Genomic DNA, 280581 nt, shown 5'->3' with positions numbered 1-280581 from the left:
TGGTTCTTATTAATGCCATTTATTAGTTTTGATAATCCATTTGTTGTTTGTAACCTGTGTCTGTTTGAATAGGAAAACATACCACAGCTCAAGCCTTGACTTAGGCCTGGTGCAAATAAGGTCTTCCCTCAAAAGTACTTTTCACCATCTTTAAAATACTACCATTGCATTTATGGTTATAAGCTAATGATATTGCAGTGCTAACAGCCTCAAGTGACACCTGAAACCATTAGCGAGGGAGGATCAAAGCCAAAACTAGATGTGAGGCATTAGACAAAGCCCTTACACCTAAAAATGTAAGACAAGATGATACTTGCCTGGTATTTTGTGTTAAGGCCTGCTCTCATCATTAGCTGCTGAACCTCTGCTTAAGGGGATGACATGCATCTTTTAAAAACAAATCATTAATCAATGAATGTAATTAATAATTAGGCTACCTATGCATGATTTGAGAAAAAGCCTGACTCCCGGTAGCATGTGATTGCTTTTGATTCAGGCATGTAAATATCTTATTTACCAGTACATGCCATCCTATATCTATCTTGCCCTCTTGAATGGTTTCCATTATGCCCTGCTTTTGAGAAAGCTACAGTAATACTTTAGGAAACCATTAAATCGGTATCATTGATTAAAAAAAATACAAAATGATGTTTGTCACCGCAAGATAATTATTCTTCACTCTTTGATCATAGGTATTGTATAGCATTTTCATAACACTTGTATAATTATTTGTACACTGATTGTACCCATTTCCCATTCACGGTTTCATGTGATTAGTTTCTTTGTGGACCGCTGCAGGTTTCTGCTTGTACAGAAACCTGTCTAACCTGTGGCCACGCATGACTGGTCCCCATCCCCATACAGGCCTCTTAAGTTATCATCCACAGTAGAGGTTGTTTAAACAAACCCTCTCTAAATGTTATGTGTAAATAAAGTCTCTTTTACGATTCGTCCAGCATGATCCCTCTCAGCCAAATAATTGTCACTTTGTCCTACTGAAACAATATTTTCTCTGTCTTCTCTCCCTAAGGTTTATCTATTGCTGAATCTTGTGGCTTTACCATGGCTAACATTTAGTGAGTCTGATGGTAAGTGACTGTAGAACAGTGCAAACATCAAACTCACATTTTCCCTACTAACTGCAATTTGCCTATAAGCTCTGTACTCCGTCATATCATAAATGCATTCAGTTTGTTACATTATTCACAACCAGGTATTTACTTAGTCCTTCATTGTTTTGGTTGTGTATTGTATTGTCTATGTGTTGTATGTGTCACAGCAATGCATCTCTCCTGGCACCTGGCTGGGTTTCCACATGTTTGAATGCACTTAGTTTTTCGGTATTATTGATTAATCGGTATCATTGATTAAAAAAAAAAAAGTATTATGTTTGTCACCGCAATATAATTATTCTTCAGTATCTTTGATCATAGGGATTGTATAGAATTTCCATAACACTTGTATAATTATATGTACACTGATTGTACCCATTTCCCATTCACGGTTTCATGTGATTAGTTTCTTTGTGGACCGTTGCAGGTTTCTGCTTGTACAGAAACCTGTCTAACCTGTGGCCACGCATGACTGGTCCCCATCCCCATACAGGCCTCTTAAGTTATCATCCACAGTAGAGGTTGTTTAAACAAACCCTCTCTAAATGTTATGTGTAAATAAAGTATATTTTACGATTCGTCCAGCATGATCCCTCTCAGCCAAATAATTGTCACTTTGTCCTACTGAAACAATCTTTTCTCTGTCTTCTCTCTCTAAGGTTTATCTATCGCTGAATCTTGTGGCTTTCCCATGGCTAACATTTAATAAGTCTGATGGTAAGTGACTGTAGAACAGTGCAAACATCAAACTCACATTTTCCCTACTAACTGCAATTGGCCTATAAGCTCTGTACTCCGTCATATCATAAATGCATTCAGTATGTGACATTATTCACAACCAGGTATTTACTTAGTCCTTCATTGTTTTGGTTGTGTATTGTATTGTCTATGTGTTGTATGTGTCACAGCAATGCATCTCTCCTGGCACCTGGCTGGGTTTCCGCATGTTTGAATGCACTTAGTTTTTCGGTATTATTGATTAATCGATATCATTGATTTAAAAAAAAAAAGTATTATGTTTGTCACCGCAATATAATTATTCTTCAGTATCTTTGATCATAGGGATTGTATAGAATTTCCATAACACTTGTATAATTATATGTACACTGATTGTACCCATTTCCCATTCACGGTTTCATGTGATTAGTTTCTTTGTGGACCGCTGCAGGTTTCTGCTTGTACAGAAACCTGTCTAACCTGTGGCCACGCATGACTGGTCCCCATCCCCATACAGGCCTCTTAAGTTATCATCCACAGTAGAGGTTGTTTAAACAAACCCTCTCTAAATGTTATGTGTAAATAAAGTCTATTTTACGATTCGTCCAGCATGATCCCTCTCAGCCAAATAATTGTCACTTTGTCCTACTGAAACAATCTTTTCTCTGTATTCTCTCTCTAAGGTTTATCTATCGCTGAATCTTGTGGCTTTACCATGGCTAACATTTAGTGAGTCTGATGGTAAGTGACTGTAGAGCAGTGCAAACATCAAACTCACATTTTCCCTACTAACTGCAATTGGCCTATAAGCTCTGTACTCCGTCATATCATAAATGCATTCAGTATGTGACATTATTCACAACCAGGTATTTACTTAGTCCTTCATTGTTTTGGTTGTGTATTGTATTGTCTATGTGTTGTATGTGTCACAGCAATGCATCCTGGCACCTGGCTGGGTTTCCGCATGTTTGAATGCACTTAGTGTTTCAGGCCAAGTGAGAAAACAATTGGGACTGAGAGAAAGGTGAATGAGAGTGAAGGTTATTGTGTTTTATGCCCTTATAGTGACACACCTCAAAAACCAGATCCAGCAGGCTCACCATTAACCTGTTAGGTATGTTGACTTTCACTCAGTCTCACCGCATTCATAATGTATAGATTCCATAATACTTGCTTTAATTGTTCCCATCCCTATAGCTTATTTAAAGGATTAAGAGAGCTTTAAAATGGATGTAGGCTATACCTTACCTATAAGTACAGCCACTGCATGTCATGGATGTATGTGAGGAGATGAAAGGATCAAACAAAAGGCATCTTTTTCAATTTCAATTCAATTACTGGCAATAAAGAGTGCAATATGGGATGTTTTAGAGGTTTTCATGTGTTGCTGTCAGTGGTGTAAAGTAACTAAGTAAAAATACTTTGAAGTACTACTTAAGTAGTTTTTTGGGGTATATGTACTGTACTATTTATATTTTTGACAACTCCACTACATTCCTAAAGAAAATATGTACTTTTTACTCCCATACACTTTCCCTGACACACAAAAGTACTTGTTAAATGTTTAATTCTCAGGCAGGACAGCAATGGTCCAATTCATTCACCTATCAATATAACGTGTTGTCATCCCTACTGCCTCTGATCTGGCGCACTCACTAAACACAAATACTGCCTTTGTAAATGATGTCTTACTGTTGGACTGAGCCCCTGGCTGTCCGTAGATTTAAAAAACAAGTTCATCGTACCGTCTGGTTTGCTTAATACAGGCGTCTGCAACCTTTATGACTGGAAGAGGCATTTTTTTGCTGAATTGATTGTTAAGGTGTTTTTGACTTGCTGTAAGATTGGAAAAAGTCAACAACGGTGCACACTGCAATGTGTGGTATATAGCACTTGAAAATCATAATGCAAAAAGTAAGATACAACTAAATGTAACAGTAGTTGTTCCCAGAAATCACTTCTGCAGTCACAATCAGTCACTCTGTTTCCTAGTAACACAAATCTGCCTTTATAACCTTTAAATCTTGGGGGTTAAACATTGACATGCCACACCTGTGTGTCAATTCCAAGCCCTCAGAGAATGGAAAAATCTATCTGTTGAAATGACTAACCAATCTTGAGTCTTGGTTCTTACTTTTACGTATCTCAAAATTAAAACAGTATATATGAACAGTGCAAGGCACCTGGCCCTGTCAGAAACTACCTCGAACATTCGCTGACTGGCTGATTTAAAGAACTAGCCTATATGCTCTGAACACACTATCTGCAGTCATTTGCCTTAAAGGGTTTGAAAAGGAATGTTTAAAAGGAAGGGGTCTGAGCGCATTCAGGGTTTTACCACTGATCCCTTGGGTGCCTGGAGTGACAGCTAGGCCAACCCAGATGCCTAAGCTTCATCAGCTCTGTCATAGTTATCCTTAGTTGAAGGGTAAGGAGCTGCAGGCAGTAAGTCTGGTGCCATAGCTATCTTGCAGTGAAGGGTAAAGTAGGCCTCTGAACCCACAACTTCATTTTCACTCGTTGACAGACATTTTGTGCAACAAAAAGCTGGCCTCCATTGGGTTACATAAACTGATGCCTGAAAGCATTGTAAAATCCCTCTCTGCAGCTTTCTAGAATAAAGTAGAATAATAGTATAGATTACTTTCCATTATTATTGCTTAATTACTTTAAATTAGTATCCATAAGTAAATGTTCCTTGCAATTGGTGTAGAGGTGTGGAAAACATGCCAAACACAAAGACATAACAAAACACATTACAAGGTACAGTACAAAGTTTAGTCCAATGAACTAAACTATGTACATTTAATGGCTAGCTTCTCCACAGCTGAATGACCCAGTCCCAAAGATAGAAAACAAAACTTTCTGACCCTTTTTGCACATATTGCCTACACAGTAACCTTTGCCCTTCACGACTGTCACGATCGTTATAGGAACCGGACCAAGGCGCAGCGTGGTAAGCGTACATCTTTTAATGAGTACTTTATACAATAACAAAACAACAAAACGATACGTGAAGTCTTAGGTTAATACACCAACACAAACCTTACGGAACAAGATCCCACAATAAACATGTGCCAACAGGCTGCCTAAGTATGGTCCCCAATCAGAGACAACAAGCTACAGCTGCCTCTGATTGGGAACCACCCTGGCCAACATAGAAATACACGAACTAGAACCAAAACATAGAAAATAACACATAGAACATCCACACCCTGGCTCAACATATAAGAGTCCCCAGAGCCAGGGCATGACAGTACCCCCCCCACAAAGGCGCGGACTGCGACCGCGCCAACCAAACACAAGAGGGTAGGGGCCGGGTGGGCATTCCGCCTCGGAGGCGGATCCGGCGTGACCACCACTCTCTATCTACCCCCCCGTAGCGCCCCTGGTCTGGTCTGGCCCCGCTGGCCGGAGCTGGACTGGACATCGGTGGAGCGGATTGCTCTGGCTCCGGTTTGGAGCATCTGACCGGTGCCGGACCAGGCACCGGTGGAACAGGCACGGACCGTGCCGGACTGACGACGCGCACCACTGGCTTGGTGCGGGGAGAAGGAACGGGCCGGACCGGGCTGACGACGCGCACCACTGGCTTGGTGCGGGAAGCAGGAACGGGCCGGACCGGGCTGACGACGCGCACCACTGGCTTGGTGCGGGGAGCAGGAACGGGCCGGGCCGGGCTGGCGACGCGCACCACAGGCTTGGTGCTAGGGACAGGAACAGGCCGGACCGTACTGGGAACACACACCACTGGCCTTGTGCGGGGATCAGGAACGGGCCGGACCGGACTGGTAACACACCCCAGTACCTCTCGCCTTGCCTCTACACTCTCCTTCCCCCTCATGACCAATGGCCCCCGTAACCTGGTGGCCTCCTCTCCTAGTCCGCTAACTCGCCCTGTAGCTGCCTCCAGCAGCCCCGTCGTCCATGCCGTGTGCCCCCCCCAAAAAAATTACTTGGGGTTGCCTCTCGCCTGTCCGACGACGTTACCGGTTGGCGCCGCTTCTCCTCTCCTGCCTGGGCATCCTCCCTCATCGCCCTCCGGTAGCGGACGGCCTCCTCCTCTGTGATTCTCCCCCAACCGAGGAGGACATCTACCAGAGTAACCTCCTGTTCCATACCCGGCGTTTGCTCCTGCACACGCTGCTTGGTCCTATTACGGTGGGGCGGCAGGTAGCTTAGTGGTTAAGAGCGTTGTGCCAGTAACTGAAAGGTCGCTTGTTCTAATCCCCAAGCCTACTAGGTGAAAAATCTGTCAATGTGCCCTTGAGCAAGGCACTTAACCCTAATTGCTCTGGATAAGAGCGTCTGCTAAATGACTAAAATGTAAATGTAATCTTCTGTCACGATCGTTATAGGAACCGGACCAAGGCGCAGCGTGGTAAGCGTACATCTTTTAATGAGTACTTTATACAACAACAAAACAACAAAACGATACGTGAAGTCCTAGGTTAATACACCAACACAAACCTTACGGAACAAGATCCCACAATAAATGTGCCAACAGGCTGCCTAAGTATGGTCCCCAATCAGAGACAACAAGCTACAGCTGCCTCTGATTGGGAACCACCCTGGCCATCATAGAAATACACGAACTAGAACCAAAACATAGAAAATAACACATAGAACATCCACACCCTGGCTCAACATATAAGAGTCCCCAGAGCCAGGGCGTGACAACGACATTGTCTGCCACACCCATCCCTACTCCCACCTAGACTAAGAATGGATACTAATGACCTGCTATTAAATCAGTGACAGAGAAACGCTGTGCATTGCCATCTGCTGTCAGGCAAAACCAGTCCAGATAGTAGGCTAATGAAAAAAAGTATAAAATACTAAAGGTCTAATCACAAAAATACTTATACCTTTATTGAATACCTACAACTGTGCATTTTAGATGAATTCACTAATTATGGAATTCCATTTGAAACAATGTAGATAAACATCACAGAAATGATTTCATGCAAATGTACCCAAGAAGCTGTTGTTGGAATCCTCATCGCTCTGTCTAGTAATAAAATAAAGTGTAGCGTCATAGAGGATAGAGGGAAGTGGCATGCACAAATGGGTTGGTGTTCCATCCAAAACTGGTGAGAATGAATGACTTCAAAGCTAACTATCTGTGTTTATCCCCACTATAAATTGACAACAACCCTTGAACACATCCTAATTAAAGAGTAGAGTGTTTAACAAACCCATATTTTATTATATTTCATCATGTTAACAACAGTGCAGATAATCCAAGCATTTTGAAACTCTCCACCTCAGTGACAATGCTGGCTTATATGAAGAAAGAGGTGTTTCTATCATAAATCATTGCATGGTGGCTCTAGTTAGATAAGCAGCCTGTGGCCTCTCTCTCTCTCCCCAGCCCCCTCTCTCTCTCTCCCCAGCCCCCTCTCTCTTTCTCCCAGCCCCCTCTCTCTCTATCCCCAGCCCCCTCTCTCTCTCTCTCTCCCCAGCCCCCCTCTCTCTCCTCAGGCCCCTCTCTCTCTCTCCCCAGGCCCCTCTCTCTCTCTCCCCAGCCCCCCTCTCTCTCTCTCTCTCTCTCCACAGCCCCCTCTCTTTCACCTCCCCACCTCTGTCTTTATCTCCCCCTCTCTCTCTTTATACCCCCCCTCTGTTTCTCTCTCACTCTATTCAATTTCAATTTAAGGGCTTTATTGGCATGGGGAATGTATGTTTACATTGCCAAAGCAAGTGAAACAGATAATAAACAAAAGTGAAATAAACAATAAAAAATGAACAGTAAACATTACACTCACAAAAGTTCCAAAAGAATAAAGACATTTCAAATGTCATATTTGTCTATGTACAGTGTTATAAGTTAAAGTACAAAAAGGACAACAAATAAACATAAATATAGGTTGTATTTACAATGGTGTTTGTTCTTCACTGGTTGCCCTTTTCTTGTGGCAACAGGTCACAAATCTTGTTGCTGTGATTGCACGCTGTGGCATTTCACCCAATAGATATGGGAGTTTATCCAAATTGGATTTGTTTTCGAATTCTTTGTGGGTCTGTGTAATCTGTATGTGTCTCTAATATGGTCATACATTTGGCAGGAAGTTAGGAAGTGCAGCTCAGTTTCCACCTCATTTTGTGGGCAGGTCTGCCTAAGGCGGCCTTTCTCTATAGCAAGGCTATGCTCACTGAGTCTGTACATAGTCAAAGATTTCCTTAATTTTGGGTCACTCACAGTGGTCAGGCATTCTGCCACTGTGTACTCTCTGTTTATGGCCAAATAGCATTCTAGTTTGCTCTGTTTTTTTGTAAATTCTTTCCAATGTGTCAAGTAATTATCTTTTTGTTTTCTCATGATTTGGTTGGGTCTAATTGTGTTGCTGTCCTGGGGTTCTGTTGGGTCTGTTTGTGTTTGTGAACAGAGCCCCAGGACCAGCTTGCTTAGGGGACTATTCTCCAGGTTAATCTCTCTGTAGGTGATGGCTTTGTTATGGAAGGTTTGGGAATCACTTCCTTTTAGGTGGTTGTAGAATTTAACGGCTCTTTTCTGGATTTTGATAATTAGTGGGTATCGGCCTAATTCTGCTCTCCATGCATTATTTGGTGTTTTACGTTGTACAAGGAGGATACTTTTGCAGAATTCTGCATGCAGAGTCTCCATTTGGTGTTTGTCCCATTTTGTGAATTATTGGTTGGTGAGCGGACCCCAGACCTCACAACCATAAAGGGCAATGGGTTCTATAACTGATTCAAGTATTTTTTGCCAGATCCTAATTGGTATGTCGAATTTTGATATTCCTTTTGATGGCATACAAGGCCCTTCTTGCCTTGTCTCTCAGATCGTTCACAGCTTTGTGGAAGTTACATGTGGAGCTGATGTTTAGGCCGAGGTATGTATTGTTTTTTGTGTACTCTAGGGCAACGGTGTCTAGATGGAATTTGTATTTGTGGTCCAGGGAACTGGACCTTTTTTGGAACACCATTCTTTTTGTCTTACTGAGATTTACTGTCAGGGCCCAGGTCTGACAGAATCTGTGCAGGAGATCTAGATGCTGCTGTAGGCCCTCCTTGATTGGGGACAGAAGCACCAGATCATCAGCAAACAGTAGACATTTGACTTCAGATTCTTGTAGGGTGAGGTCGGGTGCTGCAGACTGTTCCAGTGCCCTCGCCAATTCGTTGATATATATGTTGAAGAGGGTGGGGCTTAAGCTGCATCCCTGTCTCACCCCACGGCCCTATGGAAATAAATGTGTGTGTTTTTTTTACCAATTTTAACCGCACACTTGTTGTTTGTGTACATGGATTTTATAATGTCGTATGTTTTTCCCCCAACACCACTTTCCATAAATGTGTATAGCAGACCCTCATCCCAAACTGAGTCAAAAGCTTTTTTGAAATCAACAAAGCATGAGAAGGCTTTGCCTTTGTTTTGGTTTGTTTGTTTGTCAATTAGGGTGTGCACGGTAATTTGGTAAAAAGCCAATTTGACATTTGCTCAGTACATTGATTTCACTGAGGAAATGAACGAGTCTGCTGTTAATGATAATGCAGAGGATTTTCCCAAGGTTGCTGTTGACGCATATCCCACGGTAGTTATTGGGGTCAAATTTGTCTCCACTTTTGTGGATTGGGGTGATCAGTCCTTGGTTCCAAATATTGGGGAAGATGCCAGAGCTAAGGATGATGTTAAAGAGTTTTTTGTATAGCCAATTGGAATTTGTGGTCTGTATATTTGATAATTTCATTGAGGATACCCTCAACAGCACAGGCCTTTTTGGATTGGAGGGTTTGTATTTTGTCCTGTAGTTCATTCAATGTAATTGGAGAATCCACAGGTTCTGGTAGTCTTTAATAGTTGATTCTAAGATTTGTATTTGATCATGTATATGTTTTTGCTGTTTGTTCTTTGTTATAGGGCCAAAAAGATTGGAGAAGTGGTTTACCCATACATCTCCGTTTTGGATAGACAACTCTTCGTGTTGTTGTTTGTTTAGTATTTTACAATTTTCCCAGAAGTGGTTAGAGTCTATGGATTCTTCCATTACATTGAGCCGATTGAGCTGACTATATCTCTCATTCATTCTGGGTGTGACAACTATGTACCTTTCGTTTTGTTCTCTGGTCTCACATCTATCAATCACTACCTCTTTTCATTTGTACCTTCTGCCTGGTGAAAGAGTCTCTCAACACATACTTTTGTTGCATATAAAACAGGTTCTTTTTGCTGTGTAACAGACACGGCAGTGTGTGCTCGGCTGAGGGTACAGTATGATTCGCTGCTGTACTGTACCCTCCCCTAGCCAGTACAGTTTAGCACATTGTGCAACAGAGTGCCATTACAAAATGTTAATGCAAGTCATCATGTTGTTTGCCACTGCAGGGGAGTTGTTGTTAGTTTTTGTGTATTATGAATCATTCATATGTTCTGTATTTGTTTTGCATAAAGGATATCCTGGATGTAACCTACACATGCATCCCGTGTGGCTCAGTTGGTAGAGCATGGCACTTGCAATGCCAGGTTTGTGGGTTCGATTCCCACGGGGGACCAGTACGAACGAAAATGTATGCACTCACTACTGTATGTCACTCTGGATAATAGTGTCTGCTAAATGGTAAGGTAAGTGTACCTTTGGACCATCCCTCCTGGTTTCTATGATTGAAATATATGCTATGTACCTGTACCAAAGAGGACAGACCATGCTATTTCTTGACACATTAACCAATCTGGAATGCATGGGTGTTTCCCCACATTTAATGGAGACCTTTATGGTTACACAGAGAAAGAACAAGAGAACTAGCTTTGGCCCCGACTCATGCCACCCATGAAAACTGTGACACACCCTATATTTTCAAGTAAAATTTGATCCCTTTTTGCAAAGCCACCACCTGTCTATTCGCCTATGAAGCCTTGCATTTGTTTTCCACATGCCTTTCTCTGATCCAACCCCATCAATTCATACCATCCCAGCAGGCACAATGGTATCGGCTTTGCCAGTTTTAGGGCCTTGCTATTTGACTGCACTCTTGAATGCAGTATTATAATGTTTGTATTTGTATTTATTAGGGATCCCCATTAGCTGCTGCCAAGGCAGCAGCTACTCTTCCTGGGGTCCAAACACATTAAAGCACTTACATTACATATAAAACAAAAGATAAAACAGTACATCATATAACATTATTACACCACTTCATATCTACAATACAAAATGTACAATACAAAATGTATAATATCACCATACAACAATACTACAATGTATGTGTATGCGTGTGTCTGTACCTTTGTGTGTGTCTCTTCACAGTCCCCGCTGTTCCATAAGTGTCACGCCCTGACTCAGGGGACGCTTAAATGTTGAGTCAGGGTGTGTATATTCTTTGTTGTGTGTTTTCTATGTTTCGATCTATTATGTGTAGTTCTATGTTGGCCGGTGTGGTTCCCAATCAGAGGCAGCTGTCGCTCGTTGTCTCTGATTGGGGTTCATACTTAGGCAGCCTATTGGCACTAGTGGGTTGTGGGATCTTGTTCCGGGTAAGGTTTGTTGTGTGTTAAACCTTAGGACTTCACGTTTCGTTTGTTTATTGTTTTGTCGTGTGTTTATTCAGTTTAAATAAACATGTACGCATATCACGCTGCGCCTTGGTCTGACCCGTCATTAAACGAACGTGACAGAAGATCCCACCATACGAGGACCAAGCAGCGTGTTCAGGAGCAGACAGCCTGGACCTGGGAGGAGATCCTGGACGGTAAGGGATCCTGGACTTGGGAGGAGATTCAGGCTGGGATGGATCGCCGTCCTTGGGAGAAGACAGTGGAGGCCCGGTATAGAGAGGAGAAACGGCGCCAACAGTGCCGACGACGGAGACCCGAGAGGCAACCCCAATAAAATATTTTGGGGGGGCACACAGTGTGGACGACGAGGCAGCAGGAGGCCGTTAAAGGGCGGGTCTGCAGGTTAGGAGGCTACCATGTTACGGGGGCTATTGGTTCAGAGGGAGCAGGAGTTATTCGGTCAGAGGGAGGTGCTACAGGAGGCTAAAAGGGAGAAGGAAAGTGTAGAGGCACAGCGAGAGGAGCTGGTTAGGCAGCAGAAGGAGCGGGGGTTAATAAAGGAACCCAGTCCTGCTCCTCGCACCAAGCAAGTGGTGCGTGTCGCCAGTCCGGTCCGGCCCGTTCCTGCTCCCCGCACTAAGCCAGTGGTGCGTGTTCCCAGTACGGCCCGACCCGTTCCTGCTCCTCGCACCAAGCCAGTGGTGCGCGTCGCCGGCCCGGCCTGTTCCTGCTCCTCGCACCAAGCCAGTGGTGCGCGTCGCCAGTCCGGCCCGGCCTGTTCCTCGCACCAAGCCAGTGGTGCGCGTCGCCAGCCCGGCCCGGCCTGTTCCTGCTCCTCGCACCAAGCCAGTGGTGCGCGTCGCCAGTCCGGCCTGTTCCTGCTCCTCGCACCAAGCCAGTGGTGCGCGTCGCCAGCCCGGCCCGGCCTGTTCCTGCTCCTCGCACCAAGCCAGTGGTGCGCGTCGCCAGTCCGGCCTGTTCCTGCTCCTCGCACCAAGCCAGTGGTGCGCGTCGCCAGCCCGGCCCGACCCGTTCCTGCTCCTCGCACCAAGCCAGTGGTGCGCGTCGCCAGCCCGGCCCGACCCGTTCCTGTTCCTCGCACCAAGACAGTGGTGCGCGTCGCCAGCCCGGCCCGGCCCGGCCTGTTCTGTGTTTATCCCCACTATAAATTGACAACAACCCTTGAACACATCCTAATTAAAGAGTAGAGTGTTTAACAAACCCATATTTTATTATATTTCATCATGTTAACAACAGTGCAGATAATCCAAGCATTTTGAAACTCTCCACCTCAGTGACAATGCTGGCTTATATGAAGAAAGAGGTGTTTCTATCATAAATCATTGCATGGTGGCTCTAGTTAGATAAGCAGCCTGTGGCCTCTCTCTCTCTCCCCAGCCCCCTCTCTCTCTCTCCCCAGCCCCCTCTCTCTTTCTCCCAGCCCCCTCTCTCTCTATCCCCAGCCCCTCTCTCTCTCTCTCTCCCCAGCCCCCCTCTCTCTCTCCTCAGGCCCCTCTCTCTCTCCCCAGGCCCCTCTCTCTCTCTCCCCAGCCCCCTCTCTCTCTCTCTCTCCCACAGCCCCCCTCTCTTTCACCTCCCCACCTCTGTCTTTATCTCCCCCCTCTCTCTCTTTATACCCCCCCCTCTGTTTCTCTCTCACTCTATTCAATTTCAATTTAAGGGCTTTATTGGCATGGGGAATGTATGTTTACATTGCCAAAGCAAGTGAAACAGATAATAAACAAAAGTGAAATAAACAATAAAAAATGAACAGTAAACATTACACTCACAAAAGTTCCAAAAGAATAAAGACATTTCAAATGTCATATTTGTCTATGTACAGTGTTATAAGTTAAAGTACAAAAAGGACAACAAATAAACATAAATATAGGTTGTATTTACAATGGTGTTTGTTCTTCACTGGTTGCCCTTTTCTTGTGGCAACAGGTCACAAATCTTGTTGCTGTGATTGCACGCTGTGGCATTTCACCCAATAGATATGGGAGTTTATCCAAATTGGATTTGTTTTCGAATTCTTTGTGGGTCTGTGTAATCTGTATGTGTCTCTAATATGGTCATACATTTGGCAGGAAGTTAGGAAGTGCAGCTCAGTTTCCACCTCATTTTGTGGGCAGGTCTGCCTAAGGCGGCCTTTCTCTATAGCAAGGCTATGCTCACTGAGTCTGTACATAGTCAAAGATTTCCTTAATTTTGGGTCACTCACAGTGGTCAGGCATTCTGCCACTGTGTACTCTCTGTTTATGGCCAAATAGCATTCTAGTTTGCTCTGTTTTTTTGTAAATTCTTTCCAATGTGTCAAGTAATTATCTTTTTGTTTTCTCATGATTTGGTTGGGTCTAATTGTGTTGCTGTCCTGGGGTTCTGTTGGGTCTGTTTGTGTTTGTGAACAGAGCCCCAGGACCAGCTTGCTTAGGGGACTATTCTCCAGGTTAATCTCTCTGTAGGTGATGGCTTTGTTATGGAAGGTTTGGGAATCACTTCCTTTTAGGTGGTTGTAGAATTTAACGGCTCTTTTCTGGATTTTGATAATTAGTGGGTATCGGCCTAATTCTGCTCTCCATGCATTATTTGGTGTTTTACGTTGTACAAGGAGGATACTTTTGCAGAATTCTGCATGCAGAGTCTCCATTTGGTGTTTGTCCCATTTTGTGAATTATTGGTTGGTGAGCGGACCCCAGACCTCACAACCATAAAGGGCAATGGGTTCTATAACTGATTCAAGTATTTTTTGCCAGATCCTAATTGGTATGTCGAATTTTGATATTCCTTTTGATGGCATACAAGGCCCTTCTTGCCTTGTCTCTCAGATCGTTCACAGCTTTGTGGAAGTTACATGTGGAGCTGATGTTTAGGCCGAGGTATGTATTGTTTTTTGTGTACTCTAGGGCAACGGTGTCTAGATGGAATTTGTATTTGTGGTCCAGGGAACTGGACCTTTTTTGGAACACCATTCTTTTTGTCTTACTGAGATTTACTGTCAGGGCCCAGGTCTGACAGAATCTGTGCAGGAGATCTAGATGCTGCTGTAGGCCCTCCTTGATTGGGGACAGAAGCACCAGATCATCAGCAAACAGTAGACATTTGACTTCAGATTCTTGTAGGGTGAGGTCGGGTGCTGCAGACTGTTCCAGTGCCCTCGCCAATTCGTTGATATATATGTTGAAGAGGGTGGGGCTTAAGCTGCATCCCTGTCTCACCCCACGGCCCTATGGAAATAAATGTGTGTGTTTTTTTTACCAATTTTAACCGCACACTTGTTGTTTGTGTACATGGATTTTATAATGTCGTATGTTTTTCCCCCAACACCACTTTCCATAAATGTGTATAGCAGACCCTCATCCCAAACTGAGTCAAAAGCTTTTTTGAAATCAACAAAGCATGAGAAGGCTTTGCCTTTGTTTTGGTTTGTTTGTTTGTCAATTAGGTGTGCACGGTAATTTGGTAAAAAGCCAATTTGACATTTGCTCAGTACATTGATTTCACTGAGGAAATGAACGAGTCTGCTGTTAATGATAATGCAGAGGATTTTCCCAAGGTTGCTGTTGACGCATATCCCACGGTAGTTATTGGGGTCAAATTTGTCTCCACTTTTGTGGATTGGGGTGATCAGTCCTTGGTTCCAAATATTGGGGAAGATGCCAGAGCTAAGGATGATGTTAAAGAGTTTTTTGTATAGCCAATTGGAATTTGTGGTCTGTATATTTGATAATTTCATTGAGGATACCCTCAACAGCACAGGCCTTTTTGGATTGGAGGGTTTGTATTTTGTCCTGTAGTTCATTCAATGTAATTGGAGAATCCACAGGTTCTGGTAGTCTTTAATAGTTGATTCTAAGATTTGTATTTGATCATGTATATGTTTTTGCTGTTTGTTCTTTGTTATAGGGCCAAAAAGATTGGAGAAGTGGTTTACCCATACATCTCCGTTTTGGATAGACAACTCTTCGTGTTGTTGTTTGTTTAGTATTTTACAATTTTCCCAGAAGTGGTTAGAGTCTATGGATTCTTCCATTACATTGAGCCGATTGAGCTGACTATATCTCTCATTCATTCTGGGTGTGACAACTATGTACCTTTCGTTTTGTTCTCTGGTCTCACATCTATCAATCACTACCTCTTTTCATTTGTACCTTCTGCCTGGTGAAAGAGTCTCTCAACACATACTTTTGTTGCATATAAAACAGGTTCTTTTTGCTGTGTAACAGACACGGCAGTGTGTGCTCGGCTGAGGGTACAGTATGATTCGCTGCTGTACTGTACCCTCCCCTAGCCAGTACAGTTTAGCACATTGTGCAACAGAGTGCCATTACAAAATGTTAATGCAAGTCATCATGTTGTTTGCCACTGCAGGGGAGTTGTTGTTAGTTTTTGTGTATTATGAATCATTCATATGTTCTGTATTTGTTTTGCATAAAGGATATCCTGGATGTAACCTACACATGCATCCCGTGTGGCTCAGTTGGTAGAGCATGGCACTTGCAATGCCAGGTTTGTGGGTTCGATTCCCCACGGGGGACCAGTACGAACGAAAATGTATGCACTCACTACTGTATGTCACTCTGGATAATAGTGTCTGCTAAATGGTAAGGTAAGTGTACCTTTGGACCATCCCTCCTGGTTTCTATGATTGAAATATATGCTATGTACCTGTACCAAAGAGGACAGACCATGCTATTTCTTGACACATTAACCAATCTGGAATGCATGGGTGTTTCCCCACATTTAATGGAGACCTTTATGGTTACACAGAGAAAGAACAAGAGAACTAGCTTTGGCCCCGACTCATGCCACCCATGAAAACTGTGACACACCCTATATTTTCAAGTAAAATTTGATCCCTTTTTGCAAAGCCACCACCTGTCTATTCGCCTATGAAGCCTTGCATTTGTTTTCCACATGCCTTTCTCTGATCCAACCCCATCAATTCATACCATCCCAGCAGGCACAATGGTATCGGCTTTGCCAGTTTTAGGGCCTTGCTATTTGACTGCACTCTTGAATGCAGTATTATAATGTTTGTATTTGTATTTATTAGGGATCCCCATTAGCTGCTGCCAAGGCAGCAGCTACTCTTCCTGGGGTCCAAACACATTAAAGCACTTACATTACATATAAAACAAAAGATAAAACAGTACATCATATAACATTATTACACCACTTCATATCTACAATACAAAATGTACAATACAAAATGTATAATATCACCATACAACAATACTACAATGTATGTGTATGCGTGTGTCTGTACCTTTGTGTGTGTCTCTTCACAGTCCCCGCTGTTCCATAAGTGTCACGCCCTGACTCAGGGGACGCTTAAATGTTGAGTCAGGGTGTGTATATTCTTTGTTGTGTGTTTTCTATGTTTCGATCTATTATGTGTAGTTCTATGTTGGTCGGTGTGGTTCCCAATCAGAGGCAGCTGTCGCTCGTTGTCTCTGATTGGGGTTCATACTTAGGCAGCCTATTGGCACTAGTGGGTTGTGGGATCTTGTTCCGGGTAAGGTTTGTTGTGTGTTAAACCTTAGGACTTCACGTTTCGTTTGTTTATTGTTTTGTCGTGTGTTTATTCAGTTTAAATAAACATGTACGCATATCACGCTGCGCCTTGGTCTGACCCGTCATTAAACGAACGTGACAGAAGATCCCACCATACGAGGACCAAGCAGCGTGTTCAGGAGCAGACAGCCTGGACCTGGGAGGAGATCCTGGACGGTAAGGGATCCTGGACTTGGGAGGAGATTCAGGCTGGGATGGATCGCCGTCCTTGGGAGGAGACAGTGGAGGCCCGGTATAGAGAGGAGAAACGGCGCCAACAGTGCCGACGACGGAGACCCGAGAGGCAACCCCAATAAAATATTTTGGGGGGGCACACAGTGTGGACGACGAGGCAGCAGGAGGCCGTTAAAGGGCGGGTCTGCAGGTTAGGAGGCTACCATGTTACGGGGGCTATTGGTTCAGAGGGAGCAGGAGTTATTCGGTCAGAGGGAGGTGCTACAGGAGGCTAAAAGGGAGAAGGAAAGTGTAGAGGCACAGCGAGAGGAGCTGGTTAGGCAGCAGAAGGAGCGGGGGTTAATAAAGGAACCCAGTCCTGCTCCTCGCACCAAGCAAGTGGTGCGTGTCGCCAGTCCGGTCCGGCCCGTTCCTGCTCCCCGCACTAAGCCAGTGGTGCGTGTTCCCAGTACGGCCCGACCCGTTCCTGCTCCTCGCACCAAGCCAGTGGTGCGCGTCGCCGGCCCGGCCTGTTCCTGCTCCTCGCACCAAGCCAGTGGTGCGCGTCGCCAGTCCGGCCCGGCCTGTTCCTCGCACCAAGCCAGTGGTGCGCGTCGCCAGCCCGGCCCGGCCTGTTCCTGCTCCTCGCACCAAGGCAGTGGTGCGCGTCGCCAGTCCGGCCTGTTCCTGCTCCTCGCACCAAGCCAGTGGTGCGCGTCGCCAGCCCGGCCCGGCCTGTTCCTGCTCCTCGCACCAAGCCAGTGGTGCGCGTCGCCAGTCCGGCCTGTTCCTGCTCCTCGCACCAAGCCAGTGGTGCGCGTCGCCAGCCCGGCCCGACCCGTTCCTGCTCCTCGCACCAAGCCAGTGGTGCGCGTCGCCAGCCCGGCCCGACCCGTTCCTGTTCCTCGCACCAAGACAGTGGTGCGCGTCGCCAGCCCGGCCCGGCCCGGCCTGTTCCTGCTCCTGCTCCTGCTCCTCGCACCAAGCCAGTGGTGCGCGTCGCCAGCCCGGCCCGGCCTGTTCTTGCTCCTGCTCCTCGCACCAAGCCAGTGGTGCACGTCAGACAGCCCGGACTGGCCTGTTCCTGCTCCTCGCACCAAGCCAGTGGTGTGCGTCGCCAGCCCGGCCCGGCCTGTTCCTGGTCCTCGCACCAAGGCAGTGGTGCGCGTTGCCAGCCCGGCCTGTTCCTCGCACCAAGTCAGTGGTGCGCGTCGCCAGTCCAGCCCGGCCTGTTCCTGCTCCTCGCACCAAGCCAGTGGTGCGCGTCGCCGACCCGGCCTGTTCCTGCTCCTCGCACCAAGCCAGTGGTGCGCGTCTCCAGTCCGGCACGGCCCATGCCCGTTCCACCGGTCAGCTGGTCCACTCCGGAGCCAGAGCAGTCCGCTCCACCGGTGCCTGATCCAGCTCCGGTCAGCTGCACCACTCCGGAGCCAGAGCAGTCCGCTCCACTGGGATCCAGTCTAGCTCCGGTCAGCGGCTCAACACCGGAGCCAGAGCAGTCCGCTCCACCGGTGCCTGATTCAGCTCCGGTAAGCGGCTTCACTCCAGAGCCAGAGCAGTCCGCTCCACCGGTGCCCAGTCCAGCTCCGGTCAGCGGCTCCAGTCCAGACCATGACGTCAGCCCCTCTCCAGGTTCGGGGTCTCCCACACCAGGGTCCAGACAGGGCCTGGCGTATCGTGGGAGGAAGGAGAGGGGAAGCAGCGCGCCGAGGTCCAGACCAGACCAGGGGAGCAACAGGGAGGCGGAGAGTGAGAGGTCGTCACGCCCCGAGCCGGATCCGCCTCCGAGGCGGAATGCCCACCCGGCCCCTACCCTGTTATGTTTATGTTGTGCGGTCGGAGTCCGCACCTTTGAGGGGGGGGTACTGTCACGCCCTGACTCAGGGGACGCTTAAATGTTGAGTCAGGGTGTGTTCTTTGTTGTGCGTTTTCTATGTTTGTATTCTAGTATGTGTAGTTCTATGTTGGCCGGTGTGGTTCCCAATCAGAGGCAGCTGTCGCTCGTTGTCTCTGATTGGGGATCATACTTAGGCAGCTTATTGGCACTAGTGGGTTGTGGGATCTTGTTCCGGGTAAGGTTTGTTGTGTGTTAAACCTTAGGACTTCACGTGTCGTGTGTTTATTCCGTTTAAATAAACATGTACGCATATCACGCTGCGCCTTGGTCTGACCCGTCATTAAACTAACGTGACAATAAGGTGTACTTTTACCAGTTTTTTAAAAATCTGATTCTACTGCTTGCATCAATTACCTGATGTGGAATAGAGTTTCATGTAGTCATAACTCTATGTAGTACTGTGCGCCTCCCATAGTCTGTTCTGGACTTGGGGATTGTGACGAGACCTCTGGTGGCATGTCTTGGGGGGTATGCATGGGTGTCCGAGCTGTGTGCTAGCAGTTTAAAACAGACAGCTCGGTACATTCAGCTTGTCAACACTTCTTACAAAAACAAGTAGTGATGACGTCAATCTCTCCTCCACATGAGAGATTGACATGCATATCATTTATGTTAGCGCTCCGTGTACTTTTAAGGGCCAGCCGTGCTGCCCTGTTCTGAGCCAACTACAATTTTCCCTCTTTGTGGCACCTGACCACACTACTGAACAGTAGTCTAGGTGCGACAAAACTAGGGCCTGTAGGACCTGCCTTGTTGATAGTGTTGTTAAGAAGGCAGAGCAGCGCTTTATTATGCTCCCCATCTTAGCTACTGTTGTATCAATATGTTTTGTTTGTAAAGACAGGATGCATGAGGTATTGACATTGTCTCTACATTTCCCTTATATACTCTCACAAGCCTATTACTCTGTTGGAACTAATTATGCCAACTTCTAGGACACTTCACTTTTCAGTCACAGAGACTACACTGAGGGTACAAAACATTAGGAACACCTGCTCTTTCCATGACATAGACTGACCAGGTGAACGCTATGATCCCTTATTGATGTCACTTGTTAAATCCACTTCAATCAGTGTAGATGAAGGGGAGGAGACATGGATTCAAACATTAAAACTTGAGACAATTGAGACATGGATTGTGTATGTGTGCCATTCAGAGGGTGAATGGGCAAGACAAAACATTTAAGTGTCTTTGAACGGGGTATGGTAGTAGGTGCCAGGCACACTGCAACATGGGCCAGCATCCCTGTGGAATGCTTTCAACACCTTGTAGAGTCCATGCCCCGATGAATTGAGGTTGTTTTGAAGACAAAAGGTTCTGCAACTCAATATTAGGAAGGTGTTCCTAATGTTTGTACACTGTTTTGTATATTCTGTATCTAAATAGTTCAGCCGGAGCATATTAATACTCTGTAATCATAATGATCGTTTATGGTAAATCTAAAGGGTTAAATGTAGAAATGTCAAACCTAAGCCCTGGAGTAAACTGGTTAAGGCTGTTCTATCTTGTCTCATTCATCTGCAAGATGTTCATCAGGCCTGGGCTTTCTCTGTGAGCGCCTTGCAGTTTGGGAAAGGGAGATTTTGACCATATAAGGAAACTTCATGCATGATCTCCTTATCACTTCCATCTAAGTAACTAAAGCGTTGAATGAACTTGACACTTTTACCGTGGAACGAACAATATGTTTTTGACACTAATGGTGCAGTGGAAACTGGTCTAAAATGAGTGAACAAATATTAAAGCGATTGAGATGTTGTAAAAGATTAATACAGGCAGTGTGATGCCAACAATCCCATTTGATTAAGCCCAATGTTTTCTCCATCTTGGATTCAGCAATATTCCATGTAACAAATGGCCTAGCAAGTGAAGCACTCAAGCCCAACCTTACACTGAAAAGAAGCTGCAGCACTTGATCCCATAGCAAGAAGTTAAGTTGTTTGATGAACCACTGAATTATTAGATTATTTGTCTGTTAACTGCTTCTACATCATTTTACAGCTGTATGTAATGAAACTAATTACAGCCCTGCACAGTTATTGGCCTATACCACAAATCAGAATAAACATGTACACACATGTTTCGCAAGCTTCCAATTTGGCAATACAAAAGAGATTCTTAAGAATAAATTACGTTGGGAGTGACTAGTGGGAGGTATGGGTAGGGAGACGGCGTGGGAGGGAGGGTTGGGTATAACTGAGATAAGAGAAGTGGTCGTTAACTTGTGATTCACAACCCATACACAAAACAAAACAAAAAAATATGTATGCACGCATGACTGTAAGTCGCTTTGGATAAAAGCGTCTGCTAAATGGCATATTATTATTATTATTATTATTCACAGTAGTCTGAATGTTGACTCTATGGCTGCATCCCAGCCCTTATCACATACTGTTGCACATTCATGAAGACCTGTAAACCACTTCCTGTCCTAGCCTTCCCTACTTATGGCCAACCTGTATATCATATCAATTCATGAGAATAGGTGAAGCAGTGTAAAATGTGGTTAACCCCGCTTTTCTCAAGAGCCAAGGGATACTCTTTTATGTCAATTTAATTCAATATGATCCTCCCAGAACAAGCCTTAACCTTTTAAAGTAGGCACTTATCTGTATTTAGATTTCTGGCAGTAATCCAAACGAAACTTTATGCTAGTTCCTCTTGCCCCATGCTTAACTGGGTGGCATTTAGCATTTGCATGCTTAGAGCCTTGCGAGCTTTGGCAACGTGCCTCTACTTGAAGTTTTAAAAAAAGATTGAAGTATGGATGGGATAAGAATTGGTGAAACACAGTCAATGGAGCATTGTAACTGACAAGGTCGGTTTAATTAAGAAATGTATGCAATACCTGACCTTTCCACGCCCTACAGCAGCTTTTCTCTGCTTTGTATTTGTGAATGCATGGTGAATTCATCCACCCACAGTGTTATGCAAGCAATCAAAGCGAGAGCCAGATGCTTTTCACCCCACAGATAAGAAAAACAGATGGGTGAGCTTTGAGGCGGAAGCTACAAGCTATCGCTTCCCACAGAAGGCACAGCTAGGGCTCAGCTAACCCGGATTTACATCTATGGCAACTTGGATTGCTGATCAGATTTACTACAGCTATGATAAAGAAGACACTTCCTTCTTTTGATAAAGAAGATCCCCTCTGGTCTTTTATGATTTTGAACAATTACAGTATCATGATTGAGTAGGATATTTGGCATCAGGTATCCAAATACCCATTGTCTGTTCCTCAACACAAACATTGCCTTCTATGCTGTGCTAAAGGGAGAGGATCAAACATGAGCTTCTCTCACTTGCCCTCTCAGTGACCCTTTTGCTTAACACTCATGGATGTGCAACTATTTGGGATAATAGTTGTAGTGAACCTCTCTCTCTCTGGGATTTGCTCACATCGTATTTGCCTTTTTAAGAATTAAGCCTGAGGAGTTTGGTTGAACATGCCAAACCTTAACCAGGGATCGCAAATGTTGAAAGTGAATTTAGTAGGGCCCCAATACAGAGCCTTGGGGAATACCAATAATCAAATAATGTCCATCCATGATGCCTAATTATTTTCAATAAAATCACTTCTGTGCTGGCACAGCTTAAAGACACTGAAGCAGAAGCCGCACCAGTCTGTACAACTAATTCACAAGTTGTAATAAAGAACATTCCTTGGTCCAAAGAATAGCTCTACTTGGTCATCCTTACCATTAGCATGTGAGTTTGCGATAGCTCATGTATATCTCCTTGAAAGTCAACCAAGTGTGCTATCAAGCAAACTGCAGTAGTGAATCATCATCACTAGTTCATTGGTAATCCTTTGGCAATGGAGTGGCTATGAAACCACAGGTGTGATGTGTCAATATTGCTTCAGGCAAGGTTTCGCAACTGTTTCAATTTCTCAGTTGAAAGGTCATGTTGAATGGTGAACTCCAATCAATTGCTAAATCGAACAAAAGCATTATTTAACAGTAATAACAATGCACATTAAATCGCCTTACCCACACAGAACTCCGCTACTACATTGTATGTTGTTTGAGTGTTTTTTATTTTTTATTTATTTCACCTTTATTTAACCAGGTAAGCCAGTTGAGAACAAGTTCTCATTTACAACTGCGACCTGGCCAAGATAAAGCAAAGCAGTGCGATAAAAACAACACAGAGTTACATATGGGGTAAAAAAAAACATAAAGTCAAAAATACAACAGAAAATATATATACAGTGGTGCAAATGTAGCAAGTTATGGAGGTAAGGCAATAAATAGGCTATAGTGCAAAATAATTACAATAGTATTAACACTGGAATGCTAGATGTGCAAGAGATTATGTGCAAATAGAGATACTGGGGTGCAAAAGAGCAAAATAAATAACAATATAGGGATGAAGTAGTTGGGTGGGCTAATTTCAGATGGGCTGTGTACAGGTGCAGTGATCGGTAAGGTGCTCTGACAACTGATGCTTAAAGTTAGTGAGGGAGATAAGAGTCTCCAGCTTCAGAGATTTTTGCAATTCGTTCCAGTCATTGGCAGCAGAGAACTGGAAGGAATGGCGGCCAGAGGTGTTGGCTTTGGGAATGACCAGTGAGATATACCTGCTGGAGCGCAGACTACGGGTGGGTGCTGCTATGGTGACCAATGAGCTAAGATAAGGCGGGGATTTGCCTAGCAGTGATTTATAGATGGCCTGGAGCCAGTGGGTTTGACGACGAACATGTAGTGAGGACCAGCCAACAAGAGCGTACAGGTCACAGTGGTGGGTAGTGTATGGGGCTTTGGAGACAAAACGGATGGCACTGTGATAGACTACATCCAGTTTGCTGAGTAGAGTGTTGGAGGCTATTTTGTAAATGACATCGCCGAAGTCAAGGATCGGTAGGATAGTCAGTTTTACGAGGGCATGTTTGGCAGCATGAGTGAAGGAGGCTTTGTTGCGAAATAGGAAGCCGATTCTAGATTTAACTTTGGATTGGAGATTCTTAATGTGAGTCTGGAAGGAGAGTTTACAGTCTAACCAGACACCTAGGTATTTGTAGTTGTCCACATACTCTAGGTCAGACCCGTCGAGAGTGGTGATTCTAGTCGGGTGGGCGGGTGCCAGCAGCGTTCGATTGAAAAGCATGCATTTAGTTTTACTAGTGTTTAAGAGCAGTTGGAGGCTACTGAAGGAGTGTTGTATGGCATTGAAGCTCGTTTGGGGTTTGTTAACACAGTGTCCAATGAAGGGCCAGATGTATACAAAATGGTGTCGTCTGCGTATAGGTGGATCTGAGAGTCACAAGCAGCAAGAGCGACATCATTGATATACACGGAGAAAAGTGTCGGCCCAAGAATTGAACCCTGTGGCACCCCCATAGAGACTGCCATAGGTCCAGACAACAGGCCCTCCGATTTGACACACTGAACTCTATCTGAGAAGTAGTTGGTGAACCAGGCGAGGCAGTCATTTGAGAAACCAAGGCTATTTAGTCTGCCAATAAGAATGCGGTGGTTGACAGAGTCGAAAGCCTTGGCCAGGTCGATGAAGACGGCTGCACAGTACTGTCTATTATCAATCGCGGTTATAATATCGTTGGGGCTGAAAGAAAGGCATGTGATCAATGGCATGTAATTAACACACACATGCTGCTTTTGTGCCTATGTTCTTTTGAGCTGTGTGTAAGGGGTGTGTTCATATTTGTTTATCCTGCCCCTTACATACCAAAAGTCAACTCCATACCAAGTCATGGCCATTTTGATTAGCCACCTCCAGTTGCTTAAAATCACTCCCATTCACCTACTACCATTCTGGACTTGCCTCGTCAGCCCGGCCCTTGATGAATAAACGATTAACTCAAGTCACTGGCTGCTCAAATCTTTCTATGCAAAATCCTACTTCCTTACATCACTATGGTTTTAATTGCCTAAAATCGTATGTATCTAACTTTAAAGTATTGATCTACACATGCACAATTCAGTTATTATCGTGTAGGTGGAAGTATCAGCATACGATAGAATTGTGAGTGTAGAGAGCACGATGTTAAAAGCTCCAGTGTGGTAGAAAGAAATGACAGAAGTGTGTTTCATGGACGCAGGGTGGCAGTGTGGAGTGTGTGGATAGCTCTGCAGTGTACAGGTGACAGTGTTACTTAAGGGAATTCATTTGTTATGGAAGAGGAGGTGGCAGAAGTGTATCTACAGCAGTGTTACAGGTCCTTTTCTGCGTTAAAATTTAGCTATTGCGAATGAGAAAACGGCCAGTTGTTTCACATTTATTATATTTTTGGACAAAAACTGGAAAACTGAAAAATGGCTTGATTATTGTTATCTTGCTTGAAATGTAGATTTTCACATGTGGGTGGGATTAAATGTGGAATGCCTGTCATTGGCCAAATGCACAGCCAACACTTCCTCCCAAGCAACAAAAAAGTATATTATAATACATTGAACAAAAATATAAACGCAACATGTAAAGTGTTGGTCCCATGTTTCATTAGCTGAAATAAAATTCCATACGCACAAAAAGCGTATTACTCTCAAATGTTTTGCACAAATTTGTTCACATCCCTGTTAGTGAGCATTTCTCCTTTGCCAAGATAATCCATCCACCTGACAGGTGTGGCATATCAAGAAGCTTATTAAACAGCATGATCATTACACAGGTGCACTTTGTGCTGGGGACAATAAAAGGCCACTTTAAAATGTGCATTTTGGTCACACAACACAACGCCACAAATGTTTCAAGTTTTGAGGGATCGTGCAATTGGCATGCTGACTGCAGAAATGTCCACCAGAGCTGTTGCCAGATAATTGAATATTCATTTCTCTACCATAATTTGGCAGTACGTCCAACCGGCCTCACAACCGCAGACCACGTGTAACCACGCCAGCCCAGGACCTCCACATCCAGCTTCTTCACCTGCGGGATCGTCTGAGACCAGCCACCCGGACAACTGATGAAACTGTGGGTTTGCACAAACTGTCAGAAACCGTCTCAGGGAAGCTCATCTACGTGCTCGTCATCCTCACCAGGGTCTTGACCTGACTACAGTTCGGTGTCGTAACCAACTTCAGTGGGCAAATGCTTACCTTCGAAGGCCACAGGTATGCTGAAGAAGTGTGCTCTTCACGGATGAATCCCGGTTTCAACAGTACTGGGCAGATGGCAGATGGCGTCATGTGGGCGAGTGATTTGTGAACAGAGTGCCCCATGGTGGCGGTGGGGTTATGGCAGCATTTCCCAAACTCGGTCCTCGGGACCCCAAGGGGTGCAAGTTTTGGTTTTGCCGTAACACTACACAGCTGATTAAAATTATAAAAGCTTGATGATTAGTTGTTTATTTGAATCAGCTGTGTAGTGCTAGGGCAAAAAACGAAATGTGCACCCCTTGGGGTCCCGATGACCGAGTTTGGAAAACCCTGCATTATGGTATGGGCGGGCATAAGCTACGGGCAATGAACACAATTGCATTTTATTGATGGCAATTTGAATGCACAGAGATACCGTGAAGAGATCCTGAGGCACATTGACGTGCCATTCATCCGCTGCCATCACCTCATGTTTCAGCAGGATAATGCATGGCCGCATGTCGCAAGGATCTGTACACAATTCCTGGATGCTGAAAATCTCCCAGTTTTTCCATGGCCTGCATACTCACCAGACTTGTCAACCATTTAGCATGTTTGGAATGCTCTGGATCGACGTGTACGACAGCGTGTTCCAGTTCCAGCCAATATCAATGAACTTCGCACAACCATTGAAGAGGAGTGGCGAGAGGGACAACAATCAACAGCCTGATCAACTCTATGCGAAGGAGATGAGTTGCGCTGCATGAGGCAAATGGTGGTCACACCAGATACTGACTGGTTTCCGGATCTACGCCCCTACCTTTTTTTTGAAGGTATCTGTGATCAACAGATTCATATCTGTATTCCCAGTCATGTGAAATCCATAGATTAGGGCCTAATGAATGTATTTAAATTGACTGATTTCCTTATATGAACTGTAACTCAGTAAAATCTTTGAAATAGTTTCATGTCATGTGTATATTTTTGTTCAGTGTATATTTTCAGAGTAGCTTCCCCATCACTGTTTATTCATGGCCTGAGCTCTGTAGTGTAGACAGTACCTTACTATCTCAATAAACATGTTTTTGCTGTCACCTGTTTAGATGGTGTCATTGGAATTAAATAGCATGACTCAACTAAGGGTGTGTTTATAAATTCACTCTGGAGTGCCAGAGTGCGCTCAGAGTTTGCTCTGGGCATTAGTAAATTCAGAGCTTTGTCAGATTGTCCGTGAGTAAATTCAGAGCGTTTCGCTCTCGTAGCATTCAGAGCGCACACTGGACGCTCTGGCCGAGTAGTAGGGTAGGGTTTTGCCGACGTTTATGGACACCGGTCATTTTAAACGGGCATCAGTTATTCTGCTCTCTGGCACACTCAGACGAGCGTCGGAGTAGATAGCCAGAGTGAAATTAGGAACGCACCCAACGCCAGTTTGTTTCATGTTTGAATAAAGTACACACTTCAAATACACATTTGAAATGTAGCACAATAAAACGAAATAAGATGAGAATTATATTTCAGAACAAGTGTTTTCATAAGTGTGAAGTAATAACAGGTTTTCTTCATCATTAAAAACAATATCAAGTTATAAGTAATCAGAAGCTTTATTTGATTTCAAACTACTAAAATACATCTAAAAGTTATACTAACTTGCGTAAATGTGTCAAATGAGATGACTCGCTGACTCACTCCACAACTAAACACCTAAATGCATATACTGCCATCTTCTGTACAAATTAAGTGTAAGCGCGTTACAAGGAAACTGAATGCAATAAGATAAAATTGTTTGGCATAGAACAAATTCCATCACCTCTGCATCCTTATACCTATTTCAGAGTATATTTCAGAACTTTTTAGATTACTGTTCAAACAGAAACCTCAGTGCATTACTTATTCACAGCAATGATGAAAGGCACATTAACAGGAATTATTGCGGACATGTTTTCTAGCATGAAGGTGCATTGTGATACTGGTCATTTAAAGGCATGAATGCTCCTTTGATGGAATGCAATGTAATAGATACAGTTGAAGTCGGAAGTTTACATACACTTAGGTTGGAGTCATTAAAACTTGTTTTTCAACCACTCCACAAATTTCTTGTTAACAAACTATAGTTTTGGCAAGTCTGTTACGACGTCTACTTTGTGCATGACACAAGTAATTTTTCCAACAATTGTTTACAGACAGATTATTTCACTTATAATTTACTGTATCACAATTCCAGTGGGTCAGAAGTTTACATACACTAAGTTGACTGTGCCTTTAAACAGCTTGGAAAATTCCAGAAAATGATGTCATGGCTTTAGAAGCTTCTGATAGGCTAATTGACATCATTTGAGTCAATTGGAGGTGTACCTGTGGATGTATTTCAAGGCCTACCTTCAAACTCAGTGCCTCTTTGCTTGACATCATGGGAAAATCTAAAGAAATCAGCCAAGACCTCAGAAAGAAAATTGTAGACCTCCACAAGTCTGGTTCAACCTTGGGAGCAATTTCCAAATGCCTGAAGGTACCACGTTCATCTGTACAAACAATAGTACGCAAGTATAAACACCATGGGACCACACAGCCGTCATACCGCTCAGGAAGGAGACGCGTTCTGTCTCCTAGAGATTAACGTACTTTGGTGCGAAAAGTGCAAATCAATCCCAGAACAACAGCAAAGGACCTTGTGAAGATGCTGGAGGAAACCGGTACAAAAGTATCTATATCCACAGTAAAACGAGTCCTATATCGACATAACCTGAAAGGCCGCTCAGCAAGGAAGAAGCCAATGCTCCAAAACCGCCATAAAAAAGCCAGACTACGGTTTGCAACTGCACATGGGGACAAAGATCGTACTTTTTGGAGAAATGTCCTCTGGTCTGATGAAACAAAACTGTTTGGCCATAATGACCATCGTTATGTTTGAAGGAAAAAGAGGGTTGCTTGCAAGCCAAAGAACACCATCCCAACCGTGAAGCACGGGGGTGGCAGCATCATGCTGTGGGGGTGCTTTGCTGCAGGAGGGACTGGTGCACTTCACAAAATAGATGGCATCATGAGGAAGGAAAATGATGTGGATATATTGAAGACAGATCTCAAGACATCAGTCAGGAAGTTAAAGCTTGGTCGCAAATGGGTCTTCCAAATGGACAATGACCTCAAGCATACTTCCAAAGTTGTGGCAAAATGGCTTAAGAACAACAAAGTCAAGGTATTGGAGTGGCCATCACAAAGCCCTGACTTCAATCCTATAGAAAATGTGTGGGAAGAACTGAAAAAGCATGTGCAAGCAAGGAGGCCTACAAACCTGACTCAGTTACACCAGCTCTGTCAGGAGGAATGGGCTAACATTTACATTTTAGTCATTTAGCAGATGCTCTTATCCAGAGTGACTTACAGTTAGTGAATACATTTTTTCATACTGGCCCCCCGTGGGAAACAAACCCACAACCCTGGCGTTGTAAGCGCCATGCTCTACCAACTGAGCTACACAGGCTACACCCAACTTATTGTGGGAAGCTTGTGGAAGGCTACCCAAAACCTTTGACCCAAGTTAAACAATTTAAAGGCAATGCTAACAAATACTAATTGAGTATATGTAAACTTCTGACCCACTGTGAATGTGATGAAAGAAATAAAAGCTGAAATAAATCATTCTCTCTACTATTATTCTGACATTTCACATTCTTAAAATAAAGTGGTGATCCTAACTGACCTAAGACGGGGAATTTTTACTAGGATTAAATGTCAGGAATTGTGAAAAACAGAGTTTAAATGTATTTGGCTAAGGTGTATGTAAACTTCCGACTTCAACTGTAAGTAATGCATGCTCTAGAATGCCCTTCAAGCCAATCAGAAACAAGTATTAAACAATGCCATGGTATAACACTAAATATCATTACATTTGAAATCAACCAGAGCTTGAAACCCTAGGCCTATTGTTTTGTCTATTTTTAGTTGACTTCTGGGTTGAAATGAAACAATAGCTGTTGATGACTTTGCAAATGCGATGTTGGCCTAAATAGCATCATTGATGATGAGTGATAAAGTATGGTCACATTTCATTTGCTCTGTTAAACCTACCCTTTGGAATGACTTCTATAACAACAGTGAATATATTTCATTTTTAAGTGGAGATCTCTCAACAATCATTCTCACAATAGCTCATTGGTAACAAACATCATAGCTAAGCAGGGCTGGGCTTGGTTTAACCCTGGATGGGAGTCTGAAGGATAGCTGTAGATAGATACATTCTCCAGTAGGAGGTGCTGCCCAGCCTATTGCTGTTGTTTTTTCTGATAGTGGATATAACGTTAAAGATCTGACGTAGTTTTAAAAGTACAAATTCAACATATTTTATACAAGGTTTTCCTGTTGAAATTTGGTTACCATAATGACATAATCCTGTGTTTGAAATTTTAACCTCAAAACAACAGTTGGTGACTTTTTACAAATCAAAAGTATTTTCCACATAGATTCCAAGTCACAATACATTGACAAATTAAGTTGAAACAATGTTGATTCAACCAGTTTGTGCCCAGTGGGTACAATCCTTTGCTATGATTATTTATTTATTTTGTCTCCCATGATCTATTCTATTCAGCTCTCCTCTCCTGTTTCCTGCTCCAAGAGATCAACCAAGTGCTATTCACCAAGCATGGGCTCAGCTGTTTCACTCAACTGTGAGGAGAACCGTTCCACTGGCCGTCACTATTAGACATTGAGACCACATACAGTATGCATTTGCCTGTTGTCTTTTCTTTGTGGGTTTTGTCTATACAGTCTAGTGCATTTTAGAGTTGAAGAGGACCAACTGCAGATACAAATGCTTGTTAGAGCATCTCAAAGACTAAATTCAGTACAGAATCAGTTTGACGAGGTGACAAACAGATTATGTTTTACTACTGTAACATGAAGCAGTGAGAATTCTATTGTCCCCGTCAGGAGCCCAGGCTTTTGCCGTAGATGGTAGAGTTCTTGTCTCTGGACCACACAATCCTAAAATTGCATTCCGCTAAGACACTTCTCACTCCCTCTACATCGGTTGGCTACATTGGTGTCCAGGATGGGATCCTTTCGATTCACACCTATGGGGCCTGGGCATACCCATGCTCCTAGAGAGAGGGGGGAATACTGAAGCATGCGTTGATGAGTTCTACTGTTTCAATCAGAAGCTCAGGCTTTTGGCACTTCTCTCTCTATTGGTAGGGTACACTATATTTAGATATTTTAAATACTGCCTGAGACACCTTTGCTATTTTGCACATTATGGACAATATGGCTAACACTCAGTCATAGTTAGTAGTAGAATAATGGATTGGCAAAAATGTGGCACCTTCAACATTTAGGTTAGTAGGAAAGTTAGGCTAATCATTTAAACCCACTAAATATATTCACATTCCCTAAACATTTAGCACAGTGGCTTGTGAAAGTATTCACCCCCCTTGGCATTTTTTGGGGGGTATGTATCATTTGATTTACAGAACATGCCTACTACCACTTTGAAAATATTTTTTCTGGTGAAACAAACAAGAAATAAGACAAAAAAACGGAACTTGAACGTGCATAACTATTCACTAGCAGTATGCTTAGGGTCATTGTCCTGCTGGAAGGTGAACCTCCGTCCCAGTCTCAAATCTCTGGAAGACTGAAACAGGTATCCCTCAAGAATGTCCCTGTATTTAGCGGCATCCATCATTCCTTCAATTCTGACCAGTTTTCCAGTCCCTGCCGATGAAAAACATCGCCACAGCATGATGCTGCCACCACCATGCTTCACTGTGGGGATGGTGTTCTCGGGGTGATGACAGGTGTTGGGTTTGTGCCAGACATAGTGTTTTCCTTGATGGGCAAAAAGCTTAATTTTAGTCTCATCTGACCAGAGTACCTTCTTCCATATGTTTGGGGAGTCTCCCACATGGCTTTTGGTGAACACCAAACATGTTTGCTTATTTTTTTCTTTAAGCAATGGCTTTTTTCTGGCCACTCTTCCGTAAAGCCCAGGTCTGTGGAGTGTACGGCTTAAAGTGGTCCTATGGACAGATACTCCAATCTCCGCTGTGGAGCTTTGCAGCTCCTTCAGGGTTATCTTTGGTCTCTTTGTTGCCTCTCTGATTAATGCCCTCCTTGCCTGGTCCGTGAGTTTTGGTGGGCGGCCCTCTCTCGGCAGGTTTGTTGTGGTGCCATGTTCTTTCCATTTTTTAATAATTGATTTAATTGTGCTCTGTGGGATGTTCAAAGTTTTGGATATTTTTTTATAACCCAACCCTGATCTGTACTTCTCCACAACTTTGTCCCTGACCTGTTTGGAGAGCTCCTTGGTCTTCATGGTGCCGCTTGCTCGGTGGTGCCCCTTGCTTAGTGGTGTTGCAGACTCTGGGGCCTTTCAGAACAGGTGTATATATACTGAGATCATGTGACAGATCATGTGACACTTAAATAAAGTCCACCTGTGTGCAATCTAACTAATTATGTGACTTCTGAAGGTAATGAATTGGTTGCACCAGATCTTATTTAGGGGCTTCATAGCAAAGGGGGTGAATACATATGCACGCACCACTTTTCCGTAATATATTTTTTAGATTTCACTTCACCAATTTGGACTATTTTGTGTATGTCCATTACATGAAATCCAAATAAAAATCCACCCGCCGTTTGGTGCGACGCAGACCTGGTGGAGAGCGTGGTGAAACGGAGAAGACATTGTCTGTCCTGTTGAGTTTTGATGCAGAGTCTTTGCTCGACAAGGTCAAGTTAGGATGTATTAGTTATCCTGTGAGAGCTTTTGTTCTGAAAATACTATGGTGTTTTAGGTGCCAAGTTTATGGTCATGTTGCAGTTGTGTGTAGGAGGGAGATTCCTAGATGTGAGAAGTGTGCAGGAGGGCATGAGACGAAGGAATGTGTAGTATCTTTGAAAGGCTGGTCATGGCTCACATTAACACCATTATATCAGAAACCCTAGACCCACTCCAATTTGTATACCGCCCCAACAGATCCACAGATGGTGCAATCTCTGTTGCACTCCACACTGCCCTTTCCCACCTGGACAAAAGGAACACCTACGTGTGTCACGTTCGTTGAGAGACGGGTCAGACCAAGGTGCAGCGTGATATGCATACATATTTATTTATACGAATAAACACTTGACAAAACAACAAAACAACGAAAACGTGAAGTCCTATGGGCTATACACACAACAAGCCTAACAGGAAACACAAACAAGATCCCACAACCAAGGTAGGCAACCAGGCTACCTAAGTATGATCCCCAATCAGAGACAACAAGCGACAGCTGCCTCTGATTGGGAATTGAAAAAAAATTCACACCCTGACCAAACCAACTAAAGACCACCAGGCTCTCAAGGCCAGGGCATGACAGTACCCCCCCAAAGGTGCGTACTCCGGCCGCACCAACCTGACTCATTAGGGGAGGGTCCGGGTGGGCATTCAGCCTCGGAGGCGGCTCCGGCTCCGGGCATGACGACCTCTCCCTCTCTGCCTCCCCGTTGCACCCCTGGTCTGGTCTGGACCTCGGCGCGATGCTTCCCCTCTCCTTCCTCCCACGATGCACCAAGCCCTGTCTGGACCCTGGTGTGGGAGGCCCCGAACCTGGAGAGGGGCTGACGTCTGGGCCTGGAGTGGAGCTGCTGACTGAAGCTGAACTGGACCCCGGTGGAGCGGACTCCTCTGGCTCCGGAGTGGAACCGCTGACCGGAGCTGGACTGGGCACTGGTGGAGCGGACTGCCCTGGCTCCGGAGTGGAACCGCTGACCGGAGCTGGACTGGGCACTGGTGGAGCGGACTGCTCTGGCTCCGGACTGGAACAGCTGACCGGAGCTGAACTGGACCTCGGTGGAGCGGACTGCTCTGGCTCTGGAGTGGAGCAGCTGACCGGAACTGGACTGGGAACACGCACCACTGGTCTGGTGCGAGGAGCAGGCACGGGTCATGCCGGACTGGAGACACGCACCACTGGTTTGGTGCGAGGAGCAGGTACGGGCCATGCCGGACTGGATACACGCACCACTGGTTTGGTGCGGGGAGCAAGTATGGAGCATACCGGGCTGGCGACACGCACCACTGGTTTGGTGCGGGGAGCAGGGACGGGCCGTACCGGACTGGATATGCGCACTACTGGTCTGGTGCGGGGAGCAGGCACGGGGCGTACCGGGCTGGCGACACGCACCACTGGTTTGGTGCGGGGAGCAGGTATGGGCCGTACTGGACTGGATACACGCACCACTGGTCTGATGCGGGGAGCAGGTACGGGGAGTACCGGGCTGGCGACAGGCACCACTGGTTTGGTGCGAGGAGCTGGCACAGGCCGTACCGAGCTGTGGAGGCGCACTGGAGGTCTGGAGCATAGAGCTGGCACAACCCCTCCTGGCTGGATGCCCACTTCTGCACGGTACGTGCGTGGCGTTAGCACAGGACGCACTGGGCTGTGAACGTGCACTGGAGACACAGTACGTAGAACCGGCGCAGGATATGCTGGACCGAGGAGGCGTACTGGAGACCAGAAGCGTTGAGCCAGCACAACCCGTCCTGGCTGGATGCCCATTTTCGCACGGCACGTGCGTGGCGCTAGCGCAGGACGCACTGGACTGTGCAGGCGCACTGGCGAGCCTGCACGGTCACACGCTTCTTAGCGTGAATACGGGGAGTTGGCTCTGCTCTGAACCCTGGCTCCGCCAACCACCCCGTGTGCCCCCCAATTTTTTTTTATTGGGGCTGCTTCTCGGGCTTTCTTTGTGACCGAGTCCTTTTAAGTCGCCGTTTCTCCTCTCCTACCCGGGCTTCTTCCTTTGCCAAGGGTCCTTTATCGGCTACACTCTCCTTCATTGCCTCCTGATAACGGATAACCTCCTCCTCAGTAATTCTCCCCCAACTGAGGATGACATCTACTAAGGTTACCTCCTGTTGAGTCCCAGGCGTTTGCTCCTTCTGGGCACGCTGCTTGGTCCTTGCTTGGTGGGATCTTCTGTCACGTTCGTTGAGAGATGGGAAAGACCAAGGTGCAGCGTGATATGCGTACATATTTATTTATACGAATAAACACTTGACAAAATAACAAAACAACGAAAACGTGAAGTCCTATGGGCTATACACACAACAAGCCTAACAGGAAACACAAACAAGATCCCACAACTACGGTAGGCAACCAGGCTACCTAAGTATGATCCCCAATCAGAGACAACGAGCGACAGCTGCCTCTGATTGGGAATCACACCCAGCCAAACATAGAACTACAAAACTAGATACACACATAGAAATTCACACCCTGACCAAACCAACTAAAGACAACCGGGCTCTCAAGGCCAGGGCGTGACAACGTGAGAATGCTATTCATTGACTACAGCTCAGTGTTCAACACCATAGTGCCCTCAAAGCTCATCACTAAGCTAAGGACCATGGGACTAAACACCTCCCTCTGCAACTGGATCCTGGACTTCCTGACGGGCTGCCCCCAGGTGGTAAGGGTAGGTAACAACACATTTGCCACGCTGATCCTCAACACGGGGGCCCCTCAGGGGTGTGTGCTCAGTCCCCTCCTGTACTCCCTGTTCACCCATGACTGCATGGCCAAGCACGACTCCATCACCATCATTAAGTTTGCCGACGACACAACAGTGGTAGGCCTGATCACCGACAACGATGAGACAGCCTATAGGGAGGAGGTCAGAGACCTGGCCGTGTGGTGCCAGGACAACAACCTCTCCCTCAAGGTGACCAAGCAAAGGAGATAATTGTGGACTACAGGAAAAGGAGGACCGAGCACGCCCCCATTCTCATCGACGGGGCTGTTGTGGAGCAGGTTGAGAGCTTCAATTTCCTTGGTGTCCACATCACCAACACACTATCATGGTCCAAACACACCAAGACATGAAGAGGGCACGACAAAGCCTATTCCCCCTCAGGAGACTGAAAAGATTTGGCATGGGTCCTCAGATCCTCAAAAAGTTATACAGCTGCACCATCGAGGGCATCCTGACTGGTTGCATCACCGCCTGGTTTGGCAACTGCTCGGCCTCCGACCGCAAGGCACTACAGAGGGTAATGCGTACGGCCCAGTACATCACTGGGGCCAAGCTTCCTGCCATCCAGGACCTCTATACCAGGCGGTGTCAGAGGAAGGCCCTAAAAATTGCCAAAAGTTCACCCTAGTCATGGACTGTTCTCTCTGCTACCGCACAGCAAGCGGTACCGGAGCGCCAAGTCTAGGTCCAAAAGGCTTTTTAACAGCTTCTACCCCCAAGCCATAAGACTCCTGAACAGCTAATCAAATGGCTACCCGGACTATTTGCATTGTCCCCCACCCTCCCCACCCCCTCTTTTTACGCTGCTGCTACTCTCTGTTTATTATCTATGCATAGTCACTTTACCTCTACCCACATGTACATATTACCTCAATAACTAGACTAACCTGTGCCCCCGCACATTGACTCTGTACTGGTACCCCCTGTATATAGCCTCGCTACTGTTATTTTACTACTGCTCTTTAATTTTTTAATTTTTTTATATATTTTTTACTTATCTATTTTTTACTTATCTATTTTTTACTTACCACTTATTTTTCTTAAAACTGCATTGTTGGTTAAGGGCTTGTAAGTAAGCATTTCACTGTAAGGTCTACACTTGTTTTATTCGGCACGTGACAAATACAATTTGATTTGATTTATCGGTGGAGAAAGTTGTGTGTGTAAGCTGTGGGGGTGCCCATGGGGCTGTAGATCGGAGGTGTCTGGTGAGAGAAAGGCAGGTTGAGGTTGTCAGGGTCCGAGTACTACAGAAAGTGTTGTCTGCTGAAGTAGTGAAGAGAGTGGTAGAGGAATATGGGTACAGGGTGAAGGATCCTGACAGGATTCCTGTGAGTAGGCAGAGACCAATAGAGTGATGGGAAGAATATGTGCTTCAGTAAGGTGAGTTTATTAGCTTTCATAGCCATGGTTGTGAACTGTACTGCAGAAATGGAATGTAAGTCACAGAAAATATAGGTTGTGGTGGCAGCTGCAGAGAAGTACTTGAGATTTCGTTTTACTGCAGAAGATTTGCAGGGGGTGTTGAGTGTTCTGTTCGCCCAGACCAATGTCCTGGAGTAGGATTAGATAGGGTTAAATAGTGGAATGGGTTGGTGTTTTTCTTTAATGAGGGCTAATATTTGGCAGGGTAATTTTCCCTTTTCCCAATTTTGTATTAGCGAAATTTAATGTAGGTAGGCTGTGAACGGCCTAACACTCCAGTACAGTAGGTGGCGGTGTATGCACCTAAAAGTTGGATGCAATCCGCCAACCCAATCTCAAAGAAGAAGATGACACATCTTTCTACACAGTATCTACATGCTTTTATTTGGGTATGTATGCAAAGCATATGATTGAATGTTTCTTTAAGCCTGCAGTTAGTTACTTGAAATTAGACATATAGGGGGGTTTCATGGACAGAGTTTAATTTAAGTCAGGACTAGGCTAATTGGGCTCCTGAGTGGCGCAGTGGTCTAAGGCACTGCAAGTCTAATGACACTGCTGGTCCTGCTCACACTGCCCTACCCTATGCTTTGACTTCTTTCTCCCCTCTCTCTCCAGATAAAATCTTGCGACTTGTGACTGCAGGCCGCCCAACAACCTGCCCGCTTGACCCCATCCCCTCCTCTCTTCTCCAGACCATCTCCGGTGACCTTCTCCCCTACCTCACCTCGCTGATCAACTCATCCTTGACCGCTGGCTATGTCCCTTCCGTCTTCAAGAGAGCGAGAGTTGCACCCCTTCTCAAAAAAACCAACACTCGATCCCACTGATGTCAACAACTACAGACCAGTATCCCTTCTTTCTTTTCTTTCCAAAACTATTGAGCGTGCCGTCTTTAGCCAACTCTCTTGCTATCTCTCTCAGAATGACCTTCTTGATCCAAACCAGTCAGTTTTCAGGACTGGTCATTCAACTGAGACTGCTCTTCTCTGTGTCACGGAGGCTCTCCGCACTGCTAAAGCTAACTCTCTCTCCTCTGCTCTTGTCCTTCTAGACCTGTCTGCTGCCTTTGATACTGTGAACCATCAGATCCTCCTCTCCACCCTCTCCGAGCTGGGCATCTCCGGCGCGGCTCACTCCTGGATCGCGTCCTACCTGACCGGTCGCTCCTACCAAGTGGCGTGGCGAGAAGCTGTCTCCGCACCACGTGCTCTCACCACTGGTGTCCCCCAGGGCTCAGTTCTAGGCCCTCTCCTATTCTCCCTATACACCAAGTCACTTGGCTCTGTCATATCCTCACATGGCCTCTCCTATCATTGCTACGCTGACGATACACAACTAATCTTCTCCTTTCCCCCTTCTGATAACCAGGTGGTGAATCGCATCTCTGCATGTCTGGCAGACATATCAGTATGGATGACGGATCACCACCTCAAGCTGAACCTTGGCAAGACGGAGCTGCTCTTCCTCCCGGGGAAGGACTGCCCGTTCCATGATCTCGCCATCACGGTTGACAACTCCATTGTGTCCTCCTCCCAGAGTGCGAAGAGCCTTGGCGTGACCCTGGACAACACCCTGTCGTTCTCCGCTAACATCAAGGCGGTGACCCGATCCTGCAGGTTCATGCTCTACAACATTCGGAGAGTACGACCCTGCCTTACACAGGAAGCGGCACAGGTCCTAATCCAGGCACTTGTCATCTCCCGTCTGGATTACTGCAACTCGCTGTTGGCTGGGCTCCCTGCCTGTGCCATTAAACCCCTACAACTCATCCAGAATGCCGCAGCCCGTCTGGTGTTCAACCTTCCCAAGTTCTCTCACGTCACCCCGCTCCTCCGCACACTCCACTGGCTTCCAGTTGAAGCTCGCATCTGTTACAAGACCATGGTGCTTGCCTATGGAGCTGTGAGGGGATCGGCACCTCTGTACCTTCAGGCTCTGATCAGTCCCTACATCCAAACGAGGGCATTGCGTTCATCCACCTCTGGCCTGCTGGCTCCCTTCCTCTGCGGAAGCATAGTTCCCGCTCAGCCCAGTCAAAACTGTTCGCTGCTCTGGCACCCCAATGGTGGAACAAGCTCCCCTCACGACGCCAGGACAGCGGAGTCACTCACCACCTTCCGGAGACATTTGAAACCCCACCTCTTTAAGGAATACCTGGGATAGGATAAAGTAATCCTTCTACCCCCAAAAAAAAAAAAAAAAAAGATATTGTAAAGTGGTTATCCCACTGGCTATAGGGTGAATGCACCTATTTGTAAGTCGCTCTGGATAAGAGCGTCTGCTAAATGACGTAAATGTAATGTAAATCTCAGTGCTTGAGGCGTCACTACAGACCCCCTGGTTTGATTCCAGGCTGTATCACAACCGGCCGTGATTGGGAGTCCCATAGGGTGGCGCACAATTGGCCCAGTGTCGTCTGGGTTTGGCAGGTGTAGGCTGTCATTGTAAATAATAATTTTTTCTTAACTGACTTGCCTAGTTAAATAAAGGTAGAAAAATAAAATAAATCTACTTAAATTAATCCAATGTAAAAAATGGCTTTCTGAGATGTTAACTTCAGATTAATTAGTTCTAGACTAGAGAGTCCCAGACTAAGGTAAGAAAGGACTAACCAGTTAATCTTTGTGAAGCCTGATTAGATTAACAAATGTGCACTTGGTGCTGACCCGAGAAAGCTTCAAAAACCAGGGATGGGACACTAATACATAAGCATTGTTTGGAATTGGAGGAAGTCACCTAAATCAAACAATGGACGGAGGTAAAAGAAAACGTTCAAAGAATTTCAGTGACTTAAAAAAAAAAAACTCTTGAAGCAAATTTTGTCAAACCACCCAATTATCGAGAACAAACAGCATGATTGATCAACAGAAAACAAAAAGAATGCCCCGATAACCATTTTTTATGAATTCACGCTATAACAACTTCAGGTAAGATACTGTATTTATTGTTGGCCCACTTTTACAAAATCAGTGTCACTTTGAAATGTTAGTTTTCTTGTTTAACACAACACAGTGGGGCCTAAATGTACTGTATTTGTGTGACAGAAATGTAACACAAACAATATCATACATAATTACCAGTGGTGACCCGTCATTTGGGCTCGCCTGTTTTGCATGTTATTTTAGCATTGATACGTGTCACATTTCCGTTTGCAAACAATGTAAAAAAATATATACAGTGGGGGAAAAAGTGTTTAGTCAGCCACCAATTGTGCAAGTTCTCCCACTTAAAAAGATGAGAGAGGCCTGTAATTTTCATCATAGGTACACGTCAACTATGACAGACAAATTGAGAAGAAAAAAATCCAGAAAATCACATTGTAGGATTTTTAATGAATTTATTTGCAAATTATGGTGGAAAATAAGTATTTGGTCACCTACAAACAAGCAAGATTTCTGGCTCTCACAGACCTGTAACTTCTTCTTTAAGAAGCTCCTCTGTCCTCCACTCGTTACCTGTATTAATGGCACCTGTTTGAACTTGTTATCAGTATAAAAGACACCTGTCCACAACCTCAAACAGTCACACTCCAAACTCCACTATGGCCAAGACCAAAGAGCTGTCAAAGGACACCAGAAACAAAATTGTAGACCTGCACCAGGCTGGGAAGACTGAATCTGCAATAGGTAAGCATTTGCTTGGTTTGAAGAAATCAACTGTGGGAGCAATTATTAGGAAATGGAAGACATACAAGACCACTGATAATCTCCCTCGATCTGGGGCTCCACGCAAGATCTCACACCGTGGGGTCAAAATGATCACAAGAACGGTGAGCAAAAATCCCAGAACCACACGGGGGGACCTAGTGAATGACTTGCAGAGAGCTGGGACCAAAGTAACAAAGCCTACCATCAGTAACACACTATGCCGCCAGGGACTCAAATCCTGCAGTGCCAGACGTGTCCCCAGACGTGCTTAAGCCAGTACATGTTCAGGCCCGTCTGAAGTTTGCTAGAGTGCATTTGGATGATCCAGAAGAGGATTGGGAGAATGTCATATGGTCAGATGAAACCCCCCCAAAAAAACTCAACTCTTCGTGTTTGGAGGACAAAGAATGCTGAGTTGCATCCAAAGAACACCATACCTACTGTGAAGCATGGGGGTGGAAACATCATGCTTTGGGGCTGTTTTTCTGCAAAGGGACCAGGACGACTGATCCGTGTAAAGGAATGAATGAATGGGGCCATGTATCGTGAGATTTTGAGTGAAAACCTCCTTCCATCAGCAAGGGCATTGAAGATGAAACGTGGCTGGGTCTTTCAGCATGACAATGATCCCAAACACACCGCCCGGGCAACGAAGGAGTGGCTTCGTAAGAAGCATTTCAAGGTCCTGGAGTGGCCTAGCCAGTCTCCAGATCTCAACCCCATAGAAAATCTTTGGAGGGGAGTTGAAAGTCCATGTTGCCCAGCGACAGCCCCAAAACATCACTGCTCTAGAGGAGATCTGCATGGAGGAATGGGCCAAAATACCAGCAACAGTGTGTGAAAACCTTGTGAAGACTTACAGAAAACGTTTGACCTGTGTCATTGCCAACAAATGGTATATAACAAAGTATTGAGAAACTTTTGTTATTGACCAAATACTTATTTTCCACCATAATTTGCAAATAAATTCATTAAAAATCCTACAATGTGATTTTCTGGATTTTTTTTCTCATTTTGTCTGTCATAGTTGACGTGTACCTATGATGAAAATTACAGGCCTCTCTCGTCTTTTTAAGTGGGAGAACTTGCACAATTGGTGGCTGACTAAATACCTTTTCCCCCCACTGTATAAATCATTGAGTTAATAAAACCACATACAAACATGGTCTCTTTTTTGTTTTCTTGAGTAAGGCAGCTCCAAAATGCAGGTTTCAGCCTAGCTCAGTGCTTTCTGTGGTGGTGGGGCAAGCCAGCAGAAAATACGGAGCGTTGCGCCGTGTTCAGTGTTCTGTCACTCATGGGGACACTAGTCACCGCCAAGTAGAAGGGTAGACCTCGAAAATTCAAACCCCTTGGGTGCTGCCATAGAGCTACATTAGAAGTGCCCTTCCAAGAAGGCTCAAGGTCATTGGCCCAGATAAAATGACGTCAAACAACGTTATATCTACAGTAGCTTTGATTGGACTGATCATGTCAACATCATACTTTCAAAATCTTAGCTAGCAGTCATCATCATGAATCAAGTCGACAATCTACTGCCAAATCCTTTTTAATCCTTGTCATGTGAAGAGAAATAATGAAGAGAAATTATAGATACAACGTATTGGCGCTCATCGGCTATTGGACATAAACATTACACAACAAGTTGGAAGGAATCGGTGACAGTGGCTAACTGCAAGCATTGCAAAGCAATCACTAGTCTGCTATTCAGTGGAGTGGCTATGTGGTCCCAAATCTGGGATTAAGGGGCTCTTTTCCAAGTTTAAAATGATAAACATTCAATGAAGCATTATTGGTGCCGCGCTCAAAACAACTGTTAACTCGGACTTCCAATGAGTTCAAGACAACTGGGAAGTCGGGAATAAACGAGCTCCAATTGGGAAAATACGTTTTGAATGGTCATCCAACTCGGAATTGTAAATCTGGCCTCTTTCTCTTTCTTTGATGACAAAATTTGCCCATGAAGGACCGCCGCGCCACCTTTCTGTTCAAGTGAGCACAGCACAACAAGGTGAGTCCAAAAATGTATTGTATGCTGCTGCATAAATGATGTAATATGCCAGGGAGATATGTATACTGTAGCTAAGAAAGTAATACTAAGTGTATGTTGTGTAGTAAGATGTTAGTAGCCCTTGTGCCTCACCCTAATAATTTGGTCTATTTACCCCTCTTAATTTCACCTACTGTTCTGACTTGGTGGTGCACATGTAGCCTGTAACCGTTTTAAAGAAATATAATCATTGAATATTGTAAGAGCTTTCATTGTCTGCTTATATGCCCCCATTATTTATCCTATGGTTCTGACTTGATGTACAGGGAGAACACTGTAAGAACGGCCCATGTTCTGAATTCTGTCGCTGTACATTTCAAAAGTGCTAAACAAATAGTTATATTGACTCCGTCCATCATAGCTCGCTCATTAATGTCTTAATCGAAATTACGGATTGCCTCTTATCCGCTTATCGTCCCCTTATGCCATAGTTTGTACATCTCAATTGTCATTAGAAACCACATTTGTTTAAGCAAGTCAGCCATATCAGCTATGTTTTTTTAAAAGGCAGTAAATGAGAATGCATCCCATAATCTTATTTTTGCCCCACCAAGATTTACATGCTAAAATCGCCACTGATAATTACTAATATCATTTCTATACTGAACAAAAATATAAACATAACATGTAAAGTGTTGGTCCCATGTTTCATGAGCTGGAATAAAAGATCCCCCCAAAAAAATCTAACACACAAAAACCTTATTTCTAACAGGGATTGTTTACATCCCTGTTAGTGAGCATTACTCCTTTGCCAAGATAATCCATCCACCTGGCATATATGGCATATCAAGAAGCTGATAAAACAGTATGATCATTACACAGGTGCACCTTGTGCTGGGGACAATAAAAGGCCACTCAACACAATGCCACATATGCCTCAAGTTTTAAAGGAACTCGCAAATTGGCATGCTGACTGCAGGAATGTTACCAGAGCTGTTGCAGAGAATGTAATGTTAACTTCTCTACCTCAAGCCACCTCCAATGTTGTTTTAGAGAATTGGCAGTACGTCCAACCAGCCTCACAACCGCAGACCACGTGTAACCACGGCAACCCAGGACCTCAACATCTGGCTTCTTCACATGCGGGATCGTCTGAGACCAGCCAACTGGGCAGCTGATGAAACTGAGGAGTATTTCTGTCTGTAGTAAAGCCATTTTGTGGGGAAAAGCTCATTCTAATTTGCTGGGCCTGACTCCCCAGTGGGTGGGCCTATGCCCTCCCAGGCCCACCCAGTCATGTGAAATCCATAGATTAGGGCCTATGGAATTTATTTCAATTGACAGAAATCCTTATATGAACTGTAACTCAGTCAAATCGTTAATTGTTGCATTTATATTTTTGTTGAGTATATATTGTCTTGTCTTTCTAAGGTCCTGTGGAAAAACAGAAAAATCAATTTAAAGAAGACAAAAGCTGTTGCTTGTAGGGAGGGTTTTCAAGGCTGGTAAGACCAGAGACAGATGAGTTGGGAGACTTGTTGACCGGGATCATTGATAGCCTGTAACCCCTGGAAGGTATCCCTGATGATGACCATTTGGGCTGCATTTACACAGGGAGCCCAATTCTGAAATATTTTGACCAATCAAATTAGCTCTAAAAAAAGATCTGATGTGAAAAGAGCCGATGTGATTGGTTCGAAAGATATCAGAATTGTGCTGCTTGTCTAAACACAGCCGTTGTCAGTTCAGATGGGGGACCATTCCAATCCTCATTTGGTAGGACACATTCATTCAACAAGTGCCATCGCTGAGTGCAGGGAATATGCAATGTTGTCAGTCATCTCTTGCACTCCCATTATAAAAGTTATGTAATTAACTCAACTCTTGAAGAAATAATGTTCTCTAATGCAGATGATCACCATAGCTTGGAGGGGATAAGACAGGATGAAGGTCAGCCCGCAACATATGCAGCAGCCAGGAGGGAAGAATGTGTCACTAACATGGGCCGGAGGACAAAGATAAAGAGGCTGAGCATGCATGAGAAACTGGCCATGGAATTTAATGAGCGCAAACTAGTGTATTTAAAAGAAGAGCATGATATGAAGATGTGAATCCTTCATGTTGTGTTGGCTATGAAGGAGGAGAGAAACATGAAGCAGCAGCAGTACCAATGTTCCTCTCAAACCAGCACCAGTTCGGGGTCCCGATATTACCCTTTGTGAATCCATGGCTATTGTTTGCTTCTATCACTTGAGCTATCTATGTTGTGAGAAGTGCTACATCGCAAAATCATCTCTGCAGGCTTGTCCATTTCTGTCATTGTCTGCCTCAAACATGGGAACATCTGGGTCATCCTCGTCTTCAATGTGAGGATCTGGGCAGCCATGCTGTTTGAGGTAATTGTGAAGCACTGCAGTTGCAATGATAACAATGCAGCATCTTCTTGGTTGAAAGCGCAATGTGTTTCTGAGACATTGGAAGCGACTCTTCCATACACCAAACATGCGCTCCCCTACACCTCTGGTGCGGATACGAGCTTGCATGAAGATAGGGGGTGAACAAGAAGTCGGTCTGTGCATACCCACGGTCACCAAGTATAATTACACTATTGTTGTCTTCCTTCAAGCTGAGCATACAAAGAGGAGTTTTGGAAAATCTGCAAATTGGGAGTGCACACACTTTGTACATTTATTGAGAACCATTCTTTTTACAATTCCTGTACTCCTCAGCATCTGCTGCAGAGGGAATTTGATGTGAATATGACATTCATCTATACAGCCAATGACTCCAGGCAAGTTCCCATATTCATAGAACTCTACCTTGTAGTTGGCTTGGGCAGCAGCATCAGGGAACTTGCGTAATTGTCTTTCAGTTCACATGTAGCACTGCAGACTTTGTGGACTATTCTGCATACAGTCGTTTCACTTATACCACACAAATCTCCTGTTTCATGAGGAAGGTTGCAGATGCCAAAAACCTCAAAGTGATCAGTACTTGTAGGGAAGGAGGGATGGGCTTTCCCCTAAGACAGTCAGATGAAAGCCTTGGCTCAAGCAAACAAATGTCAGCTGCATTTTCTTTGTACATATGGAAACGGTCACGGAAATTAGATTTAGTCAAAATCATTCAGTGGGTTGCTCGTCTATAAGTCAAATCAAATTGTATTTGTCACATACGCCGAATACAACAGGTGTAGACCTTACCGCGAAATGCTTACTTACAAGCCCTTAACCAACAATGCAGTTCAAGAAATAGATTTGAGAAAATATTTACTAAATAAACTAAAGTAAAAAATTAAATAAAAAGTAACACACTAAAATAACAATAACGAGGCTATATACAGGGGGTACCGGTACCGAGTCAATGTGCGGGATTACAGGTTAGTCGAGGGAATTTGTAAATGTAGGTAGGGGTAAAGTGACTATGCATAGATAATAAACAGTGAGTAGCAGCAGTGTAAAAACAAAAGGGGGGGGGGGTTGTCAATGTAAATATTCCAGGTGGCCATTTGAGTAATTGTTCAGCAGTCTTATGGCTTGGGGGTAGAAGCTGTTAAGAAGCCTTTTGGACCTAGACTTGGCGCTCTGGTACCACTTGCCGTGCGGTAGCAGAGAGAACAGTCTATGACTAGGGTGGCTGGAGTTTTTGGGCCATCCTCTGACACCGCCTAGTATATAGTCCTGGATGGCAGGAAGCTTGGCCCCAGTGATGTACTGGACCGTATGCACTACCCTCTGTAGCGCTTTATGGTCGGATTCCGAGTAGTTGCCATACCAGGCGGTGATGCAACCGGTCAGGATGCTCTCGATGGTGCAGCTGTAGAACTCTTTGAGGATCTGGGGACCCATGCCAAATCTTTTCAGTCTCCTGAGGGGAAAAGGCGTTGTCGTGCCCACTTCACGACTGTCTTGGTGTGTTTGGACCATGATAGTTTGTTGGTGATGTGGACACCAAGGAACTTGAAACTCTCGACCCGCTCCACTACAGCCCTGTCGATGTGAATGGGGGCGTGTTCGGCCCTCCCTTTCCTTTAGTCCACAATCAGCTCCTTTTACTTGCTCACATTGAGGGAGAGGTTGTTGTCATGACACCACACTGCCAGGTCTCTGACCTCCTCCCTATAGGCTGTCTCATCATTGTCGGTGATCAGGCCTACCACTGTTGTGTCGTCAGCAAACTTAATGATGGTGTTGGAGTCGTGCTTGGCCACGCAGTTGTGGGTGAACAGGGAGTACAGGAGGGGACTAAGCGCACACCCCTGAAAGGCCCCCGTGTTGAGGATCAGCGTGGCAGATGTCTTGTTGCCTACCCTTACCACCTGGGGGCGGCCCATCAGCAAGTCCAGGATGGCCTGGGGGCGGCCCTTCTGTCTGGCCTTGGTGGTGCTCTTTGATCATCATTGAAATAGTCCAGTTAATCAATTTTCCTCCATTGCCAAGGTCAACCTGTGGGACAACATCCATTAATCTGAAGTTAAACCTGACTCTGGCCAGGTTTAATTTAAGCCTTCACTTAGATCTAGATTAACTCTAATTGTACTTCTGGAAATCAGATTTTTTAAATCTAGACTAGGGTAAGTCTGAGACTATTTTAAACCATGTCTGAGAAATGCCATTTCAGTTAGTCTAATTTATCATGCCAAAACATGATTCAAAAATGTATTCCCTGACAGAGAGATAGCTAATGAAACACTAGCCTTCTGAGCAAGCAAATTGACATTTACAGTAGCTGGCTAGACTAGTCAAACTGTAACATTGGCTAGCGTTCAATGAATTGGCTAAATATGGGCAACGGAGATCACACGATGCTGCTGAGCGGAGGACGGCTCAAAATAATGGCCAGAATGGAGCGAATGGAATGGCATCAAACACATGGAAACCATACCATTCCACCAATTCCGCTCCAGCATTTACCACGTGCCCGTCCTCCCCAATTAAAGTGCCACCAACCTCCTGTGATGGAGCTACCTCTTCATATGATCAAGACAATTCAGATTGCATGCTGCATATTTCAAGTACACTCCAAAAAACATATATTTTCCTTATTTCAGTCTTTGGGAGCTCGTCACAAACGGTCAATGCTATCTGGTATCCTTGGGACGTCCCTACCCCATTGAAGTTGACATGTTAAATGGTTAAGGTTAGGTAAGGGTTATGGTTAAGGTTAGGGTTTAGGGTAGGGACATCCCAAGGAACCCAGAGCACTGACCCATCACACAGACAGACAGCAGCTTATGTTTTCAAGTGAGGCTGTGTTTACATCTTAGCTGCCTTCATCACAAGGGGTATGTACGGGAGCTCTGATTGGTTGCAAGTTTAGCAATTCGGCAAATTTGCCTGAGCAGACAGTGTTGAAATTTACTTTTTATGTGAAAATGTGCATGAATTAAAGGTGCCAACACATTTTATAGTCATCATACGAATGTTTTACTGTCATATACAAAAAAAACAGCACCTCCCTCGACTGGGATCGATCAACTTCATGTATTCAAACTTTTCTGGCGCATGGCATTACCCCCTTTTTCGTGATATCCAATTGGTAGTTACGATCTTGTCTCATCGCTGCAACTCCCCTACGGACTCGGCGAAGGTCGAGAGCCACACTGCTTCTTGACACGCAGCTCGCTTAACCCGGAAGCCACCTGCACCAATGTGTCGGAGGAAACACTGTCGACCTGACACCAAAGTCAGCTTGCAGGAGCCCGGCCCACCACAAGGAGTCGCTAGAGCACGATGAGACAAGGACATCCCGGCCGGCCAAACCCTCCCCTAACTCGGACAACGCTGGGTCAATTGTGCACCGCCTCATGGGTGTCCCGGTCACAGCCGGCTGTAACAAAGCCTGGGATCGAACCCGGGGCTGCAGTGGCACCTTAGCACTCATTGTTGAATTTGCGATTTCCAACTTGTTGTGTAATGATGAGCCATTGGACATGCCAGTAGATTGCCGACTTGATGCATGATGATGACTGCTTGTCTAGCTTGCTAGCTAAGATTTTGAAAGTATGATGTTGACATGACCAGTCCAATGAAAGCTACTGTAGATATAACGTGATTTGACGTCATTTTATCTGTGGCCAATGACCTTGAGCCTTCTGGATGGGCACTTCTAATGTAAGTCTATGGCAGCACCTAATGGGCTTGAATTTTTCGACCTCTACCTGTAGATGTTGCAGGGACGTAGTGTTCCCATGAGTGACAGAACACTGAGCCAATCACAGCGCAACTAGAGAACATTACCAACCCCTATGCTCCGTATTTTCTGCTGGCTGCCCCACCACCACAGAAAGCGCTGAGCTAGGCTGAAACACCTGCATTTAGGAACTGCCTTACTCAAGAAAGCAAAAAAGAGTGTATGTGGCTTGTATGTGGCTTTATTAACTCAATTATTATTATTATTTTATTTTTTACATTGTTTGCAAACTGATATGTGACACATATTAATGCCAAAATAATAACATGCAAAACAGGCAAAACAAAATAAAATGACACATACTTACCATTGTTTCATCTACAAATAACATTGCTTTATTAGCTATGGTCTCCTTCAAGGTTTTATGGCAGACTACCCACCTGCTGTACTGGGTATTGAAGGGAGCTAAGGTCTTCACATTGAATTTAGATATTTGTGCTATATTTTTTTATGTAGCCTAGGCTGCTGGTGTGGATATTTTTCCCTTAGAAATACCAAAATAATGATGTCATTCTTCCAGAAAAATAGGGTGTTGCGTGGCGCACGTCCATACGTGCATCTTCAAAAACGTCGCTGATGGTGGTTTCGGGGAGGCGCTGGAAAGGGTTGTTTACCACTTTGCAAGCTGAACGATGTCCATTTTGTGAAACCCGGTCAGCCGAATAAAGCTTCGTCCCCGTGAAAAGGAATATTCAAAGGAAAACATAAATTAAGCAGACCAGTCACTATCCGAAAGGAAAGGAAATCTTATCATATGTCCGCTATCCAGAACCTCCAAACTTTCGGTAAGACATTTCAACGAACGACGTGTGAACGTTAGTGGGGGAATGGCGGTTGGTAACGTTAGCTAGCATTTGCAAACATTTTGACGACGTTACAACTAAATATTACATTTGGTTTTAATAATACATTGTTAATAATTGTCTAAATAAGACATCTGGTTAGTTATATCGAACATTTCCTCCCGATTGTAAATAAGTCAATAGCATGGCAGGTTTTTTTTTTTGTTAACGTTTACCAACAAGACTGGCAACACCTATCAGACTTCAACTAGGCCGAATTTAATTTCCTTGGGTAACGTTAGGTCCCAGCATCTGAGCATCGTTTTGCTTGTGCCTGATATGCTTACTAGACCGGGCGTCTGCCATAGCGCGCATGTTGATTTTGGCCATCCACACCAGATGCGATCAGGACACGCAGGTTGAAATATCAAAAGGAACTCTTAACCAACTATATGTCTTTGGGGACAGGTAGAAAAGCATTGAACATTCATGTCACTTTAGTTAGCTTGCTGCTGCTAGCTAATTTGTCCAGGGATATAGACATTGGGTTGTTATTTTACCTGAAATGCACAAGGTCCTCTACTCGACAATTTAATCCACATATAAAAGGGTAAACCGAGTTAGTTTCTAGTAATCTCTCCTCCTTCAGGCTTCTTCTTCTTTGGACTTTATATGGCGGTTGGCAAACAACTAAGGTGCATTACCACCACTGACTGGAGTGTGGACCTCAGTTCATGTTTCAATCACCCACGTGGGTATATGCTCCTAAAAACCAATGAGGAGATGGGAGAGGTGGGACTTGCAGCATGTCAAGAAATAGAACCAAGTTCTATTTTAGCAACTGGCTATGCAGATAATTGTTGGAGCAGTGTGGGTGCAATGATTGAACAACATGTACAGTGGGGAAAAAAAGTATTTAGTCAGCCACCAATTGTGCAAGTTCTCCCACTTAAAAAGATGAGAGGGGCCTGTAATTTTCATCATAGGTACACGTCAACTATGACAGACAAAATGAGGAAAAAAAATCCAGAAAATCACATTGTAGGATTTTTTATGAATTTATTTGCAAATTATGGTGGAAAATAAGTATTTGGTCAATAACAAAAGTTTCTCAATACTTTGTTATATACCCTTTGTTGGCAATGAAACAGGTCAAACGTTTTCTGTAAGTCTTCACAAGGTTTTCACACACTGTTGCTGGTATTTTGGCCCATTCCTCCATGCAGATCTCCTCTAGAGCAGTGATGTTTTGGGGCTGTCGCTGGGCAACACGGACTTTCAACTCCCTCCAAAGATTTTCTATGGGGTTGAGATCTGGAGACTGGCTAGGCCATTCCAGGACCTTGAAATGCTTCTTACGAAGCCACTCCTTCGTTGCCCGGGCGGTGTGTTTGGGATCATTGTCATGCTGAAAGACCCAGCCACGTTTCATCTTCAATGCCCTTGCTGATGGAAGGAGGTTTTCACTCAAAATCACATGATACATGGCCCCATTCATTCTTTCCTTTACACGGATCAGTCGTCCTGGTCCCTTTACAGAAAAACAGCCCCAAAGCATGATGTTTCCACCCCCATGCTTCACAGTAGGTATGGTGTTCTTTGGATGCAACTCAGCATTCTTTGTCCTCCAAACACGACAAGTTCTATTTTGGTTTCATCTGACCATATGACATATGACATTCTCCCAATCCTCTTCTGGATCATCCAAATGCACTCTAGCAAACTTCAGACGGGCCTGGACATGTACTGGCTTAAGCAGGGGGACACGTCTGCACTGCAGGATTTGAGTCCCTGGCGGCGTAGTGTGTTACTGATGGTAGGCTTTGTTACTTTGGTCCCAGCTCTCTGCAGGTCATTCACTAGGTCCCCCGTGTGGTTCTGGGATTTTTGCTCACCGTTCTTGGGATCATTTTGACCCCACGGGGTGAGATCTTGCGTGGAGCCCCAGATCGAGGGGAGATTATAAGTGGTCTTGTATGTCTTCCATTTCCTAATAATTGCTCCCACAGTTGATTTCTTCAAACCAAGCTGCTTACCTATTGCAGATTCAGTCTTCCCAGCCTGGTGCAGGTCTACAATTTTGTTTCTGGTGTCCTTTGACAGCTCTTTGGTCTTGGCCATAGTGGAGTTTGGAGTGTGACTGTTTGAGGTTGTGGACAGGTGTCTTTTATACTGATAACAAGTTCAAACAGGTGCCATTAATACAGGTAACGAGTGGAGGACAGAGAAAACTCTTAAAGAAGAAGTTACAGGTCTGTGAGAGCCAGAAATCTTGCTTGTTTGTAGGTGACCAAATACTTATTTTCCACCATAATTTGCAAATAAATTCATTAAAAATCCTACAATGTGATTTTCTGGATTTTTTTTCCTCATTTTGTCTGTCATAGTTGACGTGTACCTATGATGAAAATGACAGGCCTCTCTCATCTTTTTAAGTGGGAGAACTTGCACAATTGGTGGCTGACTAAATACATTTTTTCCCCACTGTATGTGTACATTTATTTCTCAGCGCTTGCTGAAAAATAAATGTATACATGTTATTCAATGATTGCACCCACACTGCTCGCACGTGGCCAGGCGCTAAAATAGAACTTGGTTCTATTTGTAACATACGACGCGCTGCAAGTCCTGCTTCTCCCATCTCCTCATTGGTTTTTAGGAGCATATACCCACGTAGGTGATTGAAACATGAACTGAGGTCCACACTCCAGTCGGTGGTGGTAATGCACCTTAAAGTTGATTGCCAACTGCCATATCAATTCCAAAGAAGAAGCCTGAAGGAGGAGAGATTAATAGAAACTAACTCGGTTCACCCTTTTATCTGCAGATTAATTGTCGGAGTAGAGGACCTTGTGCATTTTAGGTAAAATAACACCCCAATGTTTATATCCCAGGACAAATTAGCTAGCAACAGAAAGTTAATATAGTTGGTTCAGAGTTTGTTTTGATATTTCAACCTGTGTGTCCTGATCGTGTGGGAGGGGAAAATCAACATGCGTGCGGTCTGGTCAGCTTGTAAGACTCGTGGATAGGACGTTAAGTCACCAGTTCATCGGCCTGCATCTTTTGTTATCTAGGTCAAACAAAACAGTGCCATCTTAGCTATCGCTTTATGTTGCTTCCTTGTAATTTTGTTTTTAACTTTATTTGTGTCTTAACATTTACATTTTAGTCATTTAGCAGACGCTCTTATCCAGCGCGACTTAGTTAGTGAGTGCATACATTTTCATACTAAAGTAAAGTGATTTTGTTTTTAAATAGTATTGTTCTTCCCACAGACCCCTTTGCTGATGCAACTAAGGGTAATGACAGGCTCCCATCTGGGACTGACGACTACATCCACATAAGAATCCAGCAGCGTAACGGCAGGAAGACTCTGACCACGGTCCAGGGCATAGCCATCGACTATGATAAGAAGAAGCTAGTCAAGGCCTTTAAGAAGGTATGTTATGGCAGGGAGTTGAGACACTGACACTAGCTGGTATACTAAGAAAGGTCCATGTTTTGTTCTACAGGCCTTTTGACTAGTTCTGCTTTGGCCTACCCACTTGGGAGCCAGGCCCCGCCAATCAGAATGAGTCTTTCCTAACAAAAGGGCTTTATTACAGACTGAACCTCCTGAGTGGCGCAGTGGTCTAAGGCACTGCATCGCAGTGCTAGCTGTGCCACCAGAGATCCTGGTTCGAATCCAGGCTCTGTCGTAGCCGGCCGCGACCGGGAGACCCATGGGGCGGCGCACAATTGGCCCAGCTTTGTCCAGGGTAGGGGAGGGAATGGCCGGCAGGGATGTAGCTCAGTTGGTAGAGCATGGCGTTTGTGGGTTCGATTCCCACGGGGGGCCAGTATGAAAAAATAGAAATGTATGCACTCACTAATTGTAAGTCGCTCTGGATAAGAGCGTCTGCTAAAATGACGTAAATGTAAATGTCAACAGAAATTTGCCTGCAATGGGACAGTGATTGAGCACCCAGAGTATGGTGAAGTGATTCAGCTGCAAGGTGACCAGCGCAAGAATATCTGCACTTTTCTGATTGAGGTATGTTTGAGTCTTGTCCCTACTATAGCACATTGCACCCAGCATATACTCCACACTTGTGTGTACTAAGTGGGCATCTGTCATGGCCCCTACAGAAGGCTCCCATACAAAAGCCCCTGTTTGTAAACAGTCCAGCTGCGATGGTAGTAAATGTTCTGTGACTGGAGTGCAGAGTTCCTTTGTGTAATGTCTCTTCTCCCCTCATCCCACTTCCAGATTGGCCTTGCGAAAGAGGAGCAGCTCAAGGTCCACGGATTCTAGGAGCTCTCAGCAGCCCCCTCTCCCCTGGACCTGATACTTTTGGCCATGTAGTGTATGTGGACACCCCTTCAAATTAGTAGATTCGGCTATTTCGGCCACACCCGTTGCTGACAGGTGTATAAAATCGAGCACACACCATTCAATCTCCATAGACAAACATTCAGTAGAATGGTCCGTACTGAAGAGCTCAGTGACTTTCAACGTGGCACCGTCATAGGATGCCACCTTTCCAACAAGTCAGTTCGTCAAATTTCTGCCCTGCTAGAGCTGCCCCGGTCAACTGTAAGTGCTGTTATTGTGAAGTGGAAACGTCTAGGAGCAACAACGGCTCAGCCGCGAAGTGGTAGGCCACACAAGCTCACAGAACAAGACCGCGAAGTGTTGAAGCGCGTAGCGTGTAAAGATCGTCTGTCCTCGGTTGCAACTCTCACTACCGAGTTCCAAACTGCCTCTGGAAGCAACGTCAGCACAATAACTGTTCGTCGGGAGCTTCATGAAATGGGTTTCCATGGCCGAGCAGCCGCACACACACCTCAGATCACCATGCGCAATGCCAAGCGTCGGCTGGAGTGGTGTAAAGCTCGCCGCCATTGGACTCTGGAGCAGTGGAAACGTGTTCTCTGGAGTGATGAATCACGCTTCACCATCTGGCAGTCCGACGGACGAATCTGGGTTTGGCGGATGCCAGGAGAACGCTACCTGCCCGAATGCATAGTGCCAACTGTAAAGTTTGGTGGAGAAGGAATAATGGTCTGGGGCTGTTTTTCATGGTTCGGGCTAGGCCCCTTAGTTCCAGTGAAGGGAAATCTTAATGCTACAGCATACAATGACATTCTAGACGATTCTGTGCTTCCAACTTTGTGGCAACAGTTTGGGGAAGGCCCTTTCCTGTTTCAGCATGACAATGCCCCCGTGCACAAAGCGAGGTCCATACAGGATTGGTTTGTCGAGATCGCCGTGGAAGAACTTGACTGGCCTGCACAGAGCCCAGACCTCAACCCCATCGAACACCTTTGGGATGAATTGGAACGCCGACTGCGAGCCAGGCCCAATCGACCAACATCAGTGTCCGACCTCACGAATGCTCTTGTGGCTGAATGGAAGCAAGTCCCCGCAGCAATGTTCCAACATCTAGTGGAAAGCCTTCCCAGAAGAGTGGAGGCTGTCATAGCCGCAAAGGGGGGACCCACTCCATATTAATGCCCATGATTTTGGAATGAGATGTTCGACAAGCAGGTGTCCACATACTTTAGGTCATGTACACTGAACAAAAATATAGATGAACAATTTCAAAGATTTTACTACGTTACAGCTCATATAAGGAAATCAGCCAATTGAAATGAAATCATTATGCCCTAATCTATTGATTTCACATGACTGGGCAGGGTTGGGTCTGGGAGGGCATAGACCTACCCACTTGGGAGCCAGGCCCAGCCAATCAGAATGAGTTTTTCCTAACAAAAGGGCTTTATTACAGACTGAACCTCCTCAGCACCCTCTCACTAACAGGGATGTAAACAAATTTGTGGGCAAAATATGAGAGAAATAAGCTTTTTGTGCGTTTGGAAAAATTCTGGGATCTTTTATTTCAGCTCATGAAACATGGAACAGCACTTTACATTTTGCATTTATATTTTTGTTCAGTATAGTTTATAAGGACTGTGCCAAGACCTTTGTCTTTTTTTGTTTTCCCCCATTAGATTTTGTCTGTATCCTACAACTCCGTTACACCTCCTTCCCACTGGGCACACATTGGTTGAATCAACGTTTCCACGTCATTTCAATGAAATTACCTTGAACCAATGTGGAATAGACGTTCAATTGACGTCTGTGCCCAGTGGGTTCCTTCCTTCACTTATTTGCTTTCCCTCCTTCCCACTACTGTTTGCTGAAAGGATGGGCTAGAATTCCACTTCGGTGCCTATTTCTATCAAGTCAATTCTAAATCAGAGGTCACTGGTCACAAAGGAACAAGAGAATGAGGCTGGTCACAAGATGATGCTTATGAGGAAAATGGGAAGGTGTTCAGTGATGGGTCCCCATGTAGACCTACCTGGTTCTGAAGGCTATCGATCATCCCCAAGCGTCCACCCATGTCTTTACGGTCACCAAGGGAGCTTCTCTCCAGATCTTCCTTGATCTGTAGCTCAAGCTGTGCGTTGGCTGCCTCTAGTGAGTGCACGTGAGCCGTGCACGTGAGCCATACAGACACCAACAAATCAACAAGAGCCTCACATTCATACAACACACATCCTAGGTAGGCTTCTCACTGTTTTAGCCACTAAGAGAGAAATCACACCAGAGCAACTGAGTGTACTTGAAAGCAGCGGGTGGCCATTCCATCGCATCTGACCAGAATATCAGCCGATTCTACACCTAATTGTAGCCTAAATAACTACCATCCACTTTCTCCTAACTGAAAAAATAAAATCCTACATTTGTGAAGTGAAAAGGTAACTCATTTACCTTCTCAATGTAGGACGCAAAGCGACCATTAAGATCTTGCATGTTCTCCCTGTCGTTGACGCACAGGGAGCCTGAGAAGTTTGTCGCGCTCACCGGGACACTTGATGCATACCCCATTGAGATGCGGGTCCCATATCCTCCCACACCATCGCAAACACTGTTCCAGCGTCCCCCTCTGCGTTCGGGGGAGAGCTGCTTAGCGCCGCTGGCACGCAACAACTGCATTGATGCTGCCATGACTGCTGTCAACGCCTCTCCAACCTGGGGTCTGATGGGATGCTTTGAAGGGCTTTTTTGAACTGTGCAAATGTAGGCGTGATGAAACCCTGCCCACTACACAGATCTACCAAAAACATTTGTGGGCATGTCTAGGGTGGAATGATATTTTCTGTCTTTCAAGTGTAAATTGGATCGAAGGCACGATCACTGTCAAAAAGGTCAGAGACAAAATACCTTGTAAAACTCTTCTTCTTTCAGGGTGTGGACCAATATATCTTAATTTTTAAGTTGCCTACAGTGAAAAATACTTTAACCGGTTAAGTGAAATCTAAATAACGCAACATCAAAAGTCACATTTTAAGTGGTAAATTGAATAAAACATGAGGCTCTTTATTATAAACTGGGTGGTTCTAGCCCTGAATTCTGATTGGCTGACATACCGTATACCATGGGTATGACAAAACATTTATTTTCACTGCTCTAATTATGTTGGTAACCAGTTTATAATAGCAATAAGGCACCTTGGGGGTTTGTTGTATATGGCCAATATACCACGGCTAAGGGCTGTGTGTAGGCACGTTGTCCATAAGAACAGCCCTTAGCCGTGGTATATTGGCCATATACCACACCCCAGGCCTTATTGCTTAATTAGGACATTGTCCTAAAGTCACCAGAATAATATTCCTTTCCAAAATGTTGACACATTGCTTAAAGTAAATTTTTTGTTGAAAGGTAATCATTTCCACCCAAAATGACAGGTACTTTTGACATGTTATGTCTGACAAAAACTGTTCTTGCTAAATTCAAGCTATCGACAGCATATCATCTTGGAATTGGAATAATGAAGTTCAAAAGATCACTTTCAGCTTTTCTTCCATAATGAGAGTAATTTACACTGCCACAGAAAGATTAATGAGTTGTTTATTCAGCAGGAAAATGTTATCAGACCAGATTTCCATTATTTGTGGTCCTCTGTAGCTCAGCTGGTAGAGCACGGCGCTTGTAACGCCAGGGTAGTGGGTTCGATCCCCAGGACCACCCATACACAAAAATGTATGCACGCATGACTGTAAGTCGCTTTGGATAAAAGCGCCTGCTAAATGGCATATTATTATTTATAAGTGAAGATATAAAAAGTGACAATGACGATAAAAGCCACTGGCTCTGTGGATGTCATTCTGTCTCTACACCAGTTTTTCCCAAGTGGTGCTTCAGGACTTGGGACCTATTGGTGGGTTACATTTGTACATTTCAGTCATTTAGCAGACGCTCTTATCCAGAGCGACTTACAGTTTTTATTTATATATTATTATTATTTCATACTGGCCCCCGTGGGAAACGAACCCACAACCCTGGCGTTTCAAGCGCCATGCTCTACCAACTGGGCCAGTTCCTTCTTTATTTTTTTTTTGGTGGGGGTCAAAAGACACAAACAACTTTAGGAGGCACTACACGGATGAACAGTGGGCTAACTGCAAGATCATTGAGTGCCAATGGGTGTGTTGTTTACAGCAAGAAAGCCACTCATTACACTTTATTTCTTGGTTGGTGGCACTACACCAAAACTATGTTGGTGAAAATGATGTACAACAACAGTAATCTCTTAATGATCATTTTGTGTCACTGTCATAAAATGACCTTTAAGGGAGAGGTTAGCAACAAGGCCTGATTTCCTGTTGTTTTGAAAGGGCAAAATAACATTAAAGGCCCTGTGCCGTCAAAGACATGATTTTCCTGTGTTTTATATATATATTTATACACTATGAGGTTGGAATAATACTGTGAAATTGTAAAATGTTTGATAATGCCCTTTTAGCATAAGAGCTGTTTGAAAAGGCTGCCTGAAATTTTGGTGGGATGGAGATTTGGCCTGCCTGGTGACCAACAAGAAAGAGTTCCAAACCAATATCAGCTGGTTTTCAGTTTTCCCCTCCACACTCAGATCACCCAGACAGTCCTAGAAAAATGGTTACCCAGAAATGATTTGATATTGAGATCCAAATGGCAGCATTGGACCTTTAAGAGGAGTTGTGCCTGCATGGGGCTGGTCTAGAGGCCAGGTAGTGTCACCTGCAGCACATAAACATTACCCTGTGAGCGTGGGAACAAAACTTGGTCCCACTGTCTCTCTTTCTCATCCGATTCTTACTCTGTTCAAAAACATAGAGGACTCATGTTGAGACGGCAAACAAGTCCTATTACTGTTTAGGGCTATGAAATTGTGTAGTATTATTACAGTTAGCAGCATCTGTATGCTTTTAGATTCACCTATTATGTTCAATTTTATAAAGAAAGTAGTCAAGTCAGGTGATGGATTTCATAACAGAGATGAGTTAGCCTTTTCTGTGCATGTTAGTTACAGTGTGTTTACCAATTAATTGTTCTATTGGCATAATGAGATCAGAGTAAAGTACTGTAAATACCTAACACTCCCAAAGTGATCTGGCAATCTTTAACGTTTGAACATGTGATGAAGATTCTGCTTCAATTATATGTAAATTTACTCAGTTGAGAGACAAGTTGATGCAGAGGATCAGAGCTAAATGTTTATAACCAGCTCTGACAGAAAGGTTCATCTACGGCTTTTCACATCAAATGTCACATATCCCACTAATTTCCAAAACACAGCCAAAAGGTTAGGTTGAGTTGTGACATGTTGTGTAGTGTTTTTTACTGTTCTGACAAGGTGCTACGTTGAGGACAGTTCAAAAGGTGTGGCTTGTACAGTTCACTCTGGGGTCAGGCAGCCATACCATCAGTGAATTTACACTAGGCTTTGGCCTGGCTGCAATATCAATCCTATGCACAGGACTATGCCAGCTATACATGAGGTCATCCCAGCTGATGACAACACTGTCGTAAACTGTACCTGACGGTGTCGCGAAGTTGGTATTTGTCAGATGAGCCAAGTTTACCCATGATGCACCTCTAGAGAATGGAGAGGTAAAGGTCATGTTCCCTGCTCAGACGTTGCATGCATCAACCAATGGTTGCGTGCACGTCATCGACTGTGTCTGGCAACAGATTGCTGTAACGTGGATAGCTGATACGTAAAATACTTATCCAGGCGTTGTAAGATCGGGTATGCGTCAGCAATGTCTGAGCAGAGGCCAAAATCTTTGGGTGTGCTATACAGCAGGGAGCGGTGAATGTCGTAACTAATTTAACGACACACGAAGAAAAAGATTGTTCTCTGGCGAGGGAGAGCTGGTTTTTAAATATTGTGTATATTAATTTATTGTGAACACATTTCCGTTTGTTGCCAATGTCAATTCTTAATTTTTTTATATACTTTTATTTTCGCTAGCTGGACAGGTAAACACTGCCAAGTACTAAACAGTAAACCAATCAAAAATGGTGTACTATCCAGCAGGGGTGTAGTGCTGCCGGAGCACGGACGAGCGGCGCTCCCTCACTTTTTTTCAATTTGAGAATACACGGAGCTGGTAAAATTATTTCGGACAAATTCTAAATAAATGATATTTAATTTAATGACAAACCAAATAAATATGTATATCAGTCTAGAAGTATAACATGGTGGTTTCTTCCCTGTCTTCTCTGGCGCTGGCGAGAATGATGAAGAACTATAGGCTACGTGTGTGCACTACGGAAGCCCGTCTGAGGCTTGACCACTTTGGCCAATCAGAATGTTGAAAAAAAATTCGCTTTGTGTCTGCCTTGATAAAATAGAACTCTACGGACCCCTCTTGTGCATTGGAACCCAGGACGATATGTGGTCCACTGTAGCTCAGCTGGTAGAGCACGGCGCTTGTAACGCCAAGTAGTGGGTTCGATCCCCGGGACCACCCATACACACAACAAAAAAGAAATGTATGCACGCATGACTGTAAGTCGCTTTGGATAAAAGCATCTGCTAAATGGCATATTATTATGTGACCACTTGGTTACTACGACACCCTTCTGCCAAGGACACCCAAACCAGAGAGGCCACCGCAAAGCCCAAGGAGCCAGAGCCTCTCTGGAAGTTGCTGTATCTATGCTTGGGATATTTAGCCTACATTGGCTATTGTTTGAGATGCAGGGCCCATTCTATCTTGGTATGTCAGGGTGGGCAATTGGAATTGTGAATTGGGCCAAGTTAGCTTAAAGTTTATTGAGCTGCATGAATACACAACACCAAATGCTTGATTTTATGGCTGTTTCAAAATGAATGTCCTGCATTTCTACGTAGTAATGATTTATGTTCGCTATTGGTCAATTGATTTGATAGATGTTTAATCAATCCAAATAAATTCTATGAATAGTTCACCTCTCTGTTTTCTTTTATTCTGTAATAGGGTATATGTCACCATGTGTTCAAGCTAATCAAATCAAAGTTTATTTATGATACAGCGTGTAAGCTACGCAATACAATGCCTACAAATGCCTACTTGTAATAAAGCTCTCCTCGCAAACATTGCAATGATATTAAGCTATATGTATTTGTATTTACACTAGTCTATAGCCCTCAAACTCAACTCTGGACCTCAAAGCCAGTTCCACTGCGTTTTTTTCTTCTTCCCCTCTATTTTACATTTACATCATTTAGCAGACGCGACTTACAAATTGGTGCATTCAACTTATGATAGCCAGTGGGACAACCACTTTTTTTTAGGGGGGTAGAAGGATTACTTTATACTATTCCAGGTATTCCTTAAAGAGGTAGGGTTTCAAGTGTCTCCGGAAGGTGGTCAGTGACTCCGCTGTCCTGGCGTCGTGGGGGAGCTTGTTCCACCATTGGGGTGCCAGAGCAGCAAATAGCTTTGACTAGGCTGAGCGGGAACTGTGCTTCCGTAGAGGTAGGGGAGCTAGCAGGCCAGAGGTGGATGAACGTAGTGCCCTCGTTTGGGTGTAGGGTCTGATCAGAGCCTGAAGGTAAGGAGGTGCCGTTCCCCTCACAGCTCCGTAGGCAAGCACCATGGTCTTGTAGTAGATGCAAGCCTCAACTGGAAGCCAGTGTAGTGTGCGGAGGAGCGGGGTGACATGAGAGAACTTGGGAAGGTCGAACACCAGACGGGCTGCGGCGTTCTGGATAAGTTGTAGGGGTTTAATGGCACAGGCAGGGAGCCCAGCCAACAGCGAGTTGCAGTAATCCAGACGGGAGATGACAAGTGCCTGGATTAGGACCTGTGCCGCTTTCTGTGTAAGGTAGGGTCGTACTCTGTGAATGTTGTAGAGCATGAACCTGCAGGATCGGGTCACCGCTTTGATGTTAGCGGAGAACAACAGGGTGTTGTCCAGGTCACGCCAAGGTTCTTTGCACTCTGGGAGGAGGAAACAATGGAGTTGTCAACCGTGATGGCGAGATCATGAAACGGGCAGTCCTTTCCCGGGAGGAAGAGCAGCTCCGTCTTGCCGAGATTCAGCTTGAGGTGGTGATCCGACATCCACACTGATATGTCTGCCAGACATGCAGAGATGCGATTCGCCACCTGGTTATCAGAAGGGGGAAAGGAGAAAATGAATTGTGTGTCGTCTGCGTAGCAATGATAGGAGAGACCATGTGAGGATATGACAGAGCCAAGTGACTTGGTGTATAGAAAGAATAGGAGAGGGCCTAGAACTGAGCCCTGGGGGACACCAGTGGTGAGAGCACGTGGTGCGGAGACAGATTCCCACCACGCCACCTGGTAGGAGCGACCTGTCAGGTAGGACGCAATCCAAGAGTGAGCAGCGCCAGAGATGCCCAACTCGGAGAGGGTGGAGAGGAGGATCTGATGGTTCACAGTATCAAAGGCAGCGGATAGGTCTAGAAGGATAAGAACAGAGGAGAGAGAGTTAGCTTTAGCAGTGCGGAGAGCCTCCGTGACACAGAGAAGAGCAGTCTCAGTTGAATGACCAGTCTTGAAACCTGACTGGTTTGGATCAAGAAGGTCATTCTGAGAGAGATAGCAGGAGAGTTGGCTAGAGACGGCACGCTCAAGAGTTTTGGAGAGAAAAGAAAGAAGGGATACTGGTCTGTAGTTGTTGACATCAGAGGGATCGAGTGTAGGTTTTTTGAGAAGGGGTGCAACTCTCGCTCTCTTGAAGACGGAAGGGACATAGCCAGCGGTCAAGGATGAGTTGATGAGCGAGGTGAGGTAAGGGAGAAGGTCTCCGGAAATGGTCTGGAGAAGAGAGGAGGGGATAGGGTCAAGCGGGCAGGCTGTTGGGCGGCCGGCCATCACAAGTCGCAAGATTTCATCTGGAGAGAGAGGGGAGAAAGAAGTCAAAGCATAGGGTAGGGCAGTGTGAGCAGGACGAGCGGTGTCATTTGACTTAATAAATGAGGATCGGATGTCGTCAACCTTCTTTTCAAAATGGTTGACGAAGTCATCCACAGAGAGGGAGGAGGGAGGGGAGGTGGAGGAGGATTCAGCAGGGAGGAGAAGGTGGCAAAGAGCTTCCTAGGGTTAGAGGCAGAGGCATGACATTTAGAGTGGTAGAAAGTGGCTTTAGCAGCAGAAACAGAGGAAGATAATGTAGAGAGTGAAAAGATGACAGGTCCGCAGGGAGTCTAGTTTTCCTCCATTTCCACTCGGCTGCCTGGAGCCCTCTTCTGTGAGCTCGCCATGAGTCGTCAAGCCACGGAGCAGGAGGGGAGGTTCATTGCAGGGCTTGACATTAACCTGTTTATCTATTTGTACTTCTGACAAGGAGGTGACTGAAAATGTTGTGTTGTTTGATGCAAGAAACCACTTTACAAAATAAAATGCTACTTAGCTTATTCAAGACCGTCTCAAAATACAACATTGCCCCTTTAAGACATGAAAAAAGCTCTTTACCTGACTTGCTTTCAATGATGGCTAGAAATGCACATATTTTGTGCTCTTGTAGGAAGCAACCACTCCCCCATTGTTGAATAGAAATTAGCTATAACTGGGCTAATAACTCACTAACTAGCAAAGAATATGAACAAATGTGCACAGGTGGCTACATGCAGCTCTAGCTTTGATCTCAAAATAAACGCATCTAGTCACAATGTCTCGCAAGATCACATAATGATTCATTTGCGTTTTACATAACAGAACCAAATATAATACCTAAAACGTTACTGTTACACCAAAAATACCTCCTCATTTCTAATGAGATTTTAGGATGGTTAGCTGAAGCTGAATATTTGTTATTTCATTATAATGCGCCAAAACTCAACAGAGCGCACCACTAGGCAGGCTATATGCTTTGATTTAAACAAAATACCAGGCTAATAGTTTGTTAACACCATCTGCTCTAATTCGCTCACAAAACAGTAATTCAAGAAGATCTAAATGCATATTTCCATGAAACTGATTGCGATCAATCAAATGATTGGCATGGAGATGCAGTTTGGACGTTTCACCGGTAAAACGTGAAGAATTATCATTCACAATTGACAGTGATGATGACCTATTTTGAAATGAGGTAGCCTATGCCTAAATTGCTGTTTGAGGGTATTAAAAAAATTAACATTTATTGAGATAATATGTGTGGGCGTAGGCAGACGTTGCAATTGGAAGAGGCATTTTCTATAATGATAGGCTATTCAGTTGACTACATCTGTCGGTACAAACTTTGATTGAGGAAATTATATTGTCATAAAAAAAAAAAAAAGTTCCCTCACCTAAAGAAATGTACACTACACCACTGCTATGCAGGTCTGCCAATCATGTTCTCTGTACCTAAGGTACTAAACACAGCTGGTGACAGCTCGAGAGAGATCTCCGTCTGACTCACTGCTATCAGGTAAAGTATTTTTTAAATTTGTAATCTATTTAGTTATAGAGCTTGATACCATCAAGCTTTAAAATAACTACCAACTTTACTTAGAACACAGCAACCTCAGCAATGTAGCTAGCTAGCTACAACAAGTAGACCTGTTGCTAGCTAGCAGGAGCATATAGCTTCATCACTACTAGCATGTCATTACGGGACAGGGAGCTTTAGCTATTATTATTCCAAGTAATAATTTAAGACTACAAAAATCTACTAAACTATATGGAAGTATTTTAAGAATGTCATACCAAGGATCATTTTGCTATTTGAGTTTGAATTTTAAGACCCCTTGAAGTATACAAATATATATATAAAAAAGTAATTTGATGAAAAGTAATTTTTGGCTTTACTGCTATTAGCCCATACAAACGCATTGAATAAGAGATTCACTACATGGAACAACAGATATCCCCCCGAGAGATATAAGAAAAATCAGGAAACTATTTATATTGTATTTTTTACATGTATGTAACCCCTTATTTTTGTCACTAAACAGTCTCCATTGAATACCTGTACTTCCATACATTTTTTCAACTGGTACCAAGGGACCTTCAGATTAGTCTTTTGAGGCCTTTGGGTATCCTAGAGCAAGACAACTGACATGTACGTGTTCGTGAGACTCTCACCTTTCCACAGAGGGGTCACGTTAGTGTGTAGCCCAAACTGTTCGGACGTTACAGACAGAAGTTGGCAGATTGGATGTACCAACTTCAGACTAGTCCCAAGGTGCTTGTGGGGGTCATAGAGCAAACCGTTCAGATGCTACAGACGATTTTGTGAGAAGACCGATTTTCAGGATGTCTCATGGTCTGACAAACACCGCTCTAGCTCTGTCACCTTTCACCGCAGATGCGGAAGTGCGACATAGGCGGATGCGGTGGATTGAGACCAGTGGAGGTTTCTCAGAGAAGGACCATCCTCCTCAGTGAATTTCATAAACATTTAAATTGTAAAACATTTATAAAGTTATCATTTTTAGATAAAACTATACTAAATATAATCACATGTCAACAAATAACTGATTAAAACACACTATTTTGCAAAGAAGGTCTATAGTAGCCTCAACAACACTCTGTAGGGTAGCACCATGGTGTAGCCGGAGGACAGTTAGCTTCCATTCTCCTCTGGGTACATTGACTTCAATACAAAACCTAGGAGGCGCATGGTTTTCACCCCCTTCCATAGACTTACACATTAATCAGAGCTCTTGCAGCATGAACTGACATGTTGTCCACCCAATCAAAGGATCAGAGGATTAATCTAGTACTGAAAGCATAAACTACAGCTAGCTAGCACTGCAGTGTATAAAATGTGGTGAGTAGTTGACTCAAAGAGAGAGAAAGACAATAGTTTAACAGTTCTGAACTAATTCATTTCTTCCAAAATGAAGGAGAAACAAGGGAGATATATATAGAGAGAGATTTCTTCATTTCTTTTTCACTTTCAGTTTCACTTACTTAGCTAGCAAATGCAGCTTGCTAGTTTAGCCTACGGAAACACCCTGCTCAAATAGAGGGATGCTATGTTAGCTAGGTGGCTATGACTTTTCAACACAACACTGGAACTCTTCCAAGTCAAGGTAAGCATTTGGTAGTACTAATTTATTGCCACTGGGGCCCGCCGGTGTAACTGCTTACTGACTGTACACTAATGTTACTGCATGATTGTAGCGGGTTTACTAACGCGTTAGTTCTATTAGCTATGCTAACTATAATGTTACTTTAGCTAATATGGTGACAACGATGTAGGCTGTGTGTAGCGGTTTGGCTTGTCAAGTTATTTTTGCCTGGTCACATACAGCTGATGTGTTGTGCATTGAAGTCCACAAGCGAAGGGAAGAGAAGGAATACAACGTGGCTGTTATGAGAGTGAACTCTGTTTACGCGTGATCAGGGGTGTATTCATTCCGCCGATTCTGTTGAAAAACGTTTCTTAAACGGAAGCAAACGGAACAAAACGGGGATAAACATTCCTGAATTTGTCCAATAGAAAATCTTGTTTGCAACTGTTGGACTAATAATTACACCCTATATCAGCTAGATGCAGGCAAGAGTGTGCAAGGCGGTATTGAATGTTACTGTCTGCACCTACGTTGTAAACTTTCATTCATAGGCTAGGTTGTAGCAACCTCATGATGGGTATAGGAAAAATTAGAGTATCATGTAGTAGCCTAAACCTATCGCTGTTACATTGAACTGGTTGAATTGAATATGAATGAGAGTCATCCAATATGCTGTAATAGAAATAAGGCCATGGTCATGAAAAAAAGATCGTCCTCCCTTAAACGGCACTGACCGTCACTGATTGAGACGCAAAAAAACAGATATCTCTAGCTTAAACTGACAGATTTGTATGGGATTTTTTATTATTATGCTAATTAGATTTCAGCGGACATAAAGTAGATTTAAAAAATGAATTTTCTGCTGCTTCCCTCACTCGGATCGGACCGAGTCTGGATCCAATAAGGTCTATACTGAATGGTTCTAATTGTCCACGGGTCCGTTCTGAGTGGCGCAGTGGTCTAAGGCACTGCATCGCAGTGCTAGCTGTGCCACTAGAGGTCCTGGTTTGAATCCAGGCTCTGTTGTAGCCGGCCGCGACCGGGAGACCCATGGGGCGGTGCACAATTGGCCCAGCGTCGTCCAGGGTAGGGGAGGGAATGGCCGGCAGGGATGTAGCTCAGTAGAGCATGGCGTTTGCAACGCCATGGTTGTGGGTTTGATTCCCACGGGGGGCCAGTATAAAAAATTATGTATGCACTCACTAACTGTAAGTCACTCTGGATAAGAGCGTCCGCTAAATGACTTAAATGTAAAATGTAAATGTAAAAAATTGTGAGGGCGGGACATTTTCTGATGACAGTAATCCTGATGCCAGCAATGCTTCTGCCGTTAAGTCTTGGAGGCCCAAAAACTTCTCGGCTGCAGATATAATGATGTCCAGCTTTTAGGACTTCTTGGACACTTGTGTAGTGCAATTAATAACTATGGCTAAAAATGCTACAAAATCCATCTTCTTCACAATAAGTGTATCCAGATCACTTGATTGATGTAAAATATTTGCAACTGGTTGCGATGCATCCACCGCCATATCTTCTTCAGAACTGTGGCCTCTTACCCCTTCAACTCTCTTCACTGCCTCCACATAGGAGATTTGCTGTACAGCCCTGATCCTTGACACCTCAACCTCTTTTTCCCTAACAGGGCACATAGGGAATTCGGGAATATGAGCCGCACCACAGTTGCAACTATTTACATTCAAAGACTCTTCAATAACATATTCCTTCCGTCTGCAAACACTTGACACATGGCCAAACTTTTTACACTTCTTGCATGAACGCTCTTACCCAGGGACGGCTTGTTCAATAGGGCGATATGGGCGACGCACTGCCAAACGGGAAAAGGAAGGGATTTTTTTTCTAATCAATTATAAAAAAATAAAAAATAAAAAAAAATATATATTTTTTTTTTATAAATTTATAAAAAATTATATCACGGCAACAGCAGTTATCAGTGTTCACGTCTGATCTGCCAGCCACTAAATGTCAAATCAGGCTAAAGTCGTGCTTCAAATGGCCCCGCCCGTTTTTTGGGCGATTTCAGTCAGGTTGAAAATCGCCCAGAAGTCTCTCATAGCCTGTCATGTAAAATCTATTTTTTTCACATTTCAAAGCTTTCAATACATTCTCTATGGGTGTCTGTGTGCATGCACTTACGCGCTTTCGTCATACGTGACGTAACGTTGAACGTAACTAAGACAATGGCGGCTATCAGCGTCTATGTTGCGACCTGCAGTGTGGCGTTATTTTATGTTTTTAATTTGTAGACTTAGTTTACAAACATTCTGCAAACATTCTGCTTTGGACTGATCTTCGGTTTTGGACTGATCTTGTTGATCGTGTACATACCCGCTACGAACGGACTAAATAATGAAAACGCTGCTGGCAGAGAGGTGGAGCCGGCCACCTTCACCCTGGTCAGAGCGGACCGCGATCCTGGTAAGAGAGCGACTGTACCCCGACATTGAACTGCTTTCTGTGTCATTGAACCTTACTATTGTTGATAAAACAAGTTTACTGGAGAACGGAGAAAAAGTAGAGACTTTTGGACAAGGTGGATAATTGTATAATATAAGGCAGTTTATTCAGAGGTAAAGATATCTGCAATCGCGTTCACGGACCCGTTCGTCAAACTCTTAGGGAGCTATAAATCAAGCCCCATTACTTACCATATCAGATAAGAGAAATTGCTGCAGCTACATATATTTTACATCCTGGCCCTACATAGTTCACTATTTGCATCACTTACCAAAATATTACATGTGGTCATATATGCTTGGAAAGTGGAGATGCCATAGAACGTCAAAAAAGTAAACATTGCTGGAGACACATTGCGTTTGCTAAGCGAAGAGATTTGTTGTGGCAAATGAACTTGGGCTGGGAATTGCCAGGAACCTCACGATAAGATATATGCATCAGCATTGCGAGTCTCATGATTCTATACGTATTGCGATTCGATACTGTGATTTTATTGCGCACCATATGTCTGTTGCAGAGGGATCAGAAAGCCATGAGAACGAGTTTTGATCAGTCATGGAAATAAAAGTGCTGAAAACAAATTGGCTCCCAATGTGAAAAGATTGAGAACAAGCTATGAAGGAACAATAATGGTGTTTTGGTGCAGGTACAGCCAACTAGCGCTAAAATATTGCGATATTGTCAATACAGTATATCGTAAAGTATCACTATGTAACTCGATTTCTTTCACCCCAATCCCTCAAATTAACGGTAAATAACTGAATTGTTTGCCCCACATTTAGCTAAGATGATTAGCTAGCCAGCTAAAATGTTTTATTTAGTTAGCAGTCGCATCTACAATAGTTTACTGTCAATAACATGTCTCCAAAAATGACGTGGTGTCTCCAATTGTGTTGACATTTTACAATTGCAATGCGCATCCATGAGTATCCACTTTCTGTAGCTCAGCTGGTAGAGCATGGTGCTTGTAACGCCAAGGTAGTGGGTTCGATCCCCGGGACCACCCATACACAAAAATGTATGCACGCATGACTGTAAGTCGCTTTGGATAAAAGCGTCTGCTAAATGGCATATTATTATTATTATTATTATTATTATTTCTGAAGAGAGCCCAAACATTGTGTGCAGACATTTTATGCAATAAATGAAGTAGGTTCAATCTAGTAGTTCTGATCTTCTGATTGGTCCTGATGAGTTGGGCGAGTCCCCCTCCAGGCTACTGTCACTGTTGCATTGGCTCTGAGTCGGGTTCTCTGTCTTCAAATGTTCAGCCTAAGAGAGGGGATTTTTGTGTGTGTGTGTGTGTGTGTGTGTGTGTGTGTTTAACAGTGATGATGTGTGTGTGTGTGTGTGTTTAACAGTGATGATGTGTGTGTGTGTGTGTTTGTGTGTGTGTGTGTCCTCAGAGCAAGAACTCGTGAGTTGGAAGAACTGAGAGGCCTATGGCGTGGGTGTTGTCCTTGGCCACCTGCTGACAAGGCTGACAAGATAGGACCCTTTTGTCCATTGTTATTGGATAGGAACATAACTTATAACCAGCTCCTGACCTAAATAGATCTTAGCACAACATTTTACTCAACATATCATATTCCATATTCACTATAACAAATATATTTACTACGACATTAGCAAGAACCGCCACATCCTCAGCCGGCTAATCCAGTGTGTGAAGTTTTGCGGAGTGTTTGAGTTAGCTTTGCGAGGCAAAGATGAAACTGAGGGCTCCACCAACCCTGGTAAGCCAACACTTTTGAGATCAGTCAATAAATGCTTCTGGTATTGACTTATATGCTGCCCCTGTCTTCATGTTGTTGCTGGACATATCTTTTTTTAAATGTGTGTAGGTCACCTAAATCATCAGAAAAATTGCCCCTCCTGAGAATTTTTTCAGGAGCCGCCACTGCTCTTACCGCGTATCTTTTATATCCCAGCTTTACATAGGGTGGTAGAAACACTGTGGCCCCATCCGACGATACCCCCAGACAGGGCCAACCAGGCAGGATACAACCCCACCCACTTTGCCAAAGCACAGCCACCACAGCACTAGAGGGATATCAACAGACCACCAACTTACTACCCTGAGACAGGGCTGAGTATAGGGGGGCGCAAAACCGGACAGGAAGATCACATCAGTGACTCAACCCATTCAAGTGACGCACCCCTCCTAGGGACGGCATGGAAGAGCACTACTAAGCCAGTGACTCAGCCCCCGAAATAGGGTCTGAGGCAGAGAATCCCAGTGGAGAGAAGGGAGCCGGCCAGGCAGAGACAGCAAGGGCGGTTTGTCGGTCCAGTACCTTGCCGTTCACCTTCGCATCCCTGGGCCAGACTACACTCAATCATAGGACCTACTGAAGAAATGAGTCTTCAGTAAAGACTTAAAGGTCGAGACTGAGTCTACGTCTCTCACATGGATAGGCAGACCATTCCATAAAAATTTAGCTCTACAGGAGAAAGCCCTGCCTCCAGCTGGCAATAAGGAGGCCTGCGTCTTGTGACCGTAGCGTACGTGTAGGTATGTACGGCAGGACCAAATCGGAGAGATAGGTAGGAGCAAGCCCATGTAATGCTTTGTAGGTTAGCAGTAAAACCTTGAAATCAGCCCTAGCCTTAACAGGAAGCCAGTGTAGAAGCTAGCACTGGAGTAATATGGTCAAATCTTTTTGTTCTAGTCAAGATTCTAGCAGCCGTGTTTAGTACTAACTGAAGTTGATTTAGTGCTTTATCCGGGTAGCCGGAGAGTAGAGCATTGCAGTAGTCTAATCTTGTCACAAATTCATCCGAGGCTGCCCCTCCTCCTTGCTCAGGAAGGCTTCGGCGTTCATCGTCACCGGAGTACTAGCTACTACCGATCCATGTGTCAATGTTCGACTTGTTTTGTCTTTATTGGTCACACCTGTTTCCCATCATGTAGTTATGTCTTCCCTATTTAACCCTCTGTCTCACACTGTGTGTTGTGCGTGTTTGTTCATGTTTTGGTTGTCGTTAGTGTGCGGGTTTGTTTCCTCCCTGTGTGGAGGTTTTGTTCATACATTTACATACAAGTAAAGTACGCCTTTTGATTAGCTCTGTGTCCTGCGCCTGACTTCGCCTACCGCATTACATTGACGCCTTGACAGAAACACGCACCATAATATGGAGTCAGCAGGTACAGCAATGCCAGCCGGATCGATGGAGGAACGCGTCCAACAACAAGCGGCCATGATCCAGGCTCTCGGCACCGCTATGGAACGAGTGGTTAATACCATGGAGCGATGGGAGAGAGGAGGTATCCCTATACCTCCTCCAATTACAGCACCACCAACACTGCTGTCCACCTCTTCACCATCTGGGTCCATTGGGATTCGGCTCTCACTCCCGAGGGCATATGACGGTACAGCTGCCGGGTGTCAGGGTTTTCTGCTCCAGGTAGAGCTCTACCTGGCAACCATCCACCCGGCTCCCTCGGGATACGAGAGCGTGTCCGCCCTCATCTCCTGTCTGTCCAGTAAGGCGCTCGAGTGGGCCAACGCCGAGTGGGAGGGAATAGATGCCACAACTGCAAGCTATGCGGAGTTTACCCACCGCTTTAGGGCGGTATTCGATCATCCACCAGAGGGGAGAGCGGCGGGTGAGCGTCTATTCCACCTCAGACAGGGGAAGAGGAGTGCGCAGGAGTTTGCACTGGACTTTTGGACTCTGGCTGCCAGCGCAGGATGGAATGAGAGGGCCCTCATCGACCACTACCGTTGCAGCTTAAGGGAGGACGTTCGTCGGGAACTGGCCTGCAGGGACACCAACCTAAACCCGCGGACGTCCGATCCCTCCTTGACATTCCAGGTTGAGGTGGACGCGTCTGAGGCTGGGATAGGAGCTGTACTGTCTCAGCGCTCGGGTACGCCACCAAAACTCTGCCCCTGTACTTTCTTTTCTAAGAAGCTCAGTCCGGCGGAGCGCATCTATGATGTGGGGGACCGGGAGCTGTTAGCTGTGGTTAAAGCTCTGAAAGTGTGGAGGCATTGGCTTGAGGGGGCCAAACACCCTTTTCTCATTTTGACTGACCATCGCAATCTGGAGTACATCCGGGTGGCGAGGAGGTTGAACCCTCGCCAGGCAAGGTGGGCCATGTTCTTCACTCGTTTTATGTTTACGCTTACTTACAGACCAGGTTCCCAGAACGCTAAGGCAGACGCCCTGTCCCGACTGTATGACACAGAGGAGAGGTCCATTGAGCCCACTCCCATACTTCCGGTTTCATCTCTGGTGGCACCGGTGGTGTGGGAGGTTGACGCGGACATTGAGCTGGCGTTACGTACCGAGCCCACTCCCCCCCAGTGTCCAGAGGGTCGTATATACGTGCTGCTCGAGGTTTGCGATCGATTGATCTATTGGGCTCACACGTCACCCTCCTCTGGTCATCCTTGCATCGGTCGGACAGTGCACTGTCTTAGTGGGAAGTACTGGTGGCCCACTTTAGCCAAGGACGTGAGGGTTTCTGTTTCCTCCTGCTCGGTGTGCGCCCAGTGTAAGGCACCTAGACACCTGCCCAGAGGGAAGTTACAACCCCTACCCGTTCCACAACGGCCGTGGTCCCACCTATCGGTGGATTTTGTTACGGACCTTCCCCCCTCACAAGGGAACACCACAATCCTGGTCGTTGTGGATCGGTTTTCTAAGTCCTGCCGTCTCATTCCTATACCAGGTCTCCCTACAGCCCTACAGACTGCTGAGGCCCTATTTACACACGTCTTCCGGCATTACGGGGTACCTGAGGATATTGTGTCGGATCGGGGTCCCCAGTTCACCTCAAGGGTCTGGAGGGCGTTCATGGAACGTCTGGGGGTCTCGATCAGCCTGACCTCAGGTTTTCACCCCGAGAGTAATGGGCAGGTGGAAAGAGTCAACCAGGATGTGGGTAGGTTTCTGCGGTCATATTGCCAGGACCGGCAGGGGGAGTGGTCGGGTTATATCCCCTGGGCAGAGATGGCCCAAAACTCCCTCCGCCACTCCTCTACTAACCTTACTCCTTTCCAGTGTGTATTAGGTTATCAGCCGGTCCTGGCACCTTGGCATCAGAGCCAGATCGAGGCTCCTGCAGTGGATGAGTGGTTTCGGCGCTCGGAAGAGACCTGGAACGCTGCTCATGTACACCTGCAGCGGGCCATCATGCGACAAAAGGTGAGCGCCGATCGCCACTGCAGTGAGGCTCCGGTGTATGCACCGGGGGACCGGGTCTGGCTCTCGACCCGAAACCTGCCCCTTCGCCTGCCCTGCCGGAAGCTGGGTCGGTGGTTTGTGGGGCCATTTAAAGTCCTGAGGAGATTGAACGAGGTTTGTTATAGGTTACAGCTTCCTCTTAATTACCGTATTAACCCCTCGTTCCATGTGTCTCTCCTCAGGCCGGTAGTAGCTGGTCCACTCCAGGAGTCTGAGGTACGGGAGGTTCCTCCACCCCCACTGGATATCGAGGGGGCACCGGCGTACTCGGTCCGGTCCATCTTGGATTCGAGGCGTCGGGTGGGGGAATGGAGCCGCACGTCAAGGGGGGGTTAGTGTCACGAATTCAGCCGAGGCTGCCCCTCCTCCTTGCTCGGGCAAGCATCGGCATTCGTCGTCACCGGAGTACTAGCTACCACCGATCTATGTTCGACTTGTTTTGTCTTTATTGGTCATACCTGTTTCCCATCATGTAGTTATGTCTTCCCTATGTCACAGACGGATGGTCTGACATTCTCCTGTAGAATTCTCTGATACAGAGCAGAATTCATGGTTCCTTCTATTAAGGCAAGTCGTCCTGGTCCTGAGGCAGCAAAGCATGCCCAAACCATCACACCACCACCACCATGCTTGACCTTTGGTATGGTGTTCTTACTGTGGAATGCAGTGTTTGGTTTTCGCCAGGCATTACTGGAACCATGTCTTCCAAAAAGTTATACTTTTGAATCATCTGTCCATAGAATGTTCTTCCAAGAGTCTTGATGATCATCCAGGTGCTTTTTGGCAAACTTGAGTCACCTTTTTGGACGAGATGGGTCCCATTATGCCTGGCGAAAACCAAACACTTGTATTCCACAGTAAGAACATCATACCAAAGGTCAAGCATGGTGGTGGTGGTGTGATGGTTTGGGGATGCTTTGCTGCCTCGGGACCTGGATGACTTGTCTTAATAGAAGGAACCATGAATTATACTCTGTATCAGAAAATTCTACAGGAGAATGTCAGACCATCCGTCTGTGAGCTGAAGCTGAAGCGCAGCTGGGTCATGCAGCAAGACAATGATCCAAAACACACAATCAAGTCTACATGAAAATTGCTAAAAAGCAACAAACTGGATGTTTTGGAATGGCCTAGTCAAAGTCCAGACCTAATCCCAATTGAGATGTTGTGGCAGGACTTGAAACGAGCAGTTCATGCTTGAAAACCCACACGTCACTGAGTTAAAGCAGTTCTGCATGGAAGAGTAGGCCAAAATTCCTCCACAGCGACGTGAGAGACTGATCAACAACTACAGGAAGCATTTGGTTGGAGTCATTGCAGCTAAAGGTGGCACAACCAGTTATTGAGTGTAAGGGGGCAATTACTTTTTCACACAGGGGAATTGGGTGTTGCATAACTTTGTTTATGAAATAAATGAAATAAATATGTAATTGTTGTGTTATTTGTTCACTTATGTTCCCTTTATCTAATATTAGGTTTTGGTTGAAGATCTGATAACATTCAGTATCACAAATATGCAAAAGTAGAGAAAATTAGAAAGGGGGCAAATACTTTTTCATAGCACTGTATACAGCCAATGACTCCAGGCAAGTTCCCATATTCATAGAACTCTACCTAGTAGTTGGCTTGGGCAGCAGCATCAGGGAACTTGATGGAATTGTCTTTCAGTTCACATATAGCATTACAGTCAGTTCACTTACACCACACAAATCTCCTGTTTCATGAGGAAGGAGGAATGGGCTTTCCCCTAAGAGAGTCAGATGAAAGCCTTGGCTCAAGCAAACAAATTATGTCAGCTGCGTTTTCTTTGTACATACAGAAGCAGTCACGGAAATTTGATTTCATCAAAATCGTTCTGTGGATTGCTCCTGTCTATAACCACCCTTCTGTCTGGCCTTGGAGGGGCTCTTTGATCATCATTGAAATAGTCCGGGTAATCCATTTTACTCCATTGCCAAGGTCAACCTGGGGGCCAACATCCATTAATCTGAAGTTAAACCTGCCTCTGGACAGGTTTAATTTAAGCCTTCACTTAAATCTAGATTTACTCTAATCGTCCTTCTGGAAATCAGACTTTTTAAATCTAGACTAGGGCAACTCTGAGACTATTTTAAACCATGTATGAGAAATGCCATTTCAGTTAGTCCAGTTTAAAAGTGAAATTTAGTCTAGGATTAGGCTTAATCTGTGTCCGCGAAACCGCACCATAATCATGCCAAATCATGATTCAAAAATGTATTCTCTGACTGACAGATAGCTAATGAAACACTAGCCTCAGCATGCAAATTTACATTTACAGTAGCAGGCTAGTCTAGTCAAACTGTAACACTGGCTAGCTTTCATTAAATTGGCTAAATATGGTCAACGGAGATACCTCTTCATAGATCAAGATAATTCGGATTGTATGCACTCCAAAACAGATATTTTCCTTATTTCAGTCTTTGGGAGCTCATCACACATGGCCCGTTCTATCCGGGATCATTGGGACGTCCCTACCCCATTGAAGTTGACATTTTAAATGGTTAGGGTTAGGTAAGGGTTATGATTAGGGTAAGGGTAGGGGTTAAGCGTAGGGAAGTCCCAAGAATCCCGGATAGCACTGACCCATCACACACAGACAGACAGCAGCTCGAGTTTTCAAGTGAGGTTTAGATAGAAGCAGGTCATTGGCTGCCTTCATCACGAGGTATGTACGGGAGTTCTGATTGGTTCCAAGTTTAGCTGTTCGGCAAATTTGCCTGCGCAGTGCTGAAATTGACTTTTTATGAGAATGTTTTACTGTCATATACAAAAAAAAAACAGCAACTCCCTCAAGGGGGATCGATCAACTTCACGTTTATCGGCTTCGGCACAGCACCTAAGATGAAAGGAGAAGGCTTTAGTTAGTCAGTAAAAACAAAAGTATCTGAGTTTTCAATATATTTCCTAAAATGGAATAATGGACCACTGACCATTGTTTCGTCTACGACTAACATTGCTTTATTAACTAAGGTCTTCACATTTAATTTAGATATTTGTGCTATAGTTTTTTTTATGTGTTGGTATTTTCCCTTCTGAAAACCAAGATAATTACGTCATCTTTCCAGTAAACTAGGGTGTGGCGTGGCGCACGTCCGTACGTGCGGGGAGGCGCTATAAAGGGTTGTTTTCCACTTTGCAAGCTAAACAATCTCCATTTTGTGAGAGCCTTTCAGCCGACTAAAGCGTCGTCCCCGTGAAAAGGAAGATTCAAAGAACAACTAAAAACACAAATTAAGCCAACCAGTCGATCGCTAACCAGTTATTATCCGAAAGGAAAGGAAATCTTATCGTATGTCCGCTATCCAGAACCTCCAAACTTTCGGTAAGACATTTCAACCATCTCAGCTACCGCGGGGTCGAAAAAGTGGGGGAAGGGTAGTTGCTAACGTTAGCTAGCATTTGCAAACATTTTGACGACGTTCCAACTAAATATAACGTTTTGATTTTAATATGTTCATGAAACATTGTTAGTTATATCGATCATTCCCTTCCTAATGGAAATAAGTTATATTAAGGTTAACGTTAACCAACATCCATCAGACTTCAACTAGGCCGAAGTTAATTTCCTTGTTTAGGCCCCAACATTGATTTGTAGCCGGTATAGCAAACTAGTCCGTATTGTGGACACATTGATCAATGTACAATACCTATTCCGGAGAATAACTAGTTCTTACTGTCATTTGTGTTTCTGGCACGATAACTATCAACAATGGACCAAATATAAATGTAGCTTTTTGCCCCAATTTGTTTGCAATACGACTGTCGGGAAGGCCTTTGGTGTGAAACGGGAACTATTTGAAGGTAAATGGCCAGATCCCATAATATAGGCCCGCTTAATTGTGTGCTTCTCCAACATTCATGACTTCCGAAATTTCGGCATGTTTTGCTGGAATGGTTGGCTATCTGTACTGGTGCATTTTGCTTTCTCCCATGTGTCACTAATCTGAATATTACGGATAAATTAAGGTCTGCGCAGATTTGCCACCCAATCTTGATGGGACATTTTTCTAAAACCCCATTGTCCATGTAAATTGCTGACCAGCATCTGCGCAGGGCCTCGTGGATAAGACGTTACGTCACCAGTTCATCGGCCTGGATCTTTTGTTAGCTAGGTCAAACAAAACACTGCCATTTTAGCTATCACTTTAGGTTGCTTGCGTATATTTTTAGATGAGATGTTTGTTTTGAATTATGTTAAGTAAAGTGACTTTGTTTTTAAATGGTATTGTTCTTCCCACAGACCCATTTGCTGATGCAACTAAGGGTAATGACAGGCTCCCATCTGGGACTGACGACTACATCCACATAAGAATCCAGCAGCGTAACGGCAGGAAGACTCTGACCACGGTCCAGGGCATAGCCATCGACTATGATAAGAAGAAGCTAGTCAAGGCCTTTAAGAAGGTATGTTATGGCAGGGAGTTGAGACACTGACACTAGCTGGTATACTAAGAAAGGTCCATGTTTTGTTCTACAGGCCTTTTGACTAGTTCTGCTTTGTCAACAGAAATTTGCCTGCAATGGGACAGTGATTGAGCACCCAGAGTATGGTGAAGTGATTCAGCTGCAAGGTGACCAGCGCAAGAATATCTGCACTTTTCTGATTGAGGTATGTTTGAGTCTTGTCCCTGCTATAGCACATTGCACCCAGCATATACTCCACACTTGTGAGTACTAAGTGGGCATCTGTCATGGCCCCTACAGAAGGCTCCCATACAAAAGCCCCTGTTTGTAAACAGTCCAGCTGCGATGGTAGTAAATGTTCTGTGACTGGAGTGCAGAGTTCCTTTGTGTAATGTCTCTTCTCCTTCCCACTTCCAGATTGGCCTGGCAAAAGAGGAGCAGCTCAAGGTCCACGGGTTCTAGAAGCTCTCAGCAGCCCCCTCTCCCCTGGTCCTGATACTCTTCTCCCCCCTCCCGGTGCTGCAATCACCGCAGCTGTTTTAAGCTAATGATGAATACTTCTGAATTGACTCTTAACTACCAGTTTAACTCCCCCCTCATACGGGAGCAGTCCAGTACAAACATGGACAAATGGTTCGACATATGCGGGATGAGTGGTTTTGTTTTTTCCTTAAATTTTTTGTTTGCCATGTGACAGGCACAATTCCATGTAACTCTTTTTGTTTTGTACAAATTTCAATAAAATGATCAACCGCCACCTCATGCGGAATCCTGTTGTGTGGGATTTTGGGGGGGGGGGTAAGAGTGGATAAGGGTGGTTCAGTTTGGGGAGAAGCCCTCAACTGCAGTTCCAATGTGTTGTAGGGCTGCCTGCTTCAAGGTTAGAGTGCAGCTGACGTTCTAACCATCTCAGCCCCATCTCCCGTCTACAAGATTGCTTCTTCCTTTAAAAAAAAAAGTTAATTATAATATGCTGAATTTTCTGAAGCTGTTATACTTAAGATTTTATTTTAACTAGAATTTTAAAGTACTCATCTGCCTGGTTGTCAGATGACTGGTGTTATGAAGCAAGTTTGCTTAAAGCCATGGTAGTATTGATGCTGAGCTACCGACCTGAAAATGGAGTGGGGAAATAACTGTTTTTAAATTCCACATTTTATTCAATAAATATTTGAAATTATCTCGTTTCATGGGGTACAATTATTTGAACTTAATAGTGGCGTTTGCGATGGAATACATTACTATGAAGGGACCATACCAATTTTTATACCTATGATAATTTTGTCAATATTGATTAAAAAGCCAACAAACTGCTTATTCTACAGGACCTGGTGTATTGCTGTTGAGGATAGGGCAGTATGAAAAATGTATGCACTCACTTAGTCGCTCTGAATAAGAGCGTTTGCTAAATGACATGTACATTAAAGATGTGGGGAAGAGGGTCTTTACATGCTAGTGCTGATGGCTGCTTTCTTGAACGTTTTACTTCCAATGATTGTGATGACCTTTGAATGCGCTGACTGTCTCTGGATAAGAGCTTCTGCTAAATGTAAAATAAAGCTGGAAGTGAACCGCCACACAGACGTTCAGCCAGCGTCTTGACCTAGATTGGGAGAACAATCTGGCTGTTCATGCAAGATCAGGTCTTGACTCAACTTTACATTTTAGTCATTTAGCAGACGCTCTTATCTGGGGGGGGGGCATTCGTTACATGTTGAATATAGTGCAATTTTGAGTAACAGTTTGAGAACATCACAAGAAGCTCTAAGTCAAACAGGATAGCCACATGGCATCTCACTGATCAAAAGATAAGTGTCCCTATTTCCACCCTCTCTTTTGTGGCAGTGGGAAATACTCTAGTGCTGCATGGAATTACTTTTTCTCTGGCTGTGCAGATACCATCAGTTCATTTGACGCTATCTAACAGGTCTACCATCTACCCAATCTGTCCTTACCTTGTACCATATGTGGAGTTCTTATGATGGAGTACCAACCAAGCCAGTTATTCTATTGGTTATCACTGCATTAAATCAACCATTTGTTTTGTGCATCTGTTTTCTCATAGTACTTTGTCATGTTTTTGTTTACAATGGGAAGACACAAGGGAGACATTTTGGACCAGGTATTTTTCTCTCATGATTTAGGCCTTGAATGTTTTATGTGTAAAGAAAACACAGTTAAGACACATTGAGAAAGAATCCTAGTGGAGCAGTATCAAACACGGCACACAACTTGGTAAATAGTCACTGCAATATTTCTGTCTTCATGTGACACTGTTTGGACCTGGCAGACTGCATGATGCAGCTCAATTACACCAAACCAAGGTACTGTTATACTATGCATTCTCACTAGGGGGCACTATAACAACAGTTGTTTCAATATTTTGTTTTTAAAATATACTTTAATCAATGCAAACACAGGGACATTGTTTTTTCTTGTCTTGAGAGTGTGTGGTGTTTGATGGACACATTGTCTGTATATGGGTGAGTCTGACATGCTGCCAAGCTTTAATGTGAGTCAACTTGGTTATTCATTTTCATATGAGAAAACTGAAGGGCAAAACTCAGTGGTTAACCATAGATTTCTGTAGCCTTCTTTATCAGCCTCAGTACTCAATGTTACAAGTTGTCTTGAATAGCTGTTGCTGTAATTTCCCCTATCCATATCTTTAATATGCTTTGGGTTTTTATTTTCTACACTTACTTAGTCAAATAGCAGACTCCAGGGCCTTTGTATTATGCTGCGTTCGTAACCAAGTGGGAGGTGGGAATTCACCAGTTGGAAAGTCATAAATACCAGTTGGATGCATTCACGCGCTTTGAACTCATTGAGAAACACAGATTGGCTAATGGCCAACAAGCTGTGTAAACCATAAACTAAAAGTACAGCTATCTCACTTGTAAACAAATTATAGTGTTAAAAAAACATGAATACAATTATTTTTATAAATAATGTTTTGTTGTTGCATTTGCCGAAAATGCTGTTATCGAGGTCATTTCCTTAGTAGGTGATGTCAGAGCTCAGCATGTGGGAGAAGTGGTAGCTCAGGATGATGTACGAGTTTCCCACTAGTAATTGTTGGAGGGTTGTTCAAGTTGTTTTTTCCCAGTCGTACAGTATGTGGTAAATTCCCACTTGGTTACGAACGCAGCATTAGAGAAGGAGGAGGGCAATTCCAGGATAACAGAGTGATGCTGAGACTCACTTTTTCACTTTAAAAGGTATAACAAGCAAAAACCATCGATTGCAAAGTTTATCAAACCATACACCTATATGAAGAAATCTACTTTTAACAATTGTACTAAAACACATTTACTTGAGGGACAGTGCAGATGCAAAGTTTGGTAACAGAATGACAGTAAAATCTCCCTCAGTTTTTATTTGACCACATTTTCCAAAAATGGTTAAATATCTCATCAGAATTAAGATTCAAAGATGTCTGCAGAAATAATGGGGTGTCAGCTATGATATGACACTGGAGGCTCTGTTTTAACAAACCTAACGCAAAGGTAAATCTTAGCGCTGACAATCGTGCTATAAGTTCGGGGTGTGTCAGAAATATTTTTGATACTTTCACAACCGGAATTATGGGCGCAGTAGCTGGCGGTGGTTGTGGGTGTGTCGAGGCTTGACACCAATCAGAACGTGCTCCATGGCTAAATATGTGGTTGCTTGAAGTTGTGTATTTACTGTATTTTATGTATTGCGTTGTCATCAACTCCAATTTGGATGTTAGTTTGTTAGCCTGCCCCATGCATTGCTTGAATATGGAAATACTGTACATTGTTAAACATAGACGCTAGACGAGGGGAAAAATTCACTCTAACATGCATTGATGGATCAAAATCTAATCTGATAGCATTCGCACTGATATAGGGGCTAGGCCTACTGTAAATTGCAGTCTGGACATACCAAACATAGTCAATAAGCAAGACTGCATTCACTAGGCTATTGATGAGATCTAAAAATAGTGTATAATTCTAATCAAATTCTAATAAAAAATGAAACAACATGTTTTAAATAGGGAGTATAATACAGACAAGGCAACTTAGACTATGGAGGGTTTTACGCACATCCAAACTTTTCACAGGAGCTGGACAAAGATCCAAAATAAAGAGAAACATCATGGAACCAATTTACAGTTCATATTTGCAGTTCTCCAAAAATAGCAGACGAAATTGTATTGCATTCGAGCCATGTACGTTCTCAACATAAACCCACGGACGGTGAATCTTTCGAATAAGTAAAAAAAAAAAAAATCGTTCTTTTCAAACAACAACAATATTTATGAATAGGATTGGGTCAGAAGCATGATATCATAATTTGCGTCTCTTGTTCCATGAGCATAAGGCAATGTCTGCACACATAGTCCTCAAGGCATCTGCATACATAGGTTCAATTTGCTCCTAGCAGAACTCAGCTAGGTGAATACTCCCTAAAGACCTTTGCTTGAAAAACAAGAAAAAGGTGGCAATATTACTGTTGTTTGTAGCAGCAACATAGCCAGAAACACTTCCTCAAAAAAGTCTGATAAATCAAGAAATCTGTCATTAATTTTGAGATCTTGTGGCAGGACTTGAACCAAGCAATTCATGCTTGAAAACCTACAAATGTCGCTGAGTTAAAGCAGTTCTGCATGCAAGAGTGGGCCAAAATTCCTCCACAGCGATGTGAGAGACTGATCAACAACTACAGGAAGCATTTGGTTGCAGTCATTTCAGCTAAAGGTGGCGCAGCCAGTTATTGAGTGTAAGGGGGCAATTACTTTTTCACACAGGGGAATTGGGTGTTGCATAACCTTGTTACTTAAATAAATAAAATAAGTATCAATTTTTTGTGTTATTTGTAAACTCCGGTTCCCTTGATCTAATATTAGGTTTTGGTTGAAGATCTGATAACATTCAGTATCAAAAATATACAAAAATAGAGGAAATCAGAAAGGGGGCAAATACTTTTTCACAGCACTGTATACCTCAGCCTACTCAACCCAATTACTCACAGACACCCCTGTCCTGTCACCCTATGCCCTAACCTTAATACCCACATGCCAATACCCTAATATTGATACAATCATGTACAGATACACCCATATCCTAGCTCTAAATGCCCTATTTGTTACTCATAGACGCCAGTACATTTGCCAATACACCTCATCCCTGTTACTTGCCAATCTCAGCCCTGTTACCCACTTTAATTAGGCCTGTATTCCCCAAGTCACCAACAGTAACCTACAGTGCATTCGGAAAGTATTCAGACCCCTTCCCTTTTTCCACAATTTGTTACGTTACAGCCTTATTCTAAAATGGATGAAATAAAAAGAAATCCTCATCAATCTAAAAACAATACCCCATAATGACAAAGCGAAAATAGTTTTTTAGATTTTTTTGCAAATGTATAAAAAATAAAAAAACTGAAATACCTTAAGTATAAGCTATGAGACTCTAAATTGAGCTCAGGTGTATCCTGTTTCCATTGATCATCCTTGAGATGTTTCTACAACTTGATTGGAGTCCACCTGTGGTAAATTCAATTAATTGGATATGATCTGGAAAGGCACACACCTGTCTATATAAGGTCCCACAGTTGACAGTGCATGTCAGAGCAAAAACCAAGCTATGAGGTCGAAGGAATTATCCGTAGAGCACCGAGACAGGATTGTGTCGAGGCACAGATCTGGGGAAGGGTAAAAAACATTCTGCAGCATTGAAGGTCCTCAAGAACACGGTGGCCTCCATCATTCTTAAATGGAAGAAGTTTGGAAACACCAAGACTCTTCCTAGAGCTGGCCGCCCGGCCAAACTGAGCAATCGGGGAGAAGGGCCTTGGTCAGGGAGGTGACCAAGAACCCAATGGTCACTCTGACAGAGCTCCTGAGTTCCTCTGTGGAGATGGGAGAACCTTCCAGAAGGACAACCATCTCTGCAGCACTCCACCAATCAGGCCTTTATGGTAGAGGCACATGACAGCCCGCTTGGAGTTTGCCAAAAGGCAGCTTAAGGACTCTCAGACCATGAGAAACAAGATTCTCTGGTCTGATGAAACCAAGTTTGAACGCATTGGCCTGAATGCTAAGCGTCACGTCTGGAGGAAACCTGGCACCATCCCCTACGGTGAAGCATGGTGGTGGCAGCATCATGCTATGGGGATGTTTTTCAGCGGCAGGGACTGGGAGACTAGTCAGGATCGAGGGAAAGATTAACGGAGCAAAGTACAGAGAGATCCTTGATGAAAACCTGCTCCAGAGTGCTCAGGACCTCAGACTGGGGCGAAGATTCACCTTCCAACAGGACAGCGACCCTAAGCACACAGCCAAGACAATGCAGGATGGGCTTCGGGACAAGTCTCTGAATGTCCTTGAGGGGCCCAGCCAGAGCCCGGACTTGAACCCGATCTAACATCTCTGGAGAGACCTGAAAATAGCTGTGCAGCAACGCTCCCCATCCAAGCTGACGGTGCTTGAGAGGATCTGCAGAGAAGAATGGGAGAAACTCCCCAAATACAGGTGTACCAAACTTGTAGCGTCATACCCAAGAAGACTCAAGGCTGTAATCACTTCCAAAGGTGCTTCAACAAAGTACTGAGTAAAGGGTCTGAATACTTATGTAAATTTGATATTTCCGTTTTTTATTATTAATAAATTAGCAAACATTTCTAAAATCCTGTTTTTGCTCTGTCATTATGGGGTATTGTGTGTAGATTGATGAGGGATTTGAAAAAATATATATATTTTAGAATAAAGCTGTAACATAACAAAATGTGGAAAAAGTCAAGGGGTCTGAATACTTTCCGAATGCACTGTATATCTGTGACAGGTTAAAGGACATATTCATAGCCTGTTATACACTAAAAAGTATTAGTAAGTTCATGGTATGTAAGGATCTTGAAATATCTAAGGTTAAAAAGATCATGCATTCAGTACTAGTTCATAGAGATTGATAAAATTCATAATTGTGTTAAAATCCATCAAGTGTACAAAGGGTAAATATTGTAAGAGGAATGTGTAAACGTTATATTGACTACTTTATTTTGTGGTGCCTAATTTAAGGGTAAAAGTGTTAATCTGTGATCTACTAAATGCTCTTAATCTATGAGCCTGAGATCGATTGCTCTGGTCTCCACCCAACTTTCTGGGGAAATCGCGGTCTTTTTTCCTCATTATACTAAAGTTTTCAGTGAGGAAACATAACTGCATCACTCTCGTGATTATTTCTCCCCTTTTTCAGGGGCGTAACATATCCAGCTATTCGCTGTACACCCCAAGCATGTTTTTTGCATATCTTAGTCCTGTGACCTCTGACCTATACGTTAATCATTTTATAGATAAACTCATGGTACAGTGGTATAACACATGTGCCCCAGCCCCATTCACTATTTCCTACCACAAACTTGTTGCCAGAAAGGATTTGAATGGGCAATAGACCCATTATCTGCATGAGCCTTGTGTATCCATACACCCCATTACTCATATAAACCAGGTCAATTAATGTGCACACTCATATAAAAACAGGTATACCACAGTGCCCAAGCCTCAACATTCATACAAACCAGGTCTACACTTGTACTTCAGTCCCAATATTCTTACAGACCAGGTGTACACCTGCACGTCTAATCCGATATAGATTTTTAAAACAAAAACCGTCTACTGCTCCATGTCAGCCCCAATTGTCATAAAAATAGGTGTACTTCTGCATTTCAGCCCCAATATTCATACAAACCAGGACTACACCTGTACTTAATCTCCAATTTACATACCCACAAAGTCTGCACCTGTGCTTGAACCCAATTAGTAAACTAAGCCAGGTCTAAATGGAGCAGTAGACGGTTTTTGTTTTAAAAATCTATATCGGATTAGACGTGCAGGTGTACACCTGGTCTGTAAGAATATTGGGACTGAAGTACAAGTGTAGACCTGGTTTGTATGAATGTTGAGGCTTGGGCACTGTGGTAGACCTGTTTTTATATGAGTATGCACATTAATTGACCTGGTTTATATGAGTAATGGGGTGTATGGATACACAAGGCTCATGCAGATAATGGGTCTGTGGTCCTCTGTAGCTCAGCTGGTAGAGCACGGCGCTTGTAACGCCAAGGTAGTGGGTTCGATCCCCGGGACCACCCATACACAAAAATTTATGCACGCATGACTGTAAGTCGCTTTGGATAAAAGCGTCTGCTAAATGGCATATTATTATTATTATATTATAAATGTGCCGAAGCCTAAATACTCCTAAACTGTTAACCAGGTCTACCCCTGCAACTCAGCTCCAGTACTCCTACAAACCAGATCTACACCTTTGTTTGAGTCCCAATACTAATATAAACCAGATCTGCACCTGCATATCTCAGCCCAAATACCCATACCAACCAGGTTTATTCCTGTGGCTATGTCCCAATACTCTGATCAACCACATTTACCATTGTGCAAGAGAATCTAAACAAACCTATTGACATTAAATGTTTGTTCAGTTATTACACTAATTCAGTTTATTGGTCTATACATGGAAACTAATTCAGTTTATTGGTCTATACATGGCCAATTCCCCCTGAAAATATAAAAATATGACGTTTTATAGTAAAAATCCCTGATTTAAGCATATGTAAAGGCTAATGGATAATGGTAAAATCATCTGTAAGATCATCTTGATCAAATATATCCATAACCCAGCTCAACTTCAATCTACTGAAAAAAGAAATAATCTGTACTGAACTCTACTTTTTCTTTTTTTCTTTACTGTACTCTACTTTACTGTGCTCTACTGTACTGTGCTGTGCTCTACTGCCAATGTGGTTTGTGACTACTATGATTTCCCATTGTGGCCAATTCAATTGCGGTCATTCTGTTACTGATTTTCTGGTCACTCTGTTACAGATTTGGTGACAGAGTGACGTGTTTTAATCACTTAATAATTAATAAACAAAATTGTTATCAGTAAAAACACTAACTTATTGGTAGGTCTACCTTTACTTGTTACTTCTGTGAACTTTCATAATTCTCCCTCCTCATCAGATAGAAATGTGAAAATATATTAAACATATGTGAGTTTTTGGTAACAGAATGACAAGACACTAGGCAATATTTCTTAAACTTACAGAACTCAAATAATTTCTGCAAAATTAAATATTAATATTGATATTGGCATGGGTTTTACTTCAACATTATTCTGTTTTGATGTATTTCTAATACACTTTAAGACTTTTTCTAGTAGATGTTTTTTAAGACCCCTTTTCCATTTTTGAAATCAAAAGCCTTTGCTTATTCCTCATTTTTTGGATGGAAAAAGGTTGATAAATGTATCTATGACTTAATTTCCCCAAAATATAGAGTCTTAGCTTTCATTTGACACCCAATGTTATATGCTTTGTCCACCATGGTCTTTTATAAGGCTAAGCCAACCATAAAGTTGAGGTTAGGTTTATTACTTCACATATTGGTGCTTATGGGTCCTTTTACATGGAAATTACCAGGAGGAGAAGAGAGCAGATCTCAGTCAGAGATAGCTACACTTTGAAATGGCAGTGATAGGTGAATGCTTCCATACAGCCGTTACACAGTACACTCTTAGGAAAAAGGGTTCCAAAAGGGTTCTTCGGCTGTCCGCATAGGAGAACCCTTTGAAGAACCCTTTTTGGTTCCAGGTAGAACCCTTTTGGGTTCCAGGTAGAACCCTTTTGGGTTCCATGTAGAACTTTCTGTGGAAAGGGTTTTACATGGAACCCAAAATGGTTCTACCTGGAACCAGAAAGGGTTCTTCAAAGGGTTCTCCTATGGGGACAGCCAAAGAACCCTTTGAGGTTCTAGGTAGCACCTTTTTTTCTAAGAGTGTAGGTAGTGTAAAGTATAGCACAGAGAATTTTCGACCAACCTTTACTTCGGCGATACTTCCTAAATTCCCGACTTGAAAGACAACACATATCTTCTAAACTTCCATGTCTAGTTGCAGGGGGTTCGTTTGAATTTAGAAAATGCTCCATTAATAAATTAAATATTTGTTTTGCTCCATGAAGTAATCCAGCAATGTGTATGCCGCCATCTTGTCTATTTCAAATCTTCTCATTGATCGAGACAGGTGAGTGTCATCATGATATGCAGCACTTTGGGGTGGACACCCACCTGTCTCAATCAATGAGAGAAGATAAGAAATTCACATATCACCAACTGTCCCTTCCCTTATATTCAATGTGACCCCATGTTCTTGAAAATAACAACATTTTTAGATGTCCGTGCCTCAAAACAAGTCGCCCAGCTCAAGGACCAGCTTGTTTTGCTAGCTCTGGGGTTATTGACTGCTACAAAGTGTTTGTGTGAGCCATTAAGATTGGTTCTAAAAACTGCTGAACCAGGACACATTTTGGTGTGGAGAGAGGTAGTTTGTCACAGGAGGATGACACATACCAGTGATTTGGCTGGTTTCCTAGGGCCACTGCCAGTCATAGGGTGCTTGCTGCTATGTTGAGGGCCCGGGGCCCCAACCCTCTGGTCAGAGAGTGCCACGAGTTGGGTGAGCAGGCTCATCTCTAGCTGTAAGGGAGTGGCAGGAAGTCTGAAGGAGGGGGACTAAACTGTTGTGACAATATTCACACTGACGTAGTTTGGTCAGTATCGCCAATATTCAAGCATTAAAAAACATTCACCAAGTGTCTTGCTATTAGTCTTGTTTTGGCACTGTAGATGTCTAATCTGGTCTCGGTCATTTCCAATTTATAGTAGGGTAGCTCTATAATACCTACACTATCAAATCCAGTATGTGGTCACGGTATGCACATACAGTGTATTTGAAATGGATTCTGAAGTCCTCCTGATACAGATCCTAGTTCTGATAAATGATAAATCGTTCTGCTAAATGACATAAGCGTGAAAGGCTGGCTGGGTTTAGAGCTGGGAAGGTAGTCAACAGTCCCAGTAGCTTTTCATCTGGGTATTATCAGTGTTCGTCACACTGCACAGCCATGGCCGCTGGGTTCAAACCAAAGGTAATTGGCTTGAAAAAGATAAGCCATCTGGTATTTAATTGTCACTGATAAAATGTGTCCTTTTAAGTGGCTTACACCTGTGATCTCTGCTGTGTGATCTAGAGTGTATCTGATTGACTTTGAGCTGTGTATCATAGATCTAATATATACAGTGGGGAGAACAAGTATTTGATACACTGCCGATTTTGCAGGTTTTCCTACTTACAAAGCATGTAGAGGTCTGTAATTTTTTATCATAGGTACACTTCAACTGTGAGAGACGGAATCTAAAACAAAAATCCAGAAAATCACATTGTATGATTTTTAAGTAATTAATTTGCATTTTATTGCTTGACAAGTATTTGATCACCTACCAACCAGTAAGAATTCCAGCTCTCACAGACCTGTTAGTTTTTCTTTAAGAAGCCCTCCTGTTCTCCACTCATGACCTGTATTAACTGCACCTGTTTGAACTCGTTACCTGTATAAAAGACACCTGTCCACACACTCAATCAAACAGACTCCAACCTCTCCACAATGGCCAAGACCAGAGAGCTGTGTAAGGACATCAGGGATAAAATTGTAGACCTGCACAAGGCTGGGATGGGCTACAGGACAATAGGCAAGCAGCTTGGTGAGAAGGCAACAACTGTTGGCGCAATTATTAGAAAATGGAAGAAGTTCAAGATGACGGTCAATCACCCTCGGTCTGGGGCTCTATGCAAGATCTCACCTCGTGGAGCATCAATGATCATGAAGAAGGTGAGGGATCAGCCCAGAACTACACGGCAGGACCTGGTCAATGACCTGAAGAGAGATGGGACCACAGTCTCAAAGAAAACCATTAGTAACACACTACGCCGTCATGGATTAAAATCCTGCAGCGCACGCAAGGTCCCCCTGCTCAAGCCAGCGCATGTCCAGGCCCGTCTGAAGTTTGCCAATTACCATCTGGATGATCCAGAGGAGGAATGGGAGAAGGTCATGTGGTCTGATGAGACAAAAATATAGCTTTTTGGTCTAAACTCCACTCGCCGTGTTTGGAGGAAGAAGAAGGATGAGTACAACCCCAAGAACACCATCCCAACCGTGAAGCATGGAGGTGGAAACATCATTCTTTGGGGATGCTTTTCTGCAAAGGGGACAGGACGACTGCACCGTATTGAGGGGAGGATGGATGGGGCCATGTATCGCGAGATCTTGGCCAACAACCTCCTTCCCTCAGTAAGAGCATTGAAGATGGGTCGTGGCTGGGTCTTCCAGCATGACAACGACCAGAAACACACAGCCAGGGCAACTAAGGAGTGGCTCCGTAAGAAGCATCTCAAGGTCCTGGAGTGGCCTAGCTAGTCTCCAGACCTGAACCCAATAGAAAATCTTTGGAGGGAGCTGAAAGTCCGTATTGCCCAGCGACAGCCCCGAAACCTGAAGGATCTGGAGAAGGTCTGTATGGAGGAGTGGGCCAAAATCCCTGCTGCAGTGTGTGCAAACCTGGTCAAGACCTACAGGAAATGTATGATCTCTGTAATTGCAAACAAAGGTTTCTGTACCAAATATTAAGTTCTGTTTTTCTGATGTATCAAATACTTATGTCATGCAATAAAATGCAAATTAATTACTTAAAAATCATACAATGTGATTTTCTGGATTTTTGTTTCAGATTCCGTCTCTCACAGTTGAAGTGTACTTATGATAACAATTACAGACCTCTACATGCTTTGTAAGTAGGAAAACCTGCAAAATCGGCAGTGTATCAAATACTTGTTCTCCCCACTGTATACTCTGCAAGGAAAGCAGAAATACTGTAGATTCTACTATATTAAGAATGCAAATAGACCTTATATACACTAATACCATCATTATGATGATACTGCTGATGAGGATGCATTGATGACGATGAGGATGATAACAACCCAATGGTGCAGCAGTTTCAGATAAGTTAACTCCCTGGTCAACAGGGGTTGGGGTGAAAAACAAATGCTTCTCACCAGCTCTGCTCAGCTCCCATCCTTCACATATCATGATGATATATAGGGATGGGAAAATATCTTCTATCCGGACATAAGACTTTCAAATCGCTTTGAGCCCCTGTACCAGCTGTCCTCTGACTGGGGCTTGGGTGTTCCCTCCATGGCTGTGGATGACCCTCCAGCTTCCTCTCCCTGTCCTAGTCAATCAACTGCCTGGGCACAGCCTGGACCACCGTGGCCCCCCTCCGCTGGGCCGTGCTCTCTGGATCAGAGCTCTGTCCCTTTGGTGGTTGTGGCCTGCATGCAGCCGGCGTCTCAGCAGCCCTCTTCTCAGGTGAGTTCTGTGGCTCTGGCCGTAATCTGCTTCGAGACACGGCAGAGGCCGGATCATTCCGGCGATTGTGATAGGGAGTTCGATGGTGAGGCATATATCTGTACCTGGGGCAAAGACTTTGTGTTTTCCTTTGGCAAAAGTTCAGGATATCAGCAGGTTGCTTCCCGAGGCTGTGAGTCAGTCACTGGGGGCTGATACTGTCATGGTTTATGTGGGGTCAAATGACATTATGAAGGGCAGCTCAGAACAGCTGAAGATGGATTTTAAAGAACTGATTGGGTCTCTACACCAAAAAACGTCCCATAATATCTGGCCCTCTGCCCTCCCTAAATCGTGGCATTGAACGGTTCAGCAGACTTTTAGCCCTCCATAACTGACTCCGAGACTATTGCAGCTCTGTGGGTGTAACATTTATTAACAATTCTGGAAACAAAGCTTGTATTATAAGGAGGATGAGATCCACCCAAATCATTTGGGTTCCTGGATCCTTTCACAGCATTATAAGGCTGTGTTGAGACAATGACTTATCAAGGACCCAAGTCCAACTCATTTAATCCCAACCATTGTGTCGCTGAGTTGTCATAATGATTCAGCAAATGTACATTATCCTAGGGGTGTTGGAAGACACAATGTAAATAACCTAATTTAGTTCCCTCTTACTGCCCGGAATGCCTCTGCTGATCCTACAGTTATTGTATGCAGTGATCATATGCCTATGAACCAGAGTAATACTGTTAGCACTGAGGTGGTGTGCACTAGTAGGAAGTCCACTGTGTGCAACTCACCCTGCACTAATAAAAATAACCTGAGTATGTCTACCTCTGCTAAGCTTCCCAGTAAAGCAATAAAAATAATCAAGCAACCCAGAAAAGTGTTAGAAATAGCCCACGTTAATATATGTAGCTTAAGAAACAAGGTTCATTAAATCAATAATTTTCTAGTAACTGATGACATTCATATTCTGACTATCTCTGAAACTCACTTAGATAATACCTTTGATGATACAGTGGTAGCAATACAAGGTTATAACATTTACAGAAAATACAGAAATGCCAATGGGGGCGGTGTTGCGGTCTATATTCAGAACCACATTCCTGTAAAGTTTAGAGAGGATCTCATGTTAAATACTGTTGAAGTAATATGGCTACAGGTTCACCTGCCTCACCTAAAGCCCATTCTGGTGGGAAGCTGCTATAGACCACCAAGTGCTAACAGTCAGTATCTGGATAACATGTGTGAAATGCTTGATAATATATGTGATATCAATAGAGAGGTATACTTTCTGGGTGATTTAAATATTAACTAGCTTTCATCAGGCTGCCCACTCAAGAGAAAGCTTCAAACTGTAACTAGTGCCTGCAACCTGGTTCAGGTTATCAATCAACCTACCAGGGTAGTTAAAAACAGTATAAATAAGGAGTATAATAACAGTACAGGAATGAAATCATCAACATGTATTGATCATATCTTTACTAATGCTGCATCGGATGTAGTGATCACAATATAGTAGCCATATCTAGGAAAACAAAGTTCCAAAGGCTGGGCCAAATATTGTGTATAAGAGGTCATACAAGAAGTCCTCTATGTTGTTGATGTGAAGAATATTTGTTGGTCTGTGGTGTGTAATGACGAGCAACCAGATGCTGCACTTGACACTTTTATGAAATTGCTTATCCCAGTTACTAATAAGCATGCACCCATTAAGAAAATGACTGTAAATACGGTTAAATCCCCGTGGATTGATGAGGAATTTTAAAATGTTATGGTTGAGAGGGATGAGGCAAAAGAGATGGCAAATATGTCTGGATTCCTAATGAACTCTCCAAGGTAACAATTAGGCCCCACTCCTTCGCCCTCCCCTCCCTCTATCCCCTCCACTGGCCCTACTCTCTTGGGGATGGGTGACAGCAACACCTGGGTTTTGATGGGTGCAAGGTAGAACCAGAAAAATTGCCTCTGATTCTCCTCTCCACTGTCATAGCCTATGGGCAGAGGTGAGCATTTGGACACAAAATGGCTGCCATGTATCACCCAGCTGGTTGCTACAAACGGATGATGGATGTGAGAAGTTACCCCACAGTGAAAACCAGTGAGTTCAAGGGGAGAGGGTGGGGGAGGAAAGAGAGGTTGAAGGGCATCAAATATACTCCCATGGGGCGCAATTTGAAAAGGACAGGATTTTTCACGGACAGTGAGAGAAACACATCCAGTCAATCTGTAAGTTCACACGCAAGACATGGTTTGTGCTAGTGCCTGGGCTTTTTTTCTGGAGGCTAACGAGGGCCAATGTCAGGACAGTTCCAAGCTGACAGCTTGATGGAGTGCGCCTCCAGAGTTTTTACAGTTTTACAGCTTTTCTGGGTTTGTGACCCATTAATACATTGGCACGGCCATGTATCACTTTGCAGTGGAATGCTGGCGAGCCAGAATGATGGATTTATATATACTTCACTAATTGGTTCTAATGGAATGTAATCACAACAACAGTGGTATGACTCACAACTAATCTCTGACACACAGGGAAAATGACTGTTGTGGTAGAGATTAGGGTACAGCTGAAATCTCTTCAACAGGGATGAATCTGTTGTAATAACAGCACTTAAAAGTTGAAGTCATAAAGGTAAGGGAACTTTAGTGTCACCATTAAAGTTACTAAAGAGGTATTAATTCAAGGCGATGGAGGCCTAGTTGAGATTCTGCCACAGGGTTGAACAGTATGCTAGACAGAAAATGGCATGTTAAAATTAAAAAGTGGCCATTTTGCGATATAATCTTACAAAAAAGCACTTATCGAGCCATGTCTTAGAACAAATTACTACAATTTATGACCAAATTAAATGTCTGAGAAGGAAATTATAGGAAAAATGTATTATGGGCTAAAGTGGATGAGGTAATTGACCAAGTAGATGGATTATGAAGAAAAATCACATCTTGTCTGCAGCAGCTTTTCCAATATAGAGGCAGCAGTGCAGATAATGAGGGATTCAGAAACCAAGCGACTAAAATGTATTCTAAACCAACAAAGTACACACAGTGGCAACAGTGTCTTTGATTGTAGAGTTGACGTTATCGTTCAGTCGCTGTGTCTTTGGCCAACATAATGGTCATCCTTGGCCTCCTTTTTAAAGTGTTGCCGAGATAACAAAGTGAGAGCTTCAATATCGCTCTCTATGTAGAAGAACGACTTGTTTTGTGACAGAACAATTTGTCTGGCAGGTTTTTCTTTCCCGTGGGACAAATACAGTATATCTAAGTGTTTCACCATTAGACCTTAAAAAACAGGCTTGTTCACTGCAGCAGTGTAAATTGGTAGACCTGCTAATGCTAATCTGAGTTGAAAGTTTTTTTTAAATTGAAAGTATTATATTATTTAACTCCTCTCTATCTCTACCTCTCTAGCAGTTATTAGCCTAAATCTGCTCTGTATGGTGTCTCTTGCAATATTCTGTCTATTAGTTAGGATTATGGTCTGCAAGAACTTTGCACTTAGAGGTAAATCGCCACAAACTATACATTATTGAAATACTGTGTTCTATAACTACTTCTACAAGTGAGAAGGATAAACATACTAATTTCCAAGAGACCATAACAGCACAACAGTATAGCAGACCATAAGAAAATGAGAAACAAATGCACAGGATAGAAAAACATCCATCGTCCTACTTTAAATAAAACAACAAGCTCCATTAGAAAGGAACAAATAAAACACTCACAGCCTCATCTGATCATGTCCCTCCTCACTGTTTCCCCACCACACACACACACACACACACACACACACACACACACACACACACACACACACACACACACACACACACACACACACACACATTTACATTTACATCATTTAGCAGACGCTCTTATCCAGAGCGACTTACAAATTGGTGCATTCAACTTATGATAGCAAGTGGGACAACCACTTTTTTTCTTCTTTTTTTTAAATGGGGGGGGGGGGGGGGGGGGGGGTAGAAGGATTGCTTTATACTATTCCAGGTATTCCTTAAAGAGGTAGGGTTTCAAGTGTCTCCGGAAGGTGGTCAGTGACTCCGCTGTCCTGGCGTCGTGGGGGAGCTTGTTCCACCATTGGGGTGCCAGAGCAGCAAATAGCTTTGACACACACACACACACACACACACACACACACACACACACACACACACACACACACACACACACACACACACACACACACGGCCCAAACCCCCTGCAGCCAATGAGCTGTTTTAGCAGGAACAAGATAAAGCCATCCGAGGCAGACCACTTCTCTGACACAGAAATGAGCTGCAGGCACCGGGTCTGGAGAGGGCCCAGGTTCCCTGCTACTTTCTCTCTCTCTCATATAACAGGCTCCACACCAGAATCCCCTGCATCAGCCACCATCCTGATGGAGGGTTTAGGGAGTGGTAGTGGTTTCCATACTAATGTTTTTCTTGGTTAAATTATGGTAATGGTAACAAAGGGGAAGAATTTAGAGATGCAAGGTTAGGAGGATGGAATGCCAGATGGAATGGCAATGGAGTTGTCCCTGCCTTTTGCATCAGTGTAGTGCAGCAGCAACTTTAGCTGACTGCTACAGAGTGTCTATTTGGGGCAAGAAGCTTCCCAGATAACAAAAAAACTTTCCCACAACTTTAGAGAATGTTCTCTTAAGTGTCTCAATAGGTCATTAACTAAAATTAATGAACGTTAAGGAATGTTTCCGTGATGTGCAAGGAATGTTTCCCTTAAAACCCTTCGCCTACAATTTCCGCGCCCCCACGGAAATCTAATTAACATCATAAAAAAATCCCTGTCAAAATCTGTCTGTTTAAGCTAGAGATACAGTATCTGTTTTTTTGCATTGGCTGCATCTCAATCCACTGAGATGCAGCCCATGCAAAAAAACATATCTCCCTTCCGCATCTGCAGAGCTAGAGAGGTGTTTGTCAGACCATGAGACATCCCGAAAATCGATCTTCTCACAAAAATGTCTGTAGCATCACACAATGGTGTTCTCCGTTTTGCTCTAGGACGCCCACAAGCCTCACAAGACTCTTCTGAAGTCGGTACAGCCTCTTCTGCAAACTTCCGTCTGTAGCGTCCGAATGGTTTAGGATACAAACTAATATGACACACCTCTCTGTGGACAGCTGAGACTCTCACGAACACGATGGTGTTCTCTGTTTTGCTCATAAGACTTGTCTGAAGGTTACCAGTTAAAACAATTAATGGAAGTATATATGGACATAGTTTAGTGCCTAAAATAAGGGGATAGATACATGAAAAAAATATGTTTCCTGATCTTTCTTATATCTCTCAGACATAGGACAGACACTTCAGAACAAAGGGTTAGGAGAATATTTCCATTAAACTAAAGTTCTTACATTTAATCCCAATTAATTAGCCTCTCTTTGAATACATTTTTCAATGAGAGACAGCTATTCCCAAGGAACAGCAGCAGCCTCCATCTCATGAAACAGAACCAATGTATAGGAGGAGGAGCGGGGGACATTGTATGGGTGTATAACTGGAAATACCATACATTAAAATACCATACATTAAAGCATCCGTTATTTAGGATCACTTGTATAATATAAAGCAATGATAATAACTTGAATGCTTGTGTTAATCTGAAGAGTTACCATGCCTTGGCCTACACCATATTTAGTGAATGTATTGTCTGTCCATTTGTCTCAATAATAATGTTGTATCTCTTCATCTCTCCCTCTTCCTCTCTTGCTCTCACTCCCACCCTCTCTCTTTCTCTTTCTCTTTCTCTCTCTCTCTCTCTCTCTCTCTCTCTCTCTCTCTCTCTCTCTCTCTCTCTCTCTCTCTCTCTCTCTCTCTCTCTCTCTCTCTCTCTCTCTCTCTCTCTCTCTCTCTCTCTCTCTCTCTCTCTCTCTCTTTCTTTTTCTCTCGCTCTCTCCTTAATTCTCTCTCACTCTCTCCTTAATTCTCTCTCACTCTCTCCTTAATTCTCTCTCACTCTCTCCTTAATTCTCTCTCACTGTTTATCTTTATTGTGCTTTATGGACATAGAATTTCCACCCATGATTCTCAAATGTATTTTTAATGACTGTCGTCAGGTCTAGTATCAATAATTCTTCTTTTTTTTTTGACACCCTCGGCGCGCTTCACGGAAGCGTTTCCAATCTTAAATGGTCCGCACAGGAGACGGTCGTTGGTTGAACAAGGCCTCATCTGATTGGTGGATGGGGGGATTCCGCTATCTGACAGCATGCTAATGTTGAATAATAGATGTGCGTGAGCAAGAGCCAAGCTCCATTTAAATCAATTATTCAAACTGCCTCCATGCTCTCCTCCTCCTTCTCCTCCTTACATCCTCTCCTCCTCCTCCTTCTCACTCTCCTCCCTGCCAGCTCTATTATGCCCGCCACTTTATTTATTTAATTCTCAACACGTTTGTCGCTTGCTTCTGCATGAGCGATAGCAGGGACCCGGCTCTGCGGAAGAATTTGAATATGAGCTTTCTTATCGAACTATGAGGGAGCCTGTCATTATTTTCTCCTTTCTCCCCCAGTTCGCCTCCGTCTCGCTTATCTGGGACTTCCACACACCGAACTGTGTGGACGTGCACTCTCTCTGAGACACGCTCGCACGGACTCTTCTCTATCACACCCACCCTCTCTCTCTTTCTCTCCTCTCTCTCTCTCTCTCAACCTCTCTCTCTCATTCTCTCTTCCTCTCTGTGCCACTGTAGGCCTACCCCTGTCTCGCTCTCATTCTCTCTTCCCTCTCTCCGTTTGCTTGTCCTCCATCCCTCTGTTTTTCTCTCCCTCCCCATTGTAACTCTCTCTTGATCTGTATCCATCTGTTGATCCCTTGTTCACTGTCAGTTATGGCCCCGTATCTCCATGTCCATCCCCATGTTCCCATTATATTTATCTTGCTCCTTTTGTAGCTATATCTCTGTCTTCTTTTGGTCACTGTCGTGCCTGTGACATCCCCTGTGCCTCCCAATATGACTGTGTAGTGTCACCATGTGAGTGATATAAGTGCTGGTAATTTGCCCTATAGGTTCTATAAAGACTTTTCCTACAGCTTTCACTTAGCGCTACACAGAATAATTTGCATTAAGACTCATACCAGCTGCAGTAATGAAAGGGTGACAAATGGGAATTTCACTCTGCTTGAGGCTGATCCGGTGATTTAATGATGGGAGCCATCCCTTCCCTGTGAAATGTATTAGATCATGTTGAAAACTGCTCAAATCCATCAGAAGCCTCCTTTTACAGGTCTTACATTACACTATTGCTAGCAATCATTTTCTATCATGAATCAAGAGGTGCTACACAGTTGGCCTTCAGTCATGCCCTTGATACTACATTTTTTCAATAGCTCAGGCTTGACACTCAGTCAGTGCTTGTTCACAATACTCAAACCCTTGGTTGAAAAATAAATATATTGCTGGAGTCTGAATGACTTCAGAAATCCAAGTTTAACAACTTGGTAATAAGCCTTACATGTCGAAGTGAAAAGGCAATTCTTTGATGGCCCTGCAATAGCAGGCAAAAGTAGACAGATTCATAGATAGATAGATAGATAGATAGTATGAAAAATGTATGCACTCACTAACTGTAAGTCGCTCTGGATAAGAGCGTCTGCTAAATGACTAAAATGTAAATGTAAATAGACAGAGTTTCAGAATGGAGAAGTAAAGGTAGAGTCCTTACCCTTGGAGCTCACATACACAGACACACACACACACAGGACCGAAGGCAATAACAGGGCTTTATGATCCGTGAAAGAGGCCTCATCACCAGGTGAGTTATCACCCCCAGGACTAGGCTGTGTTCTAGAAGAACCCCCTCCCCCCTTCACTCCCTGTCCTTCCCAGTGTCCCCAACCCGCTGAACATCCAGGAAAACAGACCCAGGTTAGGGGTCACCTCCATGTGTGATGCCTGCCAAGGTGCACTGCATTGGGCTCTGGTTGACAAATGATGTCCGTAAGTCTCGTTGGAGCCTGGATGACCGAGTCAATTCTTCCCACTGGTTTAATTTCAGATTGTTAAATGTTATGGAAGACACTGTTCACTTCACGTGTCTTACGTGTCATTGCATACAGCTAGTGTAGCATAAAAGGAGTGGCATACAGTGGCTTGTGAAAGTATTCACCCCCCTTGGCATTTTTCCTATTTTGTTGCCTTACAACCTGGAATTAAAATGGATTTATGGGGGGTTTGTATCATTTGATTTACACAACATGCCTTCCACTTTGAAGATGCAAAATAAAAAAAATTGTGAAACAAACAAGAAATAAGACAAAAAAACAGAAAACTTGAGCGTGCATAACTATTCACCCCACCAAAGTCAATACTTTGTAGAGCCACCTTTTGTAGCAATTACAGCTGCAAGTCTCTTGGGGTATGTCTCTATAAGCTTGGCACATCTAGCCACAGGGATTTTTGCCCATTCTTCAAGGCAAAACTGCTCTAGCTCCTTCAAGTTGGATGGGTTCCGCTGGTGTACAGCAATCTTTAAGTCATACCACAGATTCTCAATTGGATTGAGGTCTGGGCTTTGACTAGGCCATTCCAAGATATTTAAATGTTTCCCCTTAAACCACTCGAGTGTTGCTTTAGCAGTATGCTTATGGTCATTGTCCTGCTGGAAGGTGAACCTCCGTCCCAGTCTCTAATCTCTGGAAGACTGAAACAGGTTTCCCTCAAGAATTTCCCTGTATTTAGCGCCATCCATCATTCCTTCAATTCTGACCAGTTTCCCAGTCCCTGCCGATGAAAAATTTGATGGTGTTCTTGGGGTGATGATAGAATTTTTTGAAACAAGTTATGTTTTTCATTTCACTTCACCAATTTGGACTATTTTGTGTATGTCCATTACATGAAATCCAAATGAAAATCAATTTAAATTACAGGTTGTAATGCAACAAAATAGGAAAAACGCCAAGGGGGATGAATACTTTTGCAATGCACTGTAGCTAGCTTTATTCAATAAATATAATTAACAAGAACAATAATGGTTGCATGGGCAGAGGTGGGCAGTATTTCTGTTACATGTATTTGAAATATGTATTTCAATTACTTTTGAGTATTTTGTCAATTGTATTTCACTGGCCTGAACTACAATCCAATGTATTAATATAACAAGATACTTTTGAGACCTGTAATTTGTATTTTCTTTTGTAAAATACATAATGCTTTTTCATTTTTTTAAATTAAGCGGTTGACAATTTTGTGGCCCCCTTTCACCCTGCATTGGTATCAGAAGTCTGATGGCAGTATGGTGTGATAAGAGTGTCTGGTAAATTACCAAAATGTAAATGTCAATGTAAAAATGAACACTTGCAAAGCACGGGCATTATTGTAATGAGCCCCACCCCCGAAACAAGGCCAATAATAATCCCAGTGTGCTTTGCAATTGTTTATTTTTACATAAACATTTACAATTTGGTCTTTTAGTATACACTCTTATCCAGAGCAACTTACAGTCAGTTCAACTAAGGTAGAAAACAACCACATATCACAATCATAACAAGTAAAACGTTTTTTGTTACCATTACTGAGAATGTTGTTGTAGTGAAGGAGTACACTTGCAAAAAAAATTACTATATTTTGATTAAATACAGTACTTTGCTAAAGTATTTTGTATTTTATTATGATACATTGGTCTCTAGAGTATTTTGTAATTGAAACAAGATAGGTATTTTTTTTTGCCTGTTCTTGCTCATAGAAAAAGGTTATATATTTTAGCCCATGTGCTGTGAACCCTCTATAATAGAGTACATATATAAGAGTAGGCCTACATATAAACGTACATGAGTAATGGTACTGGCTGTTCTAATGCAACATGTGTGTCTAAGTATTGTATAGTAAGAGCTGAAACAGATGTAGGATCTTAATTTGAGCCAGTTTGCTACAGCAGGAAAATATTCCTGCAGCAACAGGAAATGTGAATTATTATGTGGATTATAATTAATTTTAAAAAATTGTATGGGTTGATACATTTTTCATCCAGTCTGACATTTGAATGTGGAAATTACAAACTTTAGAAGCCTTTTTAAACCTTGAATACACTAAAGGTTTGCATTTCCTGCTGTGCACGGAAATTCTCAGCAACAAAAGTGTGATCAAATTAAGATCCTACATCTGTACGTCAATGTACTGTATAATTATTGTTTAACTAGACTACTGTATAGGAGACCATGCTACTCAGAATTCCACTTATAGTGGAATTAATGCAGAGTGTCAATAATGTATTCAATAATGGTGCTGATGCAAGATGAATTAAGTTGCATAACTGTTACATTCTAAACTTGTCCTGCATAACAGTATATTTGCTATGTAACAGTGCATTTTCATATACAGTGGAGAAAAAAAGTATTTAGTCAGCCACCAATTGTGCAAGTTCTCCCACTTAAAAACATGAGAGAGGCCTGTAATTTTCATCATAGGTACACGTCAACTATGACAGACAAATTGAGAGAGAAAAATCCAGAAAATCACATTGTAGGATTTTTAATGAATTTATTTGCAAATTATGGTGGAAAATAAGTATTTGGTCACCTACAAACAAGCAAGATTTCTGGCTCTCACAGACCTGTAACTTCTTCTTTAAGAGGCTCCTCTGTCCTCCACTCGTTACCGTATTAATGGCACCTGTTTGAGCTTGTTATCAGTATAAAAGACACCTGTCCACAACCTCAAACAGTCACACTCCAAACTCCACTATGGCCAAGACCAAAGAGCTGTCAAAGGGCACCAGAAACAAAATTGTAGACCTGCACCAGGCTGGGGAAGACTGAATCTGCAATAGGTAAGCAGCTTGGTTTGAAGAAATCAACTGTGGGAGCAATTATTAGGAAATGGAAGACATACAAGACCACTGATAATCTCCCTCGATCTGGGGGCTCCACGCAAGATCTCACCCCGTGGTCAAAATGATCACAAGAACAGTGAGCAAATATCCCAGAACCACACGGGGGGATCGTAGTGAATGACCTGCAGAGAGCTGGGACCAAAGTAACAAAGCCTACAATCAGTAACACACTACGCCGCTAGGGACTCAAATCCTGCAGTGCAAGACATTTCCCCCTGCTTAAGCCAGTACATGTCCAGGCCCGTCTGAAGTTTGCTAGAGTGCATTTGGATGATCCAGAAGATCATTGGGAGAATGTCATATGGTCAGATGAAACCAAAATATAACTTTTTGGTAAAAACTCAACTCATCGTGTTTGGAGGACAAAGAATGCTGAGTTGCATCCAAAGAACACCATACCTACTGTGAAGCATGGGGGTGGAAACATCATGCTTTGGGGCTGTTTTTCTGCAAAGGGACCAGGGACGACTGATCCGTGTAAAGGAAAGAATGAATGGGGCCATGTATCGTGAGATTTTGAGTGAAAACCTCCTTCCATCAGCAAGGGCATTGAAGATGAAACGTGGCTGGGTCTTTCAGCATGACAATGATCCCAAACACACCGCCCGGGCAACGAAGGAGTGGCTTCGTAAGAAGCATTTCAAGGTCCTGGAGTGGCCTAGCTAGTCTCCAGATCTCAACCCCATAGAAAATCTTTGGAGGGAGTTGAAAGTCCGTGTTGCCCAGCGACAGCCCCAAAACATCACTACTCTAGAGGAGATCTGCATGGAGGAATGGGCCAAAATACCAGCAACAGTGTGTGAAAACCTTGTGAAGACTTACAGAAAACGTTTGACCTGTGTCATTGCCAACAAAAGGGTATATAACAAAGTATTGAGAAACTTTTGTTATTGACCAAATACTTATTTTCCACCATCATTTGCAAATAAATTCATAAAAAATCCTACAATGTGATTTTCTGGATTTTTTTTCCTCATTTTGTCTGTCATAGTTGACGTGTACCTATGATGAAAATTACAGGCCTCTCTCATCTTTTTAAGTGGGAGAACATGCACAATTGGTGGCTGACTAAATACTTTTTTTCCCCACTGTACGCTGCCAAAATGTCACCCTCACTCAGCCTGAAATAACACCACTGCCAGTCCGTTGTGTGTGTGTGTGTGTGTGCGGTGCGTGCGTGTGTGTGTGTGTGTGTATGTACGTGTGTGCATGTGTTTGTGTGTGTGTGTGTGTATGTGTGTATGTGTGTGTGTGTGTGTGTGTGTGTGTGTGTGTAAGCATAAAACCCCTGAAGCACTAAAGCCTAGGCCTATGTGTGTATTATTAGTGGAGTGTTTTAAGTGGAGTGGATGTTTTACCGGGGGATAGACTCTAGGGACTTGTCCATTTAGTCACTGAGTGTGGACTCACTGTGCTTACGTTCCATGAGGGGAGTCCAGGGATGTTTCTGACATAATGTCAGTGAGTAAGGAATCTAAAGGTCTTTCCCCACACTGTACTGTAGTGGAATGTAGCCTACATAACATGGCCGCCATCAGTAACCACGACTGTTATCCCGTATGTATGATGAATATTGATCGTTATGATTAAGAGAACAATGGGATGGTATGTTTACAGATGTGTATCTATGTGTGTATGTTGTGTGAGTGCTAGTCAAGTTCAAGATCTCCTCTGAAAGAATGGTAGAATGTGGGTGGCACTTATTGTATGAGTAGAGAACTGTCTGCCCTAGCAGAGTCCATATACAAAAGAATACATCACATCAGTGTTTACAGAGGAGATGGGCCGATAACATCATGAACTCTATCTTTCTCACATCTCTTTCTCGCGCTCTCTCTCTTTCCTTCACTCCTCTATCAATAACCAGCATTGTCTGTGTGATTATGACCAGTGGCCTAGAGAGACAGTGTCTGTCTTAGGGCCCCCTCAGGTAATACAAACAACATTATCACCCTCCCATTATAATCATCATCATCATCATCATCATCATTATCATGGCCATAATAATTCACCTTCATAAACTGCCATAAGGGAGTACCAGAGTTCATAAAATGGCCAGTTAAGAATGTCCACTGTATTCCAAATGTTCTCCTCTCCCTGAAGATAGCAAAGCTTCCCAAACAGGCACATGACCCACACCATGCTGTATCCTGGAACGTGATGAAAATGATAATAACAACAGCAACACAAACACCAGAAGCCTGCAGCTCACCTAGTTAAAAGAGCAAGAGCATTTCCCTTCGCTTCTTTGGTGGCATTTTCCATACTCAATAATGGTTTACTTACAGAAAATGCTCTGGGGTCCACTCCTGGTTGGAAAACTATAAATAGATACAAATATTTGTTTTTAAATTGAGGGCTACAGAGAGGCTGAGCTGAGAACGACATCAGGGCCAGCAAGCCAACTCCATCACCTGGCATCACAGGCTACAGAGAGGCAGAGGATAACATCAGAGCCGGCAAGCCAACTGCATCACCTCGCATCACCATCATCAACCATCATCGAACTCAGTTTAGGAGCCTGAGATCCCTGATTTACTGAGGGAGTCCTGCTCTATGGCTATGACAATGTCGTCCTGTCCTTTGTTCTGGTATGTGTTATATGTGTAACCCAAGTATGCCTAGTAGGCTAGCTCTACTGTGTAGCCTAGAACTACTATGTTTAAGTTTGTACATTTTCTAACTATTTAAGAGGACCACAATGGAAATCTTTTTTCATACTTTTTGTGTCATCCTCAATGATTTTAAATGCTTTATCCACATGTGTGGTTGTATTGTGTTTTAAATAGTCAAATAAATCTATATATCTATATGGCTAAAAGGTTTCAATGGGGTTCACAGTATGATAAAGCATTTTTTTTCAAACCTTAAAGAGGTAATGTTATTTGGGAGGTGAGGTATTTTCATAATAACTGTCAAGGGAATTGAGACAGGTAACATAAGTTCTCTTTTCACTATAGAAATCATCCAAGGTTGCTAGACAGAGGTAGGTTCTATTCATTGAAAATAATATTTATATGAATACACTATAAAATATCCTGGTTTTGAAAGCGAGGTCAGAGCCATACAGATAGACATCTACAAGAACTAAGATTGTATTGACAAAAATACATCATTAGAGCTACAAACAGCTCTTTAGATTGAGAGAAATGGCTACATTGATCTGTTCCAATACAAATCGATTAAAGTTGCTAGATAGACAGGGGTAGCTAGATCCTATAAATAGAATTCTACAGCGATAAGTTCTGCTGATAAGCATCATTACTGTTGACTTGAAAGGCGAAGATACTTTAAGTTCTATTGATACAGACTGATGTCAAAACATCACATCACTGTCAGTTCTGAGGCTTCTATCTCCCGTAGCTGCATCCTACAGCCGACTTGTCAAGTTGTTACCCTCTTGTCTATTTATACGTTCTCTCCCCGCCCTTTTAGACTGAGGAAGCCTCCCGCCGCTTCTCTCCCCAAGGGAAATGACAGAAACAAACCAATCAGGAGCAGGTTGGTATCTGTGACCTGCTCTGATCTGTTATCTGTTCTTCTGTTATGTTTCTGTCTCTTGAGTTGAACAGTGAGGTAATTAGGAAACTTCAGATGACTAAAAGTCCCAGTAAGCTTTAGTGTGATCACCATGCAAGAGTATAGCATATTTAGAGGCTTTGTAAATACTCTATGATAATCACACATTGTTTAGCTGTTCACTGTCATTAAGACAGACAGTTGAGTCACCACATCAGGTCCCACTAGAGTGGCCTAAGATATGTTTTTTTTAACCTTTATTTAACTAGGCAAGTCAGTTAAGAACACATTTTTATTTACAATGACGACCTACCAAAAGGCAAAAGGTCTCCTGCGGTGACGGGGGCTGGGATTAAAAAATAAATAAATATATAAATATAGGACCAAACACACATCACAACAAGAGAGACAACACAACACTACATAAAGAGAGACCTAAGACAACATAGCATGGCAGCAACACACGACAACACAGCAAGGTAGCAACCCAACATGATAACAACATGGTAGCAACACAACATGGCAGCAGCACAACATGGTAGCAGCACAAGGCATGGTACAAACATTATTGGGCACAGACAACAGCACAAAGGGCAATAAGGTAGAGACAACAATACATAACGCGAATCAGCCACAACTGTCAGTAAGAGTGTCCATGATTGAGTTTTCGAATGAAGAGATGGAGATAAAATTGTCCAGTTTGAGTGTTTTTTGCAGCTCGTTCCAGTCGCTAGCTGCAGCGAACTGGAAAGAGGAGCGACCCAGGGATGTGTGTGCTTTTGGGACCTTTAACAGAATGTGACTGGCAGAACGGGCGTTGCATGTGGAGGATAAGGGCTGCAGTAGGTATCTCAGATAGAGGGGAGTGAGGCCTAAGAGGGTTTTGTAAATATGCATTAACCAGTTGGTCTTGCTATGGGTATACAGAGATGACCAGTTTACAGAGGAGTATAGAGTGCAGTGATGTGTCCTATAAGGAGCATTGGTGGCAAATCTGATGGCCGAATGGTAAAGAACATCTAGCCGCTCGAGAGCACCCTTACCTGCCAATCTATAAATTACGTCTCCGTAATCTAGCATGGGTAGGATGGTCATCTGAATCAGGGTTAGTTTGGCAGCTGGGGTGAAAGAGGAGTGATTACAATAGAGGAAACCAAGTCTAGATTGAACCTTAGCCTGCAGCTTTGATATTGTTATGATTTAACTGGATAAGAACCCAAATGCAGACAAGTACACCAAGCCAGAGAAGTTTTAACAGGTTTATTTACAATGTTCAAAGTCCAGGTTTCCAAATATATGGGAAGAGCAAGTCCAGGTACAGGGAGGGTAACAGATCCAGATCAGGGCAGGTGTGGTACCGTAATGTCCTAGTGTCCGTGGTGAGTCCAAAAGAGAGGTCCGGTAATGGAGAGCAGGATGGTGGTGGCAGGAGTGAAGCGGAGGCAGGAGTCAGGGTTCCAAATATCTGTGGCACAGGAGAAAAAGTAAATAGAACAGACCAAAAACACAAAGAGCAAAAATAACCAGGTTGAGTCGGCAGCGAGACTAACATGGTCGTCTTGACTATGATCTGACGATGAGTGGTAAGTTTGACCGGGTCTTAAAGGCTGAGGTGATATGGTGAATGAGCTGCAGCTGGAACCCTGACTCCCGCACACCAGACTTCACTCCTGCAATCAAGGACAGACAGAGGGGAGGGAGAGAGCAGAGAGAGCTACCTATCAGCAGTAGGCCTAACAGATATGTGCTGAGAGAAGGACAGTGTCCTGTCTAGCCATACGCCCAAGTACTTGTATGAGGTGACTACCTCAAGCTCTAAACCCTCAATATGGGTATCATACTGATTGACTAGGTATTGAATACAGAATGCACTGTATTGAACTTGGTAGATTGATTCTACTGCGTCTCATTCTAGGGGACTTGATTTCCCTTCTACAACTATAATCCCGGATCAGCGTTCAGGCTTCTTCACACCAGTGATTTGATGCATTTTGAAGCTTGCATTTACCTGACAGAGTAAATGAAACTATACACAGGGATAATGATAAGCTAGACTGCTACCAAATTGTTGTGTCGTGCTTGAAATGCAATTCCTTGCTCCTGACATTCTGTAGAGGGTGTATTATACTCAAGGCTGTCTCTGTCTTTTTGGCTGTCGCTCTGTCTGTATTTCTTCATGTCTGGCAGTCCATCCGTCTGCCACTTTGTCTGCCTCCATTATCTCTCTGTCAATATGTCTGTCTGGGTTTTGGTTGTTTCTCTGTCTCCCTGTCTATTCACCTGTCTGTCTGTCTGTCTGTCTACCTATCTGCCTGCCTGCCTGCCTGTCTACCTGCCCGCCCCCCCACCCCCCCACTCTCCTGTCTGTCTGTCTGTCTGTCTGTCTGTCTGTCTGTCTGTCTGTCTGTCTGTCTGTCTGTCTGTCTGTTTGTCTGACCCTTTTCCCTGTTTCTTTGCACATGGATGCCTGTTCATCTGTCTATAGAAATTCGGCCTTGTTGTTTCACCTAGCCTTGGCCCATCCACCTTATTTTGTCATTCCTGTTTGTGGTCCTCTGTAGCTCAGCTGGTAGAGCACGGCGCTTGTAACGCCAAGGTAGTGGGTTCGATCCCCGGGACCACCCATACACAAAAAATGTATGCACGCACGACTGTAAGTCGCTTTGGATAAAAGCGTCTGCTAAATGGCATATTATTATTATTTTGTCATTCCTGTTTGCCCCCATTCTTCCCGTTGTCAGGACTGCTGCACTCTCACAGCAAACCCAGAAACCCCCCAGGCAGTGGCAGGCATACACATATTCCACTGCTGGTGCTGTACTTTGGCTGGCTTCTTTCCTCCCATTAGAATCATTTTTGTTTGTCTCATTCCTTTTTCTCTCTCCCTCCATCTCTCTCTCACTCTACCATACACTTACTTTACCTCTTTGTGCTATTCATTATTCCCATACTCCCCTCTCTCTCTCTCTCTCTCTCTCTCTCTCTCTCTCTCTCTCTCTCTCTCTCTCTCTCTCTCTCTCTCTCTCTCTCTCTCTCTCTCTCTCTCTCTCTCTCTCTCTCCATTTATCCCTATCTCTCCCTTTCTTTCTCTCTCTCTCTCCATCTACCTCTCTGTCTTAGGGTGCATTTTCCTGCCAGGCAGATGAGTCCAGCTGTCAGTCTGCAACAGAAAGGGGAGGGGGTATCAGCTGGAGGGGTGGCAGATGTACTGTATTCTAGTCAAGGCCTATCCTATTTAACTATTGCTCTACATATACTATTCTATCCTACATATTCTACAGATATACTACATATTCTACCCACATACTGTCCATAATGTCTATACATCCCATCACATATATATATACTCCGGACTCCGACATTGCTCGTCCTAATATTGCTATATTTCTTAACTCTATTCTTTTACTTTTAGATGTGTGTGTATTGCTGTATACTGCTAGATATTGCTGCACTGTTGGAGCTAGGAACACAAGCATTTCACTACACCCGCAATAACATCTGCCAAATGTGTATGCGGCCAATAAAATTTCATTTCATTTAATTTGATAGGGGAAGAGGGGAAGAGTGTGTGTCTGTGTTCCAGTGTGTGCCCAGCAAACCGGGAACATTCCCAGAACATTAGCTAACATTCCCATTAAGTTATAGTTACGTTTTGAGATAACATTAGGATGATAGCGTCCCACAAACATTCAAAAAATGTTTTTGATCACCAATTTTTTATTCTTCTAAGAAACTGTTTGAAATGGAATATCCATGGAATGTTCTCCTAACATTCACTAAAATGTTGTTCATAAAAACTACCACAGAACATTCCCCTAAGGTTCTCATTAGGTTTCCAGGGAAAGGGAACATGTAACAACACAAGCTAGTTTTATCTTGTTTTAAGGTGTTTTTACTGATGTCACATGTATGCTATTATGGCTCAAATTATCTAGCTAGATAACCAACAACTGTAACGATGTATTTGAGAGACAACAAGTGCTCATTGTGTAAATGTATTTATGTTTTTAATAAACATTGGAGACAAACTATGGTTTACATGTTGTCAATAATCTAAGCCAACCCAGTCTCTTTTGCCCCATAGTTGTGCACGTGTCGGTTTTGTTGCTAAACAACCAACCCATCTATAGAAGTTGTTCTAAAAAAAAACATTCCTGCAATATTCAGTTCATGTTGATGGAGATATTAATACTAACAACTGTCACCACAAACAAGAAACATTCCTGTGGGACTCTTATAAAGTTATGCTGTAAGGTTATGACATGAGGATCCAGAATTGTTCTAAAAACATACTTCAACGATAATGGAAGTAGTTCTGAGAACATTGCTGCAATGTTCTGTTAATATTGATGTTTAATGTAACATTATTATATGAAGTTGCCACTTTTAAAGAAATGGCATTTCAATCTTCTTACATCATTATATTTTAATAAGGTATTGCCCAAACATAGCTATAGCTTTTTTAAAGAGTGGTAATCAAGTAGATTTAACCTCTATGGGATCGGTGTCCCGTATACGGGACGGTTGAGCTAACGTGCACTAATGTGATTAGCATGACTGTTGTAAGTAACAGCAAACTTTCCAGGACATAGACATGTCTTATATGGGCAGAAAGCTTAAGTTCTTGTTAATCTAACTGCACTGTCCAATTTACAGTAGCTATTACAGTGAAAAATACCATGCTATTGTTTGAGGAGAGTGCACAACAACAAAAAAACGTATCACGGCAACTGGTTTGATACATTCACCTATAAAGTACTTACATTCTTGTTCTCATTTGTCATCCTATGGGTCCCAGAGATCAAATGTAGCATAGTTTTGATTGATAAAATCCATTTTTATATTCAAATGTAGGAACTGGGTTCTGCAGTTTGAACCCCTGCTGTATCTGGCTCCACACCCACCCCGCCTGGCCATCTAGATGTGTGAAAGTTAATGTATAAGCTAATGATCCATCGTGTATGACATTCCTGGGAGTGTGTAAACATACATTTTGTATTACCATATCATTTTTGCATGTTCTCTATAGTTACAGTGCCTTGCAAAACTATTCATCCCCCTTCGCGTTTTTCCTATTTTGTTGCATTACAACCTGTAATTTAAATTGATTTTTATTTGGATTTCATTTAATGGACATGCACAAAATAGTCCAAATTGGTGAAGTGAAATGAAAAATATAACTTGTTTCAAACAATTCTAGAAAATAAATAACAGAAAAGTGGTGCGTGCATATGTATTCACCCCCTTTGCTATGAAGCCCCTAAATAAGATCTGGTAAAAACCATTTACCTTCAGAAGTCACATAATTAGTTAAATAAAGTCCACCTGTGTGCAATCTAAGTGTCACATGATCTCAGTATATACAGTGGGGAGAACAAGCATTTGATACACTGCCGATTTTGCAGGTTTTCCTACTTACAAAGCATGTAGAGGTCTGTTTATCATAGGTACACTTCAACTGTGAGAGACGGAATCTAAAACAAAAATCCAGAAAATCACATTGTATGATTTTTAAGTAATAATTTGCATTTTATTGCATGACATAAGTATTTGATACATCAGAAAAACATAACTTAATATTTGGTACAGAAACCTTTGTTTGCAATTACAGAGATCACACGTTTCCTGTAGGTCTTGACCAGGTTTGCACACACTGCAGTAGGGATTTTGGCCCACTCCTCCATACAGACCTTCTCCAGATCCTTCAGGTTTCGGGGCTGTCGCTGGGCAATACGGACTTTCAGCTCCCTCCAAAGATTTTCTATTGGGTTCAGGTCTGGAGACTGGCTAGGCCACTCCAGGACCTTGAGATGCTTCTTACGGAGCCACTCCTTAGTTGCCCTGGCTGTGTGTTTTGGGTCGTTGTCATGCTGGAAGACCCAGCCACGACCCATCTTCAATGCTCTTACTGAGGGAAGGAGGTTGTTGGCCAAGATCTCGCGATACATGGCCCCATCCATCCTCCCCTCAATATGGTGCAGTCGTCTTGTCCCCTTTGCAGAAAAGCATCCCCAAAGAATGATGTTTCCACCTCCATGCTTCACGGTTGGGATGGTGTTCTTGGGGTTGTACTCATCCTTCTTCTTCCTCCAAACACGGCGAGTGGAGTTTAGACCAAAAAGCTCTATTTTTGTCTCATCAGACCACATGACCTTCTCCCATTCCACCTCTGGGTCATCCAGATGGTCATTGGCAAACTTCAGACGGGCCTGGACATGCGCTGGCTTGAGCAGGGGGACCTTGCGTGCGCTGCAGGATTTTAATCCATGACGGCGTAGTGTGTTACTAATGGTTTTCTTTGCGACTGTGGTCCCAGCTCACTTCAGGTCATTGACCAGGTCCTGCCGTGTAGTTCTGGGCTGATCCCTCACCTTCCTCGTGATCATTGATGCCCCACGAGGTGAGATGTTGCATGGAGCCCCAGACCGAGGTTGATTGACCGTCATCTTGAACTTCTTCCATTTTCTAATAATTGCACCAACAGTTGTTGCCTTCTCACCAAGCTGCTTGCCTATTGTCCTGTAGCCCATCCCAGCCTTGTGCAGGTCTACAATTTTATCCCTGATATCCTTACACAGCTCTCTGGTCTTGGCCATTGTGGAGAGGTTGGAGTCTGTTTGATTGAGTGTGTGGACAGGTGTCTTTTATACAGGTAATGAGTGGAGAACAGGAGGGCTTCTTAACCCTCCCGTTGTCCTAGGGTCAAAATGACCCGCCACTGTGTTGAACCAACTTTATTTAATTTGTATATTTTTTGGATCATTTGTGAGAAGGAGGCAGTGATACTTTCTTTAAAGTCTCACTGCCTCCTTCTCACAAATGATCCCAAAAAATATAAAAATTAAATAAAGTTGGTTCAACACAGTGGCGGGTCATTTTGACCCCTAGGACAACGGGAGGGTTAAAAATCTAACAGGTCTGTGAGAGCCGGAATTCTTACTGGTTGGTAGGTGATCAAATACTTATGTCATGCAATAAAATGCAAATAAATTACTTAAAAATCATACAATGTGATTTTCTGGATTTTTGTTTTAGATTCTGTCTCTCACAGTTGAAGTGTACCTATGATAAAAATTACAGACCTCTACATGCTTTGTAAGTAGGAAAACCTGCAAAATCGGCAGTGTATCAAATACTTGTTCTCCCCACTGTATACACCTGTTCTGAAAGCCCCCGAGTCTGCAACACCACTAAGCAAGGGGCACCACCAAGCAAGCGGCACCATGAAGACCAAGGAGCTCTGCAAACAGGTCAGGGACAAAGTTGTGGAGAAGTACAGATCAGGGTTGGGTTATAAAAAAAATATCAGAAACTTTGAACATCCCACGGAGCACCATTAAATCCATTATTAAAAAATTGAAAGAATATAGCACCACAACAAACCGGCCAAGAGAGAGCCACCCACCAAAACTCATGGACCAGGCAAGGAGGGCATTAATCAGAGGCAACAAAGAGACCAAAGATAACCCTAAAGGAGCTGCAAAGCTCCACAGCTGAGATTGGAGTATCTGTCCATTGGACCACTTTAAGCCGTACACTCCACAGAGCTGGGCTTTATGGAAGAGTGGCCAGAAAAAAGCCATTGCTTAAAGAAAAAAATAAGCAAACACGTTTGGTGTTCGCCAACAGGCATGTGGGAGACTCCCCAAACATATGGAAGAAGGTACTCTGGTCAGATGAGACTAAAATTGAGCTTTTTGGCCATCTAGGAAAATGCTATGTCTGGCGCAAACCCACACTTCTCAGGAGAAACATTTAAATGTCTTGGAATGGCCTAGTCAAAGCCCAGACCTCAATCCAGACCTCAATCCAGCCCAGACCTGAATCCAAGATGGCGTAGTAGTGCAGTTGTGTTTTTATCGTCTGTCTGTAAATAGCCTGTAAATACCCTATTTTTCGTACATATTTCCCTATCAGACTTTTCATCCTTCTACAAGATATACTTTCCTGCAACCCGCCTCACTCAATGTGGAACGGATTCTATTATTGACTTACCTTTATCTAGAATCTAGAATCTCCAGTTGAAACTAGCTAGCCAGCTAACTAGCTACTTGCTATTTTGCTAGTAGCCACAGCTAGCGGTGTTTCACCCAGAACATTGGATTTTTTTCTGCGGGATTAATTTTAATCACTGGACATTGATCACCGGATATTCGGCCAGTCTGCACAGCGCGTTATCGACCCAGAACATATCAGTTTTTCCGCCGGAATCACTGGAATCACTGGACCTTTAACTCCGGATTCATCGCTACCAGCTAGCTACCACCAGCCAGCTACAACAAAACGGACGCTGTGGTCTGGCTAATCATCCTGAGCTAGGCCCATCGCCCATCTCCCGGCTATCTACCTCTCTGTCAACCGGACGGGACCACCTAGTGTTGACACGGGAGCCCCGCCGATCCTACACGACTGGTCTGCCGGCGAAATCGTCTGATGTGGTTACCGACGTTAACTCACGAAGATTCCATCCATCTGCTAGCCCTGGCCCGCTTAGCACACGCTAGCCGTGGCCTCTTACTAGTGCTTCACCACCGGACCTTATGATAACTCAGCTATACAGCTGATATCTGCTGGACTGTTCCTTTTTACGGTACTACATCCTGTTTATGTTTAGCCTCAGCCCAAACATGGTTAGTTTATTGTTGTTAAGGTTATTTCTAATTGTACTATATCACTGTAGACCCCCCAGCCTAGCTAAACCTGCCTTAGATAGCTCATTTGCCCCTCCCCCTATACACGCGGAGACCGACTCAATTGATGCCTCCAGCGATGCTATCTCTTTCATTGTTACCCAACGCTTAGGTTTACCTCCACTTTACTCATATCCTTCCATATCCTTGTCTGTACATAATGCCCTGAATCTTTTCTATAACACCCGAAATCTGCCCCCTTTATTCTATGTACCCAACGTACTAGAAGACCAGTTCTTAAAGCCTTTAGCCGTATCCTTATTCTAGTCCTCCTCTGTTCCTCTGGTGATGTAGAGGCTAACCCAGGCCCTGCAGCCCTCAGTATCACTCCTACTCCCCAGGCGCTATCATTTGATGACTTCTGTAATCGCAAAAGTCTTGGTTTCTTGCACATAAATATCAGAAGTCTACTTCCTAAGTTTGAGTTATTCACTGCGTTAGCACACTCTGCCAACCCTGATGTTCTAGCAGTGTCTGAATCCTGGCTCAGGAAGGCCACCAAAAATTCTGAAATTTCCATCCCCAACTATAACATTTTCCGTCTAGATAGAACTGCCAAAGGGGGTGGAGTTGCAATCTACTGTAGAGATAGCCTGCAGAGCTCTATCATACTATCCAGGTCTGTGCCCAAACAGTTTGAGCTTCTACTTCTAAAAATCCACCTTTCCAGAAATAAGTCTCTCACTGTTGCCGCTTGCTACAGACCCCCTCAGCCCCCAGCTGTGCCCTGGACACCATATGTGAATTGATTGCCCCCCATTTATCCTCAGAGTTTGTACTGCTTGGTGACCTAAATTGGGATATGCTTAATACCCCAGCCATCCTACAATCCAAGCTAGATGCCCTCAACCTCACGCAAATTATCAACGAACCTACCAGGTACAACCCTAAATCCGTAAACATGGGTACCCTCATAGATATCATCCTGACTAACATACCCTCTAAATACACCTCAGCTGTCTTCAACCAGGATCTCAGCGATCACTGCCCCTTATTGCCTGCGTCCGTAACGGGTCCGCGGTCAACGACCACCCCTCATCACTGTCAAACGCTCCCTAAAACACTTTAGCGAGGAGGCCTTCCTAATTGACCTGGCCCAGGTATCCTGGATGGATATAGATCTCATTCCGTCAGTAGAGGATGCCTGGTTGTTCCTTAAAAGTAATTTCCTCTCAATCTTAAATAAACATGCCCCATTCAAAAATACAGAACTAAGAACCGATATAGCCCCTGGTTCTCCTCAGACTTAACTGCCCTTGACCAGCACAAAAACATCCTGTGGCGTACAGCATTAGCATCAAATAGCCCCCCACGATATGCAACTTTTCAGGGAAGTTAGGAACCAATATACACAAGCAGTCAGGAAAGCAAAGGCTAACTTTTTCAAACAGAAATTTGCATCCTGTAGCACTAACTCCAAAAAGTTTTGGGACACTGTAAAGTCCATGGAGAATAAGAGCACTTCCTCCCAGCTGCCCACTGCACTGAGGCTAGGAAACACTATCACCACCGATAAATCTACAATAATCGAAATTTCAACAAGCATTTTGCTACAGCTGGCCATGCTTTCCATCTGGCTACCACTAACCCGGCCACCAACTCTGCACCCTCTGCTGCAACTTGCCCATGCCCCCCGCTTCTCCTTCACACAAATTCAGACAGCTGATGTTTCGAAAGCGCTGCAAAATCTGGACCCCTACAAATCAGCTGGGCTAGACAATCTGGACCCTTTCTTTCTAAAACTAGCCGCCGAAATTGTCGCTACCCCTATTACTAGTCTGTTCAACCTCTCTTTCATAACGTCTGAGATCCCCAGAGATTGGAAAGCTGCCGCGGTCATCCCCCCTCTTCAAAGGGGGTGACACTCTAGATCCAAATTGCTACAGACCTATATCCATCCTGCCCTGCCTTTCGAAAGTATTCGAAAGCCAAGTTAACAAACAGATCATCGACCATTTCGAATACCACCGTACCTTCTCCGCTATGCAATCCGGTTTCCGAGCTGGTCACGGGTGCACTTCAGCCACGCTCAAGGTCCTAAACGATATTATAACGCGATTGATAATAGACAGTACTGTGCAGCCGTCTTCATCGACCTGGCCAAGGCTTTCGACTCTGTCACACCACCGCATTCTTATTGGCAGACTAAATAGCCTTGGTTTCTCAAATGACTGCCTCGCCTGGTTCACCAACTACTTCTCAGATAGAGTTCAGTGTGTCAAATCGGAGGGCCTGTTGTCTGGACCTATGGCAGTCTCTATAGGGTGCCACAGGGTTCAATTCTTGGGCCGACACTTTTCTCCGTGTATATCAATGATGTCGCTCTTGCTGCTGGTGACTCTCAGATCCACCTCTACGCAGACGACACCATTTTGTATACATCTGGCCCTTCATTGGACACTGTGTTAACAAACCTCAAACGAGCTTCAATGCCGTACAACAATCCTTCAGTAGCCTCCAACTGCTCTTAAACACTAGTAAAACTAAATGCATGCTTTTCAATCGACGCTGCTGGCACCCCGCCCACCCGACTAGAATCACCACTCTCGACGGGTCTGACCTAGAGTATGTGGACAACTACAAATACCTAGGTGTCTGGTTAGACTGTAAACTCAACTTCCAGACTCACATAAAGAATCTCCAATCCAAAGTTAAATCTAGAATCGGCTTCCTATTTCGCAACAAAGCCTCCTTCACTCATGCTGCCAAACATGCCCTCGTAAAACTGACTATCCTACCGATCCTTGACTTCGGCGATGTCATTTACAAAATAGCCTCCAACACTCTACTCAGCAAATTGGATGTAGTCTATCACAGTGCCATCCGTTTTGTCTCCAAAGCCCCATACACTACCCACCACTGTGACCTGTACGCTCTTGTTGGCTGGTCCTCACTACATGTTCGTCGTCAAACCCACTGGCTCCAGGCCATCTATAAATCACTGCTAGGCAAATCCCCGCCTTATCTTAGCTCATTGGTCACCATAGCAGCACCCAACCGTAGTCTGCGCTCCAGCAGGTATATCTCACTGGTCATTCCCAAAGCCAACACCTCCTTTGGCCGCCATTCCTTCCAGTTCTCTGCTGCCAATGACTGGAACGAATTGCAAAAATCTCTGAAGCTGGAGACTCTTATCTCCCTCAATAACTTTAAGCATCAGTTGTCAGAGCACCTTACCGATCACTGCACCTGTACACAGCCCATCTGAAATTAGCCCACCCAACTACCTCATCCCTATATTGTTATTTATTTTGCTCTTTTGCACCCCCAGTATCTCTATTTGCACATAATCTCTTGCACATCTAGCATTCCAGTGTTAATACTATTGTAATTATTCTGCACTATAGCCTATTTATTGCCTTACCTCCATAACTTGCTACATTTGCACACACACTGTATATATATTTTCTGTTGTATTTCTGACTTTATGTTTTTACCCCATATGTAACTCTGTGTTGTTTTTTATTGCACTACTTTGCTTTATCTTGGCCAGGTCGCAGTTGTAAATGAGAACCTGTTCTCAACTGGCTTACCTGGTTAAATAAAGGTGAAATAAAAAAAATAAAAAAAATCCAATTGAGAATCTTTGGCTATGACTTAAGGAGCTGGAGCAGTTTTGCCTTGAAGAATAGGCAAAAATCCCAGTGGCTAAATCCCAGTGGCTAGATGTGCCAAGCTTATAGAGACATACCCCATGAGACTTGCAGCTGTAATTCCTGCAAAAGGTGGCTCTACAAAGCATTGACTTTGGGGGGGTGAATAGTTATGCACGCTCAAGTTTTCAATTTTTTTTGTCTTATTTCTTGTTTGTTTCACAAGAAAAAATATTTTGCATCTTCAAAGTAGTAGGCATGTTGTGTAAATCAAATGATACAACCCCCTCAAAAATCCATTTTAATTCCAGGTTGTAAGGCAACAAAATAGGAAAAATGCCAAGGGTGGTGAATACTTTCACAAGCCACTGTATGTACTTGAAAATGTATCAATTGACCAATTCGGCACATTTGGGCAGACTTGATACAAAATAGTCCAGCATTGCAATGCTTCACTGGATCAATCTGAAACTTTGCGCGCACACTGCTGCCATCTAGTGGCCAAACTCTAAATTGCGCCTAAACTGCAATATTATATTATGGCCTTTCTCTTGCGTTTCAAAGATGATGGACCAAACTTCAAAAGGCACTCGCACATCTGAGCTATCTTTTTTGCTGGTGCATGGTAACAGTTGAATAAGATGAGAAAACAATAAGAAACCCGCACACTGCTCTTGATAGTATCACTGCTCTTTAATAAGCTTTTCGTATCGGCCTCAAGGCCTTCGTCAGAGCTTTTGTGAGTTTTTTAAATTAGCCCCCTTATGTTATTAGAAAACGCATGTTTTTTGGTTTGTATTATCCTTTACCAGATCTAATGTGTTATATTCTCATACATTAATTTCACATTTCCACAAACTTCAAAGTGTTTCCTTTCAAATGGTATCAAGAATATGCATATCCTTGCTTCAGGTCCTGAGCTACAGGCAGTTAGATTTGGGTATGTCATTTTAGGCGAATATTGAAAAAAAAGGGTCAGATCCTTAAGAGATTAAACCTGCGATCTGCCATCTTCAAGCCCTGTAGGATACTTAGTTTGCTATGCCATGGCCGTAACTACATATGAGGATACAGAGGTCCGGACCTCTGTAATTTAAAAATAATAATAATCAATTATGTGTCAACATCTAAATATTGCTCCCAGCGTTGATCAAAGCTCAGAATGCTTATGTCCTTGATCTGACAGAGTCCTAATCACGCCTGCCTCTTTGCGAAGGAGTGGAATCTTGAACAGTGGTTTGTTAGTTATGTTCGCCTGCGTCCCCCGGATTTGCATCCCGGATTTGTCTTTTTAGCAGCACATACACCACTCTCTCTCAAACGGCTAACTCCGCCCTCTCGTGGCACAGGCCAAGGGCCTGAGACGTGAAACAAACTACCCCAGCTCAGCGTCGGCTCAACAGAGTAGTAGGCAAAACTAGAGACGCTCCTGACAGTGTGTTTGCGAGATGCTGGACAAAAAATAGGCTACTAGCTAAGTTCTCATAATAACTTTGCTTTACAGAGAGTAGGCTACTGAGACAGACAGTGATGTGGCGCTCAGTGGTGAGGCTGAGGCAGGCTGCAATGCATGCAGGAGGAAGCAGAGGAGACAGAAAGAGGAAGCAAGCAGAGAGAGAGGTTAGTACAGTGGTTCCCAAACTTGGGGTTGGGGCCTCATGTGGGGTCCCCTGAGAAAAGCCGTACTAATCTTATCAAACAAGTTAGGAAGTAAAAAAAGTAAGATATGTTTCAGTATAAACATATTGACATGGCCTATCTTCCGTATAGGCCAAGGCCTACATTAAAATGCAATCAAAATGCAAAATATATACTGTAGTTCTAAACAATATCATACATTTTCATTTACATTGGTGGATGTTCATCTTATCCATTACACATCTATTTTTACCACTACATCACTGATATTAATACAAAATTGTAAGTAATATTCTAATAATTCATGTGAATGTGATAATACGATAATCTGTGTGCTCCATTGATGTCTGTTTGTGCGGAGCTTGATTAGTAATGCCTAGGAATACAAACGTTAACACTATGTAACTTGAGAAAAGCGATATCTATGTAAAGAGATTTTATGCAATTCATCATTACAACTGACTGAACAGTAGCTAATGCCAAGTGTCAGTGTGAATAATTTCTCATATTTTCGCATTTTCAGGGGTATAACATTACAATTGTATAGCTAATAGGCTATGTGTCTGTAGATCGACTGAGGTGAATGAACCTATCGCAGCCAAGGTGATCATGGCTGGGGTCATTTTTGTTTGATTTTGCTGTTTTCCAAATAGCATTTTACGTTTTTTTTTGGTATAGAAATGCAGTAAATGAGCTTCAACTTTCCGGACCTCACTAAAACACCATGGTTAAGGCCCCATGCTACGCTACCAGGATCCTAATGTTTCTAATTTAACATTATTTCTGAAATCAAGAATGTAGGGAAAATAAAAGTCAAAACATCTCAACTTGACAGTATATAAAGAAGATTGATAGAGTAAGAAATAGTTATCCTCTCTTTTGCAAAGACAAAGAAAATCAGATTATATTTGTTTTAGTCTCATCCCAGTGGTGCAGTGGATTAATTTCAGGGATAACATTCCAAAGCTGCCAGCTTTGGTCCCCGCTTGTGACTATCAACAAAATACGGTAAAACTATGTTTGTACAATAAATGTCTAATAAATTGTCATGTGATTCCAAATAATTAGGGTAAGCTGTGAAACCTGTTGTTATTCTTAGATTGCAAAAAAATATTGATAAGGTCAAATAACTCAAGCATAGATTGCTAATTTGTTTCCAATTTGGCACACAGAAACTAGAGTAAATTGGTCAAAAAGATTGGCACCAATTGGCCTATATGTGGCGCAGACTTGAAACTATGTATGTAAAAGAGAAACACGTGGGGTCAGTTGTCTTTCCTCATGCTGAACAAATTTGTCTCAACGACCCATAAGGTCCGTCAGGATAGATCTTAGAAATTTGGGAAAACCTTTGGAAAAGTTTTTCTCATGAAGCATAAATCCACATAACAATTATGTGTGCAGGCCCATGGTACATCTCTTAACTTAGTTTGAGAAAAGCTAAGGGATTGGTTAAGAGATAGCTGAGTTATTGATCAGGAAATCAGATTTTGTCTTGTCCATTTAAATCCTTTGTAAATCCACTTCACAATGGCCCATCAACTTGAAACGATTTAGGATCATCAAAGACATTGCCATGTTACGTTTGGCATTGATATCTTAAAAAATAAGGAAACTATTAACAATTCACCTTTTTGAATATATAACGCTAATGTTTCAAATATTTTTTTTACAATCTTTTCATGGACAAAAAGTCAGATTCACTCCAAATTTGGTCTTTTGACTCATCACAATAATCCCTAAAGAGTTTGAGAAAATAACTATGATGCATTAAAAGATGGCCACACTATACCAGTAGATATGCTAAAATATGCACACAAAAATACTTTAAAAATCTTATTCTCATGATCAATAAAATTAAATGACACAACATGTGGTACATGTCTTAATTTAGCTTTTCTCTAACTACGGGATTGGTCGAAAGATGGCTGAGTTATTTACAAATAAAAAAATAGATTTTATGTGTCCATTTAAACCACTGTAAATCGACTCCACTTTTTTTAAATTTTTTTTTATTTCACCTTTATTTAACCAGGTAAGCCAGTTGAGAACAGGTTCTCATTTACAACTGCGACCTGGCCAAGATAAAGCAAAGTAGTGCAATAAAAACAACACAGAGTTACATATGGGGTAAAGAAAAAAAAACATAAAGTCAGAAAATACAACAGAAAATATATATACAGTGTGTGCAAATGTAGCAAGTTATGGAGGTAAGGCAATAAATGGGCTATAGTGCAGAATAATTACAATAGTATTAACACTGGAATGCTAGATGTGCAAGAGATTATGTGCAAATAGAGATACTGGGGTGCAAAAGAGCAAATTAAATAACAATATAGGGATGAGGTAGTTGGGTGGGCTAATTTCAGATGGGCTGTGTACAGGTGCAGTGATCGGTAAGGTGCTCTGACAACTGATGCTTAAAGTTATTGGGGGAGATAAGAGTCTCCAGCTTCAGAGATTTTTGCAATTCGTTCCAGTCATTGGCAGCAGAGAACTGGAAGGAATGGCGGCCAAAGGAGGTGTTGGCTTTGGGGAATGACCAGTGAGATATACCTGCTGGAGCGCAGACTACGGGTGGGTGCTGCTATGGTGACCAATGAGCTAAGATAGGGCGGGGATTTGCCTAGCAGTGATTTATAGATGGCCTGGAGCCAGTGGGTTTGACGACGAACATGTAGTGAGGACCAGCCAACAAGAGCGTACAGGTCACAGTGGTGGGTGGTGTATGGGGCTTTGGAGACAAAACGGATGGCACTGTGATAGACTACATCCAATTTGCTGAGTAGAGTGTTGGAGGCTATTTTGTAAATGACATCGCCGAAGTCAAGGATCGGTAGGATAGTCAGTTTTACGGGGGCATGTTTGGCAGCATGAGTGAAGGAGGCTTTGTTGCGAAATAGGAAGCCGATTCTAGATTTAACTTTGGATTGGAGATTCTTTATGTGAGTCTGGAAGTTGAGTTTACAGTCTAACCAGACACCTAGATATTTGTAGTTGTCCACATACTCTAGGTCAGACCCGTCGAGAGTGGTGATTCTAGTCGGGTGGGCGGGTGCTAGCAGCGTTCGATTGAAAAGCATGCATTTAGTTTTACTAGTGTTTAAGAGCAGTTGAAGGCTACTGAAGGATTGTTGTATGGCATTGAAGCTCGTTTGGAGGTTTGTTAACACAGTGTCCAATGAAGGGCCAGATGTATACAAAATGGTGTCGTCTGCGTAGAGGTGGATCTGAGAGTCACCAGCAGCAAGAGCGACATCATTGATATACACGGAGAAAAGTGTCGGCCCAAGAATTGAACCCTGTGGCACCCCCATAGAGACTGCCATAGGTCCAGACAACAGGCCCTCCGATTTGACACACTGAACTCTATCTGAGAAGTAGTTGGTGAACCAGGCGAGGCAGTCATTTGAGAAACCAAGGCTATTTAGTCTGCCAATAAGAATGCGGTGGTTGACAGAGTCGAAAGCCTTGGCCAGGTCGATGAAGACGGCTGCACAGTACTGTCTATTATCAATCGCGGTTATAATATCGTTTAGGACCTTGAGCGTGGCTGAAGTGCACCCGTGACCAGCTCGGAAACCGGATTGCATAGCGGAGAAGGTACGGTGGTATTCGAAATGGTCGATGATCTGTTTGTTAACTTGGCTTTCGAATACTTTCGAAAGGCAGGGCAGGATGGATATCGGTCTGTAGCAGTTTGGATCTAGAGTGTCACCCCCTTTGAGTGTCACACAGTGGTGTATCAACTTGAAACTTGTCATCGCTGTCATGGACATCCCTAATTTGGTATTGATATCTCAAAGAACAAAGAAACAAAAATATAAACACAATATGTAGTGTTGGTTCACATGTTTCATGAGCTGAAATAAAAAATCCCTGACATTTTCCATATGTCATGAGCCCTCTCACTCCACCGGGTTACCACCTTAATTTGTTTCCACTATCTTCCACTCTGCTCACCTCCCTCTCTCTACTCAGCCTAACTAGCTCCACCTGTCCCTGCTCTGCTCGGCTCTAATTACTCTGCCAGCTGCGCTGCATTACCCACTAACCTCTCCCAGTATTTAAGGCCCTGTCTTTCAGCTCTCCGGTGTCAGATCGTCTGCAAAGCTCACACCCGGAACCTGTTTGCTCCGCGCTTCTGGCTCACCCTGGTTTTGTGACCCCGGACCTGCCTGTTTTTTGGATACTCTTCTGCCTCAGGAGATCCAGACCTGCTTCTGCCTTTACGACTCCTGACTACTCTTCAATCCCGGTAACTCTGACCAGCCTTCTGCCTTGCTACTACGTATTTTGGATTTCCCTTGAACTGTACTGCTGCCTGGTTTCATTCCGCCCTGTTGTGTCTGTGTCTCCCCCCAGGACTTCTGGACCACCCACCACCGGCTTCATGGACGCATCGCTGCCACTGGGGGGGGCACAGACCCAGCGCGTGGGCCGGGATCCCTGTTACCCCTGGAGCCTTCATTCACTCCCCTACTTCCCTTTTCCCTTAAGTTTAATAAACTTTCTGGTGTGACGCAATTGTGGTCCTCTGGTCGTCTGTCTGAATCGTGACAGTACGATCTGACCATTATGGACTCAGCGCACACTTTCCCCGACATGGAAACCGATGAGCATGAGCAGCAGTTCCAGCAGCAGCAACAACAACTCGCCATGATCATTCAACTCCTCACCAACCTTACCCCAGCCAGTCTGCCCCACCAGCCCCCGAGTTACCTGCCCCGGTCATTGCAGCCGCTGCTCCGGAACCCAAGATTGGAAACCCCGAGCGGTTCAACGGCGATTCAACCCAGGTCCGGCCATTCCTGACTAGCTGCCGACTTCAGTTCTCCTTGCAGCCAAGGACCTTCGCCACGGAGGGGGCTAAAGTTGGGTATGCCATCACTCACCTGACGGGCCGAGCTCGACTCTGGGGAACAGCAGAGTTCGAACGTCAAACCCCCGCATGTGCAACCTTCGACCTGTTTGCTGAGGAGATGCTGAAGGTGTTTGACCTGGATTCACCCACCGCAGAGGCGTCTCGTGAACTGTTCAGTATTCGATAAGGCAGACGTACAGTCGCAGACCATTCCATCGACTTCCGAACCCTGGCTAGACGAAGTTCTTGGAACACACCATCGTTGGTGGACGCGTTCTTCCATAGTTTGGCTGACTATATCAAGGACGAGTTGGTCTCCCATGAACTGCCTTCCACTCTTGATGAAGCCATCGCACTGACTGTCAGGATCGACAGAAGGATACAGACCCGTCGTCGTGAGAGGGGGCGCCAAGGTCCACCTACTACCGGCATTCGGAGAGATCCGACTGGGCTCCTGTCATCTACTGCCACTCACCCAGGTCAGCTTGATCAGTCTGAGCCTATGGAGATTGGGCGAGCCTCCCTCACTCCTGCAGAGCGCCAGCGCGCTCACCTCAAACCTCTGCCTCTATTGTGGAGGTGATGGACATCGTGTGGTAACCTGCCCTTTAAAGGGCCGAAGCTCACCGGGCGTAGGGGGAGTCCGGTTGAGTTCAATGACCATCCAGTCCTCCGACCGCAAACCCCTGCTGCAAGTTCACCTCCGCCTCTCTGACTCAACTCACACCCTGGCTGCTCTGGTGGATTCTGGCGCCCGAAGCCAACATAATGGACATCAAGCTGGCACGCCAACTGGGACTGGAGAACCTCCGTTTGACACCTCCTATTCCTGCCCGGGCACTGGACGGACACTTACTCGGATCGGTCACTCATGTCACGGCCCCGGTCTCGATGGGTCTGTCCGGGAAACCATCAAGAAACTATCCAGTTTCACCTGCTCCCCTCTCCAGGCCAACCCCTCATCCTGGGTTACCCATGGCTCCGCCGGCACAACCCTCAGCTCGACTGGGTGACCGGGGTGATCAGGGAGTGGGGAGAGGACTGCCACCGAACCTGCCTGCTTGCTGCCGCACTACCCCCTCGGCCAGTACCTACTAACTCCGCTCCTGACCTCTCCAATGTCCCAGAATGCTACCATGGTCTCAGAGAGGTGTTTAACAAAGCAAGAGCCACATCTCTGCCCCCCTCACCGACCGTACGACTGTGCCATCGACCTCCTCCCTGGAACAGCTCCTCCAAGGGGTCGTCTTTATTCGTTGTCTGCTCCTGAAAGAAAGTCCATGGAGGACTACATCAATGGCTCTCTGTCCGCAGGATTAATCCGTTCATCTTCATCTCCTGCTGGTGCTGGCTTCTTCTTTGTGGGGAAGAAGGACGGATCTCTTCGCCCCCTGCATCGACTACAGGGGACTCAACGACATCACAGTGAAGAACCGTTACCCTCTGCCTCTGCTCACCTCTGCTTTTGAGTTGCTCCAGGGAGCCACTGTTTTTACCAAGTTGGATCTCAGAAACGCTTACCACCTAGTGCGGATCCGGGAGGGAGATGAATGGAAAACCGCATTCAATACACCAACAGGCCACTACGAGTATCTGGTTATGCCTTTGGCCTCACCAATGCTCCTGCTGTGTTCCAGGCTCTAGTGAATGATGTACTGCGGGACATGTTAAACAAGTTTGTCTTCGTTTACCTGGATGACATCTTAATTTACTCCAGAAACCTGTCTGAACACACCCGCCATGTCCAGCAAGTCCTTCATCGTCTTCTGGAGAATTCCCTCTACGCCAAGGCAGAGAAATGTGAGTTTCACGTCAAGACAGTGGCCTTCCTGGGGTACATAGTGGCAGAAGGAAGTATCCAAATGGATCCTGCCAAAGTATCAGCAGTCACTTCATGGCCAGTTCCGGAGAACAGAAAGAAGCTGCAACAGTTTCTGGGGTTTGCTAACTTCTATAGGAAGTTTATCCGGAACTACAGTACCGTTGCTGCCCCTCTCACTGCTCTAACCAGCACCAAGCAACCCTTCACCTGGACCCCAGCAGCCGACAAAGCCTTCAGTACCCTCAAGGTGAGGTTCACCTCCGCTCCCATCCTCCAGATGCCTGATGTGGACCGGCAATTCATTGTGGAGGTGGACGCCTCGGATGTGGGAGTTGGTGCTGTGATTTCTCAGTGGGCTGCGGAGGATAGGAAGCTCCATCCCTGTGCCTTTTTCTCACGTCGGTTGTCCCCCTCTGAGTGCAATTACGACATAGGGAACCGTGAGCTGCTGGCTGTGAAGCTTGCCTTGGAGGAGTGGCGTCACTGGCTGGAGGGGTCCACCATTCCATTTCTCGTTTGGACCGATCATAAGAACTTGGAGTACATCCGCACGGCCAAAGCGGTTGAACTCCAGGCAGTCCCGCTGGGCCCTGTTCTTCACCAGGTTTAATTTCACTCTGTCATACCGGCCTGGATCACGCAACACCAAGCCAGACGCCCTCTCCCGTCAATTCCAGAAGGGATGACACCCCCTCCAAGGACCCTGTGTCGATTCTGCCAAGTCCCTGCATCGTTGCAGCTCTGACCTGGGCTGTTGAGGAACAGGTGCTGGAGGCTCTCCGTAACCAGCCAGGTCCCAGCACTTGCCCAGCTGACCGCCTTTTTGTCCCCGAAGACCTGAGGTCCCAGGTCATTCAGTGGGGACATGACTCCCGCCTAGCTTGTCACCCTGGCTCCACCCGCACTTACAACCTGCTCGCCCAGAGGTTCTGGTGGCCCTCTCTGAGGAAGGATGTACGGGAATTCGTCCAAGCCTGCCCCATCTGCAACCAACACAAGTCGTCCTGCCAGCCCCCAGCCGGATTGCTGCAGCCCCTGCCTGTGCCCAGACGTCCCTGGTCTCACATCGCCTTGACTTTGTCACGGGGCTGCCCCCTTCAAGTGGCATGACCGTCATTCTCACCATCGTTGACCGTTTCAGCAAGATGGCACACTTCATTCCCCTCCCCAAGCTCCCAACCGCCAAGGAGACCGCCCAGGTGGTCCTGGAACACGTCTTCCGGATCCACGGACTGCCAAGGGATGTTGTTTCTGACCGTGGTCCACAATTCTCCTCCGCTTTTTGGAAGGAGTTCTGTCACCTGCTGGGAGCCACAGTCAGTCTGACTTCCGGATTCCATCCCCAATCCAATGGGCAGTCAGAGCGGGCTAATCAGGAGCTCGAGAAGGCACTGCGATGCATGACTTCACGCAACCCCCACTCCTGGTCGCAGCAATTGACATGGGTGGAGTACGCACACAATTCTCTGACCTGCTCTGCCATCGGTATGTCCCCTTTCCAATGTGTTTATGGATACCAGCCTCCTCTATTTGCCAGCCAGGAGGAGGAGGTTACTTGCCCATCTGCACTTGCTTTTGCCCGTCGATGTCGCCGCACCTGGTCACAAGCCCGAGCCACACTCCTCAGGTCCGTTGCCAGCTACACTACCGGGGCCAACCGTCGGAGAATTCCTGCTCCCACCTACCATGTTGGTCAAAGGGTGTGGTTGTCATCGAAGAACCTGCCACTCAGGGTGGAGTCGCAGAAGCTGGCACCTCGGTTCATTGGCCCATTCCCTATCATAAGAGTGATTAGCCCAACTGCTGTCCGGCTCCAACTGCCTAATTCCCTGAGGGTGCACCCCACTTTCCATGTGTCTAAGATTAAGCCCATCCATGAGAGTCCGCTGGTCCCTGCTGCGCCGGGTCCTCCTCCTCCACGGCTCGTCGATGGTGGTCTGGTTTACACCGTCCGCCGCCTGCTTCGGTCCAGACGGAGGGGTAGGGGTCTCCAGTACCTCATTGACTGGGAGGGCTATGGACCTGAGGAAAGGACCTGGGTGCCAGCTAGTCGGATTGTGGATAGGACTCTCATCACCGCTTTCCACCAACGGCATCCGGATCAACCTGCAATCCGTAGGGGGCCGCCCCAGAGGGGTCCCTAACCGTCCGGCCCGGCTCGGCTTCCTGTCCTGTGCCTGATCCTGTCTCGGGACCTGTCCCATCTCCCGACCACGGCCCTCCGGCTTCCTCCGAGGATGAGGACGTTCACTCGGACCGTTCGGAGGAGTTCTAGCCCTCCTCCGGCTCCCCTCCTCCCGCCCGGCGTGGTGTTGCTCTTTGGGACTTCTGGGGCCGTCCCTTGGGGGGTTCTGTCATGAGCCCTCTCACTCCACCGGGTTACCACCTTAATTTGTTTCCACTATCTTCCACTCTGCTCACCTCCCTCTCTCTACTCAGCCTAACTAGCTCCACCTGTCCCTGCTCTGCTCGGCTCTAATTACTCTGCCAGCTGCGCTGCATTACCCACTAACCTCTCCCAGTATTTAAGGCCCTGTCTTTCAGCTCTCCGGTGTCAGATCGTCTGCAAAGCTCACACCCGGAACCTGTTTGCTCGCGCTTCTGGCTCACCCTGGTTTTGTGACCCCGGACCTGCCTGTTTTTTGGATACTCTTCTGCCTCAGGAGATCCAGACCTGCTTCTGCCTTTACGACTCCTGACTACTCTTCAATCCCGGTAACTCTGACCAGCCTTCTGCCTTGCTACTACGTATTTTGGATTTCCCTTGAACTGTACTGCTGCCTGGTTTCATTCCGCCCTGTTGTGTCTGTGTCTCCCCCCAGGACTTCTGGACCACCCACCACCGGCTTCATAGGACGCATCGCTGCCACTGGGGGGGGCACAGACCCAGCGCATTGGACGGGATCCCTGTTACCCCTGGAGCCTTCATTCACTCCCTACTTCCCTTTTCCCTTAAGTTTAATAAACTTTCTGGTGTGACGCAATTGTGGTCCTCTGGTCGTCTGTCTGAATCGTGACACCATATGCACAAAAAGCTTATTTATCTCAATTTTTGGGCACAAATGTGATTATATCCCTGTTATTTAGCATTTCTCATTTGCCAATATAATCCAGCCACCTGACAGGTGTGGCACATCAAGAAGCTGATTAAACAACATGATATGACACAGGTGCACCTTCTGCTGGGGACAATAAAAGGCCACTTTAAAATGTGCAGTTTTGTCACCCAGCACAATGCCACAGATGCCTCAAGTTTTGAAGGAGCGTGCAATTGGCAAGCTGACTGCAGGAATGTCCACCAGAGCTGTTGCCAGATAATTGAATGTTAATTTATCTACCATAAGCTACCTCCAACGTCGTTTTAGAGAGTTTGGCAGTACTTCCAACTGGCCTCAAAACCGCAGACCACATGTAACAACGCTAGCCCAGGACTTCAACATCCGGCTGCCAAGTGGGTGGGCCTACATTGAGGGAAAAAAAAGTATTTGATCCCCTGCTGATTTTATACGTTTGCCCACTGACAAAGACATGATCAGTCTATAATTTTAATGGTAGGTTTATTTGAACAGTGAGAGACAGAATAACAACAAAAAATCCAGAAAAACGCATGTCAAAAATGTTATAAATTGATTTGCATTTTAATGAGGGAAATAAGTATTTGACCCCTCTGCAAAACATGACTTAGTACTTGGTGGCAAAACCCTTGTTGGAAATCACAGAGGTCAGACGTTTCTTGTAGTTGGCCACCAGGTTTGCACACATCTCAGGAGGGATTTTGTCCCACTCCTCTTTGCAGATCTTCTCCAAGTCATTAAGGTTTCGAGCCTGACGTTTGGCAAGGTCTGGAGACTGGCTAGGCCACTCCAGGACCTTAATGTGCTTCTTCTTGAGCCACTCCTTTGTTGCCTTGGCCGTGTGTTTTGGGTCATTGTCATGCCCTGGCTGAGGGAAGGACATTCTCACCCAAGATTTGACGGTACATGGCGCCGTCCATCTTCCCTTTGATGCGGTGAAGTTGTCCTGTCCCCTTAGCAGAAAAACACCCCCAAAGCATAATGTTTCCAACTCCATGTTTGACGGTGGGGATGGTGTTCTTGGGGTCATAGGCAGCATTCCTTCTCCTCCAAACACGGCGAGTTGAGTTGATGCCAAAGAGCTCGATTTAGGTCTCATCTGATCACAACACTTTCACCCAGTTCTTCTCTGAATCATTCAGATGTTCATTGGAAAACTTCAGACGGGCCTGTATATGTGCTTTCTTGAGCAGGGGGTCATTGCGGGCGCTGCAGGATTTCAGTCCTTCACGGCGTAGTGTGTTACCAATTGTTTTCTTGGTGACTATGGTCCCAGCTGCCTTGAGATCATTGACAAGATCCTCCTGTGTAGTTCTGGGCTGATTCCTCACCGTTCTCATGATCATTGCAACTCCACGAGGTGAGATCTTGCATGGAGCTCCATGCCGAGGGAGATTGACAGTCTTTTGTGTTTCTTCCATTTGCGAATAATCGCACCAACTGTTGTCACCTTCTCACCAAGCTGCTTGGCGATGGTCTTGTAGCCCATTCCAGCCTTGTGTAGGTCTACAATCTTGTCCCTGACATCCTTGGAGAGCTCTTTGGTCTTGGCCAAGGTGGAGAGTTTGGAATCTGATTGATTGATTGCTTCTGTGGACAGGTGTCTTTTATACAGGTAACAAGCTGAGATTAGGAGCACTCCCTTTAAGTGTGTGCTCCTAATCTCAGCTCGTTACCTGTATAAAAGACACCTGGGAGCCAGAAATCTTTCTGATTGAGAGGGGGTCAAATACTTATTTCCCTCATTATAATGCAAATCAATTTATAACATTTTTGAAATGCGTTTCTCTGGATTTTGTTGTTGTTATTCTGTCTCTCACTGTTCAAATAAACCTACCATTAAAATTATAGACTGATCATTTCTTTGTCAGTGGGCAAAATCAGCAGGGGATCAAATACTTTTTTCCCTGACTGTATGCCCTCCCAGGCCCACCCATGGCTGCACCCCTGCCGAGTCATGTGAAATCCATAGATTAGGGCCTAATTTATTTATTTCAATTGACTGATTTCCTGATATGAACTGTAGCGCAGTAAATTCTTTGAAACTGTTGCATGTTGCGTTTATATTTTTGTTCAGTATATTACAGTTTTTTACGATTGCTTACACACTAAAATTAAACTTTTCCCACAATTAGCAAAACCTTACACTCAAGGAGCAAAACACAATGCTAGATTTGCACAACTCTAAGCACATTGTCAGCTTCACACTATTTGCAAAACATTACACACAGTGATTTGCAAAACACTTAACACACTTGTATACATCAGACACAGAAGTATATCATGATGTCACTTCCTTGCAATTCCAAAGCACTGACTGTCAAATTACCACACCTATGAGCAAATCTGTTAAACACAGCCATCAGGTGCACAAACACATGATTGCTAAATTGTAGACACACCAATCAGGTTTAAGCACTATAAAAATGCAGCAGGGGAGGTTCACCTGCCTTCAACCAAAATGGAAGGAGTCAGAAGAAGAGTGAGGGTGAGAGGAGGAGTACACAGAGGAGGAGGAGAAGGAGGTAGAGGAAGAGGCAGAGGCCGAGCCAGAGGTCGAGGAAGACCTGAAGCAGGAGGAGAACGTGCACAAAGAAAAAGAGGACCAAACTTATCAAATGACATTCGTGCAACACTAGTGGACCATGTTGTGAACCACGGATTGACGCTGAGGGAGGCTGGACTGAGAGTTCAGCCAAATCTTAGCAGATATACAGTGGCATCTGTCATAAGGACTTTTCGACAGGTGTCGTATCGGGTGAATGGTGGCAATTATTGCTGATGAACAAAGGAGTCCGCTCATACTGAACTTGGATCATAAGGTTTATTCATATCACAAGCTTCAGCATAAGTGACAGATGTCATGACATCCGGAGAGCGACGCCTCAGAATGGCCGCTCTGCCTTCTTCTTCGTTTAGCCCCTACTTATAAACAATGCAAAAAGATGCTCCCTCTTCTGGCCAATCACCAGTCTCCCCTGTCTACAACACACTTCCTGTCTGTTGTATGTGGCGTTACCCTAAAACATTCCCTCTTGATACTAAAATTAACGTCCTCTCTGGTTCCACTTAAAACATTAACAACGTCATAATCTCAATACACGACACAGGAAAACAGGTAAAAGAAGATCTGTCTACAGTTACAGTAATCAGCCGCTTATTGTATGCACCATATCAGCACTTGTGATACCCCTTCCTGTGACATTGTACAGTAAGTTACATGTATTATTTTCTACATAGGATTGAGGGTCGGGAACAACAAGGAGGAAGGGGGCCCATATTCACGCAAGAACAAGAGAGAGATAATAAACATGGTTTTGGCCAATAATGCTATCAGGCTCAGAGAACTACAAGCCAACATTATCGGTGACCATGCCATTTTCAATAATGTCCATCAGGTCTCTCAGTCAACACTGGCACGCATCCTGAAAAGACATCAGGTTCAAATGAAACAACTTTATCGAGTGCCTTTTTGAGCGGAATTCAGAGAGGGTCAAAAGGCTGCGGCACGAGTATGTGGAGGTTTGTATTGTTCACTTTAGCACTGTGATGTTGCATACTGCACACATTACTTTTTTTACATTGACTGTATACTAGACCTATCCTGAACTACACAATCTTGTCTTTCACTGTATTTCAGAGAGTTTTGCAGATGGATGCTGAGGAAATCCTGCATGAATTCATATATATTGATGAGGCAGGGTTCAACCTCACAAAAGCAAGAAGGAGAGGCAGAAATATCATTGGCCACAGGGCTATAATCAATGTCCCAGGGCAACGTGGGGGTAACATCACCCTTTGCGCTGCCATTTCACAGCATGGGGTTCTCCTCCGTCATGCCAAAATGGGCCCTTACAACACACCTCAAATTCTCGCATTTTTAACCGATTGCACCACATCGTCACAGCAGGTAATGAAATGCACCAGATGCAATACACTGTCATCTGGGACAATGTGTCATTGTGTCTGCTTGTGTCTGCTTTGGTCCAGAACTGGTTTCAACACCATCCACAGTTGACAGTACTATACCTTCCACCATACTCTCCATTTCTAAACCCTATCGAATAGTTTTTCTCTGCATGGCGGTGGAAGATTTACGATCTCCAGCCCCAGGCTCAGGTACCCCTCATTCAGGCCATGGAGGATGCCTGTGACCAAGTCGACACCACAGCTGTGCAAGGATGGATTCGACATTCAAGACGGTTCTTCCCGCGTTGTCTTGCTAATGAGGATATTGCTTGTGATGTTGATGACATTCTCTGGCCAGATCCAGCTAGGCGAAGAGGTAATGTATAGTATGTTTACTGTAGTATTTTCTGTACAATATTGTCAGTTTTTTTCAGATTATTTTTTTATGTTTGTTGTTGTTGTTATTTACTGTAATTGTAACCTGTACTGGATACAGTATTTTACGTTTGTCTGTTGTTTGCTGAGCTAACAGTGTTATGCACACTACTGTAGTAGCATGAAAACTGGGACATGTTTTGTTGTGATTCTCCATGTTGACTGATTTGGGTATATGGAGAGAAATAAATGATATTTTCCTCAGTCTGCAGCATTGGTCTTGTGTAGTTTTTGTATAGTTGCACTTTCTCTGTGTACTTCATTTACAGTACTCTAATCACTGAGAATTAGACTTGCTAAAAGTGTTTTAGGTTAGCAACAGCAGTGTGTAAGTAGTTCAAAAAGATTGAAGTCATATGAAATGTGTGTGTTTCGTATGGTAACAAAATATTGTTTTTATGAAGTCGTGTATAGTTTTGACAAAAGTGTTCCATTTTGCAAATGATCTGAAGTGTTGTGCTACTTTGGTGTAGTGTTGTGCTAATTGTGTGTAGTGTTTTGACAAACCGGGCCCTGTTTTCAAAATTGTGCTTAAACAATTGAAAAAAACTGTAACAACTCTTCTTAGCATATGTAACGCTAATGCTCAAAATCTTCTGCAGCATCTTTTCCTCATGAACCACAAGTCAGATTCACTCCAGATTTTTTATGTAGACTCATGATTGCACATAAAGAAAGATAGTTCCTACTTGATAGAGTGCTTGCTTTGTTATCCAACTGATCTTGTGTCCTTTCTGTCATCCTGTGAACCACGTTCATTGCTGCTCACAGCTATATTTCTTATATGTGTTTCTACATGGATTGTTGTACAACTAACTTCCTCAACAGTAAGATAACACAAACACATGAAATACACCTCCATGGACTGTTCAAAACTTAATTTTATAATTATGGGAACATAGGGGGAATGAGGGAATGATTTGTGCACCCTGATACAAACATTGTAAGAATTGGACAGATTTTGTGTTTTGAGAACCTATCTCTTTTCATATCCCCACAATGTTCCCACAACCTAAAGAAATGTTGGAGGAACTTTTAAAGAATATAAAAAATGTGGTTCTTGTGACATCAGGTGAATGTTTTATGCACCCTAAAAAAAAACATTGTATAATCCTCCACACAACTGGACAATTTTTGTGTTTCGGGAAGATATATTTTGTGATGTCCCCACATTGTTCCCACCAGACTTTTTCCACAACATAATGAAACATTCTGGGAACCTTTAAAGAACAGACTAAATGTGTTCTGGGAATGTTTCAACGTCAGGCGAATGTTTCATACAATCATTGTGTAATCATCAGCACAACTGGACAGTTTTTGTGTAATGAGAACATTAGCTACAACATAACAAATGTTCTGGGAACTTTCACAGTTTTGCTGTGTTTGTGTGTGTGTGTGTGCGTGTGTGTGTGTGTGTGTGTGTGTGTGTGTGTAATTTTGTGTGTGTGTATTTGAGTTGCATTTGAGGTTATGTCAATGCTTTGAATATATCTGGTATATCAGCGAACATGTGCATGAGTGTGCAACAAGATATCACGGTTTGACCAATTTTACTCCGAATTCTCTGAATGTCACATTTCGAAGTTGCTCTAAACGTCAAATTTCTAAGTAATTTTGACACCCTGTGTTGCTCCTCCTGCTGCGGCTTCTCCTTCATTAATTCTGAATGGTTAAGTTAAGGGTTAAGGTAGGGTAAAAAAGCAATAAAAAATAACGAGTGTATTTTTTAAAATGCTGTGGGGGTGCTTTGCTGCAGGAGGGACTGGTGCACTTCACAAAATAGATGGCATCATGAGGAAGGAAAATTATGTGGATATATTGAAGCAACATCTCAAGACATCAGTCAGGAAGTTAAAGCTTGGTCGCAAATGGGTCTTCCAAATGGACAATGACCCCAAGCATACTTCCAAAGTTGTGGCAAAATGGCTTATGGACAACAAAGTCAAGGTATTGGAGTGGCCATCACAAAGCCCTGACCTCAATCCTATAGAAAATGTGTGGGCAGAACTGAAAAAGCGTGTGCGAGCAAGGAGGCCTACAAACCTGACTCAGTTACACCAGCTCTGTCGGGAGGAATGGGCCAAAATTCACCCAACTTATTGTGGAAGGCTACCGAAACGTTTGACCCAAGTTAAACAATTTAAAGGCAATGCTACCAAATACTAATTGAGTGTAAAAAGCTTAAATAAATAATTCTCTCTACTATTATTCTGACATTTCACATTCTTAAAATAAAGTGGTGATCCTAACTGACCTAAGACTGTGAATTTTTACTAGGATTAAATGTCAGGAATTGTGAAAAAATTAGTTTAAATGTATTTGGCTAAGGTGTATGTTAACTTCCGGCTTCAACTGTAATAGCGCTCAACGTTGCCGCTAGTGGCGGGTTTTGAAGGCATCTCCCAACGTCCTCGGGACATGCATGGACGTCCAATTTCGAAGTGAATCTTGAGCGACCTGGCTGGAATGTGACAGTTGATGGCTTATGTTTGAAAGCATGAGTATGTGTGTGTCTACATGTGTTGTAAGTGTGAGCGTTGATGTATGTTCAAGAATTATGTGCGAGTACGTTGTGCGTGCATGTGTGTGTGGGCTTGCATGCGTGTGTGTGTGTGCTTATGTGTGTGTCGGAATAGAGGCTGTGGTTCCAAGCACATCCACTCAGTCTCTCTATTTCTGATGGCTTTTATCAGAGTGCACTGACTGCACACCATGACACATTTCCTGTGATAATCATGCTTCTCTCTGATGGACGCTGTGGGCTTCGCTGGGAGCACTCTGACATTACACTCTGTGAAATGGGTTTGGGTGGATGCGGCACATCTTTTCAACCCTTTGGCAACGTTTTCATGCACACGCCTTCTCAAACAGCCACTGAGAGTGGGCAAAAGCTCTTACTGTAATGTAATGCAGCACCAAAAAAATCCAATCCCCCCCTTCCTTATAGTGTATCATTTAAGAAATACAATAAAAGCTTGAGTCTTCGTGTGTAACCATGGTGATGAATAAAATTGTCAGTATGTGTTGAAGGGGGGGATGAAAACCATCATCTTCAATCGAAACGTGAAACTAATTTGTTTTGCATTTCATCTTGAGGCCTGTGTTCACTACAACAACAAGAAAACAGAGTTCATCATGGCATGAGGCAGCAGTATCGTGTCCATATGGTCCATATTGTACAAAGTCTTTATTCCCCTGTGTATCATTTTCTGCAGCCTGACAAAACACTTGGGCTATGCTCTGTTTTGAGTGTGTGTTTGTCTGTGTGTGTTTGTGTCTGTGTGTGTCTGTGTGTCTGTGTGTGTGTGTTCTGTCTGTGTGTGTGTGTGTCTGTGTGTGCGTGTGTGTGCACGTGTGTGTGTGTATGAGCTGCATTCTAAAAGACTGGGTCTGGTGCTGTGAGTGAGCAGTGTGTGTATGGGGACATTGTCCAGAGACACTAATCAACCCCCCTCTGCCCCAATCGTCCCTCACCTCCATCCGTCACACCCGCACAGACTTTATGGTGAGCCAGACAAAAACCAGCCGCTGTACTGTTTAACCAAACAGGCCCTGTTGTGTAGGGTAGTAGAGGGAGGTCAAGGGGTTGCTGGTGGTTGGTAGACAGTGGAGGGCTCATAGTCAACAGCCAACCAGCTATCCATCTGCCTGGGAACACAAAGCCTGTTCTCAGTGTAGCCTCTCTGAGCTGGACAATGGGCAGCCCTCCATGGCCGGACCCCAGGCAGCTGCTGGTGCTTCCGTCCCCGTGCCCAGGGCTGGGACAGTGCCTGGGTGTGGATGGGGGCCCAGATGGGGATTGGGTGGTGGAGGAGAAGGGGTTAGAGCCTGGGTTGGACAGTTCAGATGGCAGCGGTAGTGGGGAGCAACCGCATCATCAGTCCATCAGAACAGCTGCTGAACAGGTTGTGGGTTCTCCAGCCAGAAACGACAGGTGCCGTGAGAGGTTTTCCATAAATATCTGGCAAAAATTGGTGTGTGTGTGTGTGTGCACATGCCTCCTACTGCACAGCTGTGTGAATCGTACAGCAGGGAGAGAAAGAGAGCATAGTCAATAATAGCATCATAGAAGGTTTATCACAACAAGCACCAGGAGACAGCACAGAAAGATTTTGAACAGGCATAGGGGTGATAATCTACTCCCATTTAATGTACAACACATAAACCTACGTATAATATCTCCCCTAAGATGTCGAAAGCGCCTCCACGATTACCGTGCCTCTTACCCAGAGAGTCATTCAATCCTGATACAAATCCACTTCCTGTTTAGCCAGGTACGTGTCCACAACATCCTGGTCCTAAGACTCGGCCCCTGGGAGCCTGGTTCCCTTGAGCCTAATCAATGAAGGACCATGAGTAATGGATCCACCATGTATCCTGTGTCGGTGGGCCAAGTGCAGGGTGATATCATCGCCCATCATGTTCCTGTTACTTGTCAGTCAGAACCCTACAGGATGCATTATGCATCTCATTAATGTGTTCTCTGTCAACTTATCTGGTAAAAATGCAAAAATACGACAACTTTGTCTCAAAAAGCCCCAAACCTGACCATGATTTCTTAAAGAAAATCAGTTGGAGACAGTATACTGTGTTTCGTTTCATGCACTATTGTATGCTCAACTCAAAACAATAAGGACTATGGGAACTCAAGGACAGTCTAATACACACCAGAGCTCTAATACTAGGAATCAGGTTTGAGGAGTTACTGAGGGTAACTTTGGTCAACTCTGAGTTCAACTCGGGAAGGCCCTCAAAATTGTCAAAGACTCCAGCCACCCTAGTCATAGACTGTTCTCTCTGCTACCGCACGGCAAGCGGTACCGGAGTGCCAAGTCTAGGTCCAAAATACTTCTCAACAGCTTCTACCCCCAAGCCATAAGACTCCTGAACAGCTAATCATGGCTACCCGGACTATTTGCACTGCACCCCCCACCCCATCCTTTTTACGCTGCTGCTACTCTGTTAATTATTTATGCATAGTCACTTTAACTCTACCCACATGTACATATTACTTCAACTACCTCAACTAGCCGGTGCCCCCGCACATTGACTCTGCACCGGTACCCCCCCTGTATATATAGCCTCCCTACTGTTATTTTATTTTACTTCTGCTCTTTTTTTCTCAACACTTTTTTTGTTGTTGTTTTATTTTTACTTTTTTTGTTAAAAATAAATCCACTGTTGGTTAAGGGCTGTAAGTAAGCATTTCACTGTAATGTCTGCACCTGTTGTATTTGGCGCATGTGACCAATACAATTTGATTTGATTTGATTTGATAACCGGTACCACGAAAGTGGCTCACCTTTTAGCCAGGAAAATGTATATGGCAACGAATCCTTCAGAACGAACCTGTTCCCAGGCAGGCCAAATCAGGGCAGATTCCCTCCCTCTTGCAAAGATTGCATCATCATCCTCTTCAATTCAGGAAGACGACTGATTAAATATTTTATTAGTCAAATAGAAAAATGTGTGTTAAAAAATAATGTTAAAATACCTATCGCATTACATATTTAATATTGACAGAAAGCATTGAAACTTTAAGCACAGCAAAACTTGTGTATACTATGACTTAATACAATTATTTTATCGATAGAAAAATGTCCTTGTGCATTGGTAAGCGCACCAAAGACGGCATTAACGATAAGTAATAAAATAAAGACGGCACTTCTAAAAGCCCATTTCGGACCATAGCCTGCTGAATTTGCAAGATAACTTTTGTTTCATTTTGATTTCGGCACAAATGACAATGTGGCACTGACTCGCCCATGGATTGATGTTTCCGCATTGTCTCAATGAAGAGTTTCGACATTCGACTAGCCATGTGCGGCATGCACACACAGTTACAAGCCTGCTAGAGCGGCAATATCCGCCATCGTAGTATGGATGAAGCCTGAGCTGGAATGTGAAGCTAACTGAAGCTGGCTAGCTTTAGAAAACCCTGAGTAGATCTAGCTTACTTTGTAGTATACCCCTCTGGTTTTCATTCTAAAGCAATGACAATTATCTGCGGTTTGTCAGTCGATTTGGTAATTGGCTAATGGCTTGGAAAGAACATCATGTCACCCCTGTCAGGCAATAGTGTGCAACTGCAGCCCGCAATTCTGGGTGTTCCTGCATGTGGGCATTCATGCATCTGCAGGAACGTATCCCATCCCATCGCACATCGCATTGGTTCCTTCATGAACACCCCCCCTCGCGAGCACCCCATTGGTTCCTGCATAAACGCCCTCCCTCGAGCACCCCATTGGTTCCTGCAGGAAGGGAAATAAAAGTATTATCTTAGTTTTATCACCCCTGCCTACCGGAGTCCTCCTTGCTAGCTAGCGGCAGACAGTGCCTTTCGCTCCCGCCTGCCGAACACCTGCCCTCGTCGTTGTAGCTCACGGTGTCACCCCCGCATCCCGCCTGCTGTGTACCAGAGTCCTCCTTAGGACTAGCTGGCTAAGCTAGCACACAGTGTCATTCGCTCCAACCTGCCAAAAACCTGCCCTCACCGTCGTTAACAGAATTGCTGGAAAACAGTGCCCGACAGTCGGGGTGAAGGACACTGTCTACCGGTGTACAGTTACCTAGCTACCGTTGTCGCTCCCACCCCTTCTTCTGTGGAGTTTATCCAACGTTATTGTACATTAACGCCACCTACTGTACTGGATCGCCCCTCGCCTGTCCTAACTTAAAAATTAACCAATAGAAGTATAAAGAGGGGTTCCCGCAGATGCAAGAATGCCCACAGGAACACTCCGAATTGCGGGCCTCAATTGCACCCTTCTCCTGTAAGGCGTGGTATTCTATCATCTGTGAGTCCTGTCACAAGTTAATATGTAGCCTTTAATGAAGACATCAGTGTCACCTTGTCACACGCACACACACAAACACACAAATCATTAGAAACATCAGATCATTTGTTGTGGAGATTGACAGGAATGTCAGGAAAAATTGTCAAAACAGATATTTTATTCATGATCTGCCCAAAGGCACTCATTACCTGTCCCAAACTCACTTGTAGTAAAACAATGATTCTTCTGGGGATTCTGCTTGAGATTAGTTTATCCTCTTTAATACCTTGCACCATGTCTCATAGAAGGTCCTCCTAACCTTGAACTGACAAGTTGTGTTTGGGTTGATTTCTATGCTTGGTACCATATAAGACATATTTTAATGTTTTATTTATTTAGCCTTTATTTAAGCAAGGAGTCATGCTGAGACCACGGTCTCTTTCACAAAACATGAAAAGCAAAACACAATCATATGAAACAAACACATTCTTCAGTATAAGGCTATGCAACATCCACCTGAATTGCCCTATAGACACCAACTCCACCAACTTTAAGGAGTTTTAGAGATCATTCCATATGATAGGCGCAACAAAACATAAAGCAGGTGGAGAAAGGGATCTCCAGGGTTAGCCATCCCCGAGTCTGGGTCTGGTAACTTATACATCTGAAGGTTAACAATGAGGTAAGGTATGGCGGTAGTTTACGCAAGAGGGCTTTATAGACAAAAAGGAGAGGAAGAGCAGGAAGCCTGGAGGGATGCAGCCTTGTGTGTCAGGTTGTGTCTGGGGGCAAAATAACAGCTGTGTGTGTGTGTGTGCGTGCGTGTGTGCGTGCGTGCGTGCATGTGTGTGGACGAGTGTGTGTGTGTGTGTGTGTGCGTGTGTGTGTGTGTGTGTGTGTGTGTGTGTGTGTGTGTGTGTGTGTGTGCGTGCGTGTGTGTGTGTTATAGACAAAAAGAGCGCAATGCGTTGATCTAGACGCAGCAGTCACCCATCATAGAGGTCTGACACTTTACAGTGAACAGTGCATGTTCCACTGTGTCAGCTCTCCCTTCATTCTGAGGAGGATTTGACAGCTACACTCCTTCCAGACCCTGTGTGGAGATGGAAGAGGTGAAGTTAAAGAAGTCTACAGTAGGACAGGAATAGTATAATATAATAATATAGGCTACAGTCTGATGCTGTATATTACCTCCATTCTAAGGGAGGTTTTGTCATGTATCAATACTAAGACTATATACACTGCTCCAAAAAATAAAGGGAACACTAAAATAACACATCCTAGATCTGAATGAATGAAATAATCTTATTAAATACTTTTTTCTTTACATAGTTGAATGTGCTGACAACAAAATCACACAAAAATTATCAATGGAAATCAAATGTATCAACCCATGGAGGTCTGGATTTGGAGTCACCCTCAAAATTAAAGTGGAAAACCACACTACAGGTTGATCCAACTTTGATGTAATGTCCTTAAAACAAGTCAAAATGAGGCTCAGTAGTGTGTGTGGCCTCCACGTGCCTGTATGACCTCCCTACAACGCCTGGGCATGCTCCTGATGAGGTGGCGGATGGTCTCCTGAGGGATCTCCTCCCAGACCTGGACTAAAGCATCCGCCAACTCCTGGACAGTCTGTGGTGCAACGTGGCGTTGGTGGATGGAGCGAGACATGATGTCCCAGATGTGCTCAATTGGATTCAGGTCTGGGAACGGGCGGGCCAGTCCATAGCATCAATGCCTTCCTCTTGCAGGAACTGCTGACACACTCCAGCCACATGAGGTCTAGCATTGTCTTGCATTAGGAGGAACCCAGGGCCAACCGCACCAGCATATGGTCTCACAAGGGGTATGAGGATCTCATCTCGGTACCTAATGGCAGTCAGGCTACCTCTGGCGAGCACATGGAGGGCTGTGCGGCCCCCCAAAGAAATGCCACCCCACACCTGACTGACCCACCGCCAAACCGGTCATGCTGGAGGATGTTGCAGGCAGCAGAACGTTCTCCACGGCGTCTCCAGACTCTGTCACGTCTGTCACATGTGCTCAGTGTGAACCTGCTTTCATCTGTGAAGAGCACAGGGCGCCAGTGGCGAATTTGCCAATCTTGGTGTTCTCTGGCAAATGCCAAACGTCCTGCACGGTGTTGGGCTGTAAACACAAACCCCACCTGTGGTCGTCGGGCCCTCATACCACCCTCATGGAGTCTGTTTCTGACCGTTTGAGCAGACACATGCACATTTGTGGCCTGCTGGAGGTCATTTTGCAGGGCTCTGGCAGTGCTCCTCCTGCTCCTCCTTGCACAAAGGCGGAGGTAGCAGTCCTGCTGCTGGGTTGTTGCCCTCCTACGGCCTCCTCCACGTCTCCTGATGTACTGGCCTGTCTCCTGGTAGCGCCTCCATGCTCTGGACACTACGCTGACAGACACAGCAAACCTTCTTGCCACAGCTCGCATTGATGTGCCATCCTGGATGAGCTGCACTACCTGAGCCACTTGTGTGGATTGTAGACTCCGTCTCATGCTACCACTAGAGTGAAAGCACCGCCAGCATTCAAAAGTGACCAAAACATCAGCCAGGAAGCATAGGAACTGAGAAGTGGTCTGTGGTCACCACCTGCAAAACCAGTCCTTTATTGGGGGTGTCTTGCTAATTGCCTATAATTTCCACCTGTTGTCTATTCCATTTGCACAACAGCATGTGAAATGTATTGTCAATCAGTGTTACTTCCTAAGTGGACAGTTTGATTTCACAGAAGTGTGATTGACTTGGAGTTACATTGTGTTGTTTAAGTGTTCCCTTTATTTTTTTGAGCAGTGTATAATATATAATTGACAATTACGTTGATGGAAGCTACAATCTATCTGCAATATTAAAGCTGATCTACCCCCTCAAAAAAATAAAAAATAAAAATACTCTGACTAAGATATGACCCAAATATTGTATGTTTGAGCCACAGTAACAGGAATACCGAACAAATACAGTACAGTATCTGAGGTTGCTCTAATAGAGTGAATATCACCCCCACTGTTGTCAGAGTATCTGTGGCTTACCTCCAATCAATTTTACTAAAGGTCATTCTGTATGATTCTGTATGATCTCATTATTAAGCTGCACTAAAGGCCATTTTAAGAAACCACAGTTCGCATCTCTAGGTCCTGAGTGGCTCTTAAAACTCAAGGATTTCGGCCTCACAAAACGTTTAAATATCCAATCAAGATTACCCATGTGCTCCTGATGGCTCTTCAAAATACCAGCGGCCCACTGAAGTGTCTGGATTCAGGTCCTCTTATCCCTTTAATGAGGAGCACTGTAAAAAAAAAAAAGCTGAGTATATAATGATATTATGTAAATGAATATATTTAAAATTTGCATGCAGTGTAGCTACAGTACTGTGTCAGTGCAGAGGGTATCCTTCCCCTTTAAGGCATTTCTACCTGTGCTGCAGTGCATAGGAAGCCAAATGAAACATGAAGAGTGACTAGTATCTGCCTCCTATTTAAAGATGGAATAAGAGTAGTGCTTATTGGGGAGGAAAAGCAGCCAGGTCTGCAAGCCATTTACAGCCGTTTGCAAATTTCAGAAATGTATGATTGCGTGCATTTCTGCAGACCTGCGCGTGTGTATGTGGAGTTGCATGTGTTCGTAGGTGTGTATGTGTGTGTAGTTTGCGTGTGCCGGGGCATGCGTGTGTGCGAGTCTGTTTCAGTGATTGAGGGAATGTATGCGTGAAAGCACCTGAGCGTGACCTTTTAGTCACAGGAGGATGTCTACCTGACAGACATTGACAGGATCCTTCTTCCTGGCTCCCACTCTATGGTCACATGGTGTATCAGTCAGTGAGAAAGTGAGGAGAGGAAGAGCAGGAAGCCTGGATGGATGCAGCCTTGTTTGTCAGTTTGTGTCTGAGGCAAAATAACAGCTGTGTGTGTGTGTGTGTGTGTGTGTGTGTGTGTGTGTGCGTGCGTGCGTGCGTGCGTGCGTGCGTGCGTGCGTGTGTGGACGAGCGTGTGTGTGTGTTATTTAGTAAGTCAGAATGTGCAAAGTGAGAGATTTTGTTTGTCGACTCCCTCTCCTCCCATCCTCCCCCATGTTATTATTTTCTCCCCACTAAGCTAATAAGTAAATAATCAAACAGGATCAACATACGTTGCAATTATCACTTAGCACATCAGCAGCTGTAATCCTCATCTTCTGCCTCTACTTCACAGGTGAGACACACTGAATACTAGAACAGAGCAGCACAGCAGCACATCGCCTGCCCTGCAGGTAGTGACATATGAGTAATACTGTTGAGGCACTGCTGAATACATTAGTCATTCTGAATACATGGTTGTTGTTGTTTTTGTTGTTACAGAGCCTCAACACATATGACAGCTAGTAACAGCTACAGTGAAGGACTGTGTGTGTACGCGTGAGTGTGTGTATGCATGTGTGTGTGTGCATGTGTATGTGCATATGTGTGTGCATGTGTGTTTATGTGTGTGAATGTGAGGGAGGGAGGGACTCAACAAAAGGCCTGTGAGAGTGAAAGCAGCGTGAAGATGATAAGCCCTGAGGCATTTAAAGCTCACCAGCATTATCTTATATGTATGGTGGTATCAGGGAGATTAGGCTTCAACCATGGCGCTACGCACACACACACACACACACACACACACACACACACACACACACACACACACACACACACACACACACCCCACACACACACACACGCACGCACCCCGCGCCGCACACACACACACACACACACACACACACACACATGCGTGCAATAACATAATTTGCACACACGTACACACACACGTACACACACACACACACATACAGATGTATGCATGACACGTACACACATATTTCTTATCAGGACGTCACATTGAGAATGAGATCTCACTTGTAAGTGTGTAAACACACGCTTGCTTATATAAATATACACACGCAAACAGGCACACATGAACGCACAAACAAACACACAAATATAAACACAAGCTTGAACAAACAAACACACATATGGGCACGCTTGCATGGGTGTCAGGAGATTTAACAGGAGCACATTCCTCTGGCCGATAAATTTAGCAACAATGCACATCTCTCCCAATACCCTCTGGGTTAGACCATCACAAGCCAACTAAGGGAGGAAGAAGAATGAGCTAGGTTTGATTTTCTACAGCCTACAACCAGAACCAGGCTCAAATTAGGTTTTTCATCATACACATGTGCTACACCTAACTCGTCATAAGAACGTTTTTTAAATCAGCCATCGGCCACGGAGAAAGTCAAAGGTGTCACACCCTGGCTCTGGGACTCATTATGTTGAGCCAGGGTGTGTTCATTCTATGTGTGTATTTCTATGTTGGTATTCTGTTGTGTTGATTTCTATGTTTTGCCTGAGTGACTCCCAATCAGAGGCAACGAGTGTCAGCTGTTGGCTGGTTGTCTCTGATTGGGAGCCATATTTAAACTGTATGTTTTTCCCTTTGGGTTTGTGGGTTTTTGTTCCGTGTTCGGTCATTGATACCGTGGACGTCACGAGTCGTGTTTTGTTTTGTATTTTGACGCTTTAACTAATTAAAGTCATGTTTGTTCATCACGCTGCGCCTTGGTCTACTCCTTACCTCGACCATGACAGAAAAACCCACCATGCAACGACCAAGCAGCGTGTCCAGGGGCAGCCCTTGGGGTGGACATGGGAGGAAGCGCCGGGAAAGGCCCTGGCGAAAGAGGAGCAGCGTGTCCAGGAGCAGGCAGCCTGGACATGGGAGGAGATATTGGACGGTAAAGGGTCCTGGACTTGGGGGGAAATCCTGGCCGGGATGGATCGCCGGCCATGGAGTGAGACAGTGGAGAGGCGACGGAGAGAGGAGCAACGGCGTGATCAGGGTCGTCGTCGGACGGTCGTGAGGCAACCCCAGAATATTTTTAGGGGGGGGCACACGGCATGGACGACGGGGCTGACGGAGGAGAAAAGGGGGCGGATCCAGAAGGCCACCAGGCCAGGGGTTCACCGCCCTGTACGTCCTGTGCGGATGCCTCACACAGAGTGTGTGAGGGTAGGCATTCAGCCAGGACAGGTGGTGGCCGCTCTTCACTCCAGGCCTCCTATCCATCTCCACAGCCCGGTTCGGCCTGTCCCTGCTCCACGCACCAAGCCTACGGTGTGCGTCGCCAGCCCAGTCCGGCCTGTCCCTGCTCCACGCACCAAGCCTACGGTGTGCGTCGACAGCCCAGCCCGGCCTGTCCCTGCTCCACGCACCAAGCCTACGGTGTGCGTCGACAGCCCAGCCCGGCCTGTCCCTGCTCCACGCACCAAGCCTACGGTGTGCGTCGACAGCCCAGTCCGGCCTGTTCCTGCCACCCGCACCAAGTCTACGGTGCGCGTCGCCAGCCCGACCCGGCCTGTTCCTGCCACTCGCACCAAACCTACGGTGCGCGTCACCAGCCCGGTCCGGCCTGTTCCTGCCACCCGCACCAAGTCTACGGTGCGCGTCGCCAGCCCGACCCGGCCTGTTCCTGCCACTCGCACCAAACCTACGGTGCGCGTCGCCAGCCCGGTCCGGCCTGTTCCTGCCACTCGCACTAAGCCAGGGGTGCGAGAAGTCAGCCTGGTAAGGCCCGTTCCTCCTCCACGCACCAAGCCAGGGGTGCGAGTCGTCAGCCTGGTAAGGCCCGTTCCTCCTCCACGCACAAAGCCAGGGGTGCGCGTCGTCAGCCTGGTAAGGCCCGTCCCTCCTCCACGCACCAAGCCAGGGGTGCGAGTCGTCAGCCTGGTAAGGATCGCTCCTGTTAAGTCCAGTCCTGCTCCAGCCGGCGGGGCCAGACTGGACCAGGGGCACTATGGGGGGTGTATTGGAGGGTGGTGGTCAAGGCCGGAGCCAGAGCCGCCGCCGAGGAGGTACGCCTGCCCAGCCCTCCCCTGTTTTGTTTAGTTGAGGCGCGGTCGCAGTCCGCGCCTTTAGGGGGGGGTACTGTCACACCCTGGCTCTGGGACTCATTATGTTGAGCCAGGGTGTGTTCATTCTATGTGTGTATTTCTATGTTGGTATTCTGTTGTGTTGATTTCTATGTTTTGCCTGAGTGACTCCCAATCAGAGGCAACGAGTGTCAGCTGTTGGCTGGTTGTCTCTGATTGGGAGCCATATTTAAACTGTATGTTTTTCCCTTTGGGTTTGTGGGTTTTTGTTCCGTGTTCGGTCATTGATACCGTGGACGTCACGAGTCGTGTTTTGTTTTGTATTTTGACGCTTTAACTAATTAAAGTCATGTTTGTTCATCACGCTGCGCCTTGGTCTACTCCTTACCTCGACCTTGACAAAAGGTCAAACGGTTGGGGATAGGACAATGAACTGGAAGGTCACAACCGCTACAGACACGAAGCAGTGTGTGTTAGCTGGGAGTTTAACCTCCACTATGGGCATAGGAAGGTACTAGCTAGCCTTCTAGTGTGGTTAAAGAGGACTAGAAATTAGGAAGGCATCCTCGTCAAAAACTAAATAAATTAGGAAGGCATCCAAAGACATATCTTGAGACACACATATCTTGAATAGTTTCTGGTCGTGTTTCCAGATGTGCAAATTAACTCTTCACGTCTTGTCCTGGTACCATTTACATCAGTCCACTCATTCCTGTGGAACAAGCATGGTCAGAACAGAACACACTGCTATTTTATATTCATGAGTAGCAAACCAAAAAAAATATTTAAAAAAATACATGTTTTCATGGAACCTAGTATTTTGAACAATTGACTATAAAACAATCAATGTGTATTCAACACAGCTGTTGCAATACATACAAAATAGCCCATGGGTATGGGCACCGGGAACAGTGTTAATGCACAGTGTTTTCAGACGTGGATAATGGCGGTAGTACGTGCTCCTGCCTCCTGCTCCTCCCATTGGTTTTTGAGTAGAAAACAACAGTGAGTGTGAGTCTCCCTCCACTGTGCTACACTTTGGCTGGATGTTAATTACAATGATAATGGCTCCTATCTGCCAGCTGCCAAACCACATTCTGTTTTTTATTTCAGTTTTTCATTTCGCGAAGCAGGCGTGGGAGGACAGCCTGATAACGGCTGTTGTTGTTATTTTCCGCTGTGAACAACCGTTGCATTGATAAGAATGAGTCCTAATTAAAATACTTTTATTAATCATGCAAATTGCCGCCACTTCAAAAAATATACTGCTTTCACATACTAGCAACAGCGATGACAGCCACTCCCAGCTCCCTCTATAGTACTGCAACCCAGTGCTGTGATGGCAGGAACCCATAGGCATGCCGTGATGGTGATAGTGGATGCTTTGCCTGTTGTTCTCTAATGCAGAGGGGAAGTTTCTTTCAGAGTGTGCCTCCAGTTCAGTCAGTGATTGCAGCAGAGGTCTTTGCTGGCTGTCTAGACTGGGGGTGTGATAATAATGGATTAATAGCATTTATAGCCAAGCACTTTCCACTGGGTCTTCAAAGCACTTTCCATCACATGGGGGAACTCACGCCATCCACCACCTGACTGGAATAGCTAGACAAATCACTAGTGGTAACACACCCAATACTGTCAGATGGAGATTCTTTGGTCTTCAACATAAGTTATTGTGTTTGTAGTAGGAGGAGAAGCAACAGTTGGCCAGTGGACTAATAGTGGTACAACTACAGCGCTGTATCAACCACACATTCAGAAAATCTGTTCCAAGTCGCCTCTTCCTTCAGCCTCTCTCTCTGTGAAAACAGTCTTATTGAACACCCCTCAAAACTCCCACAATCCACTCTCATATTCAACCAAGCACACTGACATCGCACTGGCCAAGGTACATTTAATTAACTAATGCCAGTCCCCAACAATGGTGAGTGCTCCTGCCAGGACTAATGCGTCTGTGATAGATACGTATAAAGGCCTCATCTGCCCAACCAATCCGGACACAATTAAGACAGTAATGGCCCGCAGGCACAGCGAATAGAGTAGCCCCACTCCGGAAATTAAGCTACTTTTGAAAGCATAAAGAAATAGAGAGAGGTCTTCATACAGCACTAGCTGCTATCTCCTCACAGGCAGGAAGTAATATTCCTCACCATGGCAACAAAATGGAGGCCTTTCGTCATGCTTAACCAGCCATGGTAATCAGGGAAAACTTCCGCCGCACCTTCAATAGTCATAGGGGAATTCAGCTTTTTGTGGCATTTTGTGCCATCATATGACTTGTACAGGCAGAGGAGATGATTGTGTCGAGTCCTTCATGTGTAGGCTGAATGAGGCAGCTTGTCTCCTACTATCTGGTGCATTATGAGTTTGGGAATAGCCTCATTCACGACTGGGTTTTAAAGTAAAGCCCCTGCTGCTGACAGAAAGAAATTGCTCAATCTGTTCCAAAAACAGGGCAGTAAATCTAATGGGAGCCCACCAAGATCCACACAACTGTTGGGTATTGTCAGGGGCGGACTGAGACCAGAAATCGTCCCTGCTATTTCTAACACACCGGCAAATTTTTTTCCTGAAGGCCCCCAAACTGTCCCATTTCTTTCCTTGAGGCCCCCATTATTAACCAGATAATTATCATTTTGCACAACAACAAAAAAGTAGTTAGACAGGCCCACTAGGCTAAAAACGGGCCAGCATATCTGGCATTTGCCTGAAATACCAGATAGCCAGTCCGCCCCTGGGTATTGTTGTGAAGTCTGGTGTAGCAGTAGAACAAATCCCTGTCCTCACGCCAACCCCAGAGGTTTAGGCCAAATGGTTAGGTGGTACCATAAACAGTGTTTAACACCTAACACAAGCCAAAATGTTGATGTATCGTCTTTATCGTCTATGACTTTCTATTGGACTACCACTCAGGATGTATTTACTGCAATGCTGAGGAAGCTTGCAAGTAAGCATTTCATTGCAGTATCCTGTGCATATATGATGAATAAACGTTGATTTGATTGGATTTGGCTTCTTTCTCCATAACCTTTTTAACTACCAGACTACCAGAGTAGTAGCCTTGCAGGGGCACTGTACTGCTGCTGACCGTGTCCTCCAACCTCTCTGTGGGTGTTTGTATGTGTGTATGTGTGTCTCACGGGGGTTAGGATAAAGGAAAGAGACAAATATCAGTGTCTCTGTGACAATTGAAAAAGTAATTTTCTTCTTCATTCATATTGCACACGGCCCTTCCATCACTTCCCTGACAATGAAAAGCCTTGAACTATGACCCCAATTAGAAGCCAAGGTAAGAGGAATGTACATGCCTAAGCAGATAGCTCTAGAAAAATCCTCATAACTTCACCCACACTGTCACATTTGGCATTAAAACCCCTTAAAAAGAACTGAAAATGGGGTTGAACATTCACTAAATAATGAAGTTGGACAGAGATAATATGAATGGCATAATTTGTTTTCTTCTGAGACACTCCGTTATCGTATTGTTGGTGTTGTTCATTTGAACCCATTATGAAGTGTTTTTTTCTCACCTTCTGACATCTATCCACCCTTTAAATCACTTTCTCATTTATTCAGAGAAACATGTCAAGTAGCAAAACAATCAATCGCTCAGCAGATAACTGGCAATTAAATGGGAAGAAAGTCACAAGGTAGGAGGCAGATGCTTGCCTTCCAGTCGAGCACAGTTTTTAGATGGGCACCCCAGTGTGAAATTGTTTGACTTAATTTCCTCAATTCAAGTCACTGTCATGGGCCAACACACACAAATACACTACATATACAAAAGTATGTGGACACCCCTTCAAATTAGTGGATTCGGCTATTTCAGCCACACCTGTTGCGAGCACACAGCCATGCAATCTCCATAGACAAACATTGGTAGTAGAATGGCCTTACTGAAGAGCTCAGTGAATTTCAACGTGGCACTGTCATAGGATTCCACCTTTCCAACAAGTCAGTTCATCAAATGTCTGCCCTGCTAGAGCTGCTAGAGCTGCTGCTGTTAAGTGGAAAAGTCTAGGAGCAACAACGGCTCAGCCGCAAAATGGTAGCCCCCTTGGCCAAACCCTCCCCTAACCCGGATGACGCTGGGCCAATTGTGCGCCACTCTATGGGACTCTCGGTCACGGCCGGTTGTGACACAGCCTGGGAACGAACCCGGAGCTCTGCGATGCAGTGCCTTAGACCACTGCGCCACTCGGGAGGCCACCACACACACTTACAAGGCACATTCTGTATAAGGCACACATTGATTAATTACTTTCACAATGCGTCTCTGTTTCCTCAGTGACAATCACACATCCCAATCTTCAAGTGGAGAGGCTGGCTGAGTATAGGAGTTAAAGGGGATTATTTTGGTCATAACTCTCTAATGAGGGCACTGAAAATGTAATTAGATTAGATTTACATAAGAGAGGAAGAGTTAAATGATATTGCCCACATATTTCATTTGGCAGATTCTGGAGATGTATGGGTGATAGGAAAGCAGAAATTTCAATGTAGGTTTTTCTGCTTAGATTGAAAACAAGCAGGAATTATTCAATTTGGTGAATTTCATATTAGAAATTCTGTTTTTAAATTGTTCTTGAATGTCTCTTGATGATAGTTATTCCTCATGATGTACCACATTCTATTTCATAATTGCGCAGGGAGAAACATAAAGGAGAGGACATATTTTGGCTATTCCTCACGACAGAATTCATTGTAAATTGTTACCGATATTGCCCATCCTTTTCAATTACTTTGTAATAACACTCTATTTGTTGATTTGGCCAGTGACCGTTTCAACGACCCGCCTATTGGGTCTCTCTTGGTGCCGTGGGTGGAGACTCCACGAAATTGACGTTGTCACTGAACCGTTGCTCAACACATTCTAGACTTGCTTGGAACCGAGGGCTCCAGAACGAGCAGGCGAACACGGGATTTAAGAAAAGTTTATACTCGGAGTGCTGCGCGCAAGGAGGTCCTGAAACCAGCGATTTAATTACGCAAGGTAACCAACCTGTCAACACATTGGCGCTCGGGGGCGTCGCTTCAGTCGCATGCTGTAACCTAGTGGAGTTTATTTGAGATAATGTCATGTTTTGTAGTGTTCGGAAAGCGAATGTTCTCTGTTCCGATCAAAGATATTCGTGCAACAGTGTTTTCTCCAACAAGATGCTGTGATGCGTTGTGAATAGGTATGGTACCTATTGATCAGATGTAGTTTATAGCATTATCAATACCAAGTGACATTCCTTACCAGCTATTGAGACTGATATGCTCCCTCTGTGTCGTGTTTGTCTGGCATCTTTTATTGTGTCCGTGAATGTAGCCAGCCAACCTTCCTGACATTCATTCCTATGTAGCAGATGAGCGTTTCAGTCTTGCCAGATGTGGGACATTTTGTTTTGGTTGACTAGGCTACGCTCTGAGTTATATAATTGTTACCAGAATTGTCTCACACTTCTGCAATGTTGCTGTTGCTTTTGAATCGACATTCTTTGGCTGTGACATGGATGTAGGCAGCAACCCATCGGTGTCGGTGCGAGTGACTGGGCTAGGAGAAACTTGACTGTTTATTGATAGGAACTCAGGAATAACGGTGCATGCACCTCTATCTCCAAATAGGGATGCATGCGAGTAGAATAGCCAAGGCATGACTAGTATGGTATAAGTAGCCTAGACTATTGTGACTACTGAAACTCACCCAGTTGTCAAATCACCAAATATTTGTGTGGTTATTGCAATATGCTCAGTGTTACCGTATGCTACAGTTGTGTCCTCTCCTGTGCGTTGTGCGTGGCCACCCGGAGGATGCAGTCACGGTAATTAAAATTACAGTAGAAGTTGTTTTGTAGTGGGGTTCGTTGTGAAAATTGATACGTGAGTGAGTCCCATAAGTGCCACACCTATATCAAATTCTCTCACACAAGGACTCATGGTGAGCGTCACTCATGTTTCCTAATTGTAGCCTAGGCTATGTGTAAAAGGGATTGGAGTTCTTGCCGTCAGGGAAAATCAATGTTGAACTTTCTGTTTCGGAGCCAGGTCTTGCTAAAATGTCTAGCCCAATGACCACTCAATACCCACCCAAAACGCCTGTAAACTAGCCCATTTTTTTACAGCAAGACAGGAGTTGCCACATTTATACACTAAACCCTTTTACCATAACGTTATTGAGCCAATTAAGAAGGAATATCGACGTAATTTGTAACGACATTAGAAGCAAAATGTGGTTTTCATCCAAAAAATAATTATTGCAAATATAATAAACGAATCTGAATATGTCACAAGAGGGGCGGCAGGTAGTTTAGTGGTTAAGAGCGTTGTGCCAGTAACCGAAAGGTCGCTGGTTCTAATCCCTGAGCCGACTAGGTGAAAAATCTGTTGATGTGCCCTTGAGCAAGGCACTTAACCCTAATTGCTCCTGTAAGAGCGTCTGCTAAATGACTAAAATGTAAATGAGAAAAGATAAATTTCCCTTATTAAACTCGCCAGATCATTTTCTATCAGTCGATGTAACTTGTTTGACTGCTATGATTAAGCAATAAGGCACAAGGGGGTGTAGTATATGGCCGATATACCACGGCTAATGGCTGTTCTTATTCATGATGCAACGCAGAGTGCCTGGATACAGCCGTTAGCCTTGGTATATTGGCCATATACCACAAACCAGATGCTAAGACAAACAGTTATAAATGGCCCATTTACGAGATTGACTTGTCATTTCAGTAGGAATAGGCTACAGACTAAAATCTGGGTTTATGATTTTAATTGAACTTTGCCATGGTTTGCTTAGATAAAGGCAGGTAGAAAATACCCCTGATATGCCTACATCTCATTTCAGATAGTCTAGAGTAACCTAGGCAAGATCTAGGCGATTTCGAGGTAAGAAGTGCTTGTTTCCCAATAGCCTGCTGGAATAGGCTACTGAGGATGGGGTCATAATTTCAATCACTGAATTAAATACTAATAATATCAACTGAATAGGCTTGTCAACAATAGCCAGTTTTTTTTTTTTTTTTTCTTACCTGTAGCCTAATCTGACTGAATGTTAGATTCAATCTAATGCGTTCTAACAACTGATTGGCAATTGCGATAGAGCTTTGATGACTTCCAATTTAATTAACTAAACATAGCCATTAAATATTGCATAATAACACAAATTGATTTGCAATGATTCCAGTAATATAGTCATTTCAACATATTTATTGTATCAAATGTTAGCCTACAATAGCCTACAATGTCAGTTTCATTGAGGACTTTTCCCCATAACAGAAGCACACCAGGGAGTTCCATAACTTCCATTTCAAATTTCCACTTGCGCATAATGACAAGTTAAATAGCATACCTACAACTGGTGAAAAGTTGTCACGATGTGCGCGTGTGCTGCTCTGTCAACTCTCACTCACGTGACTCAGCCAATAGTGGACAAGCTGCATGCTGCAGTGCTCTCTCAACACACACACACACACACACACACCCCTGCCTCATTGCCTGATAGTCAGCAGCAGCAGGTCACAATGAAATAGATTTGTATTTTTTTTTAAGAAATGCCATGGCGGCCGCGGTGAAAGTAAAAGTAGCCCAAAAACCCGCACCTATGACCAATACATTTTCACCCGCGATATCGTTTTCAAAGTAGCCCATTTGCTGGTGGAAAACTGCGGACATGGCAACCCTGTTCGGAGCACATTGGTTGAATGGAATTGGATTGAATTTCTGGTGTGTTCTGAAAATGCAACCTGGTCTCAGAGAATTTTGTATTATTCTGTTTGTAAATTCGAGACACTTCATTTAGTATGATATGTTAGGTTTTGTATGGTATGTATTAATTTGTGGATGTCCATCACACTTTTCGTATGAGATGTTACGAATGTTAAGAATTTGCTAAACGTATTATACGTTATGAATTCTAGCTAGGTGGCTAGGTGGCTAACTTTAGCTAGCTGGCTAGGGTTAGTGGTTAGGGTTAAGGTTAGGGTTACGTTTAGGAGTTAGGTTAAAGGGTTAAGGTTAGGGTTAGGGGAAAGCCACAGGATGGTTTTTCAATACTGTTGAAACTATTTATTAGAAGTTTTTCAATACCTTTTAATATTTGTAGATACTTTTTAAGTAAATACCTGCAGTCAACTTGTGCAATACATTAAGGAGATAAAGCAGATTGCGTACTTAATTTCACCGGTCACATAATTTTACATTATGAAGATTACCGTAGTTCCCCAGAACAGTTGAGCCAGTCACGTGTTCGTTTGTACAGTTGAAGTCGGAAGTTTACATACACTTAGGTTGGAGTCATTAAAACTAATTTTTCAACCACTCCACAAATGTCTTGTTAACAAACTATAGTTTTGGCAAGTCAGTTAGGTCATCTACTTTGTGCATGACACAAGACATTTTTCCAACAATTGTTTACAGACAGATTATTTCACTTATAATTCACTGTATCACAATTCCAGTGGGTCAGAAGTTTACATATACTAAGTTGACTGTGCCTTTAAACAGTTTGGAAAATTCTAGAAAATGATGTCATGGCTTTAGAAGCTTCTGATAGGCTAATTTACATTATTTGAGTCAATTGGAGGTGTACCTGTGGATGTATTTCAAGGCCTGCCTTCAAACTCAGTGCCTCTTTGCTTGACATCATGGGAAAATCAAAAGAAATCAGCCAAGACCTCAGAAAAAAATGTAGACCTCCACAAGTCTGGTTCATCATTGGGAGCAATTTCCAAATGCCTGAAGGTACCACGTTCATCTGTTCAAACAATAGTACGCAAGTATAAACAGCATGGGATCACGCAGCCGTCATACCGCTCAGGAAGGAGACTTTGGTGCGAAAAGTGCAAATCAATCCCAGAACAACAGCAAAGGACCTTGTGAAGACGCTGGAGGAAACAGGTACAAAAGTATCTATATCCACAGTAAAACGAGTCCTATATCGACATAACCTGAAAGGCCGCTCAGCAAGGAAGAAGCCACTGCTACAAAACCGCCATAAAAAAGCCAGACTACGGTTTGCAACTGCACATGGGGACAAAGATTGTACTTTTTGGAGAAATGTCCTCTGGTCTGATGAAACAAAAATAGAACTGTTTGACCATAATGACCATCGTTATGTTTGGAGGAAAAAGGGGGGATTGCAAGCCGAAGAACACCATCCCAACCGCGAAGTACGGGGGTGGCAGCATCATGCTGTGGGGGTGCTTTGCTGCAGGAGGGTCTGGTGCACTTCACAAAATAGATGGCATCATGAGGAAGGAAAATTATGTGGATATATTGAAGCAACATCTCAAGACATCAGTCAGGAAGTTAAAGCTTGGTCGCAAATGGGTCTTCCAAATGGACAATGACCCCAAGCATACTTCCAAAGTTGTGGCAAAATGGCTTATGGACAACAAAGTCAAGGTATTGGAGTGGCCATCACAAAGCCCTGACCTCAATCCTATAGAATATTTGTGGGCAGAACTGAAAAAGCGTGTGCGAGCAAGGAGGCCTACAAACCTGTCTCAGTTACACTAGCTCTGTCAGGAGGAATGGGCCAAAATTCACCCAACTTATTGTGGGAAGCTTGTGGAAGGCTACCCGAAACGTTTAACCCAAGTTGAGCAATTTAAAGGCAATGCTACCAAATACTAATTGAGTGTATGTAAACTTCTGACCCACTGGGAATGTGATGAAATAAATAAAAGCTGAAATAAATCATTCTCTCTACAATTATTCTGACATTTCACATTCTTAAAATAAAGTGGTGATCCTAACTGACCTAAGACAGGGAATTTTTACTAGGATTAAATGTCAGGAATTGTGAATAACTGAGTTTAAATGTATTTTGCTAAGGTGTATGTACAGTGGGGAAAAAAAGTATTTAGTCAGCCACCAATTGTGCAAGTTCTCCCACTTAAAAAGATGAGAGAGGCCTGTAATTTTCATCATAGGTACACGTCAACTATGACAGACAAATTGAGAAAAAAAATCCAGAAAATCACATTGTAGGATTTTTTATGAATTTATTTGCAAATTATGGTGGAAAATAAGTATTTGGTCACCTACAAACAAGCAAGATTTCTGGCTCTCACAGACCTGTAACTTCTTCTTTAAGAGGCTCCTCTGTCCTCCACTTGTTACCTGTATTAATGGCACCTGTTTGAACTTGTTATCAGTATAAAAGACACCTGTTCACAACCTCAAACAGTCACACTCCAAACTCCACTATGGCGAAGACCAAAGAGCTGTCAAAGGACACCAGAAACAAAATTGTAGACCTGCACCAGGCTGGGAAGACTGAATCTGCAATAGGTAAGCAGCTTGGTTTGAAGAAATCAACTGTGGGAGCAATTATTAGGAAATGGAAGACATACAAGACCACTGATAATCTCCCTCGATCTGGGGCTCCACGCAAGATCTCACCCCGTGGGGTCAAAATGACTACAAGAACGGTGAGCAAAAATCCCAGAACCACACGGGGGACCTAGTGAATGACCTGCAGAGAGCTGGGACCAAAGTAACAAAGCCTACCATCAGTAACACACTACGCGCCAGGGACTCAAATCCTGCAGTGCAAGACGTGTCCCCCTGCTTAAGCCAGTACATGTCCAGGCCCGTCTGAAGTTTGCTAGAGTGCATTTGGATGATCCAGAAGAGGATTGGGAGAATGTCATATGAAACCAAAATAAAACTTTTTTGGTAAAAACTCAACTCGTCGTGTTTGGAGGACAAAGAATGCTGAGTTGCATCCAAAGAACACCATACCTACTGTGAAGCATGGGGGTGGAAACATCATGCTTTGGGGCTGTTTTTTCTGCAAAGGGACCAGGACGACTGATCCGTGTAAAGGAAAGAATGAATGGGGCCATGTATCGTGAGATTTTGAGTGAAAACCTCCTTCCGTCAGCAAGGGCATTGAAGATGAAACGTGGCTGGGTCTTTCAGCATGACAATGATCCCAAACACACCGCCCGGGCAACGAAGGAGTGGCTTCGTACGAAGCATTTCAAGGTCCTGGAGTGGCCTAGCCAGTCTCCAGATCTCAACCCCATAGAAAATCTTTGGAGGGAGTTGAAAGTCTGTGTTTCCCAGCGACAGCCCCAAAACATCACTGCTCTAGAGGAGATCTGCATAGAGGAATGGGCCAAAATACCAGCAACAGTGTGTGACAACCTTGTGAAGACTTACAGAAAACGTTTGACCTGTGTCATTGCCAACAAAGGGTATATAACAAAGTATTGAGAAACTTTTGTTATTGACCAAATACTTATTTTCCACCATAATTTGCAAATAAATTCATTAAAAATCCTACAATGTGATTTTCTGGATTTTTTTTCCTCATTTTGTCTGTCCTAGTTGACTTGTACCTATGATGAAAATTACAGGCCTCTCTCATCTTTTTAAGTGGGAGAACTTGCACAATTGGTGGCTGACTAAATACTTTTTTCCCCCACTGTAAACTTCCAACTTCAACTGTAGATAGCACAACGGGAGAAAGTGAGAGCAGGTGAGTCCAGCTGTGTATTGACTGGTCCCGTTTTATAATAACAATAATAATATGCCATTTAGCAGACGCTTTCATCCAAAGCGACTTACAGTCATGTGTGCATACATTTTTGTGTATGTTTTATATGTTTTATAATGAAAGTCAAGTGTTTTTTTCCTCTTCAATAGAGTGATCAGGGACGTGCAACTATAGTATTCCTTCACAGAAAATACATCAGTTCAACACATTTGGCAGAAAATAGCTTAATTTTCATCGCATGGCAACAGAAGTGCAACGCTATTTGACTGGCAGCCACACAAGTAAATGAGCTTACAATGATTAAGCAAGGTCTTTTTTGCTAAAACGATGCATAGCCATCATACGTCTAATGTTTATCATAGAAAGAATGTAGCCAGCTACATTTCCTAATGTTTTGCTTAAAGTTAATCTTGCATTTAACTGAGAAATGTTGGCTGGCTACACTGAGAAAAGTACCAGAGAAAAGTAGCTCCACATCAGTCAGAGTCTGTCTGCTGATAGAATGCCTGTTGGTGAATTCTCATCAGAGTGGAGAAGTACAACTGAAGCAGAAAATTAGTCAAGCAGAAATTACAATAAGAAGCATTTTACGCCTGCATTTACAAAACACAGCAAGATATTTATTATGTGTAAAAAAATAAATAATAATAATGTGAAAATGCAGAATTTGCATTAACCTGAACCCTATGTTTAACTTGCTAGTTAATTTAAGTAAGTCACTGAAATAATAAGGTGACAGGGCATCATGTTGTACTAGCTTTCTGCCGTGTTTGAGAAGTCAAAGCTCTTTGGATGGGTTATTTGTACAGCTGCCACTATCTTGATTTCCTTACGTGCTTTCTCCTCTCCGTTCTCAGCCCATCTTCTCCTCCCCCTCTTCTCCGAGCAGAGCAGGGAGGCCCGTTGCAATAGCGACTCCAGACTCCACAAAGACACAGCGTGTACACATGCTGCACCAGAGCCAGTACTGTTCTTCCTTCAGACAAGCATGCGTCAAAACTTTGTTAATTTGCACAATGTCTCTCGTTCACATTCACTTGTAAATGTCCAAACTCACCAAAAATTACATTCGGTAGCTCCTACCTGTATATGAATAACTTTATGAGCTGGATTGCCTGTCTTTGCAATTTGGTTATTTTCGTTTGCACTCTTTTGCATATTTAGCTAGCAGCCTCCATGGAAATCCGCTATTACTTGTGCTAATTTTGTTAGCATTCTGGTAATAGACGGCCAATGGGCTTTTTTGAATTTGATATAAGATGGTAATACCATATATCCCGGTATGACGCTATGAAAATATGGATACCACCCAACCCTAGGTTAGGGGAAGGGTTAGCTAAAAGGGTTAAGGTTAGGGTTAGGGTTAGAGGAAGGGTTAGCTAACATGCTAAGTAGTTGCAAAGTAGCTCAAAAGTAGTAAGTCGTTGAAAAGTTGTTAATTAGCTAAAATGCTAAAGTTGTCCTTGGTGAAATTCGAACTTGCAACCTTTGGGTTGCTAGACGTTCGCATTATACGCCTATCCATCCACCCCGACCAACCACCCTTTTCCATCTGTCTTATGTAACCATACCAAATGTAACATATCATACTAATTTGAGTGTCCCGATTTACATTTACTATGTTACATCTAGTCTATGAGACCAGGCTGGGAAACAAGTTGCTAAAAGAGCTTGTGACAGTGGATGCTCTGCTTTGCTGTCTACAAGCCCCCATCACGTGCCTATCAACTGCCACCACTCAATCCATCTCGCGCAGACCCTAACCCTTGTGAAAATAGGGTATGGTCATTTTCTTGTCCAAATGCTGTAACATTGCCATTGCTCATTCAGTAGCTCTCGCCCAGCAGTGGCTGCATCTTGTTCCATAAGCTATTCCTTCCATCCTCCTATTTCTCTCCACTGCTGATCAAGGCTTAATTTACTGGGAAACTATCAGAAACATGCCTATGGCCCCATCTTGCCCTCTGTTAAGCAGAGTTTCATATTGCCTTCTGCCATATTGCTTTCTTATCTGATGTATGAAGAAGTTTGCAGAATGAAATGCAGCCAGAGTCTGTGTATAGCCTAGATCAGTGGTTCCCAAACTGCTTTTACAGTTGCCTTTCAGTGTTTGTTGACACTGTTGTTGAAAATGGCCATCAAACTCACTTCTCTTCAGTGGGGTGTGGCGTCTTGCCCATGTGCCAGAGACTAGGAGGGAGTACAGCCAGGGCCCTGGGTTCACACAGGTCCACAAGAACTGTCAGGGGACAAAGTTATAAGTTATGTGTGTGTGTGTTAGGGCTGATGGGGGGTTGGTTCTTCGATCCTTGTGGGGACTTAAAATCCCTCAAAGTCCCCACAAGGATAGCAAAACAAGGTAACTTCTCCCCATTTCCCACATACCCATGAGGATAAAGGCTATTTTAAGCTTAAATCAAACGCGCCGAACACAGTGAAATGCTTACTTACAAGCCCTTAACCAACAATGCAGTTTTAAGAAAGAATACCTAAAAATAAAAATAAATAAAAATAATAATAATTAAAGAGCAGCAGTAAAATAACAATAGCGAGGCTATATACAGGGGGTACCGGCACAGAGTCAATGTGCGGGGGCACCGGTTAGTCGAGGTAATATGTACATGTAGGTATAATTATTAAAGTGACTATGCAGCGTAAAAGGGGGGGTGGGGGGCTTATGGCTTATGGCTTGGGGGTAGAAGCTGCTTAGAAGCCTCTTGGACCTAGACTTGGCGCTCCGGTACCGCTTGCCGTGTGGTAGCAGAGAGAACAGTCTATGACTAGGGTGGCTGGAGTCTTTGACAATTTTCAGGGCCTTCCTCTGACACCGCCTGGTATAGAGGTCCTGGATGGCCGTACGCACTACCCTCTGTAGTGCGTACGGTAGGGTTAGAGTTACAATTAGGGTTAGAGTTAGGGTAGGGATAAAGAGTTAGTGGTTAGGTTAGGGTTAGGAGTTAGGTTTAGGTTTATGGTTTGGGTTAGGGTTACAGGTTAAGGTTTAGGCATAGGGGTTAGGGAAAATAGGATGGAAATACATTTTAGGTCCCCACAAGGATAGAAGAAAAAATGTGTGTGTGTGTCCGTCCGTCTGTCTGGCATGTTGGTAGTTGTCTCGTGTTTGGGGTTTAGTTTGTTAATTAGTACACTAATTATACGAGGAACAACAGTATGTTGTCACATCCGTGTGTGTGTGGTATCTGCAGGTTTGGCTGGTGTGTGTGTCTGTCGTGCGTACGTGCTCAAGAGTGGGTGAGTCACAGATGCCTTGAGTGAAGTCAATTGTGTACTAGCTACATCTGTGGATTTGGTGTGACTGAATTTGTGTGGGTGTGAGCTCTGGCCTGGGTGTGTACAAGGGGTAAATCTGTGGGTTATGCAAAGGGAAAGGGATTGTTTGATACAAGGCTTTTTCATTACTAGAGACCTGTAGTATGTGGTTGGATGGTGGGAATAGCATGCTCCTCTCCCCTTCACTTCATCTCTGCCTGCAACATACACTTGGCATGACCAAGTGTTATGCCACCTCAACATGGGCTTTATCTTCAAGGCAACGCTTTGTGGAAGAATGATCTTAGGCCTCAATCAATGGACTCTTCTTTCATTTCTCCAATAGCTGTTGGGGTCATTTGATGGTGGAATAGCATCAAAGCAATGGGTGGGGGGCTTCAGATACTGTAAACCAGATGACTATTGTCAACAACATCCGTCAAAGGTCAAGGAAGATTCACTAGGTCAGGTTCAAAGTTCAACTCAACTAGAAACAACGCCAAGGCCTCCAATTAAAAAACAATGAGTCACAGACTGTCAACTCAACAAAGCGACAATAAAGTCCATATGAGCACAGCTTTAGCCCTGTAAGTGCTGCTCTGTAATTGTCCTTGGGGTATTGTCCAATGTAAGGATCACTCTGCCTTTAAAGCGGCTGAATGTCAGGAGCATGCTAATTGCTTCAAATGGGAAGCAAAAACACAGTGTGAGAAGAGCCCTGCATACGCCTCAGTGCCAGTACTGAAAGACTATACTTATTCAAGGAAAAAATACAATATAGACACTTTTAAGGTAAGCTGCCATTCAAGATAAAAAAGCCCCTTCTTCCTGTAGTACCTCTGAAATCATGAGCCCAGATTTAAAGGGACTATGTCAGTGGTTGCCATGGAGAATTTCAGCACATTCCAGCCGCAGGTGTAAGTGAATGTGATTGAAATTGGACCACTCAGAATTGCTTAGAAGTGAGACCCTTCAAACAAATTCAAACACACAGCCCCCCTTCTCTCCTCCCCCTTTCACTCTCTACCCTACCTACACACATTTCAACCATCCATCCAACTGCTGCCAGCAGTGTAAGAGCGCTAGCCAACATTATCTTTCTGTTCGTTTCGCCCATATCATCAGAGAAACCTGCAGACGGAGCCTGACACGCTAAAGGCGCTTCCCCTGTGGAGCCTTTCTGCTTATCCCCTACCACCTGCTCACGTCGCAATATCGCCCGCTCCCTCCTCCCCCTCCCCCCTCCCCCCTCCCCCCTATCCCTCACACTCCCCTCAGCGAAGCTTCAGGGATATTGCAGCCCCACTACTGCCTGCCAACGCTCCCCCCAACCCCTCACCTCCCTCAACAAGCCCCCCAACTCTCCATGATTCATCCGTGGAGTGTGTCAATTCTCTCCTTGAGCGAAGCGTGCATAATCGTGAGCGGCCGATCCATCACAGCGTCGGTTTAATAAGCGCCCCCTCGCCGTCAGGTTTGGACCATGACAGTGACAGTATGATAGGCGTTATGGTTGGTGTAAGTGGTGGTGAAAAGGAAACTGGGTTGTGTGTACATGAGTGGAGAGTGCTTTGCTTTGCCTGGAAGAGGAGGTTTATAGTATAGACAGGGTCTGTTAAATATGCTGGGCTAACCGTCAGGGGTGTTTGGCGAAGGTTTGACGTTCCGCAGGGCTCAGGCTGCCAGCAAAGCAGTGTCTGGTCCTTTCAGAGGAGACTGGTTTGAGGCAGTCAGCCTAGCTAATCTCATTCCCCCACCATAGTGGAAGTCCAGACTCTCTCTTTTATTTGTCTCTCTTTCACTCTTTCTTTCCATGTCTCCCCTCCAACCCATCCCTCACCATGTTGGAAGTGCCTACTCTCTTTTTCTTTCTTTTTCTCCCTCTCCATCTCTCCCCCCTCCAACCTTGCTGCTTGTACTCTATCTGTCACCGACCTGTGAGAGAGATGGCAGGTTACACCTGAAACAGCTAGTCCTATAGTCTCCAACTGAGAGAGTGGGGTCTGCTCTGATCCTCTTCCTCGCACGCAGTGTGTGTGTGTGTGTGTGTGTGTGTGTGTGTGTGTGTGTGCGTGTGGCCTTGTCTGTAGAGGGCACACATTTGGTGTGTGTCTGTGTGTGGGTATATGTGCTCTGCATGCCTGTTATTATGTTTGCTGTTATTATGTTTGCATGCATTTTACGATGCATTTGTAAGATTTCCATGTTTGTGTGTGTGCTGATCAGTGACAAAACTGGCAGTGGATATTGGATATGACCTCTGCTGTCAAAGCAGGTATATTCTCCCTATGGTTATGTAAGGCCTAATTATTATACAACCTGTCAGTTTGGTGTATTCCTCTACTTCCCTCCGAGCAGGATTTCTCCCCTGTGCTCTGAGCAGTATTGTCCCACGTCTACTGTTGCCTGAACACTACACTACACTGCCCTCAATAGTCTGACCCAAATACTCTATATATTCAAAGCGACACTGTTGTTCAAATACCTTGTAGAACATTCTAGTGCTGTGCATAACCACTTAACTATGCACTTTATACACTAAAGTTAGGCCTTTTTGCAATAGTCTGAACACTCACAATATTTTAAACATTGTTCTGCATATTGTAGTTAAAACACTATACTACCAGTGATTTAATAAAGAGCCACTGAACGCACCGATTCTGCATGTTTTTCTGTTGCTCATGAATAAAAACGAGATTTCAGTCTTGGGGGTGTGGTTCGATGTGGCAGGTACTTAGTATCACTTCCTCAAAATGGTCAGAATGAATCTAAGATAACTCAAGCAATCTGTAATTAATTTTGATGTTTTTGCAGAGGAGCTTTTAGTTAGCAATTTTACTAGCTAAGGTGTTTGGTGCAGTATTTCTCAAGTCAAAAAATGTGCGACGTGTTGTCTGATGTAAACAAAGTTCGATCCACTGTGCTGCTGGGCAGGTCTGTCTCACTGTCTGTGTGTTCTGCTGTACGATTGGATAGACCGCAATCACCGCAGCTGTTTATCCCATGGTAGTCGGCAAGTGGGTATTGTCGAAATCAAAACCCAACCCTCAAGTAAGTAATGGCGAACTCTTGTACACAAATCTCACAAAACTCTCTTTTGGATGATACTGACTTTATGACAAACATTTACTTACTTGCACTTTTTAGTCAATTTTGGCACTGGAATAAATGCTTCTGACTAATATCGATTTCACATATGCCGTTTTCAATTAGAGAAGTTGGTTCTTGAGTTCAGTTCTGCTTTAAAGACTGCACTACTGTTTAATGCTATTTTACAGTAAACAAATTGACAACAAACTTTCAGCATGCTTATAGGGAAGGACATTCAACAAGCACAGCACTTACACAAATGACTGATGATTGGCTGAGAGAAATTGATGATAAAAAGATTGTGGGTGCTGTTTTGTTAGACTTCAGTGTGGCTTTTGACATTATCGATCATAGTCTGCTGCTTAAAAAACTGATGTGTTATGGCTTTACACCCCCTGCTATATTGTGGATAAAGAGTTACCTGTCTAACAGAACACAGAGGGTGTTCCTTAATGGAAGCCTCTCCAACATAATCCAGGTAGAATCAGGAATTCCCCAGGGCAGCTGTCTAGGCCCCTTACTTTTTTCAATCTATACTAATGATATGCCACTGGCATTGAGTAAAGCCAGTGTGTCTATGTATGTGGATGACTAAACACTATACATGTCAGCTACTACAGCGACTAAAATTACTGCAACACTTAACAAAGAGCTGTAGTTAGTTTCAGAGTGGGTGGCAAGGAATAAATTAGTCCTAAATATTTCTAAAACTGAAAGCATTGTATTTGGGACAGATCATTCACTAAACCCTAAACCTCAACTAAATCTTGTAATACATAATGTGGAAATTGAGCACGTTGAGGAGACTAAACTGCTTGGAGTAACCCTGGATTGTAAACTGTCATGGTCAAAACATATTGATACAACAGTAGCTAAAATGGGGAGAAGTCTGTCCATAATAAAGCGCTACTCTACCTTCTTAACAGCACTATCAACAAGGCAGGTCCTACAGACCGTAGTTTTGTCGCACCTGGACTACTGTTCAGTCGTGTGGTCAGGTGCCACAAAAAGGGACTTGCAATTGGCTCAGAACAGGGCAGCCCAGCTGGCCCTTGGATGTACACAGAGAGCTAATATTAATAATATGCATGTCAATCTCTCCTGGCTCAAAGTGGAGTAGAGATTGACTTCATCACTACTTTTATTTATGAGAGGTATTGACATGTTGAATGCACCGAGCTGTCTGTTTGAACTACTGGCGCACAGCTCGGACACCCATGTATACGCCACAAGACATGCCACAAGAGGTCTCTTCACAGTCCCCAAGTCCAGAACATACTATGGGACGCACACAGTACTACATAGAGCCACGACTACATGGAACTCTATTCCACATCAAGTAACTGATGCATGCTGTAAAATTTGATTTAAAAAGCAGATAAAAATACACCTTATGGAACAGCAGGAACTGCGAAGCAAGACAAACATAGGCACAGACACATGCATACACACACACGATAACATATGCAATATACACACACGTACATATGGATTTTGTATTGTAGATATGTGGTAGTGGTGGAGTAGGGTCAGCAGCTAATGGGGATCCATAATAAATACAAATACTACATAGTAGTCTTAAGAGTTAACTGTACACTTTATACTGAAAACCACAAGGTAGTTCTAGTGCAAAGACTTCACACAGCATCATACTGAAGACATGACACTCTTGACACTCAACTTGACATCTTATAGCAGTCAAAACACTGCTACTACTCGCACTAGTCAAAACAACACAAAATTATTTATAAAGAAACATATGCAGTAGTGAAAATGCTGCTTTGCCCACATTAGTTAAAACATATTCTGGACTCACACACCATCAAATAGCACCTTAAAAGAGTAATCTTCAATTAATCTTTAAAGGAGAGAAGTGTTTGATTATTTCAGCCTCTGTATTTACGGCACAATTTACTTAGCCAATTCCCTCTCCCTGTTTATAATAATGCTTTTCAATGTATTTCTTGACTTCCCCTCCACCTTTCCTCCATTGTGTCTGCATATTGATTGTTTTGATATAAGCCTTCATTTATTTTTATTATAGGGGATGCCAGCCTAATTGAATTGGCACATTGTGGTATAATAACGGTAGCTCAAGGAACACGAGCATCGATTGGAACATGAGAAAATAAGAACTGACTGAGTCATCCAAAATGGCTCACAAACAATTCACTTCAGCCTTGAACGACCATATCCGTTTCTACACATGCTATGTCAATGGGTATGTCTCCCCCGCTTATTGCACCCCCACTTGGTTTCTTCCTCCTCAGCTCTGGGCAGTTTGATCTGTTAAATTTCACAGGGCTTAACCATCCCGTTTCTCTCTGTCTGTGTGTGGAGGATGAGTTCACACAGTGTGCAGATTATTTCTCCCATGAGGCCGAGGGGGTGAGGAGAGCCCAGTCTGTCAGATCTGCCCACGCTGCCTCGCGGTTACCGTGCCAACCCCTTGGGTCGGAGGGTGGGAGGGAGAGTGGAGCCGGGTGTCTGCAGGCTGTCAGGTCTCTGCCAGGTTTCCCCGCGACAGACCAGAACAGACCGGCTGCATCTCCACAATGGCCAGCGCCTGTTATTTTCAGGTTAAGGTCTTATTCAAATGGCCTTTGCATATGCTGGTCTTGTAGTCCACCGCACCCACTTCTGTTCTCAATCTGTGTGTGTGTGTGTGTGTGTGTGTGTGTGTGTGTGTGTGCGTGTGTGTCTGTGTGTGTCTGTGTGTGTGTAGCCCTGTTGAGCCATACAGCACACAGCTGTCTCCTGTGCACAAAGTCAGGATGACTGGAGGACAAGAGGGCGTAGGAGGGCCCAGGTTTTGGCCTAGAAGCCTCTTGTCTCTCTTTGTCTCTCTCTCTCTCGTTCTCTCTCCTTACCTCTCTCTTACTCCTTCTTCCTTATCTTACCATCTCTGATCCCCGTCCACTGAAAGACTCTCCCTGTCTCTTCCCTTCTGTCTTCCTGTCATTCTCTCTCCCTCTGTCTTTTTCTCAGCCTCTCCCTCACTCTTAACATGTGTCTCTCAGAGGTCCACTTATCTCTCTTTATCTGTACTGACCATTACACTAGGAAAGGCCTCTTGTCCTACTGGCTTTGGCCATATGTGACCGACCGTCTCGATTCGGTCCTATAGAGCAATTGTTTTTTTGTTTTTTTAAGTGGATAAAAGTAGAGACTCAAAGCTAGAAAATGGTATATCATACACTGCAGTTGAGGAACAATGGGAAAGTAATTCTGCTTTGAAAGTTGATAAACTTGTAACCCCATTTTTGATAAAATGGCCCTTGAATGTTTTGGTACACCTACCGGAGAGCTCTTCTTTGTCTACACCAATTCAGCATCATTCACACTCTCTTAAGCCTTAGCCCCACCCATCTCTTTAAGGATTCACATTTGAGGCCATGTGCTAAACAGAGTGAGTAAGGTAGTGTAGTAAACAACCAAAGATTTCAAGACTATATCCTAATCCAGTGTTTCCCAACCCTGGTCCTCGAGTACCCCCAACAGTCCACATTTTCGTTGTAGCCCTGGACAAACACACCTCATTCAACTCATTGAGGGCTTGATGAATCAGGTGTGCTTGTCCAGGGTTACAATACAAATGTGTACTATTGGGGGTACTTGAGGACCAGGATTGGGAAACACAGTCCTAATCTGACTTTGGTGCATGTCATGTTGTTATTCACATTACCGTCTCTGGTAAACAAACACTATATCAAATAAAATCAAAGTTTATTTGTCACATGCACAGTATACAGAAGGTGTAAATGGTACAGTGAAATGGTTACTTGCATAGTAGTAATATCAAAAATAGAAAGTGTCCAGATAAATATTGTATAAATATTTTATAGTTATTAGATAATTCTTACCCACTTGTCTAAATTGATGGATCATGTGAAATAAATGCTATAACCACCCCCCAGCCACATCTATCTAAGTGGATGGGTCACTATTGTCTAGACATGTACACATGTTCATGAAATAAAATAGATGACTGTAAACACCCCCAGACACACGTGGCTAACTTGATAGGTCATGTAATCACATCTGGTGAAGTGGAGTCTTTTGTTTAGACATGTAGCTGGCTAGCTAGCTAAACAATTAACCTAATGTTGCTTTCAAGACAACTGGGAACTTGGAAAAATATGAGGTCAAATCATGACGTTAGTGATCTTTAGGTCGTAAAATTGGGGCTCTAGAAAGAGGCCAGAGTTCCCGAGTTGGAATTCCAAGTTGGATGACAGTTCAAAACGATTTTTCCCAGTCGGAGTACGTTTTTTTCTGAGTTCCCAGTTGTCTTGAACGCACTGAAGTCAGAAGTCGGAGATTTCCGAGTTCCCAGTTCCCAGTTGTTTTGAATGTGGCAATAATCCCAACCCATACTACTAACGATACAAACTGATTGTCATAGCTAGCCACCATGCATTAATCTGCAGGTAGCTAAAGCTAACCAACTAGGTTCAATGTTAGCTAGCTAGTTAACATTAGGCTATAACTAGCTATGCAAATGGATTTCTGAGATACAAATAATATTACTACACAGATCATACACATAACATTAGCTAGCAAGCCAGCCAGCTAATGTTAGCTAGCTAACAGTATGCTTTAACTTGCAATGAAAATGACTTTCTGACAAAATTTGAAATATAATATCTGAAAATGTAGCTAACCATATACATGGATGAACGCTTCTCCCTCTCTTTCACGGATGCCATGGTTGCCCTTAGTTTGAAGATGTAACCCGGAGACAGGTGTTTTATACAACAGCCTTCTGTGTTCTCTTTTTGAATCCCTCCGCATATTTGGAATCAAACGCCAGAATATTCTCCATCTCCTTAGCTATCATACTCTGCTTCCACCAGGCATTCCACTGATTTCAAAACTCTATCAACTTCCTCCGTGACAACAACACTGTTGATCGCCGTTTCTTCCCCATCACTGTCATCAGAAGACTCTACAATGTCTGCTTCAATGAAAATGTTTTTACCTAAATCAGGGATTTCCTCATCGTCTGATTCATTTTCAGAGTCAGAAAGAGTCAGCATGGCACGATCGTCCTCCAGAAAGTATTCCATCACAACTTTTTCCCACTGATCTTTGTTGATAGTGCCTGTTAAATTCAGGGCAGCACTTTTGCAGTTGATAGGGGGTAGAATGATTACTTTATACTATTCCAGGTATTCCTTAAAGAGGTAGGGTTTCAAGTGTCTCCAGAAGGTGGTCAGTGACTCCGCTGTTCTGGCATCGTGGGGGAGCTTGTTCCACTATTGGGGTGCCAGAGCAGCAAATAGCTTTGACTGGGCTGAGCGGGAACTGTGCTTCCGCAGAGGTAGGGGAGCTAGCAGGCCAGAAGTGGATGAACGTAGTGCCCTCGTTTGGGTGTAGGGTCTGATCAGAGCCTGAAGGTAAGGAGGTGCCGTTCCCCTCACAGCTCCGTAGGCAAGCACCATGGTCTTGTAGTAGATGCAAGCCTCAACTGGAAGCCAGTGGAGTGTGCGGAGGAGCGGGGTGACATGAGAGAACTTGGGAAGGTTGAACAACAGACGGGCTGCAGCGTTCTGGATAAGTTGTAGGGGTTTAATGGCACAGGCAGGGAGCCCAGCCAACAGTGAGTTGCAGTAATCCAGACGGGAGATGACAAGTGCCTGGATTAGGACCTGTGCCGTTTTCTGTGTAAGGTAGGGTCATACTCTGCGAATGTTGTAGAGCATGAACCTGCAGGATCGGATCACCGCTTTGATGTTAGTGGAGAATGACAGGGTGTTGTCCAGGGTCACGCCAACGTTCTTTGCACTCTGGGAAGGGGACACAATGGAGTTGTCAACCGTGATGGCGAGATCATGGAGCGGGCAGTCCTTCCCCGGGAGGAAGAGCAGCTCCGTCTTGCCGAGGTTCAGCTTGAGGTGGTGATCCGACATCCACACTGATATGTCTGCCAGACATGCAGAGATGCCATTCGCCACCTGGTTATCAGAAGGGGGAAAGGAGAAAATGAATTCTGTGTCATCTGCGTAGCAATGATATGAGAGACCATGTGAGGATATGACAGAGCCAAGTGACTTGGTGTATAGAGAGAATAGGAGAGGGCCTAGAACTGAGCCCTGGGGGACACCAGTGGTGAGAGCACGTGGTGCGGAGACAGATTCTCGCCACGCCACCTGGTAGGAGCGACCTGTCAGGTAGTGAGCAGCGCCGGAGATGCCCAACTCGGAGAGGGTGGAGAGGAGGATCTGATGGTTCACAGTATCACAGGCAGCGGATAGGTCTAGAAGGATAAGAGCAGAGGAGAGAGAGCTAGCTTTAGCAATGCGGAGAGCCTCCGTGACACAGAGAAGAGCAGTCTCAGTTGAATGACTAGTCTTGAAACCTGACTGGTTTGGATCAAGAAGGTCATTCTGAGAGAGATAGCAGGAGAGTTGGCTAGAGACGGCACGCTCAAGAGTTTTGGAGAGAAAAGAAAGAAGGGATACTGGTCTGAAGTTGCGGACATCGGAGGGATCGAGTGTAGGTTTTCTGAGGAGGGGTGCAACTCTCGCTCTCTTGAAGACGGAAGGGACATGGCCAGCGGTCAAGGATGAGTTGATGAGTGAGGTGAGGTAAGGGAGAAGGTCTCCGGAAATGGTCTGGAGAAGAGAGGAGGGGATAGGGTCAAGCGGGCAGGTTGTTGGGCGGCCGGCCGTCACAAGTCACAATATTTCATCTGGAGAGAGAGGGGAGAAAGAAGTCAAAGCATAGGGTAGGATAGGGTAGCATTCTTTTCAAAATGGTTGACGAAGTCATCCACAGAGAGGGAGGAGGGAGGGGGAGGAGGAGTGGGATTCAGCAGGGAGGAGAAGGTGGCAAAGAGCTTCCTAGGGTTAGAGGCAGAGGCTTGAAATTTAGAGTGGTAGAAAGTGGCTTTAGCAGCGGAAACAGAGGAAGAGAATGTAGAGAGGAGGGAGTGAAAAGATGACAGGTCCGCAGGGAGTCTAGTTTTCCTCCATTTCCGCTCTGCTGCCCGGAGCCCTCTTCTGTGAGCTCGCAATGAGTCATCAAGCCACGGAGCAGGAGGGGAGGACAGAGCCGGCCGGGAGGATAGGGGACATAGAGAGTCAAAAGATGCAGAAAGGGAGGAGAGGAGGGTTGAGGAGGCAGAATCAGGAGATCGGAGGGAGAAGGATTTAGCAGAGGGAAGAGATGATAGGATGGAAGAGGAGAGAGTAGCGGGAGAGAGAGAGCGAAGGTTGCGACGGCACATTACCATCTGAGTAGGGGCAGAGTGAGTAGTGTTGGAGGAGAGCGAGAGAGAAAAGGATACAAAGTAGTGGTCGGAGACTTGGAGGGGAGTTGCAGTGAGATTAATAGTAGAACAGCATCTAGTAAATATGCGGTCAAGCGTATTGCCTGCCTTGTGAGTAGGGGGGGACGGTGAGAGGGTGAGGTCAAAAGAGGAAAGGAGTGGAAAGAAGGAGGCAGAGAGAAATGAGTCAAAGGCAGACGTAGGGAGGTTAAAGTCACCCAGAACTGTGAGGGGTGAGCCATCCTCAGGAAAGGAACTTATCAATGCGTCAAGCTCTTTGATGAACTCTCCAAGGGAACCTGGAGGGCGATAAATGACAAGGATGTTAAGCTTGAATGGGCTAGTGACTGTGACAGCATGGAATTCAAATGAGGAGATAGACAGATGGGTCAGGGGGAAAAGAGAGAATGTCCACTTGGGAGAGATGAGGATTCCTGTGCCACGCCGCGCTGACCAGATGCTCTCGGGTATGTGAGAACACATGGTTAGACGAGGAAAGGTCAGTAGGAGTAGCAGTGTTTTCTGTGGTAATCCATGTTTCCGTCTGCACCAAGAAGTCGAGGGACTGGAGGGTAGCATAGGCTGAGATGAACTCTGCCTTGTTGGCCGCAGAACGGCAGTTCCAGAGGCTGCCAGAGACCTGGAACTCCACATGGGTCGTGCGCGCAGGGACCACCAGATTAGAGTGGCAACAGCCACGTGGTGTGAAGCATTTGTATGGCCTGTGTAGAGAGGAGAGAACAGGGATAGACAGACACATAGTTGACAGGCTACAGAAAAAGGCTACAATAATGCAAAGGAGATCGGAATTAAATGAACTAAACATCTGGGAAAGCGAGAGAGCGGGGCCTCCCTCACTTACGTTTCAAGGAAAACACTCAAATAAAACTCTCCCAACTTCACTTTAGAAATTATAATTGTTGTAAACTACAGCGGTTCAATGTTTTCTAGGAATAGACTCTAACTTAGTTTATTCAGTTAGCTAACTTGGTACAGTATTCTTCCGTAAAAACTGTCCAGGGCACCGAATCCTATGACGCCAAAGCCAACTAGCATGCCAGCCTCCAATAACATGGTTTAGCACCAATACTCGGTTACAACAAACCACCAGTGTGTTAACACGCCAAGCAGATCATTCGTGTCCGTGTCTAACGTTGTGTAAAGTTTTGGGTTAGTTTTGACAGTTTGAGTGAGTACGTCGTCAACTTATTCAGCCAGTTAGTTAGCTAGAATAGTTAGCATACTAGCTAGCCATTGCTCTCTGCCATGAACCAACCCCTCCTCCCACGGCACGAACACACAGAGAGCCAAGCTAAAGTTAACTAGTCACCCATGTCCCGAATTCCCTTGAACGACTCTGGTTACCAGTATGTAAAAACAAAACAGAAATAAAAATGTAGGTTATAACTTACCCTTAGTAGCTACTGTTAGGCAGTTAAGTGCAAAGCTAGCCATTGAATCGATTCAGCCAGTTTGTGTCTGTCCCAACGGAGAGAAAGCGTCTCCAAATATTAAAGCTAGGTTGTTCCAGCTATTGTTTAGTTAGCTATCCAGGTAGCAACAAGCTAGCTACATTTCGAGTACAGTAGCTACTAACTACCTAATGTTAACGCTTCAGATAATGAGGTTAGAAAAACAGCTGAATGGTAGGTAGCTAGCTGGCATAATTACAGGTACTCTTAAGCGTGAAATAACATTGGAAACAACTATCCACAGTTGCTAATAGTTACCAGTAGCTACTCGCTAGCTAGCTAGCTTTATTGGTCCAGGTAGTGAGTTAGCTAGCCTCGTGCTTCACCGGGCTCAGCCGAATACAATACTTACCTACAATAACCTACAATAACTACCTAGATAAACTACCTACAATACCTAACTACAATACCTACCTACCTACAATCTAAATACATGGTTTAAGCTTTACTCAACACCATATAAGCCAAGCTTACCTCCCACCAGAGAGAGACACAACCTCACCCGACGCTGTCCACCACAATCCGAACTCTCGGCATGTCCAGCCTATTCATTATCTCAGCCAATCATGGCTAGCGGGAAGGTTCCTGTCTTTTTCTGTGGCTAAACCAACTAGGCTCATAATTGAACTATTGTATTCGTATTTACAGATGGCATACAAGTTTGTTATTAAGGCACATGAAAGTTCACATGTTCCAGAAGGTATTTCTGCCAACAACAAAAAAATTTGATACAAAAAGTAACGTTTACGTTCAAATGTCTCTCCTGTGAAGTAGTGACGTGCGACATACGCCTAGTTTCCTGAAACAAGTCACATATGTGATATCTGTGTGTTCTCAATATTGTGTGTATATTATGGTCCAATGGATGTATGTTTTTGTGTGTATTTGTCAGTATTTTGTACGTGTGCATGTGTGTACGTGTGTGTGTCAGTGTGTGTGTGTGTGCATGAGAACAGAGCAGTGGCGATACTGGTTAAGAGACATGACCTCAGTTTATCCGGTGCTGTGTTTTGTGTGCCTATCAGGGGTTTTTGAAGGGAAGGGTGACGTATTGCAGGCCACAATGCCATCCCCTGAGACTGTCTCACACGCACACACACACACATACAGTAGATACAAACACACACAGACACACACACACACACTTTTATCTCTACCTGACAGAGCCAATTTCTCTCTGCTCAGGCTTTCCGGGTCGGTCGAGGAACAGCTCCCACATGATCTAAGAAGAAAGGAAGGAGAGATGAGTAGAGGAGAGAGGAAGACAGGAAGAGATAGAGACAGATCTAGACAGACAGAGAGTGGGAGACTAGAGACAGAGGGCGGAGATATGGAGATGATGAGAGCATTTAGACTTGTTGAAAGAGAGAAATGAGGTGGTTGCTAAAGGAGGAGAGGAACAAAGGAGGAAAACATGTTTTGTTCAGAAATGTTTTTTTTTTCAATAATGTTTTGTGCAAAAATGTATTGTGCAAAAATGTGATATGTAATATCATTGGGGAGCATTGCAGTTAGATAAGCACCATTTGAATCACTGCTTTGTGGCGGTGAAAGAAAAGTTGCGTGTGCATGTTTGTGTGTACATGTATGCTTGCATACGCGCATGTGTGTGTGTGTGGTGTGTGTGTGTGTTCAGGCAGGCCCCAGTAGTCTATAACCCGTGTCTCCAGTGAGAGGATGTGTACGGAGCCAGGCCCCTCCAGTGAGCCAGTCGACTCCTTTCAATTGACGCCTCACTCGAACAATTGAAAGCCCTGTCTTCTCCAATCACCATCACTGTCTCCCCCTCTCTCCTCCCTCCCCACCTCCTTCACTTTCTCACCTCTTCACAATCTCCTCTCCGCTCTTCATTCCTTGTTCCTTACCTCCTTTGCTTTTCTCTACCATTTTTATTTCGTGCCTAACACTCTTTCTCCTTACTTTTCCATTCCTCTACTGCGCCATGTCCCTCCTTCCTTTCCTACTATTTATAATTCTACTCATACTGTTCTCCCTCTCCCTCTTATTTGTCCAGTTCTCCTCTCTCTCGCCTCGCTTGCCTCAGTCCTCACCTTCTTTGAACCGCTTCCACTTTCCTACTCCCTCTGTATCCTTGTCTTTTGCTCAGTCAATGAGCGGCAGAGTTGGATTTGGCTGCATTGCTACGACATCATGCAACGCTTCAGTATGCAAAGCTGAGAAGCTGGCTGTGTTTTCACACAGTGCAGTGACAGCATAATGTCCTCCTGGCATCACACACCAGCAGATGAGGGGCTAAGTAGTCCCTGTTAGCAAACAAAAGCCTGTTCATTTAGAAAACAAACCTAAATATTTTATTGGAAGAACTGTGAGTTTTGGCAATAATAAGTTGCTTGATGAATTCTGTTGTGCGGTTAGGCAGCTGAGACACACATTTGAGGTCTCTCTCCCTCTCTCTCTCTCTCTCTCTCTCTCTCTCTCTCTCTCTCTTCTGATCTTTGAGATCCATTTTCTTCTGACAAGGCAGGCTAGTATCTACAAATTTTTTCTCCTGTGCATGTTATATTATTTTCCAGACAAGCTCTATTGGGAATTTGTTGGATTTCCTCTGCTCCCTTCAAACAGAGGGAAAGTAAATTCTATATCCATCCGATATAGAAAATTGGATAAATGTTGCCTGTAAACATAGGCTCTAACACTCCGCCTCCCTCTCCCTTCACTGTTCCTGTCATCCCCAGTCACTCTCACTCTCTTTCTGTCACTCTTTCCTCTCTATTCTCATCTCTCCAATTTTCCCATTCCATCTCTCTTTCACCCCTCCCTCCCTCGCTCTTTCTTTTCCTCTCTAGTTCATTCTTTCTATTCCATCTATATATCATTTTCTGCTCCTTTGTCCATTTCATGCACCCCTTCTCTCTCTCCCCCCCCGTCTTTCTCTCTCGCTCTCTGAGGTCTCTGTGGTCAGGCTCTGCTCTCCCTCCCGTGGGCACAGTTCCAAAGCGAGCCGTTTAGGCACTCGGCTGATTTATTTAGCGCCTAGTGTGTAATCGCCACATTCGCCCCGCTCACCAAGAGCCAGCACTATTTTTTTATTCTCTTTTTTGGACTTCTCAATCCTTCTCCCAATTTCTTCATTTCTCTCTCTCTCCTTCTGTACTAATTTCAGAGTCCGTCCCCCTCTTAGCCGTTGCTGAGCCTGGCAGTGATTGGTGGGTCTTATCCGTTTATCTGTTCCTCAGGGCTGTGGTAGGGGGTGAGGGTAAAATGGAGGGAATGGGGGAACTAAAAACAATACATGAAGGGAAACCTGGAGAGGGAGAAAAAAAACATTTGGCTGCCCTGCCTCGGTCCCTGGAGTGTTTTGCTGGTATGAAGGAGGACTGGATAGATGTCTTATCAGAGTGTGGAGCGTGGATAAAGGGTTCTGTTACAAAAAGGATGTTATCTGCTGGGTAAAACGCTCGTCTCCCCATATGGCACAATCAATGAAGAGGCTAGCTGTGGTTGGTACCAGGGGGACGTAGCAAAACAAAGCTGGGGATGGAGCTTGAGATGGAACTTGAAAGTCCTGGTTGTGAACCTCACACCACACAGCATTCCTCACAATGTTCACAATGTTCTTTTCCCCTTTCTACTTTTCTATTGAAAGTCAACAAGCCACAAGAGTTCACAGAAGTGAAATTCTTTTCAACTCATTTTTAAATGACTGAGTTGATTTTGGCATGCTATTTGGAGCATGCAAGCAGGGGTCCGTGCAATATTGCCAACAAAATTATATTTGTAAGCCATATGTCTTGTTGCATAATGGACTCTCGCATCCTAGTTATCCATAAAATGTTTTTTTTTATCTGTGAGGAGAGAAGGATGTGGGGAAAACCTGTTATAAAACATGTCGGCAAATTGGCACCAATTTGCTGATAAAACTAGTAAATCGAGCTGCTATAGTGGTTATGGCCAGGGCATAACTTGTCCCCCACCCTGGCACCCCCCATTCCTCCAGGCACTGCACTGTAGTGAGGAAATGCAACGGAGCATTTTGATTCTTTGATTTACTCTTGTAAAGCCTGGCTTTCTCGCCCCGAACTCGTCCATTTGCCCTTTTTTTCCTTCATGTGCTGCTGAGTCTGCTGTTTCTCCTACCAGTGACCTTTGACCCCCTAGAGGCACTTTCTGCCATGTCAAGGCTTTTGCTCTGCTGACCTTGACCTGTGAGGGTCGGCCCTAGTGGTTCCATCCACAGTATCTATCTAGCATTGGCTACACTGTACCACAATGGCCTGACTTCCAGTCTGTGTCCATCCCTCCCTGCTTTTCACTTTCCTTTCCTCAGCTTTATTCAACCTACAGTGAGTTAACCACACACAACCCTCCCCCTCATACTGTTTAAAGTCATCCTCCGTTGGCTCGGGGATTTCTTCCCATTTACTCGTTGCACAGGAAGGCGTGCCAAAACGGATAAGGGATCTGATGAGTGAAGATAGCTCTTTCTGAAGACCTGATGCTTTGATCGTTCCCCTCCGTCAGCTTTGAGCCCAACCCTCTGGGCCTTTAAACCATGCTTCTCCCTCGTCCTCATTAACTGGATTGTAAACACACACGGACATATCCTCAAGCGCATTGACTGATACACAGATGCAGATACACACGTGCACAACACACACACACACACACACATAGTAGATGCAGACACACACACAGACACACACACAGACACACACACATATAGTAGATGCAGACACACACGTCAGCGAACTTGCTGCTAGTGGCTAATGACTCACTCTGTCCATATCGATGTGAGAGACCCTATAAGGCTCGATAGCACCGACAGAGAGAGAGAGAGAGAGAGAGAGAGAGAGAGAGAGAGAGAGAGAGAGAGAGAGAGAGAGAGAGAGAGAGAGAGACCCAAACTTAAGGAAAGCTTTGACTATGTACAGACTCAGTGAGTATAGCCTTGCTATTGAGAAAGGCCGCCGTAGGCAGACCTGGCTCTCAAGAGAAGACAGGCTATGCTATGTGCACACTGCCCACAAAATAAGGTGGAAACTGAGCTGCACTTCCTAACCTCCTGCCAAATGTAATCGGGTTCCCGGGGAATGATGACCATATTAGAGACATGTATTTCCCTCAGATTACAGAGATCCACAAAGAATTAGAAAACAAACCCACTTTTACTGGGTGAAAAACCACAGTGTGCCATCACAGCAGCAAGATTTGTGACCTGTTGCCACAAGAAAAGGGCAACCAGTGAAGAACAAACATCATTGTAAATACAACCCATATTTATGTTTATTTATTTTCCAATTTGTACTTTAAGTATTTGCACATTGTTACAACACTGTATATATACATAATATGACATTTGAAATGTCTTTATTCTTTTGGAACTTCTGAGTGTAATGTTTACTGTTAATATTTATTGTTTATTTCATTTTTGTTTACTATCTACTTCACTTGCTTTGGCAATGTTAACATACATTTCCCATGCCAATAAAGCCCTTAAAATGAATTGAATTGAAATGAATTGAGAGAGAGAGAACTTATGATGGTGGTTAGGTTAGCACCCCTCCCACTCACTTAGGTTAGCACCCATCCCACTCACAATTAAAATCCTACAGAGGGGACAGAGCAGAGGGGGTGGGTTGGTGGAGGAGGTTAGGAACAGAGGGAAATTCCTTCCTCTCTACTTTTAACACAACAACACACCATACCACAGCTGCAGTGTCAACCATTTGGGAAGGAAGGCATGAGAGGATAATGTGAATCGTATGGTATAAGTTATACTACATATTTGTTTTGTTCAGGAGACTATTACAGAATAAGCTACAGTCCAAGATCGAGTAAATGTGATCATTACGTATGTTATGGTTTGGTGTGTCTTTGAGATGACTGCCCATTTGGTAGAAGGGAAGAGACCTGTGATGAAATGGTAGGATGAGCGTTGTAGTCGGATTCCAGATGTGTTGTGTTTGCAGTTAAACTGGATGTTGTGGTTTTTATTTTTTATTTTAGAGTTGAAGGATCCGTGACATATCATATAGTGCAGCTTACAGTCCTCTGAATGAGAAGCTTTTGAAAGGGAGAGCTTAGCCACTATAAAGGTTTATTTCTATGCTCTCTTTCAGTCTCAATAAAGAAACCTCCATCCCTCAGCCTTCCCAAGAGCACTTGATATGAGCTATTGAACTGGCAAATCACATCCAGAAACAATGTCCAGCGGATCCATTACAATGTCGACAAAAGAATTGGATAAGAGAGCCCCTTTGTCAACATTTACAGACTTAGACGCAATAACCGCTTCAGAGAACCTAGAAAAGTGTTACATTTAATAGTCTGATTGCGATTCGTCATGGTCTTCCTCACTCACTAGTTTTCTCTCTGAACTGCCCTCTGAAAGAAGGTCGAACAGAGGTGGTATGTAGTGTTTGTGTGTGTGTGTGTGTGAGTGTGTGCGCACGCTTTACCAACCCAAACACTGTTTTCATTTCAGCACAGCGCTGCAGTGCACACACAGGAGCAGGATTTTAATTGACCTCTACCTCTCTATTTATTTAATCACAGTTGGTTGCACAGTGGCTCTGCTTTGCCGTGTTGATCGCTTTGGCGAAAAGGTGAAACGTTGCTTTCCTACTAGATAATTACCAAGCACATGGGGGAGCAGGGCGGAACAGGGGGGCGTGGGAGCTGACATTGCTGTCAAAAACAGCTCCCACAGCTCTTTGGAACTAGGAAGGAATCGTAACCACGTTGACAAAGTACTGTACATATGCTACAAAACCTGAGGGAAGCACTAGAATATTTCCCATCTTCTTGAATCTTTGACTGGATATGTAGGCTAGATCATTTGGCTTTAGTTAGCCTGTGATTGTGTGTGTTTCTACCAGTATCAATATGTGTAAGTACATCTGAGATTGAATGTGTGCCATGTGTAAATTCCATTTCCACTATGTAGACTGACACCTTTACAGTGTTGATTTGTGACCAGTTGTAGACATGTTCCTGACTATCTCCACTGTGTAATTCAATAATACATGACTCTCCTCACTCTCTCTCTGTGTTTATGCAGCAATTTCATATTTCATGAGGCTCTGATACTTCCACATGGTCACTATGCAGTCGGGACAGAAAGAATTCAAGGTTTGTCAGAAGCTGCTATGTAAATCAAATGAATCACAGCTTGGTCAAAAACCACGATCGTGCCTCAACTATTTAAAGTGTTTTTCCGAATGAACAGACAGTTAGACATTGGATTGGATATGGATGGTGCAGTAAATGTCATCCCCTGCCTGATCTGATCCAGTAGAAATGACAGCTAGACTCATCCTCCGCGACCTTCAAGCTCCCTTGTTTACTTTAAATGCAGGAAGTGTTGCTCCCCCGCAGGGCATCAATTACATGCATGTTGACATACCACAGTGCACTGTACACATACACACTCACTCACACACATACACTCACACCAGCACACACACTTACACTCGCGCACACACACCACAGCGCCCCACCGTGACACTCAGAGAATCCATCATGAATATTAGCAGGGGGTTCGATCTCTCCCGTGTTTACGTTTCATCGTTCTCTCATCATTCCCCGGGATCCCGATTCCTACCGTCAGATGTCCTGATGTTCTGTGGGCTGACAGCCTCCATCCACCAGAGAGAAAGCAGAAGCACTATCGATCCCTGCCTTGCGCGTTCCTATTGACTTACCTGCAGGCAGCACTTACAGGGTCTTATGGATTCAGTAGGATGCCATTTGGCCTGTAATAAAGACCACCTACAACGAACAAAAACATTTTGACTGCTCACTGTGAAGGTTATTAGAATTGTTTTACTCTGAAATGAATGTATTTACATTCGTTATGATGTCTGATGTAGCGATGGGCATTTGAAATATTTTGACTGTTCAAGTACTTGCATTATTATCTTTTGAGTACTCGGGTACTCAAATGAAAAAAATATATAATTTTAGAACACAAGGCCCGCACTGGAAAAAAATATGTGCACATTTATCTATATGCCAACAGTGTGCAACAATGCCTAATTTATCATAACCATTACAGATAGCAAACCCTAATTGCTAAGTTGCCCCATATACGGTATACTATTCAGTCAATAAAAAAACAAGTGCCATTTAAGATAAATGTATTGAAACCGTAATATCAACTGGTTATATTATATTGTGGAACACAATCTTCAAATAGGCAGTAACATCAGCAGTGGTGCTTGCTTGTAGAAGCCTATGGCTGTGCAATGGCATAGCCTTGTTCTGTTAATTTATCAGACAAGACACTCTTATTTCCTAAGCCTTTATCACAGTCTTTTTGGGGGGGAACATTTCACTTGCCTGTTCGGGGCAGCCACAAAGCACATTCCACGAAATAGTTTTACAGTATTTGAGGAAAAAAAAGATCTCTGGTTAAAGATCGAGTTTTGACGTCCGTTCAAGTGCTCGAGTACTCATGCCCATCCCTAGATTGATGAACGTGAACAGTGGCGACGCGTCATTCAGAGCCCCACCTGTTTTGAGCCCCACTTGTTTAGTAAAAAAATTAAATAAAAATAATAATAATAAATAAAATGTTTGCCTGTTTTGCATTTTATTTTGGCGTTAATACGTGTCACATATCAGTTTGCAAATAATGAGAGTCGCACACTCTATGTATAAACTCCCAGTAATATTTATATTTTTTACCCAATAAATTACTGGGAGTTTATACATAGAGAGTGCGACTCTCTTTGTTTGTTTTTATAGCTTACAGTTTATTTTCCATTGGTCAGCACCTCTACTCTATGTGATGTTCTCTGGGTGTGCGCCAGCTCATGCTTTTTATTAGACATATCAGTTTGCAAACAATGTAAAAAAAATATATATACATATTTGAGTTAATAAAACGACAAACAAACATGGTCTCTTTTTTTGCTTTCTTGAGTAAGGCAGCTCCAAAATGCAGGTGTTTCAGCAATCACTAGCCTGCTATTCAGTGGAGTGGGTGTGTTCCAAGTTTAAAAGGATAAACATTCAACATTGGCCATGCTGTCAATCCAGCATGACTTCTGCCACGTTCAAAACAACTGGAAACTCGGAACTGGGAAACCTGAGACTTCAGTGAGTTCAAGAAAACTGGGGAACTCTGAAAAAATTAGCTCAGACTGGGAAAATACGTTTTGAACGGTCATCCAACTTGGAATTCCAAGTCGGGAACTCAAGCCTCTTTTTAGAGCTCCGACCTGAAAATCACTAACGTCATGATTCAGCCTTGTTCCCAGTTGTCTTGAAAGCACCTTAAATCCAGAGAATGACAGACTGTTGACAATGTTTGGTGACAAAATTTGCCCACGAAGGACATCCACGCCACCTTCCTGTTCAAGTGAGCACAGCACAACAAGGTGAGTAAGGTGATGTAATATGCCAGGGAGATATGTATACTGTAGCTAAGAAAGTAATACTAAGTGTATGTTGTGTAGTAAGATGTTAGTTACCCATGTGCATCACCCTAATAATTTGGTACCTTTCCCCATCATAACCTAGCCTACTGTTCTGACTTGGTGGTGCACATGTAGCCTATAGCTTGTTTTAGAGAAATGCCATCATCGAATATTGTAAGAGCTTTCATTGTCTGCTTATATGACCCCTTTATTTATTCCACGTTTCTGACTTGGTGTACAGGGAGAATAATGTAAGCATGGCCCATGTTCTGAATTCTGTTGCTGTACATTTCAAAAGTGCTGAACAAATAGTTAATGACAACGTCCGTTCTAGCTCGCTCATTAATGTCTTAATCGAAAATACGGATTGCCTCTTATCCGCTCGTCGTCCCCTTATGCCATAGTTTGTACATCTCAATTGTCAGTAGAAACCACATTTGTTTAAGCAAGTCAGCCATATCAGCAGTAAATTGGCTGAATTAACTTTTTCGCTGCCAGACAAGGCTCCGCTGGTAGCCAGGTGTAGCAGTGGTAAGGTGTTGGGACTGCTGTTGGGACTCTGCTGTTGGGACAGCTTTATGTAGGCCCTAACAGTTTGTGGGCACCGTTTGTCACCGTTATAGTGCAATTCATGTATTGTTTAGTGATGTGTAGTGGCTTTGCTGGCATGCATCCCACATTTTTGCCCCACCAAGATTTAGATGCTAAAGTCGCCGCTGAACATTAAACATTCAGCATAATCAATTTCCTCTCCAACAACACTCTCTCACTCAGCATTCTACTCGGATGAAGTTATTGACAAGTGTTTTTATTTTATTCCTGTATCAGACTTTCAAGGTTCCGTTTTTCTCAATAAACGTGTTTCAGTGGACCATAGCTTTGGCCTTGGCTGAACAGACAGTACAGTCTGAGGCTAGTGTTTTGAAAAGCATGGTTGGCTGAATATATTCCACAAACCGGGCGTCAACTCCTTAGAGTTCTTTAATTTGCATTTTATGTTTCACGCTGTTGCACAGGTTTATCCCGCTTTAATTTGTTACTGTTGAGTGTACCTCATTTTGTTTCCATAACTGCATGTCGAACGACACACACACAGACTATATCGTTCAGTATCCATTCTTCCGTACTCTGATTCTCAGCACCCTCATATACAGTATTTCTTAAAACTATGAATAGCTTAGCTTGCAGACTCATAATGAGCGAGGGAGGGAGGCGTTGATAAGGCAATGATGACGGAAGTCTTGTTAGGCTCAAATAAGTTTTGCATTCGTTAATTAGCGAGTTTCCTAGGGATTAATTCCCTCTCCGTGTCCCATGTGCTGAGCTTGTCGAGATGAGAGGGATTGTTCTATTCGCCGCCTCAGCTTGCCTCTCAGGATCACCAGTCACAGCCATGCTGGCACATATCCGTCATCCCAGGGCCGCTACGCGACTCCATCCCTCCGCTCAGCACTGCTAATAGCAGAGGATTACTGAAGACTGGAGATGAAAAGGCTTTCATTCCCACAGAGACGTTTGTGTGTGTGTGTGTGTGTGCATGGCAGACTTGGTTATCCTGTTGTACTGAAACTGCTGTGCTGGGATACAGGCAGGAGATAAGAAGAGGTCTTTTTTTTTCAGCATCCCCTTCCCACACCTCATTAGTAAACAAGGCTTCCAGGGGACATCAAAGGCACAGCCATCACACACAAAAAATGCATCCCAATTTCCAAAGATTTTTATAGTCTAAATGTAGCTTCTAAAACCGCCGCCGAATTGACGCCAGCCATCATTTCATGACTGTTTTCAGAAGTGGATGATAATAGGATTTCACTTTCGATGATCACCCTGTAGCTCTGTTTTTCTCAAATCTTTGGTGGCCGTTTGAAGTTCCGGGATGCATCGCTCGACTGCTTAAAGCCACACTGTCTGTCTGTCTGCCTGGTGTCTTTGAATTGAGCCACCAGCTCCAGGACTTTCTGAAGTTTTTTTGCCTATGTTAAGTAGCCCATAGGGGGAACATTAGGATTCTTGACAAAAAGTTGGAAAAATCATTTGTCAGACTTACGGAGGTCTCCTCTTGATGTTCCCTTAGTCTAGTGGCTGAGTCTGGCTGGGAATTGGAACTGGGTGCATTCTGAAGAATGGCCAACTAATGAATTCATCACACCGTTGTGACAGGATCCATTTGTTACCTGGCCTTGAAACGTCTGGCCCGTTTGTGTCTCTTTACCTTATCTCTGCGGGGCACAGCGCTTGCCAGTGCAATTTAGGATTAGGAGAGAAAACAAGTTGTACCTCATTGGGGTCATGTGAGGTTAGGCATGTCCTTTTGTGAACCCGAAAAAGCAGTTTTCGGGTCTCTGCTCTCTCCTCTCCCTTGTGCTCGGTTCCTTGTGAGCTGTACCCACTTACGTGGCGAAGATGAGATAATTAGCCAGCCATGTGAGGCAATGCTACCACTTACTGGAACAAAGTCTCTGTAAATGACTGGGAAGAAATAATTGGCTGTCCTTTTGGTCCGCTTTATTTATTTTCTTTCTCACATTTGGCTAACTTTGTAGTTTGTAGCACACTAAGTTCTTATGCCAACTCATTATTACAGAAATGTATTCCTAAAGCTCCTTTGAACAACCAAACTCGTCACTTTTATCGTGCTTGTGTGGAGGGGAGTTCTTTTGAACAAACTGAATAAAAGGGAGAGCAAAAAGTACTGGTTATAATGTTTTGGTTAGTTGGTCCAACACAATGGACCATGATTCCTTTCTATCTGGTCTGTCACATCATGTCATTGAAATCAATAGAAAGTTCATCACTAGCTGACCTTCTCCCTTACCTCACCTCGCTGATCAACTCATCCTTGACCGCTGGCTATGTCCCTTCCATCTTCAAGAGAGCGAGAGTTGCACCCCTTCTCAAAAAACCAACACTCGATCCCTCTGATGTCAACAACTACAGACCAGTATCCCTTCTTTCTTTTCTCTCCAAAACTATTGAGCGTGCCGTCTTTAGCCAACTCTCTTGCTATCTCTCTCAGAATGACCTTCTTGATCCAAACCAGTCAGGTTTCAAGACTGGTCATTCAACTGAGACTGCTCTTCTCTGTGTCACGGAGGCTCTCCGCACTGCTAAAGCTAACTCTCTCTCCTCTGCTCTTGTCCTTCTAGACCTGTCTGCTGCCTTTGATACTGTGAACCATCAGATCCTCCTCTCCACCCTCTCCGAGCTGGGCATCTCTGGCGCGGCTCACTCTTGGATTGCGTCCTACCTGACCGGTCGCTCCTGGCGTGGCGAGAAGCTGTCTCCGCACCACGTGCTCTCACCACTGGTGTCCCCCAGGGCTCAGTTCTAGGCCCTCTCCTATTCTCGCTATACACCAAGTCACTTGGCTCTGTCATATCCTCACATGGCCTCTCCTATCATTGCTACGCTGACGACACACAACTAATCTTCTCCTTTCCCCCTTCTGATAACCAGGTGGCGAATCGCATCTCTGCATGTCTGGCAGACATATCAGTATGGATGACGGATCACCACCTCAAGCTGAACCTTGGAAAGACGGAGCTGCTCTTCCTCCCGGGGAAGGACTGCCTGTTCCATGATCTCGCCATCACGGTTGACAACTCTGTTGTGTCCTCCTCCCAGAGTGCGAAGAGCCTTGGCGTGACCCTGGACAACACCCTGTCGTTCTCCGCTAACATCAAGGCGGTGACCCGATCCTGTAGGTTCATGCTCTACAACATTCGGAGAGTACGACCCTGCCTTACACAGGAAGCGGCACAGGTCCTAATCCAGGCACTTGTCATCTCCCGTCTGGATTACTGCAACTCGCTGTTGGCTGGGATCCCTGCCTGTGCCATTAAACCCCTACAACTCATCCAGAATGCCGCAGCCCGTCTGGTGTTCAACCTTCCCAAGTTCTCTCACGTCACCCCGCTCCTCCGCACACTCCACTGGCTTCCAGTTGAAGCTCGCATCTGCTACAAGACCATGGTGCTTGCCTACGGAGCTGTGAGGGGAACGGCACCTCCGTACCTTCAGGCTCTGATCAGTCCCTACACCCAAACGAGGGCATTGCGTTCATCCACCTCTGGCCTGCTGGCTCCCTACCTCTGCGGAAGCATAGTTCCCGCTCAGCCCAGTCAAAACTGTTCGCTGCTCTGGCACCCCAATGGTGGAACAAGCTCCCTCACGACGCCAGGACAGCGGAGTCACTCACCACCTTCCGGAGACATTTGAAACCCCACCTCTTTAAGGAATACCTGGGATAGGATAAAGTAATCCTTCTACCCCCCCTTACCCTAGCCCCCCCAAAAAAAAACAACATTGTAAAGTGGTTGTCCCACTGGCTATAAGGTGAATGCACCTATTTGTAAGTCGCTCTGGATAAGAGCGTCTGCTAAATGACGTAAATGTAATACGTTTTTTGTCGTGCTCAAATAATTTGTCACCCTCTGTGACTCATTTGGAAACGTTCTTATGACATCTGGCCCTTGGTTGAGCTACGGCACAAAAAAGCCTATACCCTGCTGTTACCTCTGAGTTTCAACGCTAGTCCATGCTGCTCTCGTTCACATGGAAACATGAGCGCATGATGCTACGTTGACATCTACTAATTCCCAATATTCTCCTACCCTATTCTGTGAGTGCATCATGTTTAATCACCTCATCGATCTCCATAATCTACCCTATGGAGTTGGTTAACTCCTGGAGTGTAGCCACTTGCAGAGGATGAGGTGATTCAGCTAGACATGTTGTGTGCACTTGAATAGGTAGGCTAGATCTCTAGGAATATCTCTAAATTATCATTCCAAATAATTTATGATTTTTAATAAGCAGAGGCCCGAATGTTTCGAGTGAGACACCCCACTCAACAGAAGTTTGACCCACATATGTATAGTTTCCCGCTACCCTACCTGTCTAGGCCTACATCCTGTGCAACTGTGCCTGTCATGGCTCAGTGTCTGCCAGTGAACTATCATTTCCCATAGGACCTAAAGGGCACTTCCTGCTGATCGCAGTAAGTAACCTCTGATTTATTAAAGGCTCTTTAGATCCCTGAGCTCCCGTCCATACTATACCCTCTGACTCAGCAAATACCTTATAGAAAGATAAGGGACTGCTGCTTGGTTATAGAGTCTATAGAGGTACGCAGGGGAGAGGAGGTGAGCAGAGGGCATTAAGGAGTTGTGGGAGAGGGAGATTCAGTGTATACTGCAGAGGTTTTGCAGTTTGACTCAGCAGATACTGTTCTCAGAGAGAAATGGGGTTGGATGGGGAGAGAGAGGGAACAGAGAAAGGGTGGTTGGGGCAAAGAAAGAAAGAGGTGGGTAATATTCTGTAAAGTCAGAAAAGGAAAACATACAGTTGCCTCTGTATAATTTTGGGAAAGAATGTGTGGGAGCAAGAGAAAATTTGCTTTTAAAGGCTTTACATATAAAAGACGTCTAGTATACATCTATCCCTCATAAACAATATCTTCTCTGAGTACGGTTACATGCACACAATAATGTGATTATTGTGGATAGTCAGATTAATATAATTAAAATGTTTACATGCTTTGCAAGAAGAACGACTTTCCTAATAATGCTGTTTACATGGATACATCTGAAATCAGGCTACCTCATGGCTCTTTGATAAATGCAGAAAACGTTCTACCACATGTTATTTTTGAGAATAATATTTGATTCTGAGTTCGGACATAAAGTTTGTATGTGAAAACTATACTGAACAAAAATATAAACACAACATGTAAGGTGTTGGTCCCATGTTTCATGAGCTGAAATAAAAGATCCCAGAAATGTTCCATATGCGCAAAAAGCTTATTTCTCCCAAATGTTGTGCAAAAATGTGTTTACATCCCTGTTAGTGAGCATCCTTTGCCAAGATAATCCATCCACTTGACAGGTGTGGCATATCAAGAAGCGGATTTAGCAGCATGATCATTACCACAGATGTCAAAATGTTTGAGGGAGCGTGCAATTGGCATGCTGACTGCAGGAATGTCCACCAGAGCTGTTGCCAGAGATTTGAATGTTAATTTCTCTACCATAAGCCGCCTCCAACGTTGTTTTGGAGAATTTTGCAGTAGGTCCGACCGGCCTCACAACCACAGACCACATGTAACCACGCCAGCCCAGGACCTACACATCCAGCTTCTTCACCTGCGAGATCATCTGAGACCAGCCACCCGAACAGCTGATGAAACTGTGGGTTTGCACAACCAAAGAATTTCTGCACAAACTGTCAGAAACTGTCTCAGGGAAGCACATCTGCGTGCTCGTCGTCCTCACCAGGGTCTTGACCTGACTGCAGTTCGGCGTCGTAACCGACTTCAATGGGTAAATGCTCACATTCGATGGCCACTGGCACGCTGGAGAAGTGTGCTCTTCACGGATGAATCCCGGTTTCAACTGTACCGGGCAGATGGCAGGCGAGTGGGCGAGCGGTTTGCTGATATCAACGTTGTAAACAGAGTGCCCCATGGTGGCGGTGGGGTTATGATATGGCCAGGCATCAGCTACGGACAACGAACATAATTGGATTTTATCAATTAAAAAATAAATAAAATAATGTATGCACTCTCTAACTGTAAGTCGCTCTGGATAAGAGCGTCTGCTAAATGACTAAAATATAAATGTAAAATGTAATTTCAATGCACAGAGATACCATTACGAGATCCTGAGGCCCATTGTCGTGCCATTCATGTTTCAGCATGATAATGCACAGCCCCATGTCACAAGGATCTGTACACAATTCCTGGAAGCTGAAAATGTCCCAGTTCTTCCATGGCCTGCATACTCACCAGACATGTCACCCATTGAGCACGTTTGAGATGCTCTGGATCGACGTGAACGACAACATGTTCCAGTTCCTGCCAATATCCAGCAACTTCGCACAGCCATTGAAGAGGAGTGGGACAACATTCCACAGGGCACAATCAACAGCCTGATCAACTCTATGTTAAGGAGATGTGTCACGCTGCATGAGGCAAATGGTGGTCACACCAGATACTGACTGGTTTTCTGATCCACGCTCTTACTTTTTTTTAAGGTATCTGTGACCAACAGATGCATATCTGTATTCTCAGTCATGTGAAATCCATATATTAGGGCCAATTAATTTATTTCAATTAACTGATTTCCTTGAATGAACTGTATGTAACTCAGTAAAATCTTGAAATTGTTGCATGTAGCTTTTACATTTTTGTTCAGTGTACTTCTAATGACGCATGCATTCAGTTGTTCCGAACTCACTTCACTCGTGCTAAAGAGGGAGGCTCGCTCGGCTGGTGCTAGATGAGATACACAGCTGGAACACCAATTAAGGTGTTTATATGTCCTCATAATTTGAAAGATTGCTCAGAAAACCAGATGTTTTAATCGGCGTATACTTACTTCCATTTTTACCTTACGCCGATTAAGACTAGCAGAATAAGGTGTTTACATGACTATTGCATAATTTGCCAACTGACATAATCAGTTTAATATTAAATTATTACTGTGCATGTAAAAATACTTACTGTGAGGAATAAGAAACTCCAGTAGCAAAAAGTACTTTCCCTGATTGCCTTTCATCATGCAGTGCCATGTTGCTATGGAATCAGAATGTTATTTTGAAGCCAAGGTGGAATACTAAATAGTATAATTAAGCCTTCATCTTCACAGGTGGGAGTAGAACAAAGTTGACCTCAAGACACTGATCTAAGGCCAGTTTTGAATTTGATATCCTAGTTAAGGTTAAAATAAATGTATTTAACTAGGCAAGCCAGTTAAGAACAAAATCTTATTTACAATGAAGGTCTACCCCGGCGAAAACTGGGCCAATTGTGCGCCGCCCTATGGGCCTCCCAATCATGGCCGGATTGTGATACAGCCTGGAATCGAACCAGGGTTTGTGGTGACATCTTTAGCACTGAGATGCAGTGCCTTAGACCGCTGTGCCACTCAGGAGGAGGGCAAGCTGATTCTAGATGATCTAGGCTGTGACTTGACTTGACAGTAATGCAGTTTTTCTATTCTGATCATGGAGTTCTGATCATGGAATTCCGAACACATCATGCGTTTACACCTACATGTACACATTGTGTCCGGATTCCCTTTTCCCGCACTATATTCAAATGCCCAATATGCATTCTGCAAATGATGGAATAGGCTAAATATGATAATAACACAACAACTTGATGGCAGTCGCTAACTACTGTAGCTAACTAGCCAGCTAACCTCTGTAGCTAGCTAGCAAGCAAAGCTAAAGGATTGCGAAATGTAGCCAAACAAAAATATTAGCTAGCTGGCTAGCATTTATGAGGCCAGCAAACACATTCCTTACATGCTTGGAACATATTTCCTCAAACATTTTAAAGGTGTCTCTCATTCCCAAAGCACACGTTTTCTGGAGGCTTGTGGGTGGAGTCTTGATCTGAGCACAATCAGACTACAATGTGACTTTTGTGTGTCTAGACCTGTCTTTTCAATGCAATCTTCGTATTCTGATAGCAGAAGTTGCATGTAAGTGTCAAGTGTAGACACAGCCCTAGACTTCTATGGGTGCACTTAAAGGCATAGTTCAGGCCAAATATATATTTGGGTCGAATTACCCTTACCTTGAGTTGTGTCTGAAGGCCCATGGTGACAGGCCACAGCCATTAGTTAGAATATTAGCATAATCGAAATTCATGAATGTAAACAAACCAATGTTGGTAATGCTGCATTGCAAGCCCAAACTTCCTAAAAAACCCAGTAGTTGGTGACGTTTGCAGGTACACAGAACAAAAATATAAACGCAACATGCAAAATTTCAAAGATTTTATTGAGTTACAGTTCATATAAAGAAATCAGTCAATTGAAATGAATAAATGAGGCTCTAATCTATGGATTTCACATGATTGGGATTACAGATATGCATCTGTTGGTCACAAAAAGTAGGATCGTGGATCAGAAAACCAGTCAGAATCTGGTGTGACCACCATTTGCCTCATGCAGCGCGACACATCTCCTTCGCATAGAGTTGATCAGGCCATTGATTGTGGCCTGTGATTGAATGTGGTCCCACTCCTCTTCAATGGCTGTGTGAAGTTGCTGGATATTGGCGGGAACTGGAACATGCTGTTGTACACGTCGATCCAGAGCATCCCAAACGTTCTCAATGGGTGACATGTCTGGTGAGTATGCAGGCCATGGAAGAACTGGGACATTTTCAGCTTCCAGGAATTGTGTACAGATCCTTGTGACATGGGGCCATGCATTATCATGCTGAAACATGAGGTGATGGCAGCGGATGAATGGCATGCCAATGGGCCTCAGGATCTCGTCACGGTATCTGTGCATTCAAATTGCCATCGATAAAATGCAATTGTGTTCGTTGTCCGTTGCTTATGCCTGCCCATACCATAACACCACCGCCACCATGGGGCACTATGTTCACAACTTTGACATCAGCAAACCGCTCGCCATCTGTCTGCCATCCGTGAAGAGCACACTTCTCCAGAGTGTCAGTGGCCATCGAAGGTGAGCATTTTCCCACTGAAGTTGGTTACGAAGCCGAACTGCAGTCACGTCAAAACCCTGGTGAGGACGACGAGCATGCAGATGAGCTTCCCTGAGACGGTTTCTGACAGTTTGTGCAGAAATCCTTCGGTTGTGCAAACCCACAGTTTCATCAGCTGTTCGGGTGGCTGGTCTCAGACGATCCCACAGGTGAAGAAGCCAGATGTGGAGGTCCTGGGCTGGCATGGTTACACGTGGTCTGCGATTGGGAGGTCGGTTAGACGTACTGCCAAATTCTCTAAAACGACGTAGAGAAATGAACATTCAATTCTCTGGCAACAGCTCTGGAGGACATTCCTGCAGTCAGCATGCCAATTGCACGCTCCCACAAAACTTGAGACATCTGTGGTATTGTGTTGTGTGGCAAAACTGCACATTGTAGAGTGGCCTTTTATTGTCCCCAGCACAAGGTGCACCTGTGTAATGATCATGCTGTTTTATCAGCTTCATGATATGCCACACCTGTCAGGTGGATGGATTAACTTGGCAATGGAGAAATGCTCACTAACAGGGATGTAAACAAATTTGTGCACAAAATGTGAGAGAAATAAGCTTTTTGTGTGTATGGAAAATGTCTGGGATCTTTTATTTCAGCTCATGAAACATGGGACCAACATTTTACATGTTGCGTTTATATTTTTGTTCAGTATATATTTTTTATGTGCATAATGCTGAAATAATCACTGGAATTTTGTCACTCTAAACTGGAACTTTTTCCTCATGGAGTCTCACAGCCGCATCTGTTTCTGTTCTTTGCTGTAAAATGGACAATAAAGTTGTATTGTATTCCATTGGGCACTCGCTGATTGATTACCAGAGCTGTGAACAATCTCAGCAGTGGCTTAATGGAACTATGAGAGCATTGCAAAAATAACGACATTCTCACAGGAAGAAAACATGGACAGGATCTTCGAGTATCGACGCTACCAAACTTATTTTTAAGTGTTTTGGAGGAAGTTTGTGTTTGTAGTGCAGCATTGCTAACATCGTTTCGGCTGTTTAAATTCCTTAATTTCAACGATGCTTATATGCTAACTCGTCACCATGGCAGAAGTAAATAATGGATTATTGTGGATTCTGTCACCATGGCCTTCAGACAACTCAGGTAAGGGTAATTCGACCCAAATATAGATTTGACCTGAACTATCCCTTTAAGTGACGTTTGAGCTTCTGTCAGGGTGATGGTGACAGAAGGGTGTTGTAAACACCTGAATTATTTAGGTACAGAGGACAAAGGCAGAACTCTGCACAGCATCCAAACTAATTTACAGCTCAGTGTGATGGTTTCTCTGGAGCTCAGTGTGGTAGTTTCTCTGGAGCTCAGTGTGGTGTTTATTTTTTTTTGGGGGGGGACTCAGTTGCGGTCTCAACTTACTCTTGAGAGTTAGAATAGTAGAATACACAAGGTGCAGTTTCAAAATGTGGTTGAGCATCAGCAGTTTTTCTCTTGTAATGTCAGTCACTGATAGTTACTCAATTAGCCCATGTCAGCTAAGATATTTTAGATTGGTAAATTAGTCTAGCCAGCTATCTAAACGTGTACTAATCATGGTCAAATTATCGACTGGGCATGTAGGGCAGGTGCCCAGGGGCCCTGACCTCCAAGGGGCCCCCATTGATTTTGTTAGTCACTCTCTCTCAGATATCAAAACATGGGTTAGGCCATGGCAAAATGTGTATAATTGCAGGAAATTAGCTGTAAAACTGCACATTTTTCTCTCCACCCCATTGTTAAATGAGCCTAATTGCATGAAATTAGTTATAAAATGTCTAAATCTCTCCACCCCATGGCAAAATGTGTAGAATTTCAGGAAGTGTACTCTAAAACATTTTTTTCTCTTCACCGTCAAGAGGGGGGCCACTAAAATGTTTTTCCCGCGAGGTGGGGGGGGTGGGGGTAACACATTTTCACTTAGGGCCCTCAAAAGGCTAGGGACGGCCCTGGGGAAACAACAACATATAAATAGAATTAACAACAGCAACAGCAGTAGCTTTTCACAGGTCTGAGATCAGTAGCACAGCATGGGGGGAAGGAAAGTTGGGAACACTGGCTGTGCTTGTAATTGGAGGCCGACCGGGGGGGGTTACGGTGTCATCAGATCCGCTCCAGAAGTTTGGCAAACACAGCATGTCTGCAGCTGACTGTGATGCCAAATAAACGGCCGCTGCTTTCATCTGCATGGCCCGGTGTGTATAGCGGTTAGAGAGAGAGAACGAGAGAGAGAGAGAGAGAGAACAGGAGAGAGCGAGAGAACGAGAACGAGAACGAGAGAGAGAGAGAGAGAGAGAGCGAGAGAGAGAGAGAGAGAGAGACTGTCATCTCATTATCAGATCCCGGAGATGAGTCAGCCATGGAGAGACGGGATGACCGTTGACCTTGTCTGTACACACACACACACTGTCAGACACAGACATTTTGATCCACAGTGAAGTATAAGTACCAAGGACATGTGAGTCTGTCATTAATACAATTGTGTGTCATCAACATCAATACGTCTTACACACATACAAACATATCACACACAATCTGTTGACCTACGACCTACAAACGCACACACAAACGCACACTGCCAAACTTGCAGAGACCCTTAAGGTCAAATAGAAGAAGACAGATCTGCTGGTGTAGCACTGTTCAGCTGTGCACCGTCCAAAAACATCCTCCCTGCGCCTCAGAGCCCTGGCAACAGCAGCCTTGATGTACTGTGTGTGTGAGTGAAAGAGTGAAAGGGAGAAAGAGAGAAAGAGAGAAATTGTGAGATGAGAGGAATAGAAACATACAAGGAGAGAAGTCAATAATTATTGAGAAAGCAAGCAGGGGACTTATAAAGGTGAAAGAAAGAACGGGATGGAGAGAAAAGGAAAGAAAAAAGAGATTACATTAATAAATTATAATCATGACCTTCACTGGGACAATGGACAGAAAACTGGAATTTCCCCTCTTCTGCTCTTTCCTGCCCTGGTTATTTCTGTCCTTGACCTATGGGGATACACACCTATATACACACACACACTTAATACTCTTCAGAACAACTGACCAAGATTAAAACCAGCAGTACGTGTATGTGTATAGCCTACTTTAAGTAGTATCACGGTTGTATTCTAATGTAAAAGGAAATAAAAACATCCTTCTCTTTCTAAATCACAGAGCATGGGCAACAGAGGAGGTTTTGCCCTTTGAACCAAACCAAAGCCTTCAGATAAACTGAATGAACAGACAGACTGTATTTATTAATGAAGAAGGTTAATTTAAGAGTAATATGCTAACAGTGTATTTCATTATGTCAAGGCAGTTCTGTAAAAAGCCATTTTGATTTCCACCACAATGTTTTTAAGTGCTTTTTAATTAACTAAATATCATCCCTGGCCACCGTTGGCTAGACCAACTAGCTCTTGGGGCTTGTGTGTGTGTGTGTGTGTGTGTGTGTGTGTGTGTGTGTGTGTGTGTGTGTGTGTGTGTGTGTGTGTGTGTGTGTGTGTGTGTGTGTGTGTGTGACGACATGAGACCCACCATGCCCATTTTGATTAATGATTTGGGGAAAACAGGCTGTGTGGCATCATAACAACAACAATTAAAAAAGCAATTTCCCAGAAGCCTTGTGTGTCCCCCAGCGACAGTGAGAGAGTGGTGGAGTTGTTTTTTATCTTCTCCAGAATAAACGGAGCGAGAGAGGGGGAGAGAGAGAGAGAGAGAGAGAGAGAGAGAGAGACTTTAGAGAGAGAGACTTTAGAGAGGAACAGAGGTTTGGAAAGAAGAAAAAGGGAAAAAGCATTAGGAGGAAAAGTTTTTTTTTTAATAGAGGGTTGATGGAATGATTGAGAAAATACAACATAGAGAGTTTAATGGTGTGGCTGAAAACGAGCAAAGAGATTAGGTGTCCTTGGAGAAAGAACATGAGAGATGGATAGAACGAGAGATAGGAAAAAGAGGCTGCGAGAAAAAGGCGTGTCCGTAGAGATGACAAATTTAAGAATGACAAGAAAAACGGCTTCTGTCAGAAATACCCTTGTGCTAAAGAGAATTGCCAGCTTGTCTTAGACAGTGGAGGTTTCTAAATGTTTCATATCGAGAACTCACATTCAGGTTTTTCCTCTTAAGGTGCCGCTGAGGTAAACATTGAACGGTAAACTCGAAAAAATGGCTCTCTGAATGTCACGCCCTGGCTCTAGGGACTCTTTTAAGTTGAGCCAGGGTGTGTAGAGTTTATGTTTTGTGCTCGTTGTGTCTAGTCTAGTGTTTGTATATCTATGTTGGCCAGAGTGGTTCTCAATCAGAGGCAACGAGTATCAGCTGTTGCTGGTTGTCTCTGATTGGGAACCATATTTAGTCAGTTGGTTTTTCCCACAGTGTTTGTGGGATCTTGTTCCGTGTTGGTTGGTGGTTTGCACCTGTGGACGTCACGTATCGATTTGTTGTTTTGTTTGTGTATCATTTAATAAATAAGTATGTTCACCTTCCACGCTGCGCCTTGGTCCTCTATATCCGACGATCGTGACACTGAAAGCCTGTTATGACAGTCCAAAAGTCAAAATCATTATGCTTCTGTTTTCATGTCACCCTGCCATTTTGTGACAGACAGACAGGCTGTATTGTCGCTAAGTGGGGGTGTGGATCGAGGCCCTCACTCAGTAGCATTGGCTCTATGGGAGATTGTGTGGTTGGTGTGGAAACTGGAGGTCTTTCATCTACATGTCAGTCACGTGAAACACTTCATTACGTTGTGAAGGGGGGGATGATGAAATGTATGAGCCGTTTTCCACGCCTGGAGAAAAGCAGTTACGCTTTGCTCATTTGTTTTGTTCTCCGTCTGCCTTCCAGTCAGTTTAAGCTCAGTTAAAGAGAGCGTATTTGTCATAATTTGTTAGCTATTTCCCATTCGGTATGGAGAAAATGTGGTTTATATATAGGCTAGCATATTGAGTTTTAGATATCTCGCTTCGAACAAAATTAGTATCAGATACACATTCATGGACAGTGGACATACACCACACACACACAAACACCCACACTCATATTGCGCTCCACACAACCACACATTCCAAGTAGCCTAGATCACTCACTCATGCAATTATCACTTTGTTTTATGTGCTGTTCAGTAAGTAGTTAGCAAGTAGATCTAAGCTATTTGGCAGAATGGCCAATTCAGACATTGATTAGCCCAGAGGAGAGCAAAAAAACTAGATTTCCCTCACAAAATTAGGGTCAATAATTGATTTAGCTCCTTCCAGCGAGTACTTTGCAGCTATTTACGTCAGCGACAAACACGCAGTAAAAGTTCTCTGTTGTCTCCTGGGGAATTTTTGTCACAAACAGCAGGGGTCAATGCTCTTTCCCATAATGCATTTGGATTATTTCTCTGCAACACCACCGACACCCTCCTTCCTCTGTCATACATCTCCACCATTGGCCTAATTATAGTCATGAATTAAGCATTGTTCGGCGAACGGAAAGGAGAAACCTTTTCAGGGAGAGACGCTCACCACTTCTTAAATGTCACCGTCTCTCGTCCACCCCCCCTGCAGTAGTTGGGTCGGGCTGTACCGTAGGGACGGGAGATGGAGTCTGTCCCATTTACGCCACTCTCAGTCCTTATTGCCGTGCCTCACAAACTTAGTTTGATTTTATGGGGGGACACAAACTTAGTTCGATTTCATGGGGACACTTAATATTATATCGACATTAATGTGACATTTTACATGGTTTTGAGTGTCTAGTTTAGTTGTGTCTCACTTACATGGAAGCACTGGACTCAATGAAACAAATAGACAGCCAAAAGGTGTTTTAATACCTTTTCAGTTGTTACCAAGCAGATCATATTCTAGTTGTGTATACAATGAGTTATTACAGTAGATGCTCCATTGTTTTACTTGAGTTATCCCGCAGGAATGGGGCGGCAGGTAGCTTAGTGGTTAAGCGCGTTGTGCCAGTAACTGAAAGGTCGCTGGTTCTAATCCCCGAGCCGACTAGGTGAAAAATCTGTCGATGTGCCCTTGAGCAAGGCACTCAACCCTAATTGCTCCTGTAAGTCGCTCTGGATAAGAGCGTCTGCTAAATGACTAAAAATAAAAATAGGAATAAGGGCATTGTAATGTATAGTTGCTCTGGACGCATTTGTTTTCGTTTTACTTCATATTTATTAGCTCTCCATTTATGTCATTTAGCAGACACTCTTATCCAGAGCGACTTACAGTAGTAAGTGCATATAGTTTCGTTTTTTATTCTTACTGGCCCCCCCAGGAAGAGTAGCTGATGCTTTTGCAGCGGCTAATGGGGATCCTAATGAATACCAACATACCAACCCACAACCCTGGCGTTGCAAGCGCCATGCTCTACCAACTGAGCCACACAGGACCATGATTCATGGTCTAATGTTCTCGCCTTCTCTTTTTTCTTCTCTTCCAGAACGTTTTCTCCAAAGGCCAGTTTTGACACTGGACAGTGATGATGTCCATGCAAAGTAAGTATTTTGTTAAAGACTCATCCTTGATTAACCAAAGTTTGGAGCACGGTGTTGCTGTACCCTAGAAACACACTCGCAACCGTCCACTCAGTGTCCCTTCAGAGTGGCTGCGCATCAATATAGTGTCTGCAGAGGGAACTGACCACTGGGTCTCAGTCAATCAATCACACTATTTTTTATAGCCCGTTTTACATATCCACTCTGTCACAAGCTTAATCCAGGGTCTAGGATGGTGAAAAGTGATCATTAGACGCTATGTCACTCTTCCAACCTGTCCTCTCTCTCTCTCCCTCTCTCTTCTCTCTGTCTCTCTCTCTTCTCTCTCTCTCTCTTCTCTCTCTCTCTCTGCCTCTCCTCCCAGTGAACGAGGCAGAGGGCTCGGTGAAGGTGGCTGAGTGGCAGCAGACGTACTACGCCCATGACTCCGGCATCCAATCAGGCGCCACCACCGTGCGAGATGACGAGGGCACAGAGTACAACGCCAAGAAGTACGCCGTCACCACCACGTTGGTGGAAAACCCTACAGGTATAAGTTCTCTCTCTCTCTCTCTCTCTCTCTCTCATATTCCCACTTCCCACTCTCTTCCCTTCCCATCCCTCCCTTTCTCTCTCATTCCATTTTTCCCTCTCGCTCCACTTCTCTTTCAGTTTCTCTACATCTCACTCTCTTTCTGTACATATAGGTCAACTCTTACTCATTCAATGTCATAATCATGCTGTGACTCACTCACGCTGTCATACGCTATGCCATCACATACGTACACAGGCCAGTTTGGACTGGCTTCATGTCTCAAAATAGGCATGGTTCTTCTTCTGAAAAACTCACTGACTAGGGACTCACTGACTAGGGGCTAGAACAACTTTCAATCTATCACTAGTTTGAAACACTATATATGGATATATCTATCCACGTATCGATTGATCTCCCCCCTCCTCCTCCCTCTCTCGTCCCTCTCTCATCCCTCTCTCCCACCAGAGGTGGAGGCCCAGTACACCCTGACGCGGGCCCAGCGGGTGAGAGCGGCCATGTTCCCAGAGACCCTGGTGGAGGGCGAGGCGGTGCTGTCCACTCAGACTGATGCCGGTCAGCAGACCAACGTCCAGCGGCTAGCTGAGCCCTCGCAGCTCCTCAAGACCGCTATCGTCCACCTCATTAACTACCAGGATGACGCCGAGCTGGCCACTCGCGCCGTTCCCGAGCTCACCAAGCTGCTGGCCGACGATGATGCGGTAACTAACCTCTAAGAGTTAAAAAACATTAACTTTGTTATAAATCCCATTTTCACAAAGCCCAGATTAACTTTGTTATAAATCCCATTTTCACAAAGCCCAGATGTTAACACATGAATGCATTAAACAACACTATTTCCAATGTGCTCCTATTAAAAACAATCTGAACCTTCAATCAATTATTCAGCCAGTAACTGTTGTAAGATAAAAGTGTGTACTGTGTGTATCTAATGTACAGTGCCTTCAGAAATTATTCACACTCCTTTACTTAAAATTGATTAAATAGCGATTTTTTTGTCACTGGCCTACACACAATACCCCATAATGTCAAAGTGGAATTATGTTTTTAGAAATGTTTACAAACTAATTAAAGAAATTAAAGCTAAAATGTCTTGAGTCAATAAGTATTCAACCCCTTTGTTATGGCAAGCCTAAATAAGTTGATGTCATCTGTTTGCACTCAAATAGCGAATGGAGGCCGTGTGTTTTCCCACTGGACCGTTTTGTAGGCTACTTCGGTTTTATAGCAGAGCATGTGCTTAATATGAGCAGCTGAGAAATAAATATAAGAACACTTATTTCACTCCACACATCAAACACTGTTTGTGGAGTATGCTCTCGCTGCCCGACAGGTAATATTCCGCCCAAACTCTATATACCATGGGCTCTCAAACCTTGTACTTGCAGCTACTCAGTGCTTAATTTGGGAAACCAGGTGAAATCTGTTAGGGAACATCAATAGTAACATCTTATCGCAACAAAACATATTTCACTGAACTGTTGAGAGCCTGTCTGCACGCTCAAGAAAGGAATAAAGGAGAGCGAGGAGGAGATGGAAACGCATGGTGATGAGATATTCTGTATAGCTGAAGGTAATGTGACACTCAATTAATTATGAAAATCGTCCCTATTACTAGGCTATTCAAAATCAAAATCAAATACAAAATCACTAATTGTAGGCTAACTGTAAGCCGCCCTGCACAATCAATGAACCATCGCCTAGGGCTGGCTATGCATTCTCTCCCAGACTCATGGATAGACATTTTGGAGCGTAGCATAAGGTAACTAGTCCATCCAGTATGCATAATAATACAGTCCACACTCAAAGGTGATTACTCGAATGTGTAACATTTTTGAGTAAAGGCTAGAACAATTATGTACCAAAGATATCTTAAATCAGTTTTATGTTTTTCTTCCATGTGTAATATGCAGTAGGCTATGTATTGTATAACGGCACAATCATAATTTTAATTCAGTTTTTTTTGGGGGGGCTTTGGCTCATAAGCCTTAGCATATGCATAAGCTCTAATATGCGTATGAGTGTTTTGAATGAATCATCACCTTAGAAAGGCTGTCCATTTCAACATCCATAACAACCATGTTTTACACTGTTTCAACATGCTGTTGAACTTCTTCAAATCGACCATCACAGTGAGGTGAGTTTGAAAAGTATGATAGGCCTACTGTTGATGATAGGCCTGTGTTTGATATGATTTTCGAAGCATTTTCATTGATGTCAGAGTGGTTAGAGGGACAATAGAGCCCTGACTACCAGGCCATTAGGACCTGATGGTAGTTAGCAAATTGGGTACTACCAAGCATGTCCAGATTGCATATAAGGAGATTACTGTGACTCGAAGGTCACTTGGAATTTTACTGCAGTCATGACTCATGACTGCCTGTGTGGTGGTAATATGGTCACTGCAACAGCCCTAGTCCTTCCTAACTCAGTTGCCAGAGAGGAAGGAAACCGCTCAGGGATTTCACCATGAGGCCAACGGTGACTTTAAAACAGTTACAGAGTTTAATGACTGCGATAAGAGAAAACTGAGGATGGATCAACAACATTGTAGTTACTCCACGATACTAACATAATTGGCAAAGTGAAAAGAATATTCCAAAACATGCATCCTTCTTGCAACAAGGCACTAAAGTAATAATGCAGAAAATGTGTCAAAGCAATTAACTTTTTGTCCTCAATACAAAGTTTTGTGTTTGGGGCAAATCCAATACAACACATTACTGAGTACCAATCTCTATATTTTCACGCATAGTGGTGGCTGCATCATGTTATGGGTATGCTTGTAATTGTTACGGATTGGGGAGTTTTTCAGGATACAAAATAAATGGAATGGAGCTAAGCACAGGCAAAATCCTAGAGGAAAACCTGCCTTCCACCAGACACTGGGAGATGAATTCACAGTTCAGCAGGACAATAACCTAAAACACAAGGCCAAATCTACACTGGAGTTGCTTACCAAGAAGACAGTGAATGTTCCTGAGTGGCCGAGTTACAATTTTGACTTAAATCGACTTCTGTGGCAAGATCTGAAAATGGTTGTCTAGCAATGATCAACAACCAATTTGACAGAGCTTGAAGAATTTCGAAAAGAATAATGGGCAAATGTTGCACATTCCAGGTGTGGAAAGCTCTTAGAGACTTACCCAGAAAGACTCACAGTGCAAACATTTCTTAAAAACATGGGCTATTGTGTGTAGATGGGTGAGAAAAATGTTTATATTTAATCAGTCTGTAATTCAGGCCATAACACAACAAAATGTGGAATAAGTCACTTTCTGAAGGCACTGTATCTCTTGTATTATAGAAGTACCATTATGTCCTTAATAGGGACATTGACTCTGTCACTGTTGTGTGCTGTCCCTCCTCACACTTGAGCACCATCCTGCTGACTAGCATTGATCCAGTTCCATGCTTGGCTAGCTCTCTGTGGCTGTGGCTGTGCTTGTCAAGGTCGTGACTAAGCCAGTTAGATTGGACACAGATTAGGACTGCCCCAGAAACAAATCCTCTATAGGTCTATATTGTCATTTAACATAATTTCAGCTGTCCTTAAAGGATTCAGTGTACAACATTGCTTGAGTTGAGGCCTATGTGTGCAGTTCTGATTATGATTGAAAGTCATGATGGACCCTGCTCTGTCTTCTACTCACAATTCAAACCCAAGACGTGGTCTGTTCCTAAATCTTGTTATCAATGACCATGTTCAATGTACCAATGAATTGCTGAAGTGCAACGTTTAAATTCAACTATACCTTAAAGCCATGACCCTAAAGAAATGTTCAGACCTAACAATGGGTCCCAACCCAATGCCACCATTTTGCATGGACAGAAACTCACAATTATGCAATGTCTCATTCCCAACAGGTGGTGGTCAACAAGGCGGCCATGATCGTGAACCAGCTGACGCGGAAAGAGGCGTCTCGCCGGGTGCTGATGCAGTCCCCCCAGATGGTGGCGGCGGTAGTGCGGGCCATGCAGAACACGGGAGACATGGAGACAGCCCGTTGTGCTGCCAGCGTCCTCCACAGCCTGTCCCACCAGAGAGAAGGCCTGCTCGCCATCTTCAAGTCTGGGGGCATCCCCGCCCTGGTCCGCATGCTCAGGTAGGAGAGGAGGGAGGGATTAGTGGGTGGATGGATGGATGTTGAGGTGTAGATGGGAGTGGATAGATGGAGGGAGGGAGGAATTTATCAACAGATGTTTGGATAGATTGTTGGTAAATGGTTTGATGTGAAGGAGTAGGTATGGATGGATGGGTGGATAGAAGTATCAGTAAATGTTTGGATGCTTTTATGGTTAAAGTGGGGAATGGACTGGTTGGGGTGAATAGGCATGGATTGATGGATGGATGGATAGAGTGATGGACTTATATTTTTATAGGCATTGTAGGTTGGTGGTTTGATGGGGAGTGAATTAGTGAAAGAAAGAGAAAAAGCAAGGGGGTGAAAGAGAGCAAAATAGATACTTGTAAGGTGGAATTCAGTGTTAGAAATGAAGTGATTTAGGTACGCACTGTTCTGGCCTGTCTCTGCATCTGCAGTTGTGTACGTGATGTGTGTGATCATTTGTGTGTGTGTGGTGTATGTGTGTGCGTGCGTGCGTGCGTGCAAGAATATGTGTGTGTGTGTGTGTGTGTGTGTGCGTGCGTACATGCTAATGTGTGTGTATCCCCACCACCATGTCCACTACTGCCTGCAGGCTAAGATATTAGCATATCACATTATTACACATCAGTAATGAGGTGTCATGCTGTGCTCATTTACTTGGCCAAACTAGTCTGCACATCATTTCAACCTGACCACCAGGCTCATTTTAACCTCACGATAAGTGGCAGCCATTTTTCATAGTAATTTCTCATAGAGGCAGAGAGTCTCTTTATCTCTGTTCACACAGTATAAACCCTGTATAACAGTCTAGAAGGCATCAAACAGAAACTAAATTAAGACATTTAATTAATTCAGAAAGAAAATTCAGATAAATACAAATGGAAAAACCTCCCTGTACAAGACTGTCAAATAGGGACTTAGATGCAGATTCATGATAGAGAAATATGTGCTTTTTAATTATACAAAGAGCAGCAAGGGCAAAATTTTAAAACAAATTAAAGCAAATGAAATTCAGAGGGAACTAATTGGGAAAAGAAAGTCATGCTAATTTCTCACATACCTCCCTCTCTTCCTCTCTCTTTTTCTCTACCTACTCTCCCTATTTCCCTCCCTCTCCCCTCCCTCCCCTCTTCCCTCCCCCTCCCTCAGTTCTCCCATGGAGTCAGTGCTGTTCTATGCCATCACCACCCTCCACAACCTGCTACTGCACCAGGAGGGAGCCAAGATGGCGGTGCGCCTGGCCGACGGCCTGCAGAGGATTGTGCCTCTGCTGAAGAAGAGCAACCCCAAGTTCCTGGCCATCACCACTGACTGCCTGCAGCTGCTCTCCTACGGAAACCAGGAGAGCAAGGTGTGTGGTGGGGGGAGGGTGGGGGTCTTTGGTGTGTATGCGTGCGGATAATGCTTGAGCTATCATATTTGGCATAGTGGTATTGGCACAGACTACCTGCATCTTCACTGCAGCCAGGGGAGAGTGTGTGTGTGTACTTGCAGTGTGTGTATGTGTGTACTGTACTTGCAGGTCTGATCCCTTTTAGTGCCACCTGCAGCTGCACTGCAGGGGAGCAAGGGTGTATATGCACGTGACGTGTGTGTGTACATGCACACACAGACACACACACACACACACTGTACATGTCCTTACCACTGGCTGCATGCAGCTGCATTGCTACAGCAAATGTAAAACCCTGTATGGTGTCAGTAATGTACCCTGCATTACATCAGAAATATACTGAATATAAAGTGAATATAATTAAATCAAATACACATACTGCTATTATTATTCTAACAATCATATTTGAGATAATTCATAATGTAATGTCCAAACTCTGTAACGATATTTCATTGATTATGACAGTGTGTTTTCATTGTTATTCCTCTCAGCTTATCATCCTAGCCAACGGTGGCCCTGAGGGGCTGGTCTTCATCATGAGGAACTATAATTATGAGAAACTGCTGTGGACCACCAGCCGTGTGCTCAAAGTTCTCTCAGTGTGCCCTAGCAACAAGCCCGCCATAGTGGAAGCTGGTGAGTGTGTGTGTGTGTGTGTGTTTTGGGGGAGGATGTGTGTTATGTGTGTGTCCGTACATATGTGTATGTCTGTGCGTTTGTGTGTTGTCTGATCCTTTCCATAAAAGAGCCATTTAACCTTCCCTCTCTCATCCTTCCAGGGGGCATGCAGGCCATGGGACAGCACCTGACTGGCTCCAGCCAGCGCCTCACACAGAACTGCCTCTGGACCCTGAGGAACCTGTCTGATGCTGCCACCAAACAGGTAAGAGGTCAGGTAACCATAGAGTCCATTTTGAATCAGCAGAGACTGTACCATAGAGTAATACAGAGATAGTACAGAGTTTATAAAGACCAATGACTATATACAGTATATGAATGAACAAAGCCATCGATCACGTGACACTATGTATTCCCATGTGAAGACTCTATAGCGCATTGAAGCCAAATTAAGTTGGTTAAGATGGCGCCTCATGGAGACGTAACATGCGCAGTTTGAGCTACTCCAGGAAGTGACGTTGCAGGCTAGCTCAGTGCTGCCCCCTCTCATTGAGTAACTCAAGTTGAAGGCCGACAAGGGTACTGCAGGCTGCCATTCATTCGTAACTAAATTACCTTCTTCTTCTGTGTGTGATTTTAAGATAATCGGTTCAAGGACATACATCTGGTGTGTTAGAAAAGCAGTTATTAGTACCATGATTGTCTTCAAAACATTTAATTATTTATATAAAGATTGACCACGAAGATTTACATTTTTCCATTCACTATAATGGGAGATCCTGTTTTCTGCTAACAATGCTGCAGTCGGCCTTGAACTTCTGTGGCTTCAAAGAAGCAGTCCTTCTCCCCTGATAAAGACAGTACCATCGAGTTCTACAGAGACACTAACATAGTTGGAGTTCTACAGTAAAAAAATTATGAACAAACAAAGGACAGACAAATAAATCATTCTCAATCCCCGCCTCTCTTCCTACCTCCCCCTCTCTCTGTCTGTAGGATGGTCTGGACGGCCTGCTGCAGGTGTTAGTGGGACAGCTGGGTTCGGACGACGTCAACATGCTGACGTGCGCCACAGGGATCCTGTCCAACCTCACCTGCAACAACTCCCGCAACAAGGCCCTGGTAACGCAGTGCGGCGGCGTTGAGGCGCTCATCCACGCCGTGCTGCGGGCTGGAGAAAAGGAGGACGTGGCCGAGCCCGCCGTCTGTGCCCTGCGCCACCTGACGTCACGCCACCAGGACGCCGAGCTGGCCCAGAATGCTGTACGGCTGCATTATGGTATTCCTGCCATCGTCAAACTGCTGGGGCAGCCCCACTACTGGCCTGTGGTGAAGGTGAGGGGGGAGATAGTTGGTTGAGGAGGGTATGGGAGTGGAGAAGAGGTGAGAAAAAGGTATACTGTGCTTGTTTTGTCTGGCTCGTTGTTTTGTCTGGCTGGTAGCTCCATTACTGAACTGTGGTTAAGTTAAAGGTGAGGGGTGAAGGATCAAAGAGTGAAGTTTGCAGGCTGGTTGTGATTGTTTTGTCTGACCAGTTAATCTTTTGTTTATTGTTTTGTCTGGCTTGAGTGTTTGGTTGTTTTGTTTGGCTGGCTGCTTTGTCTGTGTGATTGTTTTGTTTACCTAAATAACTGGTTGTGGTACATCCATGTATCTATGTGTCTATATCCAGCAGCTGCAGTCAGTCTTTAATGATTCCTCGTTTAACGGGTGCTTGAGTGAGGTTAAAATCATTACATACAGCCACCACTCATTGTCCCCTTCTTTGCAATGTATGATGCACTGTACATATTAATACATTATCTTTGAGGCTTTAATTGGAAACAAAATGGCTATACTATTTAGGGCTCTATTCAATCCGCATCGCAGAAGTTCAGCTTTACACCGTGATTTAAATAAATTTAATAAATTTAAAGGCAATGTTCATGCTTTAGTGGAGTCTTTATTCATAGTAAACACTGCATATGTCGGCTCAATCCGAAATTACCTTAACATTTCTATTTTGCGGAATCTGTAAAGCTTCAGCGTTTCAGATTGAATAGAGCCCTTCATTTAGATGGAACTGTTGTTTGAAAATGGTAGCACATTAATGAAAGCAGGTCAGTGGGGATGTTTTGTAGAGAGTGAGGCCTGCATAGAAGTTGTTCAATATGCCAGATGTAGTGCAGGCAGGGTACTATGCTGTACCCCGAGGCAGGGCACAGGACGTGCCTCCCATAATCCTGCTGGGTTGCTCTGGAGACCATTCGGCTACCTCGGACAACACCCGCTGGCTCCCACTGTCCCCTCTCTGGCTTTTTGTTTTTGTTTTGGAGTAAACGACGGTGGGAGGGAGGGAGGGAGGGAGGGAGGGAGGGAGGGAGGGAGAGAGAGAGAGAGAGAGAAAATACACAAAGATTGAGAAAAATAGAAATGGCTAATTTGGGTGAGAGAAAGAGAGCGAGAGAGAGAGAGAGAAAGGGCTGCTCACAGGCAGTAAGTGTAGCATGCATCACACAACAACGTCACTGTGGAACAATGATAACATCGTCTGGGATTTGCAAGGCCTTCGCTGTCATTCTTTAGCAATGAAAACAAGATTGGTTGGATTTTTCTCTGAATCCAGTGGCTACCTTATGAATTTATATCAATGTGTTATTGTTGTCTGTTTCATCAGGGAATAGTGCACACCCATCTTTGACAGCAGATGGATTTAAAGATAGCGAGAGAGTTAAATGCTCAACTTGCCAGAATAACCACTCTCACAACGAAATAAATCATGCTAAAATGTCAGCCTAGTATGAGGGTAAACCAATGTCTAACAATATGCTATGGATATACAGTAGATATAGTAAGATGATAGTAGACATAATAGTAATATCAATAGTAATACAGTATAGCTATAGTTGGATACTAGTAATAGTAATATCAAAGGTACCACCTACCAATGAATGTAATCTTTGCTTTATGAGTGGTAGTTTTCCTCTCTTATGATCTAAACAGTCAACTAGCATGATAAGGAAGGTTAGGTTCCCCTCCCCCTCCAATCCCGTGCTTCAGTCTCTGATCGGTTTTGAGATGCTCTTCTGATTCGCTCCCAGCAAGCAGCATCCGTGAAGCACGCTTGAGTTCATGCCAATCGGAACAGAACACTTCAATGGTCGAGGGTATGTGTGTGTCCTGCTGTCCTGCTCTGTCATTCCCATGGGCACTGGTCCACAAGAATGACCCTTTATTTTTACCCCGATGTGCACTAGCCTCTCTGTGTGTCGTGTTTGTGTCCCAATAGTCCATCGGTGTTCTTTCCTTGTGTCATTTCCTTCAATTCTGATCTAAAAGTATTTGATGAGTGAGTGAAAGCAGTATGGTAGGCACCTATCTAGTCTTTTCACATGTCATTGGTCTAAAACGACAGACTAAAGTAATCCATTTAAGAGTATTTGTACCCACTCTGTGTGTGCACGTAGGACTATGCATGTGCACTTGGCAAGTGGCCATGTGTGTCTTCATGACTCCAGTGACGGTAGCAGCAGGTAAACATTGACATGTCTCATCCTCACTAACTGACAGAAAGGTGTTGTGGTGTTCTAAGGCCTATTTGCAGCCAGCTATCCATGTATTGGCATCTTGTTGCTGATTACTTGACCATGTATACATTATTTCCCATTTGGGGGATATTAGGCTTTGAGTTTATTAGCTCTGATGGAACTAAATACTAGTCACACACAAAGAACATGAATGAAACACACACACATTGCTCTCTCCCTCACACACACTGCTCTCTCCCTCACACACACATTGCTCTCTCCCTCACACACACACACTGCTCTCTCCCTCACACACTGCTCTCTCCCTCACACACACACACACTGCTCTCTCCCTCACACACACACACACACTGCTCTCTCCCTCACACACACACACTGCTCTCTCCCTCACATACACACACTGCTCTCTCCCTCACACACACACACTGCTCTCTCCCTCACACACTGCTCTCTCCCTCACATACACACATTGCTCTCTCCCTCACACACACACACTGCTCTCTCCCTCACACACTGCTCTCTCCCTCACACACACACACTGCTCTCTCCCTCACACACACACACTGCTCTCTCCCTCACACACCTCTCTCTCTGCCTCCTTCTGCTCTATGTCAGCCAGAAGGTCTCTCTGCACCAAGCTGTGTCTAATCACTCATTTACGCCTTCTGAATTTAAATCTCCTACTGTGGCAGAGTGTGTGTGTTTGTCTATCCAAACTCATATGGATAAGCAACGAGAGCCATATAAATATTGACCTGGGAATGCTGGAATGCACACGTGTGTATGTTCATCTGTGACTCCGTACACATACATGTCCGTGCACAAGCGGGATTTAATAATTAATTTACAGGCTGAATTAGCCAACCTTTCCGCCCTCTCTCTCTCCGTGTGGTACGGAGACAGACGCTACGGGCCATGCCTGAATTTTCCTCCTGATCTGCACTCCGCTCTGACAGACAGCAGGGGGTGTGTGTGTGTGTGTGTGTGTGTGTGTGTGTGTGTGTGTGTGTGTGCGTGCGCATGTGTGTGGAGGATTAGGCAACCAGATCTCCATCACAGCACACGCCAGGACGATTCTCAATCCAGCCGGAGCTCTTTTAATAAAGGGGAGATTGTAATTTAATGATGTGAAATGAATGATGAGGTTTTTAAAGGGGACTTTATATAAGATGTTATTGGCCCATGTTGTGGCTAGGGGTCGGGGTATGGGAAATGGGAGGAAACATCAGAGGACAGGGCAGGGTTATGGTGAGCCAGACCATCATTTCAGGAGGTGGCAGCTCACGTTCTGTTAAATGTGATTGCAGTTACATTGCCGCAGCTTGCATCACTTGCACAGTCGCACATATAGGTGTATACCTTAGGGTACGTATGCGTTCTTTCACATGAGCTCCACACTGCAGTGCCAAGTCCTTAATAGATGTGTACTGTATGCTTTCAGACATGCACTCTCATAATCATGCAGTATATCATGTATTTGTGCACTGGGTATTGTAGCAGTAACAGATATTATATTGGTGCTTTTTCCATACAGCTACGTTCAACCCGCCCCCTCTCTTTCCCATAGGCCACGGTTGGTCTGATCCGTAACCTGGCGCTGTGCCCAGTCAATCAGGCCCCACTGAGGGATGCTGGAGCCATCCCCCGATTGGTCAACCTGCTGCTGAATGCTCACCAGGACACCCAGAGACACGCCTCCAGTTCTCAGCAGACGTACCAGGTCAGTCACGACACCATTCAACACAAAAGTCTCACTATCACAGGAATGACACTGTCATCATCCATAATGATAGAAGTTATGTCACCTTCATCAGTGGTGTAAAGTACTTAAGTAAAAATACTTTAAAGTACTACTTAAGTCGTTTTTTGGGGTATCTGTAGTTTACTTTACTATTTATATTTTTGACCATTTTTACTTCACTACATTCCTAAAGAATGTAATGTACTTTTTACTCCACACATTTTCCCTGACACCCAAAAGTACTCGTTACATTTTGAATGCTTAGCAGGACAGGAAAATTGTCAAATTCACGCACTTATCAAGAGAACATCCCTGGTCGTCCCTACTGCCTCTGATCTGGCGGACTCACTAAACACAAATGCTTTGTTTGTAAATGATGTCTGAGTGTTGGAGTGTGCCACTGGCTATCCATAAATTAAACAAAGAAGAAAATCGTGCGATCTGGTTTGCTTAATATAAGGAATGTGAAATGACTTATACTCTTACTTTTGATACTTAAGTATAATTGAGCAATTCCATTTACTTTTGATACTTAAGTATATTTAAAACCAAATACTTTTTGACTTTTATTCAAGTAGTATTTTACTGGGTGACTTTCACTTTTACTTGAGTCATTTTCCATGAAGGTATCTTTACTTTTACTCAAGTATGAAAATGTACTTTTTCCACCACTGACCACAGTCACAACACTTATACAGAGTGAGTCGCCTCCTTTGCAACCCACATACCACAGATTAATCCACTCCATTACATGCTAGCCATATCACACAATCACCTCAGCCAAATTGTACAGAATTCAAATACACTGAAGCACTCGAAGCAACATTCTTTCAACACACTGCACATCAAATCACAAAAATGCCATTCTCTGTGGAAACAGTTCCTCACACTGTAAAACGAGTAGGTTGTATTTCAGACAGTAAAGGGGTGCAATGTGCCACTCAGGGTCCCAGCAGGATAGTCCAGTTGTCACCACCATGCCCCAGCTCCAGCACACGCCCCATCCCAGACCTCTCCAACCCAATGTAGGCCAGTTGGCCTATAGGGAGACCCAGTGACAGAGATCCATTTCAGTCCATTTTATGGGGTTTTGAAGCCATTGGGAACTTGCCCAAACGTGATTTGGGATACAGTGCTCTCTGAGTGTCAAATTGAATGGCGCCCAGCTGTTGTATTGCAGAATGTTACCAAGTGATCAAAACAAACCCATACATCAATGTATCATCCCACAGAGGATTTCACAAAGTCACACGCACTCCACACACACACTTCCTAACTCTCTTCCCCACTCCTCCCAGGATGGTGTTCGTATGGAGGAGATAGTGGAGGGCTGTACAGGAGCCCTGCACATCCTGGCCAGAGACCCCGTCAACAGGGGAGAGATCGCCAGCATGCAGACCATTCCACTCTTTGTACAGGTTAATGTCTAATACAACAAACTCTCAGTTGGAGCTGTATGCACTTGTGTGAGAGAGAGAAAGTGGAAAAGAGAGTGAAAAAAAGTGAGTGTGTGTTACTTGTGAGTTTTGGTGTATTTTAGCAGATGTGTGTGTAACTCTGAGCTCTCCCTCTCTCCATCTGTCCGTAGTTGTTGTACTCGTACGTGGAGAACGTGAAGCGTGTGTCTGCGGGGGTGCTGTGTGAGCTGGCCGTGGACAAGCAGTCTGCAGAGATGATCGACGCAGAGGGAGCCTCTGCCCCACTCATGGAGCTGCTGCACTCCAGCAACGAGGGCATCGGTCAGTCTCTTCATAAACAGAAGCTTATGCTTTAGTGGATTTTATATAGCTCTCTTCTTTAAACAAACACTTGGGCGTTCAAAACAGTCCCATATAAATACAAATAGACACACACACATGACTCTCCTACGCTCTTAGAAAATAAAAGTCTCTCTCTCTCTCTCTCTCTCTCTCTCTCTCTCTCTCTCTCTCTCTCTCTCTCTCTCTGTATCTCTCTCTCTCTCTCTCTCTCTGTCTCTCTCTCTGTCTCTCTGTCTCTCTCTCGCTCTCTCTCTCTTTCTCTCTCATATGCACACAGACCTCTTACAAACAAATATGACCTCTTTATCTCTCCATCTCCTTTTAATAATGTGTGCTGACTAATCAAACATGACTCTCTGTCTCTTTAAATCTCTCTACATCTCTGCCACCCACCTCTCTCTGACCATCTCACTTTCTCAATGTTGTCCTATGTACCCCATTAGCATTTTGGATACTCATCATAACTGTTCATAGCGTAGAGGCAATGACAAACAACCTCTTGATAGCTCTTCCTTCTTCTCTCCCTCCCTCTCTCACCCCCGCCCACCCACTCTTTCCCCCACTCCCTCTTTCCATGTCTCTCCCCCACTCCCTCCTTCCCCCACTCACTCTCTCCCCTTCCCCCACCCCCTCTCTCCCCCCACCTCTCCCTCACAGCCACCTATGCGGCAGCCGTTCTCTTCCGTATCTCGGAGGACAAGAGTTCTGACTACAGGAAGCGTGTGTCCGTGGAGCTCACCCACTCACTGTTCAAACACGACCCTGCGGCCTGGGAGATGGTAAGCCTCTGTCTCTGACGCCGCCTATAGCCTGGGAGCGATCAGTACAAGGATCAGTAGTGGCTGGCCCTGTTGGAACACCTTTACGGTTCATCTCAGTTGTCTATAGGGGCTTGACTGGCTTCGGCCCTTGGATTGCTTTAAACCAATCCAATATTTCTCCGATCAGTCATTGCTTCAGGGAAGAACTGTAACAAAATCCAAATACACACCACACCACTACACAATCGATACCACTCAGTAATCAATCTGTATGTTTACCTTCCACGCTTGCATTACCATAAGAATGAATCCCCAACAACTAACTCTATCTAGTGTTTGTGCATGATTTCAAAACCTGCATGCCTAATGCGCTAAGTATCTCCGAGCCCCACACATCGCCACAGGCTCCCAAAGCTCATTGGATAATTACAGCTATCCAGACTCAACGATTGGATTAGTGGCAGATCTGGCCCAGGTGTTAATCAATCACATCGAGCCGGGAACCTGCTGACTCATCAGGTTGTCAAGGGGAGCGGAGACATGGAGGCCCAAAGCAGACAGGTCTACTGTTTACACTACATCCGCCATGAGGAAGTATCGAACTCCAAAGGGATAGATTTACTGACTGAGCGTTGTTGGCACCAGGTGTAAAGTCAACGTCTGCCACTGTTGTTTTTTAGAAGGGGATCGGTAAAAGTATAGTGTTTGAAGTTAGAATGGTACATATTTACATGAATATTTCTCAATCTCTCGCTTTCTCTCCAGGCCCACAATGCTGTACCCATGCAAGCTGCATACATGGCGGATGGTGAGTGTGGACCAATCCTATCCTTCAGTACAATATACCAATGTACACCACTGTTGTATAATATGCTAGATTATAAACCATGTGGTTCGAGCCCTGAATGCTGATTGGCTGAAAGCCGTGGTATATCAGACCGTATACCATGGGTATAACAACAAAATATACTATATACTGGTCTAATTACATTGGTAACCAGTTTATAATAGCAATAAGGCACCTCGTGGGTTTGTGGTATATGGCCACCCTCTGGTACACACAGTCCACTGTCACTCATCACAGCCACTGACAGGAAACCAATCAAGTGGCACTTAACCTAAATTAGGTCCGACTCAAAACATTAATTTTTACTGCTCTAATTATGTTGGTAACCACTTTATAATAGCAATAAGGCACCTCAGGGGTTTGTGATATATGGCCAATATACCACGGCTAAGGGCTGTATCCAGGCACTCCGCATTGCGTCTTGCATAAGAACAGCCCTTCACCATGGTATACCGGCCATATACCACACCTCCTTGAGCCTTAATGCTTAATTACACTACTGTAATGAACATCTTACATTACACTACTGCATTTCACAAAAAAAAGGCAAGAGAGAGAGATAGATCGACAGACCAGAAGAGAGAGAGGCAGAGATGGATTGACACACACACACACACCAGAGTCGGACCTAATTTAGGTTAAGTGCCACTTGATTGGTTTCCTGTCAGTGGCTGTGACGAGTAACAGTGGACTGTGTGTACCAGAGGGTGATCATTAAATCAACATGCAAGCAATGTCACAGCAAAGTCTACCCTCATCTCACTAGTCACGCACACACACAAACACATACTCAAACAATAATTGAGTTTCTTGCTCATATACACACAGACAGACACACACAGACACACACAGACACACACAGACACACACACACACAGACACAGACACACACAGACACAGAGACACACACACACACACACACAGAGACACACACACACAGACACACACAGTCACACACACAGAGACACACACACACAGTCACACACACACAGACAGAGACACACACACACACACACACAGACACACACACATACATACATACACACACACACACACACACACAGACAGACACACACACAGACACACACACAGACAGACACACAGACAGACACAGACAGAAACACACACACACACAGACACACACACAGACACACAGACACACACACACAGAGCCACACAGTAGTGAGCATCTGAGATGAGGAAAACAAGAGATGTGTTTATAGAAAGCAGGAGGTCTTGTCCTTTTCCCCTCAGCAGTCCATCAGACCCCAGGGAGTGTGGGGGACCCCTGCTGTTTATATAATGCACTCGGCCCCCTGGCCGCACTGCAGAGTGTGTGTGTGTGTGTGTGCGCGTGCATTCATGTGCGTTCATGTGTGTGTGTTTCTCTCTGATGTGTCTGCTCCCACCATGCCCTGGAGAGGGGGCGGGTGATAAGGGGGGAGGAGGGGTGCACTATAGGCTGTCAGCGGGGATGGCATTAGATTCACAGAGGTATCTATCTATTCCCCTCTGGTCACATTTCCATGTCATTTACATTTCCATTAACTGGCCATCTATCATCGTCAAGCGATCTCCCGCACTCTATCCCGCTCTCTCTCTCACACACACACACGCTGCTGAGTTGACACCCACTCTCTCTTTTCCACTGCTCGGCTAATGCTCCCTCCCTCCTTCCTGTGATTGCGTAACACTTCTCCTCTATCGAAAACACTGGCACTCTCTCTATCTGGTGAATTTATCTTTCGGGTTTTTTCCCTAGCTCTATCGGTCACTACTTTATCTCTTTGCACTCATACAGCATCTTTATCTAGCTAATCTTAGGTCTATGTCATATGTCCTAGTTGTGAATCTCCACTCTGTCTTCCTCTCCTCTCATCCATCCCTCTCTCATCCATCCCTCTCGTCCATCCCTCTCTCATCCATCCCTCTCGTCCATCCCTCTCTCATCCATCCCTCTCTCTGCATACTTACAACAGTCAATCCTCCTCATCTCAATATCTTTAATTATAATTCTGAACTCTATCCCTCATATATCCCCCAGTGTGTGTGTGTGTGTGTGTGTGTGTGTATGTGGTACATTAGTCACCATCCTTCCACAGCACTGTGTGTCCTTTTGCTGCTGACGCTTAATCCATATTGCAGTGCTCACATTATTAAACAGGGTATGAAATAGCATTAATGGAATAGAATAGAGGTGAAGAGATTATTATTCCTGTTCTTCTTTCCATCCGTCACAAGAAAAGGTCTGCTGATGGGAGCAAAGCTCATTTCTGACTGCCTGTCTAATCATTTGGATGCTTGAACACTGTCTGTCAGTGTCAATACACCAAATGAGCTTGCCTCTCTGTTTGCCTGGGTATTCTATATTTGTCTAATTTCTCTCGCTCTATCTCGTTCCCCCCCCCCTCCCCCCCGCTATCCCTTCCTCTCATCGCTCTCTCTCTCTCTCTCCTTCCCTCAGAGCTGGATGGAGCCTACCCCCCCTACGGCTACTCTGACCTGGCCATGGACGGGATGCCACTGGAAGCAGAGATGCATGAGCAGTACATGCCTGAGATGGCCTACGATCCCCGACAGGCCTACCCAGAGCCCCTCTAACACACAGGGCCAGGTCAGTGATGTAGGCGCATACACACACACCTAGCTACACAGAGCTCCTCTAATGCACAGACTCTGCACATACTTTCCCCAGCACACACATACACACACACGCCCAGAATGGCTGTAAAACACAGACAGCTCAGCTCTGTAGTTACATAGTAAATTACATAGTACACACATGAATAACAACATACCACAATTGCAACATTTTAAAACCACATGAAACATGGATTATGTCTAAATAACTGCCTCTTCCATTGAAGGCACAAAATGGAAGGAGTGGTATTGGCATGATCACCAAGGAGGGACAGATGAACGAGGATTCCACCACAAAGGGAAACTCATATTTCATGGGGAGACATTGGGCAATCAGGGGCTGTTGTCAGAAAACACAAGAAAAAGAAAAGAAAAAAACAATAACAAGAATGTTGTGTTCCTCAAAGTGAAAAGTTGCTTTGTTACAGTTAATGTGGAGGGAAATTGAACTTTAACTTTTAGATGCTGTGTTGGTTTTAGACGTTTCCTTGCATATTTACAGTGCGCATCTTTTTTTTATGTGTATAATTTGCATGGTGGTATGCAGAGCCACATACAGTAGTCCTCAACCATAACCAGTAACATTGAGTTCAGACAATAAGAAGTCCTGTTCGTCACGTTATGAGACTGGTGGCTATTTGGAACAGCAGCGGTCCCTGAGCTGCCTATAACTGTCTATAACCCCAGTCCAGTCCATGATCCAGACTACTGCTGGGTCTGAGGGTCCGAGACAAGCACCCTCTTCCCTGAAGATGTGTCCACAACCACTCTCTCCTAGTCGAGTGGTCTCCCAAGCACACTAAACTACAACTTCAGCTGGTGCGGTTGGTTCTCCTCTGTTCCTGTGGACCGGTCTTGATCACATACAGTTACAGACACTCAACCGACACAGTATACATATGGATCATGGACTAATACATTGTGCTTCAACATAAAACGTGTGTATGATCCAAAACGTAATGTCTGGCAGGCCCACACCCTTTAACAGCTACTACAACTGACGGTTCCACAAAGTATGTGCGTTGTTATGGAAGAGGTGTTTTTTTATGTCTTGATGTTTGGGGGGTGTTGGGGAGGAAGTATTTCTGAGGTTATGGCAGGGGTTGTATGCCAAAGAGATTTATTTTGTGACGATGATAATCATATAGCTTTCTGTTTGTTTTCTATTTTGATTGGGTGGGGGTTGTGTGGGGGGAAGCAGTCATCGTGATTCTGTTGTTTGTAGTGTGTGTGCTATACCGACCCCGCTGCACATTCCTACCTTCCAAACGATAGAAAAGAGAAAGAGAAACATGGGATGATAGAAGGATGATGTTGATAAGAGATGAATGGAGAGGAAATTAACACAATGAATATGCATTTTTACAGAACATTTTTAGTTTGAAACTTTTTTTCAAATAAAACAAACTATATTAACTAGCCTGCCTCCTGTGTATTTTTATGGATAATTGGATCTTATTTAGCCCTGAGGTCATTATTGCTTTCACTCATTGTCAGTCAAGCCAGGTCGAAACTCCAGCCTATAAAAACCACTGCACGCTGGTGGTGAAGAATCCAAAGTAAACTCTGTCTCACAGCGCCCCCAAGAGGCAGGACATCTGCCCTCTCAGTACCACATTCGGGTTTCAAATAGTAATAACAACCGAAAGCCTTTGATAAACATACTGATAACTAACCACAATTCATATGTGCATGTAGCGGAGGGAGATCATACCAGAAAAACTCACCCATAGCTTGAAATGGCGCCATTGAATCGGATCCGGGTTAGGGCTCCACTGTAACCGGCATTACTGTGCGTCACACATGCCACTAAAGTGAGAATCATCACAAAGAGAGAAGTGTGAAGTAAAGTGTATAAAGAGAAGGTAGCGATTCAGTGGCGACCCGTCATTCAGGGCAGGCAGAGCCCCACCTGTTTTGAGCCCCACATTTCTAGCAAAAATAAATAAATAATTTGGGCTTGCCTGTTTTTTTGGGCATTATTACGTGTCACATATCAGTTTGCAAACAATGTAAAAAAACAAACAAACATTGAGTTAATAGAGCTGCATACAAACATGGTCTCTTTTTTGTTTTTTTGGGGTAAGGCAGCTCCAAAATGCAGGTGTTTCAGCCTAGCTCAGTGCTTTCTGTGGTGGTGGGGAAAGCCAGCAGAAAATACGAAGCACTGCGCCGTGATTGGCTCAGTGTTCTGTCACTCATGGCACTCACTAAGTCACCGCGAAGTCTAAGGGTAGATCACGAAAATTCAAGCCCCTTGCGTGCTGCCATAGAGTTACATTAGAAGTGCCCTTCCAAAAAGGCTCAAGGTCATTGACCACAGATAAAATCAGTAGCTTTGATTGGACTGATCATGTCAACATCATACATTCAAAATCTTAGCTAGCAGTCATCATCATGAATCAAGTCGACAATCTACTGACAAATCCTTTTTAATCCTTGTCATATGAAGACAAATTATGACGAGAAAATATAGATAAAACGTATCGGTGCTCATTGGCCATTGGACATAAACATTACACAACAAGTTGGAAATCGCAAATTCAAGTGGTTTGGAAGGAATCGGTGGCTAACTGCAAGCATTGCAAAGCAATCACTAGCCTGCTATTCAGTGGAGTGACTGTGTGGTCACAAATCTGGGATTAAGGGGCTATTTTCCAAGTTTAAAATGATAAACATTCAACATTGGCCATGCTGTCAATTAAGCATGATTTGTACCGCGCTCAAAACAACTGTTAACTCAGAACTGCTAAAAACTTGACCTCCATTGAGTTCAAGACAACTGGAAGTCGGGAATAAACAAGCTCCGACTGGGAAAATACGTTTTGAACAGTCATCCAACTCGGAATTGTAAATCTGGCCTCTTTCTCTTTATTTGATGACAAAATTTGCTCACGAAGGACCGCCGCCCCACCTTCATGTTCAAGTGAGCACAGCACAACAAGGTGAAAATGTATTGTATGCTGCTGCATAAATGATGTAATATCCCAGGGAGATATGTATACTGTAGCTAAGAAAGTAATACTAAGTGTATGTTGTGTAGTAAGATGTTAGTAGCCCTTGTGCCTCACCCTAATAATTTGGTCTATTTACCCCTCTTAATTTCACCTACTGGTGCACATGTAGCCTGTAACCTGTTTTAGAGAAATGTAATCATTGAATATTGTAAGAGCTTTCATTGTCTGCCCTTTATTTATCCTACAGTTCTGACTTGGTGTACAGGGAGAACACTGTAAGAACGGCCCATACTCTGAATTCTGTCGCTGTACATTTCAAAAGTGCAAAACAAATAGTTATATTGACTACGTCCGTCCGAGCTCGCTCATTAATGTCTTATTCAAAATTACGGATTGCCTCTTATCCGCTCGTCGTCCCCTTATGCCATAGTTTGTACATCTCAATTGTCATTAGAAACCACATTTGTTTAAGCAAGTCAGGCATATCAGCTATGTTTTTTTTAAAGGCAGTAAATGACGCTGAATTAACTATTTCGCTGCCAGACAAGGCTTCGCTGATAGCCAGGTGACTAAAATGTAAATGTAGCATTGGTAAGATATTGGGACTGCTGTTGGGACAGCTTTATGTAGGCCCTAACAGTTTGTGGGCACCGTTTGTCACCGGTATAGTGCAATTAATGTATTGTTTAGTGTTGAGTAGTGTTGTGTAGTGTAGTGGCTTTGCTGGCATGCATCCCACTTGTTTTATTTTTTGCCCCACCAAGATTTAGATGCTAAAATCGCCATTGTAGAGATTCAGCGTTGATTTTAGGGATAGGGTTTCTGGGACAACATAAGAGAAAGGAGGCAGTCAGTGTGTGTGTGTGTGTGTGTGTGTGTGTGTGTGTGTGTAGTGTGTCCCGACTTCATTCAGTATAGGCCTACTGCCACCAAGTGGTTGTTGTGGTAATTGACAGCTGGGCAGGGTGTCTGACATTTCCATCTCACACCTGACTCCTTTACTATTTGGAAAGCATGAAATTGAAGGAAAAAGTCTGCAGTGCACCCCAGAATATGAAGCTAGCTACAACTAGACGTTGCTCTCTTGCTTATTAAAGATAGTGTTTTAGATGATGCTTAGATGATGTGTGGTGTAGTTTCTTCCAATCCTCTCCTGACCTTGCATTGAAGAAAAACGGCCTAGAAGCACAAGCATTTCGCTACACCCGCTATAACATCTGCTAAACACGCGTCTGTGACAAATAACATTTGATTTGATTTGAAGAACAAGATTTTCACAGAATGATTGTTGCAGTCATAAGAATGTATAATAGCCTAATGTAACACAGCATCATTTGATACCATTACAGAGAGGTTCTTCTAGCCTTCCTCCATTTTGATGTACACTCAAAGATCGTGGATAAATGAAGATTTCCTACTCAGGCAGTTTACCAGTGAATGTGTCATAATACCCATAAACCTAGCGGTCAAACAGGGAAATTATTCCAATCATTTTCCCACCATAAATGTTTCCCATAGGGGATTTTAGAAACACTTAAAACAAAGACTGTGTTTCATGTAGGCTTACCCTGGCCTGACGTTTTGATAACCATATAAATCTCTCTCAAACAAGGTGACTTTTATCAATATTTGCAGCTCTATTAATTCTTAGATTCGAAAATGCTAATTAGTATCAAAGTAGACTACAAATCCCTGCAAGCCCCTGCATCTCTAGCTGACACCTTTGCAAACAGGTATTGTGTCAATTTAAAACTTGCACAAGACAGTTCACAGAATTGTCAAATTAAAGAAATGTTGCCAATTTATTCATTACTACATTTATCTAACATTAGATAGTTAATCCAGAGAATCGTACCTTTGCCTCGATTCGGCAGTCTCGTCCAGATCATCATGGCATTTGTAGTTTTTTATGATAGCCACATTAGCAGCTAATTAGCATTTCCTTTTTGGGGTGTAAATACATGCGAATATATTGATAAGTCACCTTGTCCTAGAGAGATTTACACGGTTATCAAAACATCACACCAGGGAAAGCCTACACAAAACACATCCCTTATTTTAAGTGTTTCTAAAAAACCCTATGGGAAAAATGAATGGAGAAAAAACAATTGGAACCATTTCCCTGTTTGACCGCTAGGTTTTATGGGTATTATGACTCATACTGTGGTACAGGGCTCAAACTGTTTTCTTGGTTGTGGCTATGGAACATAGAGATAGATAGAGGGCTCATCTTTATATCTGTGCCATTATAGCGTCTGTGACAGCATGGGCAGCGCCATTGAGACAACAACAACCCATAGGAATCCCCACCGTTGACAACTTTGACTACTTTAAAATGGTGGAAGCCCTCAATGGCGCTGCCCATGCTAAAATTGCCTTTTGGCCACTAGAGGCCTCTAATATTCTCTATGCTCTGGAACTGACATGGCCACTAATGTTTTGCATATACATTTCAACAATATGCTGGTTATCATGGTTCCAAATGTTGAATAGGCACAACATTCTCTGGGGTGAACCATTAATTCAAAAGATTAGAAATCACCTTTAAAAAACTGTGATATATGAGTTAGGAGGCAAACAAACTACTCATCCCATACAGCATTGAGGTCTATGTATCCTCCAGTCACAAAAAAATATGCAAGTCACGTGATCTGTTGGTGAGCACATGACGCTGCTCGATAGCTATATCTTCCAAACACAGGGCAGACGCAAGTGAGGCGGGGGCAATAGGTAGACCAGAGTGGCCCCGCCCCGACACGAATAAATTAGGGAGTAGGGTGTCTCGTTTTCTCTGCCATCTCTGGTACACTGCAGTGCCAGTGTACATTTCTGTCTGCACACTTCCATCTACACTGCTTCAGCAAATCTCAGCTGCAAGTGAAGTGAAGGGACGTGAGCGTGAATTCAGGAGTGAAATATCAATGGACAGCTTGAAACTTATAATACACTTGAGATTAACTACCGAGAACGAAGAAACAAATATGAGTTAAAACCTCAAATATCAAACGACTGGGCTGCTAAGAAACTCAAGTAAGTTGCACTCTGAAGCAATCTAGTTAGCAGTTAGCCCAATTAAGCTAACTTGCAAAGGTTGCCGACACTGGCAGGCTAACCCAGATAGCTTGCTCGCTTCAGATCCTGTAGTTAGCTAACATGACAGCCTTTAACATTAGCCAAACATGATAGCCATGATGAACTCGCGCCATGTATGCTATAGCTGAGATTCATAGCTAACGTTACGTTTAGTTAGGATGTATCACAGCCATGCTTTATTTCAAGATAGCTAGCTAGTTATTCTTTTGCAGGGCCGCCACAATGGCTTTAAGTTTGAATGCTAATTGCTTAGCTAGCTAACGTTAGTTTGTCACCTTGCTGCATAACGTTAGTCAACTAAGTTAATCGTTATGCTAACTATTGGCTAATCTGACCTAGTTACCGATGACCAGGTTTATTTGGAGATTTCACCCTATTGGATGCTTTACAGCGATCTACAGTCGGCTCGTTCACATTCCACAGCAGCACTGACCCAACGTTAGCTCTCTGCTAGCATAACTAGCTAGTTAGGCCAACTTGCGAAGTGAAGACGTCATCAATAACAATGTCACATGAGCCCAGCAGGTTAACATGTATTAGATGGCAAGCTACCTAGCTACGTGGTTTTAAAAACATATCTATTTTATTGCAAGGGAAGCAATCAAATCGAAGGGAACCTCTTCTACCTAGCTAACTGTGCTAGTTGACAAATTCATGCTTGATAACATTACCACTAGATATTTTTCTGCGTTATTTCAGGTGGTGACTGAGTTTTTGTGTATCTGAGACCCCAGGCCATCCACAAGACTTGTTGAGTGGGCCAGGATGCCGATCCCTCCCCCTCCCCCCCCCTGTGGCCCCCCTCCACCCCCCACCTTCTGCCAGGTAAGAACTTATTCTAGCATGCAGGTGTCACCTGGATGCAACATGTTTCCTGTGCAACTGTGTGGATCTGAGAAAACAGTATCAGTCAAACCTATGATAGGGACATATTTAATGGGTATGAGCCATGATGTAGGCCTAGCTCCAAACCATGATGTAGGCATAGAGCACACTACTGAAATCTGAAATAAGCTCTCTTCGTGGCCTGTGATAGTATGTGCTATCCTCTCCCTGCCAAGCCCAACCAGAGGCTGTGTCTCAAATGGCACCCTATTCCCTTATATAGTGCACTCTGGTCAAAGGTAGTGCACTATATAAGGAAAAGGGTGCCATTCGGGACGTAGCCAGAGTGCGTCTGGTTTATTCAAGTGATTAGCGCTGCTCGCTCAACTAATCATCCTCTAATTTTTTACACATGAAGTAATTCACATAATGAGGCAGTGGACCGACCAGGCCTCTGCAGACAGGGCTGCATAACGCTATGGTTTTTATGCAATGGACAACTAATGAATTACTTAATGTAAAGGACTCACAAAATAGAAATCTTATTCAAATGAATTGTGCTGTAGCCCCTATCAAGAACACGTTCTACCCGGCTAATTCCCTTGCACCAACTGTGACGTGGCTTTCTGCAAACTGTTACCTGTCAGGTTATGTATAATCTCAGTTAGTTACGGGCAAGTCTATGGGCCAAATGTCCCCTCCCCATCCCAAATTGGAAAGACGCCTGTGAAATCGTGATTTGTCCAAAGCACCAGAACTAATGCTGCTCGTTATCTCACGCATCCTGTTGTATCAAAACAGATCTACTGTACCGTTAAGTGTGCTGTGCTAAGCTAACTAGAGGACACGCGCTCTCTCTTCCCCTCGCAGGCCAACACCACCCCACCCAAGCTGAACCGAGATGAGGCCAAAGGCAGAGGAGCCCTGCTCGGTGACATCCACAAAGGGGCCAAGCTGAAGAAGGTCGGCGTGGTCAATGACCGGAGCGCACCCGTCTTAGAAAGTAAGGCCACAGCACCACTAAGGTTCACCCTTGTCTCAGATCTACTATTCTGGTAGTGTTTTACTAACTAATCTGATTGGATGGAAGTAAGAAGGACAGAACTGATGAGGCTAGGGTAGTGCTTGGAGCACACTCACTGGGGGACAAGGTTTATTTCACAGGAATGAAATGGGAGATCATAAGGGTAATTATACATATAATAGGTTACTATTGTAATGTATGTAATTTAACCTTGTTTTCTTGCCTGTCAAGAGCCTAAAGGAGGTGGTGGTGGTAATGGAGGTGGAGGAGGCTCGTCAGGGGCCATTCAGCCAATGGGAGGTATTTTCCAGGCAGGTGTGCCTAAATTACGACCAGTCGGAGGCAAGTATTGAATATCTTAACTGTTAATAGTAATGGTGTCACTAACAAAGATTCCCCCCAAAAATCTGGGCTGCTGAAGGAGTGGTCCGTCAAATTATATTGAGAAAGTAGGTTTAAAACGGCTATTTAATTCCCTTCAATTATATTTATTGCTGACAAGTTTGGGAGTAAGCATCTTCGTCAAGGCTCTATTGCAATAGGTGAAAAATGAGCACTGGTCTTTGACTGCGTAGGTAGGGCAGCCCGTCAGGTTTCAGTGTTGTCATTGGGCAGGGCTGTAATAGATCTGACACAGGCACGGCTGAAGGAGATTTGCTGATTCACAATAATGTTTTCCCTAACCTGCACGTCTGCGTTAGTGTTAGATTTAATCATATGAAGGGCAGGGCCTTACCATCTGTCAGGGAGAAAATATTAGAACATGGATTATGATGAATAAAACAACCTAATGATACATTTCTGTTGTTCTGTACTAACTCTGCACTGAGAAATGTCCTCATGTTTCTCTGTTCATGTATTAATGAATCTTCATATAAATTGCTGATGACGTGATTTTAATTGTTTTGTGCAGATGGTTCGGTTGGCAGGTCAGCCTTGACGTCTCCTGGCACGCGCCCCGCTGCTCCTCGCCCCCCCGGACCCCCTGTTCGCCAGGACAACACAGACTGCTCAGCCCAGCAGGCCTCTCCCCCGGAGCACTCCCGCTCCCAGAGGCCCTCCCTCCCCGACCTCTCCCGCCCCCTCAGCGGAGGCAGCCCTAACAGTGGCATGAAGCACAGCTCCTCCGCCCCTCCACCTCCTCCCCCTTTCTCTCGCCGGGGCAACGCACCCTCTGCCCCAACTCAGAAGGCGGCACCACCTGCCCCCTCCTACAACCGGGAGAAGCCCCTCCCTCCCACGCCAGGACAGAGGGGGCCTTCCCCGGTGCCGGTCCGCAACAGCGCCCCTCCTCCGCCCCCTTCTCCCAACAACAACCGCCGGCCCCCGACGTCAGGGGGCTCCTCGGCATCCTCCTCTTCCTCCTCTCTGGGTCCACCTCCTCCACCGTACCGCCAGCCCATGACCAACGGCCCCTCCAGCCCGGTTAACGAAGCCGCCCCGGAGCTACCTCAGAGACACAACTCCCTCAGCAAGAAGCCGTCGCCCGGACCTGGACACACTCCAACCCGTGGGCAAGCTCCACCCCCGCCGCCCTCCCCCTCCCCGCCAGGCGGACGCCCGCCCCCTCCAGTCCGTGAGCCCCCCGGCAGAGGAGCAGGTATGTTCCTACTAGTGCTCTCCTTGTTCCTCTACCTGTCCATTTTAAGTTCTGGAAAAAAACTGAAATGCTTTCTACTGTTTGTGTTATGCATAGTTCAGTCACACAATTCGGTCACATTCTCACTGTGCTGTGTCTGTCACACCACCCTTTTTCTTGGGGGGGGGACAATTATTTTTTACCTCTATCTCCTCTTGTCAATCACGTCATAATGTGAGGCAAGCGAGGAGAGGTGATTTTATTTATTAGTGTAGAAATTCAATCAGTGTAGAAAGTCCTGTGGCAAGGCGTGGCGCTACAGTCAGGAAGGTGGCGTGTCATGACAGGCCTGCAGTGTTTTCCGTGCGTTCCTGTCTGTCTGTATTGTAATGAGTGTTAGACTGATGGTTAGCCAGTGTGGCGGCTCTCTTTATTATTCCTTAATGACCGTTTGTCTGTACAGCTCCACCCCTGCCTGGGTCGACGCAACGAAACAGTGGTCGGGATGCCCCCCCTCCACCACCCCCATACAGAGGTAGCCCCTCAGAGCCTCATAGCCGTGGCAAGCCCCCTCCTCCTCCCTCCCGTACCCCAGCCGGACCCCCGCCCCCTCCCCCACCTATCCGCAATGGACACACCTCCATTTCCCGCTCCTTCATAGGTGAGTCTTCTTCCCCATACTGCATCACCTGACCTCAAATTCAGTTTCCCTCTACATTAACAACCAACTCTCATTTTCTTAGTCAATCTACTTGGGATTCTTTTGGATTGTATAAAATGTTGCAGTCCAAGTATGTATTGAATCTGTAAAAGAGAAGAGAAAACTATACATCTGAGTTGGTCAAATCGATTTGAGTTGGGTAAAGGGTAAACTGACTGTTTTTTATTTTATTTGTTAATACAGTACCAGTCAAAAGTTTGGACACACCTACTCATTCAAGGGTTTTTCTTTATTTTTGCTATTTTCTACATTGTAGAATAATTGTGAAGACATCAAAACTATGTAATAACACATGGAATCATTTAGTAACCAAAAAAGTGTTAAACAAATCAAAAAATAATTTTAGATTCTTCTAAGTAGCCACCCTTTGCCTTGATGACAGCTTTGCACAATCTTGGCATTCTCTCAACCAGCTTCATGAAATAGTAACCTGGAATGTGTTTCAATTAACAGGTGCGTCTTGTTAAAAGTTAATTTAATGAGTTTGAGCCAATCAGTTGTGTTGTGAAAAGGTAGGGGTGGTATACAGAAGATAGCCCTATTTGGTAAAAGACCAAGTCCATATGGCAAGAACAGCTCAAATAAACAAAGAGAAACGACAGTCCATCATTACTTTAAGACATGAAGGTCAGTCAATCTGGAAAATGTCAAGAACTTTGAACGGTTCTTCAAGTGCAGTCGCAAAAACCATCAAGCGCTATGATGAAACTGGCTCTCATGATGACCGCTACAGGAAAGGAAGACCCAGAGTTACCTCTGCTGCAGAGGATAAGTTCATTAGAGTTAACTGCACCTCAGATTGCAGCCCAAATAAATTATTCACAGAGTCCAAGTAACAGACACATCTCAACATCAACTGTTCAGAGGAGACTGCGTGAATCAGGCCTTCATCATAATAATAATAATAATAATATGCCATTTAGCAGACGCTTTTATCCAAAGCGACTTAGTCATGCGTGCATAATTTTTTTTTTGTGTATGGGTGGTCCCGGGGATCGAACCCACTACCTTGGCGTTACAAGCGCCGTGCTCTACCAGCTGAGCTACAGAGGACCACTGGTCGAATTGCTTCAAAGAAACCACTACCAAAGGACCCCAATAATAAGAAGAGACTTGCTTGGGCCAAGAAACACGAGCAATGGACATTAGACCGGTGGAAATCTGTCCTTTTGGTTTGATGAGTCCAAATTTGAGATCTTTGGTTCCAACCGCCGTGTCTTTGTGAGACGCAGAGTAGGTGACCGGATGATCTCTGCATGTGTGGTTCTCACCGTGAAGCTTGGAGGAGGTGGTGTGGGGGTGCTTTGCTGGTGACACTGTCTGTGATTTATTTCAAGGCACACTTAACCAGCATGGCTACCACACCATTCTGCAGCGATACGCCATCCCATCTGGTTTGCGCTTAGTCCCACTATCATTTGTTTTTCAAGAGGACAATGACCCAAACCACACCTCCAGGCTGTGTAAGGGCTATTTACCAAGAAGGAGAGTGATGGAGTGCTGCATCAGCTGACCTGGCCTCCACAATCCCCTGACCTCAACCCAATTGAGATGGTTTGGGATGAGTCGGACCGCAGAGTGAATGAAAAGCAGCCAACAAGTGCTCAGCATATGTGGGAACTCCTTCAAGACTGTTGGAAAAGCATTCCAGATGACTACCTCATGAAGCTGGTTGAGAGAATGCCAAGAGTGTGCAAAGCTGTCATCAAGGCAAAGGGTGGCTACTTTGAAGAATAAACATTTTTTTATTTAACACTTTTTTGGTTACTACATGATTCCAGATGTGTTATTTCATAGTGTTGGTGTCTTCACTATTATTCTACAATGTAGAAAATAGTAAAAATAAAGAAAAACCCTTGAATGAGTAGGTGTCCAAACTTTTGACTGGTACTGTATTAACAAATAAAATAAAATAAATACGGTCAGTTTACCCAACTCAAATCGATTTGACCAAAAACGGATGAATATCTAGTGCTTCAGAGCTCTTGATCCATGGCTCCTTCGGGTGGAACAATTGGATCAAAACAAAAGAGAGGTTTGAGAATTACCATCACTTCCCACTCTTCCCTACTGTTCTTTCCGTCCTCTCCTCTCTCTTGCCCTTCGTTGACCTTCAATGGCCTTGACCACCCCCCCTGACCTGTCCGCCTGACCTGAACTGTCATCTTCCTAACCTTCTCTCCCTACAGATGACTTTGAGTCCAAGTATTCTTTCCACCCTCTGGATGACTTCCCTGCTCCAGAGGAGTACCGGCACTTCACCAAGATCTACCCCAGCAAAGCCAACAGAGGTGAGGGCTCACTTCTCAGTGTGACCAAACATTTCAATAAGTAATGTACACACATTTTTCACACACATTTTCTGGTGCAGAGTACAAAAATGTATACATGAAAGGAATATAAATATTTTCCCCATAGGCCTATAGTTTATTGTAAAAGCTTTTTGTTTTGACTGTGTTTGTTTGACAGTGATGAGGGGAGCTCCTCCTGCACCCCCTGTGGGAAGGTGAACACTGTGAGACCACGTCACTTCTACTATACAGGAGACAAGGGTTTTATATATATATACACACACTGTACTTTCTCACATAGAGCCTACAGCATATAACATATACCTACATGCTTCTCATTTGACAACATTCCATTTCACTTAAACTCCATAACCATTCACTCACACGCTCACCCTTGAAAATGGCCCAGAAAGACCTGTTGGGTTTAGGACGACAGGAAGCTTGGAAAATAAGACTAGACATTGTAAGCATTGCATTCCTCCTCTGAAGAAAAGGAAAGAAATGGAAGAGAAGTTCTACAATAAGGTCTTTATTTTTGCTATGGCAGTCTCACTCCATTTGAAGGTGGAGTTGGCAGCTTACTTATGCCATTCCCAGCCTGTGTCCGCTTGGGTGAACTTGCCCTGTTTTGTCACAGACGAAGGCAGACTTACCCATTGATCGTGTTTCCAGGCTCTTGTGTGTGGATGGGGAACACTTTGACACCGGTATGAAAGACATTAATATCCATACTAAACAGACTGTTGCGATTTGTCAAAATTGACATGTTTTTCTCCACGTCATCAGAGTATTCCCTGTGAGAGCCCACATCACCATGAAATGGTTGAACACCAGTCAGTCCTCTCCCTGTAAGAAGAAACACCAGGGACTCTACAGCCTGGTTCTAAGTGTCTAAAGTTCCCTTGCTGATGGAGGGAACTGCTACTGTTTGAAAGTTCTCTCAGGTATACGGTTTGCGGAACAGAGAACTCTGTTTGCTGGAGATAATGATTATGTTGGAAAGGCATTATTAGATAAGAGGTTCTCTCCAAAAGTGCCAACTGAGTCGGAACTGAACTGGGAACAGCCCATATCCCCCATCCTGTTTCCCTGCTGCAAGGCTGTCGTGGTTTCTCTTATGAATGGTTGGAATGATGGACTGACAAAAACAATAGTTCCATACGTTCTCTGTGATAGTTGGCAGTAATCAACACCTGTGACGATCGTTGGTTTGTGGTAAAGGTCTTCCTATTTAGAATGATGCACATGTATGGGATCTTGCAGCAAGGAATCTTCCTCCCTACTCAGAAAAAAAGATGCATGTTGTCTTTCTTTTATTCAGTTTGTCTGTCTTGACAAAATGCATGAGGGAGAGCTTGTTAGTTGTCCTAAATGCAAAGCAGACACAAGTATTATGCCTTTAACACTAGTCGGGTCACTGAAACCATTTCATGACAACTAACTCATATGAACACTACAACCCCACTAGCTTAAACATGACTGAATTTTTAAAATGCATTGCATGCTACAGGATGCTGGACCAGTACATTGACACTAAAATACTCAACCTGAACCCAGGCAATGAGTTGGAAGCAGTCCAAGAGTTTATTGTTCAAAATTGATAGAAAATTATGTTGAGGAGTAGATAAATGTATGCTTTCAAATACAAACCTTATCCTGCCGAGTTCATATTATGAACTCTGCAGGATAAGGTTTGTTGATACCCACAATAGCCACTTGGGTGGCAGTATTTGATGTTTTTGCATAGGGAGACGTGGGACCTATATGCTTGTGATGCAGTACCCCTTCAATTTGTCTTAAAAAAAAAAAAACATAGTTGTGTATTATGGATTTGGGCAATGTTGAGCGAGAGGGCAGTACATGCTTGTATGTCTGTGTACCAATTTTGAGATATTCTGCTGAGGGTTGAATGGACAAACTAATGATAACAGCCATGTTGTTCAACTCAATCATATTTGTCTACATTCTGTCTTTGAAATAATCAACTTGATTTCCGGAATTACATTTCTGTAATGTAGTCCTTACATTTCTGTAATGTAGTCCTTACATTTCTGTAATGTAGTCTTTACATTTCTTTGCTTAATGCTCTTGTGACCACAAGCCTGAAACAAATGCACGTTGTTACACAGGGGGGGTGAACCTTTTTAAGGCTGGTACCTGTGATTGGTTCCTATTGTTTGTGTTGTGTGGGGTTAGTTTTATTCCTCAGTGACAGAACCCCCTTAAACTGTCCCTCACTGTTCTCTTATTTCAACCCTTTGCTGGTCTTTTGCCTTATTATACGCATTCGCTGTAAGAGTCAATTCAGGATTTGTAAAAAAGAAAGGAAAGCTAATCATTAAATGTATACACCTCATGGCTAATACGGTAGTCATAGCTATTGTTCTACTTTCAATGTGTATAAAGCTTGTAATATAGTGAGTAAAACGGGGATGGATAACGGCAGGCTTTTGTCAGAAACCAGTGACGAACTGTTAGTCTTTCCATATATCTCTTTCTCTTACCTTCTGTCCCCCTTTAGATATTCCCTCTCTGTGTCACAGAGGGCCTGTGTGGCCATTCAACAGGAGCAGTATGTACTCACATTGAGAGAACCTCCTTGTTCATGTCTTCTCATCCCCCATTCCATACTTAGCTTAATCCAGGCCCTGGTTCCTTCTGTACATTTCACCCTTCTGCATCAGACATGTTGTACCAATTCAATAAAAATGTCAGTGATGGGGGGGAAAAAGTCAATTTCCTGTCTTTATCTGCAATCTGTCTAAATTTTTTTTACATTTTAGTCATTTAGCAGACGCTCTTATCCAGAGCGACTTACAGTTAGTGCATACATTATTTTTTTATTTTTCATACTGGCCCCCGTGGGAATCGAACCCACAACCCTGGCGTTGCAAACGCCATGCTCTACCAATTGAGCTACATCCCTGCCAGCCATTCTCTCCCCTACCCTGGACGACGCTGGGCCAATTGTGCGCCGCACCATGGTCTAGTCCAGGGTTCTTCAATTTCGGTCCTGGAGGGCCGAAACACTTCTGTTTTTTATTTCTACCTGGTAGTTAATTGCACTCACCTGGTGTCCCAGGTCTGAATTAGCCCCTGATTAGAAGGAGTGGATGAAAAACAGAGGTGTTTCGGCCCTCCAGGACCGAAATTGAAGAACCCTGGTCTAGTCCCTTGTCATCTGTTATTAGTGACATTATGCAATAATGTGCCACAGGTTTTGGTTAAAGGGATAGGTCACCCACATTACAAAAATTACATATTGGTTTTATTTTAGGGGATAGATCACCTTTAATATTGCAGTTAGATTGATGGAAGCTACAATGTAATTGTCTGCATCACTTCCAATCCCCCATATTTTTTTGTGTGTATGTACAGTACCAGTCAAGTTTGGATACACCTACTCATTCCAGGGTTTTTCTTTATTTTAATATTTTCTACATAATAATAGTGAAGACATCAAAACTATAAATTAACACATGGAATCATGTAGTAACCAAAAAAGTCTTAAACAAATCAAAATATATTTTATATTTGAGTTTCTTCAAAGTAGCCACCATTTGCCTTGACAGCTTTGCACACTCTCGGCATTCTCTCAACCAGCTTCATGAGGGAGTCACCTGGAATGCATTTTGATTAACAGGTGTGCCTTGTTAATTTGTGGAATTTCTTTCCTTCTTAATGCGTTTGAGCCAATCAGTTGTGTTGTGACAAGGTAGGGGTGGTATACAGAAGATAGCCCTATTTGGTAAAAGACCAAATCCATATTATGGCAAGAACAGCTCAAATAAGCAAAGAGAAACGACAGTCCATCATTACTTTAAGACATGAAGGTCAGTCAATCCGGAAAATTTCAAGAACTTTGAAAGTTTCTTCAAGTGCAGTCACAAACCATCAAGCACTATGATGAAACTGGCTCTCATGAGGACCGCCACAGGAAAGGAAGACCCAGAGTTACCTCTGCTGCAGAGGATACGTTTATTAGTTACCAGCCTCAGAAATTGCAGCTCAAATAAATGCTTCACATAGTTAAAGTAACAGACACATCTCAACATCAACTGTTCAGAGGAGACCGAATCAGGCATTCATGGTCGAATTGCTGCAAAGAAACCACTACTAAAGGACGCCAATAAGAAGAGACTTGCTTAGGCCAAGAAACACGAGCAATGGACATTAGACCGGTGAAAATCTGTCTGGTCTGATGAGTCCAAATTTGAGATTTTTGGTTCCAACTGCTGTGTCTTTGTGAGACGCAGTGTAGGTGAACAAATCTTCACGTGTAGTTCCTACCATGAAGCATGGAGGAGGAGGTGTGATGGTGTGGGAGTGCTTTGCTGCTAACACTGTGATTTATTTAGAATTCAAGGCACACTTAACCAGCATGGCTACCACAGCATTCTGCAGCGATACGCCATCCCATCTGGTTTGCACTTAGAGGGACTATCATTTGTTTTTCTACAGGACAATGACCCAACACACCACCAGGCCGTGTAAGGGCTATTTGACTAAGAAGGAGAGTGATGGAGTACTGCATCAGATGACCTGGCCTCCATATTCGCCCGACCTCAACCCAATTGAGATGGTTTGGGATGAGTTGGACCGCAGAGTGAATGACAAGCAGCCAACAAGTGCTCAGCATATGTGGGAACTCCTTCAAGACTGTTAGAAAAGCATTTCAGGTGAAGCTGGTTGAGAGAATGCCAAGAGTGTGCAAAGCTGTCATCAAGGCAAAGGGTGGCTACTTCCAAGAATCTCAAATATAAAATATATTTTGATTTGTTGAACACTTTCCATGTGTTATTTCATAGTGTTGATGTCTTCACTATTATTCTACAATGTAAAAATAAGGAAAAACCCTGGAGTGGGTCTTTAATGCAGGGCCGACAGACAAGTTCCTTACTTTTTCCCCCTTCGCACTTGCCTTTTCCATTTTTGCAGTAATGCTGCAATTAGTTTGCTGTAATTTGGGGTAGGGCAGACATTTCCATATAGTTTTGTTAGCTGCATGTGTGACAACTCCACCAGTCCTATTTATGATGTCATTTACAAGGATTATACTACACTGCTCAAAAAAATAAAGGGAACACTAAAATAACACATCCTAGATCTGAATGAATAAAAATAATCTTATTAAATACTTTTTTCTTTACATAGTTGAATGTGCTGACAACAAAATCACACAAAAATTATCAATGGAAATCAAATTGATCAACCCATGGAGGTCTGGATTTGGAGTCACCCTCAAAATTTAAGTGGAAAACCACACTACAGGCTGATCCAACTTTGATATAATGTCCTTAAAACAAGTCAAAATGAGGCTCAGTAGTGTGTGTGGCCTCCACGTGCCTGTATGACCTCCCTACAACGCCTGGGCATGCTCCTGATGAGGTGGCAGATGGTCTCCTGAGGGATCTCCTCCCAGACCTGGACTAAAGCATCCGCCAACTCCTGGACAGTCTGTGGTGCAACGTGGCGTTGGTGGATGGAGCGAGACATGATGTCCCAGATGTGCTCAATTGGATTCAGGTCTGGGGAACGGGCGGGCCAGTCCATAGCATCAATGCCTTCCTCTTGCAGGAACTGCTGACACACTCCAGCCACATGAGGTCTAGCGTTGTCTTGCATTAGGAGGAACCCAGGGCCAACCGCACCAGCATATGGTCTCACAAGGGGTCTGAGGATCTCATTTCGGTACCTAATGGCAGTCAGGCTACCTCTGGCGAGCACATGGAGGGCTGTGCGGCCCCCCAAAGAAATGCCACCCCACACCATGACTGACCCACCGCCAAACCGGTCATGCTGGAGGATGTTGCAGGCAGCAGAACGTTCTCCACGGCGTCTCCAGACTCTGTCACGTCTGTCACATGTGCTCAGTGTGAACCTGATTTCATCTGTGAAGAGCACAGGGCGCCAGTGGCAAATTTGCCAATCTTGGTGTTCTCTGGCAAATGCCAAACGTCCTGCACGGTGTTGGGCTGTAAGCACAACCCCCACCTGTGGACGTCGGGCCCTCATACCACCCTCATGGAGTCTGTTTCTGACCGTTTGAGCAGACACATGCACATTTGTGGCCTGCTGGAGGTCATTTTGCAGGGCTCTGGCAGTGCTCCTCCTGCTCCTCCTTGCACAAAGGCGGAGGTAGCAGTCCTGCTGCTGGGTTGTTGCCCTCCTACGGCCTCCTCCACGTCTCCTGATGTACTGGCCTGTCTCCTGGTAGCGCCTCCATGCTCTGGACACTACGCTGACAGACACAGCAAACCTTATTGCCACAGCTCGCATTGATGTGCCATCCTGGATGAGCTGCACTACCTGAGCCACTTGTGTGGGTTGTAGACTCCGTCTCATGCTACCACTAGAGTGAAAGCACCGCCAGCATTCAAAAGTTACCAAAACATCAGCCAGGAAGCATAGGAACTGAGAAGTGTTCTGTGGTCACCACCTGCAAAACCAGTCCTTTATTGGGGGTGTCTTGCTAATTGCCTATAATTTCCACATGTTGTCTATTCCATTTGCACAACAGCATGTGACATTTATTGTCAATCAGTGTTGCTTCCTAAGTGGACAGTTTGATTTCACAGAAGTGTGATTGACTTGGAGTTACATTGTGTTGTTTAAGTGTTCCCTTTATTTTTTTGAGCAGTGTATTTTTTTAAATCTCCCACTCAAAAATCAATTAGTATATTTGAGTTTAACCATAATATTTGTTGTATTATTTGTTCTGCCTTTTCTCGTGGATTAAGCTGAAATTGCAACCAACTTTCTATGGCTTGTTTTAAAAATTTTGATATTTTGGAGATTATTTCATTTTCAAATAACCGAAAGTGAGAGATTGTAATCTGAATAAAGGGGAAAAGACTATTCTTGAGACATTTTTACTAATCTGCTAGAGAACCAGTTCAGATTTAAGTATAACTTTTGTATGACTGAAGCCTTTAGTGAGAGGTCTAATTATTTAATATTTAATCATTTCTGCCCTCCGAATTCATATTCATTATATAAATAGGCCTGTTTAATATTGTCTGGCTTGCCGTTCCAAATAAAATGAAATGTTTTGCTCATATAATTTAAAAAACAGGTCGCTAGGTGTTGGCAAGGCCATAATCAAATAGGTCAACTGAGATATGACTAAAGAGTTAATCGGGGTGATTTTTCCACAAATAGACAGGTATTTTCCTTTCCATGGTATCAAGAGCTTATCTATTTGTACTAACTTTCTATTAAAATGTATTATAGTGATATTATTTATTTTGGGATATGAATACCGAGTATGTCCACATCACCGTCAGACCATTTTATTGGTAAACTACATGGTAATGTAAAAGTTGTAATTTTTAGTGATCCAATACATAATATAGTACACTTATCATAATTTGGTTGTAATACAGAGAGGTTAGAAAAAGTATCTAGATCCTCTATGAGGCTGTGGAGGGATCCAAATTGTGAATATATTTTTGTGTGTATTTTACCCCCTTTTTCAAATTTGTCTCATCGCTACAACTCCCCAATGGGCTCGGGAGGCGAAGGTTGAGTCATGCGTCCTCCGAAACATGACCCGCCAAACCGTGCTTCTTAACACCCGCCCGCCAGCCGCACCAATGTGTCGGAGGAAACACTGTTCACTTGACGACGAGGTCAGCCAACAGGTGCCCGGCCTGCCACAAGGAGTCGCTAGAGCGCGTTGAGCCAAGTAAAGCCCCCCCCTGGCCAAACCCTCCCCTAACCCGGATGATGCTGGGCCAATTGTGCTCCGCCCTATGGGACTCCCGATCACGGCCGGTTGTGATACAGCCTGGAATCGAACCTGGGTCTGTAGTGACGCCTCTAGCAATGCAATGCAGTGCCTTAGACTGCTGCGCCTTTTCAAAAGCCTGTTTCCAGTCCCTGTATTACTTATATTATCTCCAATGTATCATCCATGTAATAAACCTGTCTGATTAGGATTGATAATATCCAACAATACCTTTTAATTCTATGCACTTTGCCAGAATTCTTGCATCACAACACTGAAGTGTAAGGGGCCTCCCCAAATTTTTTTTTTGACTGGATCTTTATATTTACCACTTGGGTCCTGTTTCAGTAGTAATGAAATCAGACCTCCTTGTTAAGTATCTGATAATCTACCATTTATATAGGAGTGGTTAAAATATGCTAATAACGGTCCTCTGAGTACATTGAAAAAGGTTTGGTATACCTCAACTGGTATGCCATCCAGCCCTGGGGTTTTCCCGGACTTAAAGGCTTTAATTGCATAAAGAAGTTCCTCTGTAATTTGGCCTTCACATGATTATTTCTGTACAGCTGTTAATTTAACATTATTAATAGAAAAAAATCCATACAATTAATTTTGGTTAGTGGAGATGGAGGAAACATATGCTTGAAGTACTTTGCTTCCTCTTTCAAAATATTGTTTGGTGAATCATGGCTGACTCCATTTGTAAATTATTTTTGGTAGCATTTCTATGTTGAAGATTAAAAAATAATTTGGTGCATTTTCCCCCATATTCCATCCAGTTCGCTTTATTTTGATAATATACAGTGAGGGAAAAAAGTATTTGATCCCCTGCTGATTTTGTACGTTTGCCCACTGACAAAGAAATGATCAGTCTATCATTTTAATGGTAGGTTTATTTGAACAGTGAGAGACAGAATAACAACAAAAAAATCCAGAAAAATGCATGTCAAAAATGTTATAAATTTATTTGCATTTTAATGAGGGAAATAAGTATTTGACACCCTCTCAATCAGAAACATTTCTGGCTCCCAGGTGTCTTTTATACAGGTGACGAGCTGAAATTAGGAGCACACTCTTAAAGGGAGTGCTCCTAATCTCAGCTTGTTACCTGTATAAAAGACACCTGTCCACAGAAGCAATCAATCAATCAGATTCCAAACTCTCCACCATGGCCAAGACCAAAGAGCTCTCCAAGGATGTCAGGGACAAGATTGTAGACCTACACAAGGCTGGAATGGGATACAAGACCATCGCCAAGCAGCTTGGTGAGAAGGTGACAACAGTTGGTGCGATTATTTGCAAATGGAAGAAACACAAAATAACTGCCAATCTCCCTCAGCCTGGGGCTCCATGCAAGATCTCACCTCATGGAGTTGCAATGATCATGAGAACGGTGAGGAATCAGCCCAGAACTACACGGGAGGATCTTGTCAATGATCTCAAGGCAGCTGGGACCATAGTCACCAAGAAAACAATTGGTAACACACTACGCCGTGAAGGACTGAAATCCTGCAGCGCCCGCAAGGTCCCCCTGCTCAGGAAAGCACATATACAGGCCCATCTGAAGTTTGCCAATGAACATCTGAATGATTCAGAGGAGAACTGGGTGAAAGTGTTGTGGTCAGATGAGACCAAAATCGAGCTCTTTGGCATCAACTCAACTCGCCGTGTTTGGAGGAGGAGGAATGCTGCCTATGACCCCAAGAACACCATCCCCACCGTCAAACATGGAGGTGAAAACATTATGCTTTTGGGGTGTTTTTCTGCTAAGGGGACAGGACAACTTCACCGCATCAAAGGGGCGATGGACGGGGCCATGTACCATCAAATCTTGGGTGAGAACCTCCTTCCCTCAGCCAGGGCATTGAAAATGGGTCGTGGATGGGTATTCCAGCATGACAATGACCCAAAACACTTGGCCAAGGCAACAAAGGAGTGGCTCAAGAAGAAGCACATTAAGGTCCTGGAGTGGCCTAGCCAGTCTCCAGACCTTAATCCCATAGAAAATCTGTGGAGGGAGCTGAAGGTTGGAGTTGCCAAACGTCAGCCTCGAAACCCTCCTGAGATATGTGCAAACCTGGTGGCAAACTACAAGAAACGTCTGACCTCTGTGAATGCCAACAAGGGTTTTGCCACCAAGTACTAAGTCATGTTTTGCAGAGGGGTCAAATACTTATTTCCCTCATTAAAATGCAAATCAATTTATAACATTTTTGACATGCGTTTTTCTGGATTTTTTGTTTGTTATTCTGTCTCTCACTGTTCAAATAAACCTACCATTAAAAAATTGTAGACTGATCATGTCTTTGTCAGTGGGCAAACGTACAAAATCAGCAGGGGATCAAATACTTTTTTCCCTCATTGTATTACACTTGATCTTTCTTGAATAAGTTCCTCCATTTATTTTTGTTTTTCCTTTAACTTATTCTGTGCTTCTATGGTACAGTTTTTATCCCTATCTATCTGTACTGTTAGTCCTATTTCCTTTGTTAATATGTACTCTTTGTACCTAAATTGTTTTAGTTTTAAAGATGAGTATTACATTTCATTTCCTCTAAAGGCACATTTAAAAGTGTCCCATACAATAAGGGGATCTGTTGTACCTATGTTATGTCGGAAAAAGTCCGTTATAAATTATTCTGTCCTAGTTAAAAGGGTATCATCCAATAGGCTTTGATTACATTTCCAATATCCTCTCCCACGTGGAAATTCTGCAAGAGTAATGTATATGCCAATTTTTTGATGGTCCGACCGCGTTCTGTCCCCTATCAACACTTTTTAAACTTTTGGTGCCAGCGAGAATGACATAAGAAAGTCATCAAGACGACTAGCTTGATTGAGCCTCCGCCAGGTATATCTCACTAGGTCAGGATATTTAAGCCTCTGTATATCCACTCATTCCAATATATCCATGATATTCGTGATTTCCTTAAGTGCATGAGGGTGATAGTTTGTAGTGGAATTTACTTTACGGTCCATTGAGGTATTTAAAACCGTAAAATATTTGTAAACTTACCATTAAAAAGTACCATAATGATTGCGTGTCCATATAGCTGTACCTTGATATTTGCATTGCTACTGGGCAAACCTCCAATTGTTCTCCACTATTGCACCTGCTAAAACCTCACCCCATCCCAAGTTGGGTTCCTAGGATCCTAGGGCCTTTGAGAGATTGGGACCCATCCTTTGAAAAGATCAACCGCCCAAAGAATCTTGCATATCTTAATTTATTTCCACAATTAACAAATAATATGCGTAATAATGTAGGCAGTTCATGCTAAGGATTGTTACCTATAACCAGGATTGCCATTACAAACATTACATTTTTGGCAAGATATTATTATTTTGGCAAACAATTATTGTGATTCATCCTATATTGTCCTTAACATCATTACTCCATAGCAACAGATGTGGGATACATACACAAGCTCAGATGTTCAACAGTTGTTCCATCCGAGCCCAACTCAAGAAAGGACTTGATGTGCAAATGCATATACAATTGTAGCGGTTTGAGAGGCATGCAAAATTTAGCAAGAAAGGGGAGATTTGACTAACCAATGTCAAGCCCTAGCTGATGGAGCTCAGATACATCCTATTCCCCTGAAACACACATTGGTCCCCTGTTGTGACCATTTTCCCAAGCATCTCTGTGCAGTCAGACATTTGATTATTTTGTGCCACAAGGGCCACAATAATTTGCCCCCTCCCCATGGGTTACTGCAGCCAGTGTTGCCAGCACTGCCTACCTGGGTGGGGGCACCCCACCTGAATTCCCACCGGCTGGGTACAAGGTCGTCAAGGTTCTCATTAGCAGCTCTTAAAAATGTATTGTGTTATGCAACACCCATCAGGGGGCTTTGGCTTTGTAAGACCGACCCTGCCAGGCAGGCTCAGAATCTCGAGGGGGCGGTGCTGCTTTAGTGGGTCTCTGACTGCATTTACCTTTCTGTCTTGGCTGCATATGGCTACTTGCAGTAGGTCTATAAAACATAAGGACTTCTCCTTAGTGTATGGGTCGCTCAGGTGGGTGTCTAGGGTATAGGGTTGTGGACCGTTCCATCATGATAGGACAATATTTATAATTCATTTTAAAATGTATATCCCATATCTGCACAAAATTGAAAGCCCTCTGTCGTATTGGTTTACTTACCCTGTAAGCAGTTTATGGACAAGGTGTAACCATGCTTTGGTTCTGTTTACCCGGCCACTGTATCAAATGCTAACTTTCTAGCATTTGTGGCACAAATCCAATGCAAGTCAATGCTACCTATATTCGCATTTTCAGTTTTCATCTAAAAAATGTTTACCTCAATTAAGTTAGTTAAATTAGTTGGAGTAACTGATCAATTTGAATAGGATAAAAAGTGATTTTCTAAACCCCTGCTCTGTATGTGTGTGGTGGCTCTGTGAGCCAATACTGATATGTTTTAAGTGTAAATTGAGAAAAGAGGCAGTAGCCAAGGTTAAATTACAGAATAAACCAACAGCACGCAGGTGTCATCAGAAGAGGCTTTATTTAGGTGCGTAGTAACTGAGGCCAGAGAGAAGGGCCTCCCCATGGTAAAAAGGAGCAGATCGACTCCCAGACCCTCAGCCCCTACCTCCTAAACAGGTAATAGGTGTTAGCAATATAGTGAATATTCCATCTAGCCCATCACAGGGCAAGGTGGAGGTATTACCACATTACCACCTATCCAATTCTCCCAGATCTACACATTGCCTAGGGGTTAAGGGTGGGTTTGATACAACTGCTCAGATATAACCTTGGGCCACGTCTAATGACACATCTGAGTTTCAGGAGAGATGACTGTAAACACTGACTTCTGTACAAAAACAAAACCCCACGCGAGTCAAGATGCCCCACCCCAGCCCACCCAGTCTCGCTTAAGAAAACCAAAAAACAGAAGAAATATGCTGTACAATTCATCAATTCACCTCAACTACAGTAGCAGACTCCATTTCTGTCTCCATTTACACCCGTTCTCAGATTTACAAAACAAATAAAATAATCTCCTTGCATCTTACATAAAATAGAGTCTCCATATTATTTAGCTATTTACATGTAGAATATTTACATTACAGCTTTATCGTACAGGCATTGCCAGGCAGCCCTCCGCGAAGGTCGTGACCCAGGGATCCTGAGAGAGTCGCAGGCAAACAAGTGGTGTCAGCGTCACTGGGTCCAGTTGTTCAACTCCATTAATGAATCAATCAGCATATTAGAAACTATGGTGCAGTACAAGTGGCCATGATGATGGTACCATGCCTATCGAATAAAACGGGCCTTGGTTCTTTTGTTGAGAGTTCTGCGACAATGGCTTTGTTAAATAGCAATACAAATTATATTGAACTGAACTATACTGAACATTTTATATAATCACAAACAATTCTCATGCTGTATTTATCCTCATTGAAATGTGCCCTGAGGTCAGGCAAAAGTGCTTTGTTGATACAAATATGTTGGCCTGCCATCATCTGTACATAAAGAAGGGCTTGTCTTGTGATGGTGAACCTGAGGCCTCAGTCTGAACCCCCCAAAGGGTGGGATTATCAAGAGCTGTCAATCAACAACTGACTCAACCAATGAGAGAGCTCTTTGATGTGGGGAGTCAATAAGCCTGCAGCACATCATGGGGTTCAGAGACTTTTCATTCCACCATCACCCGGAATACCACGTCTTCTTGTGTCACGTGGAAGCTTTTGTTCAGAGGTATAAACTCTGGGTTAATTTTAGCCCAGAGGTACTAGTATAGGAGTATATTTTCTATTATCCAACTGTCGCTGACTCGCTGAGGGCTGTCGGTGGTAAGTGCCCATGTTGGCTAGAGGGGAGGTGTCAAGAGTTAGGTTAGAGGTCACGGGGTTAGATTGTCTCACGTATGAGTAGTTCACAGAGAAAAGGTGGGACAATAGCAGGAATACTGTCTGTCTGGGGGTCAAATGTCAAAGACTTCAGTTCAACTGGTCTAGTAAAACAAAGCCGGCCTTTCCCCATTTGGGCTAACCATCCTGGTTTGGGTAAGTTCAGAAAGGTTCAGTTGGGGAAGGGTGTTTGGTGGCAGTGCAAACTGGACAGGCTTCACTTGGACGTGAAAGCAGAAGCATGACTTGGTGTTGGGGAAACAAAAACAAATCAAACAAAAGCTTACTATTCATCCATCCTCATCTTCTGTACAAAATGGCTGTCCAATCTGCTACTCAAGTCAGTCCTGAAACCTCCTGCCCTCCTCACACATAAACACGCTCAAAGTCACACGCACAAGGCTTCAAAGAAAAGAGTTCCAGTCATTTTTCTCAGCCGTTTCCAGCAGTCTGAGTATTATACACAAAATCAGCGGTGGCTTGTGACAAGCAGGCCGGGAGGGGGGCAAGGTTACAAAGATGGCTAGCTGATTTGTCCAATCAGAGTTGAGGGCATTGAAGAGAGTTGCAGTGGAGAAGGGGGGGGGGCGATCTCCCTCTTTCTCGTCCCTCTCCCACTCATGCAAGCTTTCTCTCACATGTCTTTGGGCTCCAGCTTGCAGGACATTTCAAAGAGCAGGTTCTGATTGTCGATGACCTGCAGCTGGCGAACGTAGGCCTTGGTCTGGAGGTGAGAGGGGGAAGGCTCCGCATCCAGAGCTACAAGAGAGAGGTCAGTTCATTAGTTAAACATACCCCAACTAAATCATTTATGCAGTGATTCTATTCACCCCACTAGATCAGGGTTCCCCAACTGGCTGCCCGTGGGTCAAATATATACAGTCCCAGTCAAAAGTTTGGACACACCTACTCATTCAAGGGTTTTTCTTTATTTTTACTATTTTCTACATTGTAGAATAATAGTGAAGACATCAAAACTATGAAATAACACATATGGAATCATGTAGTAACCAAAAACAGTGTTAACAAATCAAAATATATTTTATATTTGAGATTCTTAAAATAGCCACCCTTTGCCTTGATGACAGCTTTGCACACTTGGCATTCTCTCAACCAGCTTCACCTGGAATGCTTTTCCAACAGTCTTGAATGAGTTCCCACATATGCTTAGCACTTGTTGGCTGCTTTTCCTTCACTTTGCCTGTCCGACTCATCCCAAACCATCTCAATTGGGTTGAGGTCGGGGGATTGTGGAGGCCAAGTCATCTGATGCAGCACTCAATCACTCTCCTTCTTGGTAAAATAGCCCTTACACAGCCTGGAGGTGCGTTGGGTCATTGTCCTGTTGAAAAACAAATGATAGTCCCACTAAGCCCAAACCAGTGTGTCGCTGCAGAATGCTGTGGTAGCCATGCTGGTTAAGTGTGCCTTGAATTGTAAATAAATCACATTAAGTGTCACCAGCAAAGCACCCCCACACCATAACACCTCCTCCCCCATGCTTTACGGTGGGAACTACATTTTACATTTACAGTTTACTCTTATCCAGAGCGACTTACTAACTGTAAGTGCATACATTTTGTTATTTGTTATTTTTCATACTGGCCCCCCGTGGGAATCGAACCCACAACCCTGGCGTTGCAAACGCCATGCTCTACCAACTGAGCTATATCCCTGCCGGCCATTCCCTCCCCTACCCTGGACGACGCTGGGCCAATTGTGCGCCGCCCCTTGGGTCTCCCGGTCAAGGCGGCTACAACAGAATCTGGATTCGAACCAGGATCTCTAGTGGCACAGCTAGCACTGCGATGCAGTGCCTTAGACCACTGCGCCACTCGGGAGGTACACATGCGCAGATCATCCGTTCACCCACACCGCGTCTCACAAAGACACGGCGGTTGGAACCAAAAATCTCAAATTTGGACTCCAGACCAAAGGACACATTTCCACCTATCTAATGTCCATTGCTCGTGTTTCTTGACCCAAGCAGGTCTCTTCTTATTATCAGTGTCCTTTTAGTAGTGGTTTCTTTGCAGCAATTCGACCATGAAGGCCTGATTCACACAGTCCCCTCTGAACAGTTGATGTTGAGATGTGTCTGTGACTTGAACTCTGAAGCATTTATTTGGGCTGCAATTTCTGAGGCTGGTAACTCTAATTAACTTATCCTCTGCAGCAGAGGTAGCCCTGGGTCTTCCATTCCTGTGGTGGTCCTCATGAGAGCCAGTTTCATCATAGCGCTTGATGGTTTTTGCGACTGCACTTGAAGAAACGTTTAAAGTTCTTGAAATGTTCCGTATTGACTGAACTTAAAGTAATGATGGACTGTCGTTTCTCTTTGCTTATTTGAGCTGTTCTTGCCATAATATAGACTTGGTATTTTACCAAATAGGACTACCTCATGAAGCTGGTTGAGAGAATGCCAAGAGTGTGCAAAGCTGTCATCAAGACAAAGGGTGGCTATTTGAAGAATCTCACATAAAATATATTTAGATTAGTTTAACACTTTTTTGGTTACTACATAATTCCATATGTGTTATTTCATAGTTTTGATGTCTTCAATATTATTCCACAATGTAAAAAAATAGTAAAAATTAAGAACTCTTCAATGAGTAGGTGTGTCCAAACTTTTGACTGGTTGTGTATATTATTATTATTTATTTATTGGGGGACATAAAAGTCTGTAAAAACATCAGGAAATCAGCTCCAAGTGATTTTAATTAAAAAAATTAATGCACATGTATTCCCACTCATAATAGAGAAAGCACGTGATCGTTTTCAAATGTAGGCAAAGTTTGAAATGATTATGTTTTGGTCATTGCGGTCAATTTGCAGTCTACAGCCCCCCCTACCTTGTCACATCACAACTAATTGGCTCAAACGCATGAAGGAAAGAAATTACACAAATTAACTTTTAAGAAGGCACATGAAATGCATTCCAGGGGACTACCTCATGAAGCTGGTTGAGAGAATGCCAAGAGTGTGCAAAGCTGTCATCAAGACAAAGGGTAGCTATTTGAAGAATCTCACATAAAATATATTTAGATTAGTTTAACACTTTTTTGGTTACTACATAATTCCATATGTGTTATTTCATAGTTTTGATGTCTTCAATATTATTCCACAATGTAAAAAAATAGTAAAAATTAAGAACTCTTCAATGAGTAGGTGTGTCCAAACTTTTGACTGGTTGTGTATATTATTATTATTTATTTATTGGGGGACATAAAAGTCTGTAAAAACATCAGGAAATCAGCTCCAAGTGATTTTAATTTAAAAAATTAATGCACATGTATTCCCACTCATAATAGAGAAGCACGTGATCGTTTTCAAATGTAGGCAAAGTTTGAAATGATTATGTTTTGGTCATTGCGGTCAATTTGCAGTCTACATATTATTTGTAATTATGTTCCGGCCCCCGACCATTCGCTCAAGAAAAAAAAAGGCCCGCGGTTGAATCTAGTTGATGATCCCTGCGCTAGATGGCAGTGTAACACCCAGAGGCTGCTGTGGCGTGCAATGTCCTAATCTCACCACCTGGCGGCAGCAGACACCCCACTATTTCCACTTGACCTAACTAGAGGATCGCAGCAGCATCCGCTCACGACGAGCCCACACAATGCAGCAGGCAAAGAAACTGGTTTGATTCAGTTCTAACCAACAGCAAAACACTCCTTTTATCAGAGAGGCTATCAATAGCCACAAATTGTCCTTTCCCATTCAGGGCGCAGCAAATCCTCCCTGGATGCGTCGTCATCCTCCTCTGTGCCACCATCACCACCCCAACAGCAATCTATAGGATTAGATGGCCATTTACTCCTAAACCCAGAGGGACATTTTGAAGCGATTCCCTTTGGGGGGTTTTCAATGGGTTTGTGAACGTGGTTTATGCCCAACTGTAGCCTATACCTGTTGGAGAACACAGGGTTAAATGTCTCCCTGTGTGCTCTAGCTCGCTAAGCAGAAGTAACCTATACTTAATGGAATTAAATGACCATTGGCAAAGTCACTCAGGTGGACAGAGAGAGATAGAGAGAGGGAGGGAGGAAAAGAGATGGGGAGAAGGAGAGATTATGAAAAAGAGAGGGATAGAGTTGAGGGGGTAATTCAAAAGAGAGACCCCCGTGGTCATCCAACGAGGCACTTTGTGATACATTCCATACAGTCCATTAGGGTACAGTGGTAATCTCAGACAATGTACCGCCATAACTAAGCCCTCTAGGATTTACGCATCTAAGCACAGATTCATCATAGCACTGTGTACAATATAATACAGCTCTAAAAAGGGTTTCAGTACTTCCTGTAACAGGTCTGAGTATCCTGAATGAAGGCTATGGAATATTTCAGGGTGAAAAATAAACCCAATTTTGAGAAACCCAGTGAAAATAAACCCTATTTTGCTGCTTTCAGGTAGAAGCTATTCAACTTCAGGTTCTACACACCACAGTTCCGTCAAGTCTTGTTTGTGTCCTTTACATCACAAAAGAGCTTAAGCCTTGGAAGCCAGGTGAATGAACTTGTCATCTAATAGACAGAAGTTGTGTAACTAGATCTAAAGTGAAATACAACAAAAAAACATTAACCCTGGCTTAGGCAACATTATGCAATGTTTAAGGTCATGGTATGATGGATGCCGTGAGGCTTGGCTCTGGTCTCATGTTTCTAGTTTTAATGTCATGTACACAAGTACAGTGAAATGCCTTTATTGTAAGCTTCAAACCCAACAATGCTTTAATCAATGTCAATGTAGCACTAAAATAACATAAGCTACAGCACCATGTTATTTTAGCGGTGTTTAACATTGTGTGGTGTTTGTCATTAGCCAGTGCACTGTGTCAGTAGTGTTATCATGAGGAATATTCAGATATATTAAATATCTAGATTAGCTGATTAGTATCTTTCTGCATATAATATGCTTGTACAAGTGAAGAATCTTCAGCCGGTATAAACCTCTATATGTTGTATTGTATGTAGGTATGACAAGTTGCTGATGTGCTGTGAGGGTGGTGATGGACAATGTTCTACTGGGTTATTGAGCGTCTTTGCGTAGTGTCTTATGTCAGTCATCTCTTGTGTGTGTTGATTGCGTAACAGCGTTAGCTGGATTTGCTTTACTCAAACTAATGAGTGTAAGGCACGGATTGTGAAACATCTCTGAGTAGTGCACTAGCACGATACAAATGAATTACACCGACTCTTGGGGATGCTGGCTCTAAAAATAGTGGACCAGGCTGTGAGATATGTTATGTAACAATGATAGTGACATTCTTGAGTGTTTAGCATGTCATGCTATGTAATAATGATATTTAACATGCTAGGTTGTGTGATAACCATATCACCGGGTTTTGAGCTGTACTCTGTGTGCTGATATAATGTTATTGGGTGTTTATGAACACTAGGCTATGTAATGAATGATAATGTTAAAGTGTTTACCTCAACGTAATGGAGTGGTTAGCACGCAAGGCGGTTTGTCAGACAGTAATATCATTATGTGTTGAGCATGCCTGTATGTGTGTGTGTGTGTGTAGTGGTAGTGAATGGCAGTTGTGTGATTGAACGGCCCAGAGGGCTATGCTGTTCTAAACAGACGGCAGGGTGGAGCTCTGCTCCTTCAAGACTATTCTTCACAGACAGGTGTGCCTGTGGAGGGGGGTGTGGCCATGAATGCTTACCTAGTTGAGAGCTCCTGTACCGCCTGATGCTCCTCACCATCTCTGCAACTTTATGCTGGAAGAGAGAGGAGACACGTGTCCTTAGTACATGTGTAGTAAGACAGTACTCAGGCAATTCAGGGGTGGTAACTGGTTGACCAGGGAATCGCGCTGATTGTGCCGAATAGAAAATACTTGTATTTCTTTGGCTATTCTGTCAATGGCTGAAAGTATACTCACCATCTTCTCAAAATTGACCAGCTCCCCATGAAACGACTTGCAGCTCTCGTGGAGGAAGGTCAGGTCTGAGAGAGAGAAGAAAGAGAGGGAGAGAAAGAGAACAAGAGAGACAGGGATAGAGAGAGAGATAAAGAAAGGTAAACACACAGTGAAGGCAGGGAACAGTTATGTAATGGCTCGTCGACACTCGCCCCAGTGGCTGCCCTCGTCTACCGGTGCTTTAGCCCACAGACGGAGAAAAGGTAGGACCGAGAGAGAGAGAAGGCGAGAGAGACAAACCAAAGAGTTACAATCCGTGATCCCTCAATAGGAACTGGAATTTGCGGGTGCTGGGTGAAGGGGGGGCATGTTTAAATCGAGACGCTACCCCCAGTCAGGAGGAATGTTCTGAATGCTGCCGATGGCGCTCGACCTGGGGAGGGAGGGTGTATGGTGGAGGGAGGGAGGAGGTGAAGCGATACGCTAATGTAACCTTTTTCACCTCTGGACTAAGATGCTGTGAGCGGAGCTTGATGTGCTGTACACTGGACAGCAGGCACACCTTCTCTTCCAAACCGACACACATATTTAAACACACACAGCAGATGCACTTTGCTAACCAACTCTCTATCACACACACATGCATGCAATCTCGTACGCACGCACACACACACAGCAAGCATATGCATCTTCCTCCCTCACTCCCCCACCACCACCCACACACAGAAATAAGTCAGATGCACCTTCCTCTTCAACACACACACACGCCTGCTTGAACAGTTAGTTATTTAACCACGGAGACAGACGGCCAAAGGCTATCGTTCTGAACCAGGGAGCCTGGTACCAGGAAGCTCTCACTGAGCTGTCAGGTCACACACAGTAATACACTCCTGCTATAACATAACATCCATAACATTTTGAAAATGCTTCACCTTGCCACCCAGGTCAGAGTGAAATATGACAGAGAAGGATATGAGGTTGTACTAGCATTTCTCAGAATTTCTCCCCTATTTGGAAGCTAGGTGAATTGCAACAGCAATAGGCTGCATTCCAAACAAATCTCCCCCTTAGCCCATTGAGCTTGAGTCTTTTACTTTTGGTGTTGGTCTACCAGCTTCAAACAGCTGTAAAAACTATATTTTTGTTATTGAAAATATATTTCACAGCGATTTAGATGGTACAATGATTCCCTATAGTATTCAGTGCTTGTTTTCCCAAACTGAAATTGAGCGAACAGTGTAGAATATTAGTAACCAGGACATGACGGAGTGATTTCTACATGACCTGGTTTCCACTAGATAACACAGCCAAAAAGTCTAAATCAGCTTTCCCATTTTGACAACAGATGCCGCTCCTGCAGGAGAAATCAATAGACGAATATCACAGCCAATCACAACGCTGGCGGGTATGTTATACTGTGAAACACAATCATTCCACTATTACTGCAGATATATTATGGACATTTTCTGATGCAGAAATGTAAAAAAAATCCTATGTGTTGCACCATTAAGAAACATTCAGCAATACATATAGCAATGATTATGCAGTATGGTTGTTATTAACCTGCTAGCCAGCAGTTATGTGTCCTATCCATAGAGAATGATAGAGTACTCTAGTGCCCAAAAGCCTGTTTTAGCATGGGCAGCGCCATTGAGGACTTTCACCCTTTTGTAGTCAACTAGGTGGGACTTCCTTTGGGTTACTGTACCTTGTCCATAGACTGCTTACACAGGGTAAGGAAACCAATGTGTTATTTCATACTTTGGGTGAACTATCCCTTTAAGGTAGGATCACATAATTCTATCCATGTCATCAGTAGGGATGAGCCAATTAATTATACTAGTGTGCAAACATTCCATAACTGCAGGTGGCAGTAAATCGCCAACCTTGGCTATATATATCTGTTCAAACAACACCAGGTGGCAGTATAGACCCTTTCAGTTTGTTTACCAACTCATAGAAGTAGTACAAGAAGAAAATTGACTACTACAAAATGGAGATGGCCTCAATGGCGGTGCCCGTGCGCTCACAGACGCTATAATGGGACAGATACAAAGATGAGTCCTCTATCATTCTCTATGGTCCTATTATGAAAAAGTGGAAGCATCTAGCTTTGAAAGGAGTCAACCTGGTAGCCATTGGAGTTGGTTTTTACAGTATGTACATTGTCTTGTATGTTTGTCTTGTTTAAGTTTATGGTCGTCTGTAGCTCAGTTGGTAGAGCATAGTAACTGCAACACCAGGATAATGGATTTGATTCCCGGGACCACCTAAACGTAAATAAGTTACGCACACATGACTGTAAGTTGCTTTGGATAAAAGCCTCTGCTAAACGGCATATATTATTATTTTACATTAACATTTTAGTCATTTAGCAGACGCTCTTATCCAAAGCGACTTACAGTAATGAGTGGATACTGTAAAAAATGTTGGTCCCCCGTGGGAATCTAACCCACATCCCTGGCACCATGCTCTATCAACTGAGCCACATTATTATATTACAGTACCCCAAACCATTCTGTGATTCTATTTGACCATTGGGGATAACAACTGCATAAAATACTACAATGTTAGATTGAATTTATCTTAGAGTCAGAGTCAGGTATACACAGCTTTCAGATATAAAACATTCCACACATGTTTTTGGTGTCTAAGTGACATTGACAAGAGATATGACAAAGGGAAGCTTTTACACCCAAGGGGGAGGAGAAATGGACAGAGAGAGTACGAAAGAGAGAGAGAGCGAGAGAGTGAGACAAGCACACACAAGTGTAACATACCACACAGCAAGTACATTTCACACACAGTATTATGGTGTAGAATAATGTATACACTACCGTAATAAAAATATAAAAAAAACATCAAATTGACCAGAAATACAGTGTATTTACATTTAAGTAATTTAGCAGACGCTCTTATCCAGAGCGACTTACAGTTAGCGAGTAAATACATTTATTTTTTCATACTGGCCCCCCCGTGGGAAACGAACCCACAACCCTGGCGTTGCAAACGCCATGCTCTACCAACTGAGCTACATCCCTGCCGGCCATTCCCTCCCCTACTATAATGTATTTGTCCTCTTGCTCAGTTGTGCACCGGGGCCTCCCACTCCTCTTTCTATTCTGGTTAGACCCAGTTTGCGCTGTTCTGTGAAGGGAGTAGTACCCAGCGTTGTACGAGATCTTCAGTGTCTTGGCAATTTCTCACATGGAATAGCCTTCATTTCTCAGAACAAGAATAGACTGACGAGTTTCAGAAGAAAGTTATTTGTTTCTGGCCATTTTGATCCTATAATCGAACCCACAATTGCTGATGCTCCAGATACTCAACTAGTCTCAAGAAGGCCAGTTTTATTGCTTCTTTAAATCAGCACAACAGTTTTCAGCTGTGCTAACATAATTGCAAAAGGGTTTTCTAATGATCAATTAGCCTTTTAAAATCATAAACTTGGATTAGCAAACACAATGTGCCATTGGAACACAGGACTGATGGTTGCTGATAATGGGCTTCTGTATGCCTATGTAGATATTCCATTAAAAATCAGCCGTTTCCAGCTACAATAGCCATTTACATTTTTAGTCATTTAGCAGACGCTCTTATCCAGAGCAACTTACAGTTAGTGAGTGCATACATTTCATACTGGCCCCCCGTGGGAAACGAACCCACAACCCTGGCGTTGCAAGCGCCATGCTCTACCAACTGAGCTACAGGTTAATGTCTACACTGTTTTTCTTATCAATTTGATGTTATTTAAAAAATGGGCAAGGAAATGTCTAAGTGACCCCAAACTTTTGAACGGTAGTGTATATTGTATGTGTAACCAATCTATTATCACAGTGATGAATACAGCTAGCCTATATAATAATGGTAGTGATATTTGGTTGATCCAATTCTTTGTTAATCAAAAGAAATATGAGAATTCCCTTGCCTTGAAATTATTAGATTTGAAAGAGGGAGGAATGGAGTAAAAAAGAAAAACAATAGTTGACACTCAAAGCAGGACACGTGGCGGAGGGAGGGAGGGAGGGAGGTCAGGGTGGAAGGAGGAAGGGGGTAGAGCTCATTATGGAGCTGACCACCTGTGGAGGTGTGTGTTCTCAAAGCAGATAAATGAATGCCACCTGGTTATGTTGATAGACAGGGTCCCATGCTGAGTTAAAAGGGTGTGAGAGTGGGAGAGAAAGGAAATGAAAGCGAGGAGAGAGAAAAATGTATTTTCTTCGATAATGAGGGACTTCTGTTGTTAAATTGGAGCGGTAGGTTATGAAGTGCCTCAATGCCGATGTGTGTGTCTCAAGTGTGTGTTCATGTTGCATGTGTGTATGAATATGCTGATGTCTTTGTCTGTCTGTATATGTAAGTGGATGACTGAATGTACAGCAGTCTTTATTAATTCCTCAAGAGGATGTATAAATATGTTACATGTAGACTCCAGCATCGGCTACATCTAGAATGAAGCGAGTATGATCGTCGCATACTTGTGTTGCCCAGCAGGGAGACAGCATACTGTGCAGTGTGTGTGTGTGTGTCTGCATGATGCCCAGCAGGGAGACTCCACACTGAGCTCTCTGTGTGTGTGCAGGGTTGAGGTAGCCTGAGTACCATTCTCTTCAGCTAACATTCCACTGCCATTCCAAATGATAAGGAGTGGCATGTTAGCTAATGAGACTGGTACCCAGGCTAGGGTTGAGGGGGATGGAGAGAGTAACTATGGGTGTTAATTAGCAAGGCGGGGCTCAAAGGCTGCCTTCTAATCACACTACACAGCATCGTGTTTGTGTGTGTCTGAGAGAGATGTTATGAGCTCACATCTGGACAACATCTGGGGGGTAAAGTGAGTGTGTGTGTTTGAGGGGGGTTGTAGAGGTTTGTGCCCCTGTTTTCAGCACCACACACAAACACAGTGTAGCGTTTCCTCAGCTGTGGTTTGTGTGTGTGTCCATGACCAGAGAGAGGCCTTGAGTAGCGGCCCGGCGTCACTTATTTAGTCTGTAGTTTGAGCCAATGGCAGCCTGTGTGAATGGGGTGTGTGTGTTTTGTATTAGTAAAGATGTATCTTTGTGGCGATGAACATATGCATTTGGGTAGTGTAGAGAGAGAATTAATGTGTTTGTGTGTATTTACTTGCTGTGTGTATAGTGTATGTGTGTGCATGTCTGTGTCTCACCTTTGAGCAGCAGTGGTGTGAAGGGGATGAGAGGGGGTCTGAGGCTGCCCATCAGGTCTCTGTACGACTTGTGGTTCCTGGATGGATCCTGAAAAACAACAACATGTTCACTCACTCACCCCTCACTAAATGTGCCTAATAAATGAACCCATAGCCACATCCTGATTGGGGTAATTTACTTTTTGAGGTCAAAAGACCTCTTTTATAATTCTTGACTGACTGAAATGGAACTGAGCCCAACCCTGATATACAGTAAGCCCATATTATAGGGACCTCCTTAACTGTCCTCTTGGAGACCCCGAACAGCCACTCACCGCAATGCTCTCAAACTGCTGGAACTGCTTCCTGAACTTCCCAGGGAGGCCCTGCCACAAACCACAGACAAATAGTCCCCGGAGTTATAAACAAATCCCTACGCCAGTGTGTTCGCTGACGTGTCAGACTTATGTGCATGTTGACTGCGTGTGCGTGGAGGGGTGTGTACCACAGGAGGTTGGTGGCACCTTAATAGGGGAGGACGGGCTCATGGTAATGGCAGGAGCACAATCAGTGGAATGGTATCAAATACATGCCATTCCATTCGCTCCATTCCAGCCATTATTATGAGCCGTCCTCCCCTTAGCAGCCTCCACTGGTGTGTGTGTGTTTGTGTCTTACCTCCCAGGTGAGGCGAAGGCGGCTGACTGCAGGGTTGTCCAGCCCCAGAACAACAGCTAGGAAGGACAGCAGGTCCTGCTGCTGCTTACACCTGGAGCACACACACACACACGTTAGACAAGACTAGACAATAACACACTTCACCATAAACCACACTGTTAGGGATGACCAAATAATAACACTACTTATTCTAAACTATTACTGTGGCCTAACACACCATTAAACGCATATCATCAATGTAGCACACCTAGTTGTAATACGATTCAATAGGACTGACAGACACCCAGAACTCACAGAGCTGCGATCTTGATGAACTTGCGGAGGAGCTGCACCCTCTTGGGCAGCGACTGGCATTGCAGGATCTCGGTGGCGACCCAATGCTGCACCTCGCTGCATCGCTGCAGTACCAGCTCAAGGTTGAGGGGGCGCCAGCGAGCCTGCTCGCCGTGGAACACATAGCACACAAACTCCACCTGGACATACAAACGAAGAAACGTACAATAAGTCTATAGAATCTAAAATGTAGGTAGACCACACACAGCATAAGTCCTTATCATTGAGAACACTTTTTTTTTGCAATTATTTGGCAGAGGCCCATACTATCAGCTCCACTAATAACTGACCTCGTGCACGCAGCTGAAGAGCTCCCAGTCGAACACCACAAGCTGAGTGGCTACCTCCTCAGCACTCATGTCATGGAGTTTGCTGTCACCAGGCGACCAGTGGATCTCCTCAGGTAAGGGAAGCTAAAGAGAAACAAAAAAATGTAAGGAGTCTTACCAGAGAAGCTTTGGACTAAAGCGCCCTTCATTGTTTCATCTCCTTATCTTCTTTTTTTCTTCTATTTTTTTCTTCTATTGGTAACTTTATGAGAACAATAATGAATCAAATGTAAACAAAGTTGTTTAGTGCAATCCAAAATGGCTCCCAGCCAGGGCTTTTCGTTCCTCTCCATTGTTTAGTGGTGACTCACCAGGCTTTCCAGCTCGGAGGGCTCGCAGGCAAACAGGTGAGTGTTGACTCCCAGGGTGGTGAAGACTGCCTCGTCGCTAGGCCGGAATGCGGCCTTCTCTGAGAACACAACAACATAGATGAGCCCACACATCAGCACATACGCAATGGATTAAGTAGAGATACCAGCAACACATAACAAAAAGCACACAGAGACACACCAGAACATCAAACTGTTTTCATCTCCATCTAGACAAGTCAGTTTGGCAGCTTAGCTCCAAGCAGTGGTGGGTAGTCATTTGTAGATTTAAATCTAAACCTCATTTGTGGATGTAAGCATCGCTGTTCAAACAATCATGTCAAAGCTTGCTTTTTCTGATTGGGTGTTTTAGTTGTTGCTGTGGTTTTTTTCTGCAGATGGAACTCAAATCAAAAGTAGGCATAGCGAGAAGTAATCATAGGTTTAATGTATCCAGTATCGGTGTGTATCTCTGTGTAAGTGTGTGGTCCTACCCCCGGCGGAGGTGACAGCCACCAGCAGCAGGTTGCCAGGTTGGGTTGGCTGGTCTTCGCTGTACAGCAGCTTCTCCCTGACTAGCGCCAGGATCTCCCCCACGCGGCACGACAGACGGCTGCGGATCGTCACGTACGAGTGGTCCGGTGTGTACACCCTGCAAAAGACTGAACACACACAGCCTTTTTAACTTCACCCACATGGCTCTAGTGTGTACAGAATCTGTCCCATATCCTCATATATCTGTTACAATCTGTTGGCCTGCATCTGAAGACCTTAAAGAAAAATACCACTCAAAAACTATCTTTTTGTATTTTGTTCATTAGTCCACTTTTGATACAGTCTCAAAATGTTTTGCAAGTGAGCAATGACGTTTTCAAGATATAGAACTTTTATAATACAGAAAGTGTCACAGTATGATGTGTTTTGCATCACATCCTGTCTTACTCACTCTCATCTGAGCCCCGGAAGGCCTCTCTGGGCTGCAGACAGGCATCGATGCGGCGGAAGTGGCGGAAAAGAGGACGGACCTGCTTCTTCCGAATCTCCTTGTCCTCCTCTGAGCTGCTTAGGAAAACACAGTAGACAGTCTGTCAGCCTATGCATCCTTTCAAGGACATCTAGTTTGTAATTGGGTGTGATGACTTGTGTGCTACGGTGGGATGGATCCAAAGGTCTGTATGTACCGTCGCCTGTAAGTAAGTTGATTGTAATTAATAAGGGCCGTGGTTCTTCCTTACAAGGTCAGGGTAAACTCCTAGTCTTATTTATAGGGGAAGGCACCAAAATAGTTACAGTGCAAGAGAAGCCAGTGTGAGCTAGTAGGCTATAGGAGAAACCAAGGCCATTAAAACAACCTATTACACTAATTAACAGTGATTATTAAAACTTGTGCGATAAAGGCTTTGACTAAACCAAGAGGAGCGACACAGCAACATCCAGCTGCAATGCCTTTCACAGCCCCGGAATACCAGAAAAGCTGTTCCTAGCAGGCTGGTGCTAACAGAAGGGGCTGTGGGCTCGGTGTGTGTGTGTGTGTGTGTGTGTGTACGTGCGTGCTTGCGTGTGTATCTGGCTGGGGTGGATATGTGACTTACGGGCATTGGAGGATCTCGGTCCAGCGCTGAAGCTTTAGCACGTCTTCCACGAGCTCAGGGAACTGACTGAGTTCTTGGACTGCACACAGATATAGCTCCTGAAGCAGAGGAGAGAAATGACTTTCAGAGAGGGAGTGCACTTTGTGCCTCGGTCTGAGTGTGTTCATTTGTGTCTACCAGCACTGCGTGGGCAGTTGCAGTTTGTCACAAGATGTGCTGACAGACTGCATCTACAGTATTCTGAGAGAAAGGAGAGCTCTCCTACAGAGAGATAGGTAGACGACAGTAGAGACAGAACAGAGCAGTGGTAGAGGCCAAGGGGTCTGTGTGAAAGAAACCGACAGAGATGTGTTATTAATGTGAATATAGAAGGAAAGGTGGCCAAAAGCCTCATTTCTCAAGGTGTGTTCAGCGGAGTCAGTTCTGTCGCCATGACAACCTGGGGGCCCTAACAGGCTGCTGCCAGAATCAACACTCCACACACAGCTCCCACCCAGAGAGAACACCACAGCACACTGCCTTGGTGCCAGGCTGCTTGGATGGAATAGCAGGTGTGTGTGTGTGTGCTTGTAATTTGTGTGTTTAACACTGACGAGTAGTTAGATCTCACGCCATTGTCCTTCAGGATGGCGGTTGTGTGTGCCAGTGTGTGGTGTGGTGTTTCTGTGTGTATGTGCGCCCGTATGTGCGCCCGTATGTGCATGTGTGTGTGTTCTGTGTGTGTGTGCTGGACCAGTACCTTGGGGAAGCTGTTGGACCTGTCGCCCTCTTCCTGCAGCAGTTCTCTGTATGTGTCCAGGTAGCGGAAGGCAACACTCAGCACAGCCTGCTTCCTCTCTGCCCCGTCCCAGCTGGGCCAGCCCTCCCCTGCCTTCCCCTCAACACCAAATCTGAACCCAGAGTCAAGGAGAAACGCCACAGAGACAGAGAGAGAATATCTACTAATGACTGTCATTAGGATATTGATATTGAAGTTGGAGAGACCATGGAAGATATGGAGGAATCATTTGGAGAAAGCTATTTTCTAGTACTTGTTTACTACACACACATAACAAAATGATTTACGTCATACTACCACAAAGGACACGCTCTTTATAATTCCATCATAGTTGCACAACATCGGTTGCAAATACCTTCACGCACACACCACACTGACAGAAGGCACACATTAAGTTACCACACACACAAACACATGCAGACACTCAAAAACACCCTGTAGAAACTCACAGCTGTAGAGCCATGGTCACCTGACACGCAGATGGAAAAACACAGTATTTCAGTAGTGTTCAGAGAGTCAAACAAGCAACTAGTAATTACAGCTTAGCCAGAGCAGAGCAGAGAGCTGTGTGGTGAAGGCTCTCACAGACACACCCATCCATCCATCGCCCACACACACACACACTCTCCTCTTCCCTCCAGCTCCCAGCCACAGCACAGCAGGAGGAGAGGGGGAGAGGAGAGCATCTTAGCAAATAGAGCAGTAAAGAGTTTGAAGAGCTCTGCACAGTGCAGCACAGTCTTTCCACCAGAATTAGTGTGATATTGGGATATTTTCATTCTGTGACTTGAGGTATACCATAATGTGTCTATGTTGGACCCACTAAAGAGTAGTCATACGTGCGCACGCATGCACACACGCATGGGAAACCTGACATCCTATTCTAAATATAAAAAGGGACTACCCACCTGACTCCATGGCTAAATTTAAGGGACTATCCCTGACACCCTCCAATATTTAAGACCACAATCCAAGTCCCCCACAGGCCTGTGACCTACAAACTCACACACTGAACAGTATATACCAATGCCTTGGATGACATTCCAGATCTAGTAATTCTATATCTATGATCCCCTGTTCACCTGCTTCTCCCAGCTCCAGCAACAGCAACCTAACCCTAAGGCCAGCTGTATCTTGTTCTCTCTGTTCTGTTCTATTGGGTTGTGTTCTATTGCTGGTGTGGGAGTTTGGCCCCAGCCTCCACAATGGCTTGGAGTCCCTCCAGAGCTCTTCAACATAGCCAGGGTTCTGGGCTTTGATCGCTCAGCCACTACGAGTGTAGTGTAGTGTGTGTGTCTTTTGAGTGTGTGTGAAGGTTGTGTGTGAAACTCTGGGATGAGTTACTCAGGGAGAGTGAAGTAACGGGTGGAATTCTCTGTGTTCCTAATGGAAGGGGAGGTAGCTTTTGTTTTCATTTCCAGAAGGAAGCCAAACGTGTTTCCACAACAAAAGATCTGATTAGGTTGGATTAGGGCCAGCGAGAGACTGAGGGAGAGGTGTGGATGGAGAGACTGAGGGAGAGGTGTGGATGGAGAGACTGAGGAAGAGGTGTGGATGGAGAGACTGAGGGAGCGGAGAAAACTAAAGGGTGGGAGAGAAAGACAGCAGGAGGGAGGAGGAGAGGGTTAAGAGGTACGGTGTAGAACAGGCTGGATCATTGATCATTTGCAAGAACACCCCCCCCCCACACACACACACATTGGGGCGTCCCACTAGGGCCCAGACAAGCTGCATTAAGGGCAGCGAGGCATGTGGACGGTCTTTCCCAGCAGACCTTTGTGTTGCAGTCTCCGTCGAGACGCCCATTGTCGTCTGGAGGGCCGCTCAGGCCTCTAAACACACACAAACAGCCAGGGTCTTCAGTAATGGAATGTAGGTCAGACACACTGAACGGGGGTTCTGGGAGAAAAGGGGGTGTAGTGTCCGTCCACACTAACAAACATAGACACTATCCCTTACACACAGACATGCACCGACAGACTCACAAATGCACACATAATATCTGGTGGAATACATACTGTCTCATCACTAAAGATGAATGTCTTCACTTACAGTACATACACCCTCAAAAAAGCAAGCTATCATAAACGGGGGAAAAGCAAGCCATCATAATGGGGGGAAAAAGGAAGATTCTAAAGCCAGAGATGGGCAGGATAATATCATTGCTCTAAATATGTTAATTGTAGATAAGCAGAAGCCTCATATAATATCTATTGGTCCACTGTAGTGTAATAATATGGAAAACAGAGTTAGCCACTAGGCAGACGTTAAGTAGCAGTGTGGCTCATTGCCAATGAATGCACTACTACTGCGACCCAAATCCCAGCTCTGTGTCGGGGAATGTTGCTCAACTTTACTGAACCCCCTGTGGTGGTGCCAAAACAGAAACACTGTTCCTTGGCTTGGTGCAGACGGGAGCCAGTGGAGTTGTTGTTACTAAGGAGTTTTTGGTTCCTAAGTCTTTGGTCGAGTTCTCCTGCCAAGTTACGAGCAACAGCACTGGATAATCTTACTCAAATTGAGCGTCGGCCTGACTGAGTAGTCTAATATGGCTTTGATACTGTAGAAAATATCAATATTCATAAAGAATATGAATTTTAATCAGCTAATTTGCAAGAGCTTTTAGATCAATTGAACACTGTGTGCATGTTCCATGAAAAACAGCCCTTGCTTTTAACATAGCGGACATCATATGCTAGGCTACTTAACATGTTGCTTCAAAAGACAAAAGAAAGCCCTTTCTAAAGCACAAAAACATGTTGTCCATGTCCAAATAGGTGTCAAGGCTAGTTCAGTGCCATTGTTTATATTAGCCTAGCGAAGTAGGGGCGTTGAACAAAAAAAGCATTATCTTGGCGCTAACGAGCCCTCAGACAGGAAACCAGAAGTGGGCCACCCTCGCCTTGCACGGCGGATGGGAGTGCTCGGACCGAGTCTTCCTGCATCCCAATTCTTCCTGGGGATGTCTGGGAAGGTTGTGCAGGTGTGTGTGTGTGTCTGTGTACACATTGGGGCTCCCAGGCCAGGCTAGGCCAGGAAGGAAAGGGAAGGTAAAGGATACTGCTGGAGTAGGACCTGCTGGAACCTGTCCGATGCCAGGAAGATTGGGTGTGTCAACATGAAGTCATCCAGGAGGGTTTCTGTGGAAACAAGATAGAGAGAGGTGGGGAAGGAGACAGAGGGAGAAAGAAAGGATAGAGAATGGTGGAAAGCAGAAAATAGGCAGGAAAAGAGAGTGAGAAAGGGATTACGAAGAGGGTATATTGGGAGAGGGAGAGGAAGAGAGAGCAGGAGAGAGGGGAGAGAGAGAGAAAATCATGTTAATTATGCATGGCTGTGCTGCTACAGCCGTTGCAGCTGTAGCTCCACTGTACTTGTTTAACCGGTCATGCCCCAAAAGCTCAAATTTGATTATTGTGTCAGAGATAAAAACGGGTGTCTGAAATCTCTTAACGTCACCTTTGTCTGTTGTTAAATCCCTGTCGCAGCACGGGGGCTTCTGCTACTGGGCTAAGATTAATCCTGTCTCAGTGAAACCGCCACCTGGTTCTCTGTGCTCCAATTCAGTCTGCAGTCTATAGCTCTACACGCCAGAGGGGAGGCAATGTGGTGGCCTCTATTTATAAACCCTGACTAGGAGTCACGGACCGGCTGGACCGCGGTTAAATCGCCCCAATCCCACTAAATCAGATGAGATTTCAATGACTCGTGCTGTGTTACTATTATTATTATTATTATTATTTCAAATGACAACAAACGAGGCGGCTGAAATTGGAAAGTGTAGGCCTATTTCCTCTCTGGTTAGGGGAAGTTGTTATTCTGGACAAGCGGTAGACGGAATGTGGAGGGATTGTTCCCGTGACATGTGAATGTGACAGGATATACTTTTCCTAGTTTACTGCTGGTGTTATGGGGATAAGCAGGCTAGTGGATACTTAACCTCACAGGGTCAGACATATGGGGTAAAGAGGGTTGTATTTTACAGACAGGTATTAACACACTGACCATCAACAAGACCCCCCCCACACACACACAAACACACACACTAGGGGTGTGAGGAGGCCTGCAGACGTGTCTGTTCAGGATATGTAAAAAAAAACTATATATATATATAGTTTTTAATGAAAATTAATAGAAGCTGCAAAAAGGGGTGCCCCAAATTCCATTACCCAGAGTGCATCATTACGAGAGCACTCACTAGCCGTGCTAATCAAACTGACCCCATGCTCGATCCCAGACTGAGACAGTCACAAACGGACTGCCTCTGAGGCTGTGTGTGTGTGTGTGTGTGTGTGTGTGGCTGTGCCTGGCAGAATTTGGCACACGTTGGAGAGGAGCTGGGGCAGTGGAATGGAAATACCTGCTTTGAATTCATAAAGCGTAGAATGCATGGAGGTGTTGGCAGTTGCTGTTCGATCACTACTAGATTAAGATCTGTTCAGACCGGTCTCTTCCTCCTAGCTATTCTAACTGAACCCCTCATATTTGAACAGGAAAGAAAGACAAATACTGTGTGACATTGGATATAATGAATAACTACAGAACCAATTGTCTGTATGTGATTCTATTTCTAGGATCTGTGTATCATGCTTGATTGTAATAGAGGCTTCTGATCCACTCACTGCCTAAAGTATCCACTACTATTATGGTAATTATGGTCTTCCAATGAATGTTATATATGTGTCAGTGTTCATGTGCGGTTGAAATTTAAATGTGTGCTTGTGTGGTGTGTGTGTTCGACTGTGCATGCTAGTGTGTGTGTGTGTGTGTTCATTCGTGCTTGTATGCGTGTGCTAATGTGTATGAGTGTCTCTAGTCCACGCATCGTCCACCTCTTTGCATTACTGGTATCCCACAGTTGCCTGCAGTGAGACTGAGCCCAGAGAGAGAGGGAGTGAGAGAGAGAGTGGAAGAGCTGCAATAGATGAGCAGAGGAAGCAAACAGAATGATAAAAGAAAGTATGAAAGTCAGAAAAGACAGGCAAACCAAAGCGGAGAGGAGAGAGAGAGAGCGTACGTGGGTGGCAGAGGAGAATCAAATGGGATGCAAAAGAGAGAGAACCAGAGGAAAGGGAGGAGAGTGCATGAGAAAGAGAGAATAAGGTGAAAGAGAAGTGAGTGAGTGAGGAAGAGAGGTGAGGGGACGTGGGTCTCAATCATCTTCCCTATCATTATTCCCCTGGAGCTCTGTGTGTGACCACAGGGAAATAGCACATCCTTTCCACTCCATACTTGCAAAGGAACAGCAGGGCGCTAAAGAGCTAACTATTTTTTTTTATTTCACCTTTATTTAACCAGGTAAGCCAGTTGAGAACAAGTTCTCATTTACAACTGCGACCTGGCCAAGATAAAGCAAAGCAGTGCGATAAAAACAACAACACAGAGTTACATATGGGGTAAAAAAACAAAGTAAAAAAATACAAAAGAAAATATATATACAGTGTGTGCAAATGTAGCAAGTTATGGAGGTAAGGCAATAAATAGCCTATAGTGCAGTGACTATTAAGTGCAGTATGGCAGATGAGACCATAGAAACAAATAGCATAGAGAGTTCACATTCCTTGTTTGTTTCATGTGTAGCTTACACATTAAAGTCTCATAGTAAGAGGCCAGCATAGATCTGAATGTGAGAGAACTCATCAAGTTTGACTCATCCAATATGGCTGCCTAGCTCTCGGGCAGGTTGCCACTGTGTTTCATTGGTTCATTCATGTTCTAGACGAGGGGGAAGACCCATTGTGACAGGCTCTTGGATCCACACAGTGGTAACAGAGAGAGATGGCCACTGATAATCTCCCTGCTCCTCTGTCAAACTAATACAGTGTGGCCAACCTCCACGGCAAACAGAGAAAATTAGCATGTGCTGAAGATGGATCGGTGCACGTAACAGGGTGGGAAGACGTTTTCCCTCTCCCTCCCTCTCCCCCCTCTCTCAAAAGCCTGCTCTCTCACTTTCTCTCCTCCCATCACGCATTTTGCTGAAGCTTAAAGTGCAGAAAATCTCTGGCTCAGATTAGAATTGAGCACACTGCTCCACATGACAGGAGTGGGAGAGAGGAGCACAAATCCAACTCCCACATAAACAAAGACACAGAACACATACGCCCAGAATCTCAAACATGTGCACCCCCACACACACACGTTGTACATGTACACACATAAACGCGCATGCTTGCGCATTCATGCAGAGGTAGATTATTTCAAATGGACATTACACATACATACATATAAACTCAACTAATTTACAGATGAGACTCGCTCATTCAAACGCCTGTGGATAAACAGAAAAAACATACTCCCTCCCTGCAATGCCCCTGATCTCAGGGTCAAAGCACTACTGCACATCTCCCACAGTCTGTGCCTGCATCCAAATGGCAAGAGGGCTTTGGTGGGAGGAGAGGAGGGGAGGTTGGGGAGTGAAGGCCATGCATGCGTGTTTGAGATTTGAAGTGGGCAGAGCATACAGCCTTGAGGTACACCCTCTCCTTCATCCCCTTTCATCTCTGGCCCTGCAGGAAGCACAAAGGCTGGGAGGGGAGGAGTACACACTCCCTTCAGGGGTGGAGCAATGGCAGGATGGAGAGATGGAAGGAGGTTGTGGTTCATGTCACAGCTGTGGACCACCTTATACCAGGGGGGAAGGGGGGAGGAGTTTTAGCCTCATAACAACACGAGGTCTGGAGACGGCTCATAAAGCAGCAGCTGTACATGTGGTTTGGATCTGGATCTGAACCAGTGGGACTGATTCAAAAACAAGATATTTACTCCTGAGGTGCTGAACTGTTGCACCCTCTACCACCACTGTGACCCTGCTGGTCATCTATGAACATTTGAACATCTTGAAGAATGATCTGGCCTTAATGGCCATGTACTTTTATCTCCACCCAGCACAGCCAGAAGAGCATGGTTCCTCTCTAGGTTTCTTCCTAGGTTCCTGCCTTTCTAGAGAGTTTTTCCTAGCCACCATGCTTCTTCATCTGCATTGCTTGCTGTTTGGGGTTTTAGGCTGGGTATCTGTATAGCACCTTGTGACATCTGCGGATGTAAAAAGTGCTTTATGAATACATTTGATTTGATATTGGAGAGACAGAAAGGCAGATTTCAGCCTATCCCTAGCTACCAACTGAACCGAACTAGTCTGGTATGCAGTTCTATAAACTGTGATACGTATCCCGTTTCTATGGTGACCTTCTCTTTTTGACTGTACTCTACCTTACTATGCGCATACAAAAACACACACACCCTCAGCTCTCTCTTAAGTGTTTGGGTTTCAGCATGAAGCGGTCAGATGGAGAGGTAGAGAGTGTGTGTGTGGGCGAGTTTGTGTGTGTACTCTGCATCTGCCTGTTGGCGCTTGTTCCACTTATCTGGTGCATCTCCAGCCCTCCGCCCTGCTCCTATCTTCCCCACGCCAATTCTCATTCTCCACCTCCAAACACACCGCCATTGACATGCAAATGAACACCAGGGCAAATATAAACATGGGCACACATACACAATCCTGTGTTGATATGGCAGAGAGGAAAAGTGAACACACAAAACAGCCACACATATATGCATGGACAATCTGGATTTAGTAAGTAACCCTAAACCAAATGGTGACAAACACAAAACACAGACACGCAGCAGTGGTTCTCTGCTGTTCATAGTGAGTGGCAGCCCTCTTCTCTGGTTAACCTAATTCAAACTGCACCCAGGAGCTACTCTGAGGCCTCCCCTCCCCAACCACAACCCTCCATTTTGGGCAGTGGAGAAACTTGTCTGGCCACTCGCTCCAGTGGGTTTGCAGAAAGGCTCAAATATGCACCCAAGGCCATCCAAGCTGAGGCAATGCCACTCACATACTTTCCCACCACTGTGGATAATGCTATAGGACACATACATACATACATACATACATACATACATACATACAATACAAATATATTTTATACTTTAGATTCTTCAAAGTAGCCACCCTTTGCCTTGATGACAGCTTTGCACGCTCTTGTCATTCTCTCAACCAGCTTCACCTGGAATGCTTTTCCAACAGTCTTGAAGGAGTTCCCACATATGCTGAGCACTTGTTGGCTGCTTTTCCTTCACTCTGCAGTCCAATTCATCCCAAACCATCTCAATTTGGTTGAGGTCGGGTGATTGTGGAGGCCAGGTCATCTGATGCAGTACTCCATCACTCTCCTTCTTGGTAAAATAGCCCTTACACAGCATGGAGGTGTGTTTTGGGTCATTGTCCTGTTGAAAAACAAATGATAGTCCCACTAAGCACAAACCAGATGGGATGGCGTATTGCTGCAGAATGCAGTGGTCCCATGCTGGTTAAGTGTGCCTTGAATTCGAAATAAAATCACTGAGTGTCATAAGCAAAGCACCCCCCCACCACCTCCTCCATGCTTCACGGTGGGAACCACACATGCAGAGATCATCCGTTCACCTACTCTGCGTCTCACAAAGACACGGCGGTTGGAACCAAAAAATCTCAAATTTGGACTCATCAGACCAAAGGACAGATTTCCACCGGTCTAATGTCCATTGCTCGTGTTTCTTGGCCCAAGCAAGTCTCTTCTTCTTATTGGTGTCCTTTAGTACTGGTTTCCTTTGCAGCAATTCGACCATGAAGGCCTGATTTACGCAGTCTCCTCTGAACAGTTGATGTTGAGATGTGTCTGTTACTTGAACTCTGTGAAGGATTTATTTGGGCTGCAATCTGAGGTGCAGTTAACTCTAATGAACTTATCCTCTGCAGCAGAAGTAACTCTGGGTCTTCCTTTCCTGTGGCAGTCCTCATGAGAGCCAGTTTCATCATAGTGCTTGATGGTTTTTGTGACTGCACTTGAAGAAACTTTCAAAGTTCTTGACATTTTCCGGATTGACTGACCTTCATGTCTTAAAGTAATGATGGACTGTCGTTTCTCTTTGCTTATTTGAGCGGTCCTTGCCATAATATGGACTTGGTATTTTACCAAATAGGGCTATCTTCTGTATACCCCCCCTACCTTGTCACAACACAACTGATTGGATCAAACTCATTAAGGAAATAAATTCCACAAATTAACTTTTAAGAAGGCACACCTGTTAATTGAAACGCTATCCAGGTGACTACCTCATGAAGCTAGTTGAAAGAATGCCAAGAGTGTGCAAAGCTGTCATCAAGGTAAACGGTGGCTACTTTGAAGAATCTCAAATATAAAATATATTTTGATTTGTTTAACACTTCTTTGGTTACTGCATGATTCCATACGTGTTATTTCATCGTTTTGATGTCTTCACTATTATTCTACAATGTAGAATATAGTAAAAATAAAGAAAAATCCTGGAATTAGTAGGTGTATCCAAACTTTTGACTGGTACTGTACATACATACATACATACATACATACATACATACAACAAGCTTTTGCAACATACAGCACTCCAGCACATAACTATGGAACAAACATGTGTAGCAAGACTATTGGACATGGCAATACAATGGTGCATAGCAGTGGCTACGTCAGGGCACCATCAAATCAAAGTCAAATATAGTCTGCATATATCTCTATCCAGATTTGGAAACACTGCTCTACTGTTTATTATAGCTCCACTGTAATAAGACACTTCATCCACATTGTTATGTTTCCAAGACACTCCCACCAAACAACACTAGGGGTCACGCCCCAGATGTTTAAGCGATACGCCCAAATGGCGTCTCTCTCTAGTACACGCCCCTGTGACAGAGCTATAAAATAAGTGCACATGTACAAACACACATGGCTTCCATGGGAAACACCCTTAATCAATAGACTACACCCACAAAGAAAAGGCTAACTATTTTTCCTCAGTTTAGTTCTCTTAGCGCACGTCTTTGCCCATCAGTGCAGCTGCTGTGACCTTTTGGCTGCTATTCACACATTTAAAAACCATGTTGGCGCTGGGCGGCAGGTAGCTTAGTGGTTAAGAGCGTTGTGCCAGTAACCGAAAGGTCGCTGGTTCTAATCCCCAAGCCGACTATGTGACAAATCTGTCGATGTGCCCTTGAACAAGGCACTTAACCCTAATTGCTCCTGTAAGTCGCTCTGGATAAGAGCGTCTGCTAAATGACAAAAAGAAGAAGAAAAAAAGGTTGGGATTGATGGGACTCCGTTTGAGCCCTTCTAACAGCAAAACTCAGGAGGAGATGGCTATTGCAAACATATGCCTTTCACCCTTCCTCCATTTCTCTTCACTGACGATTCCTCAAGGTTCTGAAAGAATAATCTACCGCAAAGTTTGAACTACTAACATTTTGTTCTACAGACTGTGTGGTCAGAGCATACTCTAAGTAACAATGCACCTGCCATGATGGCTGCATGCCTTCTACAATTCCTCTCAGTTTATCATGTAGCTTGTACATCATCCTCTGGCCCTTATGCTGGGGAACATTCTGGAGAGAGTATCCTTCTTGGCCATGGATTGAGTGTGTGTCCCTTAAATGTAACCTGACAGTTTCCATGCTAGTCAATTCTATCTCTCTAATACAATTGTTCCCAAATCAGATTCCTAAGCCTGTCAAGTTGATTGGTCTACCGACATTGGTCTACCGTCCCCTGCGATTAGGCCTGTTCCTGAGTCAGTTTTTAGTGTTACAGGGGGAGGGACGGAGGACGAAGGGTTTTTATTACTGCCAGCGTGCTCGGGGTAATCTGGGTGCGAGCGAGCCTGCCTAATGTGGCACACCGCACGGCAGAGAAAATAACCACTGCTCCTGTCACATCAAAGGATGTCAAGTGGCGTAGCGGTTCACCAGGGTAAGTCATAGTCACTACCCAGCTGGCTAGGCTACAACCAGACTCCCTCTGGATGGTCAACACTAGTTAGTACCAAACTGCCAACTGAGAGAAAGAAGGCACTGCACTGATCTACTCGTCATCACGCCACCTGGATAGGCTAGCAGATAAAGAAGTGATGAGTAGATGAGAACATCCTTATGATATAGCAGCCAGTTAACAAGTGTATTTTGCTCGGTCTCTCTGTCCCCTTCTTCCTCCCACTGGCTGTCACACTGTCCATACAGTTTATTAAAGCTCTATTCCCTCTCTCCCAAGTTTCATGTTCTAAAAAACACATCTCCTTCCTTCCTGCGTTCCCTCTGTTTCTCTTCCTCCTCCTCCTCCTCTTGCTTCCCTGCAAGTGCTGGTTGCCATGTGAACAGGTGCTGGAGAGCCTCTTTTCCACGCAGACACACAGATAGACATGCTCCAACCCGCTCTCTCACACACACACGCACACGAACACACTCTTATGTAAGCAAACAAATGCACACATCCATGTAAGTGAACAAGTACAGAAATGCAAACAGATGCATCCAAGCGCGCACACACACACGCATAAAAACATACAGAGATTCAAACACACACACACACACACACAGTAAGTCAGGCAAGTCAATCAGCCCTGGAGGGCCCCATCGTGCTCTCCTCAGAGTGGTCCAGGTGCGTGGGCTAGAGAAGAGAGGAGAGTGCAGGCATGTAGAGAGGAAGGAGGAAGGGGGGGTCAGCTGTCCCTCCTTTCCTTATGTAAAAGCATCCAAAAGGAGTGGGCACTAGCCAGACGCCGCTCTTTTAATCCCTCTTTCTTTACATAAAAGAACCATCAGAATCCCTCCCACACAGCCCAATGCAATCACATTTTCTCCCTTTCGTTCCACAAGACTTTGCAGCTGCGTGGCTCTGAGTCTGAGAAAAACTGCATCTCTGGATGTGGAATGTAAAGCAATGAGAGCATCAAGCAAAGTTAAAGTCTATAGTTTAAACATCCCACTTGGCTTTGTGAATAACTGATGTGGAGCTTGATACATGTTCCCTATGCATTGCACGTGTCCTTGTCATTCTGCAAGACAAAACAGCCATGTAATGTAATGTACTGTACGCAACTGCTGCAGCATCTCCAGTGCCCTGACACCCTCGTCTGTATCGATCATAGCCATTATTGTACCCATGGGTGACTGGTCTAAATCTCTACTACTTGTTTGGTTTCGTGCTTTTACATTCAATACTATAGTATACTAAGAATGTGTACTGTCCAAATACATAGGATGTGGAGTGGCAAATTCCCCTCTTTGTTGTTATAATCATAGTATACCCATCTGTTTTCATGTGGACTATTTAAATCAGACAATAATAGTGGTAATGGACTTTGGACGTGTGGTTTCCAAGTTGTAACGTATCACAATGGCTTCGTTAACAGATTGTTTTGATCTTGATTTCCACTGTAACTCTACACACCTAACCATCGCCTCAACACGCCTGTTCCTAGAACCAATAGCGTGGTTGGACGAGAAATGAAACCACAAGGTAAACAAGGTTACATAAGAGCAGGGCCGTTGACCTTGAAAAGGACGGGACTTTTTTTAGGGGCTGTCAAAATGCTTATAATCTGTTCTGGTCTCTCACACACGCACTGAAGCAGAGGGCAGTGACTCAGAGGGTTCATGGTGTTCGTCTGGAGCGCCACTCAGCCAACACTGATCTGGGACAGCCGATATGGACAGCCTTTTGCATAGTATCTCTGTGAGAGCACTGTGGTTTGCAGTGGTAAAATGTAATCGGGTGTGGTGTACTCAAGTCTGTCAGGTAGAGCGTCAGATAGGAGTGTGTGAGACAGGGAGTCATAAGGTTCAAGGGGTTGGGGAGCATGCAGTGTTTGGGTCGTAGTGGACCTTGTTGACATTGTTTCAACATAAACACATTTGCATCCAGACACACACTTCCTAATTAGAAACATTTAGGCTATAAGCCAGGATCAAGATCCAACCTAGATCCATAATCCAAAGATTCATTTCTGCTCCACATGTCAGGGTGGGCAGGTCCGCTCAATCTGGTCCGCTATTGTTAACTAATCCTGGATTAGCCACGCTTTTTCAGATTTTCTACATATTCTAGAACTTCCCCATCCAAACAGCAGCGGGCTTGGCCCTCAAAGAAACAGGTTAAACGAGATGAAACATATTTCAGCTATCTGGGTTGTAGTTCACTAAGTGTTTATAACACCAACACAGCTCCCTGGAGTGAATTAAGTCCAAGAAAAACAAGTCTGAGACAAATGAAAGTGAAACAGAATAGTGACCTTTTGGAATGGACCAGATGAACTCTCATGAACCCTCTTCAGCCGTACGCCAACCAAGCTCTCTGTATATTTTTTGTCAATAAACTCAAAGCATACATAGATAAGGTTTAACATTAACCCATTTATCAATAAAATGTCCCATTTTGATTCATTCGGAATCAGATATGCATTCTGGAATCACATCTGCGGTTTCAAACATGACTATTGGCTGCTATACAAAGCCAATTCAATCTCCAGCACTACGATGTTGCTTCTCTCTTCCTATGAATGATGCAGTGGAGATATGCCTTTTCCTGTAGAATGCAGTAGGGGGAAATTGACAGAAGAACAAAAGCGCGAGAGAGGGGAATTCAAACACGCTCAGTCAGTTTGACAGGAACATGCAGGAAGACCCGGGGAGCAGGTCAGAGAGGTCAAGGGGTCATAGGATAGAAGGTACACTGGCTTTACAATGCATAATGGGGGATGGTTGCCCGCAAGCAGAATAGTTGTGAGAATTTGCTGGAGGTGCATTGAACCCTTATACACTAAATGAACCTAGGTAGAGCAGATTCCTCCTGCAACAGAGGAACAGGAACTAATGTGGATTATCACTAAACAGTAGGTCTCAATATGAGTCCTGGACACAGTTAATTGCAGGGGTTTATTCTAATACATTTCCTGATCATATTCTATTGATCTGTTCATTGTTGCCCGTAATAATGCCTGATCACCACATTATCATTCATCACAGTCGTACTTCATAAATCTATTGGATTTTCCAGAGAGATCCTGCAATAGTGTTACAGTGTGTGAAACCCACATCATGCACCAATATAACAGATCAATTGAGCAGAATTCAAGGTTTGGCTGGGAGGGAAATCAGCATGTTACACAGGAAGCCTTGGCAATCTACCTTGGAAATCTCTGTTAAATCCTGTTACTGCATGACTTGTTGAGATAAGCAGTGGAAAAAAATCTCACAATGAGATATGGCAATGGCAAAGCTGCAAAGTAGATATTGACATACTGGAGGCTTCACTCAAAGGTAGAAATTGACAGCGGTGGTGTCATCTAATGCAGTGTATCACCCACCATCCCCCACAGGATAGGCATACATCACATCACATCACATCATAACCACTAACCTACTTCCCTTCAACAACATCAACTGCTTTGGAATCTTCTCTCCCACCATTCCAAGAAACCATCACCAGCTCCATCACCTACATCTGTTTATGGTTTCTATATTAGTGTATTCATATCTGGGCTCAGGGTTGGGTAGGTTGCTTTATAATTGTAATCCGTTACAGTTACCTGTCCAACATTGTAATCAGTAGCCTAATTTTTAGATTACACAAACTCAGTAACGTAATCTGATTCAGTTTAAGATTACTTTTCCCTTTAGAGGCATTACATGCAAACCTCAATTGCCAAATTGCATGAGCGAGCGTTGCAAAATAAAAATGTACACATACATGTTATTCAATCATTTCACCCATACCGCTCGCACGCGTGAACGATCGTCTGCATAGCCAAGCGCTAAAGTAGAATTTAGTTATATTTGAGGCGCGCCACAAGTCCCCTCCTTATCGGATATCAGGAAGATGCAAACCCAAGCTTGAAAGATAAATGAGGAGAGATTCATTAACGATAACTAACTAAAAACTAACTAGGTTCCCCTTTTTATCTGTGGATTAATCGTCAGAGTAGAGAAACACAGGATTTTGTATGACTCCAGGTCAAAATTCTACAAAGATCCAGCTAAAAACCAGACCATATACACATTTTAGGTCAAATTAGCTTGCAATAGCAAGCTAGCTTAGTGTGTTCGACATGCCCCCAAATTAATATAGTTGGTTCTGATATTTTAACCTGAGTGTCATGATCGTGTCTGGTGTGGATAGACAAAATCAACATGCGTGTGTCTGGTGAAGTCAGCACGTTAGAAGAAGACAGAAAGGACTATCCATCAAACGCATTTGGTGTGTTATCATTTACATTTACGCCATTTAGCAGACGCTCTTATCCAGAGCGACTTACAGTTACTGCAAACATTTTATTTTTTATTTTTTCATACTGGCCCCCCGTGGGAAACGAACCCACAACCATGGCGTTGCAAACGCCATGCTCTACCAACTGAGCTACACGGGAACATAGATCTATGACACACGCACACCACCAGAGGGGCTATGCATCTGGTATCTTTGAAATTAAGCTAATGATACTACTTCATATTTGTTATTCTCACAGGAAATATGGAGAGAAATGCTACAGATATGTACGGTGCAGATATTACTCTTCTTTAAAATGTGCTATGGTGGCTTCTGCATTGGTTTACAAAATGTTCAACTTATTATTTTAATTCTGTATGCTCATCTCCTCACAATCCCTTGTGATAGAAAATAATTCTGGATCAAATCCTTTAGGACAATAATGTAGGCTCACTCCAGAATAAAAAAAGTATAAATCCCATTGTATCGTCTGCTCTTTAGCTGCCAACAGAAACATTGTCTTTTAGGATGAGAATCATGACCTCATTTTTATAAATAAATAAGTGCACAAACTCAGCAGCCAATGTGCGAAGACTAGCGCTTTCCTCCATGACTGATCATGAAGCAGCCAGTTTCCATATGAAAGACACGCTTCTACTGTAATGACTGATCATGAAGCAGCCAGTTTCCATATGAAAGACATTCTACTACTGTAATGACTGATCATGAAGCAGACAGTTTCCATATGAAAGACATTCTACTACTGTAATGACTGATCATGAAGCAGCCAGTTTCCATATGAAAGACATTCTACTACTGTAATGACTGATCATGAAGCAGCCAGTTTCCATATGAAAGACACGCTTCTACTGTAATGACTGATCATGAAGCAGACAGTTTCCATATGAAAGACATTCTACTACTGTAATGACTGATCATGAAGCAGACAGTTTCCATATGAAAGACACGCTTCTACTGTAATGACTGATCATGAAGCAGACAGTTTCCATATGAAAGACATTCTACTACTGTAATGACTGATCATGAAGCAGACAGTTTCCATATGAAAGACATTCTACTACTGTAATGACTGATCATGAAGCAGACAGTTTCCATATGAAAGACACACTACTACTGTAAGGACTGATCATGAAGCAGCCAGTTTCCATATGAAAGACATTCTACTACTATAATGACTGATCATGAAGCAGCCAGTTTCCATATGAAAGACACGCTGCTACTGTAATGACTGAACATGAAGCAGACAGTTTCCATATGAAAGACATGCTTCTACTGTCATAGTCAAATGCAAATGAGCTCAATCAAAATGTTTTTGTTGAATAAACGGAACCCTAGAGGCTATAAATGAGATTCTGGGCGAGTGTCACTGAAATGTAAAACGTAAATATCATTCATTTTTGCGTGGTCTTCTTTTCTGAGGCGTGAGAAACATCTGGACCATCCCTTTTAATAACATGCTTTAATTTTTCGTAACGAGGACAGCCGTTCTTATGTAACTGTTGAATCAGAGAATATAACAAGGCAATGATGGGAAGGAACCCTTCCTCACCAACCACCCCCTAATCCTACAGCCTGGAATAGATCACTGACTGAGTATTTGGGGTTTCTGTTATTGTATGAGCAAAAAGAGAAAATAAGCAAAAGCTTAGTTATTTTCAATAGCCTATGCAGGCCTATAGACTAGGATATAGCCTAATCAAGGACCAAATGGTAGTTTTGGGTTCCTGGATAGGCTACATTCCTTTGACAAGTGAATTGCTTGGCTAATTTGCAAAAGTGAAACTTAAACAAACAACTGAGTGTGATTATTGACAGGCCAATAGGTGGATGCACTGTGTTGTATAAATGCTGTTGATTGACTAGGCCCATTTACCTGTGCAGTTGCCATATCGTTTGCCCGCCACGCTGTCCAGTAGCGCCAACGCCAGGTTGTCCGGCGTGTCCGCAGGCAGCGGGGTCCAGTTCGTGTCCAGACTCGCCTCTGAGCTTTGCTCATCGCTAGACAGCGACGGGCTCCTAATGTCCGCAGTGGCCGATGGCCAGCACGGTGCTTCTTCAGTGTCCGGGCTGAACACCTCCCTGGCCGGACCGCTCTCTGGAGAAGTCTCCCTGAAAAACGGAACCACCCGAGACAGGCTGGCTCTCCGCCGAGAAGCGCCAGTGCCAGTCGCCTTCTCCCCAAAGCCACCAGCTCGAGTGAGCGCCGTTGTCTGTTTCTTCAAAAACTTTTCCAGGGGCTTCATTCCCGCCGGCATTTTGATACAATACCGCAATAAGGCTTTTTTCGATGGTGATTGATATTAACTGAATAGCTCTGCAGGAACTAACGTTGTGTGACTACATTATACAAGCATCCATGCGTAATTCTATTGACTGGTCTTCGCAGTAGGCTCTTGCATGGAGATAATTAACCCATTTGTCAAATCATGATTTGAAAGGGAGCAGTGTAAAAATCCGATTTGTGAAGCAGCAGTCTATCGACATCCGCGACAGCGTGCTCTCACACACGACTGCACGTTCTGGTTGAGTATCTTTTATCGCAAAATGTCAAAACCTGCTCCACAACAACCGCTCCCTGGCATCTCCTCCACCTCTGCAGACGTTTCGGGCGCGTCAAGGAACAGTGTTTGTCCGTTTCAAGCAGCGGCCAAAATACACTGGATGATGAACGCAAGGTGCCAAATACACACACTCTCAGCAGAGCACAATGCGATAGCCAGAAACAACAGATAAGGGTAACAGCGGGGGTTGGTAAATAGGCGCCCCAGTAGCTTTTTACCACCAACAAATGCGACGCGTCCTTGCCGCATGGGGTATCTCTTGCTGCTGGCGTCAAAGCAATCTACTGCAGTGATATCGCCAGTGGGAATGGCCTCGGCTCCTCCGTATGTGTGGAAGCTTGTTCAGATAAGTAGCAGCCGTTTCCCTCTCCCGTTCTCCGTTTGAATGCTTATTGAATGCAGTGGTTCGAGCTCTGTGTGGACACAGTCCTTCTCTCTTTCACTCACACTCTTCGGGGGTGTGTGTATGTGCTGTATTTGGGACCGCTGCTATATTAACTCGCCCCCTTCCTTCCTTCCTTCCTTCCTTAATCTGCAGTTGCGCGTTTGTTGCAGTCGGTACTCCTCAGTGCCTGCTGGCTCAGTTGGTAGAGCATGGCGCTTGCAACGCCAGGGTGGTGGGTTCGTTTCCCACGGGGGGCCAGTATGAAAAATGTATGCACTCACTAATTGTAAGTAGCTCTGGATAAGAGCGTCTGCTAAATTACGTAAATGTAAATGAATGGCAGCTGCTCACTCCCACTCCCACTGAAAACAAGGGCCGGCCCTAGGCATAAGCGGTATAGGAGATTGCCTAGTGCCGCTAGAGGGCCCCGACCAACAAAAACAAACGTTTTAAATTATTTATTATTATGTGTTGGAACTCAGTCGGGGTCTTAATTTACTGTTTAGCATTAGAATAGTACAATACACACGGTGCAATTTCGAAATGTACTGTATAAGGACAATGAAACTGTAAGACTGACATACTTCTCAACATGCTCACAACCTGCCATTGGATACCATTTTTTTTGTATGGTGCATGTCAAGTTAGTCAAATTGGCTGTATAGACAATTACACTGAGTGCACAAATCATTAGGAACACCTGCTTTTTCCATGACATAGACTAACCAGGTGAATCTGGTTGAAAGCTATGATCCCTTATTGATGTCACCTGTTAAATCCACTTTAAACAGTGTAGATGAAGGGGAGGAGACAGGTTAAAGAAGGATATTTAATCCTAGAGACAATTGAGACATGGATTGTGTATGTGTGCCATTCAGAGGGTGAATGGGCAAGACAAAATATTTAAGTGCCTTTGAACAGATATGGTATTAGGTGCCAAGCGCACACGTTTGAGTGTGTCAAGAACTGCAACGCAATGATTTTCATGCTCAACAGTTTCCTGTGTGTATCAAGAATGGTCCACCACCCAAAGGACTTCCAGCCAATTTGACACAACTGTGGGAAGCATTGGAGTCAACTTGTCCCTGTGGAACGCTTTCGACACCTTGTAGAGTCAATGCCCCAACGAATTGAGGCTGTTCTGAGGGCAAAAGCGGGTGCAACTCAATATTAGGAAGGTGTTCCTAATGTTTCATACACTCAGTGTATATTTACCATCTACTAGTTGTTCTATGTAGCACTTCAAAAAGTTTTGAAATGTGTACCTTGTATTTTTGCTATTGGATTAAATGGTAGTAAAAATGAGTAAATGGTGAGCCTATCATTATGTGTCCCGTGTAGCTCAGTTGGTAGAGCATGGTGCTTGCAATGCCAGGGTTGTGGGTTCGATTCCCACGGGGGACCAGTATGAAAAATGTATGCACTCACTAACTGTAAGTAGCTCTGGATAAGAGCGTCTGCTAAATGACTAAAATGTTAATGTGATGTATTCAGTGGCGACCCATCATTCAGGGCAAGTGGGGCTTAGCCCCACCTGTTTAGCTAAAAATCAAATAAGATAACTTATTTATTTAGCCTGTTTTGCATGATATTTTGGCATTAATACGTGTCACATATCAGTTTGCAAACAATGTAAAAAATAAATAAGCATTGAGTTAATAAAGCCGCATACAAACATGGTCTCTTTTTTGCTTTCTTGAGTAAGGCAGCTCCAACATGCAGGTGTTTCAGCCTAGCTCAGTGCTTTCTGTGGTGGTGGGGCAGCAAGTGTAAAATACAGAGCATAGGGTTGGTAGTTCTCTAGTTGCGCCGTGATTTGCTCAGTGTTCTGTCACTCATGGAGACAGTACGTCGCCGCAATATCTACGGGGAGAGCTCGACAATTCAAGCCCCTTGGGTGCTGCCATAGAGTTACATTAGAAGTGCCCATCCAAGAAGGCTCAAGGTCATTGGCCACAGATAAAATTACGTCAAATCAAGTTATATCTACTGTAGCTTTGATTGGACGTGTCAACATCATACTTTCAAAATCTTAGCTAGCAAGCTAGCAGTCATCATCATGAATCAAGTCGACAATCTACTGGCAAATCCTTTTCAATCCTTGTCGTATGAAGAGAAATTATAGATAAAACGTATCGGTGCTCATCGGCCATTGGACATAAACATTACACAACAAGTTGGAAATCACAAATTCAACCATGAGTGGTTTGGAAGGAATCAGTGGCTAACTGCAAGTGTTGCAAAGCAATCACTAGCCTGCTATTCAGTGGAGTGGGTGTGTGGTCCAAGTCTGGGTTTAAGGGTCTATTTTCCAAGCTTAAAAGGATAAATATTCACATGCCATGGGTCAGATAAGGTTGAATAAATGCTGTCAATCCAGCATTACTTCTGCCGCGTTCAAAACAACTGGAAACTCGGAAAAGGGAATTCTCAGACTTCACTGAGTTGAAGACAGCAGGGAACAAAAAAAAAGAGCTCCAACTAGGAAAATACTTTTTGAATGGTCATCCAACTCGGATTTCCAACTCGGGAACTTGGGCCTCTTTCTAGAGCTCCAACCTGAAGATCACTGACATCATGATTCAACCTTGTTTTTTTCTGAGTTCATCCAGAGAATTCCAGACTTTGATGACAAAGTTTGATGACAAAATTTGCCCATAAAGGACTGCTGTGCCACCTTCCTGTTCAAGTGAGCATAGCACAACAAGGTGAGTCCAAAAATGTGTTGTATGCTGCTGCATAAATGATGTAATATGCCAGGGAGATATGTATACTGTAGCTAAGAAAGTAATACTAAGTGTATGTTGTGTAGTAAGCTGTTAGTAGCCCATGTGCCTCACCCTAATAATTTGGTCTATTTTCACCTCTTAATTTTCCCTACTGTTCTGACTTGGTGGTGCACATGTAGCCTATAACCTGTTTTAGAGAAATGTAATCATCGAATATTGTAAGAGCTTTCATTGTCTGCTTATATGCCCCTGTTATTTATCCTACAGTTCTGACTTGGTGTACAGGGAGAACGGCACATGTTCTGAATTCTGTCGGTGTACATTTCAAAAGTGCTGAACAAATACAGTGGCTTGCGAAAGTATTTTTCCCCCCTTGGCATTTTTCAAATTTTGTTGCCTTACAACCTGGAATTTAAATTGATTTTTGGGGGGTTTGTATCATTTTGATTTACACAACATGCCTACCATTTTGAAGATGCAAAATATTTTTTCTTGTAAAACAAACAACAAATAAAACAAAAAAAAACAGAACTTGAGCGTGCATAACTATTCACCCCCCCCAAAGTCAATACATTGTAGAGCCACCTTTTGCAGCAATTACTGCATGTCTCTTGGGGTATGTCTCTATAAGCTTCGCACATCTAGCCACTGGGATTTTTGCCCATTCTTCAAGGCAAAACTGCTCCAGCTCCTTCAAGTTGGATGGGTTCTGCTGGTGTCATACCACAGATTCTCAATTGGATTGAGGTCTGGGCTTTGACTAGGCCATTCCAAGACATTTAAATGTTTCCCCTTAAACCACTCGAGTGTTGCTTTAGCAGTATGCTTAGGGTCATTGTCCTGCTGGAAGGTGAACCTCCGTCCCAGTCTCAAATCTCTGGAAGACTGAAACAGGTTTCCCTCAATAATTTCCCTGTATTTAGCGCCATCCATCATTCCTTCAATTCTGACCAGTTTCCCAGTCCCTGCCGTAGAAAAACATCCCCACAGCATGATGCTGCCACCACCATGCTTCACTGTGGAGATTGTGTTCTCAGGGTGATGAGAGGTGTTGGGTTTGCGCCAGATATAGCGTATTCCTTGATGGCCAAAAATCTCAATTTTAGTCTCATCTGACCAGAGTACCTTCTTCCATATGTTTGGGGAGTCTCCCACATGCCTTTTGGCGAACACCAAACATGTTTGCTTATTTTTTTTTTTAAGCAATGGCTTTTTTCTGGCCACTCTTCCGTAAAGCCCAGCTCTGTGGAGTGTACGGCTTAAAGTGGTCCTATGGACAGATACTCCAATCTCCGCTGTGGAGCTTTGCAGCTCCTTCAGGGTTATCTTTGGTCTCTTTGTTGCCTCTCTGATTAATGCCCTCCTTGCCTGGTTCGTGAGTTTTGGTGGGCAGCCCTCTCTTGGCAGGTTTGTTGTGGTGCCATATTCTTTCCATTTTTTAAATAATGGATTTAATGGTGCTCCGTGTGATGTTTAAAGTTGTTGATATTTTTTTATAACCCAACCCTGATCTGTACTTCTCCACAATTTTGTCCCTGACCTGTTTGGAGAGCTCCTTGGTCTTCA

At 44.1% G+C, this 280581-nt stretch overlaps 5 protein-coding genes across 8 annotated transcripts; 4 read left to right on the top strand and 1 right to left on the bottom strand.

The window, feature by feature from the left end:
- The first annotated feature begins 49434 nt into the window (after positions 1 to 49434).
- Positions 49435 to 53935, top strand: LOC121570519 (eukaryotic translation initiation factor 1). The gene is made up of 4 exons (XM_041881987.2): positions 49435 to 49571; positions 52847 to 53010; positions 53503 to 53604; positions 53821 to 53935. The coding sequence occupies exons 1-4, from the start codon at positions 49541 to 49543 to the stop codon at positions 53863 to 53865; spliced, it is 342 nt and encodes a 113-aa protein (XP_041737921.1). The 5' UTR covers positions 49435 to 49540; the 3' UTR covers positions 53866 to 53935.
- A 22710-nt stretch (positions 53936 to 76645) lies between these two features.
- Positions 76646 to 79118, top strand: LOC121569471 (eukaryotic translation initiation factor 1). The gene is made up of 4 exons (XM_041880450.2): positions 76646 to 76856; positions 77775 to 77938; positions 78042 to 78143; positions 78356 to 79118. The coding sequence occupies exons 1-4, from the start codon at positions 76826 to 76828 to the stop codon at positions 78398 to 78400; spliced, it is 342 nt and encodes a 113-aa protein (XP_041736384.1). The 5' UTR covers positions 76646 to 76825; the 3' UTR covers positions 78401 to 79118.
- A 73006-nt stretch (positions 79119 to 152124) lies between these two features.
- On the top strand, positions 152125 to 218567 carry LOC121569470 (junction plakoglobin-like). 2 transcript variants are annotated; one of them, XM_045210869.1, is made up of 16 exons: positions 152125 to 152255; positions 199166 to 199220; positions 199585 to 199749; positions 200200 to 200453; positions 203620 to 203858; positions 205011 to 205212; positions 205746 to 205890; positions 206034 to 206137; positions 206869 to 207207; positions 210967 to 211119; positions 212439 to 212558; positions 212729 to 212879; positions 213558 to 213679; positions 214427 to 214469; positions 216973 to 217122; positions 217376 to 218567. In XM_045210869.1, the coding sequence occupies exons 2-15, from the start codon at positions 199205 to 199207 to the stop codon at positions 217107 to 217109; spliced, it is 2190 nt and encodes a 729-aa protein (XP_045066804.1). In that variant the 5' UTR covers positions 152125 to 152255; positions 199166 to 199204; the 3' UTR covers positions 217110 to 217122; positions 217376 to 218567. The 2 variants fall into 2 exon arrangements, with proteins under 2 accessions (XP_045066804.1, XP_045066805.1); XM_045210870.1 differs by lacking the exon at positions 152125 to 152255 and adding an exon at positions 152318 to 152442.
- Positions 218568 to 222869: 4302 nt separating this feature from the next.
- Positions 222870 to 232001, top strand: LOC121569469 (WAS/WASL-interacting protein family member 2-like). Of its 2 annotated transcripts, none has more exons than XM_045210653.1 (8): positions 222870 to 223135; positions 223898 to 224023; positions 224894 to 225026; positions 225279 to 225389; positions 225961 to 226647; positions 227090 to 227161; positions 229537 to 229638; positions 229817 to 232001. In XM_045210653.1, the coding sequence occupies exons 2-8, from the start codon at positions 223964 to 223966 to the stop codon at positions 229855 to 229857; spliced, it is 1206 nt and encodes a 401-aa protein (XP_045066588.1). In that variant the 5' UTR covers positions 222870 to 223135; positions 223898 to 223963; the 3' UTR covers positions 229858 to 232001. The 2 variants fall into 2 exon arrangements, with proteins under 2 accessions (XP_045066588.1, XP_041736382.2); XM_041880448.2 differs by having other exon boundaries at positions 227090 to 227287.
- Positions 232002 to 241867: 9866 nt separating this feature from the next.
- LOC121569468 (rap guanine nucleotide exchange factor-like 1) lies at positions 241868 to 276528 on the bottom strand. Of its 2 annotated transcripts, none has more exons than XM_041880446.2 (15): positions 275214 to 276528; positions 261328 to 261406; positions 258228 to 258378; positions 257489 to 257586; positions 256843 to 256958; positions 256391 to 256558; positions 255900 to 255997; positions 255550 to 255672; positions 255221 to 255399; positions 254927 to 255017; positions 254584 to 254634; positions 254270 to 254357; positions 249124 to 249188; positions 248905 to 248959; positions 241868 to 243991 (listed from the first exon to the last, which is right to left on the bottom strand). In XM_041880446.2, the coding sequence occupies exons 1-15, from the start codon at positions 275593 to 275595 to the stop codon at positions 243867 to 243869; spliced, it is 1869 nt and encodes a 622-aa protein (XP_041736380.2). In that variant the 5' UTR covers positions 275596 to 276528; the 3' UTR covers positions 241868 to 243866. The 2 variants fall into 2 exon arrangements, with proteins under 2 accessions (XP_041736380.2, XP_041736381.2); XM_041880447.2 differs by having other exon boundaries at positions 256843 to 256955.
- Between the last annotated feature and the right edge of the window lie 4053 nt (positions 276529 to 280581).

Source organism: Coregonus clupeaformis, chromosome 35 (assembly GCF_020615455.1).
Source record: "Coregonus clupeaformis isolate EN_2021a chromosome 35, ASM2061545v1, whole genome shotgun sequence".
NCBI classification, from domain to species: domain Eukaryota; kingdom Metazoa; phylum Chordata; class Actinopteri; order Salmoniformes; family Salmonidae; genus Coregonus; species Coregonus clupeaformis.
Note: the sequence above shows the minus strand (reverse complement) of the source record. Positions and strands in the feature narration are given on the sequence as shown.

Excerpts from the sequence above, each read along its gene's own strand:
- LOC121569470 (XM_045210869.1), top strand. Across the intron at positions 212,559-212,728 it reads CCATTCCACTCTTTGTACAG|TTGTTGTACTCGTACGTGGA; the intron begins GTTAATGTCTAA and ends ATCTGTCCGTAG. Across the intron at positions 212,880-213,557 it reads CTCCAGCAACGAGGGCATCG|CCACCTATGCGGCAGCCGTT; the intron begins GTCAGTCTCTTC and ends TCTCCCTCACAG.
- LOC121569468 (XM_041880446.2), bottom strand. The coding sequence starts at position 275,595 with ATGCCGGCGGGAATGAAGCCCCTGGAAAAGTTTTTGAAGAAACAGACA. Across the intron at positions 257,587-258,227 it reads GGTCCAACAGCTTCCCCAAG|GAGCTATATCTGTGTGCAGT; the intron begins GTACTGGTCCAG and ends CCTCTGCTTCAG. Across the intron at positions 254,635-254,926 it reads GCCTTCGCCTCACCTGGGAG|GGCCTCCCTGGGAAGTTCAG; the intron begins GTAAGACACAAA and ends GGTTTGTGGCAG.
- LOC121569469 (XM_041880448.2), top strand. The coding sequence starts at position 223,964 with ATGCCGATCCCTCCCCCTCCCCCCCCCTGTGGCCCCCCTCCACCCCCC. Across the intron at positions 227,288-229,536 it reads CATTTCCCGCTCCTTCATAG|ATGACTTTGAGTCCAAGTAT; the intron begins GTGAGTCTTCTT and ends CTCTCCCTACAG. Across the intron at positions 229,639-229,816 it reads CCCCAGCAAAGCCAACAGAG|TGATGAGGGGAGCTCCTCCT; the intron begins GTGAGGGCTCAC and ends TTTGTTTGACAG.
- LOC121570519 (XM_041881987.2), top strand. The coding sequence starts at position 49,541 with ATGTCCGCTATCCAGAACCTCCAAACTTTCG. Across the intron at positions 49,572-52,846 it reads CCAGAACCTCCAAACTTTCG|ACCCCTTTGCTGATGCAACT; the intron begins GTAAGACATTTC and ends TTCTTCCCACAG. Across the intron at positions 53,011-53,502 it reads TAGTCAAGGCCTTTAAGAAG|AAATTTGCCTGCAATGGGAC; the intron begins GTATGTTATGGC and ends AAATGTCAACAG.
- LOC121569471 (XM_041880450.2), top strand. The coding sequence starts at position 76,826 with ATGTCCGCTATCCAGAACCTCCAAACTTTCG. Across the intron at positions 77,939-78,041 it reads TAGTCAAGGCCTTTAAGAAG|AAATTTGCCTGCAATGGGAC; the intron begins GTATGTTATGGC and ends CTTTGTCAACAG. Across the intron at positions 78,144-78,355 it reads TCTGCACTTTTCTGATTGAG|ATTGGCCTGGCAAAAGAGGA; the intron begins GTATGTTTGAGT and ends TCCCACTTCCAG.